This window comes from Accipiter gentilis, chromosome 14, assembly GCF_929443795.1.
Source record: "Accipiter gentilis chromosome 14, bAccGen1.1, whole genome shotgun sequence".
In the NCBI taxonomy this organism is placed as follows: Eukaryota; Metazoa; Chordata; class Aves; order Accipitriformes; family Accipitridae; genus Astur; species Astur gentilis.
In genome coordinates, this window is record NC_064893.1 from 18711216 (window position 1) to 18927551 (window position 216336).

Sequence of the window (216336 nt, forward strand, 5' to 3'; positions counted from 1 at the left end):
TTAACCTCTTCTAAAGCCCGAACAACCCCTCTTTTCCCAGCCTCTTCTTGTAAGCCCTGTGTTCCATTTCCTAACACCTGCCAACAGCAAGAGGTACAGAAGCATCACAAAAAAAAAAAAAAGTGAAATGGGTAAAAAGTGAGTTAGGAAAGTGAGTGAGCAAAGTGAACTGGTGGCAGGACCCATCCTGACAAGAACCGTGTGACAGTCTTCCAGGGGTGACAGCGTAACCTGTCATTACATTGGGTGTAGTCGGGGAGCACATGCCACCAGGAGGAGACAGGACGATGGGCATGGCACCAGCACACTGTCCCTGCAAGCTGCTCTTTTTAAGATTTGAGCAAGGAGGCAGGAAGAGCACCTTGAGGTCAAGCAACGGGCTGGAGCTCAGGCAGGTTGCAGGCAGGCATCAGGGTCAGGCCAGGCAGACCAGTAACACTGGGCTGACTGCTCCAGCAGCCAGAAACACCCACCATTTCCCAGACAGTAAGGCAGGGAACTCCACAGCCAGAATTTCGGTATCCAGGACTGACGGGGCCCATGCTCTTCAGTGTACCACCTCCAGAGAAGCAGGCTGGAAATAGAGCATTTTACATCTACAATTTAGCAACTCATCACACAAATTTACCAGAGAAAGTTCAGCTCAGCTTGGCTCGCTTACATATGGAGCAGGAAGAAAGCACGGGAGAGCAGAGCATGGGGACAGCACATCCCAGGAGGACCTGGAGGTGGCAGTGGTGGTGTGCAGGTCTGGGTCAAGTTCCCTTCCACAACAGTCAGGGCATCCTGTGGCAGCACAAAACCGCAGGCTGAGCGCAGTACAGGAAGGAAGGAGCCTGGCAGGGCAGTAGGGAAGGGAGCAGCACACTTGCCTGCTCTCCTACCTACTCTGGGCTCCAGACGTGCCCGTCCAGCTCCTTTACCAACATCACACAATGGTAATTTTCAGTTCCTGGGTTTGGTACTCCCACGCTGGCTTTGGGACTCAGGAAATCAGAGAGGAGAAGCCAAGCAGACAACAGAAATTGTTCCAGTCACACCAGACTTTTCTTGCTACCTAACCGCATCAACTCCCCACCTGCCAGTGACCCACTGAAACTACTAACAACTGGCCCATAGAACTGAGCTAAGGGAATGTGCAGGCTGGGAAGCAGCTGACAGAGAAGTGCACAGAAGTACCCTGCAGCACCTAGTCCAGAGCCGATGCTAGAAAACTGGCTTGTGGATATATCACAGGTTTCCTGTGTGACGTGACCCTGTACAGGTCACTTCACCGAGGCCTTAGTGTCCACTGCTGTACACAGAACGTTTCACGTTTAGCTGTCACAAGGATTGACTCATTGATGTCTAAGGCACCTGGAGATCCTTAGATATGGAGAAAAATCATGAAAAGAATAAACACTGTGGAGAGAATACCAACCAGAGAGAAGAGCAAACACACGCGCGTGCTTCCACCCACCAACTCCACACGGCACATGAGGTCCACGGTGTTTATAACACATGTAGTACAGACAAGGTTATCTTTCTACTGATAGAGACAGAGAGGAGAAAGATACCAGAGATAAGTCTATCAGGGTATTTCTGAACAGTGTTCCCAAAGGATCTCAGGATGAACTTGCTTCCACTAGGAAGGATCAATTGTTTGCTCTCGGAAAGGCCACCCAAATACTGGGCAATACAGCTTTTAGGCCAGAAAAACCACAGATGGGACAGGTTGTGATTTGCAAAGCCACCTGATTGCAGCAGCTCTGTTTGTTGCAACTTTGCACGCTCCTTCTTCTTACCCTGATTCAGGGATCTTAGTCCTTCTTGCCCTAGGCTGACCAGTGATGCAGAGGGACAAGAAATAATGGAGCCAGTCTCTTCAGTGCCTTGTAGCCATCGGTGGCTTCCAAGCAGTCCTCTGCCCAAGGATGGGAAGAACAAGTGGAGATGAAAGCCATTCTCTCCCATATCCATCTACCTCCCCACAAGAGCTTTGGTCTTTTTAACTGGGATAAATTTCAGCACCAAGTCTGACAGGCCCAGCAGCAGCCCTCAGCCACACAGTGGCTGTACACATTATCACTCTGTCGTTTGGATGTAAACAGGGACAGCCAGCATAGTGCAGGGGCCATCCGAGGCAGTCTGCAGTTCTGCCAGGGCCAAATTGGATGCAATGCTGTTGGGCTGCCCAGGAACGACAAGGTCCGAGTCAGCAGCTCCCGCCCCACCAACCACGATGGACAGGACTGCGTCTGACTCCTGGAACGGTTCTTTGTTAGGGCCACCTTCAGGCAGGCTTTCCCCAGTGGCACTGTCCTTCAGCTCTGCCAGACCCATCTGGTTGGGGAGGGAAAGGCCTGCCTTGCGCCCCCGCACCACCCGCTTCTTCTGGGGCTTCCTGAGCTGCAGGTCTTTGTCCTTGGGTGAGCCCAGCCGGCACTTGTGGTCCTTCATGTACTTGTGGCGCGTGAAGCCTTTGCTGCAGGTGGGGCAGCGGTATTTGTAGTTGCCGGTGTGTGAGCGCTGATGCTCTATCATGTGGGCTCGTCGGCTGAAGGACTTGTTACAGTACTGGCACTTGTGGATCTTCATTCCTGCACAGAGCATCGGAGGAGAAAGAGCTCAGTTAGAGACCCTGCATCTCAATGCAGATCTTCAGGAAAATCTGCATCGCACCGAGGGAGTGCATGACAGCTTTATCTCCTCCTCCAAGGAGATGGTTCCCCAATAAAAGCATGAAACAGCCACCTCTCCACCCAAGAAGCCCCATTCTTTTACAGCTTGCCAATTAAAACAGATGAAAAACCCCATGGTCTAAAGAGACATTGTGCCAGGCAAATTTGCAAGAAAAGGGTGAGCAGCTACACCTTGAATGTCTGTTTAGGACAGGCTAAAACAATAGTTCTTGCCTCAAATAAGAGGATTAAAATATCACCAGAAAAAAATGTCAGGTAGTTGTGATGAAAATGCAAAAGTGTTAAACTCTGGTATTTTTCAAGTGTATTTGGTAAGTAAAAAAATTTCACTTCTTTTTTTTTTTTCTCCCAAGTATGGGGATGTACAGTCTGAAACAAACCATTCATTGCACTGTCAGCACAGTCCCATCTGATGGCACTCTGCAGGGTTTTAGACATGACAGGCACGAGAAAAGACTTTCAGTTTTACCCTGACAGAAAAGTCAGAACATTCCCTAGGGCATGGGAATAAATTATTTGCCTTTATTAGGAGTGGTAGCATTGGCTTTGGAACACAGAGAGAATGGAATCAAATCCCAAAAGATCTCATTTTGGGAAGGAGTGGTCAGAGCACTCTGGATATTCATTTGATAGCAAACACACTGAGTAATCCAGCTCTGCTTCTGCATCTTGCCAGCAGGCCCTGCCTACAGATTTATATTGCCTTAGAAAACAGCCCAAAGCTTAGACACAGCTGTAAATGCAAGCTCACTTACCAGGCTTGCATCAACAGAGATAAAAAAATCTAAAGCTAATAAATGATATTAAGAATTTAGGTCTGTATCTGGGAAACACTGCAGCACACTCGGTGGAAAATTCTCCCACAGAAAACTACACAGTAGCTGTGTTAGCTGAGCAGTGGGTGGAGGGACACCACAGGGAAAGGACCTGAAAGGAACATCCTGCGCTTCTGGGGATATAAAGCAGAAGCACTTTCACAGTTTGCTATCTCCCATTTCTCAGGCTTACTGCTTCTGTAACATGCTCCTGCAGCACCACAGCAAATCCCAGCCACTTCATTCCCAACCACTGGCAGTATGGGCAGAGCTGCACTTACCCGAATGGGACAGTATGTGAGCCTTCAGCTTGTCAGGCCTGTTGAATTCTTTATTGCAGCCCGTGTGGCTTCTGTAAGAACAAGAAATGCTGGTGAGCAGCACGAATCAGCTGAGGATGAATGTATAAACGGATCCTGGACCGTAGAGATTCACAACCCAGGTCCCTGGGTGCAGTCACAGTAGGAGCTCCACTATTTCAGCCCTTCTGGAGAAGGGCAAGAAATAAACAGGCTGCTACAGGGACATGTGGCTTCTGCTAGATTACACATGGCCTGTGTCTCACTATGAACGCTCCTAAAAGCAGCAGGTTCAAGATCCCAGCTGGAGACAAATACTTTGGAAGGAGCTACAAGGTGGTTGGAGCAGGGAGAAACCAGTCAGTCTTGGCTATCTCAGAAGGCCCATGGCTGTGCCATGGATTTAGGAATGTACCTTATAAACCTAGGTTTCCCTGGCTCATACATTAGCTCCTATGTTGCCAAGTGCTTTTCAAGACATGGCAATCCGGGAGAGCCCATCATTCAGGCAGCCTTGTGTTTTGTGGTCAAATAATACTCCTTCTCTTCCCCACTGCTCCCCAGGTGCAACCCCGCCAAGCTTCCCATGTAGGCAGGCATTATTTTACAAGGCTTGATGAACTGAGATGAAATGATGTGGCCCCACAGGAAGACAATGACAAAGAACTGGGACTTCTAGGTTCCTAGTCAACAGCATGCAGCATTCCTACCTCCCCAAGCAGCAGTGGATTGGCACCCTAGGGTACCTGCAAGAGACATTTGTTCCATCCCAAACCCCATCCCAACCCCATTAAGACATGCTGCCACGCTGGAGACACACTACATACGAGAATGGACATTTATATTTCTTAAAAGGCTCATGGATCAGCATATGTCGCTTGAGTTTGTCTTTCCGATTGAAAGCTGCATCACACACTGAGCACTTAAAGGGCTTTTCACCTGGATAAAAAAAGAGACCAAGAGTCAGGGAGAGTCCAGTCACACAGGATTCACTATGGCAGCTGTGCCACTCTGCTTCTCTACAAACTTCCCCAAGCTTCCCTACCCTCCCCGATGGGCAAATGGATGAATACAATCCACACTGTGAGCTGCTCCTGCTCTCCAAGGCCAGCTTCCTTAGCTTCTGCAACTGCAGGCAGTGGTGAAGCCACCTCTGTGTCCCACTTCTAATTGGTGTAGTACTGGGCATGAGGCTGAACCAAAACCATACATCTCCTGAACCCATGTTACTACAAATGACTTGTACACTCAACTCTGTTACTCTGGTTATCAGGAAAACAGCCAGGGCATTACAGCATGCAGCAAGGACTGTGATACAGAGATAACAAGCACTGTGGTACCACGGGAGCCCGTACCCGAGTGGATGTGGGCGTGCAGCTTGAGGTAGTGCTCCCGGCGAAAGAACTTCTTGCAGATCTGGCACTTGAACTTGCTGCCCCCGCCATGCGTAGGGATGTGGCGGCGCAGGTACCTCTCGCAGGGGAACACCTGTTAATGCAAAAAAACAAGGCTAAGAGCCAGCAGCACACAAGGGACATCACTGAGCCTGCACGGGCACAGGAGGCTGTATAGAAAGCAGAAGCTCATGGTGACTGCTTTCTCAGAAAGGACGCACTGAGAAAACCTACAGTTTTGTACAAGGAAAATACAGACAGAGCGTTAAAAAAACAAAAAAACTCAAACAAAACCCAAAACCTTCTTATCCTTAAGAAAAACATAAGTGAAACCTTGCTGCTAAATTTTGTAACACCATACTGCTGAGGACCAGCACCCCAGATGGACGCCCAGACTTCCACCAAAGCCAGTGGTAGGACAGGCTGGGCAAGGACCCCCAGTAGTTACTACCTTCCCACAGTGTTAACTTCAGATTGTGTTTCCCAATAATCTGTTACCAAAGGCTCCCATTCATGGTCTTTATAAAGCCAGTATGAATGGTTCCTTTTGCTAATGGGGATACTGGAAATATCCAAGTTAAGTGAATTCCTAATGAGCATGCTTCAAGCACAAATCTGAGGGGAGGACAGGAGAGCCAGGAGTTCTGTACCCAGGACTGTGTTCTCGCTTCTCTAGAAAACAGCAATAATAGTAAGAATACAAAGAGAAGTAAAAAAATACGGTTGCAGTTAACGGACTTTCAAACCCCTATGCTGCATGCTGAAAGTCCCACCCAGGCTCAGAAGGGCATCTGTCACCTGGTGGGGGAAGTGGAGAGAAGACAGGTAAAGAAAGATGGGTTACTAACCATGGCAGGAGTGCGTTTCCCCTTCCTGAGCTACCTCAGTACAGAGTGGTCACTCCTTTGAGATTGTCCCTGCCCCCACTGCAGGATTTTCATTTCCTTTGCTATAAACAGAGGAGCAAGGGTCCAAATTTTAGTCTGGATTTCAAAAAATAATTTATTAGAATTCAAACCCCACAAAATTCTGCCCCTCAAACCCCTTCAGGGGCTGTGCTGAAGAGAGTATTTCCAGCCAAAACCTACTCGGGCATCATTCCAGTCCCAGTCACATCACTCAAACAGGTTTCTCTTTACCAAGGACACAGAGCACTCACCCAAAAGAGAGGAATGAGGGGGAACCCAGAGACATTGTTGCAACAGGAGATGAGGACAGCAATGGAGGTGTACAAGCTCCCACAGGACCCAGGGCTTTCCATGCCCAACCCTTCCAGCCACAAGTAGCCAGGCATGGTGGGTCAAAGGCACTGCCGCCACTTTTTTGGATTTCCCAAAACCAGCCTCGCTCCTCCTGGTATGCTTGCTTTTAAGAAATAAGGACAGCAGCCCAGTATACAGTCCTGGGCTGTTGTGGGCATAAGGAAGCTCCCCTGACAAATTCTGTTCAGCAAATGGGACCCAGGAGAAAAGCCAGCACTTGCGGGGAGGAACACACTCTGCATGGAGAGGCCAGAGAGCTGGAGGCCAGGAGTGCAATCACCTCTGTCTCTCCAAAAAGCACCTCGCGAGCCTGCCAGTCCGTACTGAGGTAGGAAGGGAGAGGAAAGGGAGCCGAGGGTTCCCATCCCCCTGAGCCCTAGCTACATGTCCAGGACCAGCTCAGGCAGCGGTCACCCACCCACCTTCTGGCAGTGAGGGCAGGGAAAGTTGTGCGTTGCTGTCTGCAGATGGTGCTCCAGGGCTTCCGGGGTGGAGTACTTATTTACACACTTCACACATCTGAATGCAGAGAGAAAGGACAGAGCCTGTGAAAAAGGCTACAGCCAGCAAACCCCACACCGCAGGCAGACCCCAGGCAGGACTGTCCAGCCCATTCACCAGCCACCTTCCCAGTTGATTTTTGGTAGGGTCAGTTTGGTAGAGACACTATCACCACCACCCAGGTGCTCTGAAACCTCAGCAACCCACATAACCAGATCACACTCACACTTAGCATCCTTCAGGAGGGGGAAATGCTGGAAAACTGGGTGGAGAAGCCTTTAAATTGCTAGTGCTCTTCCACACAGACACTCCCATGGGAGTCTGAGCACATATTCCACATTCCTTCCTCATGGATACAAGCCCTAAGTAAGGACTTCATCTTACTTAAAACACCTCCTTCCATCTTCATTGCACAAAGACAGCAGCTCCCAGTGAAATTGCTGAGTGGGGTCACAGCATAACAGCAGTGTTACCCATGGTTGGGGCAGCCACAAGGCAACACGATTCCATGTGGGGGCTCCTGTGTCTTACAAAGCTTCAGCTTACACCACCACCTCTCTGAAACCTCCTAGGCCCCCTCCACGTAACTCACCTGTTCTCACATATCCTGGCAGTATTTCTGCCAGAGACCTCTCCCAAAGCTGACTGATAATGGGCAATGGGGACATGCAACATCAACAGTGAATACAGAGGCACTCACACTGTGTAAACTGCTGTGAAACCCTTTTTCCTTAGATCAGACTAAAACCTCCTCAGACAAAAGCAGAGCTCTGATCTCAAAGATCCCTACTAGCAAGCTGTAGGATGAAGCTCCACAGTGCAAGGATAACTAGAAATCATGGTCTATATGCAAGAAGTAGCAGATATTTATTCCATGAAGCTCCTAGGTGACTTCAGTATCTTCTGGGCTTCCTACTCTTCCTGTATGTCCCTACAGGTATTTCAAAAGCTCCAGAGAGCTCTTCGTGGAACTCCTCACCCTTTTCCTCTACACTAGTAGAAAGGTTTTCCCAGGTAATAGATCCTTTCGCAGCAAAGGGATAGGAGACTTTTTCTGGGAACAGCTTCTACGACCCACACTCCCTTTGCTGCAGGTGTTTAAGAATTGCAGGAAACAGGCTGGAAAGGGGCTTCCTTGGGTCTCTGACCCAGCCCAGCACAGGTTCAGCTGTGCCCATCTCATTCTTGACTGGTGACAAGAGGACTTGCAGTAATGGGATCTTCCCACATAACTGATCCCAGCCTTTCACTGTCTTTCCAAAAGGTTCCTTGCATTCAAAGTGGCCTTAGCACCCTGGTTGAGGGGCCCCCCATTTGCCACCAAGGTGCCCAAAAGAATCGCAGCCACTGAACACACGGCCCCCTTTTCCCTCTAATGTCCCCACCACTCTCAGCCAAACACACTCTGCACCCACTCACTCCTACAAGCCTTGTGAGCACCGATTGCTACTGTACTTGTACACGGCCACATCCTTCTTGGGGCTGTGCTGGGGCAGCAGGCTGTGGGAGTACTGGTGAACGCCCAGCTCGTACAGGGAGGGGAAGTCCTTGCTGCAGAGGTGGCAGCGATAACTCAGCTCCTCCTGGTGGCTCTTGATGTGCTCAAGGAAGGACTCTAGCTTCTGGAAGGTCTGAGCACAGGTCTTCACCACACATTTGTACACCTGGGAGAAGAAGGGAGAGCAACTTCAGTGGCACACCATGGAAACAAACAGGGAAAATCCTCTGCCAACAGACAGAGTGGCCTCCCTTTTTCGAAATCGTTGCCATTGGGTAATTTACAGAAAGGGACCACTGGCCCTTGACCCACTGTCCTGGAGAAGAGCTGAGCTGAAGTTATGAACAAACCAGCACTGTGGTTCCCAGAGCATCCCACCATGCCCACAGCCACATCAGTACTCAGTCAGGGCACAGCAGTGAAACCCTGCCCTGCAGCAGGACACAATGTGGTGGTAAAACATTCCCTTCCTCTTCTGCTTTCCTCAGAGGAAGGGTCTTTAAAGAACAGTGCGGAGCAGCTCAGAATCAATATGTGGCCAGCAGCTCCGGGTGAAGACAACAGCAGAACCTGCTGGGAGTTGAATGTTCTGCAAACATGGATTGTCAGGGCACTCCCCTAAGAAAGAAGGGGGGAGAAAGGGGTGTTGGTGTAAGCACCTGAAACCACTTGAGTGGGTGAGACCACAACACCCCAGCGGTGACTGTTCCATGACCTGAGAGCTGCCATTTACACTGTAAACTTTGGACTTTGCTTCTTTGCTTCTTCTCTAGCCACCCAAATCTGCTCGGCTGACTTCTCACTCAGCAGAGTGGAGGCAGCAGAGCTTTTCAAAGCCACCCAGACCACACAGCTGCAACCCAGACATGCAGAGAGCCGAGCTGCCTAGGAAGCACTGGCAGCTTTACAAAGCAAGAGACTCAGGACAGACCCTGAGAGCTGGTGCACTACATGAAGCCCATCCCAATCTCACCACCAACACAGGGCACTCTCTGTCCCTACCTGCTCATTCTTGTGCTGTGTCATGTGCGATTTGAGCTGGAAATAGGTGTTGAACTTGCTGGGGCAGAACTGGCACTGGTAAGAGCTATCGATCAAGACAACCTGCTTGGCTTCCAGTTTGCCTGCCTCGCTCTCATCCAAGGGGCTCATGTCTTGGGGCAGTGGTGCAGGGTTCCTTGAGGGCTGAGTCAAACCTGAAGAAAGGGAGAGAGAAAGTCACAGTCTACCATGAGACAGCTCTGAAAGCTGCTCTGCAAGCACCATGCTGCCAAGAGACACCAGGCCTGGCTCTGGGTCCAGGCTCTTCCTTCCTTTCAAAGACAGATTCTTTATATCAGATGAATCTTACTCTCTAACAGGGTAGTTTTAAATTTGTCTACAGATTCTTAAGGGTTCCGACTACTCCATCTTCCTCTCCTTAACCCATCCTCTTTTTCCAGGGACATAATTGTGCTCTGTGGAGCAGTCAGCAGAACAGGCCTCTGCCAGCGAACTGGAGCCAGATTTACTCCCATCTCTGGCAAGAGATGGAGGTAAGATCCAGCCAGTAGCTCACAGTCCATGATATCTGCGAAGAGCAGCTCCAGTGGGGCCTTGTCCTAGACATGACATTGTCACTGCGTTTCCTCCCGTCCTACCAGGACTGAGGCCACCAGCAGAAAAGGTATCCAGACACCATCTGCCAGCAGGGAGCTCTTCTCTGCCTCAAGTATTTTCAGTTGGCTGCTGGGGCCAGACCCAGCCCAGGCATGACTTGCACATTGTGAACAAGCCAGAGCACTGGGCTATGCTAAACCACTTGTCTGGCCACTAGACCAGAGCTGTCAAGTGTGGCTCATGCACTGCCAAAGCTGCATCTGCCAGGGAGTGAGAAGGGGAAAGACACCTCACCCTGCCTGCATGCACATACTGGCACAGTTTGGAGCCACTATGTCCACCAGCACCTGAATCCACTGCGTCTGGGGGTATGAAAGGATGCACCTGCCAGCTGGAGTTGAGCAAATGCAACTCGCCTCTCTAGTGTGTGCTGCTAAACCCCACAGGAGGAATGCAAACAGCATACACAGCTCCTGTCTCCCCTCCCTCCCTGTGTGAAGGTGCAGGAACGTGCAGACTCCTCACATCACTGCTCTGCCCCATGCACATGCCATCCCCAGGCAGCAAACCTGTGTTCTCCTCGTCCTCTGGCTGGTTGGGATTCAAGGCCATGACCTGCACTGTGATGGAGTTGCGGGAGATAGTGCACCCCAGCCCTGGAGGCCACACTTTATGGGTTTGCATGTGCTTCTTCACATTGGACTTCTGGGCAAAGGCTCGGCCACATACAATGCACTGGAAGGGCTTCTCACCTGTGTGACTGAAGGCAGAAGGCACCATATCAGCAGCCAGCAGAGAGAGAAGGCAGCCCTCAGGCACGGACCGTTGTGGGGTGGCTGCTGCAGGACTGCACTAGGCACTCTGCTTGGCAGATCAGCACCTGGGCCAGCCAAACAAGGGCTTTGAGACCTGATTAACCAGAGTAAGTGGATTGTGAGAGGCCTGGGCAAACAAGCCTGGTGCACAGAAAAAAAACACTTGCAACAAGGAATCAAAGGATCAAAGGAAGAAGTGGGAGGGGGAAACAGCTCTGCAGCAACATCAGGGCGTTCACTGTTGGGGTCTCTGCACGGACCTTGGGGACCCCATCACATTCTCAGGGGTATAACCCTTTTCTTCCCTGTCACCCCTCCCTCCCCTGCACACACGTCTCTTCTAGCTTGCAGTCCCCTGATCTCCCTGAATGTGCTCTCCCCTATCCACAGCAGAAAGGCCCTTCTACTCTGCCCTTCTGCTTCAGGAGAAAGAGTGGACTCTAACACATGGAGTACGTCATGTGAAGAGTCCAGGCCGGGAAGGGGAGCAAAACCACCACTTGTTCCTTCTCATCTGTCCTGAGTCCGGCAGACTGCGGGGGAAAACTCTGAAGATTTCAGCTGCCTCCTGCCAAAGAAAAGCTCTCTTGTAACAGCTCCCTATGTAAGCCACTTGGCTTATGGTTTGCTAACACCAGCAAACATAAAGGCTGCAGCTTGCTAGGGAAGGAGAGTAGAGGAAAAGGCAGAGGCAAGCAGTGGAGATGCTGCTGCTTCAGTGATCAGGTGACAACAGGTTTGGCTTTCAAAGTCTCGTCAGCAAGGAAAACAAGTCTCCAGTCCCAGCCCATAATCAGCAAGAAGATTACATCCATAATGCAGCCTTCACCCCAGCCACTGGGGAGAAAGTGTCCTGGAGTGAGGGGGGATGAAGGATCACCTCCCAGCACAGCACAGATTCTGGGACATGACAAACGCAAGGTCTACTGGACTGTGCAGACTCCCTCAGTAGAGCTGTGCCCACCTCCACCCTAGCCACTCTGCAGTGTCTGGGTTAGCACCACTGTTACCTTCTGATGTGCTGCTGCAGGTCAAAGTTCTTGGTAAAGGCCTTGTCACAGTAAGTGCATTTCAGCTTGGGGGACTTGGGTTTGCCTGAAAGAGCAAGAGCACACACAGGAATGAGATCATGTGGCACAGCCCCATCCCCCCTGCACCACAGGGCCCTCAACCTAAGACATGTCTATTCAGGACCAAGAATAAAGGGCTTATGGAAGGATAAGATCTGTCTGGCCAGTCTGGGGAGAGGTTATGGGCACAAACATGTATTTAACATAGCCTGAGCTAACTCTAGAAGTACTGAGGAGAGTAGTAGTGGAGGGGACAGGGCACCCCTTCAGGCATTTAACCACTCCAGGGACCCTTCCAGCTGTGCTACAAAGCACCTACTTTAAAGCCATGTTGGGCATTGGGAAAAGACACAGGATTAGTGAGAAGGGCCCCAGTTCTGTCTCTCTCCTATGCGCTCACCAAGGTCAGCCATCAGCCAGAGCACATGCATATTTCTCCCATCCAGAAGTTCAGTCAGTTACATCTTCTATCTACTATGATGGGATATAAACCAATGGAAAACAGCAGAACTGTGGGCTGCTCTAGGAAATTCTGGACTAAGAGCTGGAGCCTGCATGATCATTCACACTTCTGCAAGTAATCTCAAACCCCAGCATCTGTATGGTGGTAACTCCAGAGGCCCAACCTTCCTGGGGAGGAAGGCCATGTGGCTTTCCGCCACGTCACGTCTGGGACGTCCTTTGTCACTCAGCTAGGTGTGCTTGCATCACACCAGCAATGGGCAGGCTCAGCCAGAAGAGGATCTGACACTCCTCCATCCTGTAATGGGGCATGCCCCTGTCCTGCCTCACCTGGGGACAGGCGTGTTTTCTTTACAAGCATTGAAACACAGGGCAGGGACCAGTCAGCTGGGCCCTTGAGAAGAGAGTCTTCATGGCCAGGCCACATCTAGCCCACTGGCCTTGCAGCTGGGCAGTCTTCCTTGCGTTAGAACAGACCAAGCTCTAACACCTTACTTTGCAGGATAACCCTATTTCAGGTGTGATCCAATAAGCATGTAGCTGCAGAGATTTAGCACAAGCTTGCCCATGCAGTAGCACAATGACAGTCCTTTCACGTGCACTCAGAGGTGACAGACAAGAAGCACATCCACGCTTTCACCTGCTCTTGATAGCTTTGTGCAGGGCATCATGTTCCTCCTCTGGAGCTGCATGCACAGCCAGTGCCACCCCACAGAGCCCGGAGAGCCCATGGCTCAACAGTCCACTACAGGATAAGCACGGTGGCCTACAGGTTAGTGCAGGACAAATGCTATAAGGACACTTACCTTCCTGCAGCCCGCTCTCACTTTTGCAGCGCCGACTTTTGGCAGTAGAGATGGAATCAAAACCAACCACACTGCCTCCTCCTGCACTGGTCAAAGGTGTGGGAGTGCTGGTGCTCTTGGGCTTGAACCCCTGCTTCCCAGGGCTGTACACAGGAGGAGAAGGGTACACAGAACTTTCCACACACTGGCTCGGTACCTGCAACAGTGCAATTTATCAATGGAAACAGGTTTGCTACACAGAGTTATACTGTGCCCTAACCTCCATCTCCAGCAACACTTCCCACACCAGGCTATTGCCTGGCTGAGTTTTCTGCCTCCTGCCAAACTGGATCAAATTTCTGGTTCACCAGTCCAACAACGTCTCTCTAACTAAAACTAACACCCTGCACAGTGTGAAAATCTCCTGCTGAACATCAAAAAGTATCCAGCAGTTATTCCAGCAGGAACAGGACAGCAAAGAAACACTCTGAAGGGGCCGTCTAGTCCCTCATTTATTGTCTTATGCCTAAGTATCCAACATCCCTGTCTGTTTCTGACCACTGGCACTTCCAGATCAGATGCTAGCTACGAAGATAAGGCCAACAAATCTATCACACCCAGTAGTTTCTGTTGTGAATGGCAATGCTAATGTGGAGGCTGCAAACAGCTGACCCACCTGTAAATCCACCCCTGCCTGTGCCTCCCTTTAGAAAAAGCTGCCTTGTCAAGCTCATTGATATTTAGACTGAATTCTTCTCTCCACTTAAGCCTGCAGTGTGCAGTGCAGTGCTCTGTACCTCTCTGGGAGGTGAGCCCCTCAATTCAGTTCCCTTTCACTCCCAACTCCTGCAGGTATCCCTCAACCACAGCAGACATTCAGGTCTCCTAAGCCTGTGCCAGCCAAGTCCTCTCATCCCTTTTAACTGTTTCTCTTGCTCTCAGAATCCTCATCTTCTTGCTGATATTCTTCTGTTCAGCACCTTCTCCCAGAGGAAACAATCATTGTCAAATAACCTAACATATCTTCCCAGACTCTAATTCTGCATTTCTAGTCCAGGTGACTCCCGAGCAGTCTTGCTTGTTAGAAGAGGCCCAGGAGGACAGAGCCCCTGCAGCCCCTGCAGGACAAAGCCCCTGGCCTTACCTCCATGGGCGGATAGGGCTGCATCCCCAGCGTCTGGATCTCCACCGTGCTGTTTGCTGCCATAGGAGCAGGTGTGCTGTACACTTCGACCACCCCGCTGCTGCCAGTGCTGGGCTGCCCTGGAGCCCCCATGCTCGGCGGGGGAGGTGGTGGAGGCTGAGGAGGCGGTGGTGGCGGGGGAGGCGGAGGCGGCGGGGGCTGGGAGAGGTAGCCAGCCCCAGCGTGCATACTCAAGCTGCTCTAAAACCAGAACAGGGAGAGGCAGACAACATGTTGAAAATGCAGCAGTGATGAGTTGCCAATCCCAATTCAAAATGGCACCTGCAGGAACAGCAATGATGTCTTGACAGAATGCAGCACTGTCCAACTGCCAGGTTGGACCAGACTGTGCTGGCTTGCAGAGGCTTGGCATGACCTGCCAGTAGACATTGTCTCCTCCAAAACCCAAGCACTCGAGCCCCACTGCTTTTCTTGCTTTGTTTTTAAAGCTTTTAATCCTTCTGGTTACAAAGAACATTTTCAGAGCATAGGGAGTATACACAGTCTGGCCAGCCCTGGGGAGAGCCCAAAACAACCATTCCAGGAGGAGAGGGATCCATGGATCAAACTGACAAGGGCTCTGGAAGCCAACCATTATACAGGGGCTCAACAAAAAGCTGGAGAGATCACTTTACAAAGATTTGAGCATCCAGCACCAAGGACACCAGGAGAGAGCAGGCCCTGGAGCTATTCTGTCATTTATCCTTTCCCCTTTCCCAAGCCTGGCTGTCACATTGGGATGGTGCCCAGGATTGAGCCTCGAAGCAGATCTCTAGAGTCTGATTGACTAACAGGACTCTCCTACTGTGCAAGCATGTCCCCATGCAGCAGGACCCCCCTGGCCCAAACGTGCCCCTTACCTGTGCCGGGGGCTGCACTGTTGGCATGGGCTGGTCCAAGGATGTAAAAGCAGACATGGCCGACATTAGTACCTCATCGCTGACTAAGATGTTCCCCTGCACCAGGGTCTGAATCAAAGGTGATGGGGGAACAGTGATGTACGTAGAAATTTGCTGAAAGGAAAAAGGATGCATTGTGGACCACCAACAGGACAAAACAATAAACAAAAAACAATGACACTGCTTTTTACTGAACCTCAGAGTCTCTGCTTTCACAGCCTCTGGTCAGCAGATGAGCCACAGTAATTATCTACTTTCAGCTTTCTGCTGAGTCCATGGTAGTTTCTGCCATAACAATAAGGCAGCTCCAGAAAAGTTCTTCAGAAAAGGAGGTAAAAAATATCACAGTGACTCGGAGAAAGTGGCCACTGGCTACAATTCAAATCAAGGTTTATTAAACAAGATCTGCAGGACAAACTGGTTACAGACAGGTTCAGGCCTTTCCTGGGTGCTTTCCCCAGCTAGGGAAGGTGGAGAACTGCGGGAGGCTGCTCTGGCTGCAGATAGTGAATGTCAGGCTCATCTCTTCAAACTGGAGTCAGATTATAGGAGGGGAGGGAGGCTGTCCCATTTTCTGTGTGGAAACGACCCATATTTGCAGCCCTGGGCAGCACCATCCACTGATACTACATTAACTTGAAAAAAACAGTTGGTTTGAAAGCACTTCAGAAACCATCATGATTGCAGGAACAGTACATGTCATGTACAAGGGACTTGCTCCCAAGTCTGTTGGGAAGGAGAGTTACTCCAGTGAGGATACTCCCTTAATGCTCGTCACACTATATTATATGGGCTTGTTTGCAGAAAACTGAGAGGAGGGATGCAGGGATGAAGCTGCCAGACATTGCCCTCCTCTTCTGCCCAAGAGCCAGACCACAGCCCAGGGGACAGCAGGAGCCATTTCACCCTGAGCACTGTGCAGCGTGCACCCAGGCACGTGGCCAGCCTTCCAGCCTGTGACAGTGAGGCTCTTCAGTAGAACCAAAGTCTGGCTGTAGCATAGACAATATGAAACCCCTCCTGTCCTGAAAAAAGGGCTATCAGACACCCGTGCTGGAGGACACCTCACTGCAGAGGACCAGGAAGCTTTATCCATGAGGTCAAAAGCCAACAGGACCAGAACTGAGCCCCCTAGCAAAGAAGTCAGTCATGAGGCACCACTGGATCTAAAAGCATCACCCAGAGGTCCCCCCCACTCCCAAAACCATGGCGACAGAGCAGTAGAGCCTCTGCCTGCAGCACGGTACCTGCCGGCTGGCGCTTGGAGCCTGCTGCACCGATGTGATGGAGGGGGTGTACACACTGTTGGTGGCCAGTGAGACCGTGGAAAGAGAAGGGGCATTTCCCTGGCACTGCTCTCTCTTGTGGGTCATGAAGGCAGGCAATGAGTTGAACTGCTTCTTACACTTCCCACAGAGGAACACGTCTTCATCATCTGCAATTAAGAGGACCAGATCACTGCTCCAGGCTTTCTTCTGCATTCCCCAGTGCTACACCTAACAACCACAGTCACAGGAAAACAGATACTTTCTGGATCTTAGCACCTCAAGAACATCATCATCATGAGAGATCAGCTGCAAGGGCCAAACTGTCCCTCCCCACCAATCCCAAGCTATCCCTAAAGCCAACCGATGTGATTGAGCCCATCTCAGCCCTGCTCCCATATACGAAACGTGCCGTCTTCCTGTCATAACCTGAATTCTGTTGTCTGTCTTCCAATCCCAAAAACGTGAAGAACCAACCCAGCCTTGCTCTTGTAGCACCCTCTGCTTTTAGTCAAACCAGCTTCTTCCAAAGCACCTGCGTTATGCTGGCTGAGGCAGATGTTATTACTCAGGTTGCACAAAGGAAGGGAAGTAACTTGGATCAGAGCACAGAGTCAATGGCAGCTTGTATCTGAAAGCCACCCGCCCTGCAAGACTGCTGGTCTTTGGTGCCTCTGCTTGATGTTAGAAGCAGAAAGAAGACAACCCAGTTACCATGTCCTAGATGAAATTTGCAGTGTTAGCAAACGACACAAGCACACACCATTCTTCACTTGATCCAGTTGGACTCACAAGGCTGTACCTCCTGTCTGATTCACAGCCTGAAGTAGAACATTGCTGGGGACACGGACTATAACTCCTCCAGGGGATAACTTGGTATCCACCCAGCGAGTCCTAGTCAAGCACTATGAGTGTTCATGTGCACATAAATGACTGGTTCCCATATTCATTCACACAGATGAGATACTGAATGACTGGAGTAGTTGTACATCCCCAGAGGATAAGGAATGGCTCATTAAATAAAAAATGTGAACGGTAACAAGCACTAGTGGCAGGGACAGCACCTGCTCCTTCCCTTCATGCCTTTATTGGAAACGCATGGTCAAGTCTATTGTCACAACCATCTCCAAAACCACCTCTGCTCACTTGGGCACTTGCCCCCTTCCTCCTGCTCTGCCTAGTCCTGCTGAGGGCTCACAACATTCACAGCAGCACCCTACACATACAGCTGTTGTCCCAGCTGTTCCAATAATCATGAGTACATGCTGTAGGAAGAGACGTGCAGCCCTCCTGTCCCCCTTCTCTCTCTCCCAGTCCTACCAGGACTCACCCATCGACTGGATGGCGGTGGAGGAGTTGACATTTTGAGCAGATGGATCCGTCACCCCTCCTTGACCATCTAGTAAGGACTGCACAGCCAGCACCGTCTGATTATCCATTCCTGAAAGGAGACACAAGCATGGATGGTAAATTGAGCACAGCCCGAACACGGAGCGCTGGGAGCTCGCCCATGAGTTGTGGAGGGAAGCCACTCGCTGGCTGCTGCTGTCTTCTCCCACACAGCCACTCTCACCTTGTCATCCCCCTCTACTCCATAGCATTAACTATCATATAAAGCAACACTCCCACCTGTCTCCATACACTCCTTTGATACAAGAAGAAAAGGGAAGAAGGGCAAGGAAAGCCAAGAAGCCTTGGTTTCAGGCATTTGATGCAGAGGGGAAGGATGCTTACAAACAGTGGGTATGAAAAGAGCTAAAAAGTAGATATTTGGGATGTCACGGGCCAGACAGGATAACAGCCTGGGTGGATCTGCCTGGGACACAGCGTGACACAGCACAGACAAGCACTGAGCTCAGTGAAGACAAAATCCTTGGCGTGCAGCAACTCTGTCTCAGCAGCACTGTTAGAAATGCCTCCCTGTTTTCAAGACAAGCATTCCCAGATCTGATCAGACACAGGTCTATGAACTACAGAAGGATTTAGCAATAGCTTTAAGAAGGAAATATTAAGCATGGTTTCCTGGGAGAGATGCTGGGGGGGGGGGGGGGGGGGGGGGGGGGGGGGCGGTCAACTCAGCCACCAGCTGCCACCCAGGTTCTGGGACATCTGGGAGAGCAGGACCGTGGCTCCCCCAACTTCCAGGACTGTGGTCCTCCACAGGCTCCTCTCAAGCAAAAGCTGCCGGTTGGTCTCTTCCAGACTCCATAAGAGCACACACACCCAGCCAGATTTGTTGTCAGAATCATCTTGCTTGCTTTGGCACAAATATTGTTTGCGACAGCTAAAATGTTCTAAAATATTCCAGATAAATACAGGAGATGAGGACTGCTCATGGAGGGAGACAACCTAGCCAGCAGCATGCAACTGGTAGATTAAGCCCAACACACTCTTTCTTTTTATAAATCAGATGTAAAGACACATGGAACAATCTGGCTATGGAAAAAAAAATAGCAAAAACGGGTGATTTTTATGCACTCCTCCCTACCGCTCCTTTATGACAAGGAACCCATGAATAAAACAAATGGCATGTCAGGGTTGTATGTTATACCTTGTGGACTAAGGGAGAAAAGAAAGGTGGGGGGTTCTTGGGTTGCTTTTCACTTTTCTTCAAGATCTTTGCAAAAAAACCTGTAAAGCTCTGAACTGAGAATTATGTGCCACAGTAAAAAGAAAATCTCTCAGTCTGATCATTTCCAAGCAGTGAGGTAAGGATAGCTCCCGATGAGAGGTCGCTCAGCAAACAGCACCAGGAAGGACAGTGAAATGCCGTAACAGTTCACAGTATAAAGGAACAGTGCAGCAGAAGCAACCAGCATTGCCAGTTCCTCTTGTAATTTTAAAATTTCTTCTGCACAACCGGGATGTTACCTTCCTGATGGGGAGTACCCATATAATGCATGGCATTTTAAAGATATCCTAGATACTCATTTCTCCTGCAATCTCCGGTGTGAAGCAAGCAACATTAAGACTCCGTGTTTCATCATTTCACCAAGAAGAGGTTGCAAACACTGCACATGCCCCTGGGAGAGAGGAGAGCACCGTTCTTCAGCTGCTGGGAAGCACAGGGCACAAGCAGCTACTGGAAAGCAGCAGATCACACTACCTCCCACACTACCGTAAAATTACCACCATGCCTATGGGAACTCTTTCACATAAATCACACAAGGCACAGCAAAGCTGCAGGTCCAGTTCTGCAAGCGTTCCCTTGTGCAGAGAGCTGCAACCAGCCCTGCAGGACAGCCCCGCTGGCAGAACACCGCTGGAGCACTCCTTGGGTGGATCTTCTCACACCGACCAAAGCCCTGCTTTAAAATATACCTCCTCTTGTACAAATAACCTCCTGGTCAACTGCAAAGGCAACACTGCAGGGTCTTGTAGGCACATCCAAACCAAAGAGTGAAATGGAGCAGCCCTTCTTCAGCAGAAGTAAGCTAGCAGGATGCAAAAGAAAAAGGGGGGTCAAAAATTCCGGTTAAGTATATTATGGGGAGAATTAAGAAGCATTTGCATCAAGAATGCCACTCTTGATGTGCCCAGCACTGGACAACTGGGTTTCCTTCTGAGCCGTAGCCAGATCTTCCAAGTAAAAAAGCCAGATGATTGCCTCGATCCAGACAATCAAGCAGGGAGAAGCTTGAGGACAGGCCAAGACCTGAAGACAGGCAACAACGATGCAGCAACATTGTCGGTGTTGCGTCCAGCTTTCTGCCAGAGAAAAGCGGCCCAGGACAACAGAAATAGTCTGCTCTTCATTCATTTGGCAATTTGCGCAAATGCCCACAGGCTCCCTGCAGTGTCACAGGGTAAACGCACACTACCACACTTAACACAGAGTGAAATCACCAAGTTCAAGGTTTAGTAACCCATGAAAACAAGCAGGCAGAGTTACTTGGTTACACGGATGCCATTCGCGGCCATCCACAGACTCCAGGAGAAAGCTTTGGATCGATCCTGCACTGATTACAGCTGGCACCGGTCTGCAGGACATTCTTCACAGTCACGAAACCTAAGAAAAAAGCCATCTCTTCTCTCCTGATGGCAGCAGGCCTTCCCCAGAGCCTGACAAAAACAAGGTGATTTGGGAAAGCCAGGATAAAAGTACAAGACTACTGATTTGTACTTTTTTTTTTTTCCCCTCATACAACTTTCTTTGAGTTAAAGATGAAATAAGACTGTCCATTTCACCCAGGTGCTACTTTTCCCTCATGCCCTGAATTTCATGCATTGAGTTTTTCTGCTGACACAAGCACCAGGTGCTTTAGTGACAGGCGAAAACGCACCTCTGCCCCACAGCACCCACTGAGAACACAGCTGCTCTTAGCACGGCACACGAATGCCAAGTCACCATCAACTTGTAATCGAATCAACAAGACAAAACAAACAAGCTCAGCTACTAAAAGCTGCCAATTGTTGTGGGCCTAAAAAAAAAAAAAAACCCACGCTTTTTTCTTAATTTGCTAAAATGTTTTGCTCTCCTGAATTCCGCAAGAAAACCCACACAACGAGGAGCTGACACAAAGAGCAAATAGGGAACCAGATTATACACTGAGTGCTGTCACATGCACCAAGTAACCTGACAAAATAGAGAGAAATATTTCTTCTTTGCTCTTCTTTCTGCTGCTGTGATCGCAGGTGCTGTTTGCAAAGTATAGGGTGACGATCCCAATGCAAGGCCTTCCAGTCGGCGGCATCCCCCCACGTAAAGGAAAACACACGTGTGAGCCAATTTAGGAAATAAATGCCTTGTGAAGTAGTTTTCCTCCAAATGGGCTGACCCTGAGCTCCGTGTCAGCCTGCCACAGCTTAGCACATCCAAGAGTGCCCCTCGGCTGGCACCCGCCTGAAACACACCGTGTCCCAGTGCTAAACTGAGATGAACGCGAGCGCGACCCGTTCGCCGGTACGGCGGACAGGAGCCGGGCGATGCCCCCCCACGCTAACACACACAGGCAGGGGCCAGCCACCCACCCGGGGACCACCACCCGGGGCAGGCGGGGAGCACGGCACATCGGTGGGGCCGGCGGCGTGAGCGCCCGTGTGTGGGGAACACGGGGGAACCCCCGCCTGCAGGACACGAGGGTGCCCGCCTGCACGGCGGTGTCCCAGCGTGCCGGGCACAGGGACGGGGAGCGACGGGAGGGCGAGGGGCACACGAGCGACGGGGCTGCCCTGGGGACTGGTGATCCCGTTTGCCGGACACAGAGGCGGGGGCGATGGGAGCGCCCCAACGTGCAGGGCACAGGGGCAGGGGGGCGACGGGACGCCCCGGGGCACGGGGCTAACGGGGGCTGCCCGGGGCACGGGGCACCGGGATGGGCGGCGCGGGGATGCCCCGACGCACAGGGAGGGGGCGGCGCAGGGCCCGGAGGTGGGGGACGGGAAGGGAGGCGACAGGGGTGCCGCCGGGGACAGGCGAGGGGAGCCCCGGGCTGCCGGCGGGGGATGCCCGCTGCGGTCCCGCCCCGCCCCCGCCCCCGCCGCTGCGCGGGGCCGCTCGCGCCGCCCGCTTGCCCCGGGGCCGCGCCGGTGCGCGCCGCCGGCCGGGAGCGGGGCGGGGGAGGGGGGGGAGGGGAGCGGGGCACGGCCCCGCGCCGCCGGCAGCCCCCCGCTGCCCGCCGGGCCAGGCCTCGCGGGGCGGCCCCGCCGCGGCCCCTCGTCCCACGCGGCGGAGGCGGCGGCGCTGGGCGGGGGGGGGGGGGGGGAGCGAGGAGAGGCGCATGCCCGCTGGCGGCCCGGCGCGGCCCGGCTGGGCCCGGCGCGGCGGCCCCGTTACCTTCCAGCGCCTCGAAGATCGCCTGCGCCATCTTGGAGCCGGGGCGGCCGCGACCCGCCAGCCGGAGCGGGCACCGCGGGAGCGGCGCCGCCGCCCGCCGCCAGGGGGCGCCCTCCGCCCGCGCCGGGGCGCGGGCGGGGGGAGGGCGGGGGGGGGAGGCGGGGGGCGGCCCGGGGGCCGGCCCGCTGCTCTGGGCGGTGACACCCCGGCGCCGGCGGCCGGGCCCGGCGGGGGTCTGGCGTTTAACTCGGGCCGCGGCGGAGCGGCGCCTCTAGCAGCGCCCCGCGGGTCAGCGGAGGCCGGGCCTCGCCGAGAGGGGCGGGAGCGGCCCGGCGGCCGCACCTGCCCCGGTCGGGCTCCCGGCGCGGCGCCTGCGGGGGCCCGCGGGGCCGCCGCCCCGCGCCTCTGCCGCCGGAGGGCCGCGCCCCCCGGCCCCATGACCCGCGCCGCGCCGGGCCGGGCCGCCCCGCGGGGCCGCCAGCGGCGAGCGGGGCCCCGCCGCCGCCCTCAGCAGGAGGGGATGGGCGAGACGCTCCAGGCGCCCCCCATTGGCTGCAAGGCAGACGCTCCCCACCCATGAGCTATTAGGGTGGCGCCGCCTGTTGGCCAAGAGCGCCGACGGACGGCAGGGTGAGCCTATGCGTGCGGCGGGCGGGGTCCCGCCCCCGGAAGTGTGCGCGCTGGCGGCGGCGCAGGCCGGTCCCGGCGGGAGGTCCGCCATGGCCGGCGGCGGGGACGCGCTCCGCGCCCTGCTCCGCGCCGCTAACGCCCTCCTGCAGCAGCACCGCTACCGCGCCGCGCTCGCCGTCCTCAAGGGCTTCCGCAACGGGGCCGTGTAAGTGCGGCGGGGGCGGCTGAGGGGAGGGAGGGGGCGCCGGGCCCGGGGGGGAAGGGGAAGGGGGAGGTGGAGGAGGTGCTGTCTCGGTTCCCTCGGGGCCCAGTCGCCCCGAGAGCCGCGGGAAGTTCGCCCTGTGTCCTCCTTGCCTGTAAGGAAGCCGGTGGAGGTTCGGGAGAGGCGTTTCCGTCCCTCTCACCCGTAGGTGGGGTTTTAACTGGTTTTGGGGTCCCCTTTGGGCCTGGCTTATTGGGGTGCGTGTTCCCGTAAGCCTGTGGCCTGGGCTCCTTCTGGTCTGGTGTGCTGCTGCTACTGGGCTGACTTACAAGTAAGACGTAGTTGCTTAAGTAGCATCTTTTGGTTGTCAGTAGAATAGAAATATGATCATTTTGCATTATAATACAAAAACTCTGCAATATCTATTTGCTTTTGCAGTTATGGAGCAAAAATTCGTGGCCCGCATGCCCTGGTGATGACTTTTCTATTCAAGAGTGGAAGGTATGAACCCTAGTTTTGTATTTCTGCATTACTGCTTAGAACGCTTTCATTAAAGCATTCAATTTTTCATGTTACCAGAGCGCTTAAAGAGCAGAAGGATATGTGAGCCGTGTTCATAGCCTGTTGTTCTCGAGAGCTAAGCAGGACAACTCATATGCACACACAAATATACATAGTCATGGGGGTCAATCACTCATAGAACGGCTGATGAGAACCAGTGGGCAGAGGAGAAGTTACCAGATGCAAACAGCAGCACTCTGCTCTCCGTTCAAATGAGGGAAGCCAAACTATAGCAGTGCACGTTGTGGCTTTCCCCGCTTATGCCAGAGGTTTGCGCTGAGGCAAAAAATTTAAAAAAAAGGCTGCTTGACTAGTCATAGAATTAGACAGAAGCACAGTCTACAGCCTAAGTAGAGCTGTATTCTGATGAGTGAGCCAGAGGTGAAGGGATTTCTCTTCCCTCACAAGACGTCCCGTGGGGTGCCCCAGCTATCCGCCTAGATTGGCCAGCCAGAGGGGCATAGCATCCAGGCTGAGTGACTGCAGTGGTCCTACCTTTTTGCTCTGCTAATTGTCTGTTTCTTTTCTTCAGTTTAAGAGAGAAATTGAAATCGATTGCTCAGGCTACGTACACTCATTCCCGGAACTTGGCGTATTTTGTGTCCACCTACAAGGGGCTGATGGCGTTGCAGTCCCGACTACAGGGGAAAAAAATTCCATTTCATTCTTTCTTTGCAGCCTGCATTGGGGGTTGGCTAGTGTTCGGTGAGAACAATCCCATCAACAGCCAGGTAAATGTGTTCTTTAAAAGTTTCCTTGACAAAAAAGCCCAACAGTTGGATGATCATGTGCCAGGAAGTGGTTGGTATAGCCTGGCATGTTTCTGGTGGTTCTTACCGTGTAGCATTACTCTTTTACCATATTCCTCTTTGCACAAGTTCTTGTTTTGGTTGCTCTGCATTCAAACTCTAGAGGTGGTTGTGTGCCGTTGTGAACGGTGTGTGCAGTTTGAGTGCTAAAAGCCCAGGTTTACCTCCAGAACTGCACCCATATACCTAGGAAGGCAGGCAGGCAGTCACACAATCCAAAGCCATTTGGTTACCCCACCTGTCATCTGAGCTGTGGTAACTGACTGTGCGCTCCTACTCTGCCTACTTGCAAGGTTAAACCCTTTAGCTTGAATGTTGTGAGTGTAGAGCACAATCAGTTACTGAGCTACACTTAACTGGTTAACCTGACAAAAGCTGCTCAGAGGATGTTTGATTTAAAGCTGATTGTTAACGCAGTCACAGATTAGTCAGTCAGTAAAACACACAGATGCAGATTAATCAAAAGTGGTGTTGTGCAATGCCCTGCAAGAACATACCTTCAGTCTGGTTTTAGGATGTGTCCGGGCTACCAAGTTTGTATCTGCTTGGCAAGTTAGCAGGGCTGCCCTGTGACTAGCATTAACTGAGCAAAACCAAAAGTTGTGCAACTGCAAAGATGTGTTGCGTGAAGTGTAACTTGTCTTAAATCAGAGCACCAGCAGAGAAGTAGGAGTTTGAGGATGTAGGGAAGACACAAACATCTCCATTTATAAAGACTGCTTGATGTGTGAACCTACCTGTTTGCTTTTCAGTTGGGTAAATTGTTTCTACCCCTCTTGCCTGGCTTGTTGTTTCTTAGTCGCTTAACATGGCTAGTCTATCTAGTCAGGTTATTGACGTAATGTTCTTTGGGTTTTCTCTTCATGCAGATCATTATGTACCTGCTTTCTCGTATCCTGTTTGGCTTGTCTCGGCTGGCAGTGGAAAAGGGCTATGTCCCACAGCCAAAGCAGGATCCCTTTCCACTTGTCGCTGCTCTGATATGGGGGACAGTTCTCTGGCTCTTTGAATACCACCGGCAAACTCTGCAGCCTTCTCTGCAGTCCTCCATGACCTACCTATATGACGATAGTAATGTTTGGCATGACATTTCTGACTTTCTCATTTATAACAAAAGAACAGACAGCAAGTAGGTGGTTCATTGTAAAACACCTTTGAATGGGATGGTACCTTCCAGCAGCTAAGAGAAAAGGTGATTCTATTGCTTTTGACTGGTGATTTTTTTAAATTAATATCTGTCAAGCAGAGTTGCCTCTTGTGTCCTGGCCAAAATGTTCTAATTAGTCTTCTCTTGGCTCTGTTTAGAGCAAGTAAATACTCCACGAAAACTTGTTGCAGTCTTTTTTTAAAAAGAGGCCTTATTTTCCCTGCAAGTATGGCTTTTAGGGTTTTTTGTGTTTAAAGACAGTAAATGTACTTACAAAATGACAGCCTGATGGTAAGTGGAGAGTATGTCTAATGATGAAAAATGTTCTAGCGATTGTCTGCATGCTTGCAAGACAGAAGCATTTTTCTGTGCTGCTGTGCTCGCTGTGGTGTGATGGGAGTGGGGGACCTGCTCAGATCTGAAAGCAGGGACATAATTTCTTGATTTCTGTAGCTGACTGGGAATCTTGTTTAAACTATTACAAGGACAGTTGTGTGCTCCTTAAGAGAGTTTCTCTGCAGTTTTCCCTCAGGGAGACAATAAGATGTTTGAGAATAAAACTGTTAAGATTGTCTGGTATGAGCCTGGTAAGTCAGGCGTGGAAGGACTATTTTTGCTCAGTTTCGTGTACTTGGGCTGAATCTGTCCCTCTGCAGAGTGCACTAATTAATACCCTGGAATTATTTTACACTTATTTGTAGAAGTTTTTAAAAGCTGTTTGAACTAAATACCAAAACCAGTTACACAACTTAGACTCCTTTGAAAACAAGCTGAGGCACATTGTACGCCCTCAGATATCACACTGGGTACTTTATATGTAGAAGCAAGCAACACTTTTAACAAGCACTTTTATTTTGGTGGAAGATAAGCACATGGGTTTCTCTTGGGTCCAGAATCTACCCTCCGCAGCAGTGGTATTTGGTAGCTGTATTCAAACTTAAATGTACCTGTAGTTTGTGCGGGCTTGTTGCTGAGCCAGGTTGAGGCCGCAGATGAATATATGAGCAAATCTTCCTCTTAAAAATACACTACTGAGCCCCAGATACAGTGCGGCACACGCTGGGCTTTAACAGAAGATTGACTAGATAGCTGAGAACAAAAACTGGTTTAAAATTAATAAATTCAAACCGTTAACAGTGCAAAGTGCTTACACTGCCTTTTAACACTATACCGTTCACTGAATGATGTACATTAAAATAATTCCTGACACACTGGTTTTATGTGGTGATATTTGCAAGAGAGTCGTTAAGTTCCCTGTGCTAACCATTCCCTTTTGGGTCAGTCAGGACTGTTTTGTTCACTCTTCCTGTACCTATCCGCTTTTCCATCCTGACATGACCATGTAATTTCATAATCCTGCTGATGCTGTTCTTCATTGTCTTTTGCAGTCTCTTTACACACCAGGCTCTAGCAATTTGTCATATTCAATGGTATGACTGAAACAGCACATTTTCTGCTTAGAAGCTACCTGAACTTAAAAAAATTCTCAATTTCTTAAGTAATTTTTCCTTGTCCTCCTAAGCTCTTTTACTACTATTACACATATTCTGAGTGCTGCTTTGCTCTTTATTTCTCCACTGTCTGTCAGCAAGAGGGAGAATGAAATGTTCCCCTCCCCATAGTCTGTATGGTGCTGGAATGTTTGGGATTGAATTCCATCCTGAGTGGCTCAGGTGGAGTAGGAGTAACTGAATCTAAGGGCGAGTCCAACTCCATTCACTGTGAGATCTTACAGTATAGAGACAGAAGCTTCGTTGCGCTCATGTCATGCAAATCCGTGATTTACTCATGTTTGGTGCCCAAAAACCAAGATACTGCTTTGCCATAATAACTATCTGTGGTACCTTTAACATTTAACTTCACGTGCTATTACAGTCTGTACTTAACACTTGAATTTGAATACTGATCAGTATTTAATCAGGTAGACCCCAGGAAAGCTATAAGTTTCTTCATGGTTAAATATTTTGCTTGGTGGAGGTAAGCTTAAAGATTCAAGTACAGAAAAAATACTGAAGCTACAGGTGAGGTCTGATTGCTTTATAAACATTGTATCGTTATTTGCACCACTGCTGGACATCTGAAGCAGTACAAGTGCAGCATTCTGGTTTTATGTCAGAAGCCTCAATATTGTTCCAAGTAAGAATGTTAGTATTCCGCTAATATTGCTGAATGCCTGCAAGCTTTAATGGGATTTCAGAAAACCCTTCCACAATCTGACAGCTATGGCTTGAGAATTTCTCCCTAAAACTATTAGACTCACAAATCCTTGACCGTGTATAATTGTTGTAGCAGAAGATGGTGCAGGCTGGTTATGTGAGCTGTGTGTCCGTAAGAAGTTTTTAACCTTTTTAATTTATAGCTGGCATTCTTTTCTCTGAGAAAGGCTTGTGATTCCCTTAGAGGCAAAATTACTTTCTTCTGCTAGTAGTTCTACCACTGCAACTGTGTGGCTGCTTGTGCAGCGCTTCTCTGGCCACATGAAGGACAAGTGACCTGTCCTGTCCTTTTTACACTACCATAGTATCTCTGTCCTCTCTAGATGGCAAAAACTAGCCAATAGCAAGTTTCTAGTATGAACCTGGCAGCAGCGGCCATCAGTCATACTTGGTTCAAAATGCCCTTTTTCTCTTGGGAATCTATCACCAACTTCACTTTCAGAGCAAATTGTGCCCGAGCCTCCAACCATCTGTACTTCTGATCCAGGACCCAGCTGCCATCCCTGGAAGACAAACTGCAGCTCATCCCAGGAGCAGGTCCCCTATAGCAGCAGCCATTAGCCGGGTGTTTGCGGACGGTTGGTTTTCCTGCTGCGTTGGGGCAGGATGTTAAGCTGCAAGTCACTTCTTTCCCCGGGGAAGTAATTGGAACAGTTCTTTAATGGCATTAGTCTGCATTGCTGTTTCTGTGACCAGATAGCTGGGGATGAACCCCTTATGCTACCAAGGTGTTGGAACAATGCGGGCGTGTAGTAAGGAAGTGAACTAGAAGTAATTTGTCTGAGTCAGACTTTTCGGATACATAAGTTACGCTCCCTGCCCTCCCCCATTGCATTGTGTGGGGAATTGTGTCTGCTGTTTGTGTTCCTTTTTTATTAGCATTAAAACCAGAAGAAATAGAGGCAGTTGGGAAGCCACCTGCGAATCAGCCAAATGCTTAAGAATCACAAAGTGCCCCCAGCCCTGATCGGTTTTGAATTTCAAGATGAACGTGCGTTTGTTTGTCTACATCGACTTTATTCTCCCTTGTTATTTCTTCCTCGACACCTGGCTGTGAGATGCTGAGTGCCTCTAAAAAGGAGCAGAGCATCTTGATGCTTAGCTCAGTTTGTCAAAAATTAGGATTACTGGATGAAATTGAAGTGTTCATTTTAAAATTATGCTTCTCCTTCAGTTTTTAAGCCTCTTTTAGAGGCAGTTTTAAAGGTTAACAAATCAAACTGATCAAAAGTTTTCAGCAAGCCTTGAACAGTAGACTGGCTATAGTGAGCTATTAATCATTTATTTTATGAAGGAACAAAGCAAGCTCAGGGTTATTTACTGCCGCTGCATGCTGCCCTAGCATACCCACTGTGCTTCACTTCTCTTTGGAGGCCAGCTTGTATGCTAGCGCTGCCCATCAGGATTGCTGAAGAACCATTTCCGGGACAATTACATTATTTAACAAAGGTGAAAATTAAATGCGTGCATGGCATTTGGTTTAGCTCAGGTTTTCTGTACTGTGTTTGATCCTTCCAGTTAAGGGGAAGATATTTCTGAAAGAAAAACCTGGGCTTGTCCAATTAGTGCCACAGAGAAGTGCTTATGGAGGTTGCTTCTGCTGTAAGATGTGAACCTGTGTTCGCAGCGTGATGGCGTGCTTTGTCTTGGTCGCCATCCATGTGTCTGGGCAATAACCACCCCTGCTCTGGACCGCTGGGCCAGGAGGGACAGGCTGCAAAAGAGCTTTGATATTGGTGCTGCGAGACTTTCTTGCCCTGGTAGCGTACATAGTTCAAGCTCTGCTTTAAACCGAGCTGGGTGGGGAGAAGTGCAGGGATGATCTCTCACTGCTGAAGTAGACCAAAACCGGTGTCCGTGCGGCCCCCCTGTGACTGCAAAGGGTCCCCTGTGCATGCCAAGCTCTGCAGCCAGCTGGGAGCTGTCATGGATGGCTGGTGGTAGTGGAGTAACCAGAACCCCATGCAGATACCTCTACACAGAAGAAACTGCTGTGACTCAAATTCCTTTTCAGTGTGTCAGCATAAATATGACCTTCAGATAGTACCCCAAGCCACGTGCTGTTTCCTATTTCTCAGGTTGTGTTTGTCTTCCTGGATTATGCCAACCTGAGCAGAACATGTTTGGTTTTCTGAGACTGGTTTTGAAATCCAGCAGATAAGGGAGGAGAGAAAATAAGGCGTAATGCTATCCAGCTTAATGTCTGTCTGCCACTGTTAATATTTAGGAGTGCTAATCTTGAATTTTCAACCTGTGTGTTCATACCAGATTGTTGGAGGAGGTAACTTTTTTTTCTTCACTTAGAGGAATTTTCATCTGTCTCATTTCCTTATGAGACTGGTAGTGAGGAGGGGGAAAAACAAAATTAAATGCTCTATAATACAATATTATTACCCTTGGTATATATTTTGTGTTCATAGTTGCTGTGTAATCCAGGCCCTGGTTTTCTGACAGCATAGAAAAAAGTTAAGAACATAAACTCAGGTAACTTGTAATTATGCTGATCAGAAAGCTTGTAGGAATGTCTCAGTTTTTGGTTTTTAAAATGTGTGGAAAGGGGGGCAGTGGTGACTCCTTGTGCAGTCAGTGTAGTACATCAGTCCAAGACTTTCTGCTAAACTCATTTGCAGATTATTTCTGTATAATCACTCTTTGAATTTTATAATACCGTGCTTTCTATAATAATAATAAAAACCTAATTTTTTGTCTTTTTCTACTGTCATCATTATTAAGCTAAAATATATGAAGTAATGCTTAATTACTGCACATTACTAGCCCTATATGTAGAGAAGTCATGCACAGAGTGCATTGTTGGCATTGGTTGTGCCCTCCTGTTACCAGCTTGGAGGCAATAGCCAGTGCTGCATTGACCACACCATCAGATTTAAGCGCTGCAACACTGGCCTGCTCGGGTAAGGATCCTAGCTGCAAAGGCAAATTGGGGTGGCTGGTTTGTTTTGTTTTTAAGCATGAACTTTCCTATGCCATAGCTGTTTGGATTGCTTAGCGTGCTGTGTTTTCAGACCAAGTGACTCAAATTGGGGCTATGCTGGGAGGTTCGTAGCACGTACAAACTGGAGACACTCAAATGCAGTGTAAATGGGACAGAGTGTGACTGGCTCTTGCATTGCAGCTAGCAAAGAGTCCGTCTGTCCCATTGGGTATTCCTGGGGTGACATGGTTACAGGGCAGACCGCTCCTTGGTGCCTTGCAGTCCGCCAGGAACGTGTGCGAGTGGTTGCAGAGAGCATGCAAGTGTTCAAAGAGAAGTCGGCTGGAGGAAGCTCTGTTGGTGACTGCCCCACTCGCATGTGGAGTCCTGGCTTCAGCCTGTTGTCGTGGTTTAACCCAGGACACCTGTGTGCCTGGTCCTTGCCCAAATACTCCTCTTTAGGGCAGACAGCTTGCAGCAAGACCATCTGCCAGAGCAGGGCATAGGTACGCAGCACTGGACACAAGTCCGAACCTGCTTTGCCGGTTAGCTGAACAAAATAAGGACATACACAAATAGTTAAGACAAAATAAGGATGTATATAGATGATTTTTCTGTCTCTTCCAAGCTCAGAGCTACAGAGAATACGCTATAGAGGTAACAGCTGTGGTAGTAGAGATAAAGCAGTCCCTGTGTGAAGAGCTCCCTATGGCACAGGCAGGTAAGGGAGGTCCTGATCCCAAGCAGAAGAAGGTCCCTCTGCGAGGGGAATGCTGAGTAGCTGTAAGACAAAACCTCCTGCCTTGTAGCTGCTGTAATACTGGAGTGTCCAGGCCAGGCCCATGAGAAGCCAAATTAACACCTCCAAACTGATGTCAGTCCTATCTTAAAGTGGTTTTTTTTTCCCCCCTCTCAAAACATTGTACTGTACCTGAGCCCTTCTTCTGTTCTAAGTGAAGCTCTGAGCGAGCTACAGGTTTTGCTCTGACACTTTACGTTCCTTTGGGGTTCACAGTGCTAATGACCGTGCTCTGAACCTGCTGGGAAGTGAACTTGGACTAGCTAGTTACTAAGTCTAAGTAAAGGCTAAAGCACAGAAGGCAACATCAAGGGGCTTATTCCCAAATGTACTGCTTGATGACTACCAGGCTATTTGCACAACGTGCCACTGTGCAAGGAGAAAAACACTTGAGCCTCTCCATTCCTCTGCAGGCCTTGAGTGAAGGAGGTCGAAGAGCCTTGTCGAACAGAGTGGCTTTTAGCAACTGGCAGGGAAACCAGGCATTTGTACTACTCTGTCTTACGGAGGCTGGAACAAGATTGCCCTGTTTAGCTGTGAAGAGCAGAGCGGGAGGCGAGTGGGCTCCATGCCCCTGTTGCTTCTACTTTGTGAGCTCTAATAACAAATGCCATTATACGAGAGAACAAAATAACACTGCTGAATCTGTTGTGCCCAGCATCCAAGAAAGTAGCTGACCTGATTGATGTCTTGGGAGAAGAGCTGCTGGTGTAGTCTTCTGTAACAAGATGCAAGGGAACAGGCAGTTCCTAGCTTTTGGGACTGGGATCTGAGAGAAGACGCCCAAACCAGTGACGGCCTCCCTTGTGCTGCAAGGAAGCTTTAGTCATTTTATTTGTGCTATCAGAAAATCACTTTGGTTCCCGTACAAAGAAGGCAATGGTTAAGGTGACAGGTGAAGGGCAGCAAGGTCAGGATCGCAGGACTGGGGGGGCTCTGGGCTTTCCCCAGCTGCCTGTCCCCTCCGCAGGTCCTCTTGCAGCAAGAGTGTGCCACACTGTCGGCTCGCCGTCACCTGAACCAAAGCGCTGGGGGCAGGAGCGTTGGCAGGAGACCCTGGGGGAAGTCGCGCTTCCCTTCACGCAACGCAGTCATTCCAGTGTGACAGCTCAGCACAGTCCGTGTGGGAACTGCTGAAAGTAGGACCTCGCTACAGATGACAAGGACACTAAACGTGCTTCTGGGACACCTACGTGCTAAGGTTAGCTGAGCACAGAGATGCAGGTTTGCATCCTGCCAGCTCTCCTCCTGTCTGCTGCCACTGCCAGGAGATGATTTCACAACGTAGATACCAGCTCCGGCTCCATCTGCAGCCCCGGTCTGTGCTTTTCCTTCAGCACAGGGACCAGCAGACACCCCTTGGCCTGAGCCTGTCCCGATGGGCAAGGCAGCCAAGACCCACCTGAACTCGTTGACTGCTGCGGGGTAAATCCAGCTGGGGTACAAAGTGTATGAATAGCCTTCCTGATCCTCTCATGACCAAGTGCGGCCATGGAGACAGGACTTTTATCTTTGTGCAGCACCCGCCAGACAGCTAATCTTGGGAGCACGTCTCCGCTCCTTAGCAGGGCTGGTGAGACTGGGAGGAGGCTGCAGCTGTGCAGGAGACGGGGTTCATCTGCTTTCCCTCATATGCATGCAAGAAAAGCCCCTGCCCTTCCTTCTCCCACCAACATTTGCCTTTCATTTGTCTTTGCAACTGCCCTTTTTTCAGCGCTGCCAGCACTAAAAGCCTCGGAGAAGTTGCAGTGCAGCCAGGCAGCGTTGCGGCTCAGGGGAAAGGGGGGCAGAGCACAGCCTGCTCCCCCCGAATAAGCTCTGGCATGAATTGGGGAGGGGGGTGGGGGGTGGAAACCAGCCTTTGTGAGCAGAGCGAGAGCAGCTGGTGCAGCAGCTGTGTCCCAAACCCTGCATCACCCCAGGAAGCGCCTGGCCGAGGCTCCCCAGGGATGGGGAGAGCACTGCCAGCCGTTTGCTCCCGCCTGGCTGTTGGGGTTGCCTTTTTCTCCCCTCCCCAGATGGAAGAAACATTAACTGTGGGCAAACATCTGGTCTAACTGTTGCTTATGCTTCACAGTAATGATGATATTGCAGTGCAAGGGCTCCAGAGAGCAGGCCCTTGAATATTAGAAGAGCTAAGCGTTAATTAACTGTATTAATTTCCCTTAAGCAAGGCAGCATTTCTATTTGCTCTTTGCTGATGAAGAAATGAGGCACGGAGAGGTGGTATGATCGGTCACGGACATGCAGTATGTTACTGGCGTATTTAAAGATGTAGGAATCCAGGGAAATCATGGCACTGCTCCGTGCTGGCTGTCCTGCACGGGAATTGGAGCCACTGCCAAAGTATCCAGCATAAAATCCTTTAAAGCCTGGAACCTGTTAGGCCAGCACAGGGGCACTGCATGTCAGGATCTGCTCCGCAGCAAAGGATTTAACTCATCACTGTGAATGCCTCCCGCATCCCACGCACTGGTGGAAAAAACACCCTGTCTGCGGCATCCCAGGCAGGTCGGGGTTGGCAGCAGCAGCAGGCCAGGAGCCAGTGCTGGCCCACAGCCCTGCCCGGCAGCGGCAAGGGGCTGCAGGCCACCGTGCTTGACCACGGGGTCCCCCAGGGGTGCATGGGGCAGATCGTGGAGGGCACAGAGGGTTTAAACCCTAGGATAGGCTCAGAGGGGTTTTGGGTGCCTGGTGGAGACTCACACTCCACGCTTTGCCAATGAGCTTCAACATCTCTGGGCCCCGGGAAAGGCCTAGTCTTTAAGTGTTGGGGGGGTTTATTGGAAGGATTTTTTTTTCTTTCCTTTTTAATTATGCTTTCTCATGCAGCAGGAAGGTTATCAGCGTCTTGCACGTGGTAGATGCTGATGGTGGGAGCCGCCTGTGCCGTGTCTCGTGAGTGGACTATCATCTCTCTCGGTGTGGCGGGACTACTCCCAGCTCCGGCTGCCGTCCCCTCTGCCCCTGTCTCCCCCCTGGCTGCACAGTCCTGCTGCCGGCACAGTCAAGTGCGGCTTTGCTTCCAGCAGAGCTTTTTCTCTGTGCTGCCTCTGTGCTGCGAGGCGTTATCAACTAGTGCTGAAGAAGCTCGTGAGGTCCACAGCTGTTCGGTGTTTGTAAACACAAAATGTCGTGAATCATCCAGCAAACAGACAGAGTGGATTGCAGCATCCCCATCTTTCCATGCGAGCTGGACCCCTCGAGCAGTATCAGAGCCCAAAGCCTCACGACTTGCCTGACGGCCTCATCCACAGTGTCGGGGCAGCTTTGCAACGAGGGAGATGGCACAATCCCGAACTCATCCCTTCTTCCCTCCACCAGTCTTACAAACGCGGTCCAAGAGTCCCAACATCCCCCCGAGAACGTTGCCCCCACAGTACAGCAGACTAAGGCTGCACCCCAGCGAGGCTGAGCACCCCCTGACGCCCACCAGCTCCTTGACAAGCACTGCTGCGGGGCTGCCCCTGCGGCGAGGGGATGCTACCAGCCCGGGCGAGGCTGGAGTTACCGTCACCCCCCCCCCCCCCCGGGAAAGGGGGACGTCGGGGGGGCACCCTGGGACACCCCCAGAGCCCCAAATCCCCCGCCTTTTCTCCACCGGTGTCTCACCCGGGCCCCAGGGGTGGGCAGACTCCGCGGGGGAGGGCGATATGAACTTTGCTCGTGGGTGTGGGTGCCAGTACCCTCCCCCGCCATCCGCAGAACAGCTGCACCCGTAGCCGGAAACCCGTCACCTCGACGGGGTAAGAACCGGAGCCCGGGCCCGGGACACACGAGACTCCTCCGTGCACGTCGCTGGGGATGATTCGGAAGGGGGATCCCGGGGGCGGCGGGGTGGCGGAGGGGGGGGGGACGGCGGCGGTCGCCGCCGTCCCCCCCCCTCCGCCGCCGCCGCCGCCCCCCGCACCCACGCGGCGCGTCCCCGAGCCGCCCCCCGATTGGCCCCTGCCTCGGCGCGGCGCCGCCGATTGGCCGCCTGTCAGCGGGTCCGGCGCCGCCGTCCGCCACCAATAAGCGAGCGGCACCGCCCGTCGATTCGGCGGCGGTAACCAATAGGACGGCGTCCCCGCTTCCCCCTCCCTTACCCGCCGCGGCGCCCGGCGGCGGGCGCAGCCAATGGGCGGGCGGCGGGGAGGCTCGCGCCGCTTTCGCGGCAAAAAGGATTTGGCGCGCAAAGGCGCGCGGGGCCGGCGCGCCGAACAATACGGCGGCGGGCGCGGAGCCGAACCGAGCGGAGCGGCCCCGCGCCCGGCATGGGCCGCGCCCCTGCCCGCGCCCTGCCCGCCGCGCCGCCCGCCGCCCCGGCGGCCATGTGAGCCATGGCGGCGGCGGCGGGCGGCGCGGCGGGGCTGGCGGCGCTGCTGGGCAGCGCCTCCCCGCACCTCCTCATCGTCTCCGCCGCCGAAGAACCCGCGGGCAGCGGCCACCCCGACGCCGACCTCCTGCTCTTCGCCACGCCGCAGCCCGCCCGCCCCGGCGCCGCGCCGAGACGGCCAGCGCTGGGCCGCCCGCCGGTAACCCCCGGGGGCCGGGACGGGGAGGGGGCGGCGCGGGGGCGGGGGCGGCGGAGCCCAGGACCCTGCGGGCTTCGGCGGGGCCGTGATGTATACCCGGCCGCGCTATGTGTCGAGCCGTGCAGTACTGGGCCTCCTCGGGCCGGGCTATATACCGGGCCGGGCGGGGCTGTGCCACGCCGTGCCCTGCTATACGCCGCTACCCCGTGCCATGCCGTGCTCTATATCGTGCCATGCTCTGTGCCCAGCTGTGCCATGCTATACCGGCCGTGCCGCGCCATACCGTGCCACGCAGCACACCTGCCTTCCCCAGCTGCCGCTCCAGAAACCACGTGCCCGGGAGTTGGGCCGTGCTTTGCCTTCCCCTCCACCCTTTGGGGTGCTCCCCGCAGCGTGGTGGGGCCCCCCGCGGCTGGGCCAGCCCCCCATTCCCGCTGGCATGCGGGGCAGTCGGGGCGCTGCTCCCGTCAACCCGTTCCTGTCAGGAGCAGGAGCTTCCATACCCCGTGGTGCTGTGCCCCTGGCTGAGGGGGGGATCCCTTGGGGGTCTATCACAGCTGCACTCTTGTCATGAGCACTGTGGGGGGCTGTGGCGGTAGCCATCCATCTGATGAGCCCCATCCCTTGCAGGTGAAGAGGAAGCTGAACTTGGAGACGGATCACCAGTACATAGCAGAGAGCCTGCCGGTGGGCCGGGGCAAGGCCAGAAACCCCGCTAAAGGTACTGGCTCTGCTCCCCCAAACCCCCACCCCAAGCCAGCCCAGCCCAGAGCAGGGTGTCCGGGAGCCCCACTCTGCTGCCCACAGGCTGGGCTGCAACTCTGGGCTTGTCCCTAGCAGCTTCTCCCAGTCCCTTGGTGTCAGTTTGGAGAGGCTGTTCCTGGGGCTGGTTTTGGCCGCTCTTTCCAGCCCGTGCTGCTGTCCCCCTGGGCTGGTGGCATGGTTGTCCTGCCTGTCTGCTGGGCACCACGCTGGCTCCATCCCTCCCTGTGGGATGGAGCTGTAGCCACCGGCATGGTGTCAGTGCAGACCCAGGTGGACCCTCCATCATCTCCCCGCTGACCCTTGCCTGGCACCTTGGTGTCACAACTGAGCTTGTGGTCACAGCTGAGCACAGGTGTCAGAGCCCGCGCCGGGTCCTGCAGCATCCTTCCCATGGAAGATATGCAGAGCTCACCCCATTGCCCTGAGAAACCAGATGGGTTTCAGGGTGCTGGTCTTGGTCCACAAGCCATCTGTGTGCGTGGGGGGGATGTTTTGGGACTTCTCGGCTCCAGCACTGGGTTTCTCTTGTGGCTAAATCACACTTGTCCTCGGTGGCTGGCAGGGGCAAAGTCTCCTGGGGAGAAGTCCCGGTATGAAACCTCGCTGAACCTTACCACCAAGCGCTTCCTGGAGCTGCTGAGCCAGTCGCCTGATGGCGTGGTAGACCTCAACTGGGCGGCCGAGGTCCTGAAGGTGCAGAAGAGGCGCATCTACGACATCACCAACGTCCTGGAGGGCATCCAGCTCATCACCAAGAAGTCCAAGAACAACATCCAGTGGCTGTACGTCCCTGGGCTGGGCTTGTGGGGCTGTGCCTGGCTGTCCGCTGGGATGGAGGAGCTGCCTGGGCCAGGCTTGGAGTGGAGCAGGGTCTTGCTGGGATGGAGAAGCGCAGAGTGGTGTCACTGGACCATCTGCTCTGGGTTCGAGTGGTGTCCCCCTTCACATGGTCCACAGCCCTGGGCAAAGGCTGTGCTCAATTGCAGGTGGCTCCCAAGCAGCATTGGTATTCCTGTGTTGTCTGTGAGTTTCCCTCAGGCTCCCTGGGCTGATTCCCTGGGTATGGGGTGGGATTTAGCCTGGCCCAGGTGGGGAGAGTCACGGTGTGGGGCAGAGGGAGCTGTGGGGTTAGGCTTCTGATGGCTGCGGTGCTCCTCAGGGGCAACCAGGCCACCGTGGGGGCCCCCGGCCGGCACCGGCTGCTGGAGAAGGAGCTGTGGGAGCTGCAGGCGGCGGAGCGGCAGCTGGACGACCTCATCCAGACGTGCACGGTGCAGCTGCGCCTGCTCACTGAGGACCCTGCCAACCAGCAATATCCTTTGGTGCAGGGCCGGGATGGGGCCGGCTGGGGGGGGGGGGGGGGGGGGGGGGTGTGTGTGTGGCAGTTGAGCCCCGAGGTGCACCCAGCAGCATTGCAAGTCAGGGTGTTTTGCCACCTGCCCCGCTGCTGTGTGAAAACATCCCTGTGTCTGCTCCTTGACCCACCACACCGCAGCCTACGTGACCTGCCAGGATCTCCGCAGCATTGTGGACCCCTCGGAGCAAATGGTGATGGTTATCAAAGCCCCCCCAGAGACCCAGTTGCAGGTCTCGGACCCAGCGGAGGTAAGCTGGGGCCACCCTCTGCTCCTCATGTCTGCACAGCCCTCAGCAAAGCCCAGCCCAGGCTCCCTGGGCATCCTTGCGCCTCCTTATCTCACTCCTCTCCCCTTATCCCAGGCTTTCCAGGTCTCCGTGCGAAGCACTCAGGGCCCCATCGACGTCTTCCTCTGCCCCGAGGACAGCTCGGGGGTCTGTAGCCCCGTCAAGAGCCCCTTCAAAGCCCCTGCAGAGGAGTCATCTCCCAGCCATTCGCAGCCCAGAGCTTCCCCGCTCCTGCATCCTGCCCAGGATGTGAACATGCCGCTGCTGCCTGGAGAGCAAGGTGGGCGGCTGGGGCTGGGGACAGGGGTGATGGCAGGGTGGCTCTGGCCAGGGGTTCTTGCTGCGTTTGCAGCTGTGAGCCCCTCTGCTGTCAGCACAAGCAAGGAGCTGGGGTGATGCTTGGGCACCTCAGGAAGGCAGGTTGTCCTGCATAGCCAAAACCTGCTTTTTGGGTTGCTTTTTTTTGGCAAGTATTGTGGAATTTACAGCTGCTTCACATCCTCACAGAAACACTGCTGCCTGGGACGAGCGCACTGCCCAGCAAGTGCCCGGTAGAGGAGGTGAGCCTGTCACCACTGGCCTCCATGGACGCCCTCCTGGAGCAGAGCAGGGAGGACTTTTCGGGTTTCTTGGCGGACGAGTTCATCAACCTGTCGCCGCCGCAGGTGCAGGACTACCACTTTGGCCTGGAGGAGGGCGAGGGCATCAGCGAACTCTTCGACTGCGACTTTGGGGACTTCACACCCTTGGACTTCTGAGGCTCTGCCTGGGTGTTCACAGGGGAGTTGCCAGGTGGGGGGGGGGGGCACCCCCGGGCTCCTGCCCTCACAGGCAGGGCAGGCAGCGCCTCCAGCTGCAGCACCTGCAGCTCTTCTCCCTGTCCCTTTTTGCAATATTTTCTTCTTGCCCCTCCAGCCCCGCCAAGACCGGCAGGGGCCGGTGGCGTCCCCAGCTCCAGTTCTGCGAGGGGGGTGCCTGGGTCGGGGTCCCATCTTGGACGACTCCCCACAGGGCCATGATCACTGGGGGGCTTGCCCAGGGCAGAGCCGCTGCCCCCTTCCCCCAGCTGCCCGTTACAGAGCTTTAAGCAGTCCTGTGTATAGATTTGATTAATTTATTATTGTCCCCTGGGGACAGTGTTTAATTTCCCAAGGGGGTTGGGGGGTGGGGGGGCCATGCAGCAGAGTGGGGGTGCCGAGAAGTTTTGTTGTGCTGGGAAGGGGGTGGTGGAGATGCGGGGACACTGGGTTGGAGCTGTCCCCCCCTGCATGGGGGGCTGCCCACAGCCTGGCTGAGCGTGGGGTATTTATTTATTATTTATGGTGTGTAGGAGCTCTCCCGGGACACGGGGGGCGGGAGGGAGCAGGGGGACGGTGCTGGTCGGGGGGACGACATGGAGGGCCCCACTGGGGGCTCACTGGCACATCCCAGCTTTGCTCGCGGCCAAAACGGGGCTGCTGGCAAGGCCACTGTGGTGGCAGGTGGCTGCGGGAGGGGGGCTGGGGCTGGGGCTGGGGCTGGCAGCCCTGGGACCATGTGCATGTCCCTTTGGGGGGACAAAGGGGTGTCCTGGGGGGGTGTGCATCTCTGTGGGCGAGGACCCAATGCTGTCTCCAGGCTTTTCTTCCCCTCCCCATGCAGCCGTTCAGCCTTTCGGCTCTGTCTCCCCCTCTCTGGCCCACTGGGGCTGGGAGAGGCAGAAGGGAAGAGAGGGGGGTCCCAGGGCCCCCCGGGGCCAGGCTGGAGACGCACTTTCACTTTTACTGCCTTTTAACAAGCTTGTGTTTCTCTGGGCTTCGTGTTTAATAAAGGTTTCTACTGACTGGCCTTTGGTGCAGGGCTGTGCTCAGGTGGCTGGGGGCACGAGGGGTGGTGGGGACTCCAACCTGAGAAACCAAGGGGTTTGGGGTTATTCTGGGGTGGGGGTGTTCCATTTTGAACTTGAAATGCACAAGCATTTGTCACTGCCTGGGGTTGCAGGATGTGCTTTGGTCCTTGGAAGTTTGTTTGTTTTTTTTTTTTTTCCCTTCTGCAACACAACGCGCTCCCATGTGTGAGATGGGAGCTGGGGCTGATCCTGCCACCCTCTGCTCCTCCAAAGAGGCTGTACCCCAGGGGGCTGGGGCGATGGGTCTGGATGGGATTGCTTCTCCTTTCGGCATCCCCTGTCCCCACTCGGCTCCTCTCCTGCCTGGCCCCCTCCCCTACCTTCCCCCTGGTTTTGGGGCAGCGTTTGCATGGGGGGTGCCTGCGGTTGCAGCTCCTATGCGGGGACGAGGAAGGCAGCGTGGGACCACTGTGAAACCAGTCCATGCATCCACCACACCAGCAGGCTCCCAGTGACTTCCCAGCTCCCCTGTTCACTCCAGCACCTCTTGGTCCTGCCTGAATGCAGCTGCTGGCACCGGTTTGTGGCCCAAAGTTTGAGGTTCTCTGTGTCCCTGCTCGGTGGGGAAGAGCCGGCTGCAAGCTGCAGCCCTGACCCTGAATGCCCCAACCCCCTCTGTGGCACAAGGTCCCCTTTCTGGGGAACGAGGGACATCGAGGACTCCCCAGAGAGGGATGCTTGGAGACTCCAGGGACCCCCCCCCCCCGGCAGCCTGGAGAGGGCCCGGGGGGGGGCCATGGCTCCCGCCCCAGTGGCAGGCAGGGACGTGTCACTTCCTTCCCATGTTTGTGTGCTCGCTCCCCTCCTCCCAGCTGGAGGAGGAGGGGAGCCTGTTTCTCCATTAAACAGCCTGATAAATATTTCACCCTGGACCATGTTGCATAAGCTGACCCTGCTCCTGTGCCAGCCTTTGCAGGGAATGGGAGCACAGGTTCTGACCGGGCTGCTGGTGGGTGCTGGGGTGGCACAGCGAGCCCATCACCACTGCCTAGCATCCCACCTCTGTCCTCATGCTTCCATCCCTGCACCTGAGCGCATTCCCCAGCTCGTTGTGCTGCCACAGGATTGTTCTTACCACAGGACACACACGGATAGCAGTGTGCCGGTGGAGGGTGGCAAACTCCACGGCTCAGCCCTGTCTGTGATGCCAGCTCCCTGCACTGTCCCTGCTTCCAGCCCTCCTCCCTGCAGACCCCTGGGACTGGCCAGGGCTCGGGAGCGGGGCTGGCGAGGACCCTGACGAGGAGGGGTGTGTGCCATGCTGTCCCAAAACCCAGCGGCCAGGAGGGTGATGGCACACAGCCTGTCTGTCCTCTGTGCTTGAGTGGGATGAGCTGGTGGCTTGCTGTCATGCTGTTGCCCCAACAAATGGGGCTTTTTCAGGCAATTAAACTGAAAGAGCTCTTCTGCTGCTCCAGTCCATGAGGATCCTGCCCCATAGAGCCAGTGGCAGGAAGACAGGGAGTCCAGGGTGGGTGGGCATGTGCCCTTGTCCCGTGCCTGCTGCATTGTTCTTTACAAGGTCAACATTTGTCACCTGAGGTGACAGAGGTGCTGAAGCTTTTATGATTTACTGCAGGGTGCCCAGCCCAGCCATATGTCAATGCATCCTAATCCCTGTGCTTAGCAAGATCCAGTCCTTCTTCTCTCCCCCTTTTAGTTTTGTTTTTGTGGAGGGTGACAGTGGTCTGCAGTGCTGCCTGAAGGGGTGAGACCCCGGCAAAGGCAAAGTGGCCACTGGCTTTCACAGGAGCCAGCGGGCACAGGGAGAGGGGAGAGGACTCAATACCAACATCCTGGGCAATGCTAGGCTATTTCCACGAGCAAGCTAACCCCCGGTAGCAGCACAGCTTTTCCCTTTTCCCCTGAGCAAAGGCAATCCTCTCTGATGGCATTTACCATCACATTCCCCTAATAGGGAATCTCATGGGATGATGATCCCTTGGGAGTCCCAGTCCCCATGAAGCAGGCCCCCAGCAGGGACAGAATCGTGTCCCCCACTGTGGCAGTGTAGCCCATCTCAGGGGGCGATGCGTTGGCGACTCCACGTGAGCCAGAACGCTGTAAAAATAACCACTCTGCCTCCCAGGGATGATTCATGATGCAGCTGAAGGGCTTCCCTCCTGCTATTTTGAATCACTGGAGAAAGAGCTGGTGGTAGCTCACGTAAGGGCTCTCGTTTCTGAAGAGCACATGGCGGCTTTGGGAAGCGGCCCTGGGTGCTGCCTGGTTTTATGATCTATCTGCACCATGGATGCTTTTCTTCGTCAGGCAAAGCAGACATGGTGTGGCAGATGGGCACTCTGTATGCCCCATGGGTTCTTGGCTCCTGTTTACTTCCATCTCCCATTCCCTGGCAGTGCCCCTGCAGGGACCATGCCTGCCCAGCTCTGGGGGTGCCCGGTGCTGTTGGGTTGCAGTGGCGGCTCCATTGGCACCTGTAAATGCTGCATCAGGCAGGCGGGCATCCACAGGCTGAGCTGTGCTGGTTGCAGATGGTGCTGAGCTCAGGCAGTCCTGTGGTCTCCTGTCCCTGTGCTGCGAGGTTTGGACTCGGAGGAGTCAGGAGAGCCCAACAGTGCGACGAGCTCTGGGACAGGCTGGCAGTGGCTGGGGGGGGCCGCATTAGATGCTGACTCAGCATAAAGTTTGCCAGAATTTATACCTTTAATCTAACCCCCCTTGGAGGGTCTGGGCAGGTTTTGGGTTCTCTATAGGCTCATGTTGTACTTCTGGCCCGGGGTGCCATGCCCCTGCCAGCCTGCTTCTGCCCCATGCTTCAATATTTCCACTTCCAAAAGTGACTTGCATTTCTTCCGCAAGCAAGTAGCTCAGGGAGGTAAAGTGAAGCATCATTTATTCACAAGGTGCTGGTAAGTGGGTGCTTCATTTAATTCCTGCCCAGTTGTGTCCCTGTGCCCCCCCAACCTAGGGAGCAGAGCCCTGGCATACCCACCAGAGCTGGGGCCGAGGCCACATCCCCCTTCCCTGCTGGTGGCTTTCGGGGTGCACTTTGGAAGCACCTGTGGAAGGAGCCAGGGGCACCCACTGCCTCCTGCCACTGGCAGTTTTGCCCTTGACTTTGCTGTCACTTTCCAGCTGCTCCTTCCCACGCTGAAATTCATGCTGACCCCAAGGCATCCCAATAGGGACCGAGAACAGATTTTAGCAACACAGGAGTGCAAATGGCTCCCCCAGGGCTTTGCTTTGATACATGGCAGAGCTCCCCCGTGGCCGAAGCCCCTTCTCGTGCTTCCTGGCAAGGTGATCCTCTGTTTCTGCTGCTGTAGGCCTCCCCTGCCTGTTTCTCTAGTACCTGCCTCCATTTTAGTTTGATTTGATGATGGCCATGCTCGACAGCTCCAGCTCTTGGACCTCTTTCAGCCTTCCCAGGGGCTGGGGACAGCCCTGTGCAATGTGTGGTCTAGGTGCACATGCTCCCCGGAGCCCTTGGATACGCCTGCCAGGTCCCAGGTGCACTTTTTCTGCCTCTTTTCCCTTGCACATACCCGGGGCAGCCAGGAGATGGTAAAAATAACTGTGATGCATCCTTGCAACTGTTCCAGGCTCAGCTTGCAGCTGGCTGTCCCTGGGGGATGAGGAGAGCAAGGAAACTACACGTGCCGTGGCTCGGTCACGTTGGGCTAGGTAAGCGGCTTGGTTTTGAGACCTGGGTGAAGAGAAACTGAGCTCAGCAAAACGGGTTGGCCTCGAGAGGTCCATGTGAAGGGAGAGGTGCTGCAGGTGGAGGCAAGCCTGGCTGGGATTTTGCATCCAAGCGAAACTGGTGTGTGTCCCTTTCTCTAAGTAAAATCCTGGGATACCCCGAGAAGGATGGGAAGCAGCCCACCACCCCAAGAAGTCACCACACCGTGTGTATCCTGGGAGCAGCCTGGGCACGGCTTTATCTAGTTTATTTACCTAATTATCTGTTTCTTGTTTGTGAAAACCTTTGAGGACGGACATGGGTGTTTGTCCTATTCCTCTCCACACACACAGGCCTCTGGGCGCCTGTGCTGGGCAGGGATGGAGGCAGCTCCTGCCTCCTCCTCCTCCCCAGCCAGCCTGTCCCCCACTCCTGCAGCCCCCGACTGGGGGGGGGAGGGGGTTTTACATCTGCTTGAGGTACTGAGGACCCAGCGCCATCGGTATGACTCCCTCATGCCCGGCATGCTGCACCGCAGGAAAGCAGCAGAGGGCACAGGCTGCCCAGCACTGTGGGCATGGAGGAGCTGGGACCACTGGGCAGTCATCTGAAACCACTCTGGGCGGCTGGGGGACCACCCCAGGGCCAGCCGCAACCACAAGGGGACCACCTAAGGCCAAACTAGGGCCACCCCAGGGCCAACTGGGGCAACCAGGGCTACCCTGGAGCCAACAGGGACCACACTGGGACCACCCGTGGCGAAACTGGGGCCAACTGGGACAACCAGGGCTACTGTGGGGCCAGCAGTCACCACACTGGGACCACCCATGGCCAAAATGGGACCAGCTGGAGCAACCAGGACTACCCTGGGGCCAACAGGGACCACAATGGGACCACCCGTGGCCAAAGTGGGGCCAACTGGGGCAACCAGGGCTACCCTGGAGCCAACAGCATCCACACTGGAACCACCCATGGCCAATCTGGCACCAGCTGGGGCAACCAGGGAGGGTCACACCGCAGTGTGACGACCCAGGGCCGCACCGGGACCACCGTGGGCAGCATTGGAGCCAAGTGGGAGCACAGTGGGGTGCACTGGGACCAGCCCGGGGCAACCTCACGGCCGACCAGGCCCCGGGCACAAGCAGCACCCGGGAAACGGCCGCCTGCGCCCCCGCCCCCGCGTCCCTCACAGCGCCGCCCCGCCCCTCGGCCCTCCGCCAACGACAGGCACGCCCCTGAGGTGCCAATCACCGGTCGCGGCCAACCGGATCGCCGCCGGGGCGGGCCCTCAGCGGAGGCAAAGTTGCCTTGGCGGCTGCGGAGCGGTACGGGCGAGTCCGGTTCCGCGCCGCGCTCCCTACGGCACCGCAGCGTTCCCTACGGCAGCGTACCGCGGGGTACCGCACTGCACCCTACGGCACCGCAGCGCTCCCTACGGCACCGCAGCGCCCGCGCCCGGCGGGGCCATGATGGCGTGCGCCGAGCTGCTGGCCGTGTGCCTGCTGTCAGCCGACCGCGGCCCCGCGGCCCGCCACCAGCCGCTCCCCATCTTCCACGACGTGAGTACTGCGGGGCGGGCCCCCAGCGAGCCCCTGTCCCAGCCCGGGGGCTAGCGCGGGCCAGGCGGGCCGCGGTGCCTCCTCAGGGGGAGCCGTGGCGGGGCAGCACATGTAGGTGTCAGGGTGAGGCCCTTTCCCGCCTGCCCCAGCTGAGGAACCAAACCCAAGGCACAAGGGAGTGGGCCCTGCTGCTGCTCTAAGCCTGCAGCTGTGACTCGAGGCGTGGGTTGTGGTGTCTTAAGTAATACTCAGCGTTGTGTCTTTTTTCTGAATTATGGGCCTTTGAGTGGCTAGAAATAGCCCACTCCTTATCAAGAGCTGGCTGTCTGACTGCATTGGAGCCAAGTGCTCCAATGTGACAGTGCTTCAGCTGTGACTCCTGAAGCGGGAGCTGTGTGTGTCTGGCAGGAAAGCTGCAGAAGGTACTGTGTAGCTGTTAAAAGCCGTGGGATCCCACAGGCAGAGCGTGTCCAGTGCCCGCTGCAGCCCCCGTCCTTGCCCGCTTCTAACACGCCAGGAGTTGTGGAGGAAGATGCTCTTTGTGCAGGTTGGAGGTCGGCCAGGCATCCTGGCGGCCGTGGGTGGCTTGGGTGAGTCGAAGACGCGGATAGTGGTCGTTTTCATTTTCACGAGACAGGTCCTGGTACAGTGCCTCCCATCACACCACATCCCCTCAAGCCCCATGGCGAGGGTGCTCCTGTCAAGAGGGAGCTGTGCATGCTGGGGCTCTGGGGGAGGCAGCGCCTCTTCCCCTGTGGCACCTGGCAGGGCGGGCAGGTGACTGCATACCTGGCCAACTCCCGGGGCAAGTGGCACAGCCTGGGTCAAAGCCCACCTCCACTGTTGGAGCACGTCAGAGTTGCTCAACCCTCCTGCTCCTCGCCATCTTTAGTGAGCTGTAGAGTGCCTGGGTCAGGTGGGCAGTGCCCGAAACTCCCTGGTGGGCCACCAGCCCTCGCATTCCCCTGTGTCTGGCACCACTGGGGTCTAAGTCACCCTGTGGAGCCAAGGGGACACAGGAGTGGAGGTGCTGCCCCTGCCCTGCTGCAGGGACTGGGGAGGATAAAGCAAGTGAGGGTTAAGGGTGAGGGCTGGTGTGGTGCTCCAGCACCTGGACAGCCCAGGACAGAGCCAGCTGTCATCTCTGTCCCATCACGGTCTGGGTGGTACCACACTCTGAGTCCTAGTTCATCCTGGAGGAGGGGAGCAGGAGATCTCAGGCAGCACTTTGGGAAGGTGAATGTAATGCCTAGTCCGGTACTCTTGTCTGGGAGACCTCCTGGCATCACCAGGGAGCAGCTGGGAAGCGCACCTCCCTCAGCAGCGGTGGTGCTTGCAGCTTCCAGCTGGGGGTCAGGGTCTCCCTCCTGCTGTGGGGGGATTTCAGACTGCAGGGCTCTCCAGCCAGCATCATTACCCACACTAATTACTTGGCTGATGGAAGATGGGCTGGAGGGGGGTTGGTGACAGCTGTGTTCCAGCTCAGCTCCTCTGGGCACTTGAGAGTCCCACATCTATCCCTCAGGGCGTCATTAAGGCAATTAAAATGGGAAGTGTTAACAGTGCTAGCGGCTGCTTTCTGGGTTCTGGCGGCTTCCCTTCCTCTTCCCTGTGGCTCCCTTTGCTCCCGCCTCAGCTCCAGAGCTTGACAGGGTGAGTTTAATATCTCTGCTTTTGGGTCTGGGCAGTCGGCTGGTCTCCAGCTGCCCCCACAGGCTTGTCAGGACAGCTTGCCCCCCTGCTGCAGCAGGGCAGGATCCCAGCCTGCCCCTTGGGCAGTGAGAAGGCAGGGCTGCCCACGACAGATCCCGGGTGGCAGCTGGTGCTTCCCCTGGGACTGGAGCCACTGTCTCCCTGCCCGCAGATCTCCTGCCTTCAGGAGAGGTGAGGAGGAGGAGGGCTTTGCCTGAGACGCTTCGCTGCAGGCGCTGTACAAACTGCAGTGCTGCCATCGCAGTTGTTTCCCTGCGCAGACATCTCAAGCCTTTGGGAGATTTGTTCCCCAGGCTGGTGCTTGGGGCTTGCTTATTCCCATCTCAGTGTACGAGAGGTTCAGAAAAGCCACTTGGACAGCCTGCCATTTATCATCAGCACTTGACCACAGCCCACATTAACCTGCAGTGGGTCAATGAGCATGGTGTCCCCAGGGCGACTGTCCCCTCCCCAACAGCTGGTGTGTCCCTGGCTGTGTGTCCAGCAGCCACGGTTGCTTCCAGCCCTGCAGGGAGAAGTGCAATAATGTCCCTCTTTCCTGGCATGTGGGGGGTTCATCCCCAAATAAATGCTGGTTCAGTGCTTCTTCCATCAGTCCCAGTTGTGTCTGCTGCTGCAGGCACCGAGCAGGCCTGCAGATGTTTGGACCTGAGCCCAGGAGTTGAGGGCTAAGGGAAATGTCTCAGGCTTGAGGCAGTGTCCCTGTGTTTCTGAGAGTGCCAGCCCCCTGAGCACAAGCGAGGGATTGCCTGTAGGGCCTCTCCAGCAGCCGACACAGACCTGATCCCATTCCCAGCCTGGCTTCGCATCGCTTTTCCCTGGTTTTGTCCCAGGGCTGCTCTCTGCATTGGGCTCTTGCACTGGGAGCAGCACTTACCTGCTATTGCCATGCACGTTGCTACACCCCAGGGGGGCCGGGGGTCACCCTGTGGAGCGTGGAAGCAGCTATGCACTATTTTTGCTTGGCTGGAGTTGGATCCTGCCTCGTGCACAGGAGCCATCGGTGTTTTCTGGTGTGTGCAGCGCTCACCAAGGCACCCCTCTGCAGCTGGGGTTGGCTGAGGACGGGCTTGCTGGGAGTGACAAGGAGCCCCGCCATCCCTGGGGGACATGGAATAGATGTGGCCTCACCTCACAGGGCTCTCGCAGCTCTGCTGCTTGCGCCACGTTTATTTGTTTTGAGTTTCAGGCAGCTGTTGTGTGTGCACTGGCAGTGCTTTTCTACACACTGCTGGAGCAGAGGATCCCGGGCACGAGGGAGAAGTGTTAGCTCTGTTTGCTGAGGTTCATGCTGAACCCAGGATGGGCTCACCCCCAATTAGAGACCTTCTCAGCCCCATGGGATCCCCCCCAAATTGTGCTCTCCCTCTTAGCCCACAGACAGTGCTTGTTGAGCAAGGTCAGCCTGTGAGTGGGAAATGTTTGGCCTTACTTGTATCTGCATTTAAGTGTCTGGGTGACACTTGACTGTCTTTGGGATGAGCTAGCTGGCCTCAGTGACATTTGGAGTCATAGAGTTGTCATTGCATGAGCCATGTGTCTCTCCGATGACAGAGAGCTCTGCGGGATTAAGCATTTGCCATGACAGAAAGTGGTGTGCCCAAGGCAGGGAGGTGGCAGGGTGGCACAGGCATGTGGGACCTGCTGGTGCTGCCCCTGCCTGCAGGCAGAGCTGCCTCTGCACCTGGGGAGCCCTGGCATGTGTAACTCTGCAGCCATGAGACCCACGATGCACCAGCAAACTCTTTAGCCTGGAGAAAGCCGTGCTTTAAAACACAGAGAAATCCCCAGTGTGTGGGAGCTGCGGGTCCCTGTCTCGGCTGGTAGTGGTAAAGCTCCAAAGCACATCCAGTGAGTCCTACGGGGCGTTTAGAGAGTGCCTGCCCTGCTTTCCTGCAAGGGAAGCAGGCTGGCTGGCTGGCTGGAAGCCAGCGTCCCGGAGGGACAGTTACCTAACGCTGGTCAGCTCAGGGCAGCCTTCGTTCCCTGCAGCAGCTTGGGTCGGGAGGAGCTTGCCTTGCTCAGAAGAGCATCCTCTGAGGAGGTGTCCCGGCTCCTGGTTTGGGTCGCGGGGAAGGACCAGGGAGCTCCCCACTGGAACCAGCATCAGAAAAGCCTCTGCCCAGTTGCAAGCCAGTGGCTTCCTCAGGAGTGAGCAGTGGAAGTTTCTCTGGGCAGCTGTTTCTTTACCTCAAAGTGATTTTTTCAGGGATGTTTCAGTGGCTAGATGTGGGCAGAAGGCAGCTGGGGGCAGAGGGGGCAGCTGGCAGTGACGTGTTTCCTGTGGCAGGGAGAAGAGCTGGTCTGGGGGCAGTTTTATCAGCGGTCTCCGCTTTGCAGGTGTGTGGAAAAGAATATAATTAAGTCTGCTTTCCCTTTTTCCTGCCCTTTTTCATTCCTGATCTTTCTTCAGACTGTCAGATTTCTTCATGAACCAGGATGATTAAAAAGGAGAAAGTTTCCACACACACAAGTTTCTGTCATTGGCTCCATTAGGATGTGCTGGCCAAAACCTCATACTATTCAGTCTGCAAGATGTTCCCAGGCTTTGGAAATTATATTGTTCCTCACCAGAGTCAGCCCCAGACCTTCAGATAATTATTGGTGAAAGAGGAGCCAGGCAGGGCTAAGAAGCCCCAGCTTTCTTCTGGGCTGTGGGCAGAAGCCTTGCGGTTGGGAACCTGGCTTTGACACCCTGAACTGGAGCAGCTCTCCAACTGTGCTCTGTGGCAGAATTAGTTACAGATTAATTAGTTCATTAATTTTTAATTACAGTGTGTGTGCATGTCGAGGTGCTGCAGGAAGGATTGTTGTGAAGGGTGATTACAAAGTGCAGGACAAAGAGCTGCTCCTTGCTGCAGATGGTTGAAGTGCCAGCGGTGATGCACAAAGTGCTCCCATTATGGAGTGGTTTTATGCTTAATGTCCTTTCATTTAAAGGGTCTGAAAAATTAAACATTTTCCATCACAAGGGTGTAGTGAAACCCTTTCTACTTCGTTTCCCTCTGTGTTCTCTAAAAGATGCTCAGTGTGAGTGCTGGGCTCACTTGGGCGGCAGTGACTGTGCTGAGAGCTTTGCGCACTGGAGGCAAGATATGGTATTAATTGTTTGCAAAGGGGAATTTCTGTGGAGCAACCTGTGCAGCACTGGCCTGCACAGCCCTGGCAGCAGGGGCTTCTGCATGGCTCTCCCAGGCTCAAGGTGGTGATTTTCCCATGATGGCAGTGCTGGGTGCCACCTGGCTCACCGTTCAGCACTGCTGCTCTCCCTGCTGCCTCACTAAACCCTGTCATATTTTTTCTTGCAGATTTTCCGTCGAGCTGACAAGAACGGTGAGTGCTTTGTTCCTACTGCTGCCTCCCCTTCCCTGCTGGGGTCTGGGGGAAGAAGCACAGCCCATCTCTGCTGGGAGATTTGCCTGAAAAAGTGAAGGAGCATAAGGGCAAGCAGCTCTCTGGCTGCAAGAGAAGTGCTTTTCTGCTTCACCTGGAGGAAAAGGCACTGGAGCAAAGGGCCTGGCTAGGGGCTGGAGAAGTGGGCTCCCCCACTTCACCATCCATGCTCCATGCAGGACAGAGCCCCTTCCAAGCCATTCTCCTGCCTGCATGCATACGATCTCTCCTGTGCACAGCTAGCAGTGAGAAGGGAAGGCAAAGCAAGCTGTGCAGCAAGCAGCCCAGGGGCTATCGGGCTTCTGCTCCGTCCCTTGCAGGATTGATTCAGTCTCTGCGCTCAGTCTAGTGTTTTACAGGTGTCCCCATTTGGGTGGCTCTCTTCCTGAATGCCCACTGGAGTCCCTGACATTTGAGAGTTAGGGTCTGCTACCTGGGTTTTAATCTGGCACCCATAAACCAAGTCCAAAATCACAAGTCATTTCTCTGAGCCTTCCTAACCCCTCTTGGACTTTTCTCTTTCACAGTAGCTTGCAGGTTTCGGAGCCGCTTTTATTGCAGATCAAAGTGCAGCCTAGGAGCTGAAGTCCTCCACAGGATGGAAGGAAAAAGCTCTTGAGTCAATGGAGAGATTTTCTTTCCATAAAAACCTTGTGCTGTCCTCACTGTGCTGTTTGTAATGGACTCTGTACTGGGACAGTCAGCTTGGACAGTCATCTAAGTACAGAATGCCTGCATGCATTTCTGAAAACAATGCAGTGGGGTCTTTCGGAAGGGGCTGAAATTTCCACCTGAAATTCCAGCGGCAGTGACCCTGCTTGCCAGTGCTCCTGGGTTTTTGATGGGGACTGGTGGGACATGCTTTCAATGAGTTATCTGCTCTAATTATTATGCACAACATGCCCAACCGTCCCACGCTCCCGGTAGAGAGGCTGCTGGGAGGATCGCTGGGGCCTGTTTGCTTCTTTCTGCAGATATATAATTATTCTTCCCTTTTATTTAAATGCAGATGATGGGAAGCTGTCATTTGAGGAGTTCAAGAACTATTTTGCTGATGGGATCCTGAGCTCGGAGGAGCTGTGGGAGTTGTTCAGTGGCATTGACAGGCGTCATTCAGAGTAAGTACTGTGGTGGCACAGAGGAGAGGAGACGAAGGAGAATATAAAACTGCTTGACTGTAGAGGACATTTGGAGGCGGGTGCGATAAATAGTCAGGGTGAGATAAACCTACCTCTTGTAACACGCAGATGTTAAAACCCATTGAACACCAGCTACGAGCATTGGTGATGAGAGAATCCAGACATTTTGAGAACAGTCGTTACCAGATTTACTGTAGTTCCGTAGAAGCAAGCATCCATTTAAAATTACATTATGTTAGTTTGAAAAACGTATTCCAGAAATATACAGCTTTATAGAGCAGGTTGTGTGTCTGCAGGAGGAGCATGTGGTGGTGTAAGGACAATGCACAGACTGTGCAAAGTTGGAGACTTAGCCACTGCTGACACAGGGAACTGCTTTTCACTTATGTAAGAGCTGCTTTCCACCAGAAGTGGGCCTTATGAGCGTAACTGTGAATTTAGGCCAGCTACTTTTAAAAAAAGAAACCCCCAAAGAACAGGAGAAGTAACTGCACTTAGCTCTGGTCTCCTCTTGACTGGTGCTATCTAGAGGAGTCTGTTGGGCTCAGCTGGGTTTCTCATCCCAGTCTTGTGGATATCAGTGTGGCTTTGCTGGGGTCCCTCTGCCCTGCCTGCTGCTGTGAAAGAGCATGTTTTGGCACTTGGAGAAACTGGCTGTTGATAAATTGCATGTCTGGGGGCTGCCTGTTCAAATGGAGAGGTGCTGCTGGGGCAGGAGGTGGCTGCAGCTTCCTCCTGGTCTTGGGTGGCAGGCTTGGCTCTGGCTCATGCCACTTCCCTGGCACCCCAGGAAGCATCTCCTGCACCTCTTTGATGCCCTCGGCCAGGGCAGTGTCTGAGCAGGTCCCTTCCAGGGAGAGGTAACTCAGAGCAGCCTTAGCTGCACATGCTGGTCCCAGGGCTTTTCAGGGAGCCAGGACAGCAGCACGGAGGGCCTGTGCCACGCTCAGATGCCAACAGCCACTGAATGCCACTGAGCCACTGATAGCAGATACCCAGTGGTCCCTGGCTGCAAGTCCCCACATCATCCACCCAGGACTGGGAGAGTGGAGGTGATTGACTCCTGCCAAGTGTCGGGGTGGTGGGTTTAACTGATGCTCCCACTTCAGCAGTGGGGCAGAGAAGTGGGCTGGTATGTGCAGCCCCTGGTGCTGCTTTCTTTTAAGCCTGGCTGCCCATTGCTGCCTGTCCTGCCAGTTGGGCTTGTTGGATGTGGGCAGCAGGAGATGTCTCTTCAAAATACCTGCCTCTTTGAGCTGTGATCCCAAGGGATTTAGCAGTGAGCCATTTCCTTTCCTCTGCAAGTGCTCCTTTCCTTTCACTCCATTTTGGGGTGACCTTGGAGTTATTTTCCCGCAGGAAAACATGGGTTCCAGCAAAGCAGAGAGTTTTAACTGTGCCCTTAACTGAATGGTGAAGATCTGGTTTACCATCGCTTTTAGGTCAGGCTTCTTCCGTCCGTCTAGAGCAGATAAACAGGGCTGACTGAAGGGCCCGGTGTGAGCGGGCTGTCTCTGAGAGCTGTGCATGGTCCTGGCTGCAGCAGTGCTCTCTATAACTCATTACCCATAATGACGGTGCGGTAGCTATGACAACGTGGCAGTTGCAGCTTGAGCCGGTGACATCTATTAGCAGGGCATGACCGTTGGGTCTTTGATCTCTTACTGCCATGAACAGCAGAAGGGACCCTGCGGACAAAGCTGGTTTCCAAATTCCTGTGTTCAGTGACTTCAAGCAAATGTATGTAGGAGATGCCATCCCTCCACTGCTGCAAGGATGCCCTCATTTCTGCAAGAGCAGAGGGGAAAGTCCAGCCCTGAGGCCATTGCAGGTGTAGTTCTTGTTTCTGTCTCTGGCTGGGACATGGTCCACATGCACGTGCGCAGGGTCAGTACATGGGACAGCTTCAGTGTGAGCAGGTGGGAGTGGGATGGGATGTAGGAGGTGGCAGCAGGGAACTGTACATGATTTCTTCAGCTTCATCCCCAGCTTGTGGAGAGGGAGCCTGGTGCTCAGTTTATTGCCTGGTAAGAGGCATCCTGCCCCCTGCAAACAATGTGGGGCAGCACTGCATCTGCCAGAGTGCTCCAATTCTGGCCCAGAGCTGCCTGTCTGCTGGGATGAGGGATTTGGAGAGACAGGCCTGTCTTGAGGGAGGCATGGCCCTATCTGTTCCCAGGTAATGGAAGTCAAGCTGTGTTCGGCGCGCTGGGCCTTGTAGTCGTAGAGGTCTCTGTGGCTCTGTGTCTAGAGCTGGACTTTCTGGCATTTGTTTTTGGGGTGTGTAGTGGGCTCCTTTGTACAGTGCTGGTGCCCTGCTGTTCCCTTGATGGGGGTGCTGAGCAGCTCCTCTCCTCTGGCCTGCCTGCTTGCCTTGCATTTGCAGGAACTTAGTATTTTTGAGAGCTGACTGAAATTTGCTACCAGATTCAAGAGTTATTACCCAAGGTAATACTCAAAGTATCACAAAGCTGGAAAGCAACTACAAGCTCTACAAACATATCTGGCGTGCTTCTTTCATGTCCCATAGCTTTTTTGGTGATAGAAAAGTCTCACCCTCAATCCCTTAGCCTCAAGGGTGCTGTGTTCATCAGTTCTAGGCTGAAACTTGCGTTTCTTTGTCAGTGCCAGCCTGACTCGAGGAGAGACAGTAACAGAGACCTTTAAACCCAGGTAGTCTCTGTGTCTGAGTAATGGAGCACTGCCCAGACACATCCAGACCCTCATGCATCACTGTGAACCTGTAGCTGCTCCCTTGAGTCCCAAAGCTGACATCTTGGAAGATGAGTATTTCAGAGGTCTCGTACATTACTTGCTCTCCTTCCAGAGAGCCCACGGCACCACACTCTGCTTTTCTCCCTGTCCTTCCCATCTGATCTTCACTCCACCTCCCATCTACTCGGCGCTCAGGTGGGATGCTGGGGCCTGTGCATCAGGCATCTCTGTTGGGTCTGGTTCAGGTTTTATGTTTCCTCATGAGACTTTTTTTGTTCTGAAAATTATTCCATTTTGGCTTTAAAATATCTCCTTGCTCTAATTCTTTGACATTTAAAAAATTATGTTGAAACCAAATTCAACTCCTTATTGCAATTTGGTACAACAGCTAGATCCACTGTTTTGTTTGACTTGTCAGAAAGCTCTGGCACTGGTGCAGAACAGAAAGATTCATCTTCCTGGAAAAGTGCACTTTTCATCCACTGAAACATCTGGGTGAGAAGAGAAATGTTTTTGAAGGGTTGAAAAGCTCCATTGCTGCAGATGTGTCTTTGGAGATGCAGTGTGGTTTGCTCTCTGAGCAGCCGTGTATCTGTCTGCAGTCCAGCCAAGCAGGATAGCAGCAGGTCCCAGGGTCTCATGGGAACAACATAATGGAGAGTTGCTTACCAAGGGCTTTGGACTGAATGCTGTAGTGTTGCATAGGTTGCATGCCTACTGCTCTTTGCAGGGGACTATGAAACCTGCCCAGGGAGGGGTCGTGTGGACCTCGTGTGTCTTTCTGTCCTGCATTTGTCAGGAAAATTTAGAAAAATAAGGTCTAGCAAATCCTCTTTTGCATGAGAGCAGTCAGTTGGCAGTGGAAGGAATTGGGTACAGACTGCCCAGAGCATGTGTCTCTGACCTTGAACCACAAGTGAGAGAGGTGGGAGTGCTGACCTGGTGTTTTTTTTAAAAATCTCAGTAGAAATAACCTGAAGCTTCTGGTTCTGTGGAAGAAGGGACTTGTGTGAACTTTCCTCCCCTCTCTTTAGTCAGAGACTCAGAGCCGCAGTGTCTGTCAGTCTCTGAATGATGGAGAGTGACTGAAACACTCTGGGTCACACTGGAAAGGTTTGGAAATGAGATCTGTGATGACAGCAGAGGTTCCCAACATGATAAATGATAAAAATAAAAAAATTCCCATCTGCTTTGCTGAAGCTGATTGCTGTTTTCTTGCATAAATTCCAGGCACATTCTGACAAAATCCCAACAGCATAATGATGACAAGATTCTTCATCATCAGTTCAAGCTTAATTACAGTTAATCAGTGGTTTGAGCACAGTCAAAATACAGCTATGTGGAAATGTGGAGAGTCTCAGGATGAGTGCTTTGGAGACAGAGGATGGTTCTTCTCTTGGAGTGGGAGAGAGGATGGCAGAGAGGAGCGGAGCAAAGCCTGCTGCCCCCTTGCAGCCCTGCAGAGTGGGTCAGGATTTGACATGAGGTTCTTTACATGAGCTCCTCCTGGTTTCTGGTATGAAGTAGCTTCTGGTAGCATGAAAATGGTACCATTGGTCCTGTGATTTGCTTGCTGTGCTCTGTCCTGCCCCTAACTGTATGTGCCCTGGGGGCTGCCGCAGGATGCAGAACGTGGGAAGAGGTTGCTGACAGAGCGGACTGTGTTGGGAAGGGAGCAGATCTTCCGCTGAACAACTGCCAAAGGGCTGATTTTTGCCACAAGATCTTGGTGGTTGGTTCAATGTTTAACTATTCGGTGTTTTAGTGATTGATTAGTTAATGTTTGTTTTTAAGCAGCAAACAGACAAGATAGAGTGATTAATAATCTCTGGCCTCTCGTTAGAAGCCATAGGGTTGGTGTTGATTGTAGCTCTTTGTCACGTGGATGTCTGCTCTCTAGAGGCAAGGTGGGGAACTGGGCAGTGGGCTGAGCTGGTGGCCCCTTCTTCCTGGTGAAACCAGTCCCAGCCCCAGGTTCTTATTGGAGACAGATGCAAATGCCTGGGTAATGTATGCATTAGGTGTTACATTGTGTATTTTGTTATGTCATGTCCATATCCCCTCTTTTATGATTTTTACCCATCTCTTGGATGGGAACCAGTGGCCACAGTTATTACTCTGGGGCATGGGTCTAACAAGCAGTGCTGTGGATGCTGCAGTGCCAAGTCTCTTGTGGCAATGCAGCAGCAGTGGCTCTGCAGGCTCTAGGCAGCTTTCAGAAATAAGTGGAAAAATTAAGAAGGAGCAAGACACTTTTCCAATTTAAATTTGTGCTTCAAACCCCAGCCACTCTATCTAGCAGAGCTGTGGTCAGATTCATGGAGCTGCTCGGAGATGGGATCAGCAAAATCTGATGGAGTGGAGTCAGCAGAAGAAGGGGCTGTGGTTTTGCTGATTATCTATATCGTGTCTCAAGGGAAACACTATTTTTTTAATCAACTTTAAAAACTGTCTGCAGTGCCAGGACAGTGTGCCAGAGCCCTGTCTTAATCAGCTCCTGTGGTAGGTGTTTAAAAAAGATGAGCCAAATCACAGCCTAAAACTGCCCATCTCCATTGCCTAAGAAGGTGACTGATGCAATTAGCTAAACAGAGGGGTCTGCAGTCCCACTGCTGTCAGTCTGTGATGATGTCTCACACCAAAATATTTCTGTGATTTTAAGCACTGCCTGTTATTAAAGTAGACCAAGTGAAGCCCAGCAGAGAGACATAGAAACCTGCCTTTGGTGTTTGGGGGAAAAGCTGTAGGAAGATTTTGCTTAAATTATTATACCTGTTCCTGGCATGGCATTTTGGACACTTCACACGCTCTCCTCTAATTTTACCTCGGGATGTTTTTGCCCCTTCGCCCTATGAGCCGTGTCAGAGTGGGGACAGGGCGATGTGGCCATGGTTTGACTTCTCCTTGGCAGTGGCACTGCAACTGTCCTCATTCTTGGAGCCCAGCAAACTCCAGGTATTACCAGTTCCTCCATGTGTGACAGCACTTAAACACTTAAACTGTTTTGTGCTCTCTTCTACTCTACCAATCAGGATTAAAAATGGTTATAATCATTTAGGGGATTTTGAGACAGCAAAATTTCTTGAGCAGAGGCTGATTTGAATAAATGATATCCTGGGGCATTTCTCTGCAGGCTCTGCAGGTGATCCCAGGCATTGCAAGTGTTGTGGTTTAACCCCAGTCAGCAACTAAGCACCACGCAGCCGCTCGCTCACTTCCCCCCCACCCAGTGGGATGGGATAGAAAATTGGGAAAAGAAGTAAAACTCATGGGTTGAGATAAGAACAGTTTAATAGAACAGAAGAGAGGAAACTAATAATGATGATGATAACACTAATAAAATTACAATAGTAATAATAAAAGGATTAGAATATACAAGTGATGCACAGTGCAATTGCTCACCACCTGCCAATTGATGCCCTGTTAGTCCCTGAGTGGTGATTCCCTGCCCCTGCATCCCAGTTCCTATACTAGATGTGACGTCCTATGGTATGGAATACCCTGTTGGCCACTTTGGGTCAGCTGCCCTGGCTGTGTCCTGTGCTACCTTCTTGTGCCCCTCCAGCTTTCTTGCTGGTTGGGCACGAGAGGCTGAAAAATCCTTGACTTTAGACTAAACACTACTGAGCAACAACTGAAAACATCAGTGTTATCAACATTCTTCTCATACTGAACTCAAAACATAGCACTGTACCAGCTACTAGGAAGACAATTAACTCTGTCCCCTCTGAAACCAGGACAGCAAGCAGCTCTGCCTCCATGGCTTTGGCCAACTGAGCGGATCTGACAGCTTCATGTGAACCTGCTGTTCTGCTTGCCATCCCGTCCTGAAAACATGGCCATTTCTGGATGTCTCCTCCTCCCTCTCCACCCCAGCAGCACCTTTACTAGCAACAGGAGGGACCTGTCCAAGCCCTGCAGGGATGCCAGCATTAATTTTCCAGTGAAGTGCTCTCTGTTACCAAAAAGGGGTGGGGGGCTGGCCCCTGCCTCCAGGCTTTTGGACCCAGCTCCCTGCTTTAATGGCCTTCATGGCAGGAACAACCCCTCTCGTGGGCCATGAAAGCATCCAGTCCCCTGCCCTGGGAGCCTGAAGGCAGTCCCACATCACCTGGGCTCTGAAGGAGGGAAAGAGGAGAAGCAGCTGGGGCAATCCACGAGCAGATGGGAGAGGAGGTGGCCTGGTGCCATGGGGCAGCCATGAGGGAGGATCTGGGCTGAGATCAAGGGAGACATGAGGAGGGAGCTCTGGATGAATGCTTTGTACCTTTGGGGGAAGAGGTTGGGTTGAAGCAGCAGCTTCTGGGGCTTGTCAGCTCCAGGGCTCAGAAATGGGGCTGCCAACCCAGCTAGCTAGCCCTGGGGCACGAGGCACTGCCTGCCTCCCCTGATCTCCCTCCTGGCCCCATCCTGCTTTCACAGACACTCCAGCTCCAGGAGGAGTTGGTGGAGCAGCTCTGCTTGCTCCATCAGTCCCCAAAGCAGAGGTTATGCTCTGTAGCCCTGCCTGGGTGTTACAGGTGCTGGGCATGGCTCCTGAGCTGCTGGCTCTAAATGTGTTCAGCTTTTTATTTTTGTAATACAGCTTTTGAAAATATGTGGGAGGAGCAGTAAATCCACTGAGGGCTCAAGACAAGCCTTCAAGACCCTGCTCACCACAACTGTTTCTCCTGAACCAGCCCCACTATCTAACAAGAGCTTGTTTTTCTGTTCCTTGCAGTAACGTGGACACAGAGAAATTGTGTGGTAAGTAGGGTGATATTCCTGTCTCGGAGGGCTTCCTCTCTTGAGGGTCTGTGGTGGGACTTTGTGCACATCTGACCTGGGCAGGACCAGGCGGTCAAGTGACATTGACAGTCCCTGTGCCTGAATCTTAGCACAGAGGGCATCTGTGCTTTTCCCAAGGGGATGGGACATTTTGTCCCTGGGGATAGGAAAGGACTCTTCATTTCAGTCCAAGTGGGAGTGTGACTCTGGAGAGGGATGCAAATGACCCCCTGGAGTGCTGGGCTTTGTGTGGGAAGCAGCAGATGCAGGGCAGGCAGAGATGGAGGTGCTCGGGAAGCTCACCATGGTCTTCTCTCCTGCTTCAGATTATTTCTCGGCATATCTTGGAGAATACAGGAATGTGCTTTCTGCCCTGGAAGCCCTCAACACTGCGGTCCTGGCAGCCATGGACAAAACCAAGCTGGTAAGGATGGGACTGTGGGAGGGCATCAAGGCAGGCAGGTGCTTAACAGAAGCCGTGGTGATCTTAGCTGCTTGCTTAGTGTTAGAAGCAACAAATGTGATACCTTCCAGATCAATGGGGTTGCCTGTGTGTGCTTTGCTTGTGTCTATGTGCAGTGAGTGCTGCAGCAGCACAGCCGGCAGTATGCCTGGAGGAGGGGGAGCCATGCTGGAGGAGGAGAAGGGTAGAGCTAGTGCTTTTGTGCTCTGGAGACTTCTTCCTCGTAGGGCTCTGGCAGCAGTTGTTTCAACAGTTCTTTGCAGACCACTTGGAGGGTCCTGCCTGGGGACAGTTTTTGGGAGCATCGCAGATAATCTGTGTGTTGCATCTCTGAGCCAAAGCAAGGTCTTTTCCACAAAGTAGTGTGGTGCAAAATGGGGACTCCAGGGTTGAGCCCAGCAGCTTCTGCTTAGCACAGCCTGTGCTCAGAGCAATAAAAACTGGCTGTTGGAGAGGGGGCAGGACCACTGTGGCAGGAGGGCTGCTTTGGGAAACAGTGAGGCGCTTGGGAGAAGGTAGGAAATGGTGAAATTCATTGACTCCCAGCCTTGTGCCAAGTTCATCCCTGCAGTGAATGCTCTCCCTCTCCCTGCAGCTTGTACTGATGGGAGTCACATTGGAGGTTGCTAATTAGGGCAAGCAGCCTCCTGCTTTGTGGGTCCCCCCTGCCTCTGCGTCGGAGAGCAGAGGTCTGCAGTGCACAGCGTCACAGGCTAAATATAGCCACAAAAAGCAGTGGCTGATACTGGAAGGGACCCTCCTTGAGGACCAGCAGCCCCCTTTGCATTTGAAATGTATTAAATGGTTCAGCCATGTGCTTGGGGCTGATGGTCTTTTACAGCTATGGGAAGGGTCGACCCTTTCTTTCTCTTCGAAGTGGTGGTTTGATGCTTGGTAAGAAGCGGATGAAGGGCATCATCCATGTGCACACTGTCCGCTGACCTACTGATTGGACAGAGAAGCGAAAGGGGACCAGTCCTGCTGTCAGTTCTGCAGAGTCATCGAAGTGGTGTTTGTGCCTCTGTAGTGTCAGTCACGATCTTGGTCTCTCTTTGAGTTTTCCTCTGGCCAAATCCAGCCTCAGCAGCGTCTCTTTGTATGTTGGGAAATTTCATGCCAGGAGAGGGAATCACTTGAAAATGCATTTTCTCTTTGGTTCAGCTGCCTGGCCCCCTTCACAGTTAAATGCCAATCCAGAGGGAGAGAATGAATCCTCTTCAGAGAGCTATGCTTTATTTCAGTTCCTTTCTGTTTTGGGGTGGTTTTTTTTGGTAATGAATTTGTATATTCATGTATTTCTCCAAAAGACAGTGCAATTACTGACTGCTTCACAGTATTGGCATGAAGCATTCATTCACTTCATAGTATCTGGTGCCACAGGTGTTCCCTGGAAAAGAGAAGCAGGTTTTCCCTGTTGAAACAGATTTTTGTGGACTCGCTTTTCCACCCCTGTTTGGATCCACCTGGAGCCAGGGGGCCAGGGCAGCCCGATGTTCACAGCTCTGCTTTCACCTGGGTGAGGTGTGTGCTTATCGGGTGCCCTGATGCAGACACTGACCCTCCTGGGAAGCATCTCCCTGTGCTTTCCTGGCCCGCTGGGCTCTGAGCCGGGGAGAAGGCAGGAGGGGGCAATGTTCCAACACTGTGGTCATGGCTCTTACAGAGCTGTGGGAAATCTGCCACTGCCAGAGGCTGGCAGAGATGATAAATGCTGCATTCTTACCTGCTGTGACCTGAATATATTCCCACACTTGTGTTTCCAGAATGAGACTCAATCTTGGGTTATTACAGGATTAGTGGGTTTATTAGGTTGGATTTCAGCCAGAACTCACACCTTTGAGGCAGAGAACAGAGATTTCCCATATTACACATCTGTCCCTCATTTCTGTTGGTTCAAACACCTCTAATGCCACCATGGCTGAGGACCGAGAGCCCCAGTTTGGCAGAGACCACTACCCTGCTGGAAGAGCTGAATGAAACTTCATCCTGGTGAGCTGCTTTTGCTGGAGGTGCAGCTGTGCTGTGTTCTGAGCAAACTGGAAGAGACCTGCCTGCTCCAATGGCCCTTACCATAAGCTCTGCTTCCAAAACAGGGCTGTAGAGTCAACAGATGTTGAAGGATCTGCAGTCCTTACCTGTTTTTCCCATGCTGTATTTAAGAGACCTTCATGTGACTCCTGAGGAGGAGGTGGTACCTGGGCTAGCTAGAAGGAGAAGGGGATCTCTGACTTGAGCTGGGTCTCACCAGCTGAACCACAGCATCTCTTGGTTAAGGCATGGTCCATCTCCAGTAGTTCCTTACTTCTGCCACAGGATCACTCACCCCTGCATCCTCCAGGTACTTACTGATGGCTGTAAATAGGCTCATGTAAATACAAACCCTCTTTACAAGCATGAAAACAGAACATGGGCTGCTTTGTTGGCACGACAAAAGCAGAGCCTGGGAGGTTTGCCTTGCTAGAGTTCCTCAGACTATGCCAGGGTGATGAGCTACAGGGAGGAGAGAGAGGGAAATAAGGAAACCAAAGCTCGCAGGCAGCATGCCACAGCTCTGTGTTTGGGAGCTGTGGTTTGAAGCAGTGCCGCCAAAAGCCTTTTTGGTATCAAGGATTCCCACCTCTGCATATGCCATCATGGTCACTACGGGCCAGGGTACCTGGCATGGATCAGTGGTGTGTCTCAGCAGCTGTCTCCTCACTGGCAGGCTTCTTGATCTGCTGCCTGCCATGTACATTGTTGACTGCAGAATAAACACTGCGATAAAGCATGGGAAATGCAAGCTGGGTTCATCCTTCTTGCTGTGTAAGTGACTGCAACTACTACAGGAAATAGTGTATGTGTGGGCAGCAAACCTGCCCAGGGTGTTTGTCATGGATCCACAGGTTGGCAGGAGGAAACCAAATTGTTAGGGGTTCCTATGCTCCCATCCTTCCTCACTGGGTTGGTAGAAACATGGAAAAGAAAAGATCCCTTTTCAAGAAAGGAGGGTTTTTCTCCAAATTCTGTCATTCTCACTTACATTTGTAAAATATAACTTGATAGCTATGCTGCAGTATACTGATTAAAGCTTATCTTGTGGCTAAACTTTGTGTTTGCAATATAATAGCATCAGAGTAAGAAGTAAACTGTGGAAATACCTTGGGAAACAGTCTGATATTTCTTACAGGGGACCTGTATGCTAAAATCTTTCCTTTCTCTGGTTTGCAGATACTGCAAACTAGCCCATAAATACCTCTCCAAGTCAGGTGCTCTTATTTCTCCTTTGGCAGTAATTATGCAATCACCTATTCCGTTCTGTCCTGAGCTTAACTATCATCATAAGAAACTAATAAAACCTCTCAAAAGCAGAATTATAGCAGCTCTTGGCAACTTTGGGATTTTCATCTGGGTCAATGGAGCTGAAATACCAGTCCACAACCAAAAAGCCTTGTCTTGTGCTTGCCGAGTTACTTCCTCTGTGACTCCTTTCCATGAGTCTTTGCTATGAGCAGAGAATGCTGTGCTCAGTGAGACAGAGCACGTTTTTATTGAACCTCTATTTACAGAGGGGTTTGAACTGTGCGGTGCAACACCTTACAAGAGGGTTTTGCTTGTTTGCTCCAAAGTGAGGAGTGCAAAGGGGGCCAGGCAGCTGAGCTGAAGGGAAGGTGCATTTTTCAATTGATTTCCTTTCCCTGGCATGAAATTTTCAAAGCTGATACAGAAGGGTGAAACAGCATTTGGGGATCTCTTGAGATATGGTTATTTCCATCCTTCTCTTTGGTGCATTCCCCTGGGCGTGCTGTGTTTGATGAGGCGAGAGACAGGAGGCAGCTGGCTCTTCATGTGCAATGCTTGCCCAAAATACTGACATGTCCACATGGGATCCTGCTTTCCCCTTGCAAGGTGGGCTGGGGTGTGCTGCAACCAGGAGGATGGGGAGCCCTCTGCTCAGCGAGCTTCAGAGCAGGGTCCCTTCCAAGCACGGTGTGCCCTGGGCTGGTAGTTGGGTTTTGGGGGGTGGCACCCTAGGCTGGTGCCTGCACTTGCATGTTTAAAGTGTAAGGACTGTGCTGGGGTGAGCTACGGGGCTCAGGGCTGGCTGAATGTGCCTCCTGCAGCCATGACATGACGTCAGTAGGAGCAGCTGCCTGCTCCTGCGATAAAACTCCGTCCACCAACATCATCCACAGAGGACGTCAGGATTAGGCCATCCTCAGGATGAAAGTTGAGAGGACAGGGAGTGCTGAGAGGCTGGCTTGACGCCGGGGCTTCTCCCAGCACCTGGCCCTTTGAAGGGGGGTGATGTGGCTGGGGAGAAGCATCCGGCCCCTGTGCAAGGGGAAGCATCCATATGCCAAGGCTGTGGGGCCACAGCCAGTGCCGGCGGGGGGCTGGGGAGGATGCATTGGAGATGGGACCGCACCTCATTAAATGGGTCCACAGTCTGCGGAGACTGCTTGCTGTGGGAAGTGCCCTCTGTGCAGAAAGAGGGGTGATAGTGTTGGGATTCGGACGAACTCCTGAAATGAAATGGACTGTGCCCGGCCATGCGGTGGATGAATAATGTATCCTTTCTGCTGTGCCCCAGTGGGGACTCAGTCAATTAGTATTCCTCACCTTTCTTTCTCAGGCTTGTTCTTTGAGTGTTGGTTGTTCCCCTGTAAGTAGGGGATGCATGTCTGGGCTGGCAGGAGCTGAGCAAGCACAGAGGAGCAGCGCTGGCAGGGATTTCGGTGCCTGCACCCCTTGGGAGTGAGGAGAAGGAGTGTGCAGGGGGAGCAGCAGGGTCCCTGCCTGGGGTCCGCGGGCCCATGCTCTCCATCTTCTGAGGCCATGGAGAAGGAGGGCTTGTGGGAGCAGGTGGGATGCTTGGCTGGGGAAAGCCCAGAGATGCAGAGCTGGACCTCAGCTTCCCATGGCTGCATCGGATCGGCTTCACTGCCATCCTCTTCTTCTGGCAGAAAAATGAGATTAATTTTCAAGCATGGATGAAAACCCACTGGCAGCATGGCCTCTGGGCAGAGGGCTCTGCTCGCCCAGGTGGTGGTGGGGTGTGGGGAGTGGCTGTGGCCGTCCTTTGCCCACTCCAACATGAGCCCAGGGCAGTGCTTGGTAGATGAGCATCCTCTCCACTTACCTTCCCCTCCTGGCCAGCTGCAGCTGTGCTAGCAGCCCCAGGCAGACGCAGCCCTGGGACTGGGCTGGTGGCTTGGCTGTGGCACAGAGGAACCAGAAAACCATGTAGGGCTCAAGACCCTCCCTGCTGTAAACCCTCACCAACAGATTTTTGACACCAGCATCGGAAGGGTTACGTGCTTTTGTGCGGAGCTTCTGGAATTCAAGATCCTCAGTTCTCCCGTGTGTTGGAGAGAAACGCGGTAGGAATTGGAAATATTTGACCTGAGTGATGTGGTAGCATTGCTGGACTCCATTTTGGACATGAAAGAGGGAGTTCATGGTGCTCATGGCAGGGGATGAGGGCAGCCTGGCTCCTGGACTGCGCTGCAGCCTTGGTGGCACACGAAGACACCACAGGGAAGGCAGAGGTGACTCTGGTCCAGTCTGTCTCCTTGTCTTGTCAAGGAAAGGGGTTGACCTCTCCTGGTGGATGCTCCAGTGGAGCAACCAGCCTTCCTACATCATGCAGAAACTCCTTCCTTGACCTCCCGCTGCCAGTTCTGTCTCTCTTAATGCTCACAGTGATATCCTGTGGTTTCTGTGTCCCTTGAGGAGCTGGGGACAGGGGCTGGCCATGGGGAAGGGAATCTGCTATGACAGCTGGGCAGTGCTTCCTCCATGCAACCTCTGATCCTTTTCTAGTCGTCTGCTGAATCAGTTCACTAAAGCAGCAGCAAAGCCAGGTGAGTGCTTTTCTGCCTGTTCAGTGAGCTGAATCGGCTGCTTGAAGCACCAGATGACCTTTATACCAAAATTGCAGAGTGAATTCAGTTCCCTGGTTTTCACCAGTTCATCCTCTGTACCCAGTGCTGAGCTGCTTCAGTGCCAAGATCAGAAATCACCTCCCATAGTAAAGTTGCTGCAGTGCAGGTGCCATGTGAACGTTCTCCTCCTCAGCTCGTTCGTTCCACCCCTGTGGCTCCCCATGGACCTCAGGGGTCCTGCTGCACTGACTGCTGGAAGGAGCTTCCCTGCCTACTGGAGCAGTCCCCTTCCGTGTGCCAGCAGCTGCAGGCAGTGCATTCAAAAAAGACAGCTTTGCTGCAGTGCTGTAGATGCGCACAGTCTCCAGCTTGAAGCATTGGGGCTCGGCTGTCGACCAGCTGTACCCAGACAGTTGGCGTGGCCTGAATTCACAGCACAAACTGTGGTTGTGTTGCCAGCCTGATCGGACACATGCTTAATAGAGTGATGGTGGACAGGCACAGAAATAACCTGGGGTGTAAATGAAAAGCAGTTTATTTCTTTTGGAGCATTTGAATTGACTTCACACCCCTGCAGCAGCGCAGGAGCTGGCCCTCAGTCACCACCGCTGCCGTGCTTCTGCCCAGAGGAAAGCAGTGTTTTGGAGACCTTCCTCCTGCAGCAGGAGTTATGCCCCTTTGGTGAGATGCTTTGAATGCATGGTCGTCATCTGCCTACTGGAACATCTTGTGCACGTACTCAGCACCATGCTCCTGGTACTCGCCCTTTGCCATCCACACATGCTGGAAGGACGTGAGTGACGCTGCCATCGAGCCCCCTGCCCAGGCTGCTATGCCCCTCTCTGGGCTCGCCAGGACCTGAATCTGGCAGCCTGTGCTGTGGAACAGGGCATTCAACTCTAAGCACATCCTCTCGGGAAAACCAGGAAACATTGAGGAGCCCCCTGACAGCACGATGTTACCCGCCATGTCCCTCCTGGCATGGTCGGGTACCTTCTGGAGGCTCTGCAAGGCCAAGAGATGGAGCCCTGGGGAGCTTTGGTGGACTAGCTTCGGTTGGAAGAGCGGCTCTGGGCAGCAGAACCGTTCCTTGTCCAGGGTTATCCACTGGCCATCGGGGACTTGAAATCTGGCTGGATGATGGAAACCTTGGTCGTAGAGGTCTGCTTCATAGTCCATGGACACATAGCAGCATTGCTTCTTCAGCTGGATCACTGTCTTCTTCTTCAAGGCCTTCAGCACTGAGGGGTCGTTGGGGCTCTCCATCAGCAGGCTGTGCAGGTAGTTGGAGAGGAAGCCACCAGCCACCCCAAGGCAGTAGGTAGCCTCTCTCCAGGTCTGGCCCAGGCAGATGGAGGTGGCGTGGGACACTCCCGCCCCAGCCTCCACGGCCAGACCGGTGACTCTGCCATAGGCACAGAGGGAGAGGAACCCAGTGTTAGCCATGTGCAGGGCTGGTACCCCGAAGCTCTCGAAAAGCACCTCTGCCACCTTTTCCCTGTTGGTGGAGGGGCAAGATGGGGAATTGGCCATGAGGACCGGCTGTTCCTCTGGGAGAGCTTTCAGGCCACAGAAGAATAGGTGGTTCCACAGGTTTTCCATGCCATCCCAGTCCTCAATGATGCCATGCTTGAGTGGGTAAGTCCTGGGTGCTACGGTGAAGGCTGTTGTGCTTTCAGCGGTAGTGGGATGCCTCTGGGTCTCCCACATTGTGCCCGCACTGCATGGAGGCAGCAACATGGTCCTTAGCACAAACTTGGGCTTCTTCTGGCCTGCAAAGCCTGCCCGGGTGAAGCTGCTGCCGTTGTCTATGATGACTGCAGGCTTTGGCATGACTCGTACTACTGAGGGATGCTGGGAAGGGAGGAAGAGCCTCACCCTGCAGTGGAACAAGAGGAGTCACAGGGGCAAACCAGGCACAGGTACCTTCTCTGCAAGGGATACTCTGGCTCAGCCCCAGTGGAGGACAACTGTGCCTGCTCTAGAAGGGTCTGTCTCCGGTTATGTGCCTCAGCCTTTCCTCCTGTCTCCTTGCTGTCTGCCTCACTGAGCATCCCTCCTTCAGTACCTTGTCTCCAACCCTGGGGGCCTGGAGATTTTCCCCAGGCTCTTGGGATGTCTAACAGTGCAAGGACAAAACTCCAGGTGGTTTCAAGGAAGCAGGTGAAAGCAGGAAAGTAGAGTGGTTGGAATCATGCTGCCAGCAGAACCCAGAGTGTGTGGGAAGGAGCCGTGCTCCAGGCTGTGGCTGTTCATTGTGCCCAGATTTTTGCCCAAGAGGATCTGTGGTCACAGCTGGCAAAGGAAGCAGTTTGGGGTGCCTCTGTGGGGTGCCTCTGTGTGTGTCCAGGCACTTCCCCAGCTATCTGTGCTTCTCAGACATGGTCCTGGGGCATGATATGCATCCTGACCCACTGTTTGGGTGCCCTCTGGGCCAGCTTGCCTTCTGGCCAGGATGCACAGTGACCCCTTCATTTTCCCCAGTGCTTCTTGCATGTCCCCCTGGACCCCCCTTTACATGCCCCCAAGTACTAATGCCAGTCGTGTGCACATTGCATGTCACACCAGGGAAAAGGGTGGTGAGGAAAGGGCACACAGCCCCATGTTCTTGCCAGATGCCTCTCCAGCACTGTAGGGCAGATGGGCTAGGGCTCACAGAGGCTGTCACTCACTCTTGGCAGGTGACATGGGGATGGGCTGTGGGATGGCCCCGAGCACAAGCATGTCACAAATTCTGTGGGGATCTCTTTCCATTGGAGCAGAGAGGCTTGGCGCTGTCTTCCTGGGGAGAGAGGGCATGAAACCAGCCTGCCACCCTGTCCTGCAAGTGGTGCGTTGCTCCCTGGAAGGGGCTGCCTGTGCCTGGGGGGTTGCTGCAGGCTCTCAGCCCTGCCAGCCTTGTACCAAGATCCCCAATGCAAGCAGAGCAGTCTGTGAACCATTGGGTGCACTAAGGGATGCTCTGCCTGCCCAGGAGCTCTCCCTGGAGCTGGGGGCTATTTCTGCAAGCTGCCTTTACCTTGCAGCTTGGGAGTGTCCATCTGCAGTCCTCCACAGCTCCTGGGGCCTGTGGGTGCTGGGGTCGGGATGGAGGATTTACACTGTGCATTCCCTGTTGTGACCTCACAGGCACGCACCCAGAGGATGCTTTTGTCCTACAGTGTCAACATTTCCTACAATAACTAAAAATTTGATTGGAATCCACCCTGTTGGGTTTATTTAAGTGCCAGCCCCTTCCAGATGCGGCTCTGCTTCCCCTGCGCAGAGCCGGAGGCATGTGACAGATCCTCTTCTCCACAGAGGTACGAGACCTCCTCGAAGATGGAGCAGTTCCTGATCCGTTTCCTGCTGCGGGAAACCATGCACCAGCTGCAGTCTCTGCAGGCCTCGCTTGAATGTGCTGTGGACACCGTGGAGGAGCAGGCGGGACGGGAGAGGTAATGGGGTGGGACATGCTCATCCTCCCCCTCTCCCCACCGCTGTTCATGGGGACTGCAGCATGGAGCAGGACTCGGAGTCCTGCTAGGAGGGACATCTGGGAGCAGGATCTGCCCTTTCCAAGTCTGCTGTGAAGCTGACCCATATAGTGAATGACTTCAACCCCTCCTTTTGCATTTTATTCTTTCAGAAAGGACATAAAGAAATCTGAGACCTCGGTTGGCCTGAGGTCAGGGAGACGATGTGGGCGCAGAGGACAGAAGAATGTCTGTCTGTCTCCGACGGACCCCTATTCTGGGATGCTAACAACAGGTATTTGCAGCCTGGCCATCCCTTGGGTTGGTGTCTCTGACCCACTGGAGCCTGCAGTGGGTGTGGGAGCAGCAGCATGAGACAGCGGGGGCTGGTCCAGGACAGAGCCTGGACCATTGCACCCAGCTGCCAGCTGGAGCTTCTGTGGGATGTTGTATCGAGCAGTGGGAAAAGTTTCAGGAGAAAAACAAATCAGTTTTTTGGTTTAAATCAGGGGTTTAGAAGCTTTTGCAGTTTTCCGGGTCTTGAGCAAGCTTTTACAATGACAAAAGCAAGCTTTTTTGGTGACACATCTCTGCCGTTCCTCATGCAGGCGTTTGTGTCGAAGACAACAGCCAGTGGATGGCACAGATCAATAGGCTCCAGCAGCTCATCGAGAAACTAGAGTGCAAGGTGCGTGGCAGAGGGGAGGCGGGCTGGGGACTGCCCTGCACCTCCACGCTGGCCAGGTTGGTGCTGGGACCTCTCTCCGTGCTAACAGCCCTGGTATTCAGTCTTGGCATCGTTACAGAGCTGCACCCATTCACCAGACCTGGGCTCGCAAAGCTGCTCATCCCTTGCTGTCTCCAAAGCCCCCCTTCTGCCCTCAGCTCTGCTAACCCTCCCCTGGCTTCTCCATGGTCCATGCTGATCTGACAAGTCAGCCTGGACCCGCCAAGCCCCATAGATGTGCAGGTCACGTCCCTATTCTCCCCCAGGTACCCAAAGGAACGTCCCCAGAGCAGTACCCATCTGTCATGCTGAGCTGTGCTGTGCTGTGGGTTACTGCTGTGTTTTACCTTGTTGCAAAGTTCTCCCAGTAACGATGATTTTTCCTGTGGTGTTAAATGCAGAGCCCACGCCTGGAGCCACTGAAGGAGGAAGCAGTGTGCAAAGGAAGGGATGCAGTAAGTCCCTGTCCTGCTGCTTGTTGTTTGCAGGTAACCCTGTAGTGTGCATAGATCCCCTCTCTCACACACACGTGTGGTCGTGCAGCCCCTGTGCCCTGAGACTGGAGTCACCTGGGTGAGCTGCTGGCTTTGGTCTGGTGGGGTGTCTGCTGCCCAGTGATGTAGCAAGGTGGAAGTCAGAGCTGTAAGCTGGGTGTGGGACCATCCACAGGACAAATGCAGCTCCATCAGGTCCATGAAAGCCCCAGGCAGTGCCCACAGCCAGCCCAAAGGAAGGCAACGCTCTGCTTGTGAGTGCCCAAATCCCTCAGGTTTGCTCCAAGCGCCCACAGACCATGCAAAGCCCCAGTGGAGGAGTCCCAAGGCCCCTTTCTGCTGGAGGAAGGACACAGGGAACTGCAGCAATCCCAAAGCAGGACCCTGTCACCGGGGGATGGAGCATCTCCTGTTGGTGCCGTCCTCATTGTAAAGGCAACCTGCCCAGCTAGGAAGAAGCCACTTCATGTTGGTGTTGTCCCCAGCATTGTGGTGCCAGCGCCTTCTTGCGGCTTCCCCTGCGGTGCTGAGCTTGCTCAGCACTGCCTTGTCCTGCAGCCAGGTGGGAGCAGGGAGGGCAGGAGGGGACAGATTAGTTGCTGATGCCGCTTGTCTGCTGTCCCTTTGTAGCACATTCTGGTGGCGAAGAGGCAGATCTCGGTGGCGACGAGCAGCATTGAGGAGTTTCGCCAGGCGTTCAGGTCCTACACGGAGGTCACCGCCGGGCAGAGCAGCTGCCTGCAGTAAGTGTGGTAGGCGGCAGGGTTGCTTGTGATGTGGCTTGCCCAGAAATAGGGGCTTTTGCATGGCAACCTTGGGGGACAAAAGGGGTTTTTGTGAAGTATTTTGTGTGCTGGTCAGTGCAAGGGTGGGCTTGGCGCACAGAGGTTTGACCTTGCAGAGAGGATGAGACAGTGTCACAGCTGCAGCAGTGTCTCTGCCTGCAGTCCTGTCCCATCTCCTGCTGCAGATACTCCCAGCAAGAGCCACTTGTCAGCGTCTGGCAAGGAAGGGGGTGTTTTTTATGCCAGCAGGAATGGCTGCGGCATGCACATGTAAGTGAATGCACGCATTCCTCCAGCACTGAAGGACTCAAAAGTAATGGGGGAAAAGTCAAGGGGAGAGCTCATGTCAGAGCATTGCATTATATAAAGTGTGTGTAGTGCTAGCGGGAAGCAGCCGTGAACACCTGCAGCTAACCCCCGTGTGAGACCAAGGGTCTGCCCCCCAGCACCACTCCAGAGCTCCAAATAGAGCTGAGGATGGAGCCCAGGTCTGACTTCAGTGACATGCCACTTCTAGCGTGTCCCTGGAGACTGCACAGCTGCTCTTTGAGAGGCGCTTTCCTTCTCCCATGGGAGATTCAAGCCACTTTCAGTGGGAAATGTTCATGCTGTTCCCATTTAAAGTGTCATTTTTCAGCTCTTCAGTTCCAACAGCACAAAATTGCATTTTCAGTCCAAACAAAAGGAAGATACTTGTTTTGACACATGTGGCAGAGAGAATGGTATTTTTTTTCCTTGGAATTGATGGGCTTTTCTGTCATGAGAACTGTTAGTGTAGACAACTGGGTAAAGTTGCATGGGCAGGCTCTCCACGTGGGTGGAAAGCTGGAGCAAAGCCGGGGAGACTCCGCTGTCCTGGTTCACGCCAGGGAATTGTAAAGCACGTTGCGGCCCCCGCACAGGGGGACACGGCCTCCAAGCTGCTGGGTGACTTGCTTTGCTCTCCCCTCCAGGGCTTGGTCCCTTCCTGCAGCCTGTAGCAGCAGCTGGAGGAATTGTTCATCCTCAACTGGAATTAATGATGCTGCAGTTGAGTGCAGATGGTTCCCCAGGCCCTGCACCCTCAGCCTTGCTCTCACCTCCTGGCTGCTTCCCCCTCCATCATCTTCCAATGGACTGGAGAAAGCTCCAGCCTGTTCCTCCAGCAGGAGGGAGCGTGGGAAGCATCGCCTGGTGAAATAGCATCGCTTCGGGGGCTAGCGAGCTGTGGTTTTATGCTGTGATCTCAGCTCCTTGCACTCATGCCTCAGTTTCTCTCTGTGAAGGGCAAGGGATGACACACACCTACTCCAAAGGAAGGTCTGGAAGGATGAGTTCCTTTGTCAGGCTGTGTGCTGCAGTGGTAGGGACGTGCTAAGAAATACTTGGTAGAACACTTAACATGGTGGTTTTTGGGCAGCAGCAAGGACCAGTTTAATAGCTGTAAAGCTCCTCTGGTGCCTGGCTGCAGGAACTGTGAAGCATGAAGGATTTGGGTTTGTGATTGCCTGGAGCCATGTGTTGGCCCTGGCAGCCACAAATTGTGAACGCATCCAAACTGCTCTTTGAAAGCCTCATGGTGAGGCTCATGTGCAGACCTGTGCCCCTCGCCCCTTGGCCCGGCGGGACCAATGTGGCCACACCGTGCCAGCTTGCCAGGCCCCATCTCAGGGTTGCTCCTGTCCCCGCAGTGTGTCTGCCTGCAAGCTGACAGACGAGGCCTGCTTCATCCTTTATGAGTTCTGGCGGGACGTGACTTCGTGGAGAAGGTTGGAGGCTTTCCTTGTGTGGGGCTGGGTCTGCATGCTCTGGTGGCGGGGGGGGGGCTGGAAAGGGTTTCCTCTCAGGGCTCCACCAGGACCCCCATGGCTCCCCCTCCTTGCACAGCTTGTCCTGCTGCTGACTGCTCAGCCCAGTGTGCCCCCGGGGCCATTTGCAGCGGGAGGAGGTGGACACCCTGATAAAGGATTTGGGGAGCAGGGCAGGAGTGAATGTCCTTCTCTGGGTGGTGCAAAAGCAGCCCTGTCCCCCGTGCATGGGCAGGGATCCTGGCGCACAGCTGCTCTCCTACAACTGTGAGGCATGCACAAGCCGTGCACCCTCCCGTACCTGCACACTGTTTTACAGCCATTTGCAGTCCAGCTGCAGCAAGACTTTCCAGCGGTCCATCATCAGCTTGCTGGAGTCCCCGGAGCTGCTGACCACCATGCTCTTCCCAGGTGAGGGGGGCCGTGGGCCTGGCTTGGGGGGCTGTGGGACCCCCACAGTCCCACGCTGCTGCTCTGGGGGTGGTCTGCAGAGGGCAGGAGTAGTGCGGGGAACAGGCATCTTGGTTCCCTCCAGAGCAGAAGATTGACTTGGGGGTGACCTAAGTGGTGTTCTTCAAACCATTGAAGACCCATTTCCCCTGGCAGGTTTGGTTGTGTGTGCTGGCAGCCCTGCAGGGCCTCTTCCCTGCCTGGGGGATGCTTTCCAGCCAGGACAGCCAAGCAGCTGGGGGCACTTGCGGGTAGCAGATAAGCTGAGCCCTGTCTTGAATACACCTGATGCATCATTTGGTTTTTTCACCTGATCCCTGAACCTGCTTTGCAAAGCACAGGCCCTCCTGTGTCAGTCCCAGTGGCTCTGTCCAGTTTTACAGCTCAGTGGCGCTGAAGCAGGGGAGAGATCAGCTTGGGAAAAATGCACGTTCCCCATGGTGCCAATAGAAATCTGACCAAGATGTGAGGAACTGGGAGAGCTTGGTGACAAGACCAAATTAAGCCCCAGTTTGTTACCACTTTTGGGTCTTGTGTAAAATAACATGAAACACGGATTAATTTCGACTAAATCCCCCACTGGCAGTGCTCCCCCTGACCTGCCAGTCCCACTGACCATATTCCCAGTGCCCCCGTGCAGAAGTCACTGCAGCTCAAGTGGATCACCCATCTCCAGGCCATCTGTGCTCCCCACCCCAGGGCAGTGGCTGCTTTACAGCCAGATGCCAGGGACCTGCAGAAAAGCCTCAGCTGCCCCCGAGCAGGGCCAGATCCCCCGTCTCTGCCACCCCTAACCTCTCTCCCCTGTTTAACACTGACTGCGCATCCCTGACCCCTTCCCCTCTCTCTCCCCAGCCTCCTGGTGGATCATGAACAACAACTGACCAGGGCAGCCGCTTCCAGGATGCTGTCAGCATGCAAAAGGATGCAGAGCCCTCGTCACAGCTGTCACCTTCCCTTGTGTTTGTCACCTCCCTGTCCCTCGTCCCTCCTGTGAGCTGGTGGGGGCTGTCTGCCCATTGTCCTTGGAAGTGTTTTACCCTTTTGCTCTTTTCATGTTAATTTATTTATCCCCCCCAGCAGTCTCTGTGCTGCCTGGGGGCAGTGGGGTGCTCGCAGCAGCGCTCATGGGAGCTGTGTTTGGGGGTGGCAGCCTAGCCTTTGGGGGAGCACTGGTCTGGTCGCTGTGTCCCAGCAGCCCTCAGCCCCTCTCGCACCTTGGCTTCTCTTTCTCCCCATGCTCCTCTTCCTCCTTGCTCTGAGGACAGGCCAAGGCACAGGGTTCTGGGACACATGGCTCTGGCCAGCTGTGTCATCCCTGTGCCCGGCCTGCCAGAGCCACCCTGGGCCAGCAGTGGCTCTGCCCATGGGAGCCAGGCCACCTCGTATGGATTGTGAATAGTGTTTTATAGAAAAAAAAAAAAAAAAGAATTAAGTATTACTGGCAAGGTGTGCCATTGCAATGGCTTTGACACTGGACTCATGCTCCCCCAGCTGTGCACGTCCCCCCAATAAACCACTGCACACCTCCTGGGGAAGGCAAGCATGGCTAATAGCTCTGTTGCTTCATCTTGCAGCTCAATTAACGTAAACCAGAGTTAGCACCAGTTTCAGTGCTGCCAGAAAGAGGTAGCTGAATTAATGGTGATGAGGGTCAGTGGTGGGGGGCACAAGATGAGCAGGGAAGCCCCTGTGGCTGAAGCAGAGCAAAGCTCACACGGCCCATGGGTTGCACACTTGGGGTTTCTTTGTTGGAGCTGCAGAAGCAGATCCTCCGCTGAGCTGGTGTAAAATGCGCTGTTGCAAACAGCATGGAGCAAGTGCTGCCAAAGGCAGGGACCAGGTGGGCAGCAGATGCCCGCAGGTGAATGCCTCCTGGTGTGGAAAATAGCACTGTCCTTGTACCCCTGCCTGTCCCCAACACCTGGCTCACCATGTGTGCCCGCACCCCAACCCTCGCTCACCTGGATACCGCCCCCCCCCCCCAACCTCTTTTCCTACTCCCTATGGATGCTGCTCCCCAGCAGCACCCCCAGAAACATTAATTTGACTGTTTCTTCCTCAGTCCCTGGGTACAGTAATTAAAATGCAGTTAATCTGTGGCTGAAGGGGCAGTGGGTACAGCTCCATCCCAGGACACTGCATACAAGCTGTGCTAGGCATGTCAGGCACGGTGTCACCCTCCAACCCGGTACTGTAGGGCCACAACTTGGGGGCTGGGATGATGCACTAGGTTTAGGGTCCTTGCTTTGTCCCAGCAGGAGCTTCCCAGGGGCTCCCTGGGTTTGGGGTGCAGGGAGGATGAGCTGCAGAGATGGGATCAGGAACACACCTTGTCAGAGCAGGGAAAATAGCAGCCACTGCTGCCAGGTCAGGCAGGTACCATCAAACCCTGTCCCATGGCAGGCTCAGTCGACCAAACAGCAAATGCCCCCTGCGGACCCATCCTCCCAGTGCCCAATTATTTACCTAATTATTGGTAACTTCCAATTTCCCTGGCCAAAGCCACAATTTGCTGTAATCACATGGCAGCGGAGGCAGCTACTGCTCAGGCAACATTCCCCACCACCATGGGGGCCACGCACGAGGGGACGGGGGAAGTGCTGGGGCCAGAGTTGAGCCACAGGCCATCGGTAAGGGTCAAGCTGTAACAGGGCACAGCCAGGGGTGGGCTAGAGATGGGCACCCATGCATGGCAGAGCTGCCGCAGGCACCAGCTTTGGGGTTCCCCAGCTGCTGGCTTGGCTCACTGCAGAGGACACCAGCAGGCTCCGCAGACTAGTGTGGGGTTTGGCCTCCAGTTTGGGATTTCTTAACCACTGGATTAGTGTTTGCAGCAGCCTTCAGCTTGAAATCCTCAGATTAGGCAAAGGTGTGCCCAGTGGGCATCCTCAGGTGGCTGGGGGTGACACACAGCTGGTGGCACTGCAAGCCAGCTGTGACAGCACCTTGCAGGCTGGTCTGTGCTCAAATTAAAAAAAAAAAAAAAAAAAAAAAAAAAAAGCTCAGAAAAGAACATATTTAAATATGAAGCCAAAATTACTGAGTATGGGGGTGAATGCCAGCTCTGCCTGCACTTGCTCCTGGGCTATGCTGGGGGCTCCCAGTTTTCGTACCCTGCAGCTCCCCTGGCCAAGGCCACAGTGCGGCAGTGTTCCCACAGAAACCCCCATGGTGGCCGGAGCATCACAGCAAACCTCTGCTCCTTCAGCAAAAGGAAGGGGGAGCTGTATGATGAATATAGTCTTTTTATTGACTACTTTTGAGTAGAACAAACTAAATACATCTGTAACAGTTTGGGTTCCTTTATACAGTACATTAAATAAGTTATGCACAGGAATGAAGTAACAAATTTCTATTACAGAATTAAATGTCAAAAAAAATAGAAACCTCAACCCACTGTCTTCCCCTGTCCAAATTTCACATTTATCATTCCATGTTAAAAAAAGAAAAAAAGAAAAAAAGAAACAATCGTTCTAATCATGACTGTTAGTATTTCTTCATTTACACTGGGGTTCATTTTAGTACACGGCCATCAAAGTTGCATGAGATTTATGGAAGACAATCTATTTACAAACAATTTCTTCCAGCCCTGCCCTCCTCTTTCTGCATCTGACCTCGTGGCAGTTGGCTGCCGCTGACCCACAGTGTTAGGTCAGGACTGCAGGTGAGGATTGGCACGTTGCAACCAGACGTTGTATACCTGAGGCTGCTCCTAATTCGCACATGTCCTCTTATGGCAGGAAAGCCCTTCAGGCCCTGGCTCTGGGGAGAGGAGTGGGCGTGCAAGGGCAGCCCCCCTGCCCCAGTGCTCTTGCAAGCCTGAAGCATTTTCTGTTCTTCCCCGCTTGACATGCCATCCTTCTCCACGCTACAGACTTGAGCACAGCAAGTCGTTTTAAGCTTTGCCACAGCAGCCTGGACAGAACCACTTCCCAGGACCTTTGCGATGGGTGCAGCAGGCAGGGCAGCACGGTGCTGCCGCAATTTGGGGCTCACCCTGCCATCTCCGTCTCTCTTGGGGTGAACACCTGCAGGCTAGGTGTCACCTTCCCCAGGCTGCTGTGTCCTCGCTGCTGCTGCTGCAGGTCAGGGTGGCTTGAGTACTACCCCATTCAGGGCTGCCTTAATCCCAGCAGCACAGCACCATCGTGCTCAGCTGGGAGCCGTGTCCGTGCAAAGGGCTCTGCTGCAGCTGGGAGTCCTGGTGCCGGCTCCTGGGGGACACCAGGGAGAGGTTCCCAACTGCCACTCGAGAACCGTCTTGAACACCAGGCGACTTTGTGGCTTTTTTGCATAATAAAACCTTGCAGACAAGGGAATCACCCGCTTTGTGCCATGACAGCAGCTTCTGAAACAGCTTTCCCCAAGGGACAAAGCTGGTTCGGTGGGTCACTCTCTTTTCTCAAGCAGCCAGCAGCCAGCTATACCACGGCAAACTCAGTAACAATTCATTACATCTCTATTATTCACCTCCAATTGAAAAAGTAATCAAAAATAATTTGGGAATTACTCGCCTCATTGGGCTCCAGCCCAGCAATCGTACAAAAACAGTCACGGAAACACGGCTTTGCTGAATAGATGGTTTTCTAGAGTCCATTTGTGTGCAGCATGGGAAATCAGTGCAGCTCCCCAGAGGGCACATGCCCATCCCTCCCGTGGGCTGCGCCTCTGATGATCTCCATGAAGCATCTGAGATGAGCCCCGCTGAGCCCCAAAATAGCCGCTCTGAGGGTCAGTGTCCATTATAGGGTTTGCACTGCACTGAATCCCTCCTTCCACACCACAGCAGGGATGCTCCAAGCGATGGATCTTCCCAGGCTGACCATGGCATCCCCACCGCACCTTGCTCTCCAAGCCTGCATCTTCGAGTCTCCGAAGGCTGGACAAGGCAGTGATGGCTGTGCAGCCCTGGGCATCTCCGGGGAGAGGAGTGCAGCTGGCAACCAAGCAGCACAGCAGGACCCCCCTGGGGTTGGGGGTAAGAACCGACATAGGACATCAAGTCCTCCATTTATTTTAATAGTTTGGCCAATGTGTGTTAAGAGAACAGACTACAAGTAATCCATCACAATCACATGAGGATCTCTGTGGTCAGAAACAACGGCAGTAACTCTCAAACCAACAACTTCCATGCAGTGAAAAAAAACCCCACTTTCTGCATAGCAAAATAACGGTACCCAGGTGGAAAGGGCAATAACCACCCGCAACGAATCCAGATTTGCTCTGCGCTTTCCCCCAGCAAAGGTCCCACCCAGGGTAACACACAACTGTCTGTCCTGTCACAGAACAGGATTAAAACCAGGCCATCCAGAAGCGACTAGCCGTACCTCCCTGGTACTGACATTTGGTTTAGAGCAGACGAATCTTCTCCTCCCTTTCTGCAATCATCAGCCACCAACCTGCAGGCAGAAGAGAAGAGGGCTCGGCTTTTGCCATTGCACTAGAGGACAAGATGCTCCTGCTGGGAAATTAGCTCCGGTCTGTTCACAGCAACAACCAGCCAGCATGGCCATCTGAGACACTGCTGTCTGGGAGCAAGGGAAAAAAAGATAGATGCATATTATGGGAGAAATTAGCTGAAGGAGGATGTGGCTCAGGCACCTCAGGAAAGGAGCTTGAGCACGTTTGACCCACGAGGACGGGGCTCAGCATCTCCCGTGTGTGCCGGCAGTGCTCTCCACTGAGTCTAGGTCCTCCCGAGCAAGTGCCTGGCCTCCTCCAGGTCCTGAATGACGCTCTGGTACCCCCCTGCAGAGAGACGGGAATGGAGGTGCTGCGGGCAAGGCTGGCCCCAGTTCTTCGTAAGCCACAAAAGAAAAAAGCCAGAATGAGATGGCAAAGCCCGAGTGTTGGCGCTCTGAGGAGGTGGCGTGATGTGTCAAATATGTCAAGTGATACAAGTTGCTGTGGGGGGTTCTTTCAGCTTAAAAAACCCCAGGGGAACTAATCAAATGGACTGAACCAAAACTTCCCGTTTAGAGTCCGTTCGTATCTATTGCTGTCACGGATGCCGGGGTGGAGGACCGGGAGGTGGTCGCCGAAGTCTTCTCGAGGGCCGGGCTGGGCACACCGTCAAGGCTCTTGGCAGCAGCGGCTGCCGATCGGCCTGTGGGCAGAGCCAGCGGCTTGCTCTGGCCGTGCAGGCCTTGGCCACAGATTCGGTGGTGCCTCTCCCAGTCCTTGTGCTGGCAGAAGGAGCCGCAGTACCGGGCGATGTTGCAGCCGCTGCATGTCTCGCTCGCTTTGCGACCGCAGTTCCAGCAACTCTGCAAGACCAAAGACACCACACTTGAAAATGGGTTTAGTTTCCAAGAGCTGCAGGATGGTGCTGACTCAACAGCTCTGGAGGGGACTGTTCATTGCCCTCTGGCCTAGATTTAGTAATATTAAATGAGCAAACCATTAATTCCTTCTATTTCACAGCCCTTTGCCAAAGGTACTAACCCCTACTCCTCCGTTCTGCCCAAAACTGCCTTCCAGACTGCACCGGTCATATCCTCTCCCCTAGATCCACCCAAATGCAGAGAGGAAACAGCAGGCAAGGACTAAAAAACACGCTGCAGATGCTGCTATTCGGTCTTTTTATTTCCTGTTTTAAGCAGCTCTATTTTGGTATTGCTCCCAGCCAAGTGCTCTCTGCAGGGATTACAGCGTGCTGCACAGGCACCATTTGCTTTGCACCCTGCCTGGATGCACAAGAGGTCGGAGCAGGCTAATTTGGAAAAGAAAAAGCTCATTTGAAAGCCTCCCAGACAGGTGGAAGCACTGCCAGAGCCTGAGCTTCAATCTGGAAGCGGAGCAAAGCCCCTCTGGCCGCTGGGAGAGGCGTCAGCTGGTGGGCTTACGGCGTGCCACTGCTTCCTTATGAGCGCAGGGGCAAGGGGCCAGCGCCGGGAGCTGCGGCTGCAGCTGCTCCGAGGAGGGGAGCAGGCGGATTAGCTTTCCTGCAGCTGGACTCATACGTTAGCAATTGCATAGTGGGGAGGACAAGTTCAGCTGTGGAAAAGCAGCCTCCGCCGGAGCCTGCCTGCCTCTAACCCTGCCCAATGGGGCACCGTTCGCTGGCCACCGCTTCTGTGACCACAAGCAAAAAGCTGTGGAAGCAGGAAAGCGGGGTGGTAGGAGATGCTGGCCTGTATCGGACAGCCGTGTTGTGAGGAAGGGCAGCGAGTTTCCTCGCTCCTGGGGTCTGCGCTGGAGCCATCAGCTCATGGAGATGATTTATGGGCTAGCAGCGAAGCACCAAAGTGAAGTGGTCAGGAGCAAGCTGCTCCAGAGCTAGCGTGTCCCTGAGGCTCCTCAGTCCTCCAGAAGAAGCAGGACTCGTGACCAAAAAAAAACCCCTACCAAAGCCTGCAGTAACTCTTGGAAAACTGGGTCACTGCTTTACAGCTGTTTACACTTCAAGCGGTGTTTTTAAACTGTATTTCAAAGGTTACACAGCATGCCAGAATACGTGACAGCTTTTCAACACAGCCTTTAGAGAAGGGCTCTGGGGCTTGCATGGGAGTGTGCTGGCGGGGGGATGCTCGGGTGCTGCCGAGGTCCCGCACTGCTCCCCAGGACGGCTGGAGTAGGAGGACACCCCTCTGGTATTCCCCTATGGAGAAATCATTGCTTGTCTCATTTCTTTCATGGCTTCCTGAGCAGTTCCACCCACTCCCATCATATGTTTATCAACTGGTACATTCAACCTTCAGTGATTTAATTGGGAAATATCAGAGTATATACATCTCTGTAACAACACCTAATATTTACGTGGTTCCTGCCGTGCATGAGAACCCAGCACCAGAGCTTCCCAAGCCCCGGTCAGCAGGGTGAACTGAAATCCCACAGGAGGAGGCAAACAGACTTGCTGCCCACACAGCCCCAGCGGACATTAACTCCACATTCCCATCAGATTCTTGCTTGGCAGAAACAGAGGCAAAGCCTCTGCTCTTGTATTTGTGTGGAGAAAATAAAACGAAGCAAACCACATGTGGCTGGGCTGTGGTGATGCAGGAATTAACCATGCAATTCTCCTTGCCCAGTCCAGCTGAGATCTCCAAAGCTTAATGAAGTGAGCTTCCAGTTAAGGAACAGTGAAGGTAATTAACAATTGAAGAGTAGAAAGAAATTCTCTAAGAGACACTCATTCAGCAGGTGTCGCTGGCTATGACAAGCTAAGAGTCATCCCTTCTTTTCCAACACGCAAATATCTCACTACGTGTTATAAGGCTTAGTAACTTACTTAGGCCGATTCCCCTGCCAGCAAAATCAAAATGTTTTTTTTAGGGTACCAATGCATCCTTTTAGTTATTGATTGGAGAGAGACTTTGAAAAGGGAAAAGGGACAGGGGACCCGCAGGCTCCGAGTCACTGCCAGGCAGGACATGGAGACCTTGTGAGTCTTTGGAAGTCCCTTCCTGGGAGGTCCCGGGGCACCTTACCTCCGTAGACTCCTCCTGTTCGTTTATCACTAAGAAAGCATCCTCGGTGGCCTGGCGCTTGGCGTCTGCGATGGTCTGCTCCATCCGAGCCCTCTCGGAGGCAATCATCTCAAATGCCTTCTGTTCGGCTTCTGCCACTGCTTTCTGCACCTCCGACATGGCCTGGCGCTTCACCTCATTCACAGCTTCTTCTGGAAGAAAAAAGCAGCTTCACAACCTGCCCAAGGAGCATGGTGAGCCTCTGGGAGACATCGAGAGGCAGCGGCGTGTTCCCTATGACTGGGATGTCTGTGGGTCATGGTCAGAACCAGCATTATGACCGCTCCCGGGTACGGCAAGGCCAGGCTCAGCCCCACAGGATCCCCACTGGCATCGTACAGAAGGAGCAGAGCCCTTTGGAAAACCCAGGCCGGGGCTGTTGGTAGCCAGATGTGCACATCCTGGGGCGTTCCTGCAGCTGGGATTCTCCTGTTTCTGCAGAGCAAATCTGCAGCATCTGTGTTTATCTCAACCGACCTGGCAGAATCCCTCGCCGAGATTACTAGCAAACACATACCAGCTTTTTTCCATATCTCTTCAGTGACGTAGCCTGTTCCCGACCTGTTGCTGAACTCCCGCAATGAATCTGTTGGAATAAGGGAAACAGGGAAAGGTTGGCAAAGCCTCATCTCACCCAACTGCTGCTTAAGTGCCCAGCAGTACCTCAGTACATCATGGGGCAGGGTAGAATTAACCAGCTAAAACTCAAAGCACAGGATTCCTACAGTTGAAGCCATTCATCAAACACTCAGATGATAAATTACAACATTTAATTAGTGCCTTGCATAATTTATGACGCTGTATAACCCATTTCCATCTCCTGGTACTCTATAACAACCGGCAATGCTTATAAATACATGCCATCAAACATCTGCACTGTCCAGCAACTTCGAGCATCAATCTATATGACCAGCAGTTTACATTAAACGCAGCACTTTCCACTCCCAGGGGCAATTCAAAGGCTTGAATTGATGGACAAACTGTCCTGCAAGACCTCTTACAGCAAGAGGTGTATACGTTCCCCAGCACCCGTAAGCCTACAAAGAGCCTACGGGACAGATGGGGAGAGTCACACAAGGACCTAAACAGGGACTGCAGTCACACAGGGAAGCTTTTCAGAAGCTCATCCTGTGTTTTATCTGCATCCCTTTTTTTAAGGCTTCAGAGTAACTTTCTGAAGGGTCAGAACAAAAACTGATTCATGTCAAAGGCTGGTGGGAGAACAAAAGCACTCCAGGAAGGTGGTGAGGTTATTTAAGCCTGCGGCACACCTGGGATGCTTCTTGATGTTTAACTGCACCTTCTTGCAACAGCAATGGAGCTTGAAAATTAGCCCTAGGTCCCATGAGGGGAGAAAGCATCAACAACATTCCCAATTTATAAAAAAAATAAAAATTTAAATTACATCACCTTTAAGAACATGGGGCTGTAAGTGTATTAGTCACAATATACTTAAATATAGAAGGGCTAAAAGCCAGCTGTGCTCATCAGGTCATTGCATACATCCAGCCTGCTCTGCAGTTACAGCTGGAGCCATGGGCGCTTGGTTTCCTTACAGGAGGATTCACTCTTTATTTTGAATACAAACAAGTTGAATATATCTAATCGAGATTTTTTTAGTTTTACCTTTATTCTTATTGTTAGACAACATCCATTTTTATTACTGAATGATCAGGGTTGTGGGGTGGTTTTTTTTTTCAGCATTTGATTTGCAGCATATTTGTTCGGATGGAAATCAGAATAACATCCAAATGAATAAAGTCACCATTTTAGAGTTATTTCTTGTATAGGGTCAAACCCCCTGCATACTGGAGGGGAAAAATAGTCAGCTTTAATAAAGTTAAATTGACTCATGATATAAAAATAGAATTAGCAACTCAGGTAGTAGCTCTTAGACTTACAGCAGTCTTCAGCATTTTTAGAATTAGTAGACCCTGACATTTAAAATCCTTTAGGCAAGACAAACTGGAAGGGGAAAAGGGGTGGAATCAACCACCTCTCATGCCTTTTAACCCCCTGGTTTCTCAGCTTTGGATGAACTTGGCTCAGTTTGGTCAGCAAGTATGGCTCAGTGACAAGGAAGATGCTCTTCTTCCGGCACTAGCAGAAGCTGCTGCTGCCCCCCGAAGGTGCCTTCAGACGTTAGCAAATGCTGCTTTCAGGAGCTCACCGAGAAGCTTCAACGTGTCCGTTGACTTGTCTCTCTTTGAAGCTTTGAGAACAGCTATGCACTGCTTAAGTGTTTCATTTATATAATAATTTGAATATATTATTATCACTTTATGCCTAATATAGCTTTATCCTCATTAGACACTTAAAAAGGTCCTGGCGCAGCACACCCACCCCTCGCTTACCGCTGCTGATGGAGTCGGAGCTGCTGGGGCTGTGCTGCCTGGAGATGAGCTCACTGCCCGCCTTCCGCGGTTCTGCCGTCTCGCTGCACCGCCTCTTCCAGTAGTTGAGCTCTTCCCGATCGGCCTCCTGACAGCGCCGCAGCACGGCCATAGAGCGCCGGGTCTTCTCTACCATCTCCATGATGCAGTTCAGTGCCTGCAGGGAGGAATGAGTTTTCAGTCCTGCTCAAGAGGTCATCTCCCGAATTTCTTGTCTGAGGGACCATCCCAGGAAAATGAAACATGAGGTCATTTCACAGGAACAGGCTCCAAGCACGGTATTTTGGATGATGCAGTATTCATACAGGCGGGTAAGATTGGGTCCTGTACCTGTATGCACAGCAGCGATACCGAGCAGGGATGCAGCACCAGGTGGGAAGGAGGTGGTCACACCTGCACCATAAGGCCTTGGTCACCACAGGAGGTGGCTAAACACCTTCAGGCCATGCTCCTAAAGGTGGAGGGGAAAAAAGCCACCGCTTTCCTATGGGTATAGGGAGCCCATGCAAGGGTTGGCTGTGAACCTGGTGCCAGCTCTCCATAGCCACATCCTAACTCTCAAATATTCAGATATGGGGCCTCTACTCGACCTCCCCCACAAAAAAAAAAAAACAAACAACCAAACCATCAGCTTTAGAGCATAAGCAAGCATGAGGTCTCTGCATTTATGATGAAAGCTGAATTTCAGTCCCTTCTCTTTGGGGGAAACTCTCCAGTGAAGTGGTTGGATGAGCAGCCTTGCTCAGAGGGAAAGAGCTGACTGCAGAAAGTCTGCCAGAAGTACCAAGTCTTGCTGTCGGCGCCTAGTTGAGGCCCATAAAAGGCTGGCACCTCAGGAAAAAAAGTCTTTTAAAAAAATAACGATGGGTTTACTTATTTTGTAAGCACTATATCCTTACTGCACATAGCACATCTGCACACTTGCTGGTCCAGTGCTGGCCAGGGCTGTGGCAGAAAAGACTCATGCAGGGACAAGGTTGGGTTTGGTTGCTCAGACAGCCAGGGCAGCACACGGCCATGCTCTGCAGGAGAAGCTCCCCAACTTCAGATGCTTAGTCCAGAGTGATTTTGGCTTCCACGGACCACGGGCAGAGAAAATCTGTCAGGAAAGTGCTATGCTCCTATCTGCCCTACTCACCGTCCACCTTCTTGTGGTGGCTTGTTCCTCTATAAGCCACTAGGAAAGCCTAGATATTGTATCAACAACAAGAAAATCACAAATTGGAGCAGGCAGAACACTGGGTTGCTGCGTCCCACAGAGCTTCCCACACCTCCTGCCATTCCTTACGTGATCAAGATGCTTCCACTCATCAGCCCACTCTCTCTCTGTTAAGCGGTGGTCCACCAGCTCATCCTGGTATCCTCCATTCAAACCTGCAACAAACCACAGCCAGAAGAGCGATTAGATGGACCAAGTGCTTTCAGTGCTGGAGAGGTAAGGTGACCCCAAAGTGATAATAAAGAGCTGTATTTCCAGCTACATATAGCTGGGATTTTAAAATACATCTCAAGGAGGCAGCACTACAGGGACAATTCCACACCGGTGCTTTTATCCTTGTCCGTGTCACTGTCTTGTAAGTGCTACAAGCCACTCATGGGTCTAGATCTGACCTGCCTGGGGACCTGGCTCCCTTATTATAAACCCACAGGAGCTCAGAGTTTGTGAGTCAGGCTCCCTATTGGAAACACAGCATGCATATCCCATGCACCCCCGGGAAGAAACAGGGTGTTGGGGGGTCAGGCTCTGCTTTTCCGCTTTAGTGATCTTGGAAAGGTTAATTTCTATTTCCCTGCCCTCCACTCAAACAACAGGTCCTTCCTCCTCATCCTCAGTGGCTCCAGCCTTTACATCTATACGGGGAAATACAAACTCTCAATCTTCCCATTTTTAACCTCCCATGGCCAGTTGTTTTCTCTGAATTCCCTGCAAAATCACTGCTGAGGACATGCCCAGCATTACACAGCTTTGGGTGCAAGTGGCCAAGCAAGGACCAATGCCAAAGCTCAGCTGCTGGACTTCACAGCTCCTACGACTAAAAGCTCTCCCGGCTTTCTCACCAAGACCGCCGTGCCTGTCCCGAATCTCTCTGTGCTCCAACATCTTGCTGGGGTCCCTGTAGAGGTGGGAGGTTGCAATATCTTCCAAGGTGTAGTGCTGGAGGGGTGGTGGGGTGGGGTGGAACTGCCCCCCGGGATTCATCAGGGGGATTGTCAGGGCAGGGCTGTGCCGGGGTGCAGGGCTGATGGTGCACACCCTCTTGGCTGGAGGCTCTGTTGGCAGCGGCTCCCTCTCAAAGCTGCTGTCTTCCCTTCTGCAACCACACCAGCAAAAAGAGGTATTCATTAGCACGGCATAAACGTACTTGGAAAGGGAAAGATGCAGATTTTGAAACAGCAGAGTTTGGGCAGCAACGATTTTACTGGGGGGTAAAGGCAGGGAGGTAAACCAAACATGCTCAACTTGTGAACAAATCCACAAAATGACCCTGTCAAAGAAAAAGTTCAAGATGCCCAAGTGTTGTGATTCATTTTTCTGAGTGTGACCAAATTAAAATTTCACAGTTTTTATAAATTTGAGGCACACTCCACATAATTACATAACAACTTTTAAGTTGGAATAAAAAAAGTGGTGAAAATGAACTGCATCCTTCCCAGCCCTGACAGTGCCTCTGCTTGCTGCCCGTGGAGGTGGAGAACTGCTCAGCTCTCCAAGACTAGCTTTTCAGTGCTATGCAATAAGTTCCTCTGGGATAGAACCTGCCTGAAAGAGGATCCCAACCTGAATTCACAGTGCAGGAGGACAATCATCAATGCCTTATTAACAGCCAGAATAGTGGTTGGGAGTTGATAAGATCCTACAGTTTAGCCCTGGATGCTGCTTGAAGCTTTGACAGCAGCAAAGTCAAAAAAAATTCCACAACTTCCAAGAACCTGGCAGAGCGATGATAGCTGGTTTTACCTGTCTGGACTGTGCCTCTTCCCATTCCCATTCACCTCGATCAGCAGCTCGGAGGAGTCAGCAGGGGACGTGGTGTTTGTGTTCAGCAGGATGTGCTCGTGCTGTGCCAGGTACTGGGAGGGCGTCTGCTTGGCAGCCCGGGCGCAGTGCAGCAGCTCTCTCTGCAGCAGCGGGAGGTTGGCCTGGAAAACAAGCATGGGTCTGGTTTATGCAGGCTGTGGGAAGGCGTTTCCAGCCATTCGCAGAAGGTTTGCTCTGCACACATAATCCCTCAGAGCAGTAACACCTAGAGCCAGTGGCCTCCACTCAAAATCCTCCAGCTCTTGCTATCTGCGCTGTCAGATTTACTTGTGTTTTCTCAAGAGCTGCTAACCTGACGTTGGTGCACCCAAAAACCAACTGTCCCAGGAAGCGCTCTGTGCTTCCAGCATCTAACCACCCCAGACGTGTTCCGTACACCAACACGTCAAATATTCTAGATCTGAACATTTGCAAATAAGATTATAGGATCAGAAGCTGTTGAATGGAGCTTGGTTTGTCTCCTTTATCCCTAACATACAGGCAGACATATGTGGCACTCGTTATAACGCTAGCTTTCCGCAAGCCAGTCCCACATGGCCACTGCTACGGTCTGTGCAGTCTGTCTTGGATTTTAACAAAATTGCCGTGGTGCTTGAAACGAGAGCTTTCCCAGCAATGACATGCTGCCAAGCAGCACAGACCGGCACACAGAGCGTCAGCAAGCCCCACCAGCTCCCTGTCACCTTCAGAAAGGGAATCACAAACGGCCGGAGGGGGAAGTTCGTCGCTTCTTGGAGCTTGCAGTGAAATTCCTCGATTGTCACCGTTGAGTTCTGAGAAAAGAAATTAAGAAATGAAATGACAATTTCTTCTTATTTTTAGACACGTGGGAAACAGCTCCAAACGAACAGAACTGGAAGGGAAACTGCATCTGCCACTACAGGACTGACAATGTTTGCATTGGATCCTGCCTAATGCAGCCAAAAAGACTCAGGCCAATGGAGCAGAAATGCTGCATGAGGCGAGGGGCGAATGCTACACACAGCCAGGCACTGGCCGGCCCAGCATCCTCCCAGCTCTGGGGCTTGGAGGCAGGGACTGGCTCTGAGGAGGCAGCAGGACCCAGCTGGCATCTCCTGTACCCTGGCCAGGTGGCCTGTGGCAGGCTGCGGGGAGCCAAACAGCAATTCCAGCTGCTCAGAGCTGCACACCTTCCTCTCCTCCTTCCTCCCTTTCAGCTCATCTCATCTCATCTAATCCATCCACCATCCACAAAGTCACCACCAGCCCACTGCTCATCCCACTGGCATGGTCCCCTCCTGGCCTGACCCTGCATCCCCCGTGGCCCTTTAGGCTGGGTGCTCCCTGGGACAAGCAGCATTTGATAACCCGCAAATACAAAGTTCATCCCTGCAGCAATTACCACAATCAGTGGTGAGAATGACAGTCAGAGGAACCTGGACAGCTTATTTCCTTTCCAAAAGGGTAAGCTAAGGTACTACCCTACGCCCATGGAAATAAATATGCCTTCCTTCTTCAGCAGCAGCATTTTCCATCCAGTGCTTAAGTGCTGTGAAAGCCCCCAAGGCCATGGACAGACCCACGTTTGCTCTGCCCACGCCAACCTTGGAAGCAGAAATACTCCAGGCTGCCTGCAGTCTAGCTACCTTCACTGCATGCTAAGCCTCAAAAGAAACCTGCCAAAAAGCAGAGATCAGCTTGGGAGCAGAGCTGGGTGCCACACCAGACCACAGCCAGGCAGGCGGTGTGGTGCTGTGCTCCAAGGTCTCAGTCCAGGGTATGGGCTTGCACAGCATTCCTACCAGTCAGTTTGTATACCTGCAAATATTAGTCACAATTCCTCAGCAAGACCTGTTCATTCGTTTTTTGAAGGGTGTTTTCAGCTGTCACAGCTGCAAAAGGGCAGGAGCGCATACACACGCTATGCATGCACACATTGCCACCAACCCCAGGTCTCTCAAATCCAAGGGTAGGAGTGCAGAAGAAGGGCAAAAGATACATACAAGTTATTTACCAAGCCTTTTCCTGTAGCTGCACCTTAAGACTGTCACAAGCAAAGAATCAATGCCTTTGGTAATGCAGGCAAATATGCAATCAGAAAAGCAACAGCACAGCAGAAGCTCAAACCTCCTATTCTGCAACAGCAGCCTTCCCATCCCCTGCAGACCTTGGCAATAGTCAACTTTGCCGTGCTAGTGGGCTTGTTTAAGACATACAGGAGCAGCCCATAAAGAGGAAAAAACCCCATTAAATACTTCACTGCATATCATAAATTAAATCTTTGAAGTGTCATGATACTCTCTACACACCGAGGAGTGGAGAAGCACTACCAGCTTTCCAGAGCAAGTCCCTGCTAGCGCCAGGACCCAGTTCCCGATCGGCAACCCTGCTTTTTCCATTACACCTGGCTGCCTTGCTGAGCAAAGCAGCGTTGAGTTTGAGCACACTGAAGTCAGGGCAGCACTAACAAAGTGGTGGCTGGAACTGGCATTTCTTTATATTGAAACACATCAGAGGTAAACCGGTCCACAGTCAGAGCCAGGCAATCATAAATCTGCATGAGCAAGAAAACACTTCTCTAGTACAAAACTACAGGCTCCTCTGAACTGTGTGAAAAGTTTCATTTGCAAGGGGAAATGGAGAAGCCCAGCATAGCCCACAGCTTCCAGCAAGCCCATGGCACCAGACTTGTGGCCTTTATAGAAAAGCCTAGTCCCAATCCTTCAAAGTTTTCTTAAGTTCAGCTGTACCCAAGCTCATACCAAAGCCACTGGACAAACAGCTTTTTGAAATCCACTGAAGACAAGAAAAAGAGAAGACAAGTTTAGCAGAAAGCATTAAACATTACACAGTCTTGCTCAGTCAACAGCTCTGCTTATAAAGACACAAACATAATATTGTGTAACATGTGCACGCACTGCCTGCCAGGATCCCATCTCCAAAGTGGTCTGACAAAAGCAAGGCAGCCCAGGCCAGCGTGCAGGGCTTACCACTAGTGCCAGGACGAGGGTCCGGACCTTCTCCCCAATCTCTGGCGAAATGTCATTGCCGAACTGCTGCAGGGTAGTGAGGAAGCGCTTCAGCTTGCTGAGCTGCCGGGCACCGCACGTGGCCGGGAGCTGCTGGTTCGTCAGTGAGGAGGAGGAGGAGGAGGAGGGACCGTTGCTAAACCTCTGGGGTGGGGATGGTGCCCCATTCAGCGTTGGGGGCGAATGATTTATTCCGTTGGGCACTGCAAACGGGAGACAGAAGCGTTACCGAGCATCACATGGGCACGTGCCTGCAGTCTGGTGTTTAAGAGGATTCATCTTCCACACAAGGGCCTGCTGCTGGTGGTTAATTGCCACCAGCAAACAGGGCAAGAACCAGAAAAGGGGCTATGGCCAGAGCAGAGCATGCACGCCGTGTTGGAGGGCACCCAGCTATGGAGCTGGTCACAGGCAACGTGTGTGCCTTCTCCTCAACCTTCCCCTGAGCTTGTGGGGATGCTCTGCAGCCACCAGCACGTAAAAACCATGCACCCAGCCAAGGCACACACAGGAGTTTTCCTTATGGGATTGCTCAGTGGTGATTTACACCACAGCCAGTGACTTCCCTGGCATTTCTCTCCTCTGCCAGCCTCCGCTCAGCGAGCTTCATTTCCAGGGCCATTGAACACCACAGGATTAGGGCTCAGCAGAGCAGGCACACCTCCATTTGCATTTGAAGTGGCCTGGGAGGACATGGGGTCAGGCTGCGTAAAGCCAATGCCGCGGTATGACTCAGTCTGCCGTACGCTCAGCCTAAGGAATTAAATGTGCTTTAGCTCAAAGTTTACAGCCCAAGCAGTGTTCTCTGGTCTGTACCAGGCTGAAATTACTCCAGACGATCCAAGGATCCTTCCCAGCCTCATCCTTTACAACGAGTCATCAGTGCTCATTACAGCCAGGGTCCCACTAGCAGCTACCACAGCTCAGGTGCCTCCACCTTGCCTGAAGGATGGCTGACAGCATCCTGCCCTGCTATGCCTGCCTGCTGTACCTCCCTGGGGATTTACAGGCAGTTTTGCAAACATGGTTGTTTTTTCCAGCCTGGTCCCATCTGCAACTTCACCTCCTGTAAGCGGCAAGCATGTTGAAACAGACTGAAGGGCTGGAAGTTTGGGAACTCGGCAAGGGATTAGAATAAATTGTTGACATCCCCGCGCCGCTGTTGTGCAATCTAGAGGCCTGTCTGAAGAGCAGCTGTGCACTTGGGGCCCCAACTCAGTATAAACCCAGCATTTTAGAGGTGAAAAGTACATCATCGTAAATATAGTTTTAGCTGATCCACTGGGTTATCCTTAAAAGCCCAGCCTTGAATCCCTTATAGACGCAAGCACCGAAGAGAAGGCTGCAAGCTATAAAAACCATTTCAAACAACAGCGCTCAGAGCAGAAGCAGTGAAGCCTTGGCAGAGCTGCTCCTTGCATGTGGGGCAGGGGAAGACACGCACCATGACGGAGCAGCAGCTTGCAAAAAAAGATGCTAAAATTTCCACTGCAGCTTCGCGAGGATCATACCAAATCCTCATGACCCCAGTGAAGGTTTTTTGGAGAAGGCAGCGGGACGTACTTGAACAGTTAAACCGCTCTGGGGCCCACCAGGGTTGGAGGCTGGAAGGGCTCCACGCACCTGGATCTGCCATGGTGAGCATGGCAGGGAACCGGAGAAAATTAACCAGAGTCAGTTAAGATGCAAGGGAAAGATAAGGCTAAAGAGACCATCAAAGGTGGTTCCTGCTAACCAGGAGGGTGATAGGCTCTTCTGGGGCATAACAAAGATGTGTCCTTTCATAGACAAAGAGATGATGAAATGAAGGCAAAGGCCAGGATTGAGAGGATGGAAGCGCAAAGGCAAAGCAAGCTCATGCCTTTTGTTATGGACCAATGCAACCTGAAAAACTGTCCACACCGGCCTCCCCAAAGCAGCAAATGAACAGAGATGACCTGCAGAGACAGCATGTACTCGCAGGGTTAGCTACTACGGAGCACCAGCAAACACAGAGCTATGTGAAAGGCAAGGCTTCTGGCAATTACTCATAAAGAGCATTTATTTCATGATAAGCGTGTTATAAATAGGGGGGTAAGTCACCCAGAGAAGCTTCTCTCAAACAGAGGAGAGCTGTGCAGCTCCGCACTCTCCAGCAGGTGCGACCAAGGTGCTTTACTCCCTTCTCTATTTTGCTCTCTCTTATTCTTTCAAATTTAAACCTGGGGAGAGAGCAGGGACTGTGTGACCCACCCAGGGATTGTGGGGGACCCTTGGGAGAGGCTGTCAAGGATGGGAACAGCAGAGGCTGATGGACTCAGGTGATGCCACGGAAGCGGAGCGAGCTGAGTCGTCTTGGGGCTGCCATTAGATGCAGCACTGTAACCGCTCTCTGCATTTTTAGGCTTACCTTGCCTGACCCTCCTGCAAACGGTGTTACCGCAGGGCGGCTGGCAGTTATCTGATCCTGCGCGTTTCCAGGATCTGCTCCACCACAGACCACAGAGCTGGGCTGGGGCCTCTATTTCCAGGTGAGAGGACAGTGATGAAGCAAGTGAGATGGTGTACCCAGACTGGTGGGATTACAAGTGGGGGGAGAGGAGGATGCTAAATTCCTGGAAACATAAAAGTCATCTTCTAGGGCTGCTCTGTTAAATTCTGCCTTAGGACCTCAATACTCAAAGGCTTTCCCCGTTTCCCCAACCCTTTTGTTACTGATCCGCAGGCAGGCATGGCCTTCCTCCAGCACACTCCTCCTTGCCTGCCCAAGCTGTGGACTTTTACAGGGCTGGATACATACCCACTGACTCTGACAAAGACCCTTTGGTGCAACTGAGAAGTAAAAAGCAAGAATAAACTTCACCACACGTTGCATCTCTCATCTCTCTTGGAAAGAGCAATTAAGTCATCTGCGATCAGCAGATTCAGGCTCCTTGGCCCTTAGCAGTATGCCAAGCAACCTCATTGGAAAAATTAATTTCTGTCACTTTGCTAATGGTCTTTTTCTGCCTGAGCAAAAGGAGAGCCATTAAAAACCCCTCAGCGCATAAAGATCGGGACAACGTGTCTGGCGGGATAACCCGGCGATTAGTGCTATTGCCAGCATCATGCAATGCATTAGTGTGTGTCCTGAAAGAGGCTGGATTGTAAATCTCCGAAATCCACTGCCAGTGTGAAACTGAGATATCTCAGACACCATCGTGGACAGCAAAGCAATGCCGAACCAGCTAGGGAGATGCTCAGTGCACGGGAAAAGAGGTGAGGAAAGCCTGGAAAATATGTACATGCCACATGCCGGGGTCAGATAACTCCATTCCCAACAAAGTAAAGCAGCTTTGCTCTAGAACGATGCTTTTTAAAATACATTAAATGGCTGAAATATCGGCTAAGGGAGAAAAAAAAAGTCTGTGCTCTTTCTAGGCTGTGAGAAAAGGCTGTATGTCCATCCTGTCTGCAGAGTCACCTCTGTGCAACCCCCTGCCAGAAGAAGTGGGCGTGAGGCTGCGCTGCAGCTGGGCAGGGCCAGGATCTACTATGGCTTAATAGCAAAGATTATAAAGTGAAGATGGAGAAAAGAGAAGCTGGATGGACAGCAAGGAATTTCTGAGGCTGGGAAATTAAAAAAAAAGGAAAACTTTCTAATCTCAGCTGCAGAAACACTGTCTGCAAAATGAGATACAGCAGAGCGGGAATTAACTCCTCCAGAGGATACAGTGAAAAGCCTAGCTCTTGGCTTGTTTGAAGCTGACCTGATAAAAGACTTCAATTTCTTAAAGAGATTATGGCAGAAATCAAGGCTGCACCTGCAAGGAGAAGGACTCAAGGTAGCACCAGGAGTAAGGTAGGAGCAGGCAGGGGGGTAGGGAGAGATTACAGACCCTGCTATACATCCTGCATACATAGCAGAACAGCAGGGAAGCCCATCCCTCTCCGCCCCTTCCTTACAGCCCTACAGCATGACTAACGCTTGCCATGCTGGCGAGCAGCCCTGGCCGATGGCCGAGATCCCTGGTGACTTCTACAAGCAGAACCTTTCCTCCCAGCTCGAGCTGGTCCCAGGGAAAAGCAGCGTTATTGGGGTCTTACGTGCAGTTGGGGTGAAGGACACTGGCCGGGGGCCGCCAGGGTTCACAGGTGGCAGCGGTGGCATGTTGGGAGGAGAGGACCTGGACTGTATCTTCACTTCCACGGGCGATCCAGGCATCACTGGCACCCTCTTCTCACCAGCAACTGTACGAAGAGAAGGTGGTAACACTTAGTGACAGTCACGGACAAGCATTTCCCCGCCCAGCACATGAAGTACAGTTGCAAGGGTGAAAATAGGGGACTGGGGGGACAAGGCTCCCAAGCTGGTCTGCATGGCCCCATGCCACCACAGGGGAGGCAGGGTATGGTCCCGAGCTGGCGGGCAGGCAACCAGGCTGCAGTGGGTGTCCCTGAGATGCTGCCAGGCAGGCTCGGGATGCCTGTGTTCACCATTCCAGTCTCTCAACGGCATCTTCTCACCCTCTGTGCCCAAAGATGCTTCCTCAAAGTATTTTTGCTGTTTGCTTTGCTTTCTCCCCCTGCTTAAGATGCCCTCGGCACTCCCCAGGCATACCCACACGCACCTCGGCAGCATGCACAGGGTGGCACTGGTGAGGGCTGCCGAGGTTTCACCTCCAGCCCTGCTCCCCGACCAGCAAAACCATGCTCTGAAGCAGCCACTTTGGCAAACAGCTCTCTGACCAGCTTTGCACGTTTGCTTTTTAAAAAAACCTCACAAATTAAATGTTGCTGCACCTCCTCTCCCTTACACTAGGGATTTCTGTCCTCGCTGCCCAGCAGCGCAGCCTCCCCATGGCTGCATACACGCAGCCTTGCACACACCCTACATCCATGCTGCCTGGCCCTAAGACGGCTTCTCTGGAGGAAATGCCAGCTCAGAGCCATGCAACAGGCAACCTGTTTTTTGGGTGGGTGCTGGCCTGCTGTGCAGGGAGCATTGGTGCGACTTCGGCAGCAGCTGTGTCAGCAAGTGACCAAAATGGTCACAGCATTGTAAAAATGAGCAGACACCAGCTATTCACACCTTCCCTCCTGTGTGGAGTCTCTAGTGTCTAATACAGCACCAGCTCACACCGCAGCTTCTTTTTCAGCCTCTGAGGGTCCCTTCCGGGGACCTAAGCTCTGGTGGGATGTCCTAACTCAGCCAAACAGCGTGGCCAGGCTCCTGGCTCCAGTGTGGCTGAAATCAGCCTCAAAAGGCATCCTTGGTGGAAAATGAGAGACAGGGAGGAAATATGAGCTTATGCAAGCCTTAGGGGGCTTGGGGGATTTTTTTCGGGGTTTTTTGGTTTTTAAAACCAGACAGCTCAGCAGACAAAACCTAAGCATCTCACAACTGCAGCTCCCATGGGAGCTAACACAACACCCCAGGGGTGCTCCATGTCACACTGCCGGCGGCTCTGGCGCCCGCCTGGCTGTGGAGCTTGCGACCCCAGACGATGCGATGCGAGGCCAATTGCCCCTCCAAGAACACGGTCACCGCTCCCTGCTCCTCGAGCCGCTGCTCGCCTCGCTCGATTAGCTCGCTAACGAGTTGTGACTGCGCTCCAGCATGTCCCCACACAGGAACGCCGATGGGTTCCCAGCACGCCCATCTGCACCCTGGCTCAGGGGGTGAGGGAGGTGCAGATGCTCATCCTTCACCTCTCTGCGGCGCAAGCAAGCCGGGCTTTGGACCAGTGAATTTTCTCAGGCAGTTGTTGGCTTTTGGCAAGCAGAAAAGTCTGCCAGACCTTCAGGGCAGCAGCCAAGCGCACCACTTCGAATGTGGGAGCTCGCACAGAAGTGAGTGCTGCCGCTCGGCGAGGCGGCTAAAGGGGGTTCCCAGCGCACACCCTTGAAGGGGGCACAGACAAAAAACAACACGTGCAGAGGGGCCCTGTGCCACCCGGGGTCAGTCCTGATGCCGCATTTAGCCACCGAGGAAAGGTATTAAAGCGCATGCTGTAATCTAATCAAATTAGATCACAATCTAATTTGTAATCCACAGTTTTTACAAATATCTATCAACTGTAAGAAATTCAGCTTTCAAGTTCTGGCAAAGCAATTGAATGCTGTATTCCCGTAAAACAGAGAAGCACTGAATGGATGGCAAAGCTCTGCACTGAAACACAACCACAAAACCTGTTACTTTGCAACTCCTGACAACAAAAATGCTGCTTTTGAGAGCAGAGAAGATGCGAACTGGCACCCAAGCCCTTCGTGCTGCTAGCCTGGAATCTGCTCCGTGAGCCACCAGCACCTGCTCTGCCACCACGCACCAGGCACGAGCCGGCTCATTTATTTTCCTTATGGCAAGTCGTCATTAACGCCAGCAAGGTAACAAATGAAGTGTATTATTGCTAGCATTTTTTTTTTTTGCTGTTTGCAGGACGATTTGTGGAAGGAGGAGCACAGATGAATACATGCTGAAACCCCACCTTTTCCTGCCATTTCAGTGCAGCTGGAATAACTGAGGTGGTGGGGCTGCAATCACTATAAAACCTGTGTCCACAATACTTTCATGGCAGAAAGTTTGTGCCTTTATTTATTTAAGCCTGCTTTCAAAAATAAATAAATCTAGTCTTTGCTTTCTTGAACAAAGTAGGGACCCACTAAATGCACTATTAATTTTAACATATCATAACCATATTAATATAATGTTGCAAACTACTATTCACGTACATTGGGTCCAACTTTCCTATGATTTAATACTAATGTGCAGACTCTCCCTGTCATATCCATGCATGAATATGCCATTCAGATGAACAGCAATACACTGATGTAGGAACAGGACATCATTCATGCACATAGGTACCTATTCCAGCAGGTGAGTTTAATTGTCAAGAACAGGAGACGACAAACTCCTGCCTTTCCTCCCACTCAAAATAAATGCAGCAAAATAGTCAAAGAGCAGAGTTTATAGATTAAGTTAGGGGGGTTTCTAGCACAAAAACTCTTGAGCTCACTCACCCAGGCAGGGAAGGGAAATGTTGCTAAACGACCCAAATCTTTCAATCAAAACAGCACTAGTTGTGCCTATCCACCATTCGGTGCCAGCTGCTTGATGGCCATCAGGGGACAGAAACGTGTTTGCTCAGGAATAATTGCAAAACCGTGAGCTAATATGCGAGAACCACGACCTGTTTGCACATCATCCACAGACAGAGATGTGAGATGTGGTTCACACTCTTCTCTGCAAGCTCTCTGCCCACATCTATGCCTGCCCAGCTGCAGCATGCCAAGGAGCATCACATCGCTCCCTGACTGTTGCTAGCCCTTTCCTACCACACACCCCAAATACCAACGCACTGTCACCCACCCACCTCGTTTGATCTTCACCCCCTTCCTATGAAACCCTCTTCCCCAGATGTATATGGCCAACCTCTCCTGCCACGCTGTCGAGAGAAACAGAGCGTGAAACCAATCCTTAAGGTTTCTCCTCTTTCCTCCTAAAACGTTCCTAGTGCACATTAAGAAAGCAGAACTAATTTTGTTAATTTACGGGGGGGGGGGGGGGGGGGGGGGAAGTCACATGGAATTTATAACCCCAAAACAAAACCAGCTACTGCATGAGACACTAAAACTAAAGCCCATGAGAAGTCAACACCTTCTTTTCTGAGCTCACTCTGACAGACAAGAAGCAAACAGGATTGTTAAATTTAAAAGCTTCCTGCTAATGACCTGGGGCACCTATAAACACAGATAAAAACCATCTTTCTAAACCCCCTAATTTTTAGCCTAAACACATCCATTTAATGAGAATCATGTGAGTAAACCAGACTGCGAATGAGGACTTCAGTCAGCCTTGAGTTGACCTCGGGCTAAAAATGAGCCAGTGAGATGGTCCCTGGAGAAATGCTGCCTTCCAGGTCTCTTTCTTCTGCATTTCACTGTTCAGAAATTTTTACTGGCTCACCAACGGCAACATTTTGGTGCTGCCTCCAGATACACAGAGAAGATGCTGAGACAATTCTCAAAATGCCTGCAAGTCATTCCACTGTATCACCCATCTGAAATCATGCTAGAGTCAAATGCTGTAACAGATTTTTGGATGATGCTCCAAGAAAAATAATTCTTGTCAATGACCGAATACTCCAAGTGTCAGAGCAGGACACCTGCCTAAACTGGAAACATTGGGTTGTTTTCCTTCAAAAACTCCTCCTTGTAAACCCCACCTAGACTTAAAAACGTTTACAAATGTTGTGTCATTATTTTTCAAGTGTGCCTGCAGGACACAGGTTGAACATGTTTATGGCACACCACCTTTGCCGTCAAGCTGCCAAACGTCAAAACTTTGCAGGGACACATGCTCAACCTTGCACCCAGGACCTACGAAGAAAGAGGTGGCAGTGATATGGCCGCTGGGCTGGGTGGAAGAGCTGCCTTCCAGGCCTCAAACACACTGGAGTTTCACATGGGAAGACAATTCACTTGGAGTAAAACGAAACCCGATCACGGAGATGCTGTTTTAGTCTTGGCTTGATGCAAGAATTTCATCTTCTCCAAAAGCCGATGAAGCCTGAAGACCAGATTTCACAGCAATTGGAGTTACAGATTTCAGATGCTGCAAAGCTGCTGTCTGGGTAAGGACAGCTGTAGGCACATGTCAGTTTATGCTGCATGCCCTATATATTTGCGTGTCCCATTTAAGGAGCCCAGGTGTGCAAGAAACTAGAAAGCCCCAGAGCTTTGAATACACCTGAAACCGTTCATCCCTCTGCTCTCCAGCAGCACACTGAAAGGCCCCGGTTTCATTTGACTCTCCACATTGACTGTCAGTATGCACCATATTTCCTTTGCTGCTCCAATTCTCATCCTAGCATAACAAATTAAAAAGAAGCATATGTCAAGATTAAGTGCAGGTGATGATTTTCCTTTCTGGAGAGGAGAAAGAGCTAAGTGAGACAACAGGACAGCATGCCAGGAGAAAACCTGGGGTCTCGACTGGTCCTCAGAGAAGTCCCACTCCTGTGCTCCTGTGGGACCGAGGCTCCAGCTCTCCAACACAGCAGCATGTTTTAGAGGGGGCAGTTTCAACAACCACTCGAGACAGATTTCATCGTATTTATTTTCTTTAAAGAAGCCCTCCACGTATGGTGTTTAGTACAAAGAGTGCTGCTGTGATAGGTAACCTCTGAAGAATGCCTAGCATTTACTTGCATTGTAAACTGTATAAAGAAGCTGCTTTATTAATCTCTTCATGCCTGTAGGTTTGAGAAAAGGGAAAAAGCACAAGAAAAAAATAATGACAAGTTAGGGAGTATCTCAAGCACACTGGAATTTAAATTAATCCTTAAATGCTTTTGGTGATTACAGAATAAACTGAGCAATGAAAAAAACCAAAAAAACTGCATGAGGAAAACTGGATGTTACCTTCCCCCAAAAAGCAAGTTAGGAACCAGAGAAGACAGCCAGGAACAACTCCAGGGGGCAGACAGACACAAATGGTCTCCTTCCCATTCGCCTCCCGAAGTTTGAAACATAGTTCCAACAGACAGCAGAATAGTATCAGGGTAGGAGATTTATATTTATTAACAAAAAGCAGATCATGAACCTGTCTCACATCCTTGGCTGGGGCCACGACTCCTGGGTTGTGTCTCCCATACACATGGTCACATTTTGAAGAGGTGATGGATGGGTAGTTATGAAGTGCCTGAAACTGGCAGTTCTCTGCTCTGCAGGATGATGCTCAAAAGAACACGTTGATCCGCGATGGTAGAGCCGCGAGCTTACCGACAGCAAGGGAAGAAAAAGGTGCTGCTATGGTGCAGAAAACACAGATGCTTTATACAAATTTACACCATAGTGTCTGCATGGGCACAATTTAACACTATCCAGCAATCTCTATGAGTGAGCACATGGAGTATGTGCAGGCTCTTAAACCCTGCTATCAGCTCAAGACAGTGTTGTGGTTTAATCCCAGCCAGCGACTAAGCACCACGCAGCCGCTCACTCACTCCCCCCCCACCCAGTGGGAGGGAAGAGAATCGGAAGGAAAAAGGTAAAACTTGTGGATTGACATAAGAACAGTTTAATAGAACAGAAAAGAGGAAACTAATAATGAAAACAATAACAATAAGAAAATTACAATACTACTAATAAAAGAATTGGAATATACAAGTGATGCACAATGTAATTGCTCACCACCCACCAACCAACGCCCAGTTAGATCCCAAGCAGCAATCCCCCCAGGCCAACTCCCCCCAGTTTATATACTGGGCATGACATCACATGGTATGGAATATTTCTTTGGCCAGTTTGGGTCAGCTGTCCTGGCTGTGTCCCCTCCCAACTTCTTGTGCCCCTCCAGCCTTCTTGCTGGCTGGGCAGGAGAAGCTGAAAAATCCTTGACTTAATATAAACACTACTTAGAAACAACTGAAAACATCAGTGCATTATCAACATCATTCTTGTACTAAATCCAAGACATAACACAATACCAGCTACCAGAAAGAAAATTAACTCTATCCCAGTCAAAACCAGGACAGACAGTAAATCCTCTCCTCCTCCCTCATGGGAAATGGATTTAAAGTCTGTGGCTGGGTGTTTGGAGGGCACATACAGCAGCAACATCGATATCTTTAAGCCATTCTTGACGTGGGTGTAGGATTCCCCTTGACTCACTGTCACAAGAGTTAAGAAGCAAGGAGGAACCTGCCTGGCCTGGGAGCAATTTTGTAGATCCCATTTATAAATAAGCTGCATTGAGTCGGAACTGCTTCTCACAAACCTGTTTGCCAGACTCAAGTACTCCAGCTTTCTGTAGAAGTCAAAACATGAAACATATTGGAAGAAATAAGAGGAAAAACACAGTAAACATGAGACAGCACTGCATAACTAGCAGTATGCACAGGTAAGGGTTTGCTTTTCCCTTTTGCAGTTTGCAGGGCAGAGAGCAGACTAAAAATCAGACCATGTCAATAAGGCTTTCACCACTAAGTGGTTAGATTGAAAGTCTGTAAATTAACAAAGTTTTGGGTTTAGTTGATATCTTTTGAACAAAAGACTGTGTACAAGGGTTTGCCCAGTGGTTCAGAGTCTCAAGAGTGAAAGCATGTAATGGTTTCATAGAGAAAGAAGAGGTTTAATCAGAGCAGATGTTTTCAACTTTCATCTAGAACAGGCAGAATGTGCTTATAACCTAAAAAGCCATTCCTCACCTCAAAAAGTTAAGAGCCCAAAATTCATACCTGCTTCTTAAGAGCAAGGGACTGGAGAATTGTCCCGGTAGCAGCAGTCAAGGTTAAGTCTGGCAGGAAAAATTCCTTTGGTCACCCAGGAACCGGGTCCAAGCTTGTTCTGGAGCCAATGGACAGAGAGACACCCCTAAAGATGATTCAGCCCATCACAAAACATTCATCAAAGCAAGGGAGATAAGCCACACTCCAGACACACCTCTCTTTCCACTGGCCCTAGCACCTCAGATGACCACTCAGACTAGAGGCATGAATTATAGATCGCCTACAAGTCAGCAAAACAAACCCTTCCTAGAAACAGTTCTTTGAACCAGAGGTTCATTTCCCCACCGTTTACATGGGCAAGAGTCTCTGGTTTAAGAAAGCAACGCAAAACTTGTCCAAGTAGATAAAGAGGCTATTTGAAAGAGGGAAACGAAGGACACACACCAGTGCCCTCTCCAGTGGCTGGCAGGAACCTTGCCTACAGCCTAGGAGAGCTGTTTTAAGGTAACTAGCTCAATATATTGTCCTGGAGAAAAAGCCAGGGAAATGGCTCAAACCCATCCATTCCAGCCCAAACACGTCTATGATGAAAAGGACGCGCTGCAGTTGGCTTGCATCGCAGGGTTCCCTGTTGATAGTCTGAATGCAAACGAGAGGCAGCATCAGTGTAACCTGACCTGATAATGTAAATAGGGTGAAATGAAATATGGTTCGCCACCTCCCCAGCTTTGGCGAATGTTTATTTTGAATAACATGCTTATCTGCTCCAACTGCTCACCATCTGTTTTCAGTCTCCACCAAGCTAATATTTTTCACATTTAGGAACTGAGAAATGGGAAGAATTACATTTAAATTTTATTAACATCTTTCCTCTGCTCTAAGGTTGCCTTTCCCTCCCCTTGACAGCTCTAAGCCATCTGTAGAGCACCTTTAAAGTTCTCCAAGGCATGCAGATGAGAGGTTATCTACATGCAAAGCAAGAGTATCATTACTCAGACTTCCAGAAGATGCCGTTTTACTGCTACTCCACTGCAATCCCTCCATCGCCTGCTTCCAGACAGCCTCCCCCAAGCTCAAACTGAAATCACATCGTCAAGGAAAGAGCCAATATTTTATCTTTTTGCAGCATCACTGCATCAAAAAGCAATGGAGGGGAAAGGCTGAAGATAAGCATCAGAAACAAGGCAGCCAATACAGCAGCCTTAGGACAAGAAGGATGATTGGGTTAGTCCTAATTTGGTGGAGAGGGAGACGTTAAGAGGTTTGCAGTCAAGATTATATTTCTATACAAATATTGACATTTACTTTCATGTAGGGTGGTTTCCAGAGAACTCCCTTTGCTCAAGTCAATAAATGACAATTTACAACCACAACTGGGAGACACGAGCATGTCACCTAAACAGGTCAGCAACAAATATTGGTCAACTGAGGTCCTTCTCCGTCCTCCTCCCTCCACGCCAAAGCACGGAGCTGGCTAAGACGATACTATAGCATCTGTTGCAGTGGGTAACTTATGTTACTGTACTGATACTTCCTCCACTAAATGCGATCAGCCTATTTTTACACTGTTTAGCTTGGGTTTATAGCACATCTAGGCTCCTGAGCTGTAAGATGCTGTGGGAGTGGAGAGGACTCGGCACCTCACAGGAGAGCCTTGCATCACACAGGAGGGAGCTGCTGAGCCTGGGATAGGCATTTTATAAATCAAAAATAAACGCGTGTATCTCCATTGCCATCTATTCCTCTCCCACACACAGCTGTTTCACTTTAAATCTCAATTCAATGTGAAACTCAGATAGAAGAACTTGAAAGAGCAAAGTATGTTATCGTTCACAACCAGTCCAGAAAGCAGTTAATAAGGGAAATAAGATTAATAATTTAGTCCTGAAGGCAGACTGCAGATCTTTATCTGTCTTGCCCTTCAGTGATTTTTATAAAAACCTATTAATGTGCCTGGCTCTACAAACTCATCAGTAGCACAGGTTGGACTTCACAGCAGTTCTCTTCTGCTGTGCTCCTGCCCAGACAAGACGGTTGCAGCTCTGGCTCTGCCTTTGCCTTGGCCATGTCAGACCCATCACCACAAACCCACCTGCATGGCATCCCTGCCTCCTTAGATCTGGTTTCCTCTTGGTCCATGGACCCATACCAGGGCCAGTGGTGCAAACCCATGGATGCAGGATCCATCCCACAAACTTTGCATCCAACAGCCCCCAAAGTGGGGTATACATCAAGCCCCCCAAATTCTGGTCATCTTGCTTCTACAAGAACACAAGCCACTTCTGGCATGGTACCCCCCACTCTCCTGCTATCTTTTCCATGAAGGAGCAAGGGAATAGTTACTCAGACCATGAAAGGTGCCCTAAAAACTATTTACACACAGTGTGACAGCCACCCGGGAGCTGTTGCTGCTCTTACCAACACGCCACAGCAATTCCCTTCCCACACTGCTAGCACCCACGCAAATAAGTTTTGAGGACCCAAGTTCATCTCTTGATGACCCTGCCAACAGCTTTTGCTCATCAGCTGTCTCAAAGGGATGCAGTGAGCAGCACCAGGGAGCCTGCGATGCCCCAAGGTGGGGAACCTTCCCCATCCTTGCCAGCCACTTGTTCTGCCCCCATCAGAGACAGCCACCCCAAAGGGAGGGATCTAATCCTGGCATAAGTCCCAGCAAAATATATTCCTGGAAACCAAAGCCTACAGAGCAGCCAGCATTTCAGTTTTAGGATGGGAAGTGCTCTGGGGATCAGGGGGAGTGTTCTTCCCTCCCCAAAACCATCCCTCTGGTTGCTCAGACCTCTTTGGCCAGGTTTATAACCTGGGACACGGGCAGGGACTGGGCAGGGCAGCTGTGTTCAAGCAAAGCCAGAGATGCTTGCTAATTCATTTGATTAGCTGCTGCTGAAGTATTTTGGTAATTTTTCATTAGTTCATTGTTCCATTGAAAGTTACAGAATCGAGATTTTTTTTATTTTTTTTTTTTTAAAATCATCCACTCCTATTGCAGTATTAAGAAATATTTACTCCTCCGCACTATTTACTTATTAGGCTAAAGCACTCTGAATGAAAAATGAAAGCAGTTGCAGATATCAAACAGGCAATTATCACAATCATGGAAAAATTAGTTCTTAAAAGTCTCAGCCTGCTGCATGGCTCTCTAAATCCTCCAACTCTGAGCAAAGCAACGGTGGCGGGAGCAAACTTTCCAGATGGGAACATCTGTCTCTCATTTGCCGCAGGGAAGAAAACACCAGGAAGATTAACAGCTCTCGAGTCCAGTGGAGCCCAGACACAACACGTACAAAAGGGATACCATTTAGAGACTCAGAGCAACAGCTCAGTATCAAAGATTTTTTTAATTTTTTTTTTTAATGATCATTCTGTGGGGCTTCTACATACAGAGAAATGTTATGTCAGAAAAAAAAGAGCTTGAGTTTCACTTCTAGTAAATGCTATGTATAACGAAAGCAAGAATTGAGTTAGCCATGCTTATATGAATGATATACAGCGCTTTTACCATCTCAGCTACTTTTTAGAGATGAAACGTCATTTAAAAAGTTGTCTTTAAGGAGTTACCCCCAAAAGGTCTGAAATCACTCCCTGCCCAGAGCAGCAAGACCATGGATGGGGTGATTTGCTCCTCTGGGGTCCAGAGGGTAAACACCAAGTTTACTCCAGAGAGTAAGAAATGACCCAACATGTGGGAAAATCGTGGCTGAAGGACACACTAACCCAGCCTCCCCTGCCACTGGTAGCGCCAAAAGTCCATTCCCAGCGGAGCCGGTGCCACCAGCTCTGCCACCGCTCCACACCCAGCATTGGCATATCACAGCTTTCCTCCCCGTCTTTGACATTGCTCAGTAGCACTTTTTGATTGTAGAAGTACCCATTATAGCAAATCAAACTCTGATTTCTGATTAGCAGCCTAGTTATTGATGTCTATTCAATACCCACCAGTTTCAGCTGGCGTAAGCCCTCTCTGGAAGAGCACCAGCCTGTTGTAGAGGGTAACAACATTAAATGCAGTTAATTCTGAAACAGGACCCAAGTGTTGAAAAAAGAAAGCTTCAGAATGGATGCAAATGCCTTTAAAACTGTAGACTTCTGCAAGCACTGGTTTTAAAACAAAGGTGTGCTGAGGTATAAAGAAAATAATTTGTTATCAAAAATGCCATAGGTTATATAGAAGAACAACAACTGAGCATTGTAGTTTTGGGAGTGGAAATCTTTTTTTCTTCCTGCTTAGGCTAAATGCCGTAAATAGAGCTGCAACTTTTATACCTGTAAAATTTTGGGTGACCCAAAAGGGGGAAAACACAGTGAAACAAGCTCGATAACTTTTGAAAGCATTTTCCACCCCAACAGAGGCTTTGAGACAGCCTTTAGGATATGATTTTATCTAGCACTCATAAATCCTTTTAAAACTTGGCTTGCTGGCCGTTTAACAAGCAGCTCCACCCTTCTCCTGCTCTCCAGATGAAACACATACGCACTAGGCTCCATTTTGTTACCTTCCTCTCCAACCCAGCAGTATTAGAAAAGCGGTGGTAGAGCCCAGGGAGCCGTTTTTAATTGGCATCCTCTTATTACTAATTAGCTCTGAGGGGCTCTCCACAGCTCGTAATGGTCAACAGAAATGCATCCACTGATTTAAACGGGCTTTGGAGCAGCAGAGATGCTGGAGCAGACTCCTAGGAACGACCCCGCTGCAGCCAGGGGAACCCAGGCCACCACCGCAGCTCCCCATGGAGGAGCCAGCGTGGGACCACCACTGCTCCAGCCCTCGCTGGGCTTCTCTGGTCCCAAGTACGGGTCTGGAGGAGCCCTGGGGAGGCTATAGGATTGTCTCTCCCAGAGGAAGTGTTCCCGGAGGGTTCTGGCTGCTATGCAGCTTCTCTGCAGCACGTCCTGCACAAAAGCCTCTCGCATGGACACTGCAATTAGAGGTGCCTGAGCAGGCACAACATCAGCAGTGCTCATTGCTTAAAATCCACCAGCAAGACCTTGACAGAAGAGACATAAGCCACAAATTCATCTCACCACCACTCAAACAACTCCATTTGAGAGTCTGGGACCCCATGCCTCCTCTGCTGCCCTACTTTATTCTTTAACAAAACAGTTCAGAAACGGGGAATCTGCAAAAAGCAGTTCGGTAGTAGCAGCGCTGCGATTTTACAGCGCCGTTCTGCTCACAGTTGGCCGAGCCAAAGATCCACCGGTGCTGCACATACAGCAAAGGCCACAGCTATGACACTGCAGCAGTGCCTCCCGGTGATGCAGCCCCCTTCTCCCTGCTGGGCTGCTGCAAAAAGCCCAGGCCAGCACTGCTGGTCTGGCATTCCTATGGCTTGCCCACTGGAGCCGCATTTCCAACCCAAGCCCCTTCCCAGGGGATTTTTGCTGGGTCCTGCAGCTTCCATGCTGTGAGTGCAGTTCATTCCTAGAAGCTGGGGAAAAAAAAGCGATGGTCTATTCTGAGATACCAGGCTAGTGACCCTTCTTTTTCACTGCCTGGTGTTTTATATGCCAGCTCTTAGTTTCAGTAGGAAAAATAAAGTTGTGGAAGAGGATGAAATCTTCTAGCCAATTCTGTAAGAAATTTAGCAGATATTGAGAGGCATGCTGTTGCTGGGTCAGCACAGCAAGCCCCTTTGCTTAAAGGCCTCCCACCAGTGATTCCTCTGTCTTCACTGCAGGATCAATCCCTGCCTGTTGGGGAGCAATCATTTAGGGAGTTTCCTTTTAGAAAAGCATCACATCAAGCTGGGGCCATTTCACTTCCTGGTGCATTTTTAACCCCTGACTCCAAGTAGCTAAGTGATGGTGCGAAGTCCCGTGCCACAGCGCCAGGGGAGCTCGGATCCCAGCACCACGGCTCCTGGGGCTTTGAGTCCTGCCCACCACTGCGCCTCTGCTCCCTGTTAGCTGTTGGGAACCAGCTTGGTCACACACAGCACCAGTTCCTACCGGGATGTGTACAGGTTGTTTTGTTTGTACAGAAGCTCCCACAGATTGCTAAGAGGGTCTTTCAGACCAAGAGGCCTCAGGTGGAAGAATCCCCGTGTCCCACACCTGAGGCTCCTGGCTGCAGGCTGTCAGTTCACCACCCATCTGCTCTCCAGCACACCATGGGAGAACTCCCAAGCAGCTTATAACCACGAAGCTTTGGGGATCAAAATTGCAGGCTTTCTGCTGCCCTTTCAGAGCCCCCATGAACCAGGAGGGGCATCAAGAAACACCATGAGCAGCTCCCGCAGTGGACAGAGCTGGCATGGGCTCTGCTGCCCTGGCAGCCCCAGCAGCACCTTGTGGGGCAGGGGAAGAGCACCCATGGATGATGAACCATGGCATGGCCTGGGCTGGCAGAAAGCTGCTGACAGCAAGATTTACTCGAGTTTTGTGTTGTCAGAGAACCCAGAAATGCTTTAACCACAGTAGCAAGAGGAAAGCACAAACCTCCTTCAGGAGAGACAGCCGCTGTCTATATAAACTTGCCTTTCTACCTGAGCATCCCGGAGATTAGATTGCACCTTCACAGACCCTGCCTCACCTGCCTCGCTGGGTACAACAAACATGAGCCTTGTGCATAACTTGGGCAAGTTCTCAGTCCTGCACTACTCAGCCTGACTGGAGAGGCAAGTACAGACAAACCTCACAGAAACATATAGCCTGCCTAGGGTAGAGCCATCACAGAGCACCTCAGAAGTTCGTACAACACAAGGTAAAAAGGGAACAGCCTGAAAATCATTAGAGGAGGAAATAGTCTCATTTAAAATAAGAGGATCAATTCAAACCCACCACAAATTCCCCTTAACATCATCCACTAATTGAAGATTTAAGAAATTTAAACCTGGTTACTAAAGATGTACAGGAGGAGGTTTAAGTCAGAAACTTTAAAACAACAATTTAAGAATACATCCTTCTCTCAGTCCTCCATCTTCCAAGCCCTGCTGCTTGACAATTTGGTTCCCACCACTATAAATCTACCTAAAAAACCACCACTGACCTCAGAAAAATAGCCAGTATTGAGCAAATCTGGATTTCTTACAGCATTATGAATGCTGCTGAGCATGCAGGGGTCTGAAGCTAATGAGAATTGGTACAACAGACTTGGCATATAAGGGGTGAGAGTATCTGGTGAGTAGAAAATACTCAAACTGAGTAATACAGGAACTGAGATAAAAGTCTATGCATACAAGACAGACCCAAAGTACCAGTGCCCAAGCACCACTACCAGTAACTGGTGAATAATGCCACTGAAAAAAAAGCAAGGCCATTTCTTAAAGAAGTGAGAAGATCAAGACAGAACACCACTTTTAATCCATAACAATCAGTTAGACCACAGAGAGGCATAAATAATACCAAGGACACTCAAAGCTATTATGAAAAGCCTAAATTTAACTAGGAAAAAAACCAAAGCTGTTTGTTAAGCTCAGAACAGGTACAAGTCCTGACCATCTGGAGAAGGAAGCAGTCCAGAAGCTCATAGTCAGAAGGGTTAGTTTAGATGAAAACAATGGTAATTTTTGCAAAAACAAAACAACAAAAAAAATCCAAACCAAATCACTATCCAAGTTCTACCACAAACCCAAAATGAAGCAATCAATGAAGGATACAGAAAAACAATCCTCCTTGGGTCCCTGAAGTCACACTGTTTGCTTTCTTTTCCAAATATAAAGCAGAGTCCAACAGGGAGTCTCCCTTCTCTGGATGGAGGCTGAAGAGCAGGAGCTCACCCACTGCCAGCCAGCTCCAGGGCCAAAGTTCCACCAAACTCTATCCAAAACTGGGCAAGTTGTTCAAGAAATCAAGAAGGAACTTGGAAAAGACTTGGAAGTCTTTTTCATCGCCATTATTTACAACTTCCTACAAGTGCCAAAGTCCAAACTGAGGACTACAAGTGTCCCTTACCCTACAGCCCACTGTGACTTTACTACTGCAACCCTTGCACCAATGCTGGCAGTGCTGCACGCACTAACACCCGTCTTGCTACCCTGTCAATGTACCTAAGGTAGCCAAGACTTGCTAATCACGCCATAACTCACGCTGGCTCTCTTCAGATAGCATGCTTCATTCACTTGGGCGCTAAGTACATTAACTGCTGCCCCGCTAATATTCACTCCCGATCAATGACACACATAGGAGCCCTGCCAAGATGACAATTCTGTCTCTTAAAAACACTCCTCATGTCGCTACACAAATTGCTCTTCCCCTTCACCCCAAACCCAATCAGCATGTGGAAAGCTTTCCACCATTCCACAGAGCTGGAAGCACAGGAGCAATGCATTTAGGGATGGGTTTTAGAGGTGTTTAGGAGCCTGATGATGTAGATGGGCACCTACACACCTTTAGGAGCGGGACCACTGGTGCGGTGCTGGAGCACTGTGAGCCAGCATCTCCTGCAGAGCCCAGGCACGGAGAGATGGGGGTGGACAGAAGAGCCATTAAAACTCACTACTTCTTGGTCTTTTCAGGGAATGATCCCAGCAGAGACAGATGCACAGCAGTAACTGTCTCTGCTGTGCCTCCTTCCCCTCTCTCTCATGGGCAGCAGAAGTGGAGATTTTCCATGGATAACCTCTGGAGATTCAGTCATGTGCAGGGACCACAGAGTCAAGGTGTTGGCTCAGCTGCTGATGCACTTGCTTTCAAAGCATCACACTGCAACACAGCACAGAAAAGACCTTCCAACTCATCATTCTTAGGGTTGTCCTAAACTAGTTACTAGCAACCTGCATTAGCCCGCTCACCGTCAACTGGAGCACACAGGAAAGACAAAGACTACGTTAACCAAGAAGCACAACCACCAAAATTGCAAGATCAGGAAATAAGAGAGCCCACCCTGCAAACAAAAAAAACCCAGCAAAACCCCAAGTTTCTTTCAAACTGCTATTTTCCTCCCCCAGTCACAGCAAAGCCTGTGACACAGTGCCTATAAATTTCCTCTAATGATGCAGCAGTGAGGCAGAGACCCATCTGTGCCTGGGCACAGGTGAGACTTTTCACTATCATGTAAGCGCAGGCTGCCTTTCAATTACACTCACCACCCCATTAGGCAAATTAGATTTGCATATGAGAGGATAACTAGAAAGTCAAGAAACAGGCCCTGAAGTAAAATACGTTTTATAACCTACATACCCCTGGGAAGATGTCGACAGTAAGTTTGCTGTTCAGTCCAGGGCTATGTTAGATGTTCATGGTCTTCAGGTTTCTGCTTTTTGCACTGATGTGATTTTGAGGACAGTTTCTCCACCACACAGAACTAAAGCCAAAGACATCTTCATACCCTGCATCCCCACCTCCCTAAAAATAAGCCCATTTCTGCAGGTCTTTGCATCATTTGCAGGTTCTGCCTTGCAGTATGCTTGATACTGGATTAAAATATTACTGGCCCCACAGAATTTAAATTGATTCCACCTGGGTTTCAATAAATATACCACTAAACTATACAGTTATTTCCAGCACCCTAAGAACGTGCACTGGCACATGCTGCCCAGTGGTATGGGGTTACAATGGTGTCCCATGTCACTGAGGACATTTGCATGGACTAAACAGTTCTGCTCAGGTGATCCTGAAGAATTAATCTGCCTGCATGTACTTTTTTTTCCCCAGTAAGTGTATGCAAAACAGAGACAACCTAGCTCATCTCCCAGAATCCAGATGGCACTTGCAAACCTTGTCTGTGTATCAAATGTTGTTTTTTAGATCAAGTGTCCCTGGTTGACAACACAGAACTTCACAATGCTATCTTTAGAGAGGCTTCTCTGCAAAGAAACGCCCTTTGAGCATACGTTACAGGGAATATGCTAATGTGGCAGGGTGTTTTCAGCGGACGCAAATGTATCTGTTCTGGGAGCTCAGATAGCCCAGAACAAGCTGAGCCTGGCTGAAGATGAAGGGTCATCCAGCACTCCTTTTAACACCAAGCCCCTACAGAAAAGATGCGTCAGCAAGTTAAGATTGCAGAGAAAGGTTAACATACATCACTGGAGAGATGCAGGATGAGCTCGCAGCAAAGTCCACTCACACAGAAGAAATATGCTTACCAAAAACCCTGCTAAATAAGGTAGTGTAGCTGAAAACAAGACAGCAAAACCTGAGACTTTTCATTCCTTCATTTCTCCTACAGGTTTAGAAATTCTTACCCTACTTTCCTGTTCATCTAAATGCAAGGTTCTGATAACAAACCAATGGTTTTCTTCATCAAGGTCTTAATTTCCTCCTCCAGATTTCATGTAAAGATAAAAGCAGCACATGTGAAGTAACTTTTTTTATTTTAAAACAGCCCATTAATAAAGAACAAAACTCTACAAAACTTTTGGTTTCACACATCCCTGAGATGGTAATGCTACCCTCAACAAAAAAATTAGTAGTAGTTAAAAATAACACCACCACCCCCAAAAAACCTACCACCCCGAGTTGTTTTCTATGCTCCCCAGCTCCAAGAACCAGAATCATTACCTGCACGTGAAAAAGCATGAAAACCCCCTGACCTGTACACACTCCCACTGAGCAGCAAAATGGCATTACAAAAGCCAGAAGACGACAAAGGCAGCTGCAGAAACACAAAAGGTTATGATACAGCTCATCCCCAGGATCAGAAGGTGACACCAACAGCAGCAAGGTGGCTGAAATAACCCCTTGTGCCTGCTGCTGAAAAGAACATTTCAGAACAGTGACATCAGGTAAAGCAGCTTCTTTTGAAAAAAGAAAGTGATCCAGGAGGTAGCTCCTTCCATATTGCAGGCGCTCACAGTAAACACCATATGGCCTGTTAATTTAATTAGGGAGAAGAAACCCCCTAAGTTTGAGATTTGACTTTGAAGGGTTTAAAACAAGTAAGAGGAAAATCACTCAAGATACTCTATTAGGTCATCTTGCTAGCTTCATCCATCCTTCTAACCTGATTCAGCTGGTGGCTCTCCCCATGCCACACAGTGCCTCTAAGGGGCTGATTTTTTTTTTTTAGAAGCCCACTACCACATGTGCACAATCTACACTGTTCCATCTGCACAGCTGCTTCCCAGGAAGATTTGGGTGGTCCACACCAGGCAGCCAAGCCAGGACAGGTCTGTATCAGGAAGGAGGTACGTGCAGTTAGCAACCCGAGTACTTCAGCTAAACCCACCTTCCCAGATACCAACCAGAATTTTTGTTTTAAATCCTTCTCACAAACTACTCTGGCAGGTCCCACCTGTCAAGGCAGGATGGATCTCAAGGTGGAGGTCAACCAGACAAATGCCAAAGAACCAATGCTGAGACACAAAGTCTCAGGACAAGTCCATTCCCCATCTGTAAGTGTGCATTTGTAATCTTAAGGTCAACCAACCAAGACCCAGCCATTCCCAAAGACTTCTGTATCTGAGCAAAGACTCACTGCAGCATCTAATTCCAGACCAGCAAAAGGGACTCTTTGCCCAAAGGGGCTGTGTTACCTGAATGAAGAGTCATTCTCTGTTTTGAACATGTCTTCCGTGTCTTGTTCTGAGGAGAGAGGAACACATCTAAGATTTTTTTTTAGCTAGAGGTTGGCATACATGTATCTGTACTGCAACAGGAGACTGTAGCAGCACTGAAACGCCGGAGCACCCTGTCAGGTCTCTGCACGAGCTGCCCAGGGCTGCCCAGTGCATCAGCAGCAGGGAACAAGACAGATCCCATGGAAGTGGCTGCTGGAGCACCACCAAGAATGCAGACACAAAACCTACCAATTATTTATGAAATAGCCTCAAAAGCTGTAATGGCTGAGGCTTATGGGGCTTTGATGGGTTTTCATCTTCAAACAGCCTGCTCAGGCCCAGGCAGTAGCATGCAACACGTTGGTCATGGTGCTTTGAGGACGATCATCCCCCAGCAAGCTGCTCTGTCAGGAGCCACCAGCACAAACCTCGTCAGCTGCAAAGCTGTAGCATAGCCAAACTCCTTTTGGTAGGCCCGGTGTGTCACAAGGCAAACCCAACGCTTCTCTATAGAGCTATATACTCCAACCGACTGACCTCCAGACTTGGACAGGGCTTTGTCACCCAAGTTGTTTGGATAGGAGCACAGAGGAAAGCTATGCCTGATGCTTCCAGGGCAGAGACAAGCTGCCATTCTTCTCCATTCCTGCTGGCACGAAGTAGGTCAGGGCTGTGTGGGCTGGTCCTCTCGTCATGGGACACAACCCACCTGTACTCCTCTCTGGAGGTGCTCCGTGCCTCTGCAGAACAGGTTCACTTTCAAGTCCTAGGTAGGGCAGCAAGACATGCCTCCCTTTCCCTCTCTCCTGTTACTAACTGCTGCACATCTCACCTCAAGGCAAACCCATGCCACTCTGCCAGTGGGAAACCCAGAAGAGATTTCTGGGGGTTTGGGGTTTCAACCTCCTGCCCTGCAGATGAATCATACCAGGAGAAAATAACATTGTTCCTAGAATTTTGTAACCTCAATTGACATGTAGTTTCTCTTTGTGTCCTCTCAACAGTTGGCTACGCTCACAAATTAGCAACCCACTTTTTCAATTATTTTTTCCTTTTCGATCCAGAGCCAGGTTGCGATCTGTGTATCCCTTTAATAGGTGTGCCTCAGCAATATGCCAGAGACCAGAGTTTCCCATTTTCTAGTAAAACAAACAAACAACCAACCAAACATCTAAAGCCCAGCAGACTTCTTCCTGCTAGCAAGAAAACCTCCTCTCAGGACACTGCAAAGATTTAATTTACTACCAATTGCCCTCTGGTTATTTTACATTTATGGGGTGGGGGCTGAAGAAAGGAAGAAAGCGGGGAGAGGGTGTAATTAGCTTTGCTTGTAAAATGTTCATCCCAGTTGTAATAGCAACTGGAGCCTATCGGAGGCTTAATAGATTTCAGGGTTTTGTTCCTTGCAAGTGCTGAAGTGTCTGTGTGGAGTGGGGGGAATAAAAAACAGGGGAAAAAATATATTTTTTAAAAAAAAAATCAATAAGTGGATCCTACTTCTTGCCACAACCCCATGTGGAAGTAATCAAGCACAAGGGTGGCAGCTGGGGCCAATAACAGTCACCTGCAGTTGAGGGACATGGGGGTTTCGGATGGGTTTTTAATGCTAATTTCCTGGAGAAACAATGAGGGAGCGGGCGCAGAGCGGCAGCCGAGGGCGGATGAATAGGGACCAGCCGGAACAATGGCTGCACCTGGTGCTGGGAGCAGCAGCACAGAGCCGGCACGCGGCAACAGCACACGGCACATCTGTTCCCCGCACAATAACCCACTCCCCCCGATGCTCCACCAGCATCCTAAGTAATACTGGGTCTTTAAACATTCACAGCTTGCTGCAGAGCAACAGGTTTGAGCTGTTTCAGGGCTACAGCGTGCTCCTTGTCCTCCCCTTGTTTGGGGTAAGCTCAGTGACAGTTATCAGTACTTCTAGGGCTTTCTTGAGGTTTTTTTGGTGAAAGAGACGCCTTTGAAAGGGATGGCTACGCAGCATCCCACCGTCAGGTTGCAGCATCCTGTTGCTGGAAGGAAAACTGACTCTTGCCTTTGTAGTTTCCATAGGACCAGAGAGTAACCAAGCAGCAGATCTGCAATAGTCCTGGTTCTTCTAAATGGTCTTCTGGCGACCTGCAACTGATCTCCTTTAATAGCACAAGTCCTGCCACAAACACGAAAGACAGGAGTCCTGTAGCCGGGACATGCCAAGGAAATTAAATACACGTTATTCTAAAACCTTAAGCTTGGCTTATAAAACCGCCACTGGCCAGCCCAATAAAAGGCACAATAGTTAAACTTTAAAATGCTTTGAAACCTCTGAAATTGCTATTGTCCTTTTGGATGTAAGCTGCTGACACTAAAAGAGGCACTAAGGTCAAGGTCTTGCCTCAGAAAATTGCTTGCAGACCCAGGAACTGAACCCAAGCCTCTAGATGCTCCACTTCAACTGCAGGATCATTGCTCGCCAGTTCTTCCCGGCTTCTGCTCTTGCTCTAAACAAAGTTTTTTCCAGCCATTCCCTGAAGGCTGCATGAATTAAGACAGTCTCCATCATAAAAATAAAAGTTGAACAGGCTCCCAGAGACCTGCAGTGATGCTGCCCCCAGGGACTGCTCTGGAGTGTCTGTCAAAACACATTTCATACCTAGCTTCTAACAAGCAATCGGATACATAAATAGTCACTAGACCAGGATAAAGGCAAGCCTACAATCTAGCCCAGAACAAGTATACATAAGCCAGCCCTTATTATGGGAAAAAACCCAACAGACAACAGATTATGACCATCTCCTGTTCAGATTTAAGAACTAGCCAGCATTGCCTTAAAATCTGCTACATATGCCCAAGTCCTCAAATGACTTTGTTCAGCTATCCAGCTATACTGTAAACATTGCACATGTACATCAAACAAATCTCATTTTTTGTCCAAACCCTAAAAAAAACAGAGCTGGAAAAAACAAGAGGCCACCTGGCTCGCCCATCCCAGCGCATAACCATGGGAAAGCACTGCCTCCTGCAAAATGCTGCTGATGGTTACTGCATTTATGGGTCAGGAACCGAAGAACTGGTTGCCTTGAAAACTCAGCTCTTTTCCTCTTGCCTACTGTCCCCCAATGATAAAGTCTACAAGCCAAAATCCACCATCAGCGACACCTGACAAAGCCCTGTAAAGCAGTAAAATAATTTCAGACTCCCGCTTGAACCCACAGACAAGGCAGCATTAAGAAGTGAAACCCTGCTCTCTCAGGGCACTGGTCCTGTAAGACTAAGAGAAATAAAACAGAAGAAAAAAAAAACCCAAGAGCCTGACCCATGGTTCACATGAGAAAAGCAAGCTCCCATTGCTTTTGGCTTCAGTGGGTTTAAACAAGCCTCTGCAAAAATCAGCAGATGCAACTTGCAAAAATAGCAGCATCTTGGAAGTAAGCAGGGGCCATGGCTCCAGTCCCCGGGCAGAGCAGAACCCGACTTGGCAGCACTGTTTTGGCCTTTTCACTATTAAATGGAGTTTCTGCTCTTTTCCTCGGGGCATTCCCTGTGTAATAGACTTCTCAGATTAACGATTTATTCTCCTTGCCTTTAGCAATTCTGCTCCTTCCTCAGACCCTTCAAATCCTTCACTTGGCTTACTGCGTTTTCCTGTTGGCAGTATTTGCTCAACCTGCCTTTGCTTTACCCCTTTTACCTTGTTTCTTACACTGGGTTCTCTTAGTTTTGCAGGTTTCTCTAACTGGTGGATGTGCTAGGGTAGGGGTACCTGGCTGGGGAGGACCCACAGTCATTTAGGTGAAGCCTAGGTAGTCCCAAAAATCAGACTAAACGTCTTCTCCATATTAATAGTGAAAATCACATGATCCAGCAGACAATCCCTCCCCCCCCCCCAAAAAAGAGTCTTCACTTGAATGTGCTACCCCATTATTACAACTGGCCACTGAGTTTCAAGCCACCCTCTTCCCCAAAATATAACAACCTCAGCACTCAGCTCATCAGGCACCCCAAAGCCTTTCCAAAAATAGAGGAACGTGACAAGAAAAAAAAGTTTTCCACAGGGCTTGAGCAAGACACTGGCAATTAGTTGTTTAATGGCCAAATCATGCCGCCCTGATGCCAGCAAAACTTCGGTTTGCTTAATCAGAGCCCGACCTGCAAAGAGACCGCAGGAGCAGATGCTCCAACATGCTGCGCTGTGTTCACAAATTTGGTAAGTCTTCAGGAGAGCCACAGCAGAGGAGCACAGCTTTTCGCTTTTAGATATCGTCACACTGTGCAGCTTTGCTGGAGATTTTTTGGGTTTCAGTCCTCCTTTGTGCTGAGACATTGAAGTCTCAGAGCATTAGGCAGCACGTGCTCCTTCTGCCTCCTCTCCAGGGACAGCAAGGGACGCATAGGAGGCGAGTGGCATGTCTGTAGAAGCAGACTTACAATATACGTTTTTTAAAAGCCTATACCCAAATGCTTGCATGCTGCAAGAGAAGGAAAACCTTAAGGTGGCACATGCAGCGGCCAAACCGGACGAGCACGGAGCTGCACCCCATGCAGCAGCGCAGCACCCTGCCAGGGAGCCCAGCCAGGCTGCACTGCGCTCTCCCCAGGGAAACCCTGTCATTTGGCACACTTAAAACTAACCCGTACAAAGCAACAGCAAAGTGCCCCAAAGGGAATCATCCTGCACCAGAGAGCGCAGCAAATATTACTCTCTCTTTTTCCAGCTCAATAGAAAGTGATCCTCAGCCACATTTTAGCTCCCCAAACTTTCAAGTGCTGATTTTGGTGCATCTCCCGTGGCTGGGCAGGATTTTGCCGGCACACAAAATGGACTGCGAGTACCATCGTGCAGGAGCCGTGTGCTGACAGGAGGAGAAAAAGCCGGTAATATTTTGCAGAGCGCACACCCGGAGCAGCAGCTCAGCAAACGTGCAACAGAAGGATCTTTACAACACTACTCCAGAGGGCTGAAGGAGCAATTTCAACTGCTGAACCTTCCCAAAAAACACGGGCGGCGGGGGGGGGGGAGTGCAGGTTTAAAATACATATGCAGGATCGGGAGATTACAATGGAATAAGAGAAAATACAGGAGTCTGCAGCCCAACAGCAAAAATATATAGGGCAGGGAGGTCTGTTCTGGTATCGCAAAATTGATCCGAGACATTTAGATGCTGGTAGCATCAGTTGCTGCTCAAGGAGCGCAAAGACAAAAAGGGAGCAGCCTCTGCCACAATGCAGGGAAGCACTGAAAACACAGGAAAAATTAAGGAAATTTGGGAGCTGATGGAAGAAATCTACCTCTGCAGATTTACCCCTACGCCTTCTGTATCAGCAGGCAGAAATGAGAGTAAAGGCTAGGCACAGTGGAAAAACACATTCTGCTAAAATACACAGAAACCTTCCTGCTCTTCCATTTCCCCAGAAAATACTGAATCCCAGCCTTCTGCTTATGGGGAGGCGGGAGGGGGGGGGAATAAAAAGAAGAAAAAAAATCATAAACCATTCCATAGCAACATAGAGAAAGCTCTAACACAGCTCTCCTCAGAGAGAGTTTAGTATTTTTTCAGCTGCAGAATCCACGCATGCAGCCGGCTCCTCTATTGAAGTTTTCCCCCAGCAAAGCCACTGCAGTCGACTGGAGGCAGGCTGGGTGGCGAAGCTCTGCGGACGGCGCTGCTCCCACCCTCTCCCTCTACCTGCGCTCAAGGTTGAGGCTTTCTCCACACCGACAGCGAAAACGACGTTGCTCTTCAAACCTACTTGGCGGCACGGTGGCTAAGCATCCCCCCCCGAGCATCCCCCACTGCCCCCAGATATGCTGCACCCTACCCAGTCCCATATAAAAATAGACCCCTCTATTGCTTACCCTAAACAGCAAGGTTGCAACGATCCAGCTGCTGTTGAATACACCTAGTTTCTTTGAAATATAAATAAAAGCGCTCTTCCTCCTCCTCTGCTCGTGATCTTCGAGCGCAGCCGGAGCCCAGCCTGCCTTCTCCTTTCATTAGCTGGACATGTGTCAGGTCCCGCACATCTGCGATTTCTCACTGCCTGGAGCCGCCTGTCCGATTCCAGGGAAACACAGATGGATCCCAGATGGGAAGGTCCTGCCAAACAGACCAGCTCTCCACCTTGCCAGAATACCCAGCTTAGAGGCACACACCCTCGGCTCCCTGCCTGCTCCCTGCCTGCGCCGTGCTGCTGCCAGGCTGCTCGCCAGCTGATGTCACCAAGCACACACCTACCAGCGCCTCGCAGCCGGGCTGACATTAACTTGTTAAATACACGTAATTTGTTTATGGCCAGCAATAACAGCGAGACGGCAGCAGGGCGGTAAAGAGGAAAGGAGGGCTTTGCCGACACAGGCGCTGTGGGTTGGTTCCACTGGAGCGACCCTTCCGAAATCAGCTCTGCCTTATGCAGCACTGGGTGTAAATCAGCCTTCGTCTTAGCTCTCAATTCTGAAACCTGGATAAGCTGTTGGGTAAACTAGTGAATTAATTTTCTGAAGGTTTCCCCATGCATGTAAATCTTCCCTGTAAACTCCCCTCCAAGCCCTAGCGCCAGGGTTTGCAGTGCTGGAAAGCTGGCATGTGTTAGCAATTAGAAGCAACAACAAGATAACAAGATACTGATGTTGCAAGGGTACCAAACGAGGACTGGAAAATTCAAAGGAAGAGCAATTAAATGTGTAACATATTACTCGGATCGAAGAGGAAGTGTTAAAGGAAAATGTAAATCTGAAATGTTTTATACAGGGAGTAAACTCCACCAGGGATCTTACAGCAGCAAGGGAGGCTCATAACAGAAATGCACTGGACAAAAATACATTTGAGCATTTCCCTTCCCCTTAATACACAGACATGGCAACTCTGCCACCTACAAACCTCCTGGTAATTTTGAATAGCCACAATAGCCACTCTGCATCGTGCAGTGTGAACAACAGATATTAACTGGAGGCCCCTGACTAATCCCATCAGCCCAGCACCATTCACCGCAAGCCGGGTGCTGGGGAAACACAGATTTACACACAGCATTCCTCACCACGCAGGCGGGTGCCCCTGGCCGCTATCCACTGCGACACTGCCCCAGGGAAGAGGCAACCACCCCTCCAGCTACTGCCCAAACCATCCTCATCCATGCCATCCTCCTTCCAGCTTCCATAAAACCACCCAAGAAGGAGAAGCAACATTTGCATTTTGCTTGCAGACCATGCACAGGCACATTTTAAGATCTCAGGAAGGATTCATCACTCCAATCCATATTCCTCTAAGCTGAGAGGCTTCAGGTCTCGATATAATCCTTTCCAAATCTTTTCAGGCAACACTAACTCTCCCTTCAGCTACTTTTTTGAGAGCCAGAGACCTATGCACCTTGGCAGGACAGCGAACTAAAAGTCTGCCATTGCCCAAGCTGAGGGATGCTGGTTTTTTAAAAGCCCAGAAATTGCATGAACTGCATTCTCCGCAGTCGGTGTAAGTGTGGCGGGATACTTTGCTCGCTCACCAACAGCAAAATGCTTCTTTTTATGAAATTTCCAGTGCTTCAATAGGCTACTCCTAACTGCCAAGCCATGTCCATAAGCCTCCTAGAAGTACTGCCCCCCAGCATCCCACCTAACCCTTCAGCCCCAGCTCCTCTGCCTCTTACTCCTAATTAGTTTAAGGTACCTCTACTTTCCTTTGGGAAGGGAAAAGGCTGTAAAGATAGGGAAAAAAGTGCTTTAAAGGAAGCACTCTGCGAGCACACACGGCATGCATTCATGAAGACACAGGCCATGATCTCCTCCCACAGAGGATGGGCCCCCCAGCACAGGCAGGATGCTGGATGGTAAATGGGAGGAGGCATTTGGGCAGGAGACTTTCAGCTCTTGTAGGAGTACATGAAGCTGCCGCAGCCTTGGCTGGACGAGCACATCACTCCGAGAAGGGCAGCCTGGCTGCAGGCAGCGGGGGCACGGATTTACAGCTACCCTCCCACCTCCAAACCTCAACTAAGACCAGCAATTTCACATGCTTCAGTTAAAAAACGTGAATCACAATCAAGCATCAATGCACGGATACCTGGAGCACCACGCGTTCGGACAGCAAAGTTGGTTGGGAACAAGCAGATGCTGCAGGCAGATCCACCAGCGCCTCCTGGCACCCACTTCTTTCTGCACCCCAGTCCCCACTGGTAGGACTGCTGGCAAGGCACATCAATAAAACATTTAATTTCAGAAAGTTTAGCTCGCTGGGGCTTCTGACACTTCTGATGAAGGTTGCGCAAAATACTGAAGCTCTCAATATTTCATAAGCCAAGATGGAAAAATCATCTCTAAATTATACAGACAATGAAGGGAGACAAAAAACAAGCAGCTCCATGAGCTCCAGAATTAATAAAGTTATTTTCCTATGGACTTGCGTCTCATGATTTGCTCCCCGGCGCCTCGCGCTGTGAGGTCCCCAACAGGAGCCCTCCCCAGCCAGGGTCGTGCCGACAGCGGTGGCTCTCATGTGGATTCTCTGATGTCTTATGAGGAGCGAGCTCATGTTGCAGCTTTGCCCCCAGTGGAGATGGTACCAGGCAGATGGATGCAGCCCTATGCTTAAGGCATTAAGCATTTAGCATCAGACAGCACCGTTCCCTGTCCAGCCCTGTCCCAACATCACCAAACCAGCCTGAAACCAGCCAGTGAATTCAAAAGCTGACCTCAATCTGAGCACAAGAGAGGAGGGGGATGCTGTATGATGAACAGAAGATGCTCAAGAGACACAGCCTGGGAGCTGCCAGGTCTCTGGGTCAAAGTCATCAGAGAAAGCCCTCTTACAAGCTACATGGAACGGACTGGGGTTTGGGCTATATGAAATAGCTAACTAGCACTAGATGTTCCCTCACCTTCTTTTTTAATTGTATTTTAACTTAAGGACCTCAACAGCTTGTAAACATTTCACTTTACATAAACAAAAGCTGTCCCCAACTTGGCAACTGGATTGTAACTACCATTTGTAAGAACCCATGGCCTAATAAATCTTTTCCCTATTTTTACAACCTAAAGTAGTTTGAAACATCAAAAACTCAGGCCACTCCAAGTATTTTAAGTACAGTTACAACAATTTGACTTTACAAACCTTTATGAAAACGTATGCATTCTTTGCCATGGTGTCCACAGGCCAACTTCTACCAAACCCCCAACATCCTCAGGAAAGACATCCCCACTTCTGGCTAGAGAAGGAATATGCCAGACCTCACAGCTCGGCCTCAGAGTAGGGAAAGTGTATGCGTGGTTTTGGGCTCTCAAGGCATAAAAACTAAAGGTGGGGACACCTGGGCGCCCTGAGTAGGAGCCATTGCAAAGCCTCCTTTGAAAGGCTCATGGATTGTATCTTAAACATGACCCATGTGCCTAAGCTTGCTCAAACCATGACCCATCCCTAAGGTCACCACTGGCAGAGGCAGGTCTGTGGAGCCACAGGCAAGCGTGGAGCAGCAGGCAAGCATGCTGCCGCCAGCCGGTCTCTCCAGCAGTGCCAACACAGCCACTCCCGTTACTGCAAACCAAGCCAGGAGAAAGCATCCCGCACACCATGCCCTGCTCAACCACTGCCTTTGCAAATGGAGCAGGAGGAAGCAGGGGCAGCACACTAATAGAAGACACTGAGATATGTCATCTACCGACCTCGAGCAGCACCTCTACGTAACCAAGAGGCTAGCCTGCTCCCCAAATATGCACTAAAATAGATTTTGTAACCCAGACATCACCACTACAGTGGAAGGAAGGAGGACTGCAGGCAGCACGGGGGAAACTGCTTTCCCCAGCTCGCTGCGTTAATCTGCTTCTGCTTTCTTCTCCTGGGAATGTTCCATGGAAAGAACGATGCAAACAAAGTTTGAACACTGGGAGCTATTGATACCTGCTGCTAAGTGTGGTTTCTGAGGAAAGCGAGGAAATCTGAAGAATTTTTCCAGTTTCCAGTGGAATTTTTATGCCTATAACAGCCCTTTGCCACAGCAAGCACAAGAGTCCTGAACTACTTCTGATTTTTCTTCTATTCCACCCATATTTATGACATGCCACAGCTTTATTTTTTTGCCTGCTGTGTTCTTACCTCGGAAAGAAGCTTCACTCATATTCACGGCAACCCTGGAAAGCCTTTGCCTTTTTAAGCTGACCACTTTCCATCGCACAGAAAAATAAATCCAAATGCACCAAGGCAGCCAAAGCCATTTATCAGGCTAAGTGGAAACCATAAATTCATGCTAACTGGAATCTGATGGAAACCAATTGGGATCCTCCTCCTCCTCCTCCAGGCTCAGGTCTGGCAGGAAAGTCAAGCATTTTACTGCCTTCTTTATGCCTTACTTACAAGTCAGTGGAGCCAAGAAGGGACTGCTCTCTTTGAAGCGATGCTGGTGGGGTTGCAGGGGAGGCTCACTGACTTGAGTTCAAGCTCAGCAGAGAGGGGCATGCACCCCCCCCAAATGGAGATTAGACCTCTCCATTCCTAGCAAATTTATCACATTTAACAAACATCCTCTTTTCAATACATCCATTATTTAAATTAGCACATGGCAGATTATGTTAACAAGCTTAATTTGTCAAGTAAATCTAATCATATTGCTTCCTTCAGGAGTGAACGCGAGTAGCGTTTAGCTTTTGTGCCATTTCAATACTGCCCAGAGAGGGGAAAAAAATGTATTAAAAGTTGGCCTTAACTGAGCTGGCAGAATTTACACCCAGAAGAACTATGCTGGCAGAATTTACACCCAGATCAGACACTGCAAAAAAATAGTGGGAGCAAAGGTGCAAGGAATTTAGCACAACCTAAAGAAGTTACTGAAACATCACTTCTGGCCGCTGATTTAGGGCTGGGGCAAGGGGGACGACACCTAAGCAAAAGCTACCTTATTCCTCCTATATGACCGCATATGTAAAGGAAAAAACACCCAGGAACTGATATCCTATCCACCCCACCCCACCCCCCAAACAACACACCAATTCCTAAATCTAACACCCTTGCTCTGATTAAAAATCCAAGCCTCTGTAGCTGTCACGGGTATTTAAACCAAACACAGAAATACGGAAAAAATGAGTAATCCTATTTGGAGAGAGTAAAACCCAGCCTGCAGAGGATTAAGTCTAGTCCAACAGCTCTGCAGCTTGACAATATTTTCCAGATCAATAGCAGTGCCGTTCGATTACAGAGATTTGTTAAAATACATCCATCCACTGCCCTCCAGTTGCAATTTTGGTGATGATCATCTTTAATTGCCCAACACCCCAGGTGGGAGATCAGGAGCATTTCTGTCTTTGGAAGCTGTGCTGATGGAGCGCTCTGCTGCAGCTAACTCGGGCACCTCCCTGCTACTTTAGAAAAGCCAGTTACCTGTCCAGATCTGACAGTTTTGCCTGAGACCTTACAGGTCCATCCCCTTTGGCATGTGTTTATGGTGCAGACAAGCTCTGGAAGCAGAAATCTTCCCTTTTGCAGGTGAGATGACGAGCTTTGAGAGCCATGTCCTAGGATCAGACACCCTACTCTGGGCTCCCAGTACTCCTCACCACCTCCCCTGTGGAAGATCTTCAACAATTAAGAAAGCACACATTGAAGCTTATCAAAGCAAGACTTGTCAGCAGAACTTGTGGTTTTGGTCTCGTCCCAGAAAGGACAGCATTTATAATAAAAAAATATGAGCAATAAAACGCATGTGATGGATCCCAAGCTCCTTCCCTCCAGCAGGGTCATTACGCCCCAGCTCGTTTCCTGCACCTCCCTCCACCGGTGACTTCCCTCCTGCAGGCTGTGGCTTTCCCCCTGATAACGGCTTTTCCTTCTTTATCTTGGGCTCTTTTAACAGAAGCCTTTTTCCCCCACTCCATCCTGAGCTTCCCTCCCCTCCAGTCCCTGGGACTGCTGCATCTGTGAGCGCTGCTGGGGCTGTGGTCCTTGCCCAGCCCTTCGGAGGAGGTGGTACCTCCCCATCTCATTGCCTAGCCACGTCCTGGCATCGGACAGCCACCAAAGGAGGTTTATTTTCTTGTTAATTAGTTGTCACTAACCTGGTAACCTTGACTAAAAGTATCCAAATTTCTCACCTAAACCACAGCCTCCCTTTAAGACACTTAAAAAAAATAATCCCCACTTGTTTTGTTCATTTTACCCAGCAAAACCACTGGTTCAGGATTTTAAGCAAGGCCTTCCAGTAGCATCCCAGTTTGTTGGCTTTACAGGTTTAGCACTGAACAGGATTCCCTCCCTTCCAGCCTCACCAAACAACAAAAAAATTATGTTTTAAACAGGTTTTTTTGGGGGTGTTATTTTTGGGGTTTTATTTTTAGTTTTTAAACAATTTTCTTTGCAAAGCTCATCCTTGCCAGCTCCCTCTCCTGCTGACAGTTGGCCCTTCGGACCTAACAAATGGTGGGTTTTGGGGAAGGAAAAAAACGAAACAACCCGGCGCAGCCCTGTGCGCCTGGCCCGGCATTCCAACTCTCCGCTCCCGGCTCCACCAAGTCTGATTTAGTAGCACTGCTGGGAGCTATTAGTTTACGAAAGAACCAGCACGCCCACCCAAGCGCAGACGACTGTGAGAGGCTCCTCTTACACCGCTGCCATGTGCCTTTCATTCTGCCCTGAGAAGTCGGAAAGGTTGTGGTTTTGCTTAGGGCGGGAAGCCAAAGAGAAACCAGCACGGTGGCGAGCGAGGAGAGTGCGGAGGTCAGGCTGAGAAGGGCTGGATTTGATCCACACCCCAGTGCTGCCACATGAGAAAGTATTAATTAATGGGATGCTTATTAACAGAGTCCAGCCTCCATCCAGATCTTGTTTTTATCCTGCCCATTGCTCCACGTTTCCATGTCCTGTAACCACTCCTCCTTCTTTTCTATATCCTTTTTCCCTTTCCACTACCATGCTTCTAATGTCTTTTTTCACCTTATTTCTGCTTCCCTTCTCCACTCTGCTTCCACCATTTCCCAGCCCCTCACCTGCCTCCATCCCTTCCCCGATAGCACAGAGAAGCCCCAGCATCTCCAACAGTCAATCCTGAAGATCAGCACACTCATGCCCAACCATTATAAGCCCACAGCATCTGCTGAGCTCAGCCACCTGCCCGGGTGTCTGCTACCTGCCCCTGCTACCTAACCAGAAATAAAACATGCATCAACCTCCGAAAAACACACGGCATGGGGAACCACACAGCTATTCTCCACGCGCTGCTGCCTCTTTTCCTAGTGAGCTACAGGCACTTGTCTTGGCACTGGGAGAAGGAAGGTAAAGCATACGGCTTGCTAGCCACAGCTTCAAGTTGCATGGGCGTTATGAGGCAGAGAGAGCAGCCGGCTGCTGCCGGGAGCCCCCAGCCCCAACATGGGATGAGGCTCACAAGCTGCTGCTGCTGCTGCACAAAACGCAGAAGAGCAGAGCGTTAAGCATAGAAGGCGAAAACCAACAACTAGTGTGGGTTATGCAACCCACCAGATCTCCTCCTGAAGGTAGAAATAACAGCGAGATTAAGTGACATGGGTGGTAATATGCAAAGTCTCCTAATAGCTGCCAGAATTTGGCCAGCTTGTTATCCAAAAATACCTGTTTTGGATGTAGGATAGAATTAACTCCCCAAAACTGAAGATCAGCTCTGTGGTGGGAGGGGCAGGGAGAAATGAAAGGAGAAAACAAGCAATGAAGCACCATTTTAGAGTCCTTAGGGTTTTGAGATTCTCCACCTGGCTTCTATTAGCATTGCACGCATACTTGGGTGCCTAAAGAAAAGGGGAAAAAAAGAAAGGGAAAGACTCATTTCCAGAGGTGCAGAGCAATCAGCAGGTTCCCTCCTGTGCCTCTGTGCTTCCACCGCCTCTGGGGTGCTTGGATGCAGCTCAAGGAGGACCAGGCGCAGTGAATGAGGACCTGAAACTTTATTACCTTCATCTTCTGTCAGAAGCAGAACCTATTTGCAGATTTACAGCTCGTGTCAACAGGAAGTTCATGTTTACAAGGTTCCAGGAAGAAAAGCCAGCATTCCTGTCCTATGCGATAGCTCAGTGGGGACGCTGTCTCACGTGGGAGTTCTCAGATTGGTATGCTAGACGGAATGAGTTTTAGCCATGTAAAACATCCAGACAAAAAGATAAAGCTATGAAAAAAATTGAAGGCCAGAAGGAAAACAGTAATTCAGCAATTTGGTGGAAAATACACAGCAAGACAGCATAGCCATGACTGGAAAAATACTTTTGTAGCATCTGGGATTCACACTTCAAAGAAACAGAAGAATTTTAAGAGGATGAAAAACTACATTCAGGCGCTAACATGCGTTTTTCTCCTCTGGTCCAAATCTCTTGTCATTCCCATTACACTGTTCCTCCAGGGTCAGCAGCCAAGCTTGGCCCACGGTCACACTGGGGTGGCCCCTTCCCCCACAACAAGTGCCCACACAGGACCATAGTGGTGTCTGGTGGTGCTGCTGGATCCACCAGGACCTGCCAGGGTCCACCAGGATACATCCTCCCCCCTGAGCTAAACCCCAGATCAAGCACCCTCCTCTGCAGCTACCAGTGACCAGAGAGGTTTCAGTGATGGTGAAACCACAGCCCGTAACCAGAAAGCATAGGTAGCGGCAGCTTGCTTTAGCCCCAAAGCAGGGCCATGCCAGCTGCAGAGCAGATCTCTGGCAGCAGTGCTACCTTGAAGCCTTCCTGAAAGGGAAGCGCAGAAAGCCGATTTGCACAAAAGCGCTCCAGCACTCTGCGCATCTCTGCAGATGGCATTAGTGCAGCAGCTGGTACACTGCAAATTCACACCCAAATTTCACAGCAACTTCCCTGTGCAGAAAAGGCACACTGTCAGAGTAAAACTTTGAATGCTAAACCTTGAGCTAAGGACACCATTTATTGCCTTCAGCAAGCAGGAGGCTGGGGCAGAAACAGTCCCATCCTGTGAAACCTGGACTTAAAATCTTCCCCTTCCATGTGGTTATTAAAAAAAACCCCAAAGCCAAACAAAAAAACAACCCTCTTTCAAAAATTAACAAAACAAGGTAACATCAGGACAGACAAAGGTCAGGCAGCCAGTGCTCTACCAGGATGCCAAAGAACCATATTCAAATCAGTAAATATTTATTTAGGCCATGTTGTACAGTTTAGTAAATACAATTACAGAGCACCTAGGGTGGTTTCTGATCTCCTGAGCACATATTGGTCCCAGAGAAAGTGTCTGTCTTAACGAACGGACATTTTCCAATAGAAGAACAATTCAATCAGAAGATTGTTCTGAAATAAAACTCATTCAACAAAACGCAACAGGTACAGAAAATCAAGTCTCAAAAAAATACAGCTAGCTTCTCCCTAGAGAAACAGCTGACTAGAACCAAGCTGACAAAGCACACAACCCACCCACCCTTAAAAACTTTCAGGATTTAACATGCAGAAGCTAGAGACCAACCCAGCTAAAGAGGAAGCCCATAACTGTTGGAGGCATCAGCTCCCTCCAACACCACCATGTCTGTACCCAACACTTTCAGCCGTAGCTGCCCCCAGCACAGAATTAGGGTGACCCACCTCACCCAGCGGTGCACATTTCCACTCACTCCCCGGGCATTTGAGCTCTTCCTGTATCAACCCAGCAGCACTAACAACAGAATTCCCAGCAGAGTCAGAGAGACGGGGAGGCACAAGTCATGCAAGGTTCCCAAAACTTATTTTTCCATCCTAAGCACTTAGGAGGAAACACACCATTACTGAGGTGCTGCCTGCCCTGGGTCCAAGTATTTTACATCCAGGTGACACCGTCCCTAGGCAAGGGGACAGAAGCCATCAGATCCCTTATCATTTTTATGTAGGAGAAATGGGGGACCTGCTTGTGCTTTGTGCTCCTCCTGGCAAGTTCCCCACGGCAGCAGAGCAAGCAGAGCAAGTACTCAGCACCCTGCTCCGCTTCGTGCATGCCCAACACCCCCTGCCTCTGCCTGCTCCCAAAAACATGGTAAGTAATATGCTGAAGAATACTTGGGACAGTTAAAAGAGAAGATTTTTCAATAGACTGAAAGGAGCGTTTGGTGAGAGCATCACAGCAAAGAAGTCAGAGGTCTTCTATCCCATGCAAGGGACTTACAACATTCAGACAACTGTTAAGAGCTAGAAGTCAAACACCTGTATGTTGAAGTTAATTAACACACACATAGGGAAAAAAGGAAGAGGCCAAAAATTACCTCCAATCCAAAACTCAGATTTACTAAACTTGAAACTTTAACAGCTGTCAAAATCCTGATTTCCTACATGAGTTATAAAAAAAAAAATAAAAAGAAATCTTAATTTAAAAAACAGTAACAAAAACCTGGAGTAGGAGATGAGAGCTATTAATCAGCAAAGCTTCTCCGAAGTAGGGTTGGATTTGATGGCACAGGCAGTTAAAAGGCAGTATTCCAAAAATAGCCAATTTGATTTGGCTGTGCTGCTGCTTTTGGGGGGTGGTGGTGGTGGTAGTGTGGAAGGCAGCTCAAGCATACATTTACTTTCTCTTTATTTCATTAATCCCACCCAGAGCTGACGCTGAGGTGAAGCCATGTTTATCACCGGCGCTTCTGCTTAGGGGTGTGCTCTGCCCAGGTGAACTAGCACATTGTGGGGCTGCTCTTAACTTTTCCCAGCTGTGTTTTGCTGACAGTCCTGAACGTCCCCACCTGTTTCTGCAGATGGAGCAGCTGCAGTTAAAGGCAAACACCTGGCCTGCTGCAGCCCTGCCCCGTGCTGCAGGGGGAGAATAGAGTTACAGCAGCTCCTGCCCTACTTAAGGCCTAACAGTATTTAGATTACAAATGCTGTGTTCGTGGTTAATAACCTGGCTGCTTTGAGCCCAAATAACCTGAAATGCTGCATGCTGAGTTTTGAGTTCAGCATGACTCATTTACATACAGTTAATGACCACGGTCAGCTTTCCACTGACCAGACATCAAAAAAACCCACGCTGAAGGTGTGGAAGAGATGAGTGACAGATACACCACCAGTCCTACTCAGAGCTGTACACCACCATAGGATGCCCCAATGATCGTACACTTAAAACCAGCTGCACCCCTTGCACAACAGCTTTGGGTTGCACCAACCCAACCAGGGCTGCTGGTGGGACTCAGCCTGGCCCAGAGCGGGTGTGAGCACAGCATGCTGCAGCTTCTCCAGCATCACTGCGGCCAAGCCCGGCCACCATGACGTGCTCCTGGCAGCCAGGCTCACAGGATGCTCTGCTCGGCGTAGGGGAAGGCAGACCACATGTGCCGTTAGCTGCTCATGTTTGACCTGATCCTCCAAGCTATAGCATGAGTACTTTGATTTTACTTCTCTGCAGATCTAGAAAAATAGATGACAAATACATATCCTCTAGGGAACGTCATTATGAGCAGAGCAAGAGAAACACCAAAATCATTTTCTGAGGTATTTTTACAACAGTCATTTCAAATAACACCTCTCTTCAAGGTAATACTGCAGTCTGAGCAGGCTTCCAGTCCAAGAGTTCATTCTTCTTCTTGGAGACTTCTTACAACTAAACAGCAGTGTAATACATCTACCTGATTAGCAGTGCTGCTTCAGCATTTCTTTTCACTATTTTCCTGCAGGTCCCTGTTCAGCAATGACAATATTTATATTAGGAACACAAGAATATGCAACTATGTGACTACAAACTGCAGAGACAGACAGTGCACTTAAAAAAACCCAAACAAAACCAATAGGCTCCAAACATCTGGGCACTACAGCATCAGTAAAAGAAGTTATCTCTTACTTAGCAGTGATTTTTTGATGACTCGAACCTAATTCAGAATCATAGCCATACAGGAAAAAAAAATCCACAATGGAATAAGCTTTTGGAAGAAGAGATCATTTGAGGGCAAAAATCAGATCTTGCAAAGCCAAACTGACAGGAATTAGTTCAAGAAAGCCTGTGGGGTCAACTTGTATTGACTACAGAAGATCCTTGTGCAAATCAAAATTCTTCCTGCCTGCTTGTTTCAGCATATGGAAAAGCTGCAAATTCACCCCCTAAGGTTCGCACAAACAACAGAGGTTGTTTAACACCAGAAGGAGTCTTGGAGATGGAATGTTTGAATGATAAGAAGCGTTGGAGATGCAGCCCTCTAAAATCCTTCCAAGTGTTCAAGAGTTAAGTCCAATCAAACTAACATTTGTAAAAGCTCCTCTTGGACCCTGTTTCTGAGTACCTGCAACCCTGTGTCTCCTGGGTACTCAGCCTCCCACTTGCTTCAGCCATTTCACCATACACCTCTGCACCAGAAGTTTACTATGAAAATGGAGCGTGGCTGTCCTCTTGACCCATGCAGAACAGCTAATCCCAGAGGCATAATCCTGCTTTAATGAGGAAACAACAGGACCTTTGATAAAGCGTACAAATTTTATAAAAGCCCTACTAAAACATTCCTTAGTCTCTGGGACTGGACGACGGACCACTAAAATGAATTTTGTATGCGCCTGTCTCAAGCTGTGTAATGTAACACGAGGCAGGGAGAGCACACTGCTCTTTCTTGTTTGCAAGACACCGTAAAATCTGCAACAGCGCTGGAGGCAAATTTCCCATGTCTATTGACATCTGCGTGCCACCCCTTCAACAAAATGCCTCATCCTCTGCCTGCTGGAGGAGCCAGAAGACACCACAATCTCCAGCTCATCCAACTCCATCTCTCCAACTCATGGCACACCTCCTGCATGCCAAAAATGGGACCAACCATAGTGAGTTGACCAGTCCCCAAGAAAGTGGACCAAAACCACCAGCTGATTTCATACAGACCAACAAACAGCTTTGAGACAGCAGGAACTTTGACAAAGCCAACCTGGGCTGCAGCCGAGCTGGTGAACTCCAAGCTGAACCTTCAAGCCTCTGCAAAACAGAGAATCAGTGCTAGGTTTTGCATTAAAAAAAACCATTAGATTTGAAAACAATTCCTCACTACAACTTAGGTGTAGAAATCCACTTTATGCTCATTGTACAGAAATCCTCAGACACTTGTTTTCTGACCTCATGAGACCTTGCTCCAGCACCAGAGAAGAACCCAATGAATTGACATTTCAACACTTTCTTTTACCCTCAAGTATAAACACACAACTGCTGAGAAAAAACAGTGATGCTCTGACCTGACACAACCAGTCACGTTGAGGGATAATTCCTGCGCTGCATCAGTGACTGGAATTACCAGAGCTTTGCCAACAGCTTAACGAGATGGAAACTCATGCTCTCACTGCCAGAATTTGTTTGTCGGGGTATAACTATTTGGATGCCCCGAATATTTTGCCTCTGTGTTATAAAACAGGTGCGACGAGGTGCATCTCCATTCACGGAGCCACTGTTCGGAGAAGCACAGCCATTTGGAGAGTACCGTTGGTGACAGATTTAAATTCCTGGCATGCTGCACGTATACAGGCAGATCTGTCCGTTGGCTCATCCTTGCCTTGGTTGTTCCTGCTGAACTACAGACTCACCCCATGTTGGAGAAGCAGAGTCAGCAGACAGAAGGCTACTGCATGTGGTTACCTGAAGAAGCCCATGCATGCCACCGCTTCTCGTCCCATCTGAGTTTTTTCATTTTCTTTGGGGCTATCTGGAGAACCAGCATTGCCCTGGCCTTCAGACTGGGAGGACCAGCAACAGCTGTAGAAATCCTGCACCAAGGAGTGGAAAAAGCAAGTTGCTTCAAAATTCTGCCGAGGGAGGCTTCGTGCAGGGCAGAGCAGGGTGGTTGGTGCATGTGGAGAGGCACCTAGGTACCACTGCAGCCCAGCAGCACAGCGTGGGGAGGTGCCTCTCTGGCAGCTGTTTCTAGCAGGGCTCACTCACAGGTCACTAAGCATAGGAAATATTCCTGAAATAACATCAGGTTTCACTGAATAGGGCTTTCAAAGCCTGGATGGTGGCTAGGTCACGTCTGCCCAGAGTCCACCTGAAGTAGGACCAGCTCCGTGCAGTGCTGCCAGGTTCTCCAGGGCTTCCTGGCCCACCTTACACCACCAAGAGCACTGGCAGGACAGTAAAAGTGCATTGCTGGTGGGAACTGAGGCAATCCTTATCAACACACTCAAAAGGGAAAGCAGAAATCCTATGCCAGCCAAACTATTGCACACAGTATGTGTGAGACCAAAGGCAAAAATTTCTGCACAGATCAGACCCTGGTCTCTGGCCATCAGAACAGTCATCAGTACTGACAGAAGGTCAAGGAAAACAGGAGATGCGGTAAACAATGTTCAGGAGTAGTGACTGAGTCTACAAATGTTATTTTTGCGAGCATATTTTACCATAAAAATACAACAAATTTCATTCCATTAACTTTACATCAAACTTAGCTTTCTTAATTAAAGGTACAGGGCTCAAGGGAAACTGCTACAATTATAAATGGGAAATAAAACCTGATGAACACAGTAGCTGTGGTGACTGAAGACTTAACACTTAAATAAAACTGGTAGCAGGCAAATCAAGAAACATCTAGAAATTAACCTGCTCAACAGTTTGTGTGCTCTGATAGTCATTTACCCATTCACATGCACAAAGAGGTTTTATTTTTCCTCTTGCTAAAATCAATACTACATGGGGGATGGAGGGGAAAGTTTGTTCAATAAGACAAGTATGTTCAAGAAGAAAAAGGACAGACAAGTGCTGGTGAACATTTCTGAAGTACTGCAGTACAAAACCAGTGCAAGGCCAAGAGGGTGCTGTTAGATATGGGCAGCAGGCATGGCAATGCTTAAATCAGAGTGGGCGCAGGTTGCCTCCACTGCTCCCTTTGCAAGATCCTTATCCATAGGCTTTCCAAAAGAAGGGTATCTGCCACTGCCCAAGATTCTTCCCAAGACGATTCCATCAAATTAACTTCTAAGTGCTCAGCATACCTAGATACAGAGGTCAGACCACACTTTCACAGAAAAAAATCATCTGCTGGGGGAAAAAAAAGGCAGCAACCAGTATATTTTGAAATGTGGAGACTCACATGGAGTAAGAGCTGTAATCTGGAGCCTGAACTTTTGCAGCAGAGGAGTAAACGAACAGCAGTAAACGGATGCAGACAATCCACCAAAAGTTCAATTTTGCATGACACTGACTTGCAGTCTCTGTTACCCCATGGTCAAATTTACAAGCTCTATGAACAAGGTACTGCCTGCATCTAAATTCTCACCCCTCCTTTCTGTGTACACCTTTACAGCTGAGGAGTGGCTTGGCTGGAGAAATGGATGCATAGATGACAGCAGAGACCAAGTTAAGGATCTGTTCCTGCCTCTGTGCTTCTCGATCCCACAACCCTCAATGGTTTTACCTCCGCAAAGGTCCCTGGGACGCTCTCCCAGATCTGGTAAACTAGTTTGCTTTGTGGTTGCCACAAATTTGCCGGGTTTTTTTTTTTTCTGGAAGCCATCTTCCAGATTGCTGCCTTTTCTCTCTACCTCTAAGAAGATCTCCTGGCAAAAAAAATTGGTCCTGGAAAGCAGGAGGCTCCACGATGAGGACATCAAGTTTATTATAACTTCCATCTATGAAAATGGAGGAAGAAGAGAGTAGAGAATGCACAGAAAGCTAGAAACTTGGATGCATCAGCTTGCACAAGCACCCAACCGTGGCACAAGCCTGCTGTAGCCTCAAGTATGAGTCCAGGCTCATACAGGAGGTAGGTGTTTAGGCTGACACAAGTGATCTCAAGCTAAGCTTGAAGGTTTTTCAGTGCTGCCTGATCTGCGATGGTTTAGGAGTGGGAATGCATCTCAGAGAGAACATTTCTGAAGACGACAGTTTCTCAGCACAATGTAAAGTACTGCTTGTATCGTTATTCACCACAGGAAGGTGATCCATTAGCATCTGCAGTGCGAAGAGGGAAGCAAACAGCAGAAGGAAACCAAAGCACTAGAAAGAATTTCTAGCTAGAATTTGCTGCTTTAAATCTTCATGTGAACATGGGCTACATGCTGCAGAACGCCACGCTTGCATCGCGAAAGCAAAATGGGCACAAGGCTTCCATCCAACTCAGATTTAATGGCAGAGAAGATAGATCCGCTTGTGGAGAAAAAATCCCAGTTGTTGATTTGTATTTTGTCTGGCGATGGAGGACAGTATTCCTCCTTCCTTCCTGCCAAAAGTGGTGGAAGTAAGATGTACTTTAAAGTAATTACAGGAGCTCATCCCAGAAATGGCTGCATTTCAAACTAAGCAGGAGATGCACAAGCGAGGAGTGGCTCCCTGATGAATGTTTAACCTGCCTTCAGACCTCAAGATGAAAAGATGCTCTCCAAAATACCCCGTCATTGTTTGCTTCCAATACCTGTCCAATTTGTCTCCCTTTTGCCTGCCTAACTTTGCTAGCACCTCCATGCTATGGCTGGCAAATCCAGGGCAGCATGGCCCCAGTGTGGCAGCTGCAGGCAGGAGCTGCCTTCCTACAAAGATGCTCAGCTTGATCCAGATTTTTTTTTTGTTGAACTGATGTCTCTCTGACTCCTCAGAAAAACTGGCTAACATTTGGCCTTGCCAACCCTGTACCCTCCTAAATACACAGCCTGGAAGTGTTCAGTATTCTGATTATCGGTAGAACAGCCACAATTATCCAAATAAAACTATTACTATATTGGGCCCTAGATCATAAATAGAACTTAATGGATTTTATTACATCCCAGGAAGCAAGAGCTACAGAAGGAAAAGTATTGCTAAGAGTGCATTGCTACTACCTATCAATTTCTCCTAAACACTCAGCACTTAAGAAATACCCAAAGAAACACACTGCTCCCACAGCATAACTATTTCAAACTCCCCTCTGAGCTCTTCCCTTTTAGCCAACTCACATGGTACGTTTTAGCAGCTGAAAATTAAAGGGTCACAATATTGAGCCTTCAGGTATCAAGTTCACAATGGAAACAGCAGCTGACACAGAAAGGGCGCCACTGAGCGCAGCGGTAATAATTCTGTTGCCTCGGAGCTGGAAGCAGCTCCCTAACACCAAGTTTGTTATTTAACTCAGCGAGAAATGAAAGAAAATGCCACAGCCGTGGATTTATTCCTTACACAGCCTCTTTCAAATCATACTCCAAAACCTGAGCCACACTAGCAGCAAGAGTCTTTTAACTCAGGCTGCAGCATCCTCTTTAATCCAAGTAACTCCCTTTCAAGTGCTGGTGAACGCAGCGATGGCAATGGCCTAAGTGAGGGCTGCTTGTCCTGCAAGCCCACGCAAGCCCTTCTGATGGAGCCCAACCTCCAGAAACCGTCAAGGGAGCCAAACACAACTAGATGCCTCGGATCAAACAGCAAGCAACGACAAATCTGGGATGTCCGACAGCCATCGACCTCACGGAGAAGGACAAGAACAAGGAGGGCTTCTGCAAGGCCACGGGAAGCCAGCCGGATATGCCTGCTTCCCGGGTGCCCCTCCTCACATCATCCAAGAAAAGCCATCTTGCCACCCCCGGGGACTCCCCACCTGGCCCCGCTCCATGGTGACAGCCCAGGCCTGCTGTTATCTCCCAAACAGATGCATTTATTCTCTTGAGAGCCTCCCACGTCTTATCTAGCTGGCAGTTTCCAAACGTTGATCACCAAGTCCAGCTAAAACCACTTTAAGCTCTTTTAGGCAACTATTCCTGAAAGCCTTTTGGCTGGGGAGCGAGGAAGGCCAAACAGCAGCCCCGTGGCAGGGCCCCCCCCCCCCTCGCTGTCCTGCCAGGATGGGTATGGAAAGCACCTCCCGCACCCCACTCCGGTGCCGCTGTAAACAGGACCTGGCACGGGAATGGATGTACAGTTTACAAAGATCCCTTGCTTCAAGCAAATTTGCCTCTCAACACATGGCCAAACTCTCACGCAATAAATTAACTATTTGGCAGCCACCGAACTAGCGCTGGAGCCAAACCAATTAGGGTTTAATGTGATCCCAATTTCCTATTTCTGAGACGGGGGTCGGGGAGGGAGGGAGAAAAAGGGGAAGAGGAGGGAGGGAGAGCGAAGTAAATCCCCTCCTGGTTTATAAATCCTTGCCAATCATCCCAGATAAACCTGTCACCCACAGCTCTAAATTTGTATTTGCACTCGCGTGCTCCAAAGGACGCTATGGGAAAAGGCACATTGGATGCAGCCAGCCTGACTCCCGACATGTGTTTTCCATACTTGGGAAATTCAATCATTTAAAAAATATTTACCAAGCTTTGTCTTTAATTAGAAAAACATGACGACGGATAAGGCGAGTTATTGTTTCTAAGCTAGAAATGTCAGAGATCCTAATGATGTCAGAAGATAAACCCCATTACCGACCCACATACCCGCTGCCAGGCCAGCAAATGTTTCGAAGGTTTTTTTCATCTCCCCTCAAAGTTCAGCGCTTTACAGTCACAATTCATCAGTGGCTTCTTGGCCCCCACCAAACCCCATCAGGGAGGAGGAGGAGGAGGGAAGACTCCTGCCTGCAGATCTGCTAGACGGGGTGTTTTAATGCAAAAGAGCTTGCACAGCGGGGGAGGAACATGGGAGCCATTCGACTTCTTTGTGTTTTAACATCCTGACTACAGTATCTCCCCTGCACATGCAATTACCTGCCATCACCTAAGATAAGCAAATTAATCTCATCCGCACCTGGAAAGGCTGCAAGCTGAGATACTCCACCCTTTAAAAAAGGTGTTAAATTAAGTTTCTGCTTAACCAAGACCCACCAAAATGTTTGCTCCCAAGAACGTAGCCACAAAATATTGTATCCTGCAATACTAACTTAAGGAAAGAAAGCTGACCATGCTTCCAAGCAGACAACCACGAGTGTCCGCCTAGCCAGGACCATGTGTGACCACACAGATGTACCCCACACGACAGCCCCTCTGAGATCTCTGTTTGTTCAAGCACGTCCAGCCAGATGCAAAGAGGATCCGCAGGCAGGATGCACAACAACTTAAAAGTATAAAGCAAATAGTTGTTGGCTACCAGACACAAAAGACAGCCGGGACGTAATGAGTTATTAGGCTAAGCATTTGTGTCCTCATCACTCCCGATAAGGCATCTGAAGAGTCTTTGCTGGCCAGGCGGGCGTCAGGGAGGGACCCTGGATCCCCAGCGCTGCCCAGCTACCATCTGCCACCAGCCCAGTCCCACCAGTGCCGGCGACTGCTCGACCCAAACATCCTTTGCCAGTCCCTTGCCAGACCAGCCTACTCCCACATACAACAACTACATACAGCCTCCCTGTTTCCTTTCCTTTAGGATTTTATACCTCCTTTTCCTCCTCCTGTTGCCTCCTGTCAGTAATGCATGACAAAATGCATACAAAAACCAGGTGAGAGCATCTCAGGTGATATATTTGGAGGAACTTGCTGCTACAGCAACTAGGTGCACGATTAGGAAGTGACAGACCAACTCCCAAGAGATCAAGAGCATTAAAAAATACAGGTATATTTGGTTCGGGGAGAAGCTGGTATTGATGCTAACAAACTGGTGTGTCTATTGAGTCCACTCACAGAAAAGCAGCAGTAATTCTGCAAGCATTCACTAAGTATTTGTCCAATTATTTTATGACACCCACAGAAAAAAATAGCTAATGCTACACTTTCCATTCAAAACCATACCTATAATGAGAGAATTCTGTAATATTTCAAAAAGCTTCAAAGTGTCACCTATGGACCCACAGTCAAGAGAACAGAATACCATTTATCTTCTGAAAATATACTTGCAACCCAAGGTCAAGGGCTATTACCAACTACTATCTTAAATACCAACATAAATCCACACTAGAGAAAATCCCTGCCTGAAAAGTCTGATCCTTTAAATTATACCAAGACTGCAAAGCACATCTTCAAGGAAAACATATGTGCAGATTTTGACCTCAAAGTCCAATTGCCAGATAAGTCACTATTAGAAGAACATGAAATGGAGTAAAGAACATTTTAGCTGAGCTCTAAAGTCAGGGTTGATGAACCTGGTGTGCGCAAACACAGCCAAAACGATGTCCATGACACCTTCACAGCTGAAACAAGCATGGGTGTGCACACACACGGGATGCAGCAGGGAGGGATGAGAAGGTGACAGGGACACAGGGGAAGTTTTCTGCCCCAGACACTGGCTGGACAAGTGCCTTCAGGAAGGTGCTTTTCAGTCTGGAAGAGTTCCAGGTAAATCGCCTGTCTGGGTGGAAGCACTGCCTCTGGGACTTTCTACATCAGAGAGGGAGAGACAGATTAATTTCTCGCCTTTGTGAGTTTTACAGCCACCTCCTTCTGAAGTCAAAGATTCGATTCCTGCCAGCAAAAGGGAAAACCGAGCAGTCCTCCCCGCACTCCAGTGGTTTATGGCAACATCTTGAGGTAACTGCAAAGCCTTGGCAGCTCAGGCTGATGGAAACTGTACTCAGCTCACTGTTCCACTCCAGTCCTGCTTTTAAGAGTCAACTAAGTGAGCTCTACCTGAAGTACATGCTCTTTTCTATCCTCAGAGAAGCTGCAAATCAAAAAACTCTTTTTCTTCTCTCTGACTTCTTTAAAAAGTCAGTTTATTTCACTCTCCTGAGCACTGGTGCAAGGGAAGAGTAACACCTTAAGCCTTTTATTTTACAGCATATGAAAATCAAGACTAAGTCCCTGAAAGATCCATTTTAATTTCTGCCCATTGGACATGTCCATGTAAGAAAAGCATGTCCATGAGAGTCAGTATGTGCCTTAAACTGATATGGAACATCCCAAAGTTTCAAAGCAGTCACACATTTCTTCTTTCTTTCTGGATCATTAGTTTCACACTGAGCACTGAACTACTTCTCTGTAATAAATACCCAAAGAAATCAAGCAACCTTCTGACATTGCCAGTAACTGTATTTATAAAACAGCAGAAATCATTGGGCTGATAACCAAGGCAATGCATATAATTTGTGCTTATAAAAATTATGAGTCTACAGCTGATTATTCACTTTCTTGAGACCAAAGATAAAATCCAACAGTGTTCTTGGGCAGGCACTAGGCCAGTGTTCTGCTTGTTCAATCACTGGCACTAACAGGACATTGTTACCTGCTCTATCTATAAAGCTGCCGAAGGCTGTAACATATATTTATGTGCTTACCCTTATAAAACAGCTGTCTAGCTCACCAGGGTTATCATTACCACTTCACCAATGGATGTTGAGCCACAGGTGTATTAAAGGTGCATAAGAAACAATGCTTTAGCTGCCGCTGAGTCATCCAAAGCATCCCAGCCTTGCTGTACCTGCTGGCATAAGGTCAGTGCAATCACTTCCTGACTCAGTTCTGTCAACAGGACCCAAATGAAAAGCCCTAATCTCAGACATGGTTTAATACTGCAAAACTAAGCGGCTACATACACATTTATACATTCCTGCCACGATCCAGAAAAACGAAGAACTTGCCAAAGGTTGCAGAAAATGTCACAGCTGAGACAGGAAGCGATTGCAGGGTTTCACATACCCACCCTGAAGCTATAGCTTTAGGCACAAGATCCCTGTCTCCCTTAGCTTCAGTTATTTTAAAGTAGGATTTCAAAGGCCTGTCTCTCCTCCCAGTGCTCAGTCTAAGAGAAACAGGGAATCTGAATCAGTTGCATAAACTGTCAAGCTGCACCATGAGCAGACACGCTGGGTGGGATGTGTTTCATCTAACTCCTCATTGCCAAAGCCTAAGCCAGCTATCCTGGACTCACCTTGCAGTCAATGAAAGAGCCCAGGCACCTCCAGCACGTAATTCATCTCATCCAGAGAGAGGTGTCCAAGAATGGTGAGATGAATCACCCCCAGAAGCACCTATTTCTCTGCTGCGACTGCAAAGGGAGCTTAGAGAACAGAGATCAGGCACAAAGGGATGACTTTTGGACAGCAAGGTTAAAGCAGATGATCTCACCCAAGCTCCTTCTGTGGGGCCTTTTCCTCAAGGCAGACAAATTGAAGACCCCTCCCTGGCAGTGAGGTTAGGAGCCTGTCCACCAGGTACCAGGGTTCTGCAAACCCACGTGGATGTTAACACGGCTTGCTCGCCACTCTGCCTTCCTCCTGCTGCAGCTGCCTTGGGCCACTGGCTGTTTCAAGTCCACATGCCTTGACAGACTAATACTAACTGCCTTAAGGGATAACAACCCCACTCCAAACATCTCCACACATTTCGCACTAAGCAGCACGATAAAGTATTCACTCACCCTCTGCAATTTCCATCAGCTGGTAATTCCTTCTCTGTATCAGGAATGCAGCTTTCAGGGTGGTTTCCACATTAGCGTCAGCATCTATCTTTACATTGCTTCCCTATGAGCAATCGCACTTCATTTTAAAATTCCCTCATTTCCTCTGAGCTTTGCGATATGCTTTTAACTGCTTTTCTCCCTTCACTGAACTCTGACTTATCAACTTGAAGCCATGATCCAGCCTGGACATTACATCCATTACCCATGGACATCACAGCTCTGTCAGGCACCTCGGTCCTCAGCCCAGGATGGCTCACAGTCCATTCCCAATCGTGGATAAACAAATGCTGTGCACGCAAGCACAGATGAGAAAAATGATCAGGAGGTTAATATGGTGAGAGACACAGGCTAACCATCTACCCTGCTCCTTGGCAGCAGCAACGTGCTTCTCTGCTCTTCTGCCGACCTCATCGCTTTCAGAAAGAGTACAACTCTTCTGGAAACAAACCTGTTTTGAGAAATTAATGAAAACGGCGCTCCAGTTATTCACCTTCCCAGCCCCAAGTAGCAGAGGATGCTGCAACAGACAGGCTTCACGTATGCAGGTGCGCGCCTGGGCACGTTACAGGTCTGGCTGCTACCGAACCCATCGGCCTGCTCCTGGGGTGACCCGGAGGGGGGCTGCAGACAGCAGCCCTGCTGCTGCCCGCCCTGCCCTGCGCCGGCGAGGGGTCACGAAACCCCATCCAGCCTGGAAATTAAAAATAAACCCAGCGGGCCAGCCCATGGGACTGCTGATGGGCTGGTTTTGCAGGTCGGGGTCCCCAAAGCCGCTCCCGGCCAGGCTGCCCGACACTTTGTGGGCAATGAACAGCATGCTGAGAAATACACACGAACCAAAGGCATATGCATTTTTATACATAAACGTACGCATCTGGAAGAGCCGAGCAGGGCGCAGCACCCCTCCCTGCACCCCCCGGACGGGCAGGGCAGGGCAGGCCCGGGGTTGGGGGGGGGGGGGGGGCGCGGCAGAGCCCGGCCCTGGGGGGAGAGCTGAGCCCGGCGGCGAGGCCGGCACCAGCGCTGCCCCCCGCTCCCCCCGCGCCGCCCCTCGGAGGCCCAGCCAGGCCAAGGCGTCCCCGCCGCCGCCGCCCGGCCCCGGCCCCGCTAGGCCCTTCGCCCCCGTCCGAGCGGCGCCGAGCGGGTCGGCGCCTCCCCCCCACGCCGCGGCTCTTACACTGGCAGCCGCCCGGGATCCCCACCATCGCCCGGCTCCTCGGCGCCTCCTCCCGCTCCCCGCCGCGGCCCCACCGGCCCGGCCCGGCCCGGCCCTTCGCCGTGACGCTAAGGGGCGCGGCCTTCCAGGCCCGCCCCGGCAAGGCGGCGGGAGGGCGGGCATGTTGCCGGTTAGCGGAGCGGGAAGACCCTGTTGGATCCGAGGCGACGCTTTCTGTGTGAATTCAGTTGTGAATTTTAGGCGAATTGTGGCTTACGGCCTCCCCAAAACCATCTCTCCTTCATCCCCCCTCTGCGCTGAGGCCTCCCCACTAACCAAGGGGTGTTACAATACCTGAGGCCCCGATGCTGGGCTGCGGACAATGCGCCGGGGCCTCAGGTATTGTAACCAAAGTGTCTGAGCTGCCTCCTGGCACTTGCCACAGTCCAACCGCAGCCCCATGCCTCGAAGGAGAGGTTTGGATTAGGTGGCCAGGTTGACCTGGAGAGACGTCGGATCCCGGAGATGATGTTTGAAGAGTTGTAGGAGATGTGGGATGAAGAATCGTGGAGTGGTTTGGGTTGGAAGGGACTTTTGGGGATCATCTAGTCTAAGTCCAGGGACATCTTGCGCTAGATGAGGTTGCTCAAAGGTTCATCCAACCTTCATGCCCCAATGATGGGGCATCCACAACTCCTCTGGGAGTTGGTGTCTGGGCAACCACTGTCTCACCACCTTCATCGTAAAAACTGGGCAACCGGTGTCTCACCACCTTCATTGTAAAAACTTTCTTCCTTATATCTAGTCTAAACTTTCTTTCTCTTTAAAACCACTGCCCCTTTTTCTGTCACTACAAGCCTTGATAAAAAGTCTCTCTCCATCTTTCTTATAAGCCCTTAATCGATTGGAAGGCTGCAATAAGGAAGAATGGGGCTCTTCCCAAGGGACTGCTAACTCCGTGGTCCTTATTCTGTGGAAAGGGGGGGATCTGAAAAGCCTTGCTTCAAGCTGTCATGGTTAGGTGTGACTTTGTTGGCCAGGGACTTTTGTGTGTCAGGAGATCTCCCATGGGCTGCTGCCTTTCCACAAATGCTGCAGGAAGTCTGGCCACAGGAAAACACATTTAGATTTACAAGGCAAAAACCCCAGAAGTTAACTCAAATGGCCACGTCAGAGCTGAGATGTGTTTTGACTCTGACAAAGTTCAAAGCCTGAGTGCCATTTACCTCTGGTAGGTACCTCAAAGCCCAGAAATGCCAGAGTTTGTGATCACGAGAGCTTCACCGAGAGCCTGAAGTCCTGCCTGGAGTTTGTTGAGGCTGCAACCCCATGCTGAAGTCCGACTGGCATCTGAGAACTAAGCACAACCCTGCTCCCATCCTGGAGGGATTTGCCATGATAGGTGTTCTCTAGGGAAACTGCATGGTCACAACAAACCGGGTTTGAACTCCTCCAGTTCTGGGCTGGTGGTTGCTGGCCAGCAGCCTGTTGAAAGCCCAGCTACGGGTGAGCTGCAGTGCAGCGTGGCTTGGCAGTAGTTAGCTCAAGATGCTCAGGGAGCCACGGGCTCGTTTTGAGTTTGCTGGCCGGGAACAGGCATCTCTTGGGCCCAGATGTCTCATGATGGAGCAGATCCAAATCTGCACTAAAATGACAGGAGCATCCATCTAGTCCCATAGTCCTTGTTTTAACTTTGTGGCCTTGCCTCCTCCCTTTGCAAGCCACCAGCACTTTCCTGGACCAGCCTGTCTGCCAGAGCCTGCATCCCCCACGCGGCTCTTATCTCCTGCTGCGCTGGCTGCAGCTTGGCTCTGGCCTGTGTTTACCACCACTTCATTTCAGTGTCATCTACAGCCTCGCTGTGGCCAAATTTGCACTGGTGAAGCAGAAGGGGCTGTTGTGTGGGGCACTGATAAGGGCTTTGTTTTAATTAAGCTGGTCTCCAAAGCCTGTGAAGCCCCTAGAAGAGCAGCAGGCTGGGCTCCATCAGAGGTTTCACCAGTGTGATGGGAGCAGCTCCCCAAGCCACCTGGCCACACTCCTGAGCCACAGCCTGGCATCTCCCTGAGGCTCACCCATGCTGGAGCCCTCCCTGTGCCTGAGCATGGAGGAGGAGATGGGAACTGCTGTGCTGATGGCGTGGAGCTGTTGCTGCCCTGCTCCGTGTCCTGTCTCTCCCGGGCACCACGACCTTAAGGGGATGTGCCCTGGTGCAAAGTGTCACTGCTCAGAACGGAGAGGAGGCAAGGAGGGCTGGGACCACAAAGCAGAGTGCTGAGATGTGCTGGGGAAAGCTTCATCTTCCTTTCTGTTCAACAGCTTTGGTGTTGTCCAAGGTAAAGCCATGGTGGGCACAGAGCAGCTCCATTACAGGGTCTGCATTGCTGCTTTGTTTCTAAAGATGAAACAGCTGCAGAGGGAAACTCCAAAGAGGAGAGGATTGTGCTAAATAACACTCATTACACCTGCAGAATACCAGGACACGGTACATACAGGGCTTGATCTTGCAGACCTCAATGCCAATGAAAGACGTAGGAGCTCAGGACAGCACCTTTGGGAACGTTTCCATAATTATATGCAACTTCCCCACAGAAGCAAGCTCATGTTTTAAATGTGGCTATCCTGCTGCTTGTTCAGCAAGTGTCTTCTACAGAGATGGAGAGGTGTGAGCAGGGAATGGGCTCTCCGTGCTCTTTCTCAGGAGATCTGAGATGAGTGGTGCCAGCATTGTGGGCAAGACCTGGGGCATGGGCATGGTCCTCTAGGGAGGATGAGTTCTGGATCCTGATGGTCTACGAGCAGGGGGACCATATCACAGAGACACACACTGCTGTAGCATGCCCTGTGGGGACCATCCCTTCCCCACCTCCAGCTCCCCCAATTTTAAGCCATACAGGTTGCTGAGCTTGTCTTGTGCTCTCTGGAGCTGGGGTAGAGGTTGGGAAACATCAAGAGCCATCAAAGGGGTCAGTTGCAATTTTTGCTCTGCTCGTACATTGGTACACAGAGCAGGGTTTATTTGCTCTAAGAGAAAAAAACCCACCCAGCCTTTATGAGTATGGATTTGTGTTCTGTGTCCAACCGAGCAACACCTGTTCACTTAGCTGATGTGTCTATATGTCCTTGAAATAGGCTTGTGCATTAGAGAAGAAGCTCTACGGGCACATGGACTTCATTTGGAATCCTTCTCTTTTTATCATTTAAACGTGATGTATTCAGGACAAGAAAAAAGAAGACTTCTCAGCCCAGTGCAGTATGCAGGCACACACATCCTAGAGAGGTAGATATGTGTGTCTAAATATATACGTATATCACACCCAACTGAACATCCACAGTTTTGCAAACAGCATTTTTAGGACTATAAATACACAGCCACTATGTATGTTATATATCTATGGGCAGTAAAACATAAAACCCCTTAAAATATTCATACATGCACTCCACAAGCCAAGAAATTCTCCCATCATCTTTAACTCATTTAATTGCATATCAGACAAACAGTCAAGTCATGGATTGTGTTTTTCCATGGTGTACTTCTCTATTTGGTGCATGGGGGAGTGGTGCTTGCAGTATCAGCAGGTATTTGGCACCTGCTCTGCTTATTTGCTGGCATCCCACACCACAGCTTGTGCCATGCTGACCGAGCTGTGCATTTTTCAGTTCTGTTTGCTGTCCTGACACATCCTCACCCATACCCGAGCACTGATGTAAAGCACCCTTCTGGTTTGTTCCTCTTTCACTTACTGTGCTCCTTCGAGCTTCTGCTCCAGCTCCTGCAAAAATTCTACCAAAGGAAACTTCCTTCATTGCATGGTCTTGAGTCCCCCTCTGAATAAAGCCTGTCCACCAACATAACAAAAGTGGCTGCAGGTGGGAAGCTCAGTCTCTGGGAGCAGGACTTTGCAACCTTGCTCCTGTTCTTCCAAAGTGTGGGGTTGTTTGAGTCCCCACCTCAAGGGAGGCCCTGTACAGCAGGATATGGAGCAAGGTGGGTCACCAGCAGATCTGAGGTGCTTAATTATCTCTACTGGACTTTGTCCCTGCAGCTGGCAAGGTTTCTGTGGACCCACGTTTAAAGGAGGGAGTGGGATGCTGAGTTAGAGAGCTCCCAGGTTGGGGGAGGTCTCAGCTGACGGCCATGCCCCTGGGCTGGAACAAGCTCTCTCGGGCAAAGACACATGCCCATTCTTGCTCCCCACAGCTCAACTCCTTCAGCCTTGTCCTGCCTCTTCCTCACCCCCTTGCTGCCTCCTTCCAGGTCCCACACCACCAGTTCAGTCCTCCCATTTCCTCTACTGGGGAGGCAAACCTGCTGGCAAGGATTAACGGGTCTGATCAAAGAACAGCAAACACAAGAGCAAGAGGGAACTTTATTTGGAAATCTGTCATCTCGCAGATGTATGTAGCTCTAAAAATGCTGAAGAAAGAGTAATTACTGTCATAAAAATGAGTGGGAAATGAGATAAAGGGTTTATCTCATGGGACAGGTCATGGCAGAGTAACCTGCCTGATTCCTTCCCTGGGAACTGGTTTCCAAAACAAGGCAAAATGGAAAGTTTAGTACAAGCGTCATTAACAATGGGTGAGAACTGAGTGAAAGGAGAGCAAGGCAGATGGTGCCAGAAGGGGAGGTCTGGAGCTTGGTGGAGTTTCCCAGGGTCAGTCCTGGTGTCTGGTCAGTGTTTCTCCTGGCATGATGTGAGTGCACAAAGGCAGGTCAGCACTGCGCAGAGAGGCAGGCATGCCCGATGGGAGGAGGATGGGGTCTCATCGAGCAAGAACCACTGGAGGAGAGGAGGGGTGGGATGAGACCTGTTCACCAAGTGGGAGGCAGAGTGTGCAGCGTCTGGGGACGTTAGTTATCATGCAGGTCTCTTTCTTCAAACATGAATGTTTGAACCTGACAGTGTCTAGCCCAACTTAGAAACTGTAATCCTGTCCCTGAACTCATCTCAGATCTTCCTCGTTTGTATATTCAAGCTGATGGGTGCCTGCTGCAGCCATAAGGATGGTGATACTGTCTTGAATACCATATTTGTTTTCCAAAGGCCATCTGGCTGCATTTCTTTATTCTTTGAGAAAGCAGTGACGCTGGCAGTTCTGCATTACCCCAAAAATGCCCTGGGCTGGGAGAGTAAACGACTGGAAGAGCAGAAAAGAGATGCGTGAGCATTCAGTAGTCAGGGCTGTGTATCAGGGATGTGCATCACTTTGTGAGATCTCTCAGGTCTTCACTGAGACGAAGAAACTTGCTGTTCAGGATCTCAGGAGACAGCGGGCAGGTCCTCTCCCATGTCATTTGCTCCTCCAGGTCACCGGCTGACCGGGCACCCACACACTTCTGCAGCTCAGGGTTTCAGCTGTGGGTTTCCCACCTGGGGCATGCAAACCATGATAGCCTCTGCAGGGATGGTGCTCACTCTGCCAGGGTCCACAGACCTGCTCCCTGTATGCAGTGAGAGAGCTCTGTGCCAGGCAGGATCAGGCCAAGATGATGCAAAGCCAACGAGTCAAAGGCAAGTTGTCAGACCCTGCCCTGGCTCTGTTGCACAGCAAGAGCTGAGGCAAGCGCAGCCCTTGCACTGGTTTGGACTTGTCAGAGGATGATACTTTCCAGGTTGTCTTGCTTTTGGCTTCTGCCAGGCTTTTGAGGGCAGACACGCCACTCAGCCTCAGGGATGCCAGAGCCGCAGTGTGCTTCAGTGTCATTCAGGGACCTGCAGCCACAAAACTGCTCAAACTTTTAACTTTGCAGTCTCAAACCACCCCCTTTTCTCACTTCAGAGCAGCACTCAGCTAAGCCCAAGCCTAGCCACGCAGGCTGCCTGCCATCTGGCACAAGCAGGACCAAGTAGAATTAAATAAATGTTAAATACACACTAATACCATGTGACAACTAGCAAGAGGCAATGACTTCAAGCTTGAAGAGTCTGGATATGTAAACAGCATCCTGAAATTAATATTTACCTTTTAAAACAAACAGATATTTGGGGTGTTTCATAGTCTTTCTGCCTAGCAGATGCCAAGAACAACAGCTTGGTACTGCAGGGAATTGGCTTGACAGCTCAGGGGACAGTAAACTCCCCACTAGTCTCCAGACTGCGAGGTCAGAGCTGGTCCCTCTCTTTTCAAGCAGATAAATTCACACAAACCAGATTAATCTTTGCTTAGGGGCTGCGACCTCTAATGAGGAGCAGGAGTTGCCCCAATGTCACAGCCAGAGAGCAGGGATTTGAGTGGCAGATGGGCTGGAGGATGAAGGGTTTGGGGATGCTCAGAGCAGACCCTTGTCCAGAGGGGCTCTGGGGAGGCAGAAGGGTTGTCCTGTGATGGGAAACGTTGCTTGGGTGGCAGCATCGCCACCAGCATGACCACTGTGCTCCATTTTGAGCTAGACCTGCACCTGTGGGGTAAATTCCATAATTTCTCTAAGGGGTGATAGTTTTGGAAATAACAGCTAAAACCCCCGTCAGAGCAAAGCCGGGCTCGGGGATGGGGCTCACTGCACACCCTTGGAGTGCCCCTGTTTCTGCTGCTCCTCCATGAAAAGATTTCATGGCCATCCCCATCTTCATGTGAGCACACAGCACTTTTCTGGGGTTTGCTAGCATGTTTTCCTGCAATGGGACATGTGTGCCCAACACAGACAGAAAGCAAAAGTCAGCTGCCACCCTGGAGGTCTTAGGGATCTCAGTAAATAGTGGATGAGTGGAGGCAGGCGTAGGAGCCCAATTTCAGTTTTAATAGGATATTTTTTGCAGACATCTGAAGCAGAAGGAACTTTAGGTGCACCTTACAGCTCGCCACTTCTGCCATCACCCACTGTTTGACTTTATTTCACCCCTCTGCTCCTAACGCACCTCCTCAGCTTCATCCCTGGCGCTGTGCTTTTCATCCTCTTCCTCCCAGCTGGGGACGACTCATCTCTGTTGGCTGTGGTGCTCATCCTCTCCTGCATCCCGTGTCTGGCTGTGGGTGCACTCATCCCACACGGCAGCTCGCCAAGGGTTTCGGGCTGGTGTGGCTGTGCAGGGGACATGCTCACAGCCACCACGTGCCCGTCCTGGTGCTCAGCTGGCTCCTACCTTGGATTTTCAAGTCCCCCCAGCAGATTCTTGGTACGTTTTTCAACATTCCTTGGAGGGGGAGAGATGGGCACAGGGAGCCAGCGGGGCCAGGGATGCGTCAGGGCTTGGACCAGAGCTGGGGATCACAAATCCCCCCTCTAGGGCACCCTGATCCCACAAGCATCGCACCCCGCATGAGGGGACATGGGACTGCCACCTGCTACTCACCCGCCGTGCAGCTGCCGGCTTGGGATGACAAACTGACACCCGCTTTTGGAGGTCGTTACCTGCCAGGCACGGCAAAGTAAACCCATTAATGCCGGCAGCGCGTGGGTGGGAGCCAGGGCGCGCTGGGGCTGGGAGGATGTGGGCAGGCTCTATTACCCCTGTAAATGAAAAACCAACAACGATGCCAGCACGGCTGTGAGCAGGGCCCCTCTGTGGGTGGGGGTGGGGGGGTGTCAGGGGGCAGGATGGGGACCGATTAAACAGATGACACCCCAAAAGTGATGTCAAGCCAAGCTGGGCACACCAAACTGCATGGATGCTTGGGCGCCATTGAAGGGCTGCACCCAGTCTGGGGTGCTTAGTGTTTCCAGAGTGCCTGTGCTGGAAAAAATAGTGTGTTTGAGTAAAGATTCATGTTGAATACCTCTTTCTTTTGAAATCTAAACCTTGTTGCATTTAAACTGCTGACAAGGTATGTCAGGGCTTGCAGTTACGGTGATTTAAAATGTGATAGCGAGCGGTAAGCAATGCATCTGCAATGCCAAAGTCAAACGGGGAACCTGCTGCTCATTGCAGGGGACTGGGCCTGGGTGAGGTGACAAACAAGCTTTGACACCGATTGCCTCATCAGGAAGGGCTATTAGGCTATTTTCTGACTTCGCTTCCTTCAATTAGTTCAGTTCGCTGATGAGGTCAGCCAAAGTTGAGCTGGGGGAAGCAGGGGAGTTTTCCTATCGAGTGACAACTTTAGGCTAAAGCTGGGAGGATGCTATTGGGTTGCCCGGAGGTCTGCGGAGACGTGGGGACGGGGACACGACAGCGGGGTCTGGGGGATGTCATGAGCCCTCCTGCTTCCTGGGCCAGGTCCAGCTCTGGAGGGGGTGTCCAAAACAAGCCCGTGTCTTTTGTCAGCACTGCATCTCAGTGTCCCCTTACTAATTAAAACCAAGTGGTTATGACGTTTGGTGCATGGTAATCGAATGCCAATTTTCCCTAAATAGTCATTGATATAAATAAGACAAACCCTGAATCTCTGCTATTAAAATGAATGAGTTACTTGCATTTTTCTATGAAAGCCTAGAAGCCGAGGCTCCGAATAAGCAGACTCAAATAATCCTCTCCAAACTGGAAAAAAAGAAATACTGGAGTTTTGAGGAGGAGTCCTGCCCTGGTATAAACAGGCATGTTTTCCAAGCTGGGAACAGGAGTCAGTCTTTCTTCAGGGAAATAACCACAGAGCTTGGTTAGGGGTGATAGCTTAGAGCAAGTTTTCCTGCCAGCTGATTTTGATCACGGACTTTAACCGTTCTGCCCTGCTCGTTTCCAGCTTGACAATGGGTTTTGTCTGAGGATTTGTATGCCCAGGTGTTTCTAAGAAATCTTTATATAATACATAAGAATAATATAAAAGAAGTATTTATATAAGAATATATATAAAGCATACAAATATAAATATATATAAAATATAAGTATATATGATATTTATGTAAGAATTATATAAGAAATATTTAATTATATAATATACAGCAAGGTAGGAGCATTTCCCGGCCATGGAGATGCCCTGCAGAGGGGCTCAGAGGGGCATGTCGGCTTGTGGATGCTCTGCCCGGTGCTTGGCATGTGCTATGGCCCCAGCTCCAGTCCTGACCTCCTTCCTGCAGAGCTTGCTTTCCTAGAAAGTTCTCCCTGCTGCTGGCTGACCAGTCCTGGGGCACCCACTGCTCCCCAGTCCCGACACCAGAGATGCCATCAGCCTGAAGCCAAGGAGGGAGAAAACCCAGCAATGCCGGGACTCCTTCCATCCCTGCGCAGGGGCTGCCGAGCCCAAAAAAAGACCTGCCAGAGCGACCAGCTGTGTTGGGTTCTCAGGCGTGCGTGTGTGTGAATGTGAAACGACACAAGGGTGTGTTCCTCCTACCCTGCCGCATCGCCTGGCTCTGCCTGGCCACTGCTGCCAGCTCTTGGTGGGTCCCCCCAGCAAAGGGGCTCTGGGTGTCGATCAGAGGATGCTTAATCTGATATGGCTATGGCTTTTTTTTTTAACAAGTTGGTAGGGGGGAAAGAGTTCCAGGAGCGCTAGGGAATTAAAAATAGGCATAACATCTAAGCCTTGAATGCAGCCTTCTCTCCCAGCCATCTCCTGCCCTGGTCCCCCTGGGCTGGGGCTCGATGCCCTCGGCTGCCAGGCGATGTGGCACAGGGTGGCTTCCATTGGAGCAGAAGGGAAATTTCAGCTGGGCAATGCCCTGTGTTAATTTAGGTAGAATTTCATTTTGGAAAAGACAAGGGAACACTCATGTGACGTTTTCATTCCAAACTCAGGCTTCATTTTATGTGATAAGCCATAGAGCTGGAGATCAGCAGAAATTGAAGTAATGAATTTCACTGTTACCAACTTTAAAAAAAAAAAATCCATTAAATGGCAAATTCTGAAATGTCATGACTTTTCCGACTGTTCAGCACAAAAACCAATCTGGAAGTATCAGAATCCGAGCCCCCATCAGTCCTGCAAGCCTGGATGGCTCCCGAGGCTGTGGCGGATCCCCGGCCGGATCCCTGTTTGCTTTGGCTTTCTTAGAGAGGCACCCAGCTGCACATCGTGTTTTTTGCATGGGGACATCAGCCTGGCCAGCATCTCTGAGTGGCATCTGGGGGTCTGCCCAAAGTACCAGGAGGGCAAGGGGGTTTTCTGGCAGTTTTGCTCACGGCTGGACCACTCGCCCCGGTCCCCAATGCATTACCTGCCCCAGGATCGCGCCTCTCCCAGCCAGAGCCGGACCAACCGGCAGCACAGGGTGCCCTGGGACCAGCCAGCTCAAATGGGGAGTGGTGGGTAGCGCAAAGCCCATATCAGCAATGATTTCCTGACAAACAGTGCGGCTCATTGTCTGTTCTCATTTATAAACTGCTCCACACCAGCCATCTGATATCCATTATTACAATTACAAACAACCCACAGTAACTCTCCAGCTGGTCAGCTCCATCCTAACAGCACTGCAGCCATTCAAGGATGCCATATGGTACCAGAGTTTCCAAAGCAGCATTGTCAATCAGCCTTATTAATTTCTGAGTTCATGTCTTTTCCTTTTAGGGATTTTTTTTTTTCTTTCTATATAAGACAGAGACACTTCTCTGGCCTTAATTTGGAATATGCAGCTTGACAGAATAATTGAAACATCTACATCTACAAGGCAGCTGGCAGGGAAAGGAAGAGCCTGAACTCCATGAGCAGCCCCCCGAGTAATGGTGCTCATGCAAGACCTCCAAGTGTCTCTTACCATATATACCACAGTGCGTGCCACGAGAATATTAAAAACCCATTAGATCCAGAGTGCCGGACATGGCTGGCTTTTTTACTGCAGATGGAGGGTTGCTAATGGCCATTTCCCTTCGATCTCTTAGTCTCCTTTGAGCTATATTTATTTTTTTCCCAACATTTTGGAGCCTCTGGGTGGTATTATTGGAGACGGTTGCAGATGCTGAGATGCTGCCGGCTCTGCCCATGCCCGTCCTGTGGCAAGCGGGTGCCCGGGTACGTCCCCAGGTGCTGCCCGACCAGGTCTGCACTGCTGCCATCGTGAGAACCCTCCTTTTGGGGTGATTCATGGGGAAGAGCCACTTTTGTGCTGGGCTGCTTCCACGTGGCACTGTTGCAGCTGGCTGTGTTGGGTATCTGTTGCTGCGTCATTGCAGCTAGCAGTAAGGCCAAGGGTTGTGTCTAGCACGGGTGCAGGCACTGGATGCAGCCACTTTCAACCCTGCAAACACATCAGGTTGTAGTGACCAAGCATTGCATCTTCTACATTCACAGCAGCCGGCTGCAGGGACTGGTGGGGTTTATTTTTTGCTTTGCTTTTTGTATTTTAAAGCAAAACCAGTAATCACCAAGGGACAGTTTCTTTTCTTGGCTCGAGGGGGCTGGATTTTGTGGTTCTGAAATGCTTTGCCCCAGCTAAAGCTCAGCACCCAAGCTCCAGCAGGAGTTTCCTTCCCTGGGGGTGGGATAGAGGTGATGGGGGGAGCAGAGAAGGGGACCATTCAGGATGAACCACCAGCAGCATGGCACCCTCAAAGTGTGCTTTCACATTTGATCTCTCCCCAGTCGACCATGTGGTGTTTACATCCGAGAGCAAAAGCTGCCTGTCAGGCCACGGGTGCCTCTGGCAGCATCCCCAAAAGCGCTGGGCTGTGGACACCTGTGCCTGGAGGGCTGGGAGAGCTGCTTGGTGCATGATTTTGCTCCCAGCTTCAATACATGGCCAGGGAAATAGAAAGCAGGCTGAGTAGAGAGAGGAACATGCAGGAGCTCTGTGCACCATGGCGGGTGAGAGTGGCATGTTTCAGGGGCTGTGCATTATGCAGATTGCATGGGATTATGTAAAACCTCTTTGTTCACCCTCCCTGTCGAGGGGAAAGAGCTCTGCAGGGCTGGGACAGTTGTGGGGGGGCATCTGCAGTCACACAGATGGTGACACCGGGGCTCCAGCCACCGGAGGAGGACCTCCCCTGCCTGCCTGTTCCACAGTCCCTATGGGCATTTCCCACATTGCTTTTAGCTCTTTGGAGGCACGTCCCCGCCTTGGGGAGCCCAGCAAGGATCCAGCACCAAGCTACAGCTTAGCCCAGCTCTGCCAGGGGCTTTGCTGACCCCAGAGCTGTGGCCAATGTCCACCTCTGGAGGGAAGCACTGTGAATATGTCAGCCATCTTGAATAGCATCTCTTCAATGATGGCTGTTTGCCAGTGAGCAATATTCACTACTGCAGTTGCCTATACCCACGAAAAGTGCAGTTTATGGTGCTCCTACCCATGCTTGCTCCTTGACATGGGCTGGGAGCCCCTTTCACACGGTTATTCCTTACTGCCATCATTTTTGTCTTACCCAGTGGATATGCTTTGCAGGGTACATTGAACTGGGTGGAGTCTTTGATTTATTTAAGATAAAAAAAGACCATCTTTTGTTGCTGTTTCACACTTGTTTGGCTCCCAGCGCTGAGCGCTGGTCCCCACCTGGGACTTTGCAGCTGTGGTTTGGTGCCCAGCTCACACACCCATGGGGATGCTGCAGGGCATGGGTGCTCTCCTGGTAGGTGGGGGTGCCTTGTGTCCCCATGGATGAGTTCCTGTCCTGAGTTGAGTGCCGTGTATGACCTGATCTCACCTGATGTAGCTCATGGCAGTGGTGCTGCTATGTTGGGGCAGCAGCCTGGAGCCTTCCCTGGTACCTGTGGGCCACATGGACTGGGCTTATGTCACTGCTGAATTTTCATCTGGCTTTCCCCTATCCCTCTGGCCCTCTCCAGTGTGCAGATGAAGAAGGGGCCCTGGCGCTGTTTGGTATGGACATCCAGCTGATGCTCAGTCTCCTGCTGCTTTGCTGCTGCTCTGAGTTTAGCACTGGTATTGTCCCTGCTTTGTGCTGCATTCACACCAGGACTATGCAATGTTCCATCCTTTGAGTCCCTGCTCCCCTCCTCGGCTGGGTGTCTGGGGCTTTCCAGGAGGGCTGGAGGGCCAGGGTTCGGTGCAGTCCCCAGCAGTGATGGGAAGGAGCCCTTCCTTCTCCCAAGCCCACCACCACGTAGCACTGTCCCCCCATGCTGCCCGCAGCCCCCAGCAAAGCTCTTCCACTCACAGTCTCTCCCCACAGGGTGCGGAGACCTCCCTTTGCCCTCTGGTTACACCTTTTCCTTTGAGTTTCTGAATTTGTGACATTCTGCTTGATTTTCCCATGTCTTTCCCGCTCTGGCTCTCAGTGAACCACCCCACACGTTCTGCAGGAGGCTGCTTGCTTGCTCTGCACCTCTCTTGCTGTGGCCACAGGGCTGTTTGAGCCTCCATGGAGCAGCCCCTGTGCCTCTCCCTCTTGCTAATCTGGCACAAATGAGTTTGCCGTTCAAGATGCGATAGTGCCGTGAGTCAGGCATTTTGCAGAGCCTGGCGTTGTGCAGCTCTATTGTTTCCCCAGATTCTCGATGACACTTGTTCAAAGGAGCCCTCATGGCCACAACATTTCTCGTGGGTTGGGAATGCATTGGGAGAGTCTCCGGGATCTCACGTGGGTCCCTCCAGCCCACTGCCACAGAGCCAGATGCTGCAGGGCCATGTGGTGCCCTTTGACTGTCCCGCAGCAGAAAGCCACTGCTCTTGGGTTTGTTTTCCTTTTTCCCCTGCCCTGATGCAATTTTGCAGTTATCCCATCGCACCCTGAAGAGCGTCCAGTTGCTAAACCCGTCCTCTTTCATGTCTCTGCCCAGCGCCAAGGCTCTGGGATCTGCACCATTGCTGTTGCTTTTGCTTGAGGCTTGTTGTGGTTTTTTTTCCCCACAATTTTTTTTTTGTGGGATTTTGCTGTTTTCTCAGCATTCTTCAATTATGATTTCACATACCTCCTGGAGCTGACTCACTGCTGACACCATCTTCTCTGCATATCGGAGGGGAAGCCAAGCCAACATGACTTTCTGATCTTATTCCTTCCTCTGCCTACACGGTTCCTTCTTCTCCAGTCCTTCCTGACAAGCATGGTTGCCCATGTGCCACCGCTTCCTTGGGGACACCTCACCATGAGCATGGTGCACCTTGCTTCATGCAACATGTGGCCATCGTGCTCTGGGTGAATCTTGGCATCACCCATGGCCATCTCTGCTGATGCTCTCAGGGCTCGGAGCACAGGCTGGGCAGGTGAAGCCTCTGCGTTAGCACTTCTCCTGACACTGCCATTGCGATTTATGCCAAGATCAACAGAGAAGAGAATATTTCCCTTTTTCTCCCCAAGTCCTTGAGGGTGTTGGAGGAAAAAAAGTCCACTGTACCAGCTGCTCTGCCCCGGGGACTGCTGCCTGGAACTGCCTGCACCAGGGAAGGTGAGCGAAGTGGGCAAGCACCCATGCAACACCCTCAGTGTCCCATCACATGATGCCGAGGTCGATCAGCATTTGCTCCAGATTCTGGCCCGCACCAGCTTTCCAAGAAACCTTGGAGCAGGAGAAAACCACAAACCCAACCTTAGTTTTTCATTTGCAGCTGGACTGAAGCCAGATTTTGCAGCAGGACATTTTTTGGTGAAAATGGAGCTGCTGTCTTCTGGCCAGCACCCGTTGAATGGCTCCTGCCCAGCCTCCACCATGGGACAGTAGAGCTGGGGCCAGGAGGGGAGAGCCAAGGGGCAACAGCCTGCTGCCTGGTGGGTTTTGGTGCCGAGCCCGCTCCCTGCTGAGTCCCCAGTGAGGTGCCGCCAGAGGGGACCGGCTGCCTCTCTTGCGGGCTGCGATTGCAACTTTTCTTTGAAAACTCTCCAGTGCTTTGTTCTCCCCCTGATACAATCCATTTGGAGCAAATGCAGTCTCAGAGCATCTTGCCAAGCCCGCAAGCTTTGGGGAGGCTGCTGCGAAGCATTAGCGGCAGATAAGGCCTCCTCGGGGGTGGACGTCTGGCAAGGGAGGCGGCAGTGGCGGAGTCTCGCCTCTTCTTGTCCCTGGCCTGGGGACACCGCTGACCGGGCAGAGGAGCCTGCTGGGGGATGCCAGCCTCCGCCTCGGCTCCTTTTCCCAATGGGCTCTGGGGCCTGACCCTGCACACTGCTGCTCCTTGCATCCCATTGCTGGTGGACCCCTGCCTGCCTGCCGGGCACACCAGGGTGCCCCAGCATCCCTCCAGCTCCCTGGGGAGCTTGGTGCCAGACTGAGCAAGGGGCAAGGGCACGTGGCTTGGTGGCAGCAGGGTTGGGATGGAGTCCCTGTGCTGGGGTCCTGGTCCTGAGCCCCAGCACTGTGGGAGTCAAAGCTGGACTCACCCCACCTGCGGCCACAGGAGTGCAGGAACTTTTGAAGCCCCTGGAGGCAAATTCCCCTCCTGCCTTGTCCTGCCTGGCCCCTGTCCAGGCGTCGCTCCTGACACCCTTCTCCTGCGCCTTCCAAGGGGTGAGCCAACCAGGTCTGCCCGCCTGACATCCCTGCTGGGTGCAGTGTGGTTGCTGCAAGCCCTGGCACTCCTCCCCTCTGCTGCCCCCCGCTCCTCCAGCCCCTGTGGCTCCGAGACTCTGCATTTCTGGATGCAGTGCCAATAAGCAGCATTTATGTGCTGCATTTGTCTTGTGCAGCGTTTGCACAGAGCGCTTACACCATGCAGCAGTGACATGCAGCATTTACATGCAACATTTGCAAGCAACGTTTACATGCAGTATTTTTGCCATGATGTTAGGAGGGGAGAAGAGAGGAGAGACTTCCAGCTCCGCTCTGTGCATGGATTAGCCCACAGGCAGGCAGCGTTAGAGGAGCAGGCAAGGGATGCCCATGCCTGCGAGGTGCTGGCTGGGCGATGGGTGAGTGGTGGGCTAAGCCGGGGATGCAGGCTGTCCCCAGCCCAATGGCCCTGTAGGGACCCGGGGCTCTCGGTGACAGTTGATGGGGGGGGGAGGCTGGGGGGGGTGGGAGCAGAGCAGGGCGCAGCAGGGGAGGTTAATGCCGTTATAAGCCGGGGCAGGGGGTCTCCAACAGACGAGGCCTCACCGGCCAGATGGGGAGACTCGTCTGCCGCTCGCCAGGGCCACAAAGGAGGGTCCCCTGGTAGCAGCTGGTCCCAAGGAAGAGGTTAAGGAGACACGTGTCGGGGCAAAGCCCAAGGGTGGCAGACGCGGCCCCGGCCTTTGTCGGGGGTCATCTCCCATCTGACGGGGAGCAGGTGGGGTGGGAGCTGCCCGCGCCCGGGGCCGGAGGGGAGGCAGGATGGCTCCATCATGGCCCTGCTGGGCAGTGGCTGGCTGTGGGGGCACAGCATCGCCTGTGAGAGCTATTCAGCACCATGCTGCCTTTGTTGCTCTTCCAGATAATGATTTTTTTTTTCCTCTTTACTTTTTTCCCCCCAAAATGAATGGGAATGGCCCCATGGCAGAAGCCCTGGATGCCACAGCTCAGAGCAGGGGACAAAGCAGGGGACAACAAGAGGGTTAGCGGCTCAGGAACAGGGGCAGGGCCCAGCCAAGGATCCTCCCGGTCTATCTCGGAGGAGCCCGACGGGGACCAGGACGGACGTCTGTCCTGCCTACTCATTTCTGGTACCATTGGGCAAACCCCAGGCAATGATTCATCCCTGGGGCTGGGACTGGCAGAGCTGCAGCCCCATGGATATTGCTGGCCCCAGGACCCACAATGGGTGGTGCACAGTGGGTGCCAGGATCCGGCCAGGGGTCAGAGCTCACCCCCCGGCACAGCTCTGCACCCCTCACCCAGCTCAGGCCCCTGCTGCCCTCTCTGCTCGCTGGCGGCACGGGGCTAATTTCAATTATCTTCTCCAGGCCATATGAATTCTATTAATATCAAAGTAATGAGGTAATTACTGTGATTCGGAGGAACAACTGGGGAATTGCTTGGGTTAGGATTTCACCAGCCGAGAGGGTAAATTAAAACCTCTCATTGGAAGGGAGCAAAGGGCTGTATCAGAGGTGAGTGGGGGCCAGCCCAGGGCAGTGGGTGATGTTCAGGGTGTCCTTCCTCTGGGTGCCACTGCTGCTGTCCCTGGGTCCCCTCTCATGCTGGTGGGTCCCTTTGGAGATGTTGTAGGTGGGATGGGGATCCCACAGCAGGGGTGATGCCCCCCATCCCCTTGCTGCAGCCCCTCCAGCCCCTGCACAAGCCCCCTCAGGGCTCGTGCCTGGAGCATCCACCCTGGAATGAAGATGGATCTCCCTGCTCAGTCTTCCCCGAGCCATGTGGGTTCAAGCTGCTGCCCTGATGTTTGGTTTAGGGACCCATCAAAAGTGGCACTGACATGGCAGTGTGCATCCCATGGCAACAGCAGCCTGGGACTCTGTGCTGTGGTGGGTCCCCTTGAGGCACATGGGGTCCAACAGCCTGGGGAAGGACAAGGAGTGCTCATAGACCCTGCCTGGCCCCTGAAGCTGAGGAGCTGGGGCTTTTCCAGGTCCCTGACCATCAAAAAGCTGACTGGCAAAGCTCCCAGCGCCGATCCCCCAGGGAGCCCTGAGCTCACTTGAGGGACCTGGGCCAGGGACCTGAAAAGACCATTGAGGAGGGGGAAATAGCAGCGGCCACGTATATATGTATACATCCTCGTATAAAACAAACTCCAGATACTTGTCAGGCTGACAAAAGAGCTTTGCACAGGGCGGTGGATGAGGCCTGCAGAAACGATGCCCGCAAATGAAGAGAAGCGGCCCCTTCTGCATCCTCCCCGGCTGCAGCGTGCTTGAGGACGCAAGCAGAGCCTGGCCCCAGCTGCAGAGGGGTCCTAGCCGGGAACAGGGGACAGTGCTGGGCACAGGGAGGGCAGGAGGCTTAGCCGGGGGAGCGTGCGTGCATCTAGAGGGTAAAAATAGCTCTTGCTGTGGAGCAAGAGTGCCACGGCTGCCTGCCAAGCAGGGAGGGAGCATGAGGTGCCTCCCAGGTCCTTATGAAAGGGATTTGGTAAGGAAGGCAAGGGTGGGTTTTGGGGCCATGGTACTGAGCAGAAAGCCAGGGCATGCTGGGGGACTCTGCTGGCCATCACCCCAAAAAAATCTGGGCTGGGGCAGTGAGAAGAGGTGAAAATCCCTCTCCAGTGCTCCCCTAGCCCAGATAAGGAAGGAATTTTTTTCGCAATGAGGGTGGTGAGACATGGGACCAGGTTGTCCAGAGAAGCTGTGGAAGAAGACATCAAAGGTCAGGTTGGATGGGGCTTTGAGCAACCTGATCTAGTGGAAGATGTCCCTGCCCATGGCAGGGGGTTGGACTGGATGGTCTTTGAAGGTCCCTTCCAACCCAAACCACTCTGTGACTTTATGACAACCAACAGGCTGAGCAGGCAGTGGCTGGCCCGGGGGAAGCGTGCCCCCTGTCCCCCGTGGGTGCTGGCCTGGGGCTCTGGGGCACAAAGCCATGCCTGGTGAGATGAGCCAGATGGAGCAATGTCCTCCATTTCTCTCATCAGTGCCACCAGTTTTGCAGCAGCCATGGCCCCACTCACTCCCCCCAGGCTGGAAGGGGGCTCAGGGCACATGCTACAATTTGTGAGCTGAGCGTGGGGGTTCTCAGCTGGCTGCAAAGCACTACCTGCGCTCCTCCGGGTCCCCGAAGGGGTTTGCCCACCAGCAGGCAGCACCCAGCCAGATGGGTGGGTTTGGCCAGAATGTGCCCCAGCGCTCAGGGTAGGGGGGCTGCGGCCACCCCCCAGCCAACGACAGGCCCTGGCTGGCTGCAGAGTGGCTCTTTGCTGGCATCTGCTGTCAGCTCAAAATCCTGCAGCTGCCTTTTTGCACGGAGCGGTATTGAAATCCGGACCGGAGCTGTTCCTCACCCCACTCGTGGGAAGGAGGAAAGGTCCCTGGGAGGATGGGTCTATCATCCGCCCGCAGCATCCGCAAGGCCAGCAGAGCCCTGCAGGGACGTGGGCCATGCAGGGAAGGTGAACCCCCAGTAGAAGGATGCACTGAACTCAAAAACCTGATGCTGAAGGTGGGCTTTCTAGCCAGACCCGTGGGAACATCCCTGTGGGCTCATAAATGGCCTTTTCTTGGGACACAAGGGTCTTCCCATCCCTCCTGCACCTCTGCACTGTGCTTGGGACAGGAGGCTCTTCCTGCAGCATCCCCTGAGTCAGGGAATGAAATAACATCCATCGAGGTCTCCTGCTCCAGACAACCTTGGTGTTGTCATGTTGAGCCATCAGAGAGAAACAACAGCAAAGGAAAGAAGTGACATTTATCAAAGCTCTAGTTGTTGAGTTAAAAAAAGCCCAGGGGAGCTGTGAGTGCCGGGGGAGCTGGCATTTTCCACGGGCATCCCAGTGTGATGGAGGAGCCAGGAGGGGACAGGGCTTTCACCCATGCTTTGCTGGGGTGCATCAGTGTTTGCGTGGGCACACAGGCACCGGGAGGGGTGCACAGGGGTCCCTGTCTGCAGCGCTGCATCCAGAAGCCCTCTCTATGCATGGGACTCTGTTTGTCAGGAAGGAGAGTTTTGCTTGCAAGCGTGTTTGTCCGTCTGTCTGTCTGTCTGTCGCCCTCCTGAACTCATGGCCTACCCCAGGATTTTAGCAAACCCCCTAGCAAACACCTGGGATGCAACTAAAGCTGCACTGGAGCAGCTGGGAAGCAGGGGAGGGGTTGATATCACTAAATAAAGCACCTGGACATCAAATGCCCCAGCAGGCAGCATTGTCTGGGTATGTGCTGCCCAGAGGGAAGATGCTGCCCGTGCCCACAGGAGAGTCCGCATCACTAGTGTTGGCCAGCAGACAACATCTCCAAGCCCCCGTGCATCACCCATGGAGCCAGGAAACATGGCAGCAATGTGCCCAGCACTCCTTGCAGGCTTGGTTTGAGCTATGACCTGCCTGCCCTTGCTCCATGCCTCAGTTTCCCCATGAGATCTGGCTCTGGTGCCACAGATACTGCAGCCACAATGCCGGGGACATACAGAATCATGGGTGGTATCTCCAGCGGTGTATCCCACCAACTCTGCAGTCCAAGAGATGCCTCTTCCCCAGTGCCCGGCAGGGAGGAAACAGCATTTTCATTTGCAAGCTGGAAATTAACCAAAACACTGGGGTGTTTGCCCTGTTCCACACCGAAGAGGCCAGTGGGGTGAATCAGCCCAACTGAAACTGAAAGCATGATGGTAGATTTTACAATCTGCTGTTCATGTGCTGACTTTTATGATCAATTTATGTCTGTTAAATTACCCTAGGGGCTGACTGAGGTCCTTGCCACTGATGTCACTTGGTCTTAGAGCATCTGAGAGCCAGAAGCTGCAGCAGGCAGTGAATATGGGGTTTTAATGTGCAACAACTTCTGCCTTTCCCAAAGCTATTTTAGCTCCCAGGTACTGTTTTTTCCCATCCGATCTCCTGTTCTTTGATACAAACGATCCTGCTCTGATAAGATCTGCCTCAAGGTAGCAAAAGTATTTTCACACCATGAGAACACAGCTGACTCTGGCTATCTTACAGGGATCCAGTAAGAGAAGAGCCTGGACTGAGATGGAAGAAACTTTGTAGGGACTAATTATGTCCCAAAGCAAACAGAAAGCATGCTCAAGTTAAAGGACTTGGAGATTCCAGTGATTTTAAAGTCAGACAATGCCGTTTTGCTGCATTTCCTCTATAACAAAGGATGAATCCATCAGTTAAATACATATTGAATATCTAAATCTATTAATATCTATATTAAAATCTATCTACATTGAAATCTATCTATATAATAAAAGCTATTGTACTTCCCTTCCATCCCTTGCAGGGTTTTCACAGGGCTCAGTCCTACAGGGCAGGGTCAGTGCCATGCACTCCCCCCCACTCCATGAATTCCTGGGGGACACCGAGCAGAGCAGCACTTCCTTGGTGCTGAGGGCTGAGGACTGTTGGAGCATCCTGAGCACCGCTGGCAGCCTGAGATGCTACTTGGATCCCCACGGTTCAGGAATGTTGTCCCAGGAACTGACCGTGAGCTCTTAAGGTCTTTTATTTTGCTTCAGAAGGGATTAATTTAATTAACGCAAGTAACAAAACATCTCACGGCACTCTACAAATAGACTGGTGGGCTCTGACACAGCTCCTGGCTATGCCAAGAAATGAGTCTAATAATAGCTGCTTAACGAAAAAGTTCAGGAGGCTGGAGAGATTATGCAGAGAAAATGCCAGGACGGGCTCAGCCCTGCGATGGCAATCAGCTGGGGAAGCACCATCTGAAGAGGTCACTGAGAAAGCGCTGCTGGAGGGAATGACTCGGCATGGGGGGCATGGAGCCCGTTGCTGCCCGCACCACCACGTCCTCCTCCTGGGGACTGTTTGGATGATGGCTGGAGACGAGCGATGCTCTTTCCAGCTAAAAAGCAGCTATTTCCCCCAGGGGCCAGGGTCAGGGCCCTGGCAGCACCCCTGACCCTGCACCGCAGCCTCCTTCGCTCCCCACCCCCTTTGCCTCCCACTGCTCCTGCTGCCAGGGAGAAATTCCCAGCTGGGCTTTTGTCACCGACGCACGCGTGTTTCTGCAGGAAGTTTCTATTTCTGTGAATAGCAATTTTTCAAGCAACTCCCCCCCACCCCCTGCCTGCATCCCTTCAGCGGGAGCCCTGACGAACGCCACTGGCATGCCTGGAAGCTGCGACTCACTCCCGCGTGCCAGCCATGGCCAGAGCCTTCATCCTCCTCCCTCCCACCCTGCAGTCCATCCTGCAGCACTATGGCATGGGAATTACGCTCACGGTATCTTGCAGTGGGTCAAATTGAGCCAGGACCACCCCATGCGCTGGGCTCCCAGTGCTCACCATGTGCCCTGGGACACAAAGGGGCTTCTAAGAAATAAATGAAGGAGCCTGAGCAAAAGCAGGCTTGAGAGCCTGGCCAGGGGAGCCAAGCCCACAGGGAAGTCCCAGAAGCAGCGGCACCTCTCCTTGGGGGGCACCAGGACCCCCAGGAACGTCCTGGAGTGCCTAACCTCCCCAGGCCACAGCTCTCGCCTGACCCAGCTGTGCAGAGGAGCCAGCAAATGAATTTTGTCTTTGATAAAAGCCTGGAGCCAAGCCCCCCATGCCTAAAGCCAAGCCCCCCAATGCTGTACCATCTGCCGAGCCCTATCACTCCTCTCCTGATGTACCCCTTACTCAGGCTGAGCCTCCCAGTTTGTGACCAGGGTCTTAAGGGCACTTTGGACTCCCGATTCGCATTAGAAGAAATCAACACGTGCAATGCTTGCCTTGGGTCTCCATCCCACGTAAGTAATTGATGCAATTGCCAAAGGAATATTAATTACTGAAGAAGGGGAGGGCAGGTGGTCCCACAGCTGTACAGAAGTGGTGGCTGTGGGACGAGCTTTCTACTGGGCCTGTCAGCCTTGCTGCACCGGTGGGGTGAGGCTGTTTCTCTGAGGAAGGTGAAGTTGGCGTGCCATGCCCTGGCTCTGGGGACCATGGTGTTTTCTCCATCCCAACAGCCGGACCAGGAGAGGCAGGGCTTCTCCTTCTGCCTGGAATTGACACCATCTGGATGGCTTCCATGCATCCAGACCATGCTTCACAGCATCCATGCTGCCGGCACAGAGCTGAGAAATGAAAGAAAACAACCCAAATGATGCCATTCCGCTGCACTAAAAGCAGTATTTAGAGTTCCCACTGCCGCTTCAGATGGGAACGTGCTCTTAAAGGCTGGAAATATCAAAAGCAGCGCTGGGAAGGAAAAAAACCCAGACAAACTGCTGATTGCAGCTGCCTGGCTGGCAAATAGTCAGTGCTCCCAGAGCGGGTGGTGCAGGAAAAATGAGCCCTGTCTCCACTCGAGGACCAAAGGACAAAATTCCCCTCTGCTGTACACAAACTGAGCGGCACAGGCAGCCGGAGTGGGGCCTGTCTGGCCCTGTGGAGTGTGCAGGGGATGGGATCATAGGGAAAGACCTTTGGCTGGGTGATGGGGCAGTGTAGAAGTGCTTGCTACAGTGAGCAGCACTGTGCTGCAAAGACGAGGAGTCATTTAAGCCAAACCCTAGACTTTATAGCAAAAAGAAAATCAGGAATATGTGAACCGTCTGTTTTGTAAAGAAATAAACTTCAGGGTTTCCTCTGCTGCAACCTCAAGAAATTCCACAGCTGCTGCTGCGTGGGAGGGAGCCCCGGGAGCATTTTTCCCCTCTGCGCGTGGCCGATGCTCAGGGCTGGCTGTGGCCGGGGCCGGGGAAGGGCTGTGCTGAGCAGTGCATGCTGCAGCCCCCCTGCCCCGTGCAGCCAGAGCCCCTTGCTCCAGACTCTTCCCAGTCTGTGGAAAATGTTGTTGAATTCTTACAAATTGTTGTGTTTTGTAGAGGGTCCAGGACGTCGGTAGCCCCATCCCGGAGGCTTCTGGAGCTGCCTGAAGTGCTAGGAGTGCAAGGGGCACAGGGGATGTGTCACAATGTGTTTTGCTACTCCTGGAGGTGTTTTCTACTCCTAATTGCTGCCCCTTGGCTGCAAGAAAAAAAATGCAGGTCTGCCTAAGGAAACAAAGTTCTGTTCCTGTTTTCAAGATCCAGGACAAGCAAGGGAAAAGCAGCACAGACTGCTCTGAATGCCTGCAAACACCATTTCCCTCTGCTTCACTGCTGTTTAACACCTGCCGGGGCTGTTAGGAGGTGCCTGCCCAGGAGTCACTGCAAAGAAACCGGCTACCGAGAAACTCCTTGGTCCAGGGCTGGATGCAGGCAGTCCCGTCCCTGCCCCATGTCCCCTCCTGAGCCGCTGCTGCCCCCTATAAAGGAGCCGAAAGTGTTTTGGGAAGCTGGTGCATTGCATAAAAGCCCCTGTAACAGAGCAGCCACCTCGAGGTGCTCCGCAGGGTCTGGGGTGCGGGAGTGGGGTTCTCCCTGGGATCCCTGAGCATCCTGCCCGGCCCTGCAGATCCACGCCCCAGGCCTTCGGCCCAGTACCCCTTGCTGAGCAAGAGCGAGATCCTGGGCGTGGGCTGCAGGTGAGGGGGCTGTGACTGCTGGGGGGGCTGTGGCTCTTGGGGGACACGTGAAGGGCTGAGCCAGCTGCCCCCTGCCCGGCTCCTGCTGCTCCTCCTGAGACACAGCCCAGCACAGGACGCTCAGCACGTCCCGGGCCAGACCCCGGACCTGCAACAGAGCACTGGGGAGCACCGGGTCCCTCCTGGTGCCCCATCCCAGGGCGGAGCGGGGAGCACTAGGCAGCCGTGTTCCTCCCGGTGCCCCGTCCCCGGGCGGAGCGGGGAGCACCGGGGGGCCGTGTCTCTCCCGGTGCCCCATCCCGGGCCGGAGCGGGGAAGCACCGGCGAGCACCGGCTCCTCCCGGTGCCCCGTCCCAGGGCGGAGCGGGGAGCACCGGGGAGCCGGGTCCCGCCCCGTGCCCCGTCCCGGGCCGGAGCGGGGAGCACCCGGCTGGCTCCCTCCCGGCGGGGCGGTGCGCGGGGCGGTGCGCGGGGCGCGGAGCGGCGCGGAGCGGGGCGGCGGGAGCGGCGGGGGCGGCGCGGCAGGCGCGGAAGATGGCGGCGGGCAGGCGCGCCCCGCGCACCGGGCTGCTGGAGCTGCGCGGCCCCGGCGGGCAGTGGCTCCGCGTCCTCCTCACCCTGGCCGAGGACGTGCTGGGGGTGAGCCCGGCCGACGGCCCCGGCCCCGCTGCCGGCCCCGGCGAGGCCCCGGCGGCGCAGCTGAACGGCGGCGAGCCGGGCTCCGCCGTGCCCGAGGCGCTCGCCAACATCAGGCGCACGGTGCGCGTCGTCAAGCAGGACGTGGGGGGGCTCGGCATCAGCATCAAAGGTGAGGGCCGGGGCGCGGGGGGGGGAGGTCGGGCACCGGGACCTGTTGCTGCCGCCTCTTCCAGCGGCTTGCTCCCAGCTTTGGAAGAAAACCCCGCGGGGGGGAGCGGAGCTGGGGCAAGGGCTGGGCTCGGGGTTGGGGTTGGGGTCTTCACGCCCCACGGCACGGCCCTGACCCAGCCCTTGCGCAGGACGAGGAAGGGGATGCGTGGCAATGACGGGGCCCGGAAGATCCCCAGCCCACTGCTCTGGGGTGCAGCAGTGACCGGGTAGCCCCTGCCTGCCGTTCCCCGGCCGGAGCGGGTGTCCCCCGTGTTTGGGAGCTGGAGGGGGGTCCCGCTGCCCCTTTGCACGCAAGGGCAGGGTGCTGTCTCGTGAGGCAGGTGGGGTGCACAGGGTACCCGGTTACATGAACGCTGCCCTTTTGCGACCAACGGGGGGGCTCTGCCGGTGCGTCCTTGTCCCCTCCGTGCCCCTGTGCTGAGAAATGTCCCTTTTAAACCGCCGGCGAAACGAAGGAAGCGATCGTAAAGCCCTTGGGGATTTCCAGGCGCAGAGAGCTGGGGTGTTAAACCAACACACTCAGGCTCGGAGATGTCTGCTCCCACAGAGCTGAGCAGCGGGTAGCCTCCGTTACAATCCCTGTTTTCCTTCCTAAGCTGCCCCGCTCCTTGGTGACGTGCCTGAACTTCAGGCTGGAAACTTCTTGGCGCAAGGATGGCGTTTCTGCCTGCCTTTGGTTTTCACGCGGCTCTGAGCGTGTTGGAAACTCCGTGAAAGGAGACTGAAACAGGCAGCAAACAGGCAGGCAAAGGGCTGTCATGGTGCGTGGGTGAGAGGGCTCGTATCTCCGTGTGTGGGCAGGGCAGGCAGCGGGCTCGGCAGCCCCAGGGACAGGGGCTCTCGCCTCCTGACGTGGCTTCTCCAAGCTTGGAGGGGATGTGGCTGCAGCCTCCGGCTCCCTCTGGAAGCGGGGAGGTTTTGTGATGTGGATGTCTGGGTGCTGGGACTGCATCGAAATTGTGCTGCTGGCTGTATCTGTGGGGTGCCTGAGCCTGCCAGCCCTTCTTTTTGGGAAGCATAAAGCCCCCTTCGTAATGACCCCTTGGTTGCCAAGTTACTGCTAGCTCTGTGGCTCTCCCAGGAAAGGAGAAACACCACTTGGTTCAGTTAAAACTTTATTTTTGCAGTGACGTATGTGAAACCAAGTAGTTGTCATGTAAAATGGGAGCTAGGAGCTGTTACAGGCGGTGGGGCAGCCCTGCCGTGCTACCGCCGCTGCGGGGGAAGGCCATCGCTCCTCACCCGGGATGCTGATGCTTTCAGGTTCAAAAGTGTGCCAGGCACATTTCACCCAGGGATGCTTCACTGCAAACCAGGGTGCGGGTGAGGTGTCCTGCCTTGGGATGTGGCGAGGGGATGGGTGCTGTAGCTGCTGGGCTGGCCTTCCCCTGACTGGCAGGACGGCGGGGAGCCCTGCGAGAGCTGAGTTGGCAGAGGCTCCTGGCCCTGGCAGGGGCTCTCGGTGCAGGCAGCCCGGGAGAGGAGCCGCTGCTGTGAGGACGGGCTCCACGGCTCGGAGCAGCCCCCGCTGGGGCCTCTGACAGCTGATAACCAGAGCCCTCTGAGGGGCTTGGCAGGCCTCTCAGTGAGGAAATGCCTGTGGCACTGGCTGGGAGCAGCCCCAGGGCAGGCGGTGACAACAGGCTGGGCTCAACATCTCCCTCCGGAATGAGAGATCATCTCTTGGAGGCTCCTTGGGACAGGCCGTCCTGGGGCGTAGCGTATGTCCAGGGCTGCCGATCCCTGGATCCCTGGATGCTCCTGCCCAGGCTGGGCCTCGGCAGTAGCTGCTGCACCCCTGCTCCCTGGCACGGAGGCAGCAATGCTACTCGGATCTTCCTGCGGGTTCAAAAGTTAACGTGCAAATTGATCTCCTCAAGCCGCTGGGAGGTTTGAATAGCATCCTTTTAGAGTGGAGAACGGGGAGTAGCAGGTAAATAGGGCTACTGTGCAGAGAGGAGCAAACAGCCAGATTGGTTCACTTCTTCCTGGCTCTTTTGCCTCTCCAAAAACATTCAGCTGTCTTATCAGTTTAGATCATGAAGTCCTTGCAGCTGGGATAGTCGCTCAGCACACACGATTAATAATGCAAATAAAGACATGCTTTGCTGTCAAAATTGATGGGGAGATGGCCAGGTTACGTGTTTGCTCTGTGAGGAAATCTGCGACCATTCAGAGTGGTTTTGGAGCAATCATCTTCATCTGCTCTAAAGCCTCGTATTTGGGCTACTGTGGTTGTTACAGGCACGATGTGGGCATCCAAGGAAATGGGGCAGCAGGCTGTCCTGGCATGGCATGGCTGAGTGCTGGGAGAAGGGCTCGGCCTTGCTGAGGACAGCTGGTGCCCAAGCATCCCCCTCCCCACCTGCTCCTCCTTGTGCTCCAACAACCACAACTGCTTCGTTTCTCTTCTGTTTCAAGGTGGCCGAGAGAATAAAATGCCCATCTTGATCTCCAAGATATTTAAGGGGCTGGCAGCAGATCAGACCGAGGCGCTGTACGTGGGGGATGCCATCCTCTCTGTCAACGGGACTGACCTTTCCGAGGCGACGCACGATGAGGCAGTGCAGGCGTTGAAGAAGACAGGCAAGGAGGTGGTCTTGGAAGGTAGGAAATGAGGGTGTGAGAGGGTACAAGGGTCCTCCTGCTTCCAGGGGGCTGATCCCTGTTTTTCCTGGCGATGTAGAGGGAGCAGTGGGGCGGCACATCATCTGCATACACATTTGCATATTCTTTCAAATGGAAAACATGTGCAGACTGGTGTATCTGCTCATCTGGAGAGCTGGAGGTAACTGCTGGGATCTCCCTATCTCCCTCCAGAGAGGGAGAGACATGTGTGTGCCATTGCCCACTGCCCAGCAGCTTCATCTCCCCACTGTGGGACCGTGGGCAGGCAGCGATGGGAGGTGTGGGATGGGTGTATGGGGTTTGTGACTCTTCCGTTGTATGGCATCACCCTGAGGTCTGCAGTTTCTGGGGCAACAGAAAACTTTTTCTGCTTTTCCCATGATTTGCATTTAAACCCACGTCCTTGGCTGGTGTGGCTCTGCATGCTTATGCCAGCAGGGAAGGGGTATGCTGGCATCCCGCTCCTTGCTGAGCACCTTTCGCTTTGCTGGGGTGGATTTTGGGCAGGCAGGAGGAGCAGGCTGCCGGGTGCAGGCAGGGCCAGCTCAGGAGTGCAGCCACAGGAGCAGCCTTCCAGGGGATCCCTGGCAGCTGAACCCCAACTGCAGCTCCCCCAGATCTTGCAGCTGAGGCTACAAATATCCCAGGGATGCAGATTTCACCATCCCAGGGGAGACTGGAGCTGCTCCCCTGGGAACGGGCTCCCTCTTCGTACCAGGCAGCCAGTCCTTGGTGTCTCCCAGCCCTGTAGGGGCTGGCACACTGCAGGAGACCCCCAAACCCCGCTTGGGGAGTGGGTGAGGGCTGGTGGGTTGGGACCATGGGAGCCCTGAGGGAGAGACCCCATTCTTCTCCCATTACCCTTCACATCATGTCTGTCCGTGCTTGCCCACCCTCTGCCAGCTCGGCTGGGCAGGGCTGAGCACCCAGGATTTTTCCCTCAGGACAGGACCCTTCCCCTCCCCTCCCCACAAACTAGCTCCCTGGGTCGCCCTAGCTGACCAAGAGGATCTTGGCACCAGAGACCCTTCCTGGTGCGGTTGTAGGGCTGCAGATCCCAAAGGGAGGTTTTATTTGGGGGCAGTGCTCTGGGCTCTGCCTGGACAAAGAAGAGCTCTGTGTCTTCTGCTGCCAGTGACCGCCGTGGCTCTTGCTTTCTTGTGCCTTCCCCAGATTGTCTCAGCTCCAGATTTTCATTTTTAGCTTCGCTCAGCCCTTTCTGCTGTGGGTTCCTCCTCTCCTGGGAGCCGCAGGACCACGGTTCAGCCGGAGGAATGTGCTGCTCTGCACAGCTGCTGGGAGCAGATAGGGTTGTTGTTGGGGTGGGTTTTTTTTTTTTTGACCAAAGAGAAACACAAGAGCCTCTTTCTCTGGGAGTCTGTGAAATTCCTCCCTGTAGTTGCTGTTCTTGGACCACCCTCTCTCTGTTTTTTCTTTTCATCCTTTACTTTGGCGTGGGTTTCCTTTCTGCTAGGGGTTCTGCAGGAGGTGGAGATGAGCTGCCCTTTCTGTAAAGAACAACTTCTCGCCCTGGACCACCTGCTCCTCCTCCATCCCCCTGGGGAGCCAGGCGCTGCTAGGAGGCAGCTGCAGGCAGGGCCTTTGCTGTAGCTCACTGAGCTCAGGTATGACCTGCTGGGCTTCTTAATTAATTAAAACTCCCAGCAGGTACCCTTAGGAGGAGAGCGGGGCTGGGCTGGCTCCCACCACGACACTGGAGGGACCTCAGTGTGTAGCTGATGCCTTTGGGCTCCTGCAGTGCGGTGTTGCTTGGGGGTGCTGCAGGCAGCAGCTGGAGTGGGCAGGGGTCTCTGCTGCTCATCTGATCCCAGTCATGGGGTATAAACATAGTGCATCTCCATCTCCTCCCCATTTTGGGTTCGCCTGCCCGTGGAGGATGGCGGGGCTGGTACTGCGGTGTGGTCCCTGTCAGGCTGTCACTGCCCTGTGGAGGTGGTGGCCCTGCCTCGGGATGGGGTGTCCCCTGCCTTATACCTGCCACCCTGATGGCTCTCCAGGAGCTGGTGGCCAAGTGCCCTGCCCCAGGGAGGGGTGACAGGACTCGGGGGCAGAGGGTGGCCTTAAAGTGCCCAAAGGGTGTTAAAGGAGGGGCCTTCCCTGCTCCCTTCTACAGCCTGGGCTCGCTCCAGAACTTGGAGAAAAGCACCTTAACATCTGTTAGGCGCTTTCTGGTCTCTGCATGCTGCCAGGTGTGACTCTGACTTCCCTTATGGTTTCTGTAAGTACCAAAGCTGAGTAATGTGGCATGGCCAGTGTCTGTTTACTGCCTTGCTCCTCGTGGCTGCATTCATTCCTGGTTTTAGGAGTTTTTAAGGTAGTTTGCAAGCAGTGTTGCAGCAGGTAACAAAACTGGGAGATCTTGCACTGCCTCACGGGGCAGTGCGCTGGAGTGAGACTCTCCAAAGTGGCAGAGCTGGGAGGTGATGCATTTTAATTTGAATATCAGCAGTGGCTCCACGTGCCAGATCTTAGCCTGGGCTGCTCAGCTTGGCTTCTGGCTCCTGGGTGTCGTTGCTGGCCAGGCATGAGGACACGCAGATACCTCTCAGTGTGTCCTGCCAAGTTTTTTTTTGGACGTGCCAAACTACTCTCTTGATATTTGCAGGAGGAGTTTGACTGTATTTATATTACATTGTTATTTTGGGGAGAGTTGCTCTCCCTTACCTTAATTTTTCTCTTGGTTTTTTTTTTTTTTCATTGCTTGGTATCCAGAGACCCTCCACAGCAGGGGAAAGACGGATAAACATCCTTCCAGCTGCCCTGGGAAAGTCTTTGGTGCCAGGAGTGGTTTTCTTGCAAGGCCCCTGTGCCTTAGTGGCATGGGGAGAGAACTGGAAGCAGTGGGGAGGAGGAGCTGGGGCAGCCGTGGGCATCTCACCTCTGTGGCAGCCTCGGGCTTGTTGGCTGCAGGGTTGCTCCTGGGGCTGTTGCAGCTCTCCAGGACTCACTTGGCCAAGTAACAGCTTGGAAGCTTGAAATTCAGAAAAGTTAAGGGGTGCCAGGAGGGCACAGCATTGGGGATGCCCAGCTCTGATGGGCTGATTGCCCTAACCGTGGGAAGCCCAGACAGTCGGAGAGTGTGGAGATGTGTGTGGTGTGAAATGTGAAATACCAACAAAATTTAGGTGACCCTGGGGTAGATAACACACAATGCAGGGTGGAAGCGTGTTTTGAGTGAAGGCAGGTGGTGGCAGCTGAGATTTGTGCAGTTCCCCATCACTGCTGCCCTTTGGGCCTCAGAAGGGCTTCAGGAGAGAAAGCCCTGAGGTGGCCTTCAGCTCTTTGTGGGACACCAAAGTGAATATCTTCTGGCAGATGTGACGGTCCTCGGGGTCTGAGCAGCCAGGCTTTGCCCTTGGCAGTGCTGCATGTACTCTTGTGCTTTAGGCGTGGTAACAAACCCAAGCAGAAACAGAGGCTTTGGACCTGCCCTGGAGTTGATGCAGAGAGACAGTGAAAGTCCACATCCTCCTGCCTCCTTCACACCTTGCTGCCCTGAAGCTTTGCTTTCCCTGGAGAGTTTTCTGGGAACATTTCTTCTCCTGTGGAAACAGGGAGAGTTGTCCCATGATCTCCTTAGGATCACTCAGCCCATGGGTCACCGCTGGCCATGCAGCACAGGGGAATATTTAGCAAAGAGCTGGGGCGTGACATGTGGCACTGAGTACTAGGACAGCGTCCCAGGGCAGGAGGGACAGTGGTGGCACCTCCATCCTGCAGCGTCCCATGGAGTCTTCCTCCCTGGGGCAGAAGGACTTGAGTTGAGGCAGCTGGGACCAGCAGTTGCTGCCTTGTTTGTGCTCCGAGCTGGGGGCAGGGGACAGTCCCTGGGTGGGATGCTGGATGGGGTGGCTGTGGCAGCCCCTGCATTGAGTGTTTTGGAAGAAAATCACAGCTTGAAGTTTAGAGGTGGTTTCAGGGTGTCTCTTTGGGAGGTGCGTTAGCTGACAAACCCCCCCCCCCCCCGATGTAACATGTTCATTTTGCACTGTTGTTCCTGAGGCAGAGAGGGACCAGCTGGACATGGGCTTAGCATCTCCTTGGGGACAGTGCTGGATCTCCAGGACCTCTCTGGAAGCCTTCCTGATGTGATGGCCACCAGTACAGTCGGACCTTTTTGACTTGCCATTCTGTGTAGATGCTGCTGGAAAGCTCTTGGCAAGGGAAACAGCAGGACTCATCTTACCCCTGACTGACAATGCAGCCTTAAACCTCTTTGTGTTGAATCCGTGCCGTGATCTCTGGGCTGAAGCAGAGCTTGCCAGCACCTGGCTGGTGGCCCAGTGGTGGGTGGGGGCTTTGAGCCTGCTGCTGGGTATCCCTGTGGCTGGGGCTGTTTTCCTGGCTGGAGGAAAGTTTGTGGCTCCTTGGTGAAGCTCTAGGGGGTTAGGAGCTTGGCTTCAGGCGGTGCTGAGCCATGGGCATGTGTGTGGGGCAGGTTGTGGTGACTTGGGATCAAGGGTACATGAGTGTTTGGTTTGGGCTTGTTCTCCATCCTTAGGAGGGATGGACTGGTGGAGGGGGAGAATCTGTTACCCAAGAAGTAAAACCAAGGAATTTTGATGGTTTTGCCCCTTTCTGGAGTGCTGAGGAGAAAAAAAACAACTGCAACACAGACAGAAGAGCAGGGCAGACCTAGGGCCTTTGGTTAAACATGTCCTCGACGCAGCTCGCTGCAGGGTTTGGGGCACATACAATGCTCTGATGATGCTGTGGGCTTGGGAGCCCCTGTGCTGTAAACCCTTTGCAGAGGGACCGTCCAGGCATGGGTGGCCACAAGCAGCTGCTTACATGTGGCCTCCCCAGAGACTTTTGCTGTTCCCCCAAAACCTAAAATGAAGTGTTACTTAGTGCAAATCCCTGAGCAGTTAAAGGTCCTGTTTGTCCCCTCTCCATCCTGGAGAGGATCAGTGGGACAGGCTGTCTCCCTGGGGGAACAGAGAGCCTGCATGGCTTTGGGGGCCATGTGGATGAGCCCAGCAGCCACCAAGAGGGTTGTTTGCCTGCTGAAGCTGGCTTTAAGTCAACAGCAGTGAGGCAGTGTTTCTGCTGAGTGATTTTTGGAGGGTGCTGGCTAACATGGAGAGAGCAGCCAGCCTGGGAGCCCCAGCACTGCAAGATGTTAATTAGAAAAAAAAAATAAATTCAATCATTACAGTTATCAGTAGCAGAGATGACGCGTAACATGGTCTGAGTTGTTTGCTTTAATAAGATGGAGGTAATTAATGAATCCATTCAATACCAGGTGATCCTGCTGCAGTGAAGGGACTGGCAGAAGTATAAGTCAACCCGCTATAAAGCCCACGTTAGTGTCACCAGAGGAGACAGCAGCTCCCATGGGACAGTGGCCTGGCCCTGGTGCACAGCCCCCTGGGGAGCACTGCAGCCTCCAACTCATACTAGCTCCCCGTCCTGGCTTGGGACCCCCCTGTTCTGCAGGAACACACTGGTGCTTTGTGACCAGCCTTAAATCCTTCTTAAAGCCACGTGCCAGACACACAGCTGGCCATTGCCTAATTTTCCATGCCTTGTCCTGGGCTGGGCAGTGCTCCTCTCCTCCATGGCTCTGTCGGGACGTGACCCCACCATCGCACAGCTAATGCTGGTGACGTCCTCCGCGTGTCCAGGGAGCCACGGGCTGGCGTGGGGATGCTGCTCGGGTTTCAACGGCTGAATGGTATCTTTCTGAACTCCAATTAGTTCCCAGGCACCGGGATAATGGCAGGTCCCCGCTGCCAAGATTAATGACTCGGGGTAAAATCCAATGTGGCTCAAATGCCTGTGGGAACGCGGCGGCTATTTATAACGGGAGGCGTAGGGCACGAGGCTGGTGGCCCCATGCTGCCTCCTTGGCCCCGGGGCCACCGCAGGGTAACCCGACCCATGGGCTGCTGCTCCATCATCACAGCCATTTATAGCTGCATCCCGCTGGGGCCGGGCAGAGCGGGACATGCAGCGGGGCTCTGCCTCCCTGCCATGCCCCACTGTAGCTCGTGCCGTGATTTCAGGATTTAGAGGTTCTGGGGGCTCGCTGGGATAGGAATGAAGGGGAAGATAGGGGGTGGTGGGCAGGTGAAGGATGGGGGTGGTAGGCTTTGCGTGCAGACTCTCTCCTGGTGGGAAGAGGGCTTTCTTTTGGGCACAAAATCAGGCTGCTTTGGCTTTGCTGCAGCGATGGAGCTGGTCCACCAACCAGCCACCTACAAGAGTCGGCTGCAAAGCCAAGCTCGTGTCCCCCCCTCCTGCCACCCACACTGCTGACTTGGACCTGGCATGAAACCAGCAGTGATGGCTGGGGACGTGGCAGCAGGCACGTGTCTGTCCCATGGTGTTTTCCCCAAGGGCGACCAAAGGGAAGCCCTTCCCTGGAGCCACCAGCTGATTCCAGGGCAGGACCATTGGCTGGCATCCCCCCCTGCTCAGCCAAAGCTTTTTGGCCTGTGCTGCAGACCTAATTTTCAGGATGTAGCTATGGGGCCCCATCAATTGGCGGTGACTTTCATCTCCCCCTTCCCCTAAACCTCGGAAGCCGGCTGCTGTCCTGGTGCAGCTCTGAGGGCTCTGGCTCCAGAGTCAGACTTGCTGGGGACTGAAAGCTGATTTCTTGTCTCTGGTTTATAACTCACGGGGCAGGGCTGTGCGAGCTGCGAGCACGCAGTTCGAGGCTTTTCCTGGGGCCAAGCCATGGTATTTGAGAGCTGTTGCTCCCAGTTGGCGGCGGGACCGGCTGTACCAGCACAGTTTGGACTGTGTAATTTTGGCCTGGGACTCCTGCCCATTCCCTGCTCCCTGCCCCCCTGTGCTGCCCCGAGGACTCGATCAGACTTGGATCTGTGAACTGATCTGGGTTAAAGGAAAGAAAAAAGCGGGAAAAGGCCATTTTTATCCCTCCTGGAGGGCTCCCCGAGCTGGGATGGTGGGGCAGAGGCACTGAGAGGATCTTAGGTGTCATGTCACCCTCTGGCACAACCTCACCCACCAGTGCCATCCCCTCCCCACACCCACAGGGGTGCAGGGCAGAGGACCTGCAGCACCCAAGGGTGGCAGCTCTGGGGAGGTAACGGAGGCGGCACTGGCTCTGATGCAGGGAGGGTGTGAGGAGTTTCAGCAGGGCAGATGGGTGCTGGCGGGCAGGATGAGGCTGTGCTGGCCCGTGCCATGCCCTCAGCTGGGTGCTGCCTCTCTTTCAGTGAAGTACATGAAGGAGATCTCGCCCTACTTCAAGAACTCCTCCACGGGGGCAACAGTCAGCTGGGACCCCTCGCCTGCCACCCTGCAGAAGCGGTCATCACCCCTCCTACCTGCTCGGGAGCTCCGGGAGGGCAGGACCGTGCCTCTGAAGATGTGCTACGTGTCCCGCAAGTGCCTCCCCGCCGACCCGGAGCACAGGTCAGGGCATGGTGCTGGGGGTGGCGATGCCAGCACGGTGCCCCAGAGCACCGAGGGCCGGCGGGGACCCAGCGGGGCCGTGTCCCTGCAGGTACCTGGAGGTGTGCTCGGCGGACGGGCGCGTTGCCCTCTTCCTGCGGGCGAAGGACGAGGCCACGGCGCAGTCGTGGCTCAGCGCCATCCAGGCCAACGCGGGCATGCTGCTGCCGCGGGTGAAGGAGGAGCTGCGAGCCCAGCTGGCAGGTGCCGGCACGGTGGCTGGACGGGACGTCAAGCACGTGGGCTGGCTGACCGAGCAGGTACCCCCATGCCCCTCACCACCCCGTGCCACCGCGCTGCTGGTGGCCCTGACCCAGTCCCCTTGCAGCTCCCCAGCGCTGGCACCAGGAACCTCTTGGCCGTCCTCACTGAGAAGGAGCTGCTGCTGTACGGCAGCCTGCCGCAGAGCCGTGACGCCCTGGGCAAGCCTGCGCACAGCTACCCCCTCATTGCCACCAGGTAGGGGCCACCGACCCAGCGCCCTCCTGCCCTGCGCAGGGGCTGGGACGGTGGCAGTGTCTGGGGGCAGGGGCTGGGGGTGGTGGCAGGGGCTGGCGGTGGGACAGAGCCCTGGGGGTGGTGGCAGTGACTGGGGGTGGTGGCAGGGGCTGGCAGTGGGACAGAGCCCCGGGGGTGGTGGCAGAGCCCCGGGGGTGGTGGCAGTGACTGGGGGTGGTGGCAGGGGCTGGCGGTGGGACAGAGCCCCGGGGGTGGTGGCAGTGACTGGGGGTGGTGGCAGGGGCTGGCGGTGGGACAGAGCCCTGGGGGTGGTGGCAGTGACTGGGGGTGGTGGCAGAGCCCCGGGGGTCGTGGCAGTGACTGGGGGCAGGGGGTCAGGGCAGAGCCCCAGGGTGGGGGCAGAGCCCCAGTGCAGTGGCAGGGCTGGGGGTGAGAGCAGAGCCCCACGGGTAGTGGCAGAGCCCCAGAGCGGTGATGGGGGCTGGGGGTGAGGGCAGAGCCCCGGGGGGTGGTGTCAGGGTGTCAGGCCGGGGGCTCAAGGCGGGGGGGGAGGGGGGGGGGGCGGGTCCGGCGGCGGACGGTGCTGTCTGTGCCGGGGCGGGGGGGCCGCATCCGCGGGGCTGCAGCGCCCCCTGCCGGCCCCGCCGCGGAGCGGGGCGCGGAGCGGGGCGCGGAGCGGGGCGCGGAGCGGGGCGCGGAGCGGGGCGCGGAGCGGGGCGCGGAGCGGGGCGCGGAGCGATGCTGAGGCGCGGCGGTGCCGCAGGCTGGTGCACTCGGGCCCAGCCAAGGGCTCGGCGCTGTACGAGGCGGAGCTGTCGTTCGCGTTGCGCACCGGCACCCGGCTGGGCGTGCAGACCCACCTCTTCAGCCTGGAGAGCCCCCGCGACCTGGCGCTGTGGACCCGCCTGCTGGTGGACGGCACCCACGGCGCCGCCGAATTGGTCCAGGAGGTCTCGGCAGGTCAGCGGGGGGACCGGGGCGGGAGGGGGGGGACGGAGCCGGGCGGCGGGGTGGCCGACTGCCGTCTCACCCCTGTTCCCCGTCCCCAGCCTGCACGTGGAAGGGGCAGGATTGCACCCTGTCCATCCACATTGACAAGGGCTTCACCATCTCCGCCACCGAGCCCGGGCTCAGCAAGACCATCCTGCTCCAGCAGCCCTTTGAGAAGCTGCAGATGTCCTCTGATGACGGCACCAAGATGCTCTACCTGGACTTTGGCGGCCCGGAGGGAGAGATTGTGAGTTGGCTTTACCCTCGCCACCCCGCACCCACGCCCCCACTGGCCCCGAGGGGAGAGGGGGAGCAGAGCACCCACCCTGCGCACAGCACCCATCCTGCCTGGCATGTGGGGATGAGGCACGGCCCATCCACCCACGCCTGGCTGCGCACAGCCCCCGCGGTGCACAGCCCTTCCCAGGGCCCCAGTAAGGCTGTGGTGGGGTTTGGGGGGCTCTGGGTGCTCCCTGCTGCAAGCAGAAACCTGGCTGCTCCAGGAACAGCGCTCCCCATTGCAAACATCCCTCTGTTCCTTTCTTGCAGCAATTGGACCTTCACTCCTGCCCCAAAACCATCGTCTTCATCATCCACTCCTTCCTCTCAGCCAAGGTGACCCGGCTGGGGCTGCTGGCATGAAGAGGGAGCAGAGCGCTGGGCAGAGCTGCACCAGCCCCTGGCCGATCTATGCACCTCCCTCCAGGCCAAACGCAGCCCCAAGCCATCCCAAGGAGACCGGAGCCCCTGCGGGGTCACGCCACCCCCACCAAGGAAAAGCACCATCCAGCTGGGAAAAACCACTCCTGGGGCATTTGGGGGCAGTGGTGGGGTGAAATCCCTCTTGGATGGCAGCACTGGGACTTCTCCGGTCCTTTCTTCCCCTCCTTCCTCCACCCTGATGCCAGGCGGCAGCTGGAGAAGCCTGGTTGGAGCCCGCTGCAAGCGGCCACACGGTCGTCACCCCAGTGCCTTGTGAGATGATATTTTCTGTACAAAGAACCCATTTGTATCAATGTTTTATATTTATATTGCCCAGTTAAAATGCTGATGCGGCAGGTCTTGCCCGCCTGGCTTGGAATCCCCGGAGAGTCCCCAAGTCCTGCAGCACAGGGACGCGTGTCTGTCCCCCAGGCAGACAACCTGAGGGCTGGAGACCAAAGCCAGCTCTGCAGTGCTTGAGAGATGGGAACTGCAAATCAGCTCTGTTTGCCAAATTTTTCCATATTGTACCAAATGATAGGAACCACTTTTCTTTGTTGGAGTTGGACAGTTTGTTTTATTTTGTTAATTCCTGGGTCACTTTATTTCTCAGTTTAGGGGGGAGGGTTGTCAGGTGGCTTCTGAGAAATAACTTCTTTTACGAACCAAAAGATTCTGCATGAAAATGCCTTTTTTGGGGGGGGTCAAATAAACACTGCAGATCACAACCAGTGGGAGCCAAGATCTGTCTCCTGGTTTTGCTTGGAGAAGTAGAAAATCTGTTTGTGGGTGATAACCTGGGCTGTGCTTCAGGGTGTTTTCTGCCAGGGGAAGGAAGAGCTTTTGCTTGGAGGCTGTGGGACATTGCCGTGAGCCGGTGGTGCTGGTCTGGGGGTGCTGAGGACCCTGGGGCAGGGATTTCAGGTGGGGACAAAAAGTCTCTTAAGGTGCCCAACACTGCGCTGGATGCAGCAGAGAGGGACAGGCTGATGCTGGCACCAGCTTTAGTGATACCAGGTGGGTTTGAATACCCTGCGCTTCGTGCTGCAGGATGCTCAGCAGAGGGCGGGCATCGTTTCCAAACTCAAAAATGTTCTGTGTTTTGCTTTTTATATGTTTCTTTTTCCAGTAAAAGTAGCTGCCTGGCTGAGCAGCAGCAGAGGCTTTGCATGTTGTTCCCTTCACGTGACACCCTTGCTGGAAAAGTCAGGCAGTGAGTGCAGCCCTCGCGGTGTGGTTATGGTGTCTGCGGGCTCCTGGCACATGTGCAGCACAGCCAGTATTTACCGAGTGCTTCCTGGATTAATCTCGATCACGGTTACCCCAGGAACATCCCTGTTAGTGTGGGGCTTGGCACCGAAAGCCTTTTACTCTCCCGAAAAGCTGTGGTGGCAGCTGCTGTGGGTGAGCTATGGAGGATGTCCAGAAAATGCCAAGTTCCCTGGGAAAACCTCCCGGAACTGATGTGTCTCTGTGCTCCGGTGATGCAGCCTGCCCTTGCAGATGCCCAACGCGAAGCGCCAAGGCTGTGTGCAGACACTGGTCCTTGAGGGATCTCCGGGAGCTTGGCGAGAGCTGTCAGCCACCCAAGGGTCTCCCCACCCCGTCTCCTCAGGGAACGTGCTGCGCCAGTGCCGGCACCTGTCGGCGTGGTTTAACGAGAGGTGTGATTTGCCGACACGTTTCTACCGGCTTGCGTGATGCGCTCATCCAGCGCCCCTTGTCAGTGGCAGGAGCAGAGCTCTCGGCGTAGAGCTCTCGGCCCAGAGTCCGCACCCACACAGGGACACCAGGACGGGAAAGGGCCGCGTTTGCATTGCTGCACAGTGACAAATTCTGGGTTAACCTCCTTTTGTCCTGGGCCTGTACATGGGGGAGCCTGGAGTCTCCCAGGAAAGCTGTTAAGGGAGAAGGCTAACGCTCAAGGGTGTAGGCTGAATAATAGCAACTAATTAGCAGCAAAATAATATCATTTTTAATGATAAGTCAGGCATCCTGTTGCGCTGTATGGAGTCATCCCCGGCACAGCACTGATCAGAGCGGTGGGGTGTGTTGCAGCGTTGCTGGCCGGGCTGCAGCGGGCATTCCCTTCAGAGCCCTGTTTGAGAGAGGGAATCCCTCTTTCCCCAGATCGGCTGTGGGTGTAAAGTGCTGCTCCTTGGGTGCTTATGGAGAGGTGGCACTTTCAGGCGAGGAGGCTGAGAGCTGCAGGGCTTCTGCTGTGATTAGAGTGAATCTCAATGCACCACTGGGAAATTAATGATTTGCCTCATGAAGATGAGCTGGTCCCTGGCAGATGAGGGTGGGTGCAGTTACTGGGGCTGGGAGGAGGCAGCCCTGTGAAGGTGTGCATCCTGGGGGAGGCGTTTGGGGGACACACATGGTTTGCCATGTGCAGAACTGCTCCCAGGTGCAGGGACCCTGATGCTGTTGCAGCCTTTGGGGTGCAGGGGGAGAAGCGGGGCATAAGCTGCAAAAAATGGAAGGAAAGCAATAAAACTGCAAAGCAACAAGGGCAGTGAGGTGCATGTGGTTTGAGCAGGGAGAAGGCATGGGAACAGCTTATTTGGTGTAAAGAAATAGTTCTTATGGGGTGCATAAGCACTTAACTGCTCAGGTCTTGGCAGGACAGGGTGCTGGAGGGGAGGAGGCTCGAGGAGCCCATGCAGGTACGGCCCATTCCTCCCTGCACAGAGCCCTATGGCTGGCAGCAGTAATCTTTTATGATGAACAAACCCGTACTTTTTATTGCACATAACTGTCAGATTTCCAGGAGACCCTGCAAAATGGATTTGCAAAAGAAAAAAAGAAAAAAACCCCCACGTTACTAACTGTTAAATCAATACAACAAGTAATTTAGAAACAGATGGTGTATTTTTCTATGATCAAAAGCATGTCTGCACAAGGAAACACATTATTACTGCAATTTACCTTCCTCTTCCTGCCCTACAGCCATTACTCTTTGGGGTTCATTCCAATAAAAGAGGGAATCACTCCCAATCCAGAGCAGATTTCCTATTAATCTTATAGACCACAAACTGCCTGGACTTTACCAGTGCGGCTCAGGCAGACTGTCCCGCTCTATGCCTGGGCTATGAAAGAGATGGCTCAGTTTGGAGATGGGTATTTCTTTTCTTTGATTTCTTTGCATTTGATATGGTTGATGGGGTGAGGATATTTTTCCCCTCGTGTATTTTATGGTGGTTTCTCAGCCTCTTCACCCTCCTGGCACCATCCTCTGCTTAATGGGACCCCTTCCCCAAGGATGCTCTTGCAAAGGGGCTGTGAATAAGACAACTGTCTCTTATTTCTCTGAGTGATGTGAGACCTTGTAAGATAAACCACCCGGAAAGAGAGGATAGAAACTGTCTCACCAGGAGGAGTCCGTGGCAGCTGGAGATCTCTCCCTAAGTCCAGCAACACCTTTGATTCCTGGGAAGATGTCGGGGGAGGTGGTACGAGCATCCCAGGGATGGTGGTTATTTTTCAGGCTGGTGCTGAAGGATTGAGGCCAGCGCTTATCAGACCCCAAAGTCTTAGGGAAGAAACATTGCGATTATTTCCTAAAACTCCTCATTTTCCTAAAATTCCCTATTCTCATTGATGTAAATGTCTAGAAATATTCTGACATCCGGAATCAGCACTGAATTTCTCTGCCCAGAGAAGGTTTCGGGGTTGGCAGGAAGGACTGGTTCCCGGTGCAGGACGGCATCTGTATGGAGTGATGAACGCTCTTGCTTGGGACTACAGCACACTGTTCCCCGGGGAGGAATAACAGCTTGTTGGGGTTTTAGTCTGCCAGGCACTTTTATGGCAGAAGGACTAATATTTTTGAAAGCGGCTTTAAAATAAATATAATGAACTTGGCTTATAGAACTGGAATGGTGATAATGAGCTCAGATAAAAAGCAGATTTCCTCAGCTGAGTCACTTTAAGGCGACTGTAGTTTTATTTGGCCACCATGGCTGAAACAGCTCAGGGAAAGGGGATATTAAAGGTGCTGCGAGTATCGGGAAATGGATGGCAAATGGAAAGGAGGAGGAAAAAAAGTCATATTTTGCTCTCTATGTCGAGCTCTTGGGATGCTGGTTGCCAGAGGGGGGCCAAAATGGGGACGGAAATGGTGGCACAGGGGCATTGGCACCCAAAACACTTTGATGCCAGCCTGAGCCATGCATGGAGAGAAATGGGTGATGGCAGTGGGGTTGGCAGCAGCCTGGCTCTCGTGCCATCCCTTGCCCTTTGGGAGCAAATCCGGGCAGGACGTGGAGAGGTGAGCTTTTCGTTTCCTCTGTGGCGAAAGCCGACACTGTCAGCATCCCTGTCACAAGCGGGAATTTTCCCTAGAAATGGCTTTTCCAGGTCCTAAGAGCTGGAAAAAAGCCCTGAATGAAGAAGGCAGAGAGAGAAGAGAGAGATGCTGCGAGAAGAGTGATTAGGTTGTCCCTAGGCGTTTGCTCACCCATGGCAGAACACTGTTTCCCTCCCGATACCGCTTGTACTTTCCATTAGTTGGCTCTGACCTTTTAGTGCCATAATCAAACAAGACAACCTAACACTTAAATCTGAGCGTTTAGTGCTGACATTTACAATTGGTTCTCGAGTTAGAGAGACCAAATGAAAATTTCCTAGCAGACAGCATGCTGCAGGGAAGGGGAATCAAATAATTCATTTGCTGAATAACAGGCATGCCGGCCCCCTTCAGCTGTCTGCCCGGGCCCGCATTGCATCCGTTGGTATTTGTACTAGAGCGTTTGTCATTAAAAAGTCAATATTCATCTGGAGTTAGTGCGGCATGCCAGTGCCGGTGATCCCGCAGACATCTCCCGTTTGGGGTGTGGGGAAACTGTATTTGGCATTTGATGAATGTAAACAGGAGTGATCTTACCCAGGCGGGAGCCCTGCGGGAGTGGGGAAGCTACATTAAATGTTAAGGATCCGAGGCAGTAATGAGGATGTTTTCTCTCATTCAGCCTTGGCTGTATTCTTGCCTGAGAAGTGAGCACTTGGTGCATCCCTTGGTGCATCCCCTTGCTGTGGCTCCGCAGCCCACACGTGCCCTGCGGCAGCCGCTCATCTGTGCTGTCCCTGTGCGTGTCCCTGGGCAGGGATGGGCTTTTCCAGCCCCGTCTCTGGGGGAAACAAGCTCTGAGCATTTAGTGGTGTTTGCCTGGTGAGGATATATGGCTGGTGGGATGTTGGGGTGTGCTGAGAGCCAAAACACCCTTGGGAGCCCCCAGGTCCTGCACCCATCCCACTGTGGCTTCCCTGGCTCGTCCTCACACAGCGGTGGCTGTGTCTTCTCCTCCCGTGTGATAACTTCCCACTTGAGCCACTTTATTAAGTTAAAGCCATTAAAAAAATGTCTGGACAAGGTTTCCCATGCTGCTGCTCACAACCGTCAGTACTCCTCCTGCCTCCTCCAAGCAGCAGCAACAGCAGCAAAAGCAGACGGGCTGCACACAGAAGAAACACAGCTCACCCTCCACCCTGCCCGGGAACATCCTCGTCCCATAAATAGGCTTAAACAGTCCCAGATACTCAGCCGCACCTGGCTGAATCATGACTCTTCTCTTCCTTTGCTAATACAACGTTTGAATAAATTAATATATTTGTTCAAATTATGGGAAACAGAACATGAGCTGTCTGAAACACTTGTTATTGCCGTATTTTCCCAGCATTGCTCTACGCGCTGCTTTTCTGAAGTACCGACGTTCTCCTGTGTGGGGAAATCCCACTAGGATTTTGCATGAGAACCGGGATCAGCATTTGTGTCTGCAACCGCTTTGCATCAAACAGCAATCCCCAAAGTAACCGGACACAGAAATACTTGCTCAGAGGAACGAGAGCGCTGTCTGCGTGATGTTCCTGCAGCCTTCAGCTCTGCTCAGGCGTTGCTTGTCGGTGGCGGTGCGAGGAAAGGTCAGGCAGGGTGCAGCAGTGTTGTGAAGCACGAGCATGCCGTGGCACCAACGGGGGCTTGGGCACGACTGCTTGCACGAGCACACTCATGCTGTCGGCAGCTGTATCAGTGGCGGTGTGCACCTTCGGTGCAATGGCCTGCCAGTTTCATAAAGAATTAAGAGAAACACAGAAAAAGCAACTTTTTTTTTTTTTTTTTTTAAAAAGGCTTATTTCTCACTTTTATCAAATTATGCCTAAAAATAGCCGTTTAAGTGTGGTCAGCTCTCAAATGTGGATGTCTCCAGAAAACTGCAGGGACTTCACTAACTGCAGCTGGCCCCGGCACTGCGATGCTGGCATGGGGCACCCAAACACCTGGTCCTGCTCTATGGGTGCTGCTGGAAGCTGTGGTGTCCAGCACCCGGTGGGGATGTGTCCCTGACCTGCAGGGACCCTGGTAATTAATATTTTGCCTTGTGCCTGCTGGGCTGCTGCTTTCCCCCATGTTCCTCCTCTCATTCTTTCTGGAAAGTATTTGTTTCCTCCTTGCCTCCTTGGTGCTGTGCCTGCCTGCCGGGGTGCTTGGTCCCCTTCCAGCCCGCGTGTGACATCTCCATGGCAACAGAGCGTGATGTGAAATTGCACGGCTCGCACGAGTCATGGATAACCCTTTTCTCCCCTCCTAGAGGTAAATCAAATTGCAGTGGGATATGTTTTAACATGTGACATTCTCAAGGAGACTTTCCCCGAAACACTGCAGGACAGCCGATGGCAGAGGTTTTCAGCCATGTCCTCGCGTGGAAATCTGCTTGTCTGGAGGGGGGAGCAAGAGCTGGCTGGTGTGGGCAGGGAGAGGCCGTGCCCAGGTTGGACCCCCTGGTTTTCCCCCCCTTTTCCTCCATCTCTTTGGGCACTGCTGGGGTGTCCCTCTGCCTCTCCATTTCTGGCAACGCTGGCATCTCCGCAAGGCTTGGGTGAGGATACAAACACCTTTTAACTGGTTTCCCACCACCAGCTGGGGACATCTCCATTTCTCCATGGGGCTGGGCCCTATTTCCCTTTCCCAGTAGATGCTCCTCTGCCATCCCACGCTCTCTGGGAGCTCCATGTCCCTTCCCAGGGCCCTCCCGTGTGTTCCAGGCGAAGTGGCTTTGAGCAGCCTTGCCCTCTCCATTGGCATCACCCGAGGGGGGCTCTGGGTCCTGGCCACCGCAGCAGAGGCTCCTTCAGCAGCCTCCTGAGCCCTCCGGGGTGAAACACAGTGATGCACACCCACGTTTTCGTCTTCCCCGCCATCTCTTTGCTGAACCTGGGGGGCTGTGGATGCTGCAGAGTCTCAGGCAGTGATACAGGACGAGCTGCCCAGCCTGGGCACACGGGGGTCCCTTGCATGGCTGCTGACTGTGCCTCGTGCAGGGCAAAGGGCTTCAGCAGGGCTCGGGGAAACCATCTAAACCATCTCCCACACAGCTATAATCTTTGAACCCAGTAAGTATCAGCATCTGCTCAATTCAAGTTTGCATAAACTATTAAAACCACTCGGTATCTCACTTCAGCTGTTTAATTTTAAAATTTCAGTAGCAAATCTTTTGCCTTGTTGTAGGCAAATCTTGGACCTTTTCTGTAGTATTTGCTCTTTTGGGAGTTTCTATGTGATGTTAGTCTGCTTTGACTAATTTCTACTATTTTTAGTTAAAAAACAAAACAAAACAAAAAAAGCTGAGAGTACAAGGAGAGGGAAGCAAATGGGTCTCACTCAGCATCTCTGATCCTGATGAGACAGAGGGAAGCAAGTCCACAGGTGACATCTCAGTTGTCCTCCTTGCCACAAAACAAGGAGGCAGCCGGTATGGATGTTGTTACTGGAGACACTGGGGAAAGATTCGGCAGAAAGCCGGGAAAACCAGATATTTTCATCCCAGCTCTGCTGTTCATCTGCTTTGGGACCAGGTACAGGCTGGCTCTGTGCCTCAGTTTCCTTTTCTGTAAAATGGGCATATTTCTGCTCCCTCCCAGTGCTCACTGACAGCCATGAGCAGCAGAAGCAGAGCACAATCCTGCACCACTAATTACCCTGAGGGATGGAGTGCTTTGGAAAAGTTCCTGTAATGTCTTTGTGTATGTGTGATACCTTTGTAAATGTAAGTGTTACAGCACTCGCCTGTAAGGGAAAGCTGGAGTAAAAAGCTGAATTGATTTATCTATCTACCTACCTACCTATCTATCTATCTATCTATCTATCTCTCCATTTAATATATCCATTCAATTTCTGTGTGTTCTTAAATAGATTAGGTTTCAAGAGGCTCAGGACCAGAGGATGGTTGAATTGACAACCGGAAGATATAGGTTTGTTCTACAGCAAGAGTATGAAAACGACATGAAATTGGACTTGGTTTTATAACACTTATTCAGGAGTCCTGAAGCCAGAACTGGGATTTAATGTATAACATGGCGAGATACAGATGAGACCTTCTCAGAGTTTCCATGTTTTTGTTATACTATATATTATCAATGCCGCACGGTAGATTCCCCCCCCCCCCCCCCCCCCAAAAAAAAAAAAAAAAAAATTCTTCTAAAAGCAGAAGGTTGTTTCTGAAGGCTTTACTGTACTGGTGACATATCCATATGCAATATAAATGACCTGTTGTTTCAGATGATGATAATGGGAATAAATACCAAATTTAAAAAAAAAAAATCAAACCCTCTAGATCAGGAAAAATAGCAGAATTTCCCACACCCAGAAAGCTCTTGCTCTAGCAAAGGGCACGTATCCATGGCAACAGGAGCCCTCACTGTCACGATAATAAAAAAATATATTATTCTAGGAGAGCTCTTAAAAGGGAAATATACATTTTGCTGAGGTGGATGATGAAATACTGGGCAGCAGAGTGAAGAATGAGCCAGAGGAGTCTGGAAAGTGATCCTGGCTGTTCTGCAGCCCAGCACAGGTAGGGAGCTGGGATGCAGACCTCCATCTCCTCCTCCATCTCCTCCGTGCTCCTGTGCACATGACTCAGAGACCACTGTGGAGAAGGTCCACCCCCAATGTGTATATGTGGAGCGATGCAAATCTGGTGGCAAAGGCTGGAAATTATGGGGCTGTGCTGGCTCAGGGCAGCGTGGGCTGCAGGGGAGCCCCGGGGGAGCCCTGCTGAGGTCTGGTGGCAGCAGCCAAAGCCCTGGCATCAGTAGGCACTGAGTATCCTCGTAGCATCGCGGCCTGCCACGTGCTCCTGACTGCAGGGGACATGTGCCAGTCAGCTGTGAGCCGCGGAGCTGCAGCAGCTTTTTGGGAAGGCTTTGAGTTTTTGGCAAAGAGAAAATTGTGGAAAGCCAGCATATTGGCTGAACTTTTCCTGGGTTTGAATTTTTTTAAGAGGCTAAAAACTGGTGCTGGCAAGGCAGTATTTCACCAATGGTAAGAAAAGGATGTGTTGAGATTTGCAGAACACTTTGAAAATGGGGAGGAAAAAAAAAAAAAGCTCTATTTTCCCCCATAAGATACCCAGGATTTTCTACCCAGCAAGAAGGAGGGGGTGAGTACCTCAGTGGAAAAGTCCAGCCGTCTGCACAGCAGCGGGCACTGCTCTACACCTGGCCTGGGGTGGGATGCAGCGCTGGGATCCCCTGTGGGAACCACACTGCTCTGGGTGTGGAGCAGCCGGCTGGACCTCGATGCCCCCTGTGCCCATGGCCCTGGCCCTCCCATGCAAGGGACATCTCCTGGCTTGTGTCCTGGTGGCTGCAAGACTATCCGTGGAGGAGCAGATCCTGCAGCGAAGTGGAGTGAAGGATGGCCTGGCAGCCACAGGATCCTGGGAGCGCTGGGGACTGCTCAGTGGTTTGAGGCTATTTCATGGTGCTCTCTGGGTTTCAGGGTGTTTAATCTGGTGCATCATTGGGTCCTGCGTGCTGACAGCACCAAGGTGCAGGCTAGCCCCCCCCCCTTCTTGGGGCACCCTGGCCTGAAGCCTTCCTGCAGGTGCTATTTGCAGCATGGAGCTGGGAAGCTGGCCCAGGACTGGAGAGAAAAAGGGGAAAATATTGACCCAAAAACATAGGGGCAAAGAGGAGTGGCCCTGCCCCAGGACTACTGGGTGGCAGGGGAGCTGGGGGGCTAATTCCCTTTGTCCCACCTGCTGCTGTCCTCCCCTTCACAGCCTGGTGGGAGCCGCAGGGAGCTAATGGCTTGTGCTGCTTCCCACAAATCTGGAGGGAAATGGCCTCTCTGCAAGTGAGCTCCCTCCAGTCCGGGTGAAGGCGGGGAGCCGGGGGGCTCGGCATGTGCTGTAGCTGAGTGGGTGATGGCAGCTGAGCAGGGATGCTCCTGCTTTTGGTCCTCCCCATCTTTGACACACTAATCGGGTCTCTTATCTCTCTGTTCCAGCACCTGTCCCCAGCCCTGCTCTTCCAAAGCTGGCGTTTTGGCCCAGCATCACTCCTGGCACAGGTAAGGGAGCTGCCCAGATAAGCCCAGGAAGGGACGGAGACCAAATACGTATTTTTTGTGAGTCTGTGAAGCTGGGCAGCCAGGGCTCTGGAAGAGGAGGACCCATGGGGACCCCCAGCTCACTGCCTCTCTCCTCCCCAGCTGTCATCTCCCCACTGTGGTTACATCCATGACCATATCTCCACTGGTAGAAACCACTAACACTTCGTGTTTCCCACTGGTCCCCCTGGCCATTAAGGTTTCTGCAGCATCGTTAGCAATTGCTGATGGAGATAATCTCACCTTCTGCCTGGGACTAGGCTGCGTCATCCCTGCTGTAATCTCTCTGGCTGCTGGGATGCCAGCAAAAGCTGAGCTTGCTTTATTGGTTATTTCTTCCTCCTCCTCCCTTGCACTGACTGTGGCAAACCATGAAGTCCCCTTCCACGCTTGCACCCACCCAGGGCAGATTGGCAGTACTTGTCCCAGGAAATCTCTCCTGGTCAAACACTTGGAAATATTTCTGGATCCTCCTGGGTGCCAAGGGAAGGGAGACAGCATCCCTGGATGCTGCTGGTGCTCCATGCCCCTCAGCAGAGCCCCCTCTCCAGGGGCTTTAATAAGAGCATAGACCTGGGGCTTGCGTAATCTGCTGCCCAGAGAAAACGCTACATGGGCATCCTTGCAGCAGGTAGAAGTCATCTCTGCAGACATCTTGGAGGAAGTGGGGGCTCTTGAGATCGATAGATAAATGCAGGACTTGGGCACTACATCTTATCTCCACTATCCCACAGCACGTTCTCGTCCCAAGGACGTTATCTTAGCTCAGGGGAGTGAGAGATGAGTGGATGGTAATTCCCGTAACCTTCATGTCTCGGAGGGAAGCAAGAGCAGCACAAGATGCCTGCAGAGCCCCTGGCAATGTAAACAGCAAGCACAGCATCCCCTGTGCTGGTGGGGCTTTGCCAGCCTTTGCTCATGTTCTCACTGAAATGCGGGGGCCAGGAAACTGGTGAATCCCAGACCTATAACCTCACAAATCTGGCCTCGAGCCCCCACCTCCATATCCTGTAGCCAAACTGGGATTTGCTCTGGGTCCCACCCAGTGTGTGTTTCAGCATCCTCTGCCTCCCCTTTTCCCTCATGGGATGGCACTGATCTCCATGTTATTTTAGCCTAAAGGCAGGAATCAAGGTTCTCGGCTCCAGGACAGCATTAATGCCCAGCACAACCCATCAGAGCTATAAATACCTCACTGCTTCATTAGAGAGCAAATCCAAAATTGCATCCAAAGACACCAGCAACGGGAAGGAGTACGGCTCTCTAACCGACGTGATCCCAGAGCACTGGCATTTAGGAAATGGCTCTTTCAGGACTCTCAAAATATCGGCGGCTTTTTTCCTTCCATTAGACCTATAAGCACAGGGTGCAAAATAGACGCAGTTTGTAAAATATTCCTGAAACTTGCCCGGAGCAGAGAGGTGGGAGCTGGATGCTGGGGACTGGTGGTAGCAGGAGGATGCAGGGGCTTGGTCGGTCCCTCTGCCAGCCCCCTCCCGCTGCAGGGCCCCCCCAACAGAGCTGGCGGGTCCAGCTGTGGGTCTCCCTTGGGTGCTGGCTCGATCCGGGCAGGCACGGGAAGTGTGGAAAAACAGGGAGGAGAGGGCTCTGAGTCCCTCCGAGCGTTGCCTGCTACCCCGCGGGCTCACCCGTGCCCCGGCCTGGTGCGATGCCGGTTGCACGGGTGACTTCGTGGCTAAACGCGGACAATTTGGGCTTAAATGTATTCCATGCCAGGGGCTGGCAGGGTGCAGGCCTGGCAGCGTGGCTCGGCTGCTTTTCCCAGGGCGCTGCAGGGGGAGCTCGTGCCGTGCGGCAGCGCACCCCAACTCCCAGCACCTTCCCTCCTTACCCCGAGTGGGATTTTTCCTCCTTCTCGGAAGAAATTCTCTTACAGAGGAGTCGAAGTTTCATGTCTCGCGAACTAACTGAGGAGAAATTGAAGACGGTGACGCCTCCCTCCTAGCGATCCCCGCTGCAGCCTGGCACAGCCAGTCCGTGCAGTAAATAGCAGCCGATGGCTGACAGAGGGCATTTACTTGGGAGTTGGGCTCACAGTCGTATGTGCGGATACACCCCCGCACACATAAACACACACGCACACGCACAGAGCTGTTTTCAAGGCTCGCACTCTCTTCCCATACAGCTGGAGCGAGCCCCTTCCCCAAGGATGCTCCTGCACGGTCTGAGCTGGGAGAGCAGCTGCCCCCAGAGCTTTAGCCTGGCTGGAGCACTGCTTTATCCTGAAATAAGTCAGAATAAGCAGCAATTCTGGGGCTCGTTCTGCTCATGCATCAATCCCTTTGATTTTCCTGGTTCTTGTGCCTGTTTCCACCAGCAGTAGTTGGCCCTTTGAGCGCTGTTTGGCCCTTTAAGCTCCATTTGCTGGTGCTTACAAAATACGCCAGGTCATGGGCCAACCTTTACGGGAGGACTTTTCTTCCTTGCCCCAGCAAAAAATTCCCAGGAGATGGGCAGAGGTTGAAGGTGGCAGCAGAGCTCGGGGTGACTCAAAGGCATCACCCTTTGGGAAACAGTCTGTGTCTTGGGGTACTGCTGGGCCACCTCACAATTTTTAACAAGGACGGAGAATTTTCTCATCTGATTTTCTTTTGTAACAGAGAAGGTTCAGCATTGACTAGGATTAACTGTGTGCATGAGGAAAAGGGGAATGTCCCCAGGAAACTGCAGTTGGGTTGGGGCCAGCGGGAGATTATGTGTAGCCCCGGGCACTCCCAGCTCTTTGCACACAGTTGAGAGATGTAAGCCTCCCATTTACCTGGTGTTCAAGGAAAACTCAGCTCAGGGTGTCCCATTTTCCTTCCTCTCAGCCTTTACCTTGTTTGGTGCAACCTTATTTTCCCTACTCACAATTCCAAACGTTGCTCTGGATCAGGACCAAAGCACCAGCAGCAGAGGAGCTCCTGGGAGAACCCCTTGCTCCTCTTGCTATCAGCTCAGGTATCTCTGACACAAACCTCACGAAAAATGGCTAAACAAGCAGGTTAAAGAAATGTGTGCAGATTTATTTATGTATCTTCCACTGTTTGCTCTGGGGAATGAGTAAAAAGAAAGTAAGGAATTAGGAGTTACTTATCCACCAGAAACACTTTTTAGTCTTTTATCTGTTTTCCTCATAGGTGCCATTTTCATATAAATATGAAGACTATATGTACTTAGGAACATAATGCTGGCTTGGGGTGCATATAGGAGATATAAAGGACGTTGGATAAATTGGAGATAATTTAGCTTTTATATATACACAAATACAGATATACACATCATTACTATTTTATTTATGCGTGTGTGTTTACACATACAGATCTTATATTTACATATTTATAGAAATGCTGAATGTATTGAATACTATCAGAGACAGCTCACAGATAAAAGAAACCCTGAGAGCTAATGAATGTAAAAAGAAGAAAACAAATATAAAATAGTGATAAATCAATAGTCTCACCTTTTTCTTCTGTTACTAGAAGTAAATTACATTGCTGAACAAATACATTTTTTACCCCACAGTCTACTGTAGTGAAGGTGGTCATAAACAGCCTTTCTTCTTCTTTAGCTTGCTGGTTTTCTATTTTTCAAACAAAAACTATCACAACTTTCCTTGGAAACCAAGCCATAAGTATCACTTTGCCCAAAATTCACTTTTCCACCCTAAATATCCCCCTTGGTGCTGCTGTTTGATGCCACCGGGACAGCCCAGCATCTGCCTTACTGTGGGGCATGGTGGGGTTGTGATGGAAATTAGAGCAGCTTTCATCAAGCCTTGCTTTAAAGCGGCACCAGATGGTGCCCAGGAATGTATGCCTGGATAGGACATCGCACACTGCTCCTCCCCTCGGCACACTCCCGGCTCACGTGAAAGAGGCTGGAGAATAGGAAAGAGGAATTTTTAGCGTTGAAGTGGAATTTCACACCTTTTCTGAGATGATGTTTCAGTTTTTGCCTTTTTTTTTTCTTTCTGCAATGGTTCTTGGCATTTCTAAACCAAATTGAACTTGAGCTTTAAACGCTGGATGCTCTCCTGAAGGGCGGGTTCCTCTGTCTGATCTGGACCCCAACCCCAAGCATTTGGCAAAATAAATATGAAATTACTTAGTCTGTGCAGGTGAAACTCTCCCCTTGTTGTTCATGGACGTTTTTTTTTTCAGTGGGTTCTCTTCCACAGACAAGACAATGGGAGATGGTATTTGGAAACAAAAATATCATCAGAAGAGCAAAACCTTGTCCTCGGTAGGGCTGCTCGTGCCCTGTCTGTAGCAGATGGCTGCCTCTCGGTTCCCTTTGAATTGCTCTCAATGCATTACTTGGTTTTGAATTTCATTCCCTTTCCTAGGAGCAACCTCAGCTTTATGTTTCCCTTTTAAGCTGATTGAAATAAAGTATTTGAACAAACGTCATGGGCACTTAGAAATCTCTCCTCTGTTTGCTCTCCTTTGCTTTCATTCTGTCCACCTTCTGCAGTACCAGCTCTTAAAGCTTTGAGTGCCGTCTATCTAAATTAATGCATCTTGTAGGCAGGATACCATACAAATTCATTAATTTTTTGTATATTGGAAATATGCCTTTATTAAGTCTCTGCTCATGTTTTTTCCGATGGCTGAATAGTTGAGCTTCTTTATAAACCATCAGCAAATAGATGGTGGCTCCTTGAGATCCATCAGATACATACCTCTGGGAGCGTGTTCTTCATCCAACAAACATTTACAGTCAGTACGGAAAACAGGCCCCAAAGAAGCAGCTTTGTGTTCTTCCAAACTCCTTTCAAAACATCCACTGTTGTGTGCATGACTCCTGGAGGTTCAGGCGGGCAGATCCAGGCAGGGTTTCCATCTCAGGGAGGTAATCCTGCAGCCCCATCTCCCCCAGGGTTTGTGTGGTCTTTGGGCAGCCCCATCCCTGGTGCAGGAGGTGACGCGTCTTCTTTCAAGCCATGTTGTCACCATAGCCACCCAGATGATCCTTCCCCTTCCTTCCTCCCCTCCGCCCACAGGAGATGCCTGCTCCCAGGGCACAGAGCTACTGCTGGGTTACATCTGCTTTGCACGGTGGGCATGAGATTGGCACCCACCTGGGAGAGCTTCATCATGTTTCTCCAAGCAGAAAGGTCCATAAACCTTTGGTTGAAACCTTTGGTTCCTCAGGGCAATGGGAGCAGTTCCATATATCATCTTTTTCAGACATGGTTGTCAAGGGGTCTGAGGACACGAATAAGTCTTAATGGCCCTGAACAGCCTCACCTGGATTCTCCACCCACATCCCTGGGCCCAGGAGCTCTATTTAAGCTCAGCAGTTGGCCCTTACTCATAAGCTATGGTGGAGGGGTGCTAGTCTGGTACTTGCTGAGCTTTGTCCTAAACCTGGTCTGAGGGCTGACTCCCAACATTGAACTTGGACCTGCTTCATCGCCATGTTATTGCCTTATGAGCTGGACTCTGGGTTGGACCTGGCTGTTGTCTCAGGGTCTGCTCTGCTCACCTTGCTCCCTGTCCCTTGAGGAGCAGCCCTGCTTTTTCTGCTTCTGCACAGTGATGTGGGGACTTGAGGCTTTGCATGGAGGGCTCAAGAGTCGCAGTTTCCACATTGCCTGTTCCTACCCTGAGGCTGCAGGTTCCCTGTTGGAGACCTGTCCTGCTGAGCACCTGGAGAGGTCAAGGACAGCACTACCAGCAGAGATGCAGTCAGACTGGGTCACTTGGCCACCAAGTGCACAGGTATGGAAGCAAGGGCTGCTGTCTTCTGTGCAGGTAGGACACGGAAAAGGTGCTAGCACCAGGCTCCCCTCTGGGCCCTGACTACCTGTATGGGGCCAGCTGGTGAGCCAGGAGCAGTGCTGGCACCCAAAAGCTCCCATCCCACCTGGCTATTTCAGGACTGTTTTTCTCAGGACCTATTACCATTAGCCGAGATATTTTCTGCCTCTGGCATGTGGCGCACTTTCCAATGGAGCTGGTAATTCACCTAACATAGCTTTAGCATGATGTCAAAGATGAACTGTTTTGCTTTCCAAAGAGAAAGTGGATCAAAGAGAGCATCTTCTGTTCATGCTGCAAGACAGCATTGGGGCTACTTGGTGGGCAGAGAGCAGGTCCCATGCAGGGCAGCAGCTGGAGTGAATCTGGCCCAGGGTGCCCTTTGCAGCTATCCTGGGGCAAGTGACACAGTTTCCACTCTGAGGGGAGGTTGCCCAGTAAAGTAAGGAGCAGGAAGCCTGGGAGCATGTGCAAGGTCTCATTTCCCACCACACAACATCATGTGGGGAAGGTAGCATGTGCTGTAGAGATAGAGCCTGAAGCAACTAATCCAGGTGAGAGTCCAGCAGTGTCTAAGCACACCTGCCAAGGTGGGAATGAATGTCCATATGACAGGGTAGCGCTTGAAATTATGCAGCAATGTGCTGAATCAAACATGGGATCAGAGTTCCCATAGGAAGAAACGAGGCAGAGTTTTGGTTTGACTCCAGTTTCAGATCTAGTTTATGCCATAGACTAGGGAGGGGACAAGGCTGGAAGGACACACCACTGGGGCTTGGGGGAGGCTGGGAGGACTTCTCTTGGGGATGCTGGTATTTTACACCAGCAGAGCCCGGATGCAAAGCCTCTGCCTCCCAGAGGACCCCTCTGCCTGCAAGAATTGGTAGTACCAGGGAGGGGAAGAATGTGTGTCTCTGGGGACATCTCAGACCATGTCAGTGAGATATGGAAGGTACACTGTGTGTGGCCTGGGCTTTCAGACTTGCTCAGCAGCATACTCCCAGAAATGCTTTCCGTGCAATTTGATTCTTCTGGGGTGAAGTCTGTCATCGGAAGGGTCATTCTAAGGAAATCCCAGCCTCTTCCAAGTCTGTACCCCTGCCCAGTAGCACCTGTTTCCCATCCCCTTGTTTCTGCAGGGACTAATGGAACAACACTGGCACTACACAGTGCTGGTGGTTGGGTCTGTCACCTAACTCTCCCTGTCCATCCCCAGAAGAGCTCAGCAGAAGGACCATGGGGTCATGCTGATGGCAAGGGCAATGGCAGTTGTGACGGTCTCCAGTGGCTGAAAGGTAGGGTAGGAAAGATGATGCAGGATGCTCTGCGACGCTTCTAGCCACGCTTATACTGGGTGGCTGCGCTGGCACCATGCTTCCTGTGCATCAGGCTCTGCACACCAAGCAGCACCTGAAGAGTCTGCAGACCAGACTCTGCACGTTGCTACGATGTCCTTGGCTTGTATACAGTTCATGTCTCAAACTGAGGTCCTGATCCTTATGGTTTCCTCTAGGTGTGATGTTCTTAAGCTCTCACGTAGATGGGAGGTCTGTTTCTGGACTCTGCAAACCACTCTGGTTTCCCCTGTGAGATGCCCACTCTGCATTTCCAGGGCTCTGAGCACAGATGTGTTTATTTAACTGATTTTCATAGATTTCTTCCAGTGATGCAGAGAGAGTGAAAGAGCTGTGTATGTTAAATGAAGGCAGTGTAAAAAAAAAATCAATTTAACTCCCATCTGAGTTGCACGGAGAAGGGAATAAATTGAAAATTATTTTTAAAATGACAATTTTGATTGTTCCCGCTGCCAGCTGGACCAGTTCCTTCTGCTGCAGGAACTGCAGCCCTGGCCAGGAATACTGGAGATGTGTCTGGGTCAAGCAGCTTCAGAGAACAAAAAGACCAGCAGAAATAATTGAAAAGTGCCCACGTTAATACTGGTTTCAGGCAGGAGTGAGGAGCGCTGGCTGTCCAAGCCCCTGGCTTGTAGAGGTGGATGTAGATACACATAAAGTACTTACCTATGCCTTGATAGTCCTTGAGGATGGACCGATGGGGAGGAGGCTGGTGTTCAGCTGATGCCACTTTCCAATCCCTGGTGCTGGTGGTCACACCCTTGGTTAAGGGCAGGTCCCATCTATGGAGATGCTCTGTGACTGTCATGCTTGTCACTGCAATGTCACTTCAAAGTAGATCTGGGCACAGTGCTCCAGGATAGGAATTTGGTGGTTAGAAAGTATTTGGGACTCCTTGTCAGCACTGTGGAGCTTTTAATGTGAAACTACAAAAGTAACTCCAAAAAGAACGAGATAATTCTGTTCAGTTTGCTTTTTTAATATGAATTTCCTTGGTTTCAAAAAATTTTGAATATGCTTTTTTCTCTACTGCTGAAGTTAAATGAAAACACCATCCTTCCATTTGAAAGAAGGGATTCATTTTAACAATAGATTTGATTTATTTTCTTTGCAATTTTGGCCCAAAATGCGAGGTGTGATTATTTGTAAGGAAAATAGGCTAATGGCTAAAGTGACCAGACTCAGAGGAGCAATCCCAGACATGGCACCTGGCCAGCCTTGTCCTCTTGGGCTACTAGGGAAGCTACCGTCCCTGCGAGATCCCATGGAGGAAATGCTCACCAGAGACCCATGCCAAGAAAGTAGGGGGTGAAGGGTGCTTCTTATGGAGCATGTTGGGGTGGAAGTTTGGGACTGAATAAGAGAACCTGGGGTTTGTCCAGGACTTATGGGATGTTTAGAGGAAGGACCAAAGGAGGTAAAAAGACCAAGGTGGATCGGGGAGGAACGAATGTGGGAAAAGGGGGACAAAACCAGCTGGTATTGAGAAAGATGATCTCAGCAGCCTGCCCCATTGAGTAGGAAAAAGGTCCAACAGGACAACTGAGAAAGGGATAACAGATGGAGAGGAGTGTTGATATTGACCTGGCTTTGCTTGTGGGAAGGGAGACTTGCAGATCTGGATGCTTCCCTGGAGACTGCTCATCACCCAAGGTTCACAGGGAGAGCTGCAAGGCCATGGCTGCAAGCACCACCTGTGGCTGGGTGCTTGAGGAAGCCCAACCAGGGGTATCCTCCAAGAAGGGTTCTTTTCCCAGTGTCCTCACAAGGCAGCAACAAGATGGGTGAACACTGGGTGCATACCTGGCCTCGCCATATCCATCGGTGGGTTGCAGGGAGGAGGAGGAGGAGGGACCACAAACAGGAGAGAAGGTAGGAAATAGGAGCTGGAGGGACCCTGGGGACTGGCTGTGGAGGGGAGCAGAGGTGGGTGCACTTTGGGAGGGGACATGGGCCAAAGTTCAGCTGTTCCCAGCAGAAGGCATGTGGCAAGTCCCCCATGGGAATGGCTGCTTTCCCTGGGAAGGAGGCACTTGGCTGCACGGAGGGATTTTAGCTGGACACCTGAGCCCTGCTCCAGCCCTGCCACCCCAGGGACCCTGGATGCACCCCACCACATCACTTCAAAGCCCAGAGCCTGCCCCAGACCTTCCCAGGCTGCTGCTTGCTGTGAGAAAAGGGAAAATCCCAGGTGAGCTTTCTGAGAAACACAGCATGTCCTGGCTTCTGCTTATTAGCACATCTCTCACCCAACACCCTGGCTGCAAAAAGTCTGTGTGTCCAGCCTCTGACCAACATGCTGGAGCATTGCAGGGGTGCAAGTGCTGCCTCTGTGGTGCAGTGAGGGCAACCCCACTGCATCAGGCACATGCCTGGGTATGGTTTCCCACTGCTCTGGTGACCTGGGCTACCCTCCAGCCCCAGGGGACAGGCAGTTGCAGGTAACGTTGGCGCTGAATGTTCAAAAAAATCCTCATTTGTGGCACTCATTGGGTGGATGACTAGAAAAATCTGTTTTTAAAATCATATATCTTGAGTTCTGGGTATTCAGTTTTGGTTTCTGATCATGCAATGTTTCCGTTTTCAGGCTTCCTTTTAAAACCAAAGGGTGAGCTTATTTTTTGTCTTCACGTAAGTAACTGGACACTAGCCAGAGGAGAGGCTTTGCAGCTGCATGAAAAGAGAAAATGCCAAGCTCTGTAATGCGGAGGGACCAGCAGCCCTCTGTTTAGGGATGGGTTTAGCCTCAGCCTTTGCAGCAGGAGTGTGGCAGGTCCAGCTCAGCCCTCCTCCCTCACAGGGCTGTGCTTTATACCCTTCACGCCCCCCCCCCCCCTCCCCCCCCCACCCCCCAGTCCTGCTGGCTGCAGAGCTGGGAGCGATCTTTTTTTCCTGCAAGTGCTGCAATTTAGGGGTGCAGGCTGCTCCCTGGGCTGCTGACTGGTTTCCCCAGCTGTGACATGAACCCACCCCCTTGCTAGGGAGGCTGCAGTAGTGACAGGGGTGGCAGGTAGACTTCACTGAAGTGATGCCAGAGTCTGCTCTGGACCTGCCCTCCATACCTGGGATGCCTTTAGGACAGGAGATGCTTTGGTGCCAGAATAATTCAGTCCCAAACCCAAGGCCAATGCTCAAGCACTAACGCTTGTTTCCACTCGGTCTCTCTCTTCCATGAAAAGGCTTTGAGAAAATATCCTACTCGCAGGATTCTGCTCTGATCTAAATGGTAGGAGAGGGGAATTTGGCTACAGTGGCTTGAAATGGGAGCAATCAGGGCACCAGATACCAATACAAGAGATGGGCTGATTCCTCTCACCCTACTATACCCCATCCCAGTTAAACCAGCACCTGCTTGTGCATCATCAGCATTTGCACATGCTAGTTGAAGCTTTCCTTTGCCAGTCAAAGCATTTCCCTTGTGTCTGTCCCCATCCAGCAACCAAGGGGGGAAGGACTGAAGGCTGGAAATGAAAATGGCAGACCACGTCTCACAGAGGGCATGTTCCTTGCTGCCTCACTCTTCTGAAGGCATTTGTTCTGTGTGGCAGGAGGGGACAGGGTGGCAGGTTGCAGGGAGCTTTTGGCTGGTGGTGCTGCCCTGTGTGTCAATGGCTGCACTGTGGTGTGGCCCAGGATTGGAGGGGATGAGCTGGCAGGAACAGAGATGGAAAACAGGGAGATCTTCCACTGTTTCCCTTTGAAAGGGAGTAACTGGCAATATTGGCATATCTCCAGCAGTTGCAGAAAGAAGTATCTCCTTTTCTTATTTTGAATGGCCTTAAAAAAGAGGTTTTGTAAATTCTCTGTTGCTAATAGTTAAGAAGTCAATCTCATAGTAAACCCCTTTGGTCCACCACAAACATGTCTGTCTCAAATTTCCCCTTTTAGGGATTTTCTGGTTGATCTTCTGTTCCTGTTCAAAATCTCAGAATGTGTCTTACAAAATATAACTCTTGTCCTCTGTGCAGCTGGGCACTATAACGACCATAAAACAACTCACTTGGGCTGGGGTCTGAAACCGGGCATGAACTCCTGCAAGTTGTTTTTGGGACAGAAAGGATTATGAAATCCTTCCAGTCAAACCATTCCTCTTGCTCTGTGGAGTAGAGAAAAGTGGGATTGATTATACCTCATCCTGATAGCCTGGAGCTGGCCCATCTCCCTTTCTCCCTCATGTTCACTGGGGGTATTTTGGGGGCATTTCTGAGGACAATCTTCCCTTCCATGGTAAACTCCCCCTATGCACAATCTCCTTCCCACATCTGCTCCCAGCCCAGCACCAGCAACGCAGCAAGCCCATGGCATTGTTTATGGCCATGATGTATTCACCTGATAACGTGTCTTTGCTTATTGAGTTTACATTTGCTCTCTAAAGAGGCAAATTAATTTACGACCTATAATAAAAGCTGTTTGGTGACAGAAAAAAAATATGCTTGTAACAATGAAGCAAAATTGCTCATGTACCCACAGCAGGAGGCTGCTCTGGGGAGTGTGGCTGGAGAAGTGGTGGCATGGTGCTGGTCCATGGATATCCTGTCCCTGGGGGGTGAGATGGTGGCCAGGGTCAGTGCTGGCCATGCATGGAGAAGACTGAACTTGACCACGTTCAGTGGTGGTCTCAAAATCCCACAAGAAACTCAGATTTCCCCTTGGCTCACATCTGAGAGGAGCACAAGATGTGGCCATGAGCACAGGAATGATGTGGGGAAGATCCTTTCTGTCTTAGTACATCATGTCCAACAGCCAGCAAACAGCACAGTTGCCTTTTCAGCAAGACAGTGCCTTCAAATGCCAAATATCTCTGTAAAATTTTGCCAAAATGGTTAACTTTCTGGTAGGTGTCGGGGGAGGAAGGGTTAAGCTTTCAAACCCAGAACATTTTATTTTTGTAACCAAAAATTCATACTCTCCACCCAAAACAACATTGAAGACCAGGGTATATTTGAGCCTGTCAGCTCTGCTTTGCTCTCCATTGTTAAAAAAACCTCCACTGCTGCCTGCCTGAAAAATGTCAGAGGGAAATTGAAAAATAAAATTTTCCCCTTTTCCTGCTGCCACACCTGTTTTCCCTCAACCACAACTGGCATTTCTCCAAGCATCTTGACAAGCTCTGTGCCGGTGGGTACTGCTGGAGCTGGGTGTAAGCGGTTGGTGGGGGGGGATCCTGGCACCCACAGAGCCCAGAGATACCCAAACATGTTGGGGTGCTGCTTCTCCCCAGGGGTGTGAGCAAAAGCATGGGACCCCATCTCCGATAAGGTCTCCCTCTGTAAAGGGAGGGGGTAAGGAGAAGGAAGGAAAGACTTTGGTACAGGTGTATTATGAAAATGGAGAGACTCAGATATAAATCACAAGTGCCCCAAAAGTACTGGAATAGCGTCACTGTGATATTGAGGGTAACAGCACAAAGAGTGGCTCAGTGCAGTGGCAGTTGCAGTTGCTTCACCTACTCAACAGCTTAAAAGCATGGAAATAAGTTAAAAGGCAAGTCACTCACACTTTTTATCACCTTGCTATCGGCTGTGCTGCAGGCGCTGCCACCTCCCCGGCTGCCTGCAGGGATGGCAGCCTCAGCTTTGCCTGTTTGTGTCACATGGCTGAAAAACAAGGGCTGCGCAACACCGCCGAAAGTGCCCGCTAATAGAAGTGGAACGGGGCACCTACAAGCTGAGCACCTAAAGCTCGTCAAGGTGCAGGCCACCTACCTGGCATCTCTTATCATGTCACCTCACTTGTAGGTGGATTCTTAGTGCTGCTGGAGCTGGGGCAGCCCAAATAACAGCATCTGGGCTGGAAACCCACCGAGCTGTCTTGCTAGTCCTTGTGGACCAGGTGTATTATCCAACTGGGTTGCTTTTCCTGCACATAAAGGCACATCGCCCAGCCAAAGTGCTTGCTCATGCCCTCAGAGCTAAGCAAACCAGAGCAGGACCTAGGAAGTGCTTTGCAAGCTCAGGGACAAAATATTACACTAACATTAGGGAAAGTGAAGGCATCTTGGCAATTACTTCAGAACTGAGCTTGCAAGTCTGCTGGTTTTGTTCGTGTTCATCTGAAAGCCTTTGACACATCCATGCTGTATGTTTCTTTTATGAATATGCAAATCAAAGCAGTGAAATTACAGATAATGATATGTAGTCAAAACTTTTCAGAAGTTAATGCATATTCCTTATTTTGCAGATTTCTATCACATTTGTATTTGCAAAATAGATGAGATAACGCCACTCAAGGGAACAGCTTTCCTGTCACTGAAGCAGTGATACACCTTTCAGATCCCACCCTGGAGGGCTGCCAGCTCCCTTCCCAGCACTGGGGTCCCTCCTGCGGGGATGGGGTCACACCGAGCGCCTGGGCACCAGTGCCCCAGGTCCTTGAAGCAGAGCCAAGCTGCTGTGTAGTTTCAAGGGCTGTGCGGTTGGACTGACGCACTGCGTTTCTCCCACGGCCCCGCTGCGATACTGTGGTTCTGCTGTGGATCTGGGACAAAACCCTGTGGGGAAAACTGTGTTGGGTCCCAGGCTTCTGAGGCAGGCCGGGCACTGGAGACTGATGGTCACCTGCATGGGGTGCCCGGCACTTCAGAGATCAGCCACAGCGGTTCTGTGCAGCATGGAGGGGTTTCTCTTGGAAAACAATAATACTAATTTGATTATTTTTTGCTATCTTGCTATAAGCCTAACTTCAGACGCGACAGTAACATAAAACCAATGCGATAAAATACTTTTGAAGATGAGGATATCTTTCCAAAAAGCAATTCAATATTTTTCCAAAGTGAAGTTTTCAAAATAATGCTGGTCTGGTGGGGGTTCTTGTTAAGGGGGAATGTTATATACAATATGGGGGATTTTACACAAATATTTCTTTTTATTTGGCTTTAGAAGAAATGTCAGTATGCTACTGTGTAGTGGAAATACGGAGTTTGACCAGAGTGCTCCTGATTCAGACCCATTCACTGCTGTTCCTGCGATGTTCCCCCTTACCAGGTGAGACACAGCGCTCACCTCTGTTCCTCACTCTGCTTTCACTCCTTCCTGAGCACACAGTGCATGGCAGACATAATTCACTGCAGGCTGCACTAGCAAGCTCTATCCCTTTGGTCATCAAGTGTTTCATGGCAAATCCACGGGGGCTGTCCTGCAGCACTGGGGCTCCTGGCAGTGCCTTGCCCAAGCTCTCTGCATGCTGCTGGGCCTCCTACAGTCCTGGGGACTGCCTGTACCTCATCGTGCTCCCAGCTAGTCTAATTCCTCCATTTCATCCTGTCTCTGCTGCATTCTCAGTTGATCCCCATCAGCAGCTTCCTTTTGATTTTTAAGAGGATCCAGCCTGGGCTGCCATGGAGGATACACATCACCCATGGTTGAGGGTACTCATGAGAGCATCTTTGCTCCTCTCAGTCCAGCTCTGGTGGGATCTTGACCCTTTTGTGCTCTGTTATCCCCCCAAATTAATTTCATCACCTTTAATAATGTGTGTAGGCGAGCAGTTTCCAGCAAGTGACACGCGCTGAGGAGCCTGGCAGCAGCTGGCGAGCCCTCCTCCCTTCCCCCCTCCTCTTTCTCTTTCTTCTTGCAAACACCTACATCCTTCCTGTATTGTTTCAAACCGCAAGATAATAAACTGAGAAGCAAATGCTGTCAAACGGCGAGTGGAAAGGTCTGCGGGGGGAGGTGGACCTCTGCGCCTCTGGCGCTCCACCTCCCCCTGCAAATATCACCGGAAACCTCTGTCCTGTTACTTGCATAACCGGGGCTGGGGTGCCGGGCTGCTCACCCCAAAACAGCAGCGCTCGGTCAAGCCCCTGGTCTTCTCCAGCCTTTTTTGGTCATCATGTCCCTCGCCACCTCTCCTGCAGCCCCAGCAGCCAGATGCAGCAGCCCAAGGCTTGTGGCACGGGGCTCTTCTGCTTCTGGGAGCTGCTTGCTGGGTTCTTGCCAGCAGTTATTTTAGCAAAGAACTTTTTTCAAGTTTTTGAATGGCTCTTCCAGCTGTTGTTGGGCCATCTCTGTCCCGGCTCTGTGTTTGTTGCAGGAGAGGGAATGGATGCCCCGTGCTGGGGTGGCAAGGCTGGGAAGAGGGTGCTTCATGTAGCACCTAGGTCCTGCTCTGCCTTGGGGAGTTTGGACTAAGGGTGCTAAAGTAAGCAAGAGCGGCAGTGCAGTGGTGATGCTGGAGGAGAACGCTGAGGCTGCCGGCACCCACACAGCAGGCAGGGGAGACACCTCCAGGCAGGCACAACCCAATGATTTGCTGCTGGTGGGAAAATCCAGGGAAAAATCAGGAATGCCTTCCCAAGCCAGCCGAGGTCCCCCTGGCTTGAGTGTGAATCTGTGGGCAAAGCAATCCTTGTCCTGCATCGCTGTCCCGTGAGTTTGGGAGCCTGACTACTGAGTGAGGTCTGCTCCTATAGAAAGGAATAAACCAGGGCCTCTCCATCTTGCTGTCCCTCGAGATGTCTCAAAAATCTGTCTCTGGGTGACTGTGTCCATGCCCAGCAGCTCCAGGGTGGCCAGCTGAGTCAGTCCCCTGCTGCAGCACCCAGCAGCCTCATGCCAGTGTGGCTTTGGGGTTGGATTTATAAAATGCCAGGCTTGCAAGGGCGGAAAGGAGAGGCAATGAAAAGCAGGAGGGGTGGGCATGCTTGAGCCTCCCAGCACCAGCTGGGCTGGGTGCTGAGCATGGTCCTGGGTGCAGGGTGCACCTTGCCCTGCACAGCGTGGCGATCGATGCCTTCCTGCAGCCGGACAGGGGTGTGGGACCACCACAGGATCAGGGCCACCGCAGGACAAGGACCGCCACAGGACCAGGACTGCTGCAGAAGACCAAGGGTTTTTTTCACCCAGGTGTAAATCCAGCACAAAAGTAAGCATAACTGCCTGGTGGCTGTCTGGGCCACAATAACTTCTGTTTTGGGAGCTGGGAGAGCAGAGCACGAGCAGAACTGCTGAACCATGTCTGTGCAAAACATGGTTGCAGACATATGGTCGAAGCCTGGGAGATGCATTTAGCTCATTTTTTTGGCCTTGTTTCTATGAAAACCCTGAAGAGTTTGCAAGGGACCTGTAAGTGCTCCTTATACACAAGGTGGAGAGGGTCAAGAAGACCACAGAGAAACTTTGCTTTGAGGAGGAGGACACTTGAGAAATACGGAACATACTGTACTGTTGTGATACCAGGTGCACTGAGGTCTCTACACATGCAGTAGCTAGGCTCTGAAATGCTGCCTCTCCCCCGCAGTGAGCAACACAGAGATGTAGGGATAAAACATAGGGTGATCATGTGGGCTGTGTGCCCCAAAGCTGCCTGCAAGGTGGGGTGACAGCCCTGCCCCACGTGTCCCCCAGCCCTGCTCCGCTGAACCCTGTGTGCATTCGAAGTCATGTTGGCAGTAGATTACACTCACTGCTGCTTGAAACCCCAGAGCATATTTCATGCCTAAAACATTATAATTAGGAAGAATAGTGAAAAGCTGCATGAACAGAAGGCTCCTGTGACTCTCCAGGAACTGCCAGCTGGGCACTGGCAGTTCAGGCATGCACCGTATCATCCAGTTTCGAGGAAAACCTTTGTTCAGGTTGGTTTGTCACAGCCAAACCGTTCCCTTGCACCTCTGAGATGGAGGCACCTGGGAAGGTCAAGCCAGTTTCCAGACAGGCAGCATTTAATGGGATTTTGTTCTTGATATACTTGGAGGTTATCCTAGGGCAAATACTTAGGTCCTGATAAGACAAGGCAAGGCTTCATACTGCTGCACTTCTCTGCAACTGATATCCCATGCTGTACACAGTCAGAGAGATGGTCTGCATCTCCAGAAGCAGTGCTGGGTGATGCTATTTTGGGAGAGCACGTGGGCCTGGCTATATATCCTGTAGTCCATTCCCCCTGCACTCCACCAGCACCTGCAGCTGCAGCACTGGCCATGGACGTGGGAATGCCTCCATTTGTCTCAGTCTCCACTTATGGGGCCGTTGTCCCTGAATGTCTCTAGGCCCTTTTTAACCCTGATGGTACATAATGGTACCCAATGTTACCTGATGGTACCTAATAGCACCATCACCACACCAACCCCCATCATGGTAGGTCCTGAGGACACAGAATTGAGTGGAGCCACTAGCCCAGATACCAGTTTGGAAAGGCAAACTCTTTCTGTTCCCCAAATTAACCGATTTTCTTAAAATGTTGTGCAGAAATGCACAGGGGAGTTTCAGGAGCTCAGCTATGTGCGCTCCACTTTTCTCAGTATCAAGGCCATCCGATGCCCGTGGCGTGCCTTGTGTGCCAGGATGAGCTGATGCGGAACAGTGCTTGGTGCAAGGACGCAGAACACAGCCGCGAAACTAACTCCTGCAGTGGCAGACACCGCTGGAAACACTATTTTGGTGGGTTGACCATGGGTTCACCTACTGCCTGAGCACATGAATAAATCTGAACTTTGTGGTCTGTGCCCACTGGGGCCTCTCTGCACTTGTGTGGTGGTTTGGCTTGGTGCAAAGCTGGTGGTTTAAGCACCAGGGTACTCAAATGTTACCATGCTACAGCTTAAAGCCAACTTGATCTAAAACCCACCAAAAGCACTGTATTTTGAATCAGGCCTGCCCAGGCTGGGTTGTTATACCATTAGGCATGAAATTTTGGGTTTTAGGGAGCAGCCCAAGCAATCAGTGGGGCTAACTATGGAGCATCGCCCAAGGATGGACAGGCTCATGGAGTCTGGACAGCATCTGCTGATAGCTCCTGCAAGCTCATCACAGGGTGTGCCAAAACCAGTGCTGCAGTTACACTTCATATCAGCTAAGACCCTCACCTGCTTTTATCTATGCTAAACCATGCAGGAACATCAGCAGGCTGGCTGCTGCTGCTGAACCTGGCAAGGGATATAGGAGCTGAACTTGCAGGTGGGTTGAGGCTCTGCCACATTACGTCCTACAGAAAGTCATCTTTCTGGTCTGATGTCAAGCAGAACGTAGCTATTTCCACCTACAAAAGGCAATATTACACAGCGCAGTCTAATGAAGCAACAGTTTCCCCAAGGAAAATATCCAAACATTGAAGAAATGACCCATTTTGTGCTCACTCAACTCTTAAAGAGCTGGACTGATTATTTCCATGGCTGCCCTACCTGGAGCATCCTGCAGAGACCATGTGTCCAGTGTGCTGATGTCTATGCAAATCCAGAACAAGAGACACCCCAAAAGGTTTTCAGTCGCTCCCCTGGGAGGCTCTGCAGTCCCCTGCGTTCCTGCCTGGGCTGCGAGGGAAAGGATTTGCCTGTTGGAGGAACTAAAGAGAAGGATGCAGTGGAGGTGCATTATTACCTTTTCATAGGAAATTTCTTGATGAAAGCAAAAAAAAAAAAAAAAAAGTTTATGTCTCCTTCTGTATTCACATTTTCTTTTCATTTTGGGTTTTGAGAAAGAAGTAATTATTTATGTCTCCAGTTCCTTCCTTCCCTCTCTCTTGTTTCTCTCTTTCTCTCCCTCTGTGCCAAAAATAAGAAGACAAAGGGATGGATGGCAAATGTTTATAGGGAAGAGGAGACTTACTCTCTCCAGTTTTTTGAGTCTTTTTAACTCTATAGCTTTAAATAATGTCTGCAACTGTGTAAAAATGGCAACTTGAAAAGGAAAAGTGAAGTGTTGAGACATTTTGGTACAGAGAAAAGAAATCAATTCTTGGGCATTTCTTGCTTTAATGCATTCAGTGTTATGAAAGGGTCAAAGAAAAAAAACACAAACGACCTAGAAACATTAAACTCTTGAGTGAGAGTCTTGAATTGCTGACAGGGTTCTAGAAATCAAAATTTTCTAATCTGTAAAATGGGAATGGTGCATTTGTTTTGCAACATGACTTTAGATTGTTTTTCAATTATTCAAAAGAAGATATTTAGCTATTTCTTCTCTTCATATTTGGAGCTCCAAACCTGTTGTAGGCTTTGATCTGTGAACGTTTTCAGTGGAATTACTGACTACTGAGAAAGGCCTTGAGTGCCCATGGTGTTTTGGGAGAAACATCCCCCAAAATCTGGGGACTTTTTGTGGGTGTTTTTTTTCTACCTGATTTGAGCCAACGCTTTGATGCCAGCAAAGTGGACGGCCCTGGGAGGTAGCCAGCTCCCCTGTGAGCGCTGCTGAAGCTCCAGGGGGGAAGTTGGGACTTGCCCACCTGGGTGACAGCATGTGAGTGGGACCGTTCATGGGCTGAAGCTCATTTTGCCCATTGTCAGGGCAATTAGTGTGACTTGTTCTGGGCCTTATTAATTCAGCCTCGCTTTACAGGCTGGGTCTCCCTAGAGAGGGCAGCAAAGCTGTGGTCCTTCACACTGCTCATTTCGTGACTGAGGTGATACGAGAAACTTCCAGCAGATGGGTTTTAAGGGTGGAAAAGGCCTTCAAGTCCGTCCTGTCCCACCTTTTTCCTTTGATAATTTTAGAAGCTGAAAGAGCCTCTCCATGTGCCATTTCCAGAGTATTGGCAGGGAAACTGGGGGAGTGCTTGTGGCCTTTTTTGATCTGTGTCCCCCAGTTACGCAGGTGAGTGGGAGAGAGCACGAGCCCTCTAAAGGGCAGTACTACTCAAGCCCTCTGCCAAAAGACCAGCCACAATTAAAGCAGTCAAATAAAGCTCTAATTATAAAAACTCCCCACATAACTACAGAAATATTTTGTGTAAATTGCTAGAGAAAAAATTTGGTATAAACTGTGCTCCAAGCCAATAAATCTACTTGCAGTGTAGGGCCTCCGGAGACGGTATCTAGTGAATGTCTGTGTGTTCCAGAAAAAGAAAAAAGGTTCAATATGTTCTGAAATGCCTTTATCCTGTTTCTCTGCTAACTTCCCCCAAGCCGTTCTGTCTCCTGGAGAAATCCCAAATCCCTGGGACTTCTTCCAGCTGTCCTCTTTATTGTGGGAGTTACAAGCTCCTAATCAGGAAACAGAAATGATTGCATGTTACATTATGCCCCAACAGGACGGAGAGAGGCAGTCTGACTTAAGACATCCAGCTACCAGATTCCTGCTGCTGATGCTGCACGGAGCACAAAGGGGTATTGCATGAAGCTGACTGCAGTAGAGGTGGGTCTGAAAGCCCACATGGCTCTCTCCAGCCAGCCCTCCTTGCTCCCTTTTGCTCCCATCAGATGTAGGGTGCAACCAGTGGTCCTGGTGTTCCCCATGGGACTGGAGCGCAGGTTAGAATCAGGGATGGAGGGAGCCATAATCCCCACACATGACTACAGGGGGACATGACCAGCCCATGCATGATCAGGAGGGATCTAGAGGGGAACTATCATTTATGCCTAGATATTTCTCAGATACCAACAGGCCTTATGGCTTTTCTGCTACATATTGCTAATAGGCGGCATTTTTTGTTTCCCCCTCTGTTGGGAACCACAGGAGGGACTGAGGAGCAGAATGACCCCAGTAGTGGAACAGCTGAATGGTGTCCCAGTGGTGTGGGTGCTGCGGGGCAGGGATGCTCAGCTGCGGGGTGGATGGGTGTAAGAAGAGGACGGGGACACATCAAACTCCAGAAGACCCTCTAGGTTAGATGCAACTCAGGCTCTGTAGTCTGCCTATTTTTCTACTGTTAAATTGTCACCAGACTGGTGGTGCCTCTAACAGGTGGGCTTATTTTGCTCATTTCCTTGGGGCTAATCCTGTCAACTGTTTCAAACCTCATGATTTCTATTAGTGGGGTATTGCTGCCTTGCCTGCAGATCTCTGTGCCAGACCCAGGTGGCTACACTCTGTCTGCCTTTCCATCACAAGCACCAGCCTCATGGGAGATGAGCGGCACAAGGCACGCACATGTGGCCTCTCTCGGTTTTGCAGAAGACACTGACCTATAGTCTTTATCCCATCAAAAGTAACTGTCATTTTATAGTCATAACTATCTCCCGTGACCAAAAATTCATCTGGAAAGCAGTGAAATGTGCATTAATTACGTATCGAAGAGCAGTAAAAGTCTTACTCTTTCCCACAGACTTGCAGTGCAAGAGGCTTCATTCATAATAAAATTTTAATGTGATTACAGGCCGAGGAATTATGTCCTACTGCCATGACTGAGTGCTGTCAGTGACTAACTTAAGGCAGCTGCAGGTGCCCAACATGGCTGACCTTAAAAACGAGGCCATGGGGTGTGATAGCCCTGCAGCATCTCCTGGCCCTTGCTCCTGTGTCTGGGTGAGGCTTCTGGGAGATGAGGGATGGGGATGCACGAAGTGACTGGGGGGGATGTTCAGGATCCCACCAAGGGATGTATTTTTCCCCTGTGATCCTTCTCCATGGGTGAGATTGCAGTTGGTACTTCAGTGATGGATGGGTCAGAGTGAAACACAGATGCTCTCACACCTAACATGCCATCAGGCCATGATGCAAATGGGCCAGGCCTTGGCCTTTCCTTGCATTCCTTTCTCATTTATCCCCATCCTAAAGCTGGTCTAGGTGTCTTCATCCATTGTGGTCACAGCCACTGCAGGGCCATGGTGGCAGAAGTGTGGTGCTGGTGGCTGCATGGTGGAGCACGCTGGGGGAACCTCTGGGCCAGGAGCTGTGGGAATGGGGGCTCTGAGCTACAACATGGTGATGGAGTCAGGGCAGGAGGGAAGCAGGGTGGGGCGGTCCGCTTTGGCTGAGGCAGGAAGACCCAGAGGACCTTGGCAAGGAGAGGGGTTGGGGGCTGTGAGACCCAGGGCTTTCCACACCAAGAGGGTACGGGATAGTGAGCAGCATCTGCCCACCTTCCACAGCGTCCTGGCTGGGAGGAGGCAGAAGAACACACAGCCCCACAGCATCTCTTTGTGCTCTAGGAAATCTGATCATCCCACTCCGGCAAATAAGGAGCAATAGGTAATGCACTACCTAGGGAAATGAAACAGTGTGGTGGGCAGAGACTCCCTGGTGGGTTCCCAGCTTTTTGCTGCCTTGGAACCACGACGGGAGCATAAACACATGCAGAAAAGCAAAGCAGTGTGTTGGCAGCAGCCATGGAGGTGTTGGGATGGAGAGGCTGAGCAACAGGTCATTCAGCTGCACAAATACTTGCAAACGAGCTCACCAGTACCATCTGCAAAAATACCCACCTAGTAAGTTCTGCATTATTTGACCTTCTGTCCCCACAAATAATAATGGCAGAGCAACAGAAAGCTCTCTAATATGCTTGCAATATAATAAAGTAACCCCACGAGGAATAAAATCTACAGCAATTACTGTGCCAGGTATTATGCTGATTTACCAAATTGCAGTTGAAAGTCAAGAAGAGTTGAGGATACACTGGTAAAACATTTGATCTCATATCTGACTCTAAATCACCCTTCTGGCCAGCACAGTATTTCATCCACAAGAATTGATATTCCTCTCGTCTCTCTTCTTCAAAAATCATTGTTCAAACTGGTAATTTTGCACTCCTTGTGTATTGGAGTGAGTACTTTGCCTGCACTCTGCACTGTGTGATTAGCTGCTAAGGTGATGCTAAATATTTTGGACTGGGCCACACGAACCTCTCACGGCAGCATGGAGCATACGAAATGGAAGCAAACTGACTGTGGCTCATCACCACAAGACACAGTCTCTCTTCTGGGACCTTCTGTCCTTAGAAAGATGGCAAAGATGCATTATGTCATGTCGGCTTGAGGGGTAGAGCCTTTCCATCACCTGGTGACAGTGGCGGGCAGAGGGCAGGCAAAGCGCGACAGGCCACTCACACTGTGCAGCGAGAACCCCGTCGACCCCACACCTGTGCCAATGGGCTGGGTCATGACACAGGTAGAAGTATTTGATGGTGGCCACCACCTTTGTGAAGCACAAGTACGTCTGGTGTGATGAGCTGGAGGTGCTGAGCGGCTAACACTGGGTCTGACATACAACCTCTTTGCCTGGTTGTGTGGCACTGCTGAGCCTGAACTTGGGGGTCCCAGCACTGTACATAGGGGCTGTCCCAGGAGCTGGGTCCCGGCGCTGTTGCATGTTTTCTTCGCTACAGACTTGCTCTAGGTCTGACCACTCTACTTCCAGCAGGAGCACAGCAAGGGCCGCTGCTCTCACCACCAGCACTGCACAGCAGCCCTACCCCTGATGGGACCTTTGGAGAATGGGGACGCTTGCTGAGGTACAAAGCTGCCCTTGGTGGAGGACCAGGACCTCAGTGGGACTGGCACAAGACTTCTGCTCCTAGCACATGCACTGTTGTCAGGGTCCTGGGATTTGTCAAATGAAGTCCTTTGATCCTTCTTGCATAAAGTTTTCAATATTGCTTGTCAGGACTGTTTTCCTTTCCATTCCATCATCTTAATAACAATAACACAGATGTAATGAAGACAAACTATCCTCCCAGCACTGCTGGGGCATTTGTGGCCATGGCCCTGTGCTGTGGGCACAGCTCGGGGTGGTGCCTAAGGTGAAACCACAGGCAAAGCCCAGCGCCTTTCTGCACACCACCAACCCATGGGACACCCTGAGCATGCGGGAGGCTGTGTTCTGGTGGGGTGGTGGGATGCTAGTGGGTATCCCTGTTTCTGTGTGAGCTGGGCATTGCTGTCCGGAGGTACCCCACCCCATCCCAACCAGGGCGGCATGGGCTAGCCCAGAGGGCTGAGTCTCTGCACTCGAAGGGTTAACACCGCCGTGATCCTGCTGATGAGATTTGTTAAACTCCCCGTTACATCCTACAGCACTGCTAATTACGTCTTCATAAACCAAAGTCAATTAGCCGGGTCTCTCCCTGCCTGTGCCTCTTAACTTCCCTCTCCATCATTAGCCCGATGCCTGGGAACACCTGCCTGGGTCTTGCCTCCCCCGTGGCACCGCAGAGCATGTCTGCCCTTCGAGCCCCCTGCCCCAGAGCTGTTTTGGAGCCTTTTGAAGATCTAGCTGGTGCTTAGTGACTGAAAGTGGAAGCGCCACAGCTTGTCCTGCCTGGGAGCGTGACCTCTGCAACTGCTCAGGTGGGAGGAGAAGAGGTGGGGGGAGCCAATATCCTTCTTCAAATATGGAAAAAATTACCGCAACAAGGAAAGCAATAAATTCTTCCCTATGTTCAAAAGCAAGGGATTTGCTTTGTAGGGAGAGAGATTTAGGTTATCTGCCTGGAATGTAAAGGTTTTGCAAGGGGGGTTAGGCTCACAGGGAGGGCTTAGGAAGAGCTGACCCTGCCCTGAGGCGCAAGGGGTGATCGGCCGGCTTCTTGAGACCCAGCTACCACATTTTTTACTAATGTTAATAATAGACCAAGGGTTCAGGCCAAGGAGAGGCTTACCCAGCCATGCCATGGGTGCCCGGCCCACTGCCCCTGGGCGTTTACCCTTGCCTGCCCACTGGGCTGGAGCTGAACCTGTTTGAGGAGACTGGACGCGTTTCATGAGCCAACTGTGATAGTGGATTGGAGGCTCAGCTCCCAGTTGCTTCCCTGGAGCAATTCCAGGTCCACAACAAATAGCCAACAGCTGGAATACTGTTTAAGCACAGCTGCCATCATGCAAATTTAGAGATTAGTAGGGATTAAAGGGGTCTGGAAAGTTGCACGATTTCTCATTAATGCCCTGGCCTCTGTAATAGCCAACTGCCCTGCATCCCCGAGGCGGCTCCTGCATCGCCACGGCTGGAGATCGGTTGCTGTGACCTGCATGGCTGCCCCATGGCAGCCACCAGCCCTTTGCCATCGCCTGCCCGCAGACAAGCAGTAACACTGGTAGGCTGGCTAGAAAGTCGTTAAAAGCATGGGTATTGCTTTGTACAGTCAATCCTAAATTGGCAAGGTCACTTGCCGCCAAGGAGACCTTCTGGGTGGAGGCTTTTGAATGGCTTCAAATCCACTGTCACAGTGACACAGAGACGATGCAGCTGGGGGCTGCCGGTTGGGGCGCAGGTCTATAGGGCTGCTGGGCATCGTGGACAGGCAACTTCCTTCAGAAAAGGCAAAGCACAGGAACCTGGGGTAATGTGATGCTTCCAGCGAAGACCTCTTCCAGGTCTCCTCCCAGGGCTGGAAATGGCTTCCCTGTGATTTCAGAGTCTCAAGGCCATTTACCTGCTATACACAAAAAAATTAACATTTCAGCAGCTCTCCCTGGAATAAGTCCTATCTCCTTTCTTGATAACTCAAGGTAAGTTTTCATCTTAATGTTCTATTTTCAACCCCCCCCCCCCCTATTTTAATAATTGCATATTTGGAAGAAATCTCCTGGCTCTGATATTGCACAGTAATTATCTGCTCACCACTAGATAGCCAAGCTGGGCTGAGATGTTATTGCTCGTGCTGTCCTCAGGAAGTTCTATTATGCTCCTCGTTTTCTTTTCGAATGGCTCAAGATTACAGAGGTAAAAGGGGAGCTTCATGGCCTTATGCTGGCCACCAGCAAGGAAGAGTCCCACATTTATAGCTTTATCAAAGAAGAGCTCTCCTCATTTGCCCATCTCCACAGCTATTGTGCTGTGTTGGTGAGATTTTGCTGTGCTTATACCAGAACACAATATAGGCACCATGGTCAATGGGACAAGAACAGGCGCTTTTTCTGTTTATACTTGCAGAGAGCAGGAAGCTTGGGGTTAAAAGTGTAACTGCTCTAATGAAAGTTCATTCACAGAGTTACATCTTGATTTCACATCTCTCTCTCTCATGCCGAGAAAGCAAATGGTCTCAGCAGAGAGGACTGCCACTCAATTGCCTTGCAATAATGCTGTGATGGCTTCACAAGTGGAGGAGAACATAGATTTTTTTATGTCAGGCTGATTGCAGGAGGAGTTTGTGACCTGCCTGGATTTCTGCAAGCCTCTGTGGGGTCCTGCAGCTCCAGGGACTTGCCGTCCCTTGCCACAGTGCCATTTCTTCACCTCTCCTGGCATCCAGGGTGGTCTGCTGGGGACTGCTTGGTCCAAACCCACCATGCCCCAAATCCCCCCTCCATCTCAGAAGGTTTTCCTCATTGCCCCATCCAGAGCAGGCAGTTTCTGGGTAGGATTTTGGGGTGGGTCTTGTTTGATGCGTCAGCATCAGGGCATGTGGGATGATGCCACAGCACGTGTCAACCAGAAGGCACAGTAGAACAACTCCCACCACGTGGTCCTTGCCCTGTCCAGTGGCCTGTGCCCCAGCAAGAGCTGGGGCCTGGTACTCTAATGGGGATTTATTGCAATAGGCACAGGGCACAGCAGCAAGTTTTTGTATGTAAAACAATTTGGCAATGAAAATGACCATTTACCTCATCAAAAAAACCCTTAACTCTGAAGGGTGAGCTATTCCCTGGTTTATTAAAATGGTCTGAAAGCTTAAAAATGTTATTTCAAGTTGCTGGAGAACACAAATATTAAGACCACTTTCATCATAGACAGGTAGCAGTGGGGAAAAATAGGATCTTAGCTGTGGCATTTGGACCTGAACAAGACCTGATGCCCCCAATTGCACGAGAAACAGAGCCATGCCCCAGCTTCACGTTTCATTTAAATGCACACTGGAAGAAATTGGGCCTTATCTAAATGACAGTAACTTGTGTTCTAGTGACACAATGTGGTAGGACTCCTACGGCCAAGCTGTGTCTACAAATGGGCTTAAAATGGTACATTAATTAACAGGTTTCCTCCAGGCAGGTGGCCCAGGGTGTGAAATTTCACATCGTGTTATTTTTTATGCCATGTGAATTCTCCATCCTTGCTATGGAAGGATGGAAGTGTCAATTCCATCCTTATGCCTTTTGAATTTTCCATCCTTTTTGTGTCCTTCTCACCCATGCTTCCTAAGAAAAGTTGGAAATGGGGCTCTTGTGGGCATCTGCCCAAGGCCAGCAGGCAGCCTGGTGTCCCCCATGTCTGTGAGGACA

General features: G+C 51.8%; 7 protein-coding genes across 13 annotated transcripts; 4 read left to right on the top strand and 3 right to left on the bottom strand.

The window, feature by feature from the left end:
* Positions 1-1476: 1476 nt before the first annotated feature.
* ZNF341 (zinc finger protein 341) lies at positions 1477-22377 on the bottom strand. 3 transcript variants are annotated; one of them, XM_049817556.1, is made up of 16 exons: positions 22305-22363; positions 19850-19962; positions 17859-17969; positions 16511-16698; positions 15225-15377; positions 14326-14565; positions 13203-13398; positions 11875-11959; positions 10619-10809; positions 9453-9646; positions 8408-8616; positions 6874-6970; positions 5151-5283; positions 4623-4734; positions 3778-3848; positions 1477-2579 (listed from the first exon to the last, which is right to left on the bottom strand). In XM_049817556.1, the coding sequence occupies exons 3-16, from the start codon at positions 17965-17967 to the stop codon at positions 2065-2067; spliced, it is 2493 nt and encodes an 830-aa protein (XP_049673513.1). In that variant the 5' UTR covers positions 17968-17969; positions 19850-19962; positions 22305-22363; the 3' UTR covers positions 1477-2064. The 3 variants fall into 3 exon arrangements, with proteins under 3 accessions (XP_049673513.1, XP_049673512.1, XP_049673514.1); XM_049817555.1 differs by lacking the exon at positions 19850-19962 and having other exon boundaries at positions 22305-22377; XM_049817557.1 differs by lacking the exons at positions 16511-16698; positions 17859-17969; positions 19850-19962; positions 22305-22363 and having other exon boundaries at positions 14326-14560; positions 15225-15321.
* A 565-nt stretch (positions 22378-22942) lies between these two features.
* On the top strand, positions 22943-30564 carry PXMP4 (peroxisomal membrane protein 4). Its single transcript, XM_049817599.1, has 4 exons — positions 22943-23139; positions 23575-23637; positions 24230-24428; positions 25376-30564. Exons 1-4 carry the CDS (start codon positions 22943-22945, stop codon positions 25637-25639), a joined length of 723 nt encoding a protein of 240 aa, XP_049673556.1. The 3' UTR covers positions 25640-30564.
* A 5358-nt stretch (positions 30565-35922) lies between these two features.
* E2F1 (E2F transcription factor 1) lies at positions 35923-39704 on the top strand. The gene is made up of 7 exons (XM_049817585.1): positions 35923-36117; positions 36748-36838; positions 37445-37664; positions 38042-38194; positions 38373-38487; positions 38602-38806; positions 39034-39704. Exons 1-7 carry the CDS (start codon positions 35923-35925, stop codon positions 39282-39284), a joined length of 1230 nt encoding a protein of 409 aa, XP_049673542.1. The 3' UTR covers positions 39285-39704.
* Positions 39705-45378: 5674 nt separating this feature from the next.
* Positions 45379-76374, top strand: NECAB3 (N-terminal EF-hand calcium binding protein 3). Of its 4 annotated transcripts, none has more exons than XM_049817581.1 (13): positions 45379-45619; positions 50641-50665; positions 51735-51843; positions 59300-59325; positions 59673-59770; positions 68974-69110; positions 69302-69423; positions 69737-69816; positions 70257-70343; positions 70980-71092; positions 72805-72882; positions 73241-73332; positions 74227-76374. In XM_049817581.1, the coding sequence occupies exons 1-13, from the start codon at positions 45527-45529 to the stop codon at positions 74253-74255; spliced, it is 1089 nt and encodes a 362-aa protein (XP_049673538.1). In that variant the 5' UTR covers positions 45379-45526; the 3' UTR covers positions 74256-76374. The 4 variants fall into 4 exon arrangements, with proteins under 4 accessions (XP_049673538.1, XP_049673540.1, XP_049673536.1 ...); XM_049817583.1 differs by having other exon boundaries at positions 70257-70310; XM_049817579.1 differs by lacking the exon at positions 74227-76374 and having other exon boundaries at positions 72805-73325.
* On the bottom strand, positions 66388-67506 carry ACTL10 (actin like 10). Its single transcript, XM_049817589.1, has one exon. The coding sequence runs from the start codon at positions 67504-67506 to the stop codon at positions 66388-66390; it is 1119 nt and encodes a 372-aa protein (XP_049673546.1).
* A 454-nt stretch (positions 76375-76828) lies between the features above and the next one.
* On the bottom strand, positions 76829-142313 carry CBFA2T2 (CBFA2/RUNX1 partner transcriptional co-repressor 2). Of its 2 annotated transcripts, none has more exons than XM_049817561.1 (11): positions 142249-142313; positions 94331-94474; positions 90227-90468; positions 87959-88048; positions 87195-87376; positions 86294-86547; positions 85524-85609; positions 84197-84392; positions 82360-82428; positions 81804-81994; positions 76829-79640 (listed from the first exon to the last, which is right to left on the bottom strand). In XM_049817561.1, exons 2-11 carry the CDS (start codon positions 94446-94448, stop codon positions 79350-79352), a joined length of 1719 nt encoding a protein of 572 aa, XP_049673518.1. In that variant the 5' UTR covers positions 94449-94474; positions 142249-142313; the 3' UTR covers positions 76829-79349. The 2 variants fall into 2 exon arrangements, with proteins under 2 accessions (XP_049673518.1, XP_049673517.1); XM_049817560.1 differs by having other exon boundaries at positions 142224-142306.
* A 24095-nt stretch (positions 142314-166408) lies between these two features.
* On the top strand, positions 166409-182067 carry SNTA1 (syntrophin alpha 1). The gene is made up of 8 exons (XM_049817577.1): positions 166409-166726; positions 169210-169395; positions 176628-176826; positions 176918-177125; positions 177194-177324; positions 178088-178284; positions 178374-178561; positions 178864-182067. Exons 1-8 carry the CDS (start codon positions 166453-166455, stop codon positions 178954-178956), a joined length of 1476 nt encoding a protein of 491 aa, XP_049673534.1. The 5' UTR covers positions 166409-166452; the 3' UTR covers positions 178957-182067.
* The last annotated feature ends 34269 nt before the right edge of the window (positions 182068-216336 follow it).

Excerpts from the sequence above, each read along its gene's own strand:
- E2F1 (XM_049817585.1), top strand. The coding sequence starts at position 35,923 with ATGGCGGCGGCGGCGGGCGGCGCGGCGGGGCTGGCGGCGCTGCTGGGC. Across the intron at positions 36,118-36,747 it reads CAGCGCTGGGCCGCCCGCCG|GTGAAGAGGAAGCTGAACTT; the intron begins GTAACCCCCGGG and ends CATCCCTTGCAG. Across the intron at positions 38,488-38,601 it reads AGGTCTCGGACCCAGCGGAG|GCTTTCCAGGTCTCCGTGCG; the intron begins GTAAGCTGGGGC and ends CCCTTATCCCAG.
- CBFA2T2 (XM_049817560.1), bottom strand. The coding sequence starts at position 142,251 with ATGGTGGGGATCCCGGGCGGCTGCCAGT. Across the intron at positions 87,377-87,958 it reads TTGTGATTCCCTTTCTGAAG|GCCAACCTCCCGCTGCTGCA; the intron begins GTGACAGGGAGC and ends CTTGTTTTCCAG. Across the intron at positions 79,641-81,803 it reads AACAGGAGGAGTCTACGGAG|AGTTGCTGGAACTGCGGTCG; the intron begins GTAAGGTGCCCC and ends TTGGTCTTGCAG.
- SNTA1 (XM_049817577.1), top strand. The coding sequence starts at position 166,453 with ATGGCGGCGGGCAGGCGCGCCCCGCGCACCGGGCTGCTGGAGCTGCGC. Across the intron at positions 177,126-177,193 it reads TGGGCTGGCTGACCGAGCAG|CTCCCCAGCGCTGGCACCAG; the intron begins GTACCCCCATGC and ends GTCCCCTTGCAG. Across the intron at positions 178,562-178,863 it reads GCGGCCCGGAGGGAGAGATT|CAATTGGACCTTCACTCCTG; the intron begins GTGAGTTGGCTT and ends CCTTTCTTGCAG.
- ACTL10 (XM_049817589.1), bottom strand. The coding sequence starts at position 67,506 with ATGCCAAAGCCTGCAGTCATCATAGACAACGGCAGCAGCTTCACCCGG.
- ZNF341 (XM_049817555.1), bottom strand. The coding sequence starts at position 22,335 with ATGGCGCAGGCGATCTTCGAGGCGCTGGAAG. Across the intron at positions 16,699-17,858 it reads CACCGCCATCCAGTCGATGG|ATGATGAAGACGTGTTCCTC; the intron begins GTGAGTCCTGGT and ends TCTTAATTGCAG. Across the intron at positions 2,580-3,777 it reads TCACATACTGTCCCATTCGG|GAATGAAGATCCACAAGTGC; the intron begins GTAAGTGCAGCT and ends TGCTCTGTGCAG.
- PXMP4 (XM_049817599.1), top strand. The coding sequence starts at position 22,943 with ATGCGTGCGGCGGGCGGGGTCCCGCCCCCGGAAGTGTGCGCGCTGGCG. Across the intron at positions 23,638-24,229 it reads TTTCTATTCAAGAGTGGAAG|TTTAAGAGAGAAATTGAAAT; the intron begins GTATGAACCCTA and ends TCTTTTCTTCAG. Across the intron at positions 24,429-25,375 it reads ACAATCCCATCAACAGCCAG|ATCATTATGTACCTGCTTTC; the intron begins GTAAATGTGTTC and ends CTCTTCATGCAG.
- NECAB3 (XM_049817579.1), top strand. The coding sequence starts at position 45,527 with ATGATGGCGTGCGCCGAGCTGCTGGCCGTGTGCCTGCTGTCAGCCGAC. Across the intron at positions 51,844-59,299 it reads ATTGACAGGCGTCATTCAGA|TAACGTGGACACAGAGAAAT; the intron begins GTAAGTACTGTG and ends TGTTCCTTGCAG. Across the intron at positions 70,344-70,979 it reads CTGCTGCTTGTTGTTTGCAG|CACATTCTGGTGGCGAAGAG; the intron begins GTAACCCTGTAG and ends GTCCCTTTGTAG.